Consider the following 288,358-nt stretch of genomic DNA (forward strand, 5'->3'; position numbering starts at 1 on the left):
CAGATGTGGACAAGTAAAAGACCATTTCCTCCTAGCCATGAGAAAGCTAAGAGGTTGAATTTCACCATCTGCAAGCTCTTGGCTACAGAAATGCTGCCTTTCCGCCTGGTGGACACAGAGGATTTTCGAGACCTTATGTCTGTCGCAGTGCCCCAGTACCAGATGCCCAGTCGGCACTACTTCTCAAAGAAAGGTGTGCCTGCGCTCCACCAGCATGTCGCACACAACATCACCGCTTCTTTGAGAAACTCTGTGTGTGACAGGGTGCATTTCACCACAGACACTTGGACGAGTAGGCATGGACAGGGGCGTTACATGTCGCTGACTGGGCACTGGGTAACTATGGTGACAGCAGGACAAGGGGCTGCTGTCCAAGTCTTGCCGTCCCCACGAGTTGTGCGTCAATCCTCTTTATGTCAAAGTTCCTCCACTGCTTCTGCCTCCTCAACCTCCTCTCGGTCTTCCACCTGCACCCAAAGCCTGTCTGGTCATGCCACAAGCTTTCTAACTGCGCAGAAGGGATCCTGCACACCTCCTTACTATGCTGGCAGTAGGGCTCAACGTCATCAGGCGGTTTTTACTTTGAAATGTCTGGGAAATGTGAGTCACACAGCTGAGGAGTTGTGGTCAGCTCTGGAGAACCAATTTCATGAATGGTTGTCTCCACTGGACCTGAAACCAGGGAAGGCCGTGTGCGACAATGCTGCAAACCTGGGTGCAGCCCTTCGCCGGGGCAATGTCACACACGTGCCTTGTATGGCTCAATTTTTAGCCCACTATCCCAGACTAGATGGCCTTCTGCAGAGGGCACGGTCGCTGTGTGCTCACTTCCGCCATTCGCATCCCGCAGCTCAGCGACTTACATCTCTACAGAAGTCATTGGGCCTGCCACTTCACCGGCTAAAATGCGATGTGCCTACCCGGTGGAATTCAACTCTGCACATGTTGCAGCGACTGTGGCAGCACCGACAAGCCCTGGTGCAATACGTTCTGACGTATAGCCTGGGCCAACGAGATCCAGAGGTGGGGCAAATCACGCTGGAGGAGTGGTCTCAGATCAGGGACCTATGCACCCTTCTGCACAGTTTTGAAATGGCGACGAAGATGTTTAGTGCTGACGATGCCATTATCAGCATGACTATTCCGGTGATTTACATGCTGGAGCACATGTTAAACAGAATTCGGAGTCAGGTGGTGGCACAAGAGGAGGTGGAGGAAGTAGAGGAGGAGGAGTTGTATGCGGAAGGGCTAACATCTGCAAGGTCCAGACGGTCGGCAGCATCAAGGCGGCAGGCATGTGAGGGTGGGGGAGATGGTTTTACCAGGGCGCATGTTAGCAGCCAAACTAGTGAGGAAGGTGCAGGAGCCCAGGAAGAAGTGGAGGACGAACTGATGGAAGACTCATCAGATGAGGGAGACCTTGATCACATTTCTGTTGTGCGAGGTTGGGGGGAGAGGACAGAGGAAGGAAGCATGATTGTTACCTCGCCACCAACACAACAGGGACTTGGTGCTCCTGGATGCGCAACACACATGAGTGCTTTCTTGCTGCACTACCTGCAACATGACCCTCGAATTGTGAGAATTAGAAATAATCCTGACTACTGGGTTGCCACACTGTTAGATCCCCGGTACAAAAGTAAATTTGCCGAAATTATTCCTGCCATAGAAAGGGATGCACGCATGCAGGAGTATCAGCAGAGACTGTTGCAGAATCTTACATGTGCTTTTCCACAAAACACCAGTGGTGCACGTAGTGAATCTCACAGTTCCAACTTGCCAACCGTGGGACCGTCAAGTGTTCAGCACTCAAACCGTAACAGAACCACAGTATCTGCTGGTAACATCAATTTTGCGGAATCATTTCACCACTTTTTTAGCCCATCCTTTGCAAGGCCACAGGAGACAAGAAGTCTGACACATAGTCAACGCATAGAGACGATGGTACAGGAGTATCTCCAAGTAAACATTGAAGCCATGACTGTGTCACTGCACCCTTGCTCTTTTTGGGCTTCCAATCTGGATAAATGGCCGGAGCTAGCCGCTTACGCCTTGGAGATCTTGTCATGCCCCGCAGCCGGCGTTCTGTCTGAACGTGTGTTCAGCGCTGCTGGTGGTGTGCTGACAGATAAGCGCACGCGGCTCTCCACTGATAATGTAGACAGACTCACGTTCATAAAGATGAACAAATCATGGATCCGAAACGACTTTTCTACCCCTGTGTCATCCTGGGGAGAGTAAAAGCTTGATGATTGGTTAAAATCACCCTACCAACCGTTTTAAGCTTTCAAATTACTAATCATGTTTATCTGTATCTTGGCTGGAAAATAATTTGGGCTTTGTAGCAGTGTGCAGCACTGATTCTATTAGGCCATCTATAATAAGCTCCACCAGATTTAAAATTACTAATCATGTTTATCTGTATCTTGGCTGGAAAATAATTTGGGCTTTGTAGCAGTGTGCAGCACTGATCCTATTAGGCCATCTATACTAAGCTCCACCAGATTTAAAATTAATAATAATTTTTAGCTGCATCTAGCCCGGAAAATAATTTTGGGGCTCCGAGATGCGCAAGACACATAAGTGCCTTCTTGCTGCACTACCTGCAACATGACCCTCATATTGTCAGAATTCGAAGTAATCATGACTACTGGGTTGCCACACTCTTAGATCCCCCAAACTTTTCGATCAACCTTTTCATTTTAATAAAGACCAAAAAAATTGTCATTTTTGAAATTATAAGCATTAGCAGGTTATTAGAAACTGAAATCAAACAGTTTTCAACTCAAAACTTTATTCTAGGTGATGTTACATTTTCACATAGGACCCCTTGTTCGAAAGGAGCTTCTGAACTCTCTCGTCCATTGAATTTGTCAGGTTTTGGATGGTTTCTGCTTCAATTGTTTTGCATGAGGACAGAATACCCTCCCAGAGCTGTTGCTTAGATGTGAACTGCCTCCCGCCATCATAGACACTCCTTTTGATGATGCTTCAGAGGTTCTGAATGGGGTAGAGGTCAGGGGAGCATGGGGGTCACACCATAAGTTTGTCCCCTTTTATGCCCATATCAGCCAGAGATGCAGATGTTTTATGTGCAGCATGAGATGGTGCATTATCATGCAAAAAAATGATCTTGCTGTGAAATACACGGTTCTTCTTCTTGAACCATGGCAGGAAGTGCTGTTTGAGAAAATCCACATACATTATGGAGTTCATCTTTAGCGCCTTCAGGGATCCTAAAGGGGCCGACAATCTCTCTCCCCATGATTCCAGCCCAAAACATTACTCCACCTCCTCCTTGTTGGCACTGTAGCCGTGTTTGCGTGGGGTGTCCATCAAACAGCCATCCTCCACTCCATCCATCTGGACCATCGAGCGCTGCACGGCACTCATCCGTGAACAAAACAGTTTTGAAATCAGTCTTCATGTAATGTTTAGCCCACTGGAGCCATTTCTGCTTGTGTGAAGTGGATAGAGGAGGTCGACAGGATGGCGTATGCACAGCTGCAAACCTCTGAAGGACCCTGCATCTTGTTGTTCGGGGGACGCTGGAGGCACCAGCAGCTTCAAAAACTTGTCTGCTGCTATGACAAGGCTTTTTTGCCGCTGCTCTTTTAACCTGACATAATTGCCTGTAGGAAAGAGTCCTCAATTTGCCCTTATCAGCACGCACACGTGTGTACTGTGAATCAGCTACATACTTCTTGATTGCCAAGACACTTCATCCTGATCATCGCACAATGTTGATTGTAGTCATGCCTTGACCTAAACACTCCACAATTTGTTGCTTCTCAGCAGCCGACACATCCTTTTTCTTTCCCATTTTGGCAGAAAATGTAGGCTGCTTAATAATGTGAGACAGCCTTCTTAAGTAGTCTTGCCTTTCATTGGACACACCTGCCAAACTAATTAGCACAGGTGTCTGCAATTGCTTACAGTGATATAAAGAGCCCTGACACACATCACCATCAATGAGTTTAACTGACAAACAAACAAATTCTTCCCTTATCACTCCTGAACACTTTTTGCATAATAATTTGGAACACAGTGTACATGTGCTTTTCCACAAAACACCAGTGGTTCACGTAGTGAATCTTACAGTTCTAACTTGCCAACCGTGGTCTGTATGGAGTTGTTCAATAAAGGGCCCAAAATTAAGATAACATAGATGGGACAGGTCTCTATGAATAGGAATTCCTAAGTATTTGATACCCTGTGAGGGCCAGGCAAAGGGAAAGTTGGACTGGATGGAATCCTATATGGATTTGGGGAGGGAGACATCGAGGGCCTCAGACTTCGCTGCATTGATTTTAAAATTTGACCATGTAACAAAGTGATCTATTTCAGCCATAACAGCATGGATGGATATATGTGATTGAGTGATATATACTAGGACATCATCAGCAAATAGAGAGCACTTGTACTCGGTGCCTCCCACCTCAATCCACCTAATATTGGGGTTATGGCGAATTGATGAGAGCAGGTGCTCCGTCACTAGGATGTATAAGAGAGGGGACAGAGGACATCCCTGCCTTGTCCCATTGGTGATTGTGAAAGGTGATGAAAATGTTCTGATGCACCCCCTGGGCCTTGGGACACCCGGAGCCGGACCCTTTTTGGTGGATGCTGGTGGTTGTAGTCTTCGTGGCGGCGACCCGGTTCCGTGGCTCAGGGTGGTCAAACCAGTGGCGGAACTATTTATGTGGTTTTGATGTTTAAATGTCCGACTACGCCACCCGTGGATTGCGGTCAGAGTGAACCACCGCTGCAGGGAAGACCGCTGAGGCTGGTGTTGTGGGTGCAGCAGAGCGCAGCATAACTCCCCACGGGAGGAGTATAGCCTCAGGGCAGTGTATGTGGAGGATGGGGGTGATGGTGCAGGGCAGCAGCAGTAACGACACGGAGTCAGTGATGCAGTCCAGGGCCTTTACTCACAGTTCTTATTATCCAGACCACGTCTGCAGGTAACGGCTGCCCACGTCGTACTGTGCTCACCAGGTGAGGGGCTCAGACAACTCCCAGATAACTTTGGAGCGCTTCACACGACCCCCTTTGTGTGTCCTTTGTCTGGCCTTTCTTACCAACCCTTCTGTCCGGCTGCCTCGGGCCTCCTCTTGGTAAACTTGGCGTCAGTTTCCCTGACCCTATGTGGTGCCTTCCTAGCGGGTGTAGCGAGGGGCTGCGCCACATAAAATGTCACAGCCTCCGGTTTCTAGCTGAGGGTCGTTTCCTGCCTCCACTAGTTTCGGGGACCGGTCTCCCCCTTTGGCCTGACCCCTCCACGCAGGTGGATTCGGGCGTGCGGTGGCGACTCGCCCGTCCGCACCCCTGGGATCCCTTCATTCCTCGTTCCTGGAGCCTTCTCCGCTCCTCTTCCTTCCTTCTCCCTCTTCCAGGCCTGGGCCTCTGTTACTAGGCCCGCCTCCGGAGCAGAGCTCATGCAGAGCCCCTGCTCCCTGCCACTTCTGCTCAGACTTCTCTGCACTGAACTAAGATGGTGCCCACCTTTTATACTCCCTTCTCAATGCACCCAGGAACTGCTTCCTCCCTGCTCCTGCACTACAGGGTTCCCCTTCCTCAGTGTTCCCTCCCCCCACTCCAGCCAGGGACAGGGACTGTCATGCCCATCTCAGAGGCATATTGGTCGCCCTGCCCCACGGCAATGTGGTGTAATGCATGCAGGTGTCGGGTCCTGATCCACACTCCATCCTTACCTGAGAGTGAGATATCACACCTCTGGGTGAGGTGCAATACCTCTGTAGCAACCGAGCCCTCAGGGTGCTACAGTTCCATTTATCTTCAGCCTAGGTGACGTATTGTGATAGAGGGCCGTGATTTTGGCTATTAAAGGGTCCCCTAGACCCGTACCCCAAGCTTTTTAAGAGAATCATATATGGCGTGCCAGGAGACTCTATGGAATGCTTTCTCAGCATCCAACGAGAGTATCTAATTACAAATTTTTAACTGCATCTAGCCCAGGAAATACTTTGTGCCTAGTAGCAGTGTCTGCTAGTCAGCGGATTATCCCGGCTGTTAAGCAAGCTACACCACCTGTAGTTTGGACACTTAATTTTTTCAAAGGAAATGCTTCGGGACCACGGGATACTCAGTGAAGAGCATCAGGAGGCACCCCAAGGCATAGGGGCTGGGACTGGCAGTAGGATGCCTTGCGGTGGACAGCCGAGCTCGATCCTTATAAAAGCTTTTTAACTGCAGCAGCTTTAGTGGACGCTACTGGAGCTGGAATTACGCGGCTGCTGGCATGAGACTTGTCCTCCAATAGATCCTTGTAAATGGATTTAAAGTGTATTCATTCAAATTAGAGAGACAATTTAAATTAAAAAGCTTAGAGCTGCCTCCACCACAGGGGGGCTCGCTCGACCCACCAGCGGACAGGCACCAGTATTGGGAGAGGGGGGCTGGCCGTCAGGGTTCACCGCGGCTCTGGCACAAACACGGCGACACGGAGGTGGCACGGGCAGGAGCAGACTGAACGTGTCGGCTTCTCACTTTTTGGATTTTAGAAGGGCATGACATGCCTATATCTTTGTCTCCCCCTCCTTTTACTCCTCCACCTCTTTTCTTTTCGCATGACTATATGTACTTGTCACTTTTCCATGTGTTAGTTGTGTCTTCTGAGCAGTTTGTCAGCTTTTGGACACCTTTGAAGGTGTTTTCTATGTGTTTCTATGTGTTTTTGTTTGCCTGCCATTGGTTTTAACGGTGTTCGAAGGTGTTCGACGAACAGTTCGACGAACAGTTCGGCGAACACACGGGTGTTCGACGAACCGAACCGAACTCGAACACTACGGGGGTGGCTCAACACTACTAATGACAACTTATTCAATATCATGACCTAATGTTATCAAATTCTGTGTCGTACCTCTGGGCTAAAAATGTTAACTATACTCCTTGATAAAATCCTTGAGGCATCTAGTTTCCAAAATAAGATCACTTGTGAGGGGTTATCACTGTTTAGGCACATCAGGGGCTCTCCAAACGCGACATGGCGTCCACTCTCGATCCCAGCCAATGTTGCATTCAAAAAGTCATACAGTGCTCCTTCCATTCTGAATCCTGCCGAGTGCCCAAACAGTGTATTTTCCCCAGATATGGGGTATCGGCGTACTCAGGAGAAATTGCACAACAGTTTTTGGGGTCCATTTTCTCCTCTTACCCTTGTGAAAATAAAAAATTTGGGGCTAAAAGATCATTTTTGTGGAAAAAGTTTGAGTCTTTTATTTTCACGGCTCCACGTTATAAACTTCTGTGAAGCACCTGGGGGTTCAGGGTGCTAACCACACATCTAGAGAAGTTACTTGAGGGGTCTAGTTTCCAAAATGGTGTCACTTGTGGGGGGTTTCCACTGTTCAGGCAGGGGCTCCCCAAACGCGACATGGCGTCTGATAATTATTCAAACAAATTTTACATTAAAAAATCAAATGGCGCTCCTTCCCTTCCGAACCCTGCCGTGCGCCCAAACAGTGGTTTTCTCCCACATATGGGGTATCGGCTCACTCAGGAGAAATTGCACAACAAATTGCATGGTGAAATTTCTCCTGTTACCCTTATGAAAATGCAAAATTGGGGGTTGAAAAACATTTTTGTGGGAAAAATGTGAAAACTTTATTTTTACAGCTCGATGTTATAAACTTCTGTGGAGCACCTGGGGGTTCAAGGTGTTCACCACACATCTGAAGAAGTTCCCTGAGGGGTCTAGTTTCCAAAATGGTGTCACTTGTGGGTGGTTTCCACTGTTTAGGCACATCAGGGGCTCCCCAACCACGACATGGCATCCGCAAATTATGTAAACAAATTTTACATTCAAAAAGTCAAATGGCGCTCCTTCCCTTCTGAGCCCTGCCATTTTCCAAAACAGTGGTTGTTCCCCACATATGGGGCATCTGCGTGCTCAGGAGAAATTTCACAACAAATTTTGGGATCCATTTTTTCCTGTTACTGTTGTGAAAATAAAAAAAAATTGGGTCTAAAGTAACATTTTTGTGAAAAAAAATAAATGTTCATTTTTTTCTTTCGCATTCCAAAAATTCCTGTGAAGCACATGAAGGCTTAATAAACTTCTTCAACATGGTTTTGAGCACCTTGAGGGGTGCAGTTTTTAGAATGGTGTCACTTTTGGGTATTTTCTGTCATAAAGGCCCCTCAAAGTCACTTCAAATGTGAAGTGGTCCCTAAAAAAATGGTTTTGTAAATTTTGTTGGAAAAATTAGAAATCACTGGTCAGCTTTTAACCCTTATGACTTCAAAAAAAATTATTGATTCCAAAATTGTGCCGATGTAAAGTAGACATGTGGGAAATGTTATTTATTAACTATTTTGTGTGACATATCTCTCTGATTTAAGGGCATGAAAATAAAAATGTTGAAAATTTCAAAATTTTCTACATTTTTGCCAAATTTCCGATTTTTTCACAAATAAACGCAAGTCATATCACAGAAATTTTACCACAATCATGAAGTACAATATGTCACGAAAAAACAATCTCAGAATCAGTTACATCCGTTGAAGCGTTCCAGACTAATTACCTCATAAAGTGACAGTGGTCAGAATTGTAAAAATTGGCCTTCTCATTAACGTGCAAACCACCTTCGGAGGCAAATAGTTTTTTTTTCAGGTTTTTTTTTGCAGAAAAAAATGCTGCATGTCAATGTGCAATACATATACACAGAGTGAAGTATATGAAAGGCAGGGAAGACATGGTTGCTACTTAGCAGTGCACTTCCCGCACCTCTGTGGACAATAAACTGGAGCCTCTAGCAAACCCATTTTGAAAGTATTTGTTAAAGGCTTTTGCGACAGAGTTTTTGGCCCCATTGCCCTATAGTAATTGCTCCCTGCCTTGGCCAATAAATAGAGCAATAACGCACCCTTCTAAAACCCAGAGCTTTCTGCTGAGTGTTGCCAGTTACAGCTTTATTTGCCTGGTTCACACCCTTGTTCACAGCTTCTGTTGTTCATGTGCTTATTCCTCTTGTGGACCTAAATCCATTTCCTCACTATTCTTTTCTCTCCTGATTTTGTACCCTGACAGCCCTCCTGGCTCTGGCCCTGTGACCTGATCACTCCTGCCAGCCTGCACCATCAGCCAGCTGCTGACTCTGTGGTACCAGCTCGGGGGCCCCTTGTTAGTCCAGATCCTTGTACATGGGTTAAAAGGTAAAGACCAGGGATCCCTTGTGATCTGATAAATAACTGCATGTCGTTTCAGCATTCAGGTAGTAAACGCATACAATTACCGCATGCTTAGCCATTCTACACATATCTGCTATACCAAGGTGCTGTCCGCACACTCGGTTTGGCTACATCAAGGTTAATGTTTGCCAATACAGTTCTGCTATTTCAAAGTGCTATCTGCTCATTAAGTCTGGCCTGCTGCATCAAGAGACCTGTCTGTCTACACAAACTCTGCTGTTGTAAAGTTCTGTCTACACATTTGGCTGCATCAAAGTAGCTGTTTGTCTACATGACTCTAGCTACAAAGGTGCTGTCCACACACTCAGCTCTGCTGCATCAAGGGACCTGTCTGTCTATACAACTCTGCTTTTGCAAGAATCTGTCCACACATTTGGCCCTGCTGTATAAAGGTACTTGTGTGTCCACATGGGTCTGCTGCTCCAAGGTACATTTTGCTGTGCTGTACCAAGGTGCCTGACTTCATGCACTGCCCTGCTGTTCCAAAGTGCTGTCCATACACTTGCTCTGCTATTCCAAGGTACCTATCCTCAAATCCTGCTATGCAGTTCCTTTCTATAGCATGTTACGCCTATTCCAGTCCACTGAGTCAACACCTCTGATTTGTGTGTAACGGGGGGGCAAGGTGGTAGTCAGTGGCGAGGGATACTAGGTTTTCTTCACCCCCGCCAGCTACAGAAATATGGGAACTTGCATGTCCCTGGGTGTTTGTGGTGTGCTGTACTCTGCGGATCTTTACTCACTGTCATTCTTGATTCCTACAGATCCAGTTCTCCTGATCCTTTTAATAATGAGAGGCGACACAGTACTTAAAAACAACAGAGTCCACTTTACTTGCATGACCTTGGAAACAGACGATTACAGACACAATAGATATTGTATACAACGGCACTTGATGGTGTTTTAGATACAGTTACAGTCCCCACACAGTGATCCTCCACAGTGTGTAGGGAAACTACCTCTGGAACTTGATGTAGGGGAGCTGCTGCTTCACCGTTACTGTTCCCGCTGCCTGATTCCTCCCGGAGCCTCCTTCTAGATAAGGTTGTCCGTCAATGTCCACAGATTGACTTGTTGAGTACAGACTGCTCTGTAGTATCTCCATTGCTGCTAATCCTCAATGTTCCCCACACACACGTGGACTTGATCTTTCCTGTGCTCCTAGCATGTCTGTCACTACTGGCTGTCACTTACTAACTGATTTAAAATGGCCAATCCCAACTCCCAGTAATCCCTCAGTCTCCAACTATCACTGAGGCCGGCCCACTCTGGCTAACACTATCCTGTCCTAACTGGACACTATTAGCACTAACAGGTTAACAGCCACCTAATGGCCATATCCAGAACAACACATTATAAGACATTATGTGAATACAATACATATCAGCAGCCCCTCACACGTGCTTCTCATCCTGATCTACAGGTAGGCAAATCCACCTCACAAGGTGAGCCTGTAACAGATACACATTCATATATTGAGTGCATGGCCTGACTTTCTATGTCATGCTCAATGCTTATGATCCTGCACTTCTATTAACACTAGACATAACACAATGTATCAGGTGTCAAAACTGCACTAAGTGAGACCTGGTGGCTCTGATGAGAGTTGTTGTCACTACCCGGCGCCTGTGAACAGCAATCACTTTACTGCTATTCACAGATGCCGGAGACATCGGGGAACATGGACTATGGTGGAGGAGCTTTGTGGGAACAGTTTTGATAATAAATTGTTAGACGAGGGATCGTGTGGGGGATTCTTTATTCAAATAAAGTATTTTTCCCTGTGTTTTTTTTTTTTATTAGGGGGTTAGTAATGGGGGTGTTTATTAGACGCCTCTCCATTACTAACCCCTGGGCTCGATGCCAGCTGACAATACACAGCTGACATCACCCTCAACTACCATTACCCCAATTGCCTCCTCACCAGGGCAACCGGGAAGATCCGAGGCTAAGGGCTTGAATTGGCGCATGTAATAGATGGGCCAATTTTGGGTGGCTGCGGACTGGTATTTTTAGGTTGGGAAGGGCCCAATATCCATGGACCTTCCCAGCCTGATAATATAAGTACACAGCTGTTTGCTTTACCTTGGCTGGTTATCAAAAATGGGAGGGACCCCATGACATTTTTTTAAATTATTTATTTATTTATTAGGTTAAACATAAGCTCTCTCTCGTATAACAACTCTCCCTGAACAGCTTTCTGAGGACAGTGTGCCGAGCATCACGTCACAGGTCTGATATAAAACCCCATGATGCAATGCATCCGGCCAATCACAGTAATGCCAGTAGCCAACATGGCCACAGCATTACTTAGCATGACGTGCATTCCTCGCATGTTTATTGGCTGTCTAACAGGTGGCAAACATGTGGGTCGGTGACTCAACCATCGCGCTCGAGCACCCGCAATACTGGATAGAGTAACGAGTAGTGCCGAGCACGCTCGCTCATCACTAACTATAACTTCTCCACCCATAACCCCTGCAAGTAGACTTTATGATAGGGAATCCACAGTTTTCTACCAAAGAAGTAGTCTTTAATGGTAATGTACCGCAGGCACCAATTCCTGATAAAAAGGCAGAATTCCAAGTCATACTGGCAGAGGACCGGACACATAGAGTATGTTCACAATGGCGAAGAGGCAGAAGGTTTTGAAATTTTAATGATGAGATGGGTCAGTAAGAAATATGATGGAGAAAAAAGAACACCTTACCAAAATGACCCCATTGCTTAGGTATTATTACTTAGGTAGTATAATTGGTCTTATGAAACCTGCAAATACTAGTCATTGGCTGGAGAGAAAGTACTTTAAGATGTGCTGGCCTTTTAAGTGTATAAGAGTCAGCATATGCGCAATTTTGAGGCACCATTAACCCTGCTGTTCTGTTCGGTCAAAATTTACCAAATTTGAAACTTGATATTTTTAAAAATATTCATTATGCTTTTCTCAAACTTGTGGTTAATTGGACTTTTCCTCATTTGAGGGCTTCTTCTTACTATGAGTAGTTTTTTTTTGTTTCATTTTTGCTCCACGTTTTTTTTTACACTTGTACTGTTCGGTCAAAAATGACCGATAACCTTTTATACTAATCTCCAGCCATTTTTTGAGTAAAATAAAGGAGTTATAATCTCATTTTGGACTATATATATTGCATGTACAGTCATGGCCAAAAGTTTTGAGAATGACACCAAAATGATATTTTCACATGATCTGCTGGCCTCTGGTTTTTATTAGTGTTTGTCTGATGTTTATATCACATACAGAAATATAATTGCAATCATATTATGAGTACCAATAGGTTATATTGACAGTTAGAATGAGTTAATGCAGCAAGTCAATATTTGCAGTGTTGCCCCTTCTTCTTCAAGACCTCTGTAATTCTCCCTGGCATGCTCTCAATCAACTTTTGGACCAAATCCTGACTGATAGCAGTCCATTCTTGCATAATCAATGCTTGCATTTTGCCAGAATTTGTTGGTTTTTGTTTGTCCACCCGTCTCTTGATGATTGACCACAAGTTCTCAATGGGATTAAGATCTGGGGAGTTTCCAGGCCATGGACCCAAAATCTCTATGTTTTGTTCCATGAGCCATTTAGTTATCACCTTTGCTTTATGGCAAGGTGCTCCATCATGCTGGAAAAGGCATTGTTGGGCGCCAAATTGCTCTTGGACGGTTGGGAGAAGTTGCTCTTGGAGGACATTCTGGTACCATTCTTTATTCATGGCTGTGTTTTTAGGCAAGACTGTGAGTGAGCCGATTCCCTTGGCTGAGAAGCAACCCCACACATGAATGGTTTCAGGATGCTTTACAGTTGGCATGAGACAAGACTGGTGGTAGCGCTCACCTCTTCTTCTCCGAATAAGCTGTTTTCCAGATGTCCCAAACAATCGAAAAGGGGATTCATCAGAGAAAATGACTTTGCCCCAGTCCTCAGCAGTCCACTCCCTGTACCTTTTGCAGAATATCAGTCGGTCCCTGATGTTTTTTCTGGAGAGAAGTGGCTTCTTTGCTGCCCTCCTTGAAACCAGCCCTTGCTCAAAGAGTCTCCGCCTCACAGTGCGTGCAGAAGCACTCACACCAGCCTGCTGCCATTCCTGAGCAAGCTCGGCACTGCTGGTAGTCCGATCCCGCAGCTGAAACAGTTTTAAGATATGGTCCTGGCGCTTGCTGGTCTTTCTTGGGCGCCCTGGAGCCTTTTTGACATCAATAGAAGCTCTCTCCTTGAAGTTCTTGATGATGCGATAGATTGTTGACTGAAGTGCAATCTTTGTAGCTGCGATACTCTTCCCTGTTAGGCCATTTTTGTGCAGTGCAATGATGGCTGCATGTGTTTCTTTAGAGATAACCATGGTTAACTGAAGAGAAACAATGATACCAAGAACCAGCCTCCTTTTAAAGTGTCCAGTGATGTCATTCTTACTTAATCATGACTGATTGATCGCCAGCCCTGTCCTCATCAACACCCACACCTGTGTTAATGGATCAATCACTAAAACGATGTTAGCTGCTCCTTTTAAGGCAGGACTGCAATGATGTTGAAATGTGTTTTGGGGGTTAAAGTTCATTTGGGCAAATATTGACTTTGCAAGTACAGTAATTGCTGTTAAGCTGATCACTCTTTGACATTCAGGAGTATATGCAAATTGCCATTACAAAAAATGAAGCAGTAAACTTTGGAAAAATTACTATTTGTCTCATTCTCAATACTTTTGGCCATGACTGTACTACTATTTATCAATTTATCTAGGTCCTTTTGGTCCGTGGAGATTTACACATACATTTTCAAATTACGATACAACAGATGGATTCGCTTCCAGTATAGTTATGTGCAAAATTTTTTCTCTGCATCTTATTTACCCTGCTGTTCATATAGAAATAGTTCAATTCAGTTGTCAACATTTCACATTGTAAATGAAAAGATTTTCTTATTTTCCTTGTGTTAGTTGGTTCTATTACTGTGTAATGCTGACCTGAAAAGACAATGCCACAAAAGGGGCAGTTGATACTCTAGATCAACTCGTAGGCACTTACACCTGTAAACGCAAAACAAATCGGTGGCCAATGGTTGTTTTTTTACAACATTCTTGATGTGTCGGCATACAATGCATTCGTGTTATGGCGTGAAATACACCCAAATTGGAACAAAAATTATCTATATAAAAGAAGAATTTTTATAGAGGAGTTGGGAAAATCACTGGTTAGCCCATATATCGAAGAAAGAAAAGTAACACCCAGAGATGATGGAGTGGCAGCCATTGTCCACAGGATCCAACAGCATGCTAAAGAAAGTGAACCAACGGCTTCCACCGGCACTGCTACGATACCCACGGCCTCCACCGGCACTGCTACGATACCCACAGCTTCCACCGGCACTGCTACGATACCCACGGCTTCCACCGGCACTGCTTCGATACCCACGGCCTCCACCGGTGCTGCTAAGATACCCACAGCTTCAACCAGCACTGATACGATACCCACGGCTTCCACAGGCACTGCTACAATACCCACGGCTTCCACCGGCACTGCTACGGTACCCACAGCCTCCACCGGCACTGCTACGATACCCACGGCCTCTACCGGCACTGCTACGATACCCACAACCTCCACCGGCACTGCTACGATACCGACGGCCTCCACCCGCACTGCTACGATACCCACGGCCTCCACCGCACTGCTACGATACCCACGGCTTCCACCGCCACTGCTATGATACCCACAGCCTCCACCGGCACTGCTACGATACTCACGGCTTCCAGTGGCACTGCTATGATACCCAGGGTCTCCACCGGCACGGCTACGATACCCACAGCCTCCACCGGCACTGCTACGATAACCACGGCCTCCACCGGCACTGCTATGATACCCACGGCTTCCACCAGCACTGCTACGATACCCACGCCCTTCACCGGCACTGCTACGATACCCACGGCTTCCACCAGCACTGCTACGATACCCACAGCCTCCACTGGCACTGCTACGATACTCACGGCCTCCACCGGCACTGCTACTATACCCACAACCTCCACCGGCACTGGTACGATACCCACAGCCTCCACCGGCACTGCTATGATACCCACGGCCTCCACCGGCACTGCTACGATACCCACGCCCTCCACCGGCACTGCTACGATACCCACGGCTTCCACCGGCACTGCTACGATACCCACAGCCTCCTCTGGCACTGCTACGATACTCACGGCCTCCACCGGCACTGCTACGATACCCACGGCCTCCACCGGCACTGCTACGATACCCACGGCCTCCACCAGCCTGAAACTGAAAGGATGCGCCTTCTGTCCAACATCAAGTAGTCACAAAACAAATGGGATATGTTGCAGTTGTGCAAAGTACTTATGCAAAAGACATGTAAATTATACTTGTGACGAATGCAAACAGTACATTTAGCACCGTGCACCTTATTTACCATTTTATATAGCAAAAACTGAACTTTTTATTTTATTTATTTTTTTTTTTTTTTTGAAAAAAAAAATATGCATACAGTTTTATGTTATTAGTTATAGTTTACAGTTATACAAAGAATATTTTTTTATGTGCATATGTGCGATATGCATGAATATTGCAATAAGGTCATGTAACATTTTTTGATATAAAAAAAAAATAAAAATTAAGTTTTTGATTTCATTTTTCATTTGTTTATGAACAACCATGTTCACATACAGTATAATAATGCAACAGGTATTCAAATAAAACACTTACATTAGTTAAAAATAAAGACTTTAATAGGTCCGGTCAAAATGACCGGAACATTATAATTGTATAGTAGACCTGAACAGAACAGCAGGGCTAACAGGAGAGCTTTAGCAGTGGGCATGGCCCAGTTTTGGGGGTCCAAGGTGGCTAGCTGTATAGGGAAATTAGGACACAGGCACAGAGACCACAAGGTGGTAATGTAAGCTTGATATGTGATGCCCACTATTGCCATTTTAATTGGTATATCTCCTAATTTGAGCCCACATAATACTGCAAAATAAATGACATATCCAGTCCATATAATACTGCCATATAGTGACTAATACAGTATACTGTATATAATGTGTAAGTAATATTCTGCATGCAAATAATATTGCCTCATGGACCACACTTAATATTGCCACTTATTGCAAGGATATTAACGCCATATAAAGCCCAGATCATACTACCATATAGTGCCCAATTAATATGAAGCTTCCAAATAATGTTGCCTCACAGACCTGATATAATATTGCCATATAGACCCGAGATAATAATGCCATATGCAGCTGCATAGTGCCCAATTAAGCATTTAAATTATACTCGCTTATAGAGCACAAATAATACTGTCATATGGTTTTCAAATAATATCGCAATTTAATTTTTAATGAGCAGAGCTGGTTTGGGTGCAAAATATGGGTAAATGTATAAAATCAGTTGAAGTCCCATATTGCCGGTGCCTATAAGAGGTTAATATTTCTGGTTTCTCTCTCGGATGTGAAATTCCGGATGTTATCTCAGGGATACAGATGACATTTTAGTAAATTATGAGAGAGTGAAAAAGTGACAACTCAGTACAGTAATTAGAGGCAGCACTGACATGTCCCGGCCAAGGAAGAGTCTCCCATGCTGCTGTCCTCACGCAGCTTCCGCTTCTTCCTGCACTGCCTGGGGATTCTGGAAATGACATGTAGATGAATACTTTAAGCCCGACACTCATCTTTCTTACAGAACACAAAAAAAACTTCTCAAAGGAAACGACACAAAGAAATCTTCTGTTTACACGGCATGATCCTCGAAATAAGGATAAATGACGCACCCGTATCCGAGGAGGAGAAGAACATTTCAAAATGTATAATAATGTTACATTTACAGTGAAATAAGGCTGAATATTTGGGGAAGGGAGGAGCCTGGTGCAAGCAGTCGATACGATTCATCATGTTCCGTCTGTTTCGCACAATGGTGCTTCACTCAGTGTTTGGACCCGTTGAAGAACCATTGTGTGCGAAACGGCCATCGCCCGTCTCTTGCAACTGCATTCTCCTGCATCCATTTTTTTATTGATTTTGCAATAAAATACATTTTTATGGGACAGAGAGTTCTGCCTTTCCTCTCTTTGAAGTCTTACGAAAATCTTGCATTTGGTGAATACCCAAAGTTTTTGCATACTCGTGAGGTGTGTGCCGTTATCCTTTTCAAGTCATGTGAGTTGTGAATTCTTTTTTTTGTTTTTCTCTTTTTTTTTTGCACAGAACAAGTATTTTGATGTTTAGGCTATGTTCACACATGTTGGGTTTTTCAGCTTTTTTTGCTGCAGATTTTTAGGCAAAATTTAAGCTGTGTTTTGCAGTATTACTAGAGTCTATGAGAAACCAGAATTCTCTGTTCTCACATCTAGTTTTATTTTTGCTACGTATTTTGTGCCTTGGTTGGGTTTTTGAAAAATAGAGCATGTCACTTCTTTCAGCATTTTTTCTGTGTTTTTTTTAGCGTTTTTCACCCATTGGAAGTAATGGGTGGTGAAAAAACGCTGAAAAATCCATGATGTGTGAACATAGCTATCAGGTTTTGCTGTGTTTTTAGTGAAAATAAGCAAGTACGGCAGTATGTGAAACTCATTTATTTTTGTGATTTTCCATCTTGTCTTGGTCACTGACATTGTTGTTTGTATTAAGAGAGTTTAATTAAATTAGTGATGTGTACAGTCTAAACATTGGCTACTTGGCTACCTGTGAGATTGAACAATACCTGTGGCCCAGTGAGGTGTGAAATTGAACAATGCTTGTACAACTGAATGGCAGACCCCATATTGTGAAAGTAAATAGTGTCATACAAACTCAATGCATTGCCAGTGTCTAAACTATTCCTGAACAATTCACCTCCCCCACTATGTCAAAACCTGATTGATATTTTTTTTTTCACAGAACCTTATGTACATTCATAAATAGAGACAGAAGAACAGTGAAAAAAATGCTGAAAAAGGGCACAAAAAACACAGCAAAATACACAGCAAAACCTGCATTTTTGATGCAGCAGATTTCCTGCCAGAGTTGGGTTTTGCTGCAGATTTGTGACGCTGAAGAAACCCAACATGTGTGAACATAGCCTTAATGATGTTCTTGTGTTTGTCTTGGCTTTGCTCCAATTCATTGACATTGGAAACCAGTAAAGTCCCATGTACCCTGGCAATACAACCAGTAGATGTTTTCTACATCTTTAAGTCCTCACTCTTTTAAAGTAGCCTATATCTTTAAGGAGCCTTGTGATGGATCTCTGACATTTTCAGCAGTGTTTTACAGATCCGGGGTTTCATTGGCCCTGAAGGAAACCATTCGTCAAACTGGAAATTTTTATTAAAATCAGTCACGGGTGCTGAAGGAGCAGGACACAAGGAGAGTGTGGCTGTTTTTCATTATAAGCCCAGTGATTGCTTTCTTTGTTTCTCACGTACAGTAAAACTCAAAGTTTAATTAATATAATCTAACAAATCTGTCATTTCCAAGCAAATATTAGACTTCTTTGCATGTTGCTTTTTAATGTATTATTCAGCATTTCAAACTGACTTCCTGTTATTAAAAATTACAGTCACAACCCCACGATATTACCGAAAAATAACTACAGCAGTAAAGTGAGATCCAAGAGGCAATGATACAAAGGACACCTCCGGGGCCAGTGTCAGCACACAGCGGGGTTGGGCCTGTGCCAGGTCGCACTGATGCTCTCACCTCCTAATTTACCTCCCGAATAGTTTCCATTACACACCAAAAAAATAACTACACAAAACTTTGCTGCATGGTGTTCATCCTCCTCAGGACTTTGGGAAGTGGCCTCCGGACTCACTGGATGCCTCTATTACTTAATTATTATCCTTTTTCCTTCTATTTCTACATCTCAAGTTCTGGACCTTCTATATGGGAGGCAGAAACACTAATAGTGAGCCTCAAACTGCACTGTTGCCTATGAGAGGGTTTTATCTCCCTAAAAAGAGTACATATATGATGGTTGGTATGCACAGATATCTTGTTTTATGCCAATACATTATATTCTAAAGGCAAAAGGAAAATTAACATTTTGTATTTCTTAAGGTACTGTAAGATACCAACACAAAAATTTTTACCACAGAGATATTTTTAATAAACAATAACTCTGAGAGTGAGCCACAGTCTGCATTGTTGTCTATGGGATTGTGCATAATTTTTGGGTGTATATGACGCGCCCCACTTGGTTGTGGGGTACTCGGTAGCCGGGCCGGTTGATGCTGGGGGATGTAACAGTGGCGGTGACCCGGTCCGTGACCCAGAGCGGTCAATAAAAGGGGTTTTAAAGAAACGGGAATAGAGTTTCTATATATAATGTTCGTGACACCACCTGTGGTATGCAGCTATATGGGGCCGCCGCTGTGATGCAGATCCTCTGGAGCTGATGATGACGCAGCAGAGTTGGTTCAGCTCTCCACAGGCAGAGCTTAGCTCCAGGGCAGGAAATGGTGATGTTATAGATGTTGCTGTGCAGTGTAGTGCAGGGGATGGCGCACTTAATAATCAGTCCACAACTTAATGGCGGTTTCCTCTTATGTTTACTTGCGGTAGTTAGCCAGACCGGGGCATGGGTACTAGCTGGTAGTAGAGGTCCGGGCGGCCTGGAAGCAAGTTGGGTATCCACCTCACCAGGTGAAGTTGTAGGCCTTCCCTTTGCGCTAATCTCTTTGGCCCTGCTGCTTATAGCTGTGCTGTGGTCCTCGTCCCCTTGTGCTCACCCATATGGCAGGCAGCTCGGGCCTTGCTGGTGCGTCGCTCCCACATGGCGGTGCCAGGCCCTATGTGCTGCTGTGCCTCCGGGCGTCTGATGGGGCCTGGAAACCTGCAGTCTCCTGCCCTCCAGTTTCTGCTACTGGGCCTTCAGTGCCCCACAACCTCGGACTCCGGTGTTCGGTTCTTCTACGCTCTTCTCTGGGGTGAACTGAAGCGCAGCTCCACTCCCCAGGTCTTTCCTCTTCGCTGTCCTGTATTCAACTCCTCTCAACTAACTGTTACTAACCCTGCCTCCAGATCCCAGTTGCCAAGGGGAGGAGCTCCCCTTGCTGGTCTGGAGCCAGGAAAGTGTTGCATGCTAGTATACCTGACTAGGGGACCCCTGCTTGCTTCCAGGCATGGCATCACACCCTGTGAGAGAAGCAATGCCACTGTGGCAACCGGACTCCTGGGGTGCCACATATACGCTTACTGGATAGTAAACTGCGTCTGAGTGTCTGCCTCTAGCAGGCGTATACACCCAAAAATTATGTCTGACAGAGCAAATGTTGAGTTTGTCTGCACCATTATAGTCTATGACTCGTCGGCCCATATGCAATAATCCTGTTTTGCAGGGGGTTCAGACATGACCCCCGACGGGACCACTGAGCGTGGGCAAGAGCGCAATGTGAAGGCACCCTTAGAGAAAGAAAACAACCAATAACAAAAGAGTTTTCTCTACTCTACAGTTTTAATTTTCCTAAAAATGCAATCACACATTCATAAGACAAGTCCATGCGCCGTCTCTTATTTTCTCGGACGTCACAAGGACCCATACACTTTCACTGATTCATACACATATACTGTTTTAAAAATGAATCCATGTGTCCGGTCAGTGAGACTCAGAGCAGGTCCTCTTCTCATCAATTTTGTGGATCAGATTCGATCATTAAAGTCTACGGGTATCCGTGTAAATTGGATGAAACATGGAACATAGACTTCGCACTTCAGAAATTTCATGTGAATTTCATCCATTTTTTACTGATCCATTGGTAAAATCCATGGAAAAACAAGTTCAGAGAGGATACCTGTCATGAAGAGTTTAGGAAAGACAAAGTGCAACACGAAGGGATGAGGGGAATGGAGCCCAGACACTAAGGAAAGAGGGGGTGGAGACCTCCTAGGCTGTTCTAATATCACCCTGTCTTCCCTACCGTCCCCATATTGGTTTCTCACCAATCGCCAATCAGGAACCTAAAGCCCTATTTCACCATAGGGCTAGGCCCTGGCTAGGGAAGGGAAGATGAGTGCTAGTCAGTCCCCACTGACAACTAAAAACAGCAAGGGGAGACAGACTTGGGGGAAGTAAGCTTGAGCCAACTTCAGAGAGATTACACAAATGGCCTCTTAGCACCAAAGAGGAAATAAGCAGACTGCACTAGCTCCAAGCCTTCACAAGGGGTCATGTGAATATCACCGGAACCTCTCTAAAGCAAACAGGAAGTATTTAAACACCCAGTCCTGGGTGTCAATCAGCCGGAGGGAGGTAGCCGCTGGGTCCTAGAGTGAGACAGATCTAAGAAGGTGTCTGTAATGCCAAACAAAGATATCTCCTGCAACCAACTGCAGGGCGACTGTCTGTCACATCTGACACACCTGTGACAATACCTCTTTCGACTTTAAATAAAGCATAAGAGAAAAAGAAAAATGGATGCAACACAGAGACAATGATAAAAAAAAGTGAAAATTGACACTAACATGTGAAAGTAGCCTTATAGAGGACATCCCACAATGGGTGTTTATTACCAGCAAGAGCTTGGATGGATTGGAAGTGGAGCACGTGCAGCGCCACTACAGCCATCAACCTCATAGACTTTGGACGAAGCAGAAAACACATGAAACACATGCTTTTGTACTTGTTATGGCCACATATAACAAGATCTATAGGGTCATTACATATTGGGAATATGATGGGTGATATTAGCCTTCCTTGTCCTACTCTATCAGATTTAATTATAATGATTATATAAATGAACTGTCCTCCAAGATGTACATAAGATGAGCTCCACCTGGTACGCGGTAAGAGATGGACACACTGCTCTGTTCTTCTTCTTCTCCTCCCCCTTACTTCTAACAACAGACACATTAAAGGGAACCTGTCAGCAGGATTTTGCTAAGTAAACCACAGGCATTGTCATGTTCGGGCTGCGGCACTGATTAAAATGACAAGAAAAGACCTGCCTACAGGCCGCCCCTATCTGCCTGTCTGTCTGGCTGTCTCTATGATAAGGACCACACCCGTGCTCCAGGCGGCCTGTGGGAAGGTCTTATCTTGCTGATCTGGTCTAGAGCACCAAGGAAAGACTCCACTCACAGTCCCGCCCCGGAGGACGGGCATATCATTAACTCAAAACTGCAAACACTGATTACACAAGAACCACAAGACGGATTTCTTCACTTCAGGTATCATATTAATCAGTGCCGCAGCCCCAAAATGACAATACCTATAGTTTACTTAGCAAAATCCCGCTGACAGGTTTCCTTTAAATGCAGCTCCATCGCCCTACTTTGTATTTTGCATGTACTGTATTGTACGGTTGAAGTTTTGCATATGGATGTGTACTACTGACAAATGCGAAAATATTACAGAAAAATGGAATTATTGGTGGATGACACAAGACACAGATATAAATAACATCATTTGATCATAATGTTATATCCAGAAATGAGCAATTCGATTCTGACAGAATCGATTTTACTACAAAGTTCCCCAAAAATTCTGATTCTGTTGAATCTTAAATGTTGGATATTCGTTTAGCTGTCCGCTGTTGCTGGATTCTTTTGGGCCCTGACAGGATTGAAATAAACCAAAAAAAGAAATCTAAAAGCTTTATGCTCACCTTTCTTGTCTCATTCTTACACCATCTCCACTGCCACCACAGCTCCTTGGTCCTCCTCACCGGATTCATGTTCTTCCTGTCTTCTGTAATTCTGGCCTTCTGTTGTCTCTCTATTCTGGAGCATGAAGTCAATCGGAGGCCTGTGATCGGCCTCACATGGTCATAAGGGGCGACGATGCATGCCATGACTTGAATCATCCCCCTCGATACCGTATAAGGTCAATATGAAGCTTCTGATGTAGCTCCACAGCCCTCCACATTGGTCTTTTGTTCTTCTGTTGTTCCTCCTCTCTAGCATGTGAGAGAGGTTTGTGAGGTTTGTGATTGGCCTCAGACTGACATCATATGATCATGTGGGGAGGTTCAAGCATGTTGTCATGTGCAGCGGCGCATGGCCCCCCAATGTGGGGGGCAATGCACGTCTTGACATCTTGACATGTTTGAACCTCCCCACGTGATCATATAATGTCAACCTTAGGCCAATCACAAACCTCAGGTTGACGTCACGCATTAGAATGGAGGAAAAACAGAGCTCTAGAAGAACCTAAGACTGAAATAATGGATCAGGAAGCTATGCTGGTGGCCGAGGCAGGGTAAGATCAGCTTGAAAAAGGTGAGTATAAAATGACTTTCTTTTAGAGTTGAGTGAATAAATTTGTGTGGAACTGAATTCTACTCAAATTTTACAAACATTTGCATTTTCCAAAATACAATTTTTTTGTAATTCACCTACTACAGATTAAGCAAAATGGCGCCTGCTAGCTATAAATGATCAAAGTTAAAAAAATAAAAATATACTTATACTCACCTCATCGCTCTCCAGTCCAGCCCTTCTGCTCTACACCATCACCTGTCCAGTCTTTGTCACATCTTGTGATCTGCTCACTCTAAAATCCTCGGGCCTTTTATTCTGCGTGAGGACTTCCGGCTGTGATGAGGTCAGGGACAGTTTTGTGCATATATGGGCACAAGGTCACAACGTTGTAACGTCATGATGCTGTTACCTTTCGCACACTGGCACAGAACCCTCCCAGGCATCATCAGAGCTGGAAGTCTTGGCTCAACATGAGAGGTTTTTGGGAGTTCAGCGTGAGTACATCAGAAGATGGTGATGGTGAGAAGTGGAGGTTCTGGAGAGGTGGGCGGCGAGGTAAGGATTTTTAAATTTTTTAGATATTACATTTATTATGCTTCTGTGACTCTCCAGACCCCAGGTCATAACAGGAGATACTACATTTATAGAGAATAACGTCTCCACAAATCAAATTTCCCAGGAAAAAACGCATAAACAGGCAAATTTGAATTTTGCCTCATCCGCTTATCTCTACTTTTTTTATTATTATTTAATCTCTCCCTCTGAACAATTGGGGAACGTTTGATTCAGATCAAAATTATTCAGATTGAATCGAATCTGCTGGCCAAATTCCTGAGAATCTGACCCAATCGAATTTTGCTCATCTCGAGGTACAGTTGAAACCAGAGGTTTACATACACTATATAAAAAGACACATATGCGTGTTTTTCTCAATATCTGTACAAACAATTATACGCAAGTACAAACATGATGGGAATGTCCAGCCATCATACCGCCCAGGAAGGAGACGGGTTCTGTGTCCTAGAGATGAACGTGCTTTGGTCCGACATGTGCATATCAACCGAAGGACAAAAGCAAAAGACCTTGTGAAGATAATGTCGGAAGCTGGTAAGTTTGTGTCAATAACCACAACGAAACGAGTACTGTGTCAACATGGGCTGAAGGGGCACTCTGCCAGGAAGAAGCCATTACTCCAAATGAAACATAAAAAAGCCAGATTAATGTTTGCAAATGCACACAGGAACAAATACCTTAATTTTTGGAGACATGTCCTGTGGTCTGATGAAAATCCAATTGAACTCTTTGGGCATAATGACCATCCTTACATTTGGAGGAAAAAGGGAGAAGCTTGGAAGCCTAAGAACACCATCCCAACTGTGAAACACGGGGGTGGCAGCATAATGTTGTGGGGTTGTTTTGCTGCAGGAGGGAGAGGTGCACTTCACAAAATAGATGACATCATGAGAAAAGAAGCTTATGTGGCAATACTGAAGCAACATCTCAAGACATCAGCAGGAAGATAAAGCTTGGGCGGAAATGGGTCTTCCACATGTACAATGATCTGAAGCATACTGCCAAAATAGTAACAAAGTGATATAAGGATTACAAAGTAAATGTTTTGGAGTGGCCATCACAAAGCCCTGATCTCAATCCTATTGAAAATTTATGGGCAAAGCTGAAAAGGCAGCGAGCAAGACGACCTACAAACCGGGATCAGATACACCAGTTTTGTCAGGAGGAATCGGCCCAAATTCCCACCAACTATTGTGAAAAGCTTGTGGAAGGAAATCCCAAATGTTTCACCCAAGTCATTCAGTTTAAGGGCAATGGTACCAAATACTAATGAAATGTATGTAAACTTTTGACTTTGCAGTAAGTAATAAAAATGCCTTAAAACATTCTCTCTCTCTCTCATTATTCTGGCATTTGGCAAATATTAAACATTATGGTATAATCCGAATTGACCTAAAACGGGAAAGGTTTATTCTGATTTCATGTCAGATATTGAGAAAAACCTGCAGATGTGTCTTTTTATATAGTGGATGGAAACTTCTGGTTTCAACTGTATATTATAAAGGATTTTGAACTTTCCTTTGCAAAAATCTTCAAAATTTTCAGTTTCTATTTAAAAAGGTGTAATACCATCCTCGGCTTCATTTGTCTGATCCCTTTATGCTTCCTACAGAATTTCACGAGATTTGAATCTTGACCAAAGTATTTGTCCTTTGTCTGAACAATTAAACATGTTAGAAATTATCTTTCTTTTTGCTTTCAGAAGCTCCTGTCTCCAACCCTTCCCGCTTTCTGCTGAGAATAGAAGTACCGGCAGCGCGTGCTGCTGATTCCGAAGGAAAAAGTCTGCTCTGATTTAATTCACACACAGTAAAGTATAATGAGCAGATGCCTGCAGGACAATCCCTTAATAAATATGTTTCAAAAAATAAGCGTTGCCTTCCCTATAAATAATGATTTACTTAAAAGCCAATGTTTTTGAAGGAACAAAACGCTCTCTATTATCGGGTCAAAAGAGGTTAGCAGTTTCTATAGAAACTTGGATTCATTCATTAGAGGCTCAGTGCAAATGGATTCACATCAACAATGAGGTAAATGAGATATATTTAGTGAAGAGAAATCATCTTCCCTCCAACATTTATTATGTAAATATTTACATTAAAAGAATTCTAAACAGTTTAAAAAAGAAAAGACAAACAAAGTAAAACTTCTCCAAAAGAAGGATACACAGAGAGAGATGGTTACAAACCAACCTACCTAATAAATGAGCAAGTTTCTTTACCCTTACTCATAACTTCCCTGTCTATTAAAATATTTAAAAATGTAATAAAAATTATTAAAACACAAACTCCAGGAAGGGGAAGAAGACTGAGTGAGGGTAGAAGACCCTGCTCATATGGCAGCAAAGTTACTGAAGGTTGGAGGCTTTTCTGTAGAGATTGGTTGTCGGGTGGTTTGCAGATTGCTTTTGATATTTTTGTAGATGAAAGTGTAAGAGGAATTTATGATAGAATCCATCGAGACGATTGCAAGAGAAGCAGCCCCCAAAAAAGAGGAGTTATATGAGGACTGGAGATTATGTGTGGGGAAGTAACAGGAGATTAGGGCAGAGATGTATGGAGGGGACAGGTTATATACTGGAGATTATGTGGGGAGGTATCAGGAGATTAGGGCAGAGATGTATGGAGAGGACAGGTTATATACTGGAGATTATGTGTGGGAGATATCAGGAGATTATGGCAGAGATGTATGGAGAGGACAGGTTATATACTGGAGATTGTGTGTGGGGAGGTATCAGGAGATTATGGCAGAGATGTATGGAGAGGACAGGTTATATACTGTAGATTATGTGTGGGGGTATCAGGAGATTAGGGCAGAGATGTATGGAGAGGACAGGTTATATACTGGAGATTATATGTGGGGAGGTATCAGGAGATTAGTACAGAGATGTATGGAGAGGACAGGTTATATACTGGAGATTGTGTGTAGGGAGGTATCAGGAGATTAGGGCAGAGATGTATGGAGAGGACAGGTTATGTACTGGAGATTATGTGTGGGAGGTATCAGGAGATTAGGGCAGAGATGTATGGAGAGGACAGGTTATGTACTGGAGATTATGTGTGGGAGGTATCAGGAGATTAGGACAGAGATATATGGAGAGGAAAGTTTATATACTGGTGATTATGTGTGGGGAGATATCAGGAGATTATGGCAGAGATGTATGGAGAGGACAGGTTATATACTAGAGATTATGTGTGGGGAGATATCAGGAGATTAGGGCAGAGATGTAAGGAGGGGACAGGTTATATACTGGAGATTATGTGTGGGAGGTATTAGGAGACTATGGCAGAGATGTATGGAGAGGACAGGTTATATACTGGAGATTATGTGTGGGGAGATATCAGGAGATTATGGCAGAGATGTATGGAGAGGAAAGGTTATATACTAGAGATTATGTGTGGGGAGGTATCAGGAGAATAGGGCAGAGATGTATGGAGAGGACAGGATACATACTGGAGATTATGTGTAGGGGGTATCAGGAGATTAGGGTAGAGATGTATGGAGAGGACAGGATACATACTGGAGATTATGTGTAGGGGGTATCAGGAGATTAGGGTAGAGATGTATGGAGAGGACAGGATACATACTCGAGATTATGTGTAGGGGGTAACAGGAGATTAGGGCAGAGATGTATGGAGAGGACAGGTTATATACTGGAGATTATGTGTGGGGAGGTAACAGGAGATTATGGTAGAGATGTATGGAGAGGACAGGATACATACTGGAGATTATGTGTGGGGAGGTATCAGGAGATTGGGGCAGAGATGTATGGAGACGACAGGTTATATACTGGAAATTATGTGTGGGGAGGTATCAGGAGATTATGGCAGAGATGTATGGAGAGGACAGGATACATACTGGAGATTATGCGTAGGGGTATCAGGAGATTAGGGTAGAGATGTATGGAGAGGACAGGTTATATACTGTAGATTATGTGTGGGAGGTATCAGGAGATTATGGCAGAGATGAATGGAGAGGAAAGGTTATATACTAGAGATTATGTGTGTAGAGGTATCAGGAGATTATGGCAGAGATGTATGGAGAGGACAGGATACATACTGGAGATTATGTGTGGGGAGGTATCAGGAGATTGGGGCAGAGATGTATGGAGACGACAGGTTATATACTGGAAATTATGTGTGGGGAGGTATCAGGAGATTATGGCAGAGATGTATGGAGAGGACAGGATACATACTGGAGATTATGCGTAGGGGTATCAGGAGATTAGGGTAGAGATGTATGGAGAGGACAGGTTATATACTGTAGATTATGTGTGGGAGGTATCAGGAGATTATGGCAGAGATGAATGGAGAGGAAAGGTTATATACTAGAGATTATGTGTGTAGAGGTATCAGGAGATTATGGCAGAGATGTATGGAGAGGACAGGTTACATACTGGAGATTATGTGTAGGGATTATCAGGAGATTAGGGCATAGATGTATGGAGAGGACAGGTTATATACTGGAGATTATATGTGGGGAGGTATCAGGAGATTAGATCAGAGATATATGGAGAGGACAGGTTATATACTGGAGATTATGTGTGGGGGGCTATCAGAAGATTAGGGCAGAGATGTATGGAGAGGACACGTTTTGTACTGGAGATTATGTGTGGGAGGTATCAGTAGATTAAGGCAGAGATGTATGGAGAGGACAGGTTATGTACTGGAGATTATGTGTGAGAGGTATCAATAGATTAGGGCAGAGATGTATGGAGAGGACAGGTTATATACTGGAGATTATGTGTGGGGAGGTATCAGGAGATTATAGCAGAGATGTATGGAGAGGACAGGTTATATACTGGAGATTATGAGTGGAGGTATCAGGAGATTAGACCATAGATGTATGGAGAGGACAGTTTATTTACTGGAGATTATGTGTGGGGAGGTATCAGGAGATTATGGCAGAGATGTATGGAGAGGACAGGTTATATACTGGAGATTATGTTGGAGGTATCAGGAGATTATGGCAGAGATGTATGGAGAGGACAGGTTATATACTGGAGATTATGTGTAGGGGTATCAGGAGATTAGGGTAGAGATGTATGGAGAGGACAGGTTATATACTCGAGATTATGTGTGGGGAGGTCTCAGGAGATTAGGGCAGAGTTGTATGGAGAGGACAGGTTATATACTGGAGATTATGTGTGGGGAGGTATCAGGAGATTAGGGTAGAGATGTATGGAGAGGACAGGTTATATACTGGAGATTATGTGTGGGAGGTATCAGGAGACTATGGCAGAGATGTATGGAGAGGACAGGTTATATACTGGAGATTATGTGTGGGGAGATATCAGGAGATTATAGCAGAGATGTATGGAGAGGACAGTTTATTTACTGGAGATTATGTGTGGGGAGGTATCAGGAGATTATGGCAGAGATGTATGGAGAGGACAGGTTATATACTGGAGATTATGTTGGAGGTATCAGGAGATTATGGCAGAGATGTATGGAGAGGACAGGTTATATACTGGAGATTATGTGTAGGGGTATCAGGAGATTAGGGTAGAGATGTATGGAGAGGACAGGTTATATACTCGAGATTATGTGTGGGGAGGTCTCAGGAGATTAGGGCAGAGTTGTATGGAGAGGACAGGTTATATACTGGAGATTATGTGTGGGGAGGTATCAGGAGATTAGGGTAGAGATGTATGGAGAGGACAGGTTATATACTGGAGATTATGTGTGGGAGGTATTAGGAGACTATGGCAGAGATGTATGGAGAGGAAAGGTTATATACTAGAGATTATGTGTGGGGAGGTATCAGGAGAATAGGGCAGAGATGTATGGAGAGGACAGGATACATACTGGAGATTATGTGTAGGGGGTATCAGGAGATTAGGGTAGAGATGTATGGAGAGGACAGGATACATACTGGAGATTATGTGTAGGGGGTATCAGGAGATTAGGGTAGAGATGTATGGAGAGGACAGGATACATACTCGAGATTATGTGTAGGGGGTAACAGGAGATTAGGGCAGAGATGTATGGAGAGGACAGGTTATATACTGGAGATTATGTGTGGGGAGGTAACAGGAGATTATGGTAGAGATGTATGGAGAGGACAGGATACATACTGGAGATTATGTGTGGGGAGGTATCAGGAGATTGGGGCAGAGATGTATGGAGACGACAGGTTGTATACTGGAAATTATGTGTGGGGAGGTATCAGGAGATTATGGCAGAGATGTATGGAGAGGACAGGATACATACTGGAGATTATGCGTAGGGGTATCAGGAGATTAGGGTAGAGATGTATGGAGAGGACAGGTTATATACTGTAGATTATGTGTGGGAGGTATCAGGAGATTATGGCAGAGATGAATGGAGAGGAAAGGTTATATACTAGAGATTATGTGTGTAGAGGTATCAGGAGATTATGGCAGAGATGTATGGAGAGGACAGGTTACATACTGGAGATTATGTGTAGGGATTATCAGGAGATTAGGGCATAGATGTATGGAGAGGACAGGTTATATACTGGAGATTATATGTCGGGAGGTTTCAGGAGATTAGATCAGAGATATATGGAGAGGACAGGTTATATACTGGAGATTATGTGTGGGGGGCTATCAGAAGATTAGGGCAGAGATGTATGGAGAGGACACGTTTTGTACTGGAGATTATGTGTGGGAGGTATCAGTAGATTAAGGCAGAGATGTATGGAGAGGGCAGATTATATACTGGAGATTATGTGTGGGAGGTATCAGGAGATTAGGGCAGAGATGTATGGAGAGGACAGGTTATATACTGGTGTTTATGTGTGGGGAGATATCAGGAGATTATAGCAGAGATGTATGGAGAGGACAGGTTATATACTGGAGATTATGAGTGGAGGTATCAGGAGATTAGACCATAGATGTATGGAGAGGACAGTTTATTTACTGGAGATTATGTGTGGGGAGGTGTCAGGAGATTATGGCAGAGATGTATGGAGAGGACAGGTTATATACTGGAGATTATGTTGGAGGTATCAGGAGATTATGGCAGAGATGTATGGAGAGGACAGGTTATATACTGGAGATTATGTGTAGGGGTATCAGGAGATTAGGGTAGAGATGTATGGAGAGGACAGGTTATATACTCGAGATTATGTGTGGGGAGGTCTCAGGAGATTAGGGCAGAGTTGTATGGAGAGGACAGGTTATATACTGGAGATTATGTGTGGGGAGGTATCAGGAGATTAGGGTAGAGATGTATGGAGAGGACAGGTTATATACTGGAGATTATGTGTGGGGAGATATCAGGAGATTATAGCAGAGATGTATGGAGAGGACAGTTTATTTACTGGAGATTATGTGTGGGGAGGTATCAGGAGATTATGGCAGAGATGTATGGAGAGGACAGGTTATATACTGGAGATTATGTTGGAGATATCAGGAGATTATGGCAGAGATGTATGGAGAGGACAGGTTATATACTGGAGATTATGTGTAGGGGTATCAGGAGATTAGGGTAGAGATGTATGGAGAGGACAGGTTATATACTCGAGATTATGTGTGGGGAGGTCTCAGGAGATTAGGGCAGAGTTGTATGGAGAGGACAGGTTATATACTGGAGATTATGTGTGGGGAGGTATCAGGAGATTAGGGTAGAGATGTATGGAGAGGACAGGTTATATACTGGAGATTATGTGTGGGAGGTATCAGGAGACTATGGCAGAGATGTATGGAGAGGACAGGTTATATACTAGAGATTATGTGTGGGGAGGTATCAGGAGAATAGGGCAGAGATGTATGGAGAAGACAGGATACATACTGGAGATTATGTGTAGGGGGTATCAGGAGATTAGGGTAGAGATGTATGGAGAGGACAGGATACGTACTGGAGATTATGTGTAGGGGGTATCAGGAGATTAGGGTAGAGATGTATGGAGAGGACAGGATACATACTCGAGATTATGTGTAGGGGGTAACAGGAGATTAGGGCAGAGATGTATGGAGAGGACAGGTCATATACTGGAGATTATGTGTGGGGAGGTAACAGGAGATTATGGTAGAGATGTATGGAGAGGACAGGATACATACTGGAGATTATGTGTGGGGAGGTATCAGGAGATTGGGGTAGAGATGTATGGAGAGGACAGGTTATATACTGGAAATTATGTGTGGGGAGGTATCAGGAGATTATGGCAGAGATGTATGGAGAGGACAGGATACATACTGGAGATTATGTGTAGGGGAGTCAGGAGATTAGGGTAGAGATGTATGGAGAGGACAGGTTATATACTGTAGATTATGTGTGGGAGGTATCAGGAGATTATGGCAGAGATGTATGGAGAGGACAGGTTATATACTGGAGATTATGTGTGGAGGTATCAGGAGATTAGGGCAGAGATGTATGGAGAGGACTGGTTATATACTGGAGATTATGTGTGGAGGTATCAGGAGATTAGGGCAGAGATGTATGGAGAAGACAGGTTATATACTGGAGATTATGTATGGGTAGGTATCAGGAGATTAGGGCAGAGTTCTATGGAGAAGACAGGTTATATATTGGAGATTATGTATGGAGAAGTATCAGGAGATTACATAGTTACATAGTTACATAGTTTATAAGGCCGAAAAAAGACAAGCGTCCATCCAGTTCAGCCTATTTCTTGTGCACTGCAGCTATTCCGCAGCGTTGATCCAGGGGAAGGCAAAAAAAAAAACATGCGGTATAGGCCAATTTACATCATTGAGGAAAAATTCACTTCCCGACTCCAATCTGGCAGTCAGATTAAATCCCTGGATTAATTAACTATCACTAAGCATAAGATGTAATTTTATTGTTCTCAAGAAAGGCGTCCAGGCCTCTCTTGAACTCATTAAGTGAGTTGGACATCACCACTTCCTCTCCCAGAGAGTTCCAGAGTCTCACGGCTCTGACCGTAAAGAATCCCCTTCTATGCTGGTGCAGGAACCTCCTTTCCTCCAGACGCATAGTGTGCCCCCTCGTCATTGTCACCATCCTTGGTATAAACAGGTCATGGGAGAGATCTCTGTACTGCCCCCTGATGTATTTATACATGTTTATGAGGTCTCCCCTAAGCCTTCTCTTTTCCAACGTAAATAGGCCTAATTTTGACAACCTCTCTGGGTATTCTAGTCCCTCCATTCCCTTTATTACCTTAGTCGCCCTCCTTTGTACCCTCTCTAGCTCCAATATGTCTTTCCTGAGCACCGGAGCCCAGAACTGTGCACAATATTCTAAGTGCGGCCTTACCAGCGCTTTATACAGAGGAAGAACAATGTTCTCATCATATGCCCCTATTCCTCTTCTGATGCATGCCATGACTCTATTTGCCTGACACTGGGCACTCCAATTTAATTTGCTGTTAATCAAGACGCCCAGGTCCTTCTCCATGTCAGATTTCCCCAACGGTTTCCCATTTAATATGTATGGGTGACTGCTGTTTTTCTTTCCCATGTGCATGACCTTACATTTATCGGCATTGAACCCCATTTGCCATTTTTTGGCCCAACTCCCCAATTTATCTAAATCCTCCTGTAGCTGTGCCCTATCCTCATCTGTATTAACTACTTTACAAAGTTTAGTATCATCTGCAAATATTGCTATTTTACTATGCAACCCTTCCACTAGATCATTAATAAATATATTAAATAATATAGGGCCCAAGACAGACCCTTGAGGCCCCCCGCTAGTAACCCTGACACCCCCTGAGCTTACTCCATTGATAACCACCCTCTGCTTTCTATCACTCAGCCAGCTATTTACCCACTTGCACACATTATCCCCCAGACCAAGCATTCTCATTTTATATACCAACCTTTTGTGCGGCACGGTATCAAACGCTTTGGAGAAGTCAAGGTCTACAACATCCACTGACTCTCCCCGGTCCAGCTGTGAGCTCACCTCCTCGTAGAAGGCGATCAGGAGCGATCCCTCATGAATCCATGTTGATATGGAGTTAGACAGTTATTATCATTAAGATATTCTACAATAGCATCTCTAAGAAATCCTTCAAACAATTTACCCACAACAGACGTTAAGCTGACTGCTCTATAGTTCCCAGGGTCACTTTTAGACCCCTTTTTGAATATTGGTACCACATTTGCTTGGCGCCAGTCTAGTGGGACAGTCCCTGTCCATAAAGAGTGCTTGAATATAAGATACAGCGGCCTGTCTATCACATTACTTAATTCTTTTAGTACCCGGGGGTGTATGCCATCTGGGCCTGGTGACTTGTCTATTTTGATATTATTTAGGCGTTTCTGAACTTCCTCCTGGGTTAGGTGGGTGATATTTAGCGGAGGGTTTACTTTATCACTCTGCATTTCCTCCGATAAATTGATTAGGGCAGAGATGTATGGATAGGACAGGTTATATACTGGAGATTATGTGTGGAGGTATCAGGAGATTATGGCAGAGATGTATGGAGAGGACAGGTTATATACTGGAGATTATGTGTGGGAGATATCAGGAGATTAGGGCAGATATGTATGGAGAGGACAGGTTATATACTGGGAGGTATCAGGAGATTATGGCAGAGATGGACAAGGGTGGTGCAATAGTCATGATGAACATCATACTACATGAAGGAAGCAAACAGACAACTGATGGACACAGGCTTCTACAAAAACTGGAGTCTGATCCTACACAGGACTATTACAAGGAACTAAACAAGTTGGTATCGTGTCTGCCTGACGAATCCATAAGAGCCGATGACCTGATACCAGAGAGTCCAAGAATAGGGGCATTCTATATGCTTTCCAAAATCCACAAATGTGGAAATCCAGGAAGACCAATTATTTCATGTGTGGGCTCCTTACTGAGCAAGTTTCTGGATGGGTAGAGGGTGTTCTTAAACCCCTGGTAAAGAGTACACAAAGCTACATTCAGGATACGACAGACCTACTGAATAAACTATCAGCAGTAGGTCCTCTACCAGAAGGAACCATCCTGGCCACCATGGATGTGGAATCTTTGTATTCTAATATCCCACACAAGGATGGATTAAATGCCTGCAAAATCATCATAGAGAATACAGGAATTGTTGCTGATTCTGTGGTCAAACTTACAGAATTCATCCTCACCCACAATTACTTTGAATTTGCTAACAACATATATCTACAGGAGACTGGTACAGCGATGGGAAGTAAAATGGCTCCACAGTACGCAAATCTTTTCATGGCCAAGCTTCAAAGTGACTTTTTGTCCTCATGTCCCATCAGGCCTCTGGCCTACTGTCGTTACATTGATGATATTTTAATCATCTGGACGGGGTTTGAGCAACAGCTGAAGACGTTCCATGAACACTTTAATCGATTTCATTCCACCATCAACCTAACACTCAACTACTCCTGTACTGAAATTAACTTTTTGGACACCATCATCAAGCTACAGAACAATGAAATAGAGACATCCTGGTACCGGAAACCAATGCATCAGAAGAGGAATAGGAGCATATGATGAGAACATTGTTCTTCCTCTGTATAAAGCGCTGGTAAGGCCGCACTTAGAATATTGTGCACAGTTCTGGGCTCCGGTGCTCAGGAAAGACATATTGGAGCTAGAGAGGGTTCAAAGGAGGGCGACTAAGGTAATAAAGGGAATGGAGGAACTAGAATACCCAGAGAGGTTGTCAAAATTAGGCCTATTTACGTTGGAAAAGAGAAGGCTTAGGGGAGACCTCATAAACATGTATAAATACATCAGGGGGCAGTACAGAGATCTCTCCCATGACCTGTTTATACCAAGGATGGTGACAAAGACGAGGGGGCACACTATGCGTCTGGAGGAAAGGAGGTTCCTGCACCAGCATAGAAGGGGATTCTTTACGGTCAGAGTCGTGAGACTCTGGAACTCTCTGGGAGAGGAAGTGGTGATGTCCAACTCACTTAATGAGTTCAAGAGAGGCCTGGACGCCTTTCTTGAGAACAATAAAATTACATCTTATGCTTAGTGATAGTTAATTAATCCAGGGATTTAATCTGACTGCCAGATTGGTGTCGGGAAGTGAATTTTTCCTCAATGATGTAAATTGGCCTATACCCCATGGTTTTTTTTTTGCCTTCCCCTGGATCCACGCTGCGGAATTGCTGCAGTGCACAAGAAATAGGCTGAACTGGATGGACGCTTGTCTTTTTTCGGCCTTATAAACTATGTAACTATGTAACTATGTGACTGTCCAACATAGCTTAAATGGGACTGTTTCCATCCGAAACACATAAAAAACTCTATTGTTTACAGCCAAGCCATCAGATACAATAGGATATGTTCCAACCAGATGGATAGAGACAAACACCTTGATGGCCTCAGAAAGACCTTTTTGAAACAGGGCTACCATCCAAGAACAATTGAGAACCAGATTACAAGAGCCACCAGAATATCAAGGAATCATCTCCTACATTACAAAACCGAACAAGAAAACAACCGGGTGCCTCTAGTAATCACCTACAATCCAAATCTGGAGGCGCTAAGGAGAGCTGCACGGAAACTACATCCCTTACTACAAAAAGATGCCCGATTACAATCCATATTTCCAGACCCCCCACTTCTGTGTTTCAGGCAGCCCCCAAATCTAAGAAGCATCATTGTCAGAAGCTCCCTGTCATCTCCACCAGCTACAGGAACCTTTCCTTGCAACCAGAAAAAATGTAAAACTTGTCCGTTTATAACGACCACAGACAAGATGAAGATCCCCAATTCACATCAGGACTACAAGATCCCAGGTACGTTCAGCTGCATCACATCTAATGTAGTGTACTTAATTATATGTACCAAATGTCCCGCTGGGGGTCTGTATATAGGGGAGACAGGGCAAAAACTTAGGACAAGGATGAATCATCATCGCCACACAATAAAAGAAAAAAGAATAGATCTGCCTGTAGCCAAGCATTTTTGTTCCTCTGATCACAGCATCAAAGACATGAAATTACTGGTATTAAAAGGTAACTTCAAATCTCAAAGAGAAAGAAGAATCTCAGAATATAAACTGATGGTGACCATTAACACTTTCAGAGCAGGAATGAATGTGTCACGTGGATTTATGTCATTCTACATCAACTAAGGAATGTACTCCTCAGACTTGTGAGGCCATCATAACACTGGACCTAGTCACAGGACAATAAAACCTTCACACTCCTTATCTATTAACTGCTAAAATATTTATAGCCAGAACTGTTTATCTCTTCCATAATAACTCTGCTTTTCATCACCTGTCTTACCTATTGCATTTTTTGTGTGTCTTATTGTGTATAAATATGTGACTCTTCAGATTTTGTGGTATACTATGCCTGATGAAGAGACCTGAGTAGTCTCGAAAGCTTGCAACCTGTTACCATCTTTTCAGTTAGCCATTAAAAGGTATCAACCACTGAGGACTCTCAAATCTAAATATTTTTCTGGCAGAGATGTATGGAGAGGACAGGTTATATACTTGAGATTATGTGTGGCGGTATCAGAAGATTAGGGCAGAGATGTATGGAGAGGACAGGTTATATACTGGAGATTATGTGTGGGGGGTATCAGGAGATTAGGGCAGAGATGTATGGAGGGGACAGGTTATATACTGGAGATTATGTGTGAGGGGTATCAGGAGATTATGGCAGAGATGTATGGAGAGGACAGGTTATATAATGGAGATTATGTGTGGGGAGGTATCAGGAGATTTGGGCAGAGATGTATGGAGGGGACAGGTTATATACTGGAGATTATGTGTGGGGAGGTATCAGGAGATTATGGCAGAGATGTATGGAGAGGACAGGTTATATACTGGAGATTATGTGTGGGGGTATCAGGAGATTATGGCAGAGATGTATGGAGAGGACAGGTTATATACTGGAGATTATGTGTGGGAGGTATCAGGAGATTAGGGCAGAGATGAATGGAGAGGACAGGTTATATACTGGAGATTATGTGTGGGAGGTATCAGGAGATTATGTCAGAGATGTATGGAGAGGACAGGTTATATACTGGAGATTATGTGTAGGGAGGTATCAGTAGATTATGGCAGAGATGTATGGAGAGGACAGGTTATATACTGGAGATTATGTGTGGGGAGGTATCAGGAGATTATGTCAGAGATGTATGGAGAGGACAGGTTATATACTGGAGATTATGTGTGGAGGTATCAGTAGATTATGGCAGAGATGTATGGAGAGGACAGGTTATATACTGGAGATTATGTGTGGGAGGTATCAGGAGATTATGGCAGAGATGTATGGAGAGGACAGGTTATATACTGGAGATTATGTGTGGCGGTATCAGAAGATTAAGGCAGAGATGTATGGAGAGGACAGGTTATATACTGGAGATTATGTGTGGAGGTATCAGTAGATTATGGCAGAGATGTATGGAGAGGGCAGGTTATATACTGGAGATTATGTGTGGGAGGTATCAGGAGATTATGGCAGAGATGTATGGAGAGGACAGGTTATATACTGGAGATTATGTGTGGCGGTATCAGAAGATTAAGGCAGAGATGTATGGAGAGGACAGGTTATATACTGGTGATTATGTGTGGGAGGTATCAGGAGATTATGGCAGACATGTATGGAGAGGACAGGTTATATACAGGAGATTATGTGTGGGGAGGTATCGGGAGATTATGGCAGAGATGTATGGAGAGGACAGGTTATATACTGGAGATTATGTGTGGGGAATAGTAATGAGCAAGCGTGCTTGCAATTGCTCGGTACTCGTCTGAGCATCTCACTGTTCAAGATGCTCAGCACTCGGCAAGTATTTCCAGGTTGCTCAGGCGGGAGCTCGAGTCCCTGCCCCTCATGTTTAGCACTGTTTAGACAGCAAATGAAGATGCAGGGATTGCCTGCCACGCACTGTAATGCTGCAGCCATGTTGGTTGTGGCATTACAGTGATTGGCTGGCCGCACAGTGTCATCAGGTCTATATAACTCCTGGCGCCGCCATGCTCGTCACAGTCTACCCTTCAGACAGGCAGAGTAGGGACATCAACTGCTAAGTGATGGAGAGAATTGGCGGTTGATTTATTGAGGTATTCCACAGCAATATACATCTAAACTAACAGTCCTTATAAGGACTAATCCAGGTGATCCAGATCAAACCTGGTGATAGTGTTAGGCTGTGTGCCCACGTAGCGTTTTTCAAGCGTATATGCTGCGGAATTTCCGCAGCGTAAACGCTTGAAAAACGCATGTATATCCGCACCCCATGGTCCCCAATGGCATTCCGCAATGTCAATGCCCATGCTGCGGATTTTTCCGCAGCGTATATGTTGCGGTCAAAAATCCGCAGCATGTTCATTAATTTTGCGGAAGCGCTGCGGAATCAATGTGCGGATGGTACCCAAGTCTGGAGGAGAGGAGACTCTCATCCAGACCTGGGTACCAAAGAACCTGTAAAAAAAAGAATAAAATAAAGTTTATACTTATCTTCTGATGTTTTCCCTCCGTCGCGCTGTTGTCTGAAGGACCTGCCACGTCATTGAGTCATGTGACCCACCACATGACTCAATGACGTCACCGCAGGTCCTGCACACAACAGCGTGAGCCGCTCAAGCCTCCGGACGGGGCAGAGAATGCATCAGAAGGTGAGTATAAAGTTTATTTTTTTATTTTTTACCATTCTGAACAAGTTGTCAAGCACTTTTCCAAGTGATGCTTGGAGAAGTGCTTGATAACCCGCATGCGGAAATGCATGCAAAGACGCCTCACAAACGCTTCTACCTGGCGGGAAAACCGCATGTAATATCCGCATGCGATTTTCCCGCCAGGGAGAAGCGTAAAAAATATGCTTCAGGTCCGCAACGTGGGCACATAGCCTAAGAGAAGTCAAAAAGCCTTATTGTCATCTGCTGGCTGACCGCAATCAAAACGGAACCAAGATGCCTTAGGAATGTTGGAGGGGGAACAGATTTGAACTTGAGACCCGGTCAGGTGACGTCCAGTGAGGTGTTTTTAAATATAATGGTCGAGCGCGCCAAACCTGAGGTGATTTCGGCGCCAAGCTGCAGAGAGAAGGAGACGCGCGCGGGATGCACTGAGGAAACCAGCCTGACAGGTCGGAGGCAGAGACCTACGAGGCAGCACAGGCAAACGCCGGGGAACAAATGCCGGATTCACTGCAGAGGTCCCCCGAGTACCGCGGCCGCTGAGGAGAGCCGGGATCTGCTTGTGGTACTGAGTGACTTCACAGTACCCGATACTGCCCGTCAACCGACAAGGTCCGGACACAGCTATCCAAGGCGCGAGAGACCACCTCCAATGGCCAAGAATAGAAGAGATAAGAGAGAACTACCAGCAGAAACAGAGGAGCTGCATCGCTGAAAAGGGCTGACACTTCAAATGATCATCCATGGTGCCGGGGGCAGTCAGGTTTAGGATGTTAGGTTGGGAGGGGGAAGGGTGAAGTGGAAAAAGCCAAACTAGATTTAATTGACTTTGTTAGAAAAAGACTTGTGGCCTAGTGGGAATAACCGGTGACCCCCGCTAGGGCCATTCACGGAGTTAAAGAACTGCTGTGGGGACTCACACGCCAGGGCGCATCACATTATTTTAGGAGATTGTTCATTGTTATTGTAAATTACCTGTTCATTCTTGTTACTAACCCTTTGTTTAAAGCCTGGTTATATATATATATATATATATACATATTGTAACGGGTCTGGGAGGTGGAACCTCTGAGCAACTATACAAAGGGGCAGTCCTTGTAAGGAAGCGTGTGGCTCCCAGGGAAGGCGGGCAGGTAGTCACGGCAAGTGACAGGGACAGTCTCTGGGTAGAAGGGCAGGAAGTCACGGCAAGTGACAGGGACAGTCTCTTGACAGGCGGGTGGTCACGGCAAGTGACAGCAGGGTAAGAGTCTCTAGACGGGCAGGTGGTCACAGCAAGACAGCAGGGTAAGAGTCTCTAGACGGGCAGGTGGTCACGGCAAGTGACAGCAGGGTAAGAGTCTCTTGACGGGGCTAGCAGGCAGGTAGCAGGTGAGCGCTTCCAGGTGAGCGGGCAAGAGTCTCTGGACAGGCAGGTGGTCACGGCAAGTGACGGCAGAGCCTCCAGGTAGGCTAGCAGGCAGGTAGCAGGTGAGCGCTCCCAGGTGAGCGGGCAAGAGTCTCTGGACAAGCAGGTGGTCACAGCAAGTGACGGCAGAGCCTCCAGGTATGCTAGCAGGCAGGGAGCAGGTGAGCGCTCTCAGGTGAGCGGGCAAGAGTCTCTGGACAAGCAGGTGGTCACAGCAAGTGACGGCAGAGCCTCCAGGTAGGCTAGCGGGCAGTTATCTGGCAGGTACTTCCTGGTCCGCAGGCGGACTGATCCATAGACAGACTGGCAGGAGCTGGTAGGCAGACTGTCGGACCACAGGATAGCAAGCAGGTAAGCAGATATCAGGCAGGTATCAGGCAGGTATCAAGCAGGAATCTGGCAGGTAACTGGTAACGGGACCTGAGGGCTGAAGCAGAGTTGAAAGGCTTTGCAACAACATTGCTCGGGCACCTCCATTTTTTGCCAGCAGAGCGGGAGGAAGACGCCGGGCACAGAGCGGAGAGGTGAGGGGAATGGCGTCCCTGCCTAGCAGGAGGCAGGGACGCCGAAGCTACACATATACAGTATATATAAATTGTTTTTACATATCTCTGACTACCCTCACTTCATGTCTCTGTGCGTTGCATTTCTGACACCTGCTTTACATTAGCAGGAGTTAGGCAGGCAGAGTTTGTGGAGAGTGTATACAACAGAATAGGGTCCATTACACGCTATGTCTGTTGCTGCTGTTACAGATATCCATACCCCTATATATCAGGGCTAATATTCTTTTTGCTCTTAATCCTGATTATTTTGGTGAAAAGCAATATAATACACCATTTTTACTGCTCTATTTGCTTGTTAGCAGCATACAGCCAGATTTGTTTGATTTTAATAGCACTGCTGTATTGTGGAAGCAGAGAAACTTGTCCATCATCTCAGGTGATCCTATAGTACTGCGGTAAAAATCCTGTCATGTTTTGGAGCGTGCCAAATATTATTCTCCATTTAAAGTCTGCCAGTTGTGTGTTGTTCAAACCTATTCACACTTGGTCGCTGACCAATACCATATTAGGCCACTGCCTAAAACCGTGGTCATCGAGCGTAATCCGATATTACTACAGTAATAATACAGACATTTTTGGGAACGTGACAAATATTATACTCCATCTAAAATGGGCAAGGCGACAGGGAAATGGACGTGATGGTGATGTGCACACAGAGGCCGAGGTCGTGCGCAAGTTGAAATTGTGCCTGCTAAGGGAGCACAACAAGCACCCACATCATTTCGTCCTAACTTCCTGTCCTACTTTGTAGGGGGCCGCGGAACACCACTATTGAAGCCAGAATAGTGTGAAAAGGTTGTTGGTTGGATAACAGATAATGCTTCTAGTCAGTTTGCCACCTCCACCACCCTGTCTTCCACACGGTCCTGTCTCAGTAGCCGTGAGTCTGGACCACATTTCCCCCACCCTGATCCTCCTTCCTCCCATCATGAGAGTGCCTGAAGACAAGTGATCCCACACTTTATAGATTCGGGCCTCTTGTCCGGCCCGCTTCAAGCGGGGCAAGAGGAGATTGAATGTAGCAATGCTAAAATATTTGAGCAGCCACGGTCACACAAAGGTGATGGCGGGAAAGTGCAATTACTGTCGCAAGAGGTGGATGATGATGATGAGACACAGTTGCCAGAAAGTCAGGAGGTGGCCAAAGGTGTGTATGAGGTGGTGGACGATGAAGTCACTGACCCAACCTGCCAAGGTGACATGCATAGCAAGGACAGCAGCACAGAGGGGGATGAAGGCATAGCACCACAACAGGCAGGAGCAAGCAGTGGGGTGGCCACAGACACAAGGCGGGCAACTGTCACCCAGAACACCAACATGAGAGAAGTTGCGAGTCCAACTGTTAGGTCTTCCCGAGTCTGGCTCTTTTTTAAAGACTGTCAAGTCAACCCCAAAAAGGCCATTTGCAACATCTGCCATGCCAGCATCAGCAGGGACACCAAAACTTCCAGCCTGACCACCACCAGCATGCTCAGGTACATGACAGCAAAGCACCTAACTAGTTGGGCCAAATGCCAGGGTCCAGAAACAGTGTCTGCAGGTGACACCACTGCCTGTTCCACTGTTGTGCATGCACACCAATCCCCTATCCATGGCACAGGCGAAGATGCCTCCCGCCCTGCACCTGTCGTTGAACACCTGCAACCACCACCATCAGCAACTGAGTCCACGTCCTTGTCCCAATGCAGCGTTCAGTTGTCCCTATTCCAGTCCTTTGAATGCAAGTGCAAATATGCAACCAACGCCACAATACTAAACTGCCACATTTCTCAAATTTCTCAAATGCTTGCACTTGAAATGTTGCCTTTTATGCTCGTGGAGACGGAATCTTTCCACAACCTGATGGTGGCGGCCGTCCCTCAGTACTCAGTCCCCAGTCGCCACTATTTCTCTTGGTGTGACATCCCCGCCATCCCAGAACATTACCCATGCCCTCACCAACGCAGTTACTGGGACGGTCCACCTAACCACAGACACATGGACAAGTGCTTGTGGACTGGGATGGTGCATCTCACTGACAACACACTGGGTTAATATAGTGGAAGCCGGGACCCAGTCAGATCCTGGGAAGAAAACACATCCTCACGATGCTGAGGATTGCGAGCCCTGGGTCAATCAGGGTTGCCCCCATGTTCTACAGCTCCTGAACCTTCTCCTCCTCTTCAGCCTCCATCTCCGAAATGACCACATCAGTCACAAGCTGGAAGCACTGCAGCACTGCTACGGCCAAGCAGCAACAGGCTGTACTGAGGCTAATGTGCTTAGGTGACAAACCGCACACCGCTGCAGAGTTGTTTAAAGCTGTAACAGAGCAGGCAGATCTGTGGCTATCAAAGCTGAACCTATAGCCAGGCATGGTTGTGTGTGACAATGGCCGAAACCTGGTGGCATCTCTAAGGCTTGGCAACCTTGCACACATACCATACCTGGCCTATGTGCTCAACCTAGTGGTTCAGCGGTCTCTCAAAACCTACCTGGATCTGCCTGAGCAGCTTGTAAAAGTACATAGCGTGTGTGCCCATTTCAGAAAGTCACCTACAGCTTCAGCCGCCCTCGCCGTGCTTCAGCAGCATTTGCAGCTTCCAGCTCACCAAATGGTGTGCAATGTCACCATAAGTTGGAACTCAACGTTGCATATCTTGGGAAGGATTTGTGAGCAGCAGAGGGCAGTTGTTGAGTACCAGCTTCAAAACGCCCATCCAAATTTTTGTCAGCCCTGCCAAACATTACATGCGCAATAACAGTATAGAAGACCCACTCCTTTATAATGGGAACATTTTGTTTCTCTGAGGCCCTCCTATATGTCTCTTCAAAGGGGTATTGGAGTGCATTCTAATTTTTGGCAGCCCTTGCAGTCACTTCATATGCAATAACAGAATAGGAGACCCACTCCTTAATAATGAGAACAACAAAACATTGCAGGCTGATGGCCCTCTAACAATAGTGAGGGACAACTGCTGGCCCTCTAGCAATAGTAAGGGCTGCCTGATGGCCTTGTAAAAATAGGCTTTGTGACTTTCAGAGTCCCTCCTTCATATATGAAACAGGATGTGTCTGATGATGTCTCACACACCACATGGCCAGATAAGGTTAAAATTACATTCACTGGTGAATGTATTTTTCATCTTTGAAAGCAATGGAAAAGTGCAAAAAGGCATCAGAAACGCTACGTTTGAGCATAGCCCAAGGTGTGGAGGAGTATTTTTGTTTTTGGTTATTTATTTTACCTTATACATAAGTCTTTACCCTGGAAAGGATGTTCCTTAACATTTTTTCCAGGAAAATCCATTTTGGTTTCATTTTTGTATGTTTTATTGTGAGTCCATAAAAGTGGCGTAATACTCTGACAACATTGTTCACAGCAGAGACCTGGGAGTCAGAGGTTCTTCATGGGTCTTCCCCATGCTGTTCCCATGTCATTTGAGCTCTGTTTCTATCGATTTGACCAGTTTTTAGACCCCCTGCAGACCTTCGGGGCCACCAGAAAAATGGTTGAGTTTCCTATTGACTTACATTGGGCTCGTTGCTCGGGTCGAGCACCCGAGCATTACGATTTGCTTGATCTGAGCAACAAACACCCGAGCATTTTAATGCTCGCATGTCAATAGTGGGAAGGTATCAGGAGATTAGGGCAGAGATGTATGGAGAGGACAAGTTATACTGGAGATTATGTGTGGAGGTATCAGAATTCTTTCACATTTGGGTAACCAGTGTAGAGACTGACAGAAGAGTAAGAAAAGTAATGAGAGGAGAAATGGATTAATCATGAACTGAGCTGAGGGTGAATTAGGTGGGGGTTTAAGAGTATTAGACAGGAGGCTACAGAGAAGGATATTATAAAAGTCTGGTCTGGAGATTATACGGGCATGCATTAGCATTATCACTGACTCATAGTTGAGAAAATATTGAATTCGTGAAATGTTTTGGAGTTAGAGAATCGAGCAGGGAGTAAGAACTTTTTAGTTTAAAGAATAGAGTCCAAAGTTCCTTTGAGGTAGTGGGCTTGAAAGCCTGGGCACAGAGAAGAATTATTAACTGTTTGTTGATATTGATGGTGTGTTAACAGGTACGCGGATGCAACAGCACAGACAATGAGGAGACAGTGGTACATATGTAGCGCCCCGAGGGTTCGGCCGCTACAGAGGTATTGCATCTCAACCAGATGTGCGATGTCTCACTTACAGGTAAGGATGGAGTGTGGATCTGGACCCTGACACCTGCATGCATTACACCACATTTCCGGGGGGCAGGGCGACCGATATGCTCCAAGTAGAGCACGACAGTCCCTGTCCATGGCTGGAGTGGGGGGAGGGAACACCGAGGAAGGGGGGACCCTGTAGTGCATAGGAGGGAGAGGGCAGTTCCTGGGTGCACCTAGAGGGAGGTATAAAAGGTGGGCACCATCTTAGATCAGAGTTCAGTTCAGTGTGGGAGTGGAGAGTGAGTCGGAGGAGGAGACTGGAAGCAGAGGCTCAGGCCGAGCTCTGCTCCGCAGGCGGGCCGGAGACAAGGGCCGGTGCCTGGAGGAAAGAGAAGGAAGGAAAGGGAGCGGAGGAGGCTCCAGGAACAAGAAACGAAGGGACCCCAGGGGTGTGGACTGGCGAGTCGCCACCGCACGCCCGAATCTACCTGCGTAGGGGGGTCAGGCCAAAGGGGGAGACCTGTCCCTGAAACTATTGGAGGCGGGGAACTACCCTCAGCTAGAAACCGGAGGTTGTGACATTTTATGTGGCGCAGCCCCTCGCTACACCCGCTAGGAAGGCACCGCATAGGGTCAGGGAAACGGCACTAACGTTTATCGGAGAAGGCCCGAGGCAGCCGGACACAAGCGAGGTCACTGGTGGGGAGTTATGCTATCCTCTGCTGCACCCACAACACTAGCCTCAGCGGTCAGCCCTGCAGCGGCGGTTCACTCTGACCGCAATCCACGGGTGGCGTAGTCGGACATTTAATTTCATAAAAAAACACATAAATAGACTGCCATTTCAGTTGACCACCCTGAGTCACGGGACCGGACCCCCACCACGCAAGGACTACAACCCCCAGCACCCACAAAAGATCCGGTTCCGGGTATCCCCACACACACACGGCCCAGGGGGCGCGTCACATAAACCAACAACTATTTATTCGATTAACACTATCAAACGGGCACCTTCAGCACAATATCAGCGATAGTGCACACAGCAGTGAAAATGAAGCAAATTATGTTACAAGAAGAATACAGTAATTCAGATCAACAGGCACTCTCTAGGCAACACAAAACGCCACGCAGGCCCTAATGGGAGATGATGATACTACCCGCTAGGCCGTAAGCCCCAGATTGGTTAGTTACTTGGCCCACTCGTCACACTGGCCGACTTCGTTCCCTGAAGCATAGCCCCTGTGTTACACGCACGCCGCTAGGTTCAGATAGGGCGAGACGGGTTTCATGAATTCTTTGGAATCCTGGGGGAACCGTTACTCAGGGCGACCATAGGCTGCAGCTTCTCTCAGGCACACGATAGAATCAATTGTTGACCAGACACATCTGACAAGAGTCTTTTTCAACAGTTTAACAGTGGAATTTAATCTGAAGCACGGCCAGTGCAATTCAGGGATATTACAGCAACAATCTTCATTACAGTACAGTCTGAGTATCTTGAGCAACCGGCTTCAGTAACAGTACAGTAATTTCTTCACAAGGCACAGTATTACAGTCTCTTCAGTAGCATAATTCAGCATAGATTAGATCTCTTAGCAGCACACTTCTATGCATGCACAACCACAGGCTTTTCCTTCACAAGGACACAATAGTACACAGCATTCTTTATCCTGCATGGAGATGGAGTGGGGGAGGGTTTGATGAGGAAGATGATCCCTGTGACACAAGTTCTTTCAGTCCTTATCTTCCTGCCTGATAATACTCTGCACTGTTAGCTCAGGGAGTTTATCTGACCTGTGTTTAGTTTCTCTCCTGATCTGAATCCTGTTCAGTTGCCTTCTGTCAGATCCAGATAACACACCACCTTTCTCTTTGGCTTCAGCCAGACTACAATAACAAGTTCCCCACAATCCCCCTGAGGCTCTGCTAAAACACTCCCTGTCTCCTGTGACTGTGTTAACCCCTCCAGTTGCTGGATGCTTCTGAAGCACAACACTTCCTGTCTCCTGTGCTTGTGTTATTTGTAACAGTTGCTGGATGCTTTTGAAGCAACAGCACTACTTCTGCATGTCACATCTGCCCCCACTTTGTGCGGTACATCTACACCGGAAGCGACAGTTCACATGAATGTCCATCCGCTGAGGCCTAGTAGTCTCTCTTTCTGCTCAGGGAGGGGAAACCAAGTGGTGGCCCTTGGTTTTTCCATCCAAGGGCCATTTAGATATCTATACCATCCTTGAGGGGCCGTACAAACTAACTCCGCCCACAAAGTACGTCCTGAGGCTGGCACTCTTGTCAGGATGCAATCTTTCAGTGCACAAGCCTCAGCGCTCAGTAATGAGCACTGCGTACATGTGCTCACAGAACAAGAAGCAATTAAAGAGTGGCCATCAAAATATAGCTGCCGGCCCAAGAACTGCGGTCCCCAGGAATCTGCCCTGGGGCTAAATAAAAAGGTCGGCTCAGCTCTCCCAGCTCTGGTCTCTCTTGGGTCTTTATTTGGGTCTGGCCTCTCGACTCCATTTCTCGGATCTGGTCTCTCGACTCCTTTACTCTGATCTTGTCTCTTTAAATGGTAGCTATAAGCCAGCTAGCTGTACCACACAATTGTCCTGCTACTGTCACGGGTGTGTCAGAAGTGACAGACAGTGGCCCTGCAGTTGGTTGCAGGAGATCTCTACGTTTGGCATTGCAAACACCTTCTTAGAGGCTGTCTTTTGGACCCAGCGGCTACGTTCCTCTGACTAAATAACACTCTGTCCTGGGTGTATAAATACATGCTGTGTCTCAGAGGGAGGTGCCGGTGATATTCATTACTCCTTGTGAAGGCTTGAGCAAAAGCAGTACTTCTTCCCCTCTGGAGCTAGAGGACATGTGCGCATTTGTCTGGCGTCGTCTAAAGCTAAACCATTTTCCCTTGTTTGTCCTTCCTTGTTGTCTTTAGTGTTCAGTGGGGATCGACTAGTACTCATCCCGTTCCTTCCCTAGCCAGGGCCAAACGCCAGGGAAAGACAGGTACACATGCGGCGATTGGTGAAGAACCAATATAGGGACGTCAGGGTAGGCAGGGTGATATTCTATCAGCCTAGAAGGTCTCCACTTCCCCCTTTCCCTGTCTGGGCTTCCTTTCCTTCTTCTCTTTGTGTTCCACTAAGTCTTTCCTTCACCTTGCGTGACATTATCGCCGGCCGAGCACATTTTGAAAGGGAAAAAAAAAAACTGACACTTTTTTTTTTCTCTGTGTGTTTTTGGGCGTGGACCTTTTTTTCCTTTCTCCCTTGGTATGGGTTCAGTTGCAGAGCTCGCAGAGCAATTCCGCTGTCTGTCTCTGGAGGTGAATGACCTCCGCTGTGAGGTTCAGCAGCAGCAACAGCGGCTGCAGGTCGCCAATGTGGGGGTCTCTGCAGGTAGGCCTGTCCAGCCTGAACCCAAGATTGCCCTCACAGTCAGGTTTTCAGGAGGTAGGGACAAGTGTTTTGTTTTCAAGGAGGCCCTCAAACTGTATTTTAAACTTCGTCCTTACTCCTCCGGAAATGAGAAGCAACAGGTTGGAATTGTGATCTCTCTACTACAGGGAGATCCTCAGTCGTGGGCATTTTCTTTGACACAGGAGTCGGTTTGTCTCCAGTCTGGAGGGTTTTTTTCGGGGCTCTGGTCCTCATCTATGATGATCCTGACAGTAGCCTTGGCTGAGTCTAGGCTATGTCACCTTCAGCAGGGGAATCGGTCAGTGGAGACCATATAGTTCAAATTCCGTAGATGGGCAACTGATTCCAAATGGAATGACTCAGCCCTTAGAAGTCAATTTTTTGAGGGGCTTACTGAAAGGTTAAAAGATGCCTTGGCAGTATATGAAACCCTTCAGTCCTTGGAGGCTGCCATGTCATTGGCCATACGTCTTGATAGACGCCTTCGGGATAGACGGGTGAGACCATCTTCTCCGGGGCCTTCTTTTCAAGGTTGTGTACCTCTGCCGGGGGAGCGGTTTGGGGTTGAACCAGTACTGGGGGAGGTGGAGGAACCCATGCAGTTAGGGGGTATCTCCGCATTATACATCCCCCCCCTAGATTCGCAAGAAAAAAGGCGTGTTTTTTTTTTTAGAAAAAGGGAAATTTTGTTGGAACCTGTCCTTCAATTCCTAAACAAAGCAGATTAAATTAACTCTTGGTAGTCTGGAGTTGGATAAACAAGGGGTACATTTGTTACCAGCCTGTAGATCCCATTTTGTCCTGACAGCAAAGGTGGTGCTAGAGAGCAAAACCGAGAAAATTTCTGTGTTTGTTGACAGTGGAGCCGGAGTCAGCATGGTTGATGCTGAGTTTGAGAAGACTCATGGTCTTGCTTGCTGTACTTTAGCTAAACCTATTTCCATCTTCGCCATCGACTTGGCACCACTAGCACATTTACTCAGATTGTACATAATGTAAAACTGAGGGTGGGGTCAGTTCATTGTGAAATAATCCCTTGCTATGTCTTGGACAATCTTCCCACACCAATCGCTTTGGGTATTCCTTGGCTTGTTAAACATAATCCGTTGGTGGATTGGCAAACCGGGGAGATTATTGAATGGGGAGATTAATGCCATGAGAACTGTTTAGATATTTCCCTTACTACTGTCTCTACAGAAATACTACCTGATTTTCTGTCTGGTTTTGAGGACACTTTTTCTGAGAGGGGGTGTCAGGATTTTCCTCCTCATCGTGCTTATGACTGTCCTATTAACCTGACCCCCGGAGCTAAACTACCGAAGTCCAGACAAATCTTTCTGGCCCTGAGAGACAAGCCATGAAGGATTTCATTGCAAAAAGTCTGGAGAAGGGGCATATCAGACCCTCATCTTAGCCCGTGGTGGCAGGGTTCTTCTTTGTGAAGAAAAAGATGGCGCTCTACGTCCCTGTTTAGATTTCCAGGAATTAAGTTAAATTATCATCCATGATTCATACCCTCTTCCTCTGATTCCTGATTTGTTCAGCCAAGTTGTAGGAGCTAAGGTATTCTCCAAGTTGGATTTGAGGGAAGCCTACAAACTGGTTAGAAACAGAGAAGGGGACGAATGGAAAACAGTGTTCAATACCCCGGAAGGACATTTCGAGAGTTTGGTTATGCCTTTTGGTCTGACCAATGCACCTGCGGTATTTCTGCATTTCATACATTATATTTTCCATTATTTGGTGGGGAGGTTTGTGGTGGTCTATCTGGACAATATTTTGGTTTGCTCATCTGATTTAGAGACACATCTGGGGCATGTTAAGCAGGTGCTCCAGAAATTAAGGGATAACAAACTTTATGCCAAACTAGAAAAATGTGTTTTCGCTGTTCAGGAGGTGCAGTTTTTGGGGTACTTGTTGTCACCTTCAGGTTTTCGGATGGATCAGGAGAAGATCCGTGCAGTCCTTGATTGGGAACGTCCGGAGAACCTGAAGGCTCTACAACGTTTTCTGGGCTTCACTAATTTTTACCGGAAATTCATCCAACATTACTCTGTAATTGTGAAACCCCTTACTGACATGACTAAGAATTGGTCTGATTTTTCCAACTGGTCAGAGGCTTCCCTCCAGGCTTTTTCTTCCTTAAAGAATCATTTTGCCACTGCACCTATACTCAGCCCGTTGTTTCCCTAACCTTTATTGTGGAGGTTGATGCGTCAGTTGTCTGGGTTGGGGCTGTGTTGTCTCAGTGTCCATTCCCTGGTAAATGGCGTCCATGCGCCTTCTTTTCTAAAAAATTGTCTTCGGTTGAGAGAAATTATGACGTGGGTAATAGGGAACTTTTGTCGATCAAATTGGCATTCGAAGAAAGGCGACATTGGTTGGAAGGGGCTGCCCATCCTATTATTGTTATTACTGACCATAAGAACCTGTCATATCTCCAGTCAGCTAAACATCTCAACCCTAGGCAAGCCAGATGGTCCCTGTTTTTTACTAGGTTCTGTTGTCACTTTTCATCCAGGGGTCAAAAATGTCAAGGCTGATGCTTTGTCCCAGAGCTTCCTTGTGGTGGTGACCATGAGAACCCTGCCCAGATATTACAGAAATGGGTAGTCATTTCGGCACTGTATGCTGAACTGGAGGGTGAGGTGTTGGAGGCTCAGGGGACACCCCTGCCTCCTGCCTTTCAGGAAGGTTATTTGTACCATCTAATCTGCGCCGCAAAGTAATTAATGAACATCATATCTCTGTGCTTGCTGGGCATCCAGGTGGTAAGGCAACTGTGGACCTCCGCTCTCGTCGTTTTTGGTTGCCGGGGTTGCATCGGGATGTGAACACGTAGCTGCTTGTAGTATTTGCACGCGTTCTAAGGTTTCGCATACCCGTCCGTCTGGTACTCTTCTTCCGCTACCTATCCCTAGTAGGCCATGGACACACTTGTCCATGGATTTTATTACTGACCTACCAGTTTCTGCAGGCAGAACGGTGGTTTTGGTGGTAGTAGATAGGTTCAGTAAAATGGTTTACTTCGTCGCATTACCTGCACTTTCTAATGCCAGGACACTTGCTCACGTCTTCATAAATGAGATTGTGAAGCTTCACGGGATTCCCTCCGATGTGATGTCAGATTGGGGGACCCAGTTTGTTTCCAAGTTCTGGAAGGCATTCTGTTCTCGACTGGGGGTGTAGCTGTCCTTTTCCTCTGCCTTCCATCCTCAGTTGAATGGACAGACCGAGCGTAACAATCAGAATTTGGAGACCTACCTCAGGTGTTTAGTCTCTGAAAATCAGGAGGATTGGGCATCCTACTTACCGCTGGCAGAATTTGTCATTAATGATCATCATCAAGAATCCACTGGCAGGTCACCATTTTTCGGTGGATATGGTTATCACCCACAGTTTGGTACCTTTAGTGGGGGAGGAGCTTCAGGAGTTTCTGAGGAGGAACGGTTTGCTTCGTCGCTCTCCTTGGTATGGCAGGGTGTTCTGAGTAATTTAAAAATCATGGGAGACAGGTATAAACATATGACTGACAGAAAACGCTTGCCAGGTCCGGACGTGAATGTGAATGACTTTGTGTGGTTGTCTACCAGAAATATAAGATTGAAAGTTCCTTCTTGGAAGCTGGGACCTAGGTTTATTGGTCCCTATAAAATAACCACCATCATTAACCCAGCAGCGTTTCGTCTTGAACTGCCTCTTATCCTGAGAAACCCGGTCCTGAGTGTCCGGAGGCCACTCGTAGGGAAGGGGGTACTGTTACGGGTATGTCAGAAGTGACAGACAGTCACCCTGGAGTTGGTTGCAGGAGACCTCCACGTTTAGCATTTAGCATTGCAGACACCTTCTTAGAGGCTCTCTCTAGGACCCAGCGGCTACCTTCCTCTGGGTAATTAACACCCTGGCCTGGGTGTATAAATACCTGCTGTGTATCAGAGGGAGGTTCTGGCGATATTCAGCCCACTGAACCTGAACTTGACCTTGACACTGCACTTCTCTCTCTTGCTATCAGGTCAATAATGCACTCATTGACTTACATGGTCAAGTGCGATCTGAATATTGGATCAAACCCAGATATGCTGTGATAGTTTCCTCAGACCGTATCTGTCTGAGGAAAATATCGGACATGTGCATGGTCCCATACGCTAACATTGGTCCAAGTGCATTCCCATGTTTTTTCAGATCGCAATCGGACCGAAAACACGTTTGCCTGTGTGTCACCCAGGCCTGGATGCCACAAGTGTAAATAAAGCTGTGTCTGAGAGCAAGGGGGAGGTTCTCTGGTCAGGGGAACATTAGCATGCAATGCCTCCTGTCTCAGGCCAGTAGGGGGAGCTGGCTGCCCCTATAAAAGCTGGTACTGAGGGCAGGGTTAGGGAGAACTGGATTGCCTGTCTCAGCTTTGAGACGTGTCCCAGAGTGGAGCAGGGACAGAAAGTTGTGTTGCACCTAAGAGGAAGTGTGGCAGGAGGAGAGCCACAAGCCAGAGACAAGAGGCAAGGAGAGCCTGTCTTGGCAGAGAAAAGACTTCATTTTACCAGACTTTGGTGTCTGAGGCTGGAAGGATTCCACATCCCCCAGCAGAGAACCAGTCCGCAAGGGACTGTACATTCCTTGGCCTAAGAAGCCTGGAGGCCCTGCCACAACCGAAGGGACCAGTGAAGCCGTACAAGGCTGGGAGCAGAAAGGAACCCACGTCGCAGGCCATACAGGCGAGAAAGCACGGAAAGCTCGGAAACGTGGGCTGTTACTCTATAAGGAGGGGATAGCCAGAAGGAGCGCAGAAAGCACGGTAGGCCTACACCCTCACCCTGACCAGGGCCAATTTCCCCGTTGCTCTCAGACATCCAGGTCCCCTCCTAGCTGGGACTGTTTATGGGTCAGTTTACCTGTTTCAGTAAAGACCCTGGACTACAACCTGTTGTCTGTGTGCTCCTTGCTCCTCCAGCACTATCATCACTGGGACTCTCACTACCATCACTCCCACCATCCACTATACTGCCCTGGGGCCGCACTCTTCCCGTGGGGAGTCACACTACCATAGCTGCACACTTCATCAGCCCCAGCGGTCTGCATGCAGCGGCGGTTCCTAATAACCGCAATCCACGGGTGGCGTAGTCGGACATAATCAATATAACGGACTACCACTGGCCTGATCACCCTGAGCCACGGAACCGGGTTGCCACTGCTACTCCCATCGCTCCCTATTGCCCGGATCCGAGTGCCCCACGGCCCAGGGGGCGAGTCAGCTTTGGCGTAGTCGGCAGGATTTCGTGCCCGCAACCACCGGGTACTGCGTGCCTGAAAAAGACTGTTGTAAACTTACCTGTGGAGAAGTTTCCCGCCATCAGACGCCATCTCGGACCGTTTCCCGCCGTCCGGAGTCGTTTCCCGCCATCCGGAGCCGATTCCCGCCATCAGAAGCCATCTTGGACCGTTTCCCGCCGTCTTCCCGCCATCGGACGCCATCTTCAGGACGCCGCGCGGGAAGAAGAGGGGCGTGGACGTCAAAACCGCGCGAGATCCGAAGCGCCGCCCCACGCACCGACGCTGCGCAAGGTCCTGGAAGGGAGAGAGAGCGACGCTGACGTCATCAGGACGCGACGCCAGGTCCTCGTCCAGAGCAGCAGCAGCGGAGCCGCGGCCTACAGAAGAGGATCGTCGGAAGGTAGGCCACGCTTAACTAGGGGGGAGGAAGATGTCGGACACAGAGGCGCCCACTACCACCAACGCAGCTGCAGCAGCGGTGATGCCCTTTTCCTTGCCCTACATCCCTGGAGCGGCCTGGCTGCCCAAATACTCAGGGGAGCCCCATGCCCTAACTGACTTCAAGGAAAGGCTATACAGTTTGTTCCACGTTTACCCCCTGACAGAGGAACAGAAGGTCAGCATATTAACAGGGCAGTTAACTGGCGCAGCCCAAAGGGAGGTAAAATCATGGCCCATTGAGGAGAAAAGGACTGTGAAGGGTATTCTGGCCCGGCTGCGGGGTACCTTTGACACACGTACCTCCGCTGAAATTAAAATGAGGATCTATGGGTGTAAGCAGCGGGCACAGGACAGCATCAGAGACTATGCCCTAAATCTGCAGGAAGCCTTGAGGGCTATCCAACAAACTGACCCTGGCAGTGTGCAGGAAACGGACAAACTGCTAACAGAACAATTCATAGAAGGTCTGCTGTCCAGCGCCCACAGGGCCCAGCTGCGCCTCATGTTCTTTCAGAACCCCGACCTGACCTTTGCCCAATTTAAGGACAGGGCCATAAGGGTGCTCTGTGAATCTGCAACCAGTAGCGCTATAAACCCCCGGCGCTCTGCTATCACCTACCACCAGGAGGCGGCGCCCTCCTCTATGGACTCCGTGGAGGCTGATGCACAGGCCCTGAACCAAGCCCCGTCGAAAGGCCTGCACCACCAAGTCCAGGAGCTGACCAGGAGCGTCGCGGCGTTGACCAGGACCGTCCAGGCGTTGCAAGTGGACCCGTCAAGACCCATCAAGCTGGCTTCAAGTCCGGAGGATGTCCCATGGCGTCGACAGAGGAGGATCCCGTCGTTCCGAGGGAGGCCCACAGACCGCTACGCAGAGGATGGACAGCCCATTTGCCGTCGATGCAACCAGCCCGGACACATTTCCAGGTACTGTAATTTAAACGGGTCCAACCTGGGGCAGAGGGCCGACCCCCAGGCATAAGATCACCAGGCCCTTATAATTGGTGTGATAAGCACGTTGGGGGGTGCCCGGTTTTACCCGTGGTGCTGGACGGTATCCCCATGAGCGCCTTGCTGGATACTGGGTCACAAGTAACCACTATCCCTTATGTACTTTTTAAGCAGTATTGGACTGATGCTGATATCACACGGTACCAGACAGTAACTTGAGCATCATCGCCAGTAATGGCTTACCCGTGCCGCAGATGGGGTTCAAGGAGATGACCATTAAAATTGGTAAAGTTGAACTGCCGGCACAGGGAGTAATTATTGTGGACATTGACCGTCGTGAAAGTCACCCTAAAATAACTGTGGGTACTAACGTAATTGAAAATTGTCTTTCAGAGGTAATTGTAATCTTACAACAGGTGGCGGTGAATGCTAATTCCAGCCAACAGAGAGTCCTCAACAAGGAGATAAAAGCCCTGATGAGACGGCAGCAGGTAGAACTGTCTGGTGGTGAGATCGGTAGCGTAAGACTCAGTGATCCATTCCCCATTTCCATGCCTCCCAAAAGTGAAATGATGATCTGGTGTCGGACTGCAATCGGGTTGAGAGGTAGAAACTACCAAGCCATGGTAGAACCCGTGTACTCAGACAGCAGGCCCACCATTTTGACAGCCCGGGGGGTGGTTGATGTCCGTCATGGGAGGGTGCCCGTCCGCATCCTCAACATTGGGGAGAGGGAAGTACACTTACCCAGGTACGCTACACTCGCCAAACTGTTTGTTGTCGAACACCAAGCTATCAGGGCCGTGGAACCCTTGCCTCCATCTCCTCAGGCGGAGGGTAATGGCTCCCAGAAACAAAAGGAGGACTGGTGCCAGAAACTCCACGTGGGTGCTGACTCCACTCCCCTGCACCAAAAACAAAGAGTCTACCGGGTGGTACAGGAGTACGAGAGAGTCTTTAGTAAGCACCCGCTAGACTTCGGCAGAGTAAAGGGGATAGAACACCACATCCCCACAGGGAGCCACCCACCAATAAAAGAGAGACACAGGCCTGTACCCCCAGCACATTATCAGAACGCAAAGGGCATGCTAAGAGAGATGAAAGAAGCTGGGGTCATTAGAGACAGCTGTAGCCCCTGGGCAGCCCCTTTGGTTCTGGTCAAAAAGAAAGACGGCACCATGAGAATGTGCGTGGACTATAGACAAATCAACCGTATCACCCACAAAGACGCATATCCGCTGCCTAGAATAGAGGAGTCGTTAGCCGCACTAAAATCTGCTAACTTCTTTTCTACTTTGGACCTTACTAGCGGGTACTGGCAGGTTCCTGTGGCAGAGGCTGACAAGGAGAAGACCGCCTTCACCACCCCGATGGGACTGAGCGAATTCAACTGCATGCCTTTCGGACTCTGCAACGCACCAGGGACCTTCCAGCAGCTGATGGAATGCTGTCTAGGGCACCGAAACTTCGAGACGGTTATCCTTTACCTGGACGACGTGATCTTCTATTCGAAGACCTACGAGGACCATCTAAAGCACCTGGCCGAGGTGTTCGAAGCCCTGGCAGGCTATGGCCTGAAGGTGAAACCATCAAAGTGCCACTTGCTGAAACCAAAGGTCCAGTACCTAGGGCACGTGGTAAGCGCGGAAGGAGTGGCCCCCGACCCTGACAAGGTCACGGCAATCAAGAGCTGGCCAAGCCCCTCGTACATCAAAGAGGTGAGACAGTTTCTCGGGTTGGTAGGCTACTACCGAAGGTTCATCCCCGGGTTCACTAAGATGGCAGCTCCTATGCAGGACCTCCTGATCGGACAGTCTACGTCCAGGAGTCAAAAGCCACCCTTCAAGTGGGATAAACCGGAAGAGGAGTCCTTCCGCCAGCTAAAGATGGCCCTCACGGGGGATGAGATCCTGGCCTACCCTGATTACGGCCAGCCTTTCATTCTCCACACAGATGCCAGTAATGTGGGACTGGGAGCCGTACTGTCCCAAAACCAACAGGGCAGAGAACGGGTGATCGCATACGCCAGTCGGAAGCTGAGGCCCACCGAGAGGAACCCGGAGAATTACAGCTCCTTCAAGCTAGAATTCTTGGCGGTGGTGTGGGCCGTGACGGAACGCTTCAAGCATTACCTGGCCTCCGCAAAGTTCACCGTGTACACGGACAACAACCCGTTGACACACCTGGACAATGCAAGACTGGGTGCCCTGGAACAGCGGTGGATGGCCCGTCTCTCCAACTATGACTTCGTGATCAAGTACCGGGCAGGCAAAACCAACGCCAACGCGGACGCCCTATCAAGAATGCCTCACTTACCTGAAGGTGACGAAGACCCAGAAGAGCTGGAAGAGGTAGAGCTCCCCGCGTTTCACCGGTATGGAGCCGCTCAACACTCTCACCGCGTGAAGGAGGAGGATCTAACAACTGTGATGATGAATCCCCTACCTCACCACAGCTGGGCCGAAACCCAAGATAGTGACCCTGCTGTCCGCCTGGTGAAAGATCTGCTGACCCGGGAAGACGCCCGCCTAGATCCAGATGCCCCAGAGGAAGCCAAGCAGCTATGGAAGGAGAAGAGCAAGCTGTTCCTCTACGAAGGCAAGTTGTGCAGAAGGATTGTCAACCACCGGACGCACGAGCTGACCTGGCAAGTCGTGGTCCCAAGGCGAGATGCAGCTATGGTCCTGGGAGCTTACCATGACAGAGCGGGACACTTCGGTTGGAAGAAACTGGAGTTTTTACTAAGAGGAAGGTTCTTTTGGGTCGGCATGAGAGGAGCAGTAGAAAAGTGGTGCAGAGACTGTGGCCCTTGTCACCTGAGGAGGAAGGACCGCACCAGCCAGAAGACACCCTTGAGGCCCATCGTCACCACGCAGCCTCTTGAGCTGGTAGCTCTGGACCATGTCAAATTGGCTCCCAGCCGGTCAGGATACATCTATGCCCTGACAATCGTGGACCACTATTCCCGTTTTCTCGTGGTGGTCCCGGTAAAGGACTTGACAGGCCAAACAGCGGCCAGAGCCTTCCTGCAATACTTCTGCCATCCACACGGGTATCCGGAACAGGTCCTGACAGACCAGGGTCCAGCGTTCGAGGCTGAAATCTTCCAGGAGTTCTGCAACCTCTATGGCTGTAAGAAGATTCGTACAACACCTTACCACCCCCAAACCAACGGGATGTGTGAGAAAATTAACAATATAGTCATTGATCTCCTGAAGACGTTGCCCCTGGAGGAACGCAGCTTGTGGCCAGAAAAACTGCCGGACCTGATAGACATGTACAACAATATCCCGGTGAATGCTACAAACTGCACCCCGGCTTACCTGATGCGAGCTAGACCAGGTAAGCTGCCCGTAGACCTGGAGATGGGAGTCCTAATACCTGAGGACGCCTCCCCGGATGCGGACTGGGATACGGAAAGGCAACTGCAGTACAAGAAGGTACAGGAGAGTGTGGAGAAGAGCCTGGCCCAGGTGAGAGAGAAGCAAGAAAGACTCTTCAATCAACACGCCCCTGCTAGTCCCCTAGAACCTGGTGAGCAAGTCCTAAAGCGGAAAAGAAGGCTACATAAGTTGGACGACCAGTGGGAAAGGGAACCCTACACCGTACTGCAGTCTGACCACGACAACCCAAAGGTGTGCGTAATCACCAAGGACGGAGGAGAAACCACTAGTGTCGTCTCCAGAGACCACCTCAAAAGGTGCCCCGAGCAACTCCGTAGTGCAGAAGAGGATCAGAGTGACCTTGAACCCGCAGAGGACAAGGAAGAAATGATCAGCACCGTTCTCGGAGAGTTCCCTCAGTCCTGGACTCGCATAAATGATGCCATAGTGGTACCCGTCCTGCATTTCCTGCAACCGGCCCAGCAACAACCAACACCAGAGCCGGAAGGTGAAGAGGAGCAAGCGGTTCCAGAGGCAGAAGAGCCTGTACCAGCAGCCCAGGAGAGTCAACCCTCTGCTGACAGTGAGCCTGCCATGCCTGCGGTAAGCCAAAGGACCCGCAGACAGCTGCCTGCCTTACCTGTACACCCAGCTGGTAGCTGTACCCCTAACGCTAGTGGGGAAAGCCAGGTTGGTCCACCACCAGACAGTGGGTTAAGGAGGTCAACCAGGAGCACAAAGGGACAGACACCCGCTCGCTGGAGAATATAGAGTGTACTAAACTTGTAAATAACCCTGTTGCCAAATGTTGAATTGTTTGCCAAAGTTACCTGCATGTTTATTGATAGTGTGTTTCAGTCTCTTGCAGCAACCGTAAGGACTCACAGGTTATGGACTTTGTATAACCGGGACCTTGTATGGACTGCGTTCGGAGCCTAACCAAGGAATGAACTAAGACTGTGAAGGACTTGGGGTAGGACAGACCCCCACCTGGTTAAGGCTCCCCGTTGTTTTGGTGATATGGACACCCGGTCACAGGCCACACTGTGACCTAAAGAACTCAATTTGTGCGTCGTCTGTCTATTAATGTTTTATTGTTATGCATATTGTCTTTGTTTATTGTTTAGTCCCGGAGTACTAAATTTCACTAGGGGGGAATGTGTCACCCAGGCCTGGATGCCACAAGTGTAAATAAATCTGTGTCTGAGAGCAAGGGGGAGGTTCTCTGGTCAGGGGAACATTAGCATGCAATGCCTCCTGTCTCAGGCCAGTAGGGGGAGCTGGCTGCCCCTATAAAAGCTGGTACTGAGGGCAGGGTTAGGGAGAACTGGATTGCCTGTCTCAGCTTTGAGACGTGTCCCAGAGTGGAGCAGGGACAGAAAGTTGTGTTGCACCTAAGAGGAAGTGTGGCAGTAGGAGAGAGCCACAAGCCAGAGACAAGAGGCGAGGAGAGCCTGTCTTGGCAGAGAAAAGACTTCATTTTACCAGACTTTGGTGTCTGAGGCTGGAAGGATTCCACATCCACCAGCAGAGAACCAGTCCGCAAGGGACTGTACATTCCTTGGCCTAAGAAGCCTGGAGGCCCTGCCACAACCGAAGGGACCAGTGAAGCCGTACAAGGCTGGGAACAGAAAGGAACCCACGTCGCAGGCCATACAGGCGAGAAAGCACGGAAAGCTCGGAAACGTGGGCTGTTACTCTATAAGGAGGGGATAGCCAGAAGGAGCGCAGAAAGCACGGTAGGCCTACACCCTCACCCTGACCAGGGCCAATTTCCCCGTTGCTCTCAGACATCCAGGTCCCCTCCTAGCTGGGACTGTTTATGGGTCAGTTTACCTGTTTCAGTAAAGACCCTGGACTACAACCTGTTGTCTGTGTAGCACCCTGAGGATTCGGCTGCTACAGGGGTATTGCACCTCAACCCAGAGGTGTGATATTCCACTCCCGGGTAAGGATGGAGTGTGGAACTGAGCTCAGAAAGCTGCATGCACTACACACATCCCATTTCCGAGGAGCAGACCAACGGTACTCCCACTTAGAAATGTGCAGGTACGACCGAGTCTGTTCCTGGCTGGAGTGGGAGGGGGGTGGTACATCCCAGTAGTGTAGGGGCAGATAGGGGGAGCAGCCTGGGTAAAGATAGGAGCTCATTGGGTGCTGGTCACCTGAGCTCACACATAGAGGGAGTATTTAAGGTGGGCACCATCTAAGATCAGGGTCACTCAGTCTGTGAGGAGCCAGAGAGACACCAGTCTTGGCAGAGAAGTCAGAGGAAGAGAGGAGAAGAGCAGCTCCAAGGCCCAGAGAGAGTGAGAGTGGAGCAAGAAAGAGAGACCCAGAGGGGAAAACAAGAAAGAACTCTGAGAACCCAAACTAAATCAAAGGGTGAAGAGTTGGCAATAGGGTACCGGATCCCAAACTGGTGGGGGCTAAAGCACACCTCAGCCAGAGACCGGAGGCCGTGGGCAGGATCTGCCACGGCCACCCACCACATCCACCCTGAAGGCAAACCACGTGTAGGGTCAGGGAACCCAAGGCCAAGGGTCTCCCTACAGAAGGCCCGAGGGAGCTGGACCTAGGTGGATCCCTGGTGGGGACGGCCAGAAGAAAGGACAAGAAGGAGGGCTCAGGGACACGCTCCGGACTTGCTTGGGGGTTGGCTGAATCCAGGACCTGGTGGACGCAGCACGGCTCGGGTAGTCACTTAAGGCCGGAGTGACCGGAATATCTGCAGTAAGTAAACACCCTGAACTGCACAACCCGACTCTGTCTTTTATTATCATCTACGCTGCACCACCACAACCCCCATCCTCTGCACCTGACCCCCTGAGGCCATACCCCTCCCGTTGGGGGTTATACTATCTAAAGCTGCACTAACACCATCAGCCTCAGCGGACCCTGCTGCAGCGGCGGCCGTAGTGACCGCAATCCAACGGGTGGCGTAGTCGACATAACGAACTTTGTAACATCTGTAGGACTGCCACATACTCTGAGCTTGACACCCTGGGCACGGACCGGGTCACAGCCACTCGGAGACTACAACCCCCATCTGATCCGGCTCCGGGTATTCCCCTAAAGAATATGGCCCAGGGGGCGCGTCATCTGTGTGCTCCTTGTTCCTCCAGCACTATCATCACTGGGACTCTCACTACCATCACTCCCACCATCCACTATACTGCCCTGGGGCCGCACTCTTCCCGTGGGGAGTCACACTACCATAGCTGCACACCTCATCAGCCCCAGCGGTCTGCATGCAGTGGCGGTTCCTAATAACCGCAATCCACGGGTGGCGTAGTCGGACATAATCAATATAACGGACTACCACTGGCCTGATCACCCTGAGCCACGGAACCGGGTTGCCACTGCTACTCCCATCGCTCCCTATTGCCCGGATCCGAGTGCCCCACGGCCCAGGGGGCGAGTCACCTGCACCTGTCCTAATAGATACTTTCAGATTCTGGACAGCAGATTGGTGACATCTGAGTCAGAGGTTAAATTTGGGTGTCATTGACATAAAAGTGTCATTAAAATCTATGAAAGTCTATGAGCTGTCCCAGACGAGAGATATAAATGGGGGCGATTAAGGGTCTCAGGACTTGAGGGACACCAACAGTGAGTGCGCAAGATGAGGACCAGGAGTGAAAATGTTCATCTGATCAGATTGTCCAAAATCACATTTTTTTATAGACTAAAAGCAGCCTCTTTTGGTTTCCAAACGTGAACCTTTTTTTTCTGCCATCAGAGAATATATTATTCTCACCCTGTCCACCTAGCACAACTTAGTCATTCTCTATCTGCTGTCTGACCTCTGTCTCGGGTCATGACCATGTGCTTCGGTCAGAAATTAAATTACCACATTTCATCAATTCCAATTCTGCCCTTGTAAACACTTTCCGGCCACTCCGAGCTGCAGACGCATACAAATGCTGAGCCGCTCCTCGGGTCCACTGAACATTGCGCGAAATGGTCTGGAAGGATCTAATTTACTGTAATAATGGAGACGTGGTCAATATTTACACTGGTTACACCGGATAAACTGCGGCAACCAAGAATTTCTCATGTTTTATAGTGTTTAAGCACTGCAGCGTTGATGGAGCAGGAGTCTGAACAAGGGAACATGAAATCTTCATGAAGGTGTGATATATCTAACTTTTTATATCAGCCCATGACCTCTGACCCCACATTTCAGCCGTACTTTGCAATTCACTATAAGTGTCATAGTAAACTGTGCTGTTAGGAAGCATTATCTGGAACTAGCTGGAAAAAAATCTAACTATCTCAGACCCTGCAGAACCCCAGAATAAAGCTTCAAAATCTCCCACAATAGGGCTAGATATCAATTGCTTAAATGGTCACTGCACTTTCTCACAGCTTTGTTTCATTTGTTAGAACATATGATAAATATCCAATCTGTAAATCACTTTATAAAAAACTAATGTCCTATCCCTAGAAAATCTCTCTAAAAGTGAAGTGCCGGCCACTGGATGTCTCTCTCCTGTGCACCGTGCTGTCCACTGCTTGCTGTCAAGTGTAATCCATCTCTAACAGCAGACACATTGAGACAGTTACAAGAAGTGGAGGTGGGTCTTTTTCCTTCTACAGGAAATGGTGGCCAAGTGTATATTTTTCGACTGGAAGTCTTTGCATCTTTACAGAAAATTATTGTGGACATTTGTCCCTCTACAGGAAGTGGAGGCAGGTCTTTATCAATAGGAAGTGGAGGTGGGTCTTTATCAATAGGAAGTGGAGGTGGGTCTTTATCAATAGGAAGTGGAGGTGAGTCTTTATCAATAGGAAGTGGAGGCAGGTCTTTATCAATAGGAAGTGGAGGTGGGTCTTTATCAATAGGAAGTGGAGGTGGGTCTTTATCAATAGGAAGTGGACGTGGGTCTTTATCAATAGGAAGTGGAGGTGAGTCTTTATCAACAGGAAGTGGAGGTGGGTCTTTATCAACAGGAAGTGGAGGTGGGTCTTTATCAATAGGAAGTGGAGGTGAGTCTTTATCAACAGGAAGTGGAGGTGGGTCTTTATCAACAGGAAGTGAAGGCAGGTCTTTATCAATAGGAAGTGGAGGTGGGTCTTTATCAATAGGAAGTGGAGGTGGGTCTTTATCAATAGGAAGTGGAGGTGAGTCTTTATCAACAGGAAGTGAAGGCAGGTCTTTATCAACAGGAAGTGAAGGCAGGTCTTTATCAATAGGAAGTGGAGGTGAGTCTTTATCAACAGGAAGTGGAAGTGGGTCTTTATCAACAGGAAGTGGAGGCAGGTGTTTATCAATAGGAAGTGAAGGCAGGTCTTTATCAACAGGAAGTGGAGGCAGGTCTTTATCAATAGGAAGTGAAGGCAGGTCTTTATCAACAGGAAGTGAAGGCAGGTCTTTATCAACAGGAAGTGGAGGCAGGTCTTTATCAGCAGGAAGTGAAGGCAGGTCTTTATCAATAGGAAGTGAAGGCAGGTCTTTATCAACAGAAAGTGAAGGCAGGTCTTTATCAATAGGAAGTGTAGGCGGGTCTTTATCAATAGGAAGTGGGGGCTGGTCTTTATCAACAGGAAGTGGGGGTGGGTCTTTATCAACAGGAAGTGAAGGCAGGTCTTTATCAATAGGAAGTGGAAGTGGGTCTTTATCAACAGGAAGTGAAGGCAGATCTTTATCAATAGGAAGTGAAGGCGGGTCTTTATCAATAGGAAGTGGAGGCTGGTCTTTATCAACAGGAAGTGGAAGTGGGTCTTTATCAGCAGGAAGTGGAGGCAGGTCTTTATCAATAGGAAGTGAAGGCAGGTCTTTATCAATAGGAAGTGAAGGCAGGTCTTTATCAACAGGAAGTGAAGGCAGGTCTTTATCAATAGGAAGTGGGGGCTGGTCTTTATCAACAGGAATTGAAGGCAAGTCTTTATCAATAGGAAGTGGATGCGCGTCTTTATCAGCAAGAAGTGAAGGCAGGTCTTTATCAACAGGAAGTGGAGGTGGGTCTTTATCAACAGGAAGTGGAGGTGAGTCTTTATCAAAAGGAAGTGGAGGCAGGTCTTTATCAATAGGAAGTGGAGGTGGGTCTTTATCAACAGGAAGTGGAGGTGGGTCTTTATCAACAGGAAGTGGAGGCATGTCTTTATCAACAGGAAGTTGAGGCTGGTCTTTATCAACAGGAAGTGAAGGCAGGTCTTTATCAACAGGAAGTGGAGGCTGGTCTTTATCAACAGGAAGTGAAGGCAAGTCTTTATCAATAGGAAGTGGATGCGCGTCTGACGAGCCTCCTGGGCCGCGCGTGTGTGGGGATACCCGGAATCGGCCCCGTTGCGAATGCTGGGGGTTGTAGTCCTCGTGTGGCGGGGACCCAGTCAACTCAAATGGCAGTCTATATACTGAATGTCCGACTACGCCACCCGTGGATTGCGGTCAGAGTGAACCACCGCTGCAGGGCAGACCGCTGAGGCTAGTGTTGTGGGTGCAGCAGAGGATAGTATAACTCCCCACGGGAGGAGTATAGCCTCTGGGCAGCAAGTGTGGATGTTGGGGGTGATGGTGCGCGGGAGCAGCAGTAACGACACAGAGTCCTGTAATGCAATCCAGGGTATTTACTCACAGTTCTTTGTCCACGTTAATACAGCTGGTCATAACGTCCCACGTCGCACTGTGCTCACCAGGTGAGGGGCTCGGCCTACTCCTAGATAACTTTGGAGCGTTTCACAGGACCCGCTTTGTGTGTCCTTTCTCTGGCCTGTCATACCCCGCCAGTGACCTCACTTCTGTCCGGCTGCCTCGGGCCTTCTCTGGTAAACCTTGGTGCCAGTTTCCCTGACCCTATGTGGTGCCTTCCTAGCGGGTGTAGCGAGGGGCTGCACCACGTGAAATGTCACAGCCTCCGGTTTCTAGCTGAGGGTAGTTCCCCGCCTCCACTAGTTTCGGGGACCGGTCTCCCCCTTTGGCCTGACCCTTCTACGCAGGTAGATTCGGGCGTGTGGTGGCGACTCGCCGGTCCACACCCCTGGGGTCCCTTCGTTCCTTGTTCCTGGAGCCTCCTCCGCTCCTCTTCCTTCCTTCCCCTTCCTTCTGCTTCCTCCAGGCTCCGGCCTCTCTCTCTTAGGCCTGCCTGCGGAGCAGGGCCCATGCAGAGCCTCTACTCCAGCCTCCTGCTCCCTCCTCTTCTCTGTCTGACTGAACTGAACTCTGATCTAAGATGGTGCCCACCTTTCATACCTCCCTTTAGGTGCACCCAGGAACTGCCCTCTCCCTCCTATGCACTACAGGGTTCCCCCTTCCTCGGTGTTCCCCCCCCCCACTCCAGCCAGGGACAGGGACTGTCGTGCTCTACTTGGAGCATATCGGTCGCCCTGCCCCCCGGAAATGTGGTGTAATGCATGCAGGTGTCGGGGTCCTGATCCACACTCCATCCTTACCTGAGAGTGAGATATCGCACACCTGGATGAGATGCAATACCTCTGTAGCGGCCGAACCCTCGTGGAGGCGGGTCTTTATCAATAGGAAGTGGAGGCTGGTCTTTATCAACAGGAAGTGAAGGCAAGTCTTTATCAATAGGAAGTGGAGGTGTGTCTTTATCAACAGGAAGTGAAGGTGGGTCTTTATCAACAGGAAGTGGAGGTGGGACTTTATCAACAGGAAGTAGAGGCAGGTCTTTATCTACAGGAAGGGGAGGCAGGTCTTTATCAAGACGTGGGAAGTGGGGGCAGATCTTTGTCTCTACACAGGAAGTAGGATGGGTCACCTACAGGAAGTTTTGCTGATCTCTTTCTCTCTGTAGGAAGTAGGAATTAGTCTTTGTCTTTTTACAGGTAGTGGAGGTGGGTCTTTATCAACAGGAAGTGGAGGTGAGTCTTTATCAACAGGAAGTGGAGGTGAGTCTTTATCAGCAAGTAGTGAAGGCAGGTCTTTATCAACAGGAAGTGGAGGCGAGTCTTTATCAATAGGAAGTGGAGGTGCGACTTTATCAACAGGAAGTGGAGGTGGGACTTTATCAACAGGAAGTGGAGGTGGGACTTTATCAACAGGAAGTAGAGGCAGGTCTTTATCTACTGGAAGGGGAGGCAGGTCTTTATCAAGACGTGGGAAGTGGGGGCAGATCTTTGTCTCTACACAGGAAGTAGGATGGGTCACCTACAGGAAGTTTTGCTGATCTCTCTCTCTCTGTAGGAAGTAGGAATTAGTCTTTGTCTTTTTACAGGTAGTGGAGGCAGGTGTTTGTCTTTTTATGTAAAGTTGTGGCAGGTCTTTGTATCTACAGGAAATTACTGTGGTTATTTGTCCCACTACAGGAAGTGAGGACAGGCCTTGTCTTTCTGCTGGAAGTGGAGGCAGACCTTTATCTCTTTACAGGAAGTGGATTCAGGTCTTTGCCTCTATACAGGAAGAGGAGGCCAGACTTCTGTCTTTCTACAGGAAGTCGGGCTGGATCTTTGTCTCTCTATATTTAAAGTGGGTTGGGTCTTAGTTTTTCTACAGGCATTAGAGGCAGAGCTTAATCTCTCAACAGGAAGTGGAAGTGGGTATTTGTTTCTACAGGAAGTTGGGTTAGGTCTTTGTCTCTCTACAGGAAGTTGAGTTAGGTCTTTGTCTCTACAGGAAGTTGGGTTGGGTCTTTGTTTCTCTACAAGAATTGGAAGCAAATCTTTGTCTCTAAAGAAGTTAAGATTAGTGTTTATCTTGCTATAGGAAATAAGGGCATGTCTTTGTTTTTCTACAGGAAGTGGGACAGATTTTTGTCTCTGGACAGGAAGTGGAGAGATTTTTCCTCTTTTCAGGAAATTGAGCAGGTTTTTGTCTCTCTATAATGTAAGGATTTGTCTTCCCTTGTTTGCAGGAAGGGGGAGGGTTTTTGTCTCTCTTCAGGAAATTACTGTGGGCATTTGTCTCTCTATGGGGTGGGACTTTGCTTCTCTACAGGATGTGGAGGTGGTTCTTTGTTTCTCTATAGGGACTGGGGGAGGGTATTTGTCTCTGTAGGAAGTAGAGGGGCCTCTTGGTCTATCTGCTTCTCCTCTTCTGTTTGACAAACTGCATACAGGAATAAGTGCTGCAAGCTTTCAGTTCATGGGACACTAGCTATTGTACAATGGCATACTTTGAAAGGGAAGATAGATTCTAGCACCTACAGTGCTGGCAGAATGTCATGGAACAGCTGTATAAAAAATATTGTTAAATTGGAGCCGTAGCTAATTATTTTTTACTAAATCTCTGCAGCCATATTGCTGACTTGCTTTCTGTATATTTTGCATAGATAATGTATAGATAATGCTGCAGAGTGTCTGTGCTTTATGACAATTGCAATGAATACATTTTTCAGTAAGTGATGGAGAACAACTCATATTCCAGTGAGTCAATATCATCTGATACATCAACATGATAAATACAGTATGTAAATATACAAAATGGCAACAAATGACTAAACAACTAGGACTCTCCAAAGCAGATACATCCTATAAGAGACATGGAGTCATAAGTCCGTAATAGTAAAAAATATTCACATTTTATTAAATATAAATCAAACATGTTACAGAGTAATAATCAAAAAGGAAAGTCAAAAAGAGAAAAGACACAGGTGTTTAGAACTACTGAGCCACTATTGTCTGACGGGTATGGGGGATGTGTATCTGTGGCACCCCAGGGGTCCGGTTGCCACAGTGTCTTTGCCTCCCTAAAAAGAGGTAATGCCATACCTGGAAGCAAGCAGGGATCCCCTAGTTAGGGATACTAAACATGCAACACTTTCCTGGCTCCAGACCAGCAAGGGGAGTCCCCTCCCCTTGGCAACTGGTATCTGGGGGCGGGGTTAGTTAGTCTTAGTGTCAGGAGTTGAGTTTAGGAGGTGGAGGAGACAAGAGCTAGGGACTGGAGCTGAGGTAGCTCGTCCTAGCTAGAGAAACACAGAGGACCGGACACCGGAGTCCGAGGTTGTGGGGCACTGAAGGCCCAGAAGCAGATACCGTAGCGCAGGAGATTGCCGGTCTCCTGGCCCCATCAGACGCCCGGAGGCTCAGCACCACAGAGGGACCAGCACCGCTACGAGGAAGCCACGCACGAGTAAGGCCCGAGCTGCAAGCCATACGGGTGAGCACAGAACGTTACACTCAGGGACGTGGGCTATAGCACAGCTACAAGCAGCAAAGCCAAAGAGTATAGTGAGAAGGGCAGGCCTACAACTTCACCTGGCAAGGAGGACTCTATGTTTGCTTCCAGGCTGACCGGACTCTTACTTCTAGCCAGTACCCCAATCCAGGCTTGCCTAATTGTCATCAGTATAGACCCTGGGACTGCACTATACTGACTCTGTGGTTATTACTGCACTACAACGCCCAGCACAACCTGCAACATCTTCTACACTGCCCTGGAGCTAGCTCTTCCTGTGGAAAGCCACACCATTCCTGCTGCAGTAACATCAGCTTCAGAAGACTGCTCCGCAGCGGCGGCCCCTTTAGCCGCATTCCACAGGTGGCGTAGTCGGACTCTTTAATAAAACCTATACATATAATTTTCCCTTGGATTGACCGCCCTGGGTCACGGACCGGGTCACCGCCACTGTGACCACAACCCCCAGCATCTACCAGCCCGGCACCGGGTACCCCACGGCCCAGGGGGCGCGTCATATCCAAGAAGTATAGTAAAGAGTATGCATTGGATTTTCAACAATCAACATGGGCAGAGACACAGGCCACTAATATCAATGATAGCATGGATAAAATCTTAAATCAAAGTACAAAACCAGCATGTACAGTGCATTGTGAAAGTATTTGGCCCCCTTGAACTTTTCTACCTTTTGCCACATTTCTGACTTCAAACATAAAGATATAAAATTCAAATTTTTTGGGGAAGAATCAACAACAAGTGGGACACAATCGTGAAGTGGAACGAAATTTATTGGATATTTTAAACTTTTTTAACAAATTAAAAACTAACTTTGTAGCGCCACCTTTTGCTGAGATTACAGCTGCAAGTCGCTTGGGGTATGTCTCTATCAGTTTTGCACATCGAGAGGCTGAAATTATTGCCCATTCTTCCTTGCAAAACAGCTCATGCTCATTGAGGTTGGATGGAGGGCGTTTGTGAACAGCAGTTTTCAGCTCTTTCCACAGATTCTCGATTGGATTCCGGTCTGGACTTTGACTTGGCCATTCTAACACCTGGATACGTTTATTTTTGAACCATTCCATTGTAGATTTTGCTTTATGTTTGGGATCATTGTCTTGTTGGAAAATAAATGTCCGTCCCAATCTCAGGTCTTTTGCAGACTCCAACAGGTTTTCTTCCAGAATGGTCCTGTATTTGGCTCCATCCATCTTCCCATCAATTTTAACCATCTTCCATGTTCCTGCTGAAGAAAAGCAGGCCCAAACCATGATGCTGCCACCACCATGTTTGACAGTGGGGATGGTGTTTTGAGGGTGATGAGCTGTGCTGCTTTTACGCCAAACATATCGTTATGCATTATGGCCAAAAAGTTTGATTTGGTTTCATCTTTTATGCATATCTTTGAGTAATGGCTTTCTTCTTGCCACTTTTCCATAAAGGCCAGATTTGTGCAGTGTACGACTGATTGTTGTCCTATGGACAGACTCTCCCACCTCAGCTGTAGATCTCTGCAGTTCATCCAGAGTGATCATGGGCCTTTTGGCTGCATCTCTGATCAGTCTTCTCCTTGTTCGAGGTGAATGTTTAGAGGGACGGCCGGGTCTTGGTAGATTTGCAGTGGTCTGATACTCCTTCCATTTCAATATGATCGCTTGCACAGTGCTCCTTGAGATGTTTAAAAGTTGGGAAATCTTTTTGTATCCAAATCCGGCTTTAAACTTCGCCACAACAGTATCTCGGACCTGCCTGGTGTGTTCCTTGGTCTTCATGATGCTCTCTGCACTTCAAACAGAACCCTGAGACTATCACAGAGCAGGTGCATTTATACGGAGACTTGATTACACACAGGTGGATCCTATTTATCATTACCAGTCATTTAGGACAACATTGGATCATTCAGAGATCCTCACTGAACTTCTGCACTGAAAGTAAAGGGGCCGAATAATATTGCACGCCCCACTTTTCAGTTTTTAATTTGTTAAAAAAGTTTAAAATATCCAATAAATTTCGTTCCACTTCACGATTGTGTCCCACTTGTTGATTCTTTATTAGAATTTTATATCTTTATGTTTGAAGCCAGAAAGGTGGCAAAAGGTCGAAAAGTTCAAGGGGGCAAATACTTTCACAGTGCACGGTATCTCATCATAACCAAGCCAATTGATAAACAAAGAGCGTGTGCCTAAATTCTGTATCTGGCAATAATTCAGATCAGACAGATCAAGTTAAATAAATATCACATGAATATCAATTGTAAACCACAGAAAAGGGGGGAGGTATGTATCAGCACACACATAGTTAATCATATGATATAATCACAAAAAACACTATATCAGAAGGGAAGACATCTTACCCATCCTGTACCCGTGTGGACCAGCAGGAGAAGCAGCCCCTTTTCTCTTTTTGACTTTCCTTTTTGATTATTATTCTGTAACTTGTTTGATTTGTATTTAATAAAATGTGAATATTTTTTTACTATTCCAGACTTATGACTCCATTTCTCTTATAGAATGTATCATATTCCATTGATTAGATAGCAACAGGGAAGTCATATTTAGGTCATTATCTGTATGCACACAATAAAGACTTATTACTCTATTGACTTGACAATTCAAGAGGGGATTTCTGGTCGTTCTAGATCTTACCCACCCTTTATATTAACCTCCCTTTAAAGAAACACACGACTGCATGCGACATGGGTTAAATGGCCACGGCAGCCTTTTACTAAACAATATACACAATCTGGGGCACCACAACAATGGCGCCACAGAACATCATAACAATATACACTGCTCAAAAAAATAAAGGGAACACTTAAACAACAGAATAGAACTCCAAGTAAATCAAACTTCTGTGAAATCAAACTGTCCACTTAGGAAGCAACACTGACTGAGAATCAATTTCACATGCTGTTGTGCAAATGGAATAGACAATAGATGGAAATTATTAGCAATTATCAAGACACCCTCAATAAAGGAGTGGTTCTGCAGGTGGGGACCACAGACCACATCTCAGTACCAATGCTTTCTGGCTGATGTTTTGGTCACTTTTGAATGCTGGTTGTGCTTTCACACTCATGGTAGCATGAGACGGACTCTACAACCCACAGAAGTTGCTCAGGTAGTGCAGCTCATCCAGGATGGCACATCAATGCGAGCTGTGGCAAGAAGGTTTGTGGTCTGTCAGGGTAGTGTCCAGAGGCTGGAGACGCTACCAGGAGACAGGCCAGTACACCAGGAGATGTGGAGGGGGCCGTAGGAGGGCAACAACCCAGCAGCAGGACCGCTACCTCCGCCTTTGTGCCAGGAGGAACAGGAGGAGCACTGCCAGAGCCCTGTAAAATGACCTCCAGCAGGCCACAAATGTGCATGTGTCTGCACAAACGGTTAGAAACCGACTCCATGAGGGTGGTATGAGGGCCCGACGTCCACAGATGGGGTTGTGCTCACAGCCCATCACCATGCAGGACCCTTGGCATTTGCCACAGAACACCAGGATTGGCAAAGTCGCCACTGGCGCCCTGTGCTCTTCACAGATGAAAGCAGGTTCACACTGAGCACATGTGACAGACGTGACAGCGTCTGGAGACGCCGTGGAGAGCGATCTGCTGCCTGCAACATCCTTCAGCATGACCGGTTTGGCAGTGGGTCAGTAATGGTGTGGGGTGGCATTTCTATGGAGGGCCGCACCGCCCTCCATGTGCTCGCCAGAGGTAGCCTGACTGCCATTAGGTACCGAGATGAGATCCTCAGACCCCTTGTGAGACCATATGCTGGTGCGGTTGGCCCTGGGTTCCTCCTAATGCAGGACACTGCCAGACCTCATGTGGCTGGAGTGTGTCAGCAGTTCCTGCAAGATGAAGGCATTGAAGCTATGGACTGGCCCGCCCGTTCCCCAGACCTGAATCCGACTGAGCACATCTGGGACATCATGTCTCGCTCCATCCACCAACGTCACGTTGCACCACAGACTGTCCAGGAGTTGGCGGATACTTTAGTCAAGGTCTGGGAGGAGATCCCATCCGCAACCTCATCAGGAGCATGCCCAGGCGTTGTAGGGAGGTCATACAGGCATGTGGAGGCCACACACAATACTGAGACTCATCAGGAGCATGCCCAGGCGTTGTAGGGAGGTCATACAGGCATGTGGAGGCCACACACAATACTGAGCCTCATTTTGACTTGTTTTAAGGACATTACATCAAAGTTGGATCAGCCTGTAGTGTGTTTTTTCACTTTAATTTTTGGGGTGACTCCAAATCCAGGCCTCCATTGGTTAATAAATGTGATTTCCATTGATGATTTTTGTGTGTTTTTGTTGTCAGCACATTCAATTTTGTACAGAACAAAGTATTCAATGAGAAGATTTCATTCATTCAGATCTAGGATGTGTTATTTGAGTGTTCCCTTTATTTTTTTGAGCAGTGTATATAACCATAAACATGTAAACATTACATATACGTACTAATGATGAAAGATAAGTCTGATCCCGAAGCATTCCCAACGAAAATCCCCGGCTGCATCACACCAGCCCAGGGATGAGGTATTAATATCCCGTAATTAATACCCCTACCACTTGCAGGACCAATGCCCGCAAGTTACCTAGACCTGTAACAGAAGCCGCTATACTCCAATATTGACTTCCCACCACAACGGACATTTTTAATACCAGCTTCTGGACCAGACCTATCCCCCGCCACAGCCCCGGACACGAGACACCTTACGTGGCCTGGGCCTGCCACACACCTAAAGCTTGCTTAATACCCTCTCTTAAGGCCAAAGACCATAAATAAATCCCAATATCATTTAGATGCACATCGTCCGATCTCAAGTGCTCCCTGGAAGGCACCTCCAAATCCTTAGGCCTTACCACCCCCCTACCATTCCTTGCCACGAAACGAGCCACCGTTTTATTAACCCTAATCCTGGTCTTGTTAATATGCTTCACCAATTTTGCATACCTCTAGTTTAGCCAAGCAACAATGTCCAAACAAACAATAACGATTCCTGGATACGCCGACCACAACCGTAACATATCAAACTTGAAATCTCTAACCAGTTCCCGTGATGATCTGATCCCAAGGTTATTTCCTCAAACATGTAACACCAGTACATTCGGCGGTTGATCCACCCTACAATAGTATGCCACCTCCGGCAAAACTCTACCCCAGGTCATACTGCGGATACCCAGCCACTTGATCAGCACCGTGGACCGATCCTGCCCGAGCTGCTGACCATCAGTGCAAACATCAACCCATAACGCACCCCAAAACACGTAAGAATGACCAAGGATACAAATCAAACATGCACATGTAACAAAACAAAACAATCACCACCTTAACAGACATAAATATCACCATAATAGCAAACAGCTACAGCCCCAACTCAACCTTATACAGCTACAAGGTGCGGGCAGACATATAAGCGACAACATGCTGATTCCCAACGACCTATATGCCAAACCACATCATCACCTAGGCCCCAATGAGAAGCCTCCGTCGCCGCACCAATGCACAACAAATGAGACCCATACTCTTCCTGCTTTTCACCAATCAACATTAAACATTGCTTAAAAACTGACACAAATTGGTACCGAGACAGCGCAAATCCTCCGCATGTCTTTAGAACACACCCAGCGTTCCACTACGAACAGCCATAAAACTCTTTAGTACAGCAATCGGGCAGGCTAAATGACCAGGAATATCATACAATACCACCAGCCTAACTCTCCCACATTGATCCGTCTTAGAATGTCTCAACACACATTCCACCCTATCATCTGTTACGGGTCAGGGTGGTGGAACCTCTGTGCTTCGGTGCAAGGAGGGACCAGAGGGGCGTGACTAAGTGCCTACTCTGACAAAACCAGGTCACACGGCGGCTTAGTCAACTCCGTGAACCAGGGAGGGACCGGGCAGGTGAACCAGGTGCCACTCTGGGACCGACCTTGTGTGAGAGAAGGTGACTCCCACGGGTCAGATGACAGGAGCTGACCGTACAGCAGATGAGCACGCAGGAAGGCCAGCGGATGATCCGGGTAGATAAGCAGGCAGGTATGGCTGATAGCCAGACTGGTGCTCAGGGAAGGCAAGCAGGCGGGTACGGCGGAAAGCCAGACAGGTGCTCCTGGTAGGCAAGCTGGCGGGCACGGCAGCTAACTGGCAGGTGCTCCAGGTAGGCAGGCTGGTGGGCACGGCAGGTAACTGGCAGGTACACCAGGTAGGCAGGCTGGCGGGTATGGCAGGTAACTGGCAGGTGCTCCAGGTAGGCAGGCTGGCGGGCACAGCAGGTAACTGGCAGGTGCTCCGGGTAGGCAGGCTGGAGGGCACAGCAGGTAACTGGCAGGTGCTCCGGATAGGAATGGTGGCTGGCATGGCTGATAGACAGACCAGCGGCAGGACTGTTAGACAGACTGGCGGGCAAGGTTGACAGACAGCGGGACCTGAGGGCTGAGGAAAGTGTTAGCACACAAAACAACAACCTTGCACAGGCACCTCCATTTTGGAGGAGGTGACTTATATAGGGGAAGTCCTCCGGCCATTGGCCGGGGACTCTTTAGGACCGATCTACCCGAAACTAAATCTAGTTGTAAAAAGGATAACACTAAACACAACCTATCCTTATCAGAAGCATCCACCTCCGTGCACGCGATCAAAGCTTCACACTCTAGCCATACTTTTTAATACCGATTCCACGTAGCCTCTATCACTGAATTCTTGATTAAATCGAAAACTATACCTTGACTAGACTCCACAGCACAATTGGACATTCCGCTCCCACTGCGTCTGCCCATAGCACCAGCTGGCGAAACCTGTCGAACTGAAAATGAGACAACGCGTCAGTCACTTCATTTAATATCGCCGGAACATGCCTCACCACTATGCACACATTCGTTTCCAAACATCGCAACACCAATTGACGTAGGTATACCACTACAGGAGGAGATTTTGCCGACATAGAATTTATTGCATGAACCACTGACAGGTTATCACAATAAAAACAAACCTTCTTTCCGCTAAACTCGGCCCCCCACAATTCCAGAGCCATTACAATTGGGAATAATTCCAACAAGGACAATATTTTTACCAAACCTGCTTCCTGCAACGATACCGACCAAGGACGTACGCACCAATCCCCCTGAAAAAATGCTCCAAAACCCAATGATCCAGCAGCATCTGTGTAAAGCTGCCAGTGCTCATTGCACGCCACTTTGTCCATCCACAGCATACGACCATTATATGACGCCAGAAAGGAGTCCCAAACCCCCAGATCCGCCTTGATCTCCTGAGTAATGCGAACAAAATGATGCGGCGACGATTTTCCTGCCTACGCCGCCGACAAACGCCTGGAAAACATCCCACCCATCGGCATTATCCAGCAAGCTTACCCAACAATGACTTTGCTACCTTCAACCTTACTTTTTTGGCCCGACGCACTGCTGCTACCACTAACCGCAAATCCACCAACTTTCCTTCAGGAAGCCTACAATCCATCGCCTCACTGTCAATTTCTATACCCAAAAAACACATCACTGTAGCTGGGCCCTCCGTCTTGTCTGCGGCTAATGGGATCCCAAACAATACTGCCACCTTCTTTAATGTTACCAACAAAACTGAACACACTAACGAGCCAGAAGGCCCAACACAAAAGAAATCGTCAAGGTAGTAAATTATTGAAGAGACCCCCGACACGTCTCGAACCACCCATTCAACAAATTAACTAAAAGCCTCAAAATGCGAACACGATATGGAGCAGCCTATGGGCAAACAATGATCAACAAAAAATTTTCCATCCCACATGCAACCTAACAGATGAAGACAGTCCGGATGCACTGGAAGCAGACGAAACGCCACCTCAATATCCCATTTTGCCGTCAACGCACCTTGCCCTGCTGCCCTTACCAACTCTAATGCCTTATCAAACGAAACATAAGACACTGGTCCTGCTGAACCTCCGCCCTGCAGGCCATGCTCCTCCCTGCTGACTGTGGTAGGGCCCTGCATGCTCCCTCCCCCATCGCGTTCGACCCTGGCATGACACCGGGGCAACCGCTGCAGACTGGAACTCCTCCCCCCGCTGTACACCGGACGTTGGTCCCTCCCTCATCCACCAACCGCGGGAGGACTCCGCAGTCCTGCTGTCTTGCCAGGTACAACCCCTGGCAGGCTCGTCACCGCTGTGCTGGTCCGAGGCCTAGTAGGCCGCGAACCAGAAGTAGGCCGCGCCACAGGCACGCCCATTTCTGGTAGGCCGCGGCTACGGTGAGGATTCCTCCTGGGGACCGGAGAAGGAGCCGCAGGCACATGCTGCTTCCCCGACCCCAGAGTGACCCCAAGGGGGCTCCTGGAGCTTCTCCTGCTCCGAATTTCAACTGTTTGTGAGTAGCGCTCCAGCGGCCGTGACCGCCGAGCATGCACAGCAGGCCTCCCTGAAGCTTCTCCTGCAGCTGATGAGGGGGCACAGGCCATCTGCAGTTGCTGCTGCACCAGGTCTGCCCCATAGATTGCTGAAACAACCCACGCTAGGTCCAGCAAGGCTGCAAGATCTGCAATGGCTCTACTGCAGTGTCCTGTCTGTGTACAGCTGTGATCCAGGAAGCAAGAGGAGGTAACTGCAATCTGCACTTCCTTATATTTCCTCTTGCTCCTGCCCCCATCTTCCACCTACCAATCAAAACTCCAAACACGTACTCCTAATCCTTTCTTCTCAACTTTTAACCCCTTTATTCTCACCCTCCTGTCTTGTTATGTGGCCAGTACGCCCTATAGGGCTCCCTGGCCTTTATTGATCTCTAATGATAATAAATGACTCTGCTAACCCATCCCTCTAATATTGATGGGATGTCTGCTAACCTCACCCCCTGATGATAATGATATGGCTCTACTGATTCCACCTTCTAATAAATGACTCTGCTCTGTTGTCCTTGCCTTCTAATCAAGAGTGAGATGACTCTGCTGACCCTACCCTCTTAGGATACTGAGATGATTCTGTGGATCTCCCTCTTTTATGATAAGATGACTCTACTGACCTTACCCTCTAATGATAAGAATATAACTTTGCTCTGCTGCCCTTGCCTTCCAATGATAGTAAGATGATTCTGCTAACCCATCCCTCTAATAATGTTGGGATGTCTGCTAATCTCACCCCTTGATCATAATGATGTGACTATACTGATTCCACCTTCTAATAAATGACTCTGCTCTGTTGTCCTTGCCTTCTAATCAAGAGTGAGATGACCCTGTTGACCCTACCCTCTTAGGATACTGAGATGATTCTGTGGCTCTCCGTCTTTTATGATAAGATGACTCTACTGACTCTACCCTCTAATGATAAGAATATAACTTTGCTCTGCTGCCTTTGGCTTCTAACGATAGTAAGATCACTCTGCTGACCCCACCCTCTATTGATAATGAGAAGACTCTGCTGTTACTTTCTACTTCTATACAGCAAACCTCACAAATAAGTTCCACAGAAAAATTTTTATCATACCATGCTTGTTCCAGCAACCTAGAAAATAAGATGAAAATATAAAATAAAAATGTAAAGTCATATAACAATAAAAAAAAACACAAAACAAAAATTATTGTGATTGACATAATCTATAATTTTCTAATGATACGTTCCTTTCATAACCAGTGTTATAATGTCAGCCACATAATTGACTGAATTACGGGTTTCACCAGTCCTCAGATTATAGACTCTGATCAACTAGAAGTGAAGACATGTGAAATGGTTTACAGGCCTCTCTCATCTTTTTAAGGGGGAGAACTTGCACAATTGGTGGCCGACTAAATACTTTTTTTCCCCACTGTAAATGAGATCTTGCTGCTCCAAGGGCTACATCAACATCGTCAAGAAGAAAAACTTCTCAAAGGAGCTGAAGAGATGACGCAAGGAGACTAATGACTCTAGAACTGAAATCTTACTTTTCTTATTCATAAGGAAAACTCCAGGAAAAAGCTGTTACAATGTATTATTCCTAGTGAAGGGGTGATGCACCTCACCTTGCACTACAAGTCTCTCAATGTATCAGTTTTTACCTGGAGTGTTACTTTAGTCCTGGACTACATAAAGTTCGATGGAGAATCCTCCTATTCTTCTTAAAGACCTAATGTAACATTAGGATTGTGAATGCTGCTTTGAAGGTAACTGGAGAATAAAACGTGATTTAACAGCAGGATTATGAGTGCAGCTTCAATAGTGACAAGAGTAAGCGCTAAAATATAATTGCAGGATTCTGAGTGTAGATTTAGGGGTGACTAGAATTTAATACATGATGTAACCGTAGGATTGCGGCTGCAGCTTTGGAAGTGACTGGAGTATACATGTTCCTAACACTGGCACCACCACACGCACCACAAACTCTCTAAGGCTCACCAATGGCCCATATTATAATCTCCCCTGGACATGATGTTTTAAAAGACTAACAATAGTTCATCAGTGTTTATCCCAAATGTTACATTTACCCACCCTCCAGTCTCAGATATTAGCTGATAACAGAAAACAGTAGATTACCTCCAGCTATACACCGGTATGTCTGACTTTTCTGTGCCTATTTTTTTTAATCTGTAACTTTTATGCTCGGCATAAATTTTATGCCAATCCTGGCACATATATCAGAGGAAATGCAAATCATTAGTAAGTGTATGACACTGACTGATCATCCCTGGCGTAAATGTACATTAGACAGCTGGGAGTGACAGCTGAACGAGAGCGTATTGTGCCTACGTATCACTGAATGCACAACACAAGACTGCAAAGTACAGAAGTAACAGATCTGAGATCATTACTTGGAGACTTCGGAGAGCAAAAGTAAAGAAATGAAGCAGTCATTTTTCAAATTAATAAATACTGTGCACATTTCTGCTTAGTTAACCGTAACTGTACATCTCCCCTTTGAACTGAATGTGTATTATTAAGTGGGAAGTACCCACAGGTTTTCCCTGTGAGTGGGTGCAGGAAGTAGGACTCACAGGCTTTGTGTTAGGTTCACCAGGTGAGGTGGATACTACAAGCCCAAGGCACACGAGCCACAAGCATCGGTGAAGCAGCAAGGTGGGACACGCAGACCACGGACAGCTGAGGGACTGGAAACCGCAGGTAGATATGTAGAATACTGGAAACCGTAGGCAAGCGGGAGACATCCAGGAGACCTCAGGCAAGCAGGAAACCCCTGGCAGGCAGGAAATATACAGGACACCGCAGGCAGACAGGCGGAATGCTGGAAACTAAAGGCAAGCGGCAGACTCCAGAAGACTGCAGACAGCAGGTGTAAGAAGCATGCCAGAGTCTAAGCAATAGTGGACCGGAGTGAGGGAAGGAGGACTCACAGGCTTTGTATATATATATATGGATGGAGGAAGCAGGACTCACATGCTTTCTTTACATGAGGATGGAGGAAGCAGGACCCAGAGACTTTCTATATACACAAATGGAGGAAGTGGGACTCACAGGCTTTCTATATAGGGTGAAGGGAGGAAGCAGGCATAACAGGCTTTCTTTATATGTGGATGGATGAAGCATGAATCAGAGGCTTTCTTTATATGTGGATGGAGGAAGCAGGACTCACAGGCTTTGAATAAATGTGGATGGAAGAAGCAGGACTCACAGGCATTCTATATATGTGGATGGAGGCAGCAGGACTCACAGGCTTTCTTAATATGTGGATGGAGAAGGCAGGACTCACAGGCTTTCTATATATGTTTATGAAGGAGGCAGGACTCACAGGCTTTCTATATATGTGGATGGAGGAAACAGGACTCACAGGCTTTGAATAAATGTGGATGGAAGAAGCAGGACTCACAGGCATTCTATATATGTGGATGGAGGCAGCAGGACTCACAGGCTTTCTTAATATGTGGATGGAGAAGGCAGGACTCATAGGCTTTCTATATATGTGGATGAAGAGGCAGGACTCACAGGCTTTCTATATATGTTTATGAAGGAGGCAGGAATCACAGGCTTTCTATATATGTGGATGGAGGAAACAGGACTCACAGGCTTTCTTTATATGTGGATGGAGGAGGCAGGACTCACAGGCTTTCTACATATGTGGATGGAGGAAGCAGGGCTCACAGGCATTCTATATATGTGGATGGAGGAGGTAGGACTCACAGGCATTCTATATATGTGGATGGAGGCGGCAGGACTCACAGGCTTTCTATATATGTGGATGGAGGCGGAAGGACTCACAGGCTTTCTATACATGTGGATGGAGGCGCATGAACTCACAGGCTTTCTTTATATGTGGATGTAGGAGGCAGGACTCACAGGCTTTCTATATATGTGGATAGAGGCAGCAGGACTCACAGGCTTTCTTTATATCTGAAGGGAGGAAGCAGGACTCAGGCATTCTATATATGTGGATGGACAAGGCAGGTCTCACAGGCTTTCTTTATATGTGGATGGAGAAGGCAGGACTCACAGGCTTTCTATATATGTGGATGGAGGAAGAAGGACTCCCAGGCTTTCTATATATGTGGATGGAGGAGGCAGGACTCACAGGCTTTCTATATATGTGGATGGAGGAAGCAGGACTCACAGGCTTTCTATATATGTGGATGAAAGTGGCAGGACTCACAGGTCGGGTACTCGTTACGAGTCCAATATAAGTCAATGGGAAAAGCGAGTAAGCTGAGTAATTGTCTGCTGGAGCCTATAAAGCGGTCTGGGGGCTGAGGAAAAGGCTGAAATGGGTGCATGATTGTTTAAAAGCCGGCGGTAAAAAGCCGCCGGCTTTTAAACAATCACTGAGCCCCATACTCGCTTCCCCGTAGCCTCCCATCCCGATCCTACGCTCCCCCGCCGCCTCCCATCCCGATCTTAAGTTAGGACCGAGCGGGGAGCGCAGCACCAGGGAGCGGGGAGCGAAGGACCCAGGCGGGGAAGCCGGCAGTGAAAAGACTTCACCGCCGGCTTTCCCGTTTGGTGCTGCGCTCCCCGCTTCCTGATGTATGCTCCCCACTCCCTGGTGCTTTGCTCCCCACCCGGTCCTAACTTAGGATCGGGATGGGAGGCGGCGGGGGAGCGGGGAGCGTACATCAGGAAGCGGGGAGCGCAGCACCGAACGGGAAAGCCGGCGGTGAAGTCTTTTCACTGCCGGCTTTCCCGCCGGTTATTTCAAATGAACAGCTGAGGTATCAGCTGATGCTGATCAGCTGTTCATTTGAAGTAGCCGCGGTGCCCTCTGAGGGTTCATGTGAGTTCACTGCATGAACTCACATAAACTTTCCCACGGCTGCACAGCTCAGCTACATCTCTGGTAGAGAATCTCTACCAGAGATGTAGCTGAGCTAAAGAAGAAGACTCCATTGGACTACGTCGGACGGGAGATAATTTTTTAATAAAAATGGAGGCTCTAAGTGTATTTTTGTTTTATTTTTAATAAAAAAAAATTTTCTATGTGTTGTGTTTTTTTAAATACTTTATTAGAAATTCATGGTTGTCATGTCTAATATTGGCGTGACCCCATGAATTTCGGGCTTAGGGCCAGCGGATAATACAAAGCTGGCCCTAACCCCTTTATTACCCAGTGAGCCACCACACCAGGGCCCTGGATGAGCTGGATACAGCGACAGAAGATGGCGCTTCTATGAACGCACCATTTTCTGGGGTAGCTGCGGACTGGGGTCCAGAAAGCTTGGGCCACCCTGCGCTGCGGATTCCAGCCCCCAGCTGCCTAGTTGTACCTGGCTGGACACAAAAATAGGGCGAAGCCCCACGTACTTTTGTTTTTTAATTATTTCATGAAATTCATGAAATAATAAAAAAAAAGGGCTTCCCTATATTGTTGTGTCCGGCCAGGTACAAATAGGCAACTGGGGGTTGGGGGCAGCCCGTTCCTGGCTGCTGTACCTGGCTGGCATACAAAAATATGGCGATGCCCACGTCAACATTTTCGGGAAAAATTAATTTAAAAAAATAAATAAATAAATAATTTAGGGACTGCATCTTTATTAACCCCTCAAGTGGAGGGGTTAATAGTGATGAGCGAGCACTAAAATGCTCGGGTACTCGTTGCGCGGGTCGAGCAAATTGGAATACTCGGGTGCTCGACCCGAGCAACGAGCCCAATGTAAGTCTATGGGAAACGCGAGCATTTTTCAGGTGGCTCCCCCCGGCGATCTGCAGAGGGCTTAAAAATTGCCCAAATCGATGGGAACAGTGCTCAAATGACATGAGAACAGGATGGGGAAGACCCCTGGAAGCATCTCTGACTCCCAGATCACTGCTGTCAGCAACGTGGTCAGAGTATTACGCCACTTTTACGGACTCACAATAAAACATACAAAAACTAAACCAAAGTGGATTTTCCTGGGAAATATGTTAAGGAACATCCTTTCCCGGGTAATGACTAGTATATAAGGCAAAATAAATAACCAAAACCAAAAATACTCCTCCACAACTTGGGCTATGTTCACACGTAGCGTTTTTGATGCATTTTTGCACTTTTGCATTGCTTTCAACCAAGACAAATGCATTCACCAGGAAATGTCATTTTAACATTTTACAACCTTATCTGGCCATGTGGTGTGTGACACATCATCAGACACATGCATACAGTGCTGAAAAGACATGGGAACAGCATGGGGAAGACCTCTGGAAGCATCTCTGACTCCCAGGTCACTGCCTAAAAGTGTGTCCATCATAAGTGATCCTTGGCGCATGCTAAGATGCATCCCGCCATGCACCTGTCATTGCAGACTTGCAACAATCACCGTCCACATCCTTGTCCCAGTGCAGCATTCAGTTGTCCCTACCCCATTCCTTGGAATGCAAGCGCAAGTATGCAGCTATCCACCCACCCACAGCCTGCAATACTATACTGCCAAATTGTTGACAGCTGCTTGCACTTGAAATGTGGCCTTTTAGGCTCGTGGAGGCGGAAGCTTTACACAACCTCATGCCGGCGGCGGCCAGGTGTCCATACTCGGTCCCCAGCCGCCACTATATTTCCCGGTATCGCCTCCGCCTTCCACAAGCACGGGTCCTACAACATTACCCGTGCCCTCCCGAGTGCACTTACTGGGAAGGACCACCTAACCACAAACATGTGGACAGGTGAATGTGGCCAGGGACGGTACGGAGCCAGTCCACAACTTTTTTTGCTGAGAGATGTATTTAGCTCGGTGAAAGGACTGGCATAGAGGGAAACCGTATCTACCCTGTGTGTCATTTCTCCCAGGAAGTCCTGGAATTGAGCTTGTATCAGAAGCAATGGCAGCCCATCCAACATCAACTCGCACTTGTCGGGGTGCTTTGACACACACACATCTTTCTTTGCGCATTTAATATCTTGAATACAGAGTTGGACAATGACCTGATCTGTAATGCGTTTTGAGAAATAACATGCATAAGCATGGCTGATCCACATTAAAAAAGCAGCCATAGAGTGTCTGGGAACCTTCCCCCACACTTTTCTTAGCCAGGGCTGCTTTTCGGCAGGGTTGGACGGGCCCACCAGAGAACCAGAGACTCCTCTGGCGGGCCCTGGCTTCTCCTTCAGGAGAGTTCATAGTGCCGAGGTGAGGCCATGATGATGATAGAGGCCATCATCTGCTTAGTTTTCTGTTACTTGGAATGCAAGTGCAAGTATGCAGCCAGCCACCCACCCAGAGGCCGCAACACTAAACTGACAGATTTCTGGGCAGCTCTTTGCACTTGAAATATGGCCTTTTAAACTTGTGGAGGCGGAAGCTTTTCACAACCTCATGCTGGCGGTAGCCGGGTGTCCATACTCGGTCCCCAGCCGCCACTATATTTCCCGGTATCGCCTCCGCCTTCCACAAGCACGGGCTCCACAACATTACCCATGCCCTTCCCAGTGCACTTGACGCGCCCCCTGGGCCATATTCTTTAGGGGGAATATCCGGAGCCGGATCAGATGGGAGTTGTAGTCTTCCGAGTGGCTGTGACCCGGTCCGTGCCCAGGGTGTCAAACTCAGTTGTATGTGGCAGTCCTACAGATGTTGCTAAGTTCTTAATGTCGACTACGCCACCCGTTGTGTTGCGGTCACTGTGGCCGCCGCTGCAGCAGGGTCCGCTGAGGCTGATGGTGTAGGTGCAGCTTTGATGATATAACCCCCAACGGGTGGGGTATAGCCTCAGGGGGATCAGGTGCAGAGGATGGGGGTTGTGGTGATGCAGTGTAGACGGCAATCAGAGACAGAGTCGGGTTATGCAGTTTAGGATGTTTACTCACTGCTGATGTTCTGGTCACTCCAGCTTCGAGTGACCTCCCGAGCCGTGCTGCGTCCACCAGGTTCTGGATCCAGCCAACCCCCAAATAAGTCCGGAGCGTGACCCTGAGCTCTCCTTCTGTCCGTTCTCTGGCCGTCCCCACTATTGATCCACCCAGGTCCAGCTCCCTCGGGCCTTCTGTTGGGAGACCCTTGGCCTTGGGTTCCCTGACCCTCCTCGTGGTATGCCTTCGTGGTGGATGTGGTGGGTGACCGTGGCAAACGCTGCCCACGGTCTCCGGTCTCTGGCTGGGGTGTGTTTTTGCCCCCACCAGCTTGGGTTCCGGTACCCTGTGCCGACTCTTCACCCGGGGATTTAAGTTTGGGGTCTTGGAGTCCTTTTCTGCTGTTTCCCCCTCTGGGTCTCTCTCTCTCTTCTCCTCTCTCACTCTGGGTCTTTCTTCTCTGCTCTCTGACTTCCTCTCTGCAACTGACCCTGTTCTTAGTTGGTGCCCACCTTATATACACCCTCTATGTGTGAGCTCAGGTGACCAGCACCCAATGAGCTCCTATCTTTACCCAGGCTGCTCCCCCTATCTGCCCCTACACTACTTGGGATGTACCACCCCCCTCCCACTCCAGCCAGGAACAGACTCGGTCGTACCTGCACATTTCTAAGTGGGAGTACCGTTGGTCTGTTCCCCGGAAATGGGATGTGTGTAGTGCATGCAGCCTACCGAGCTCAGTTCCACACTCCTTCCTTACCCGGGAGTGGAATATCACACCTCTGGGTTGAGGTGCAATACCCCTGTAGCAGCCGAATCCTCAGGGTGCTACATTCCCCCCTGGTAAATCACAGCACGTCCTCGGGCTGTAAGACATAACACCAAAAACATACAAATTTTTGCATAAACATATAAAACATATAAAAACATTATATATTTATATAACTTTCTCGTCGCCTCTGGCTCCTCCTCCGGTCACTGTGCAACGTGTGACCGGGTACAGTGCGACAGTCTTTCTAGAAAACATGGTTTTCCTATAAAACCGGTAGGGGGCGCTTTAGGAAGCGCAACTATGTACAAGGGTATGGCCGCTCTCAGTCCTCGGCCAGGTAAGGAGGGACAGGGAATGGCTGCTCACAGTCCTCAGCCTGTGGGATTAAGGGTAAACGGGTGAACAGTTCACATCAGCTGGTCCCAACGGGGACTATATTTGCAGTAACAGTTTCTTTATACCCCGATCGGGTAACTATTTACAGCACCTGCTCCGCTGTACCCAACAACGTCTTCCTCCTGCTCCTTCTTTGGGGATCTCAGCTTCAGACCCGTCCGGATCCTCTTGCTCTTCCTCCTCACATCGCAGCTCCTCCTCTGTCAGGCGATGCACATGGAGGGCGTAAGGTCCTTTGGCACACTTGTGCCGGGTAAAGGTGACCTCGTCCCCGATATAAAGGTCACGACCTCTGTGCCCCTCCGGCAGATGGGACTCCACGTCTCTGCGCGTGACAAAGACGTCGCCGGGGGTGTTGTTGTCTCTGATGAAGCCCCACCCATGCTGCAGGTTAAACTTTATTACAGTCCCGGTGGTACGGGGACTGTGCGCTGCACGAGGGTCCCTCCTGGTTCGGCTCTTCTGCTCGGCGCTCCTTATTTGGGCCTGTTGTTCCCGGACCCGCCTCTCTCTCCGCTCCCTCGCAAACTCCTCGAGCTGCTGTCGGCAACACTCAGCACGCTCCGCTGCAGCTGCCCTGGTTTCCTGAGTGAACCCCATTAGGTCTTCTCCGGTGGGGTCCCACTCAAATTGGGCCTCTTCAAGCGGGGGCGAGATCCTTATCACGGGCTTCGGAGCCGGAATCAGGGGTGCACACATGGCCCCAACTCTCCTCTGGTGCTCCAGCTCATAATACCTCTGGGGCCAGATGAAAGGCTGCCCGTCCGGCCACGTGTGCTGGGCAAACAAGTCCTCTCCCAGACGCGGCACCCTTGGTTTTACGGGTGCGGGCGCGGTGGTGGTGGCGCCCGGGTTGCCCAGGCCTTGCGGCCAGGCCTGGGGCACCTGGAAGGTGAAGGGCACCGTTAGGACGGCGGCGCCCTGGGCTACCTGGCCTTGCGGCCAGGCCGGAGGCTCCGCGGAGGTAGGGGGCGCTGTTGGTGATGCGACGCCCGGGAATTCTAGGCCCTGCGACCAGGCTGGTGTTACTTCCTGTTTTGCCACGCTCGGGGTCGGTGCGCATGACGTCACAGGGGTCGCGGCGGCGGCTTCCGGTTGGGGCCTAGTCTGCGTCGGTGACATGGCGTTTTCGGGCACAGCAGGGGGACTTTCGGGCTCTGCGACGGGGAGCTGGGGCAGGCAAGCGGTGTCCTGATTTGGGGTATAGACGTCCCCTTTACCTGCCTCCATGCGTTCGGCTCCCTTCTCGGCGCCGTCTCCGGCCTTGGGTCCTCCCGCGCCGTCCTCAGAGGCGGTCTGTCTCCTCATCTTGGCTGGCGTGCTCCGGGTCTTGGTTTGCTGGGCCATCTCTCGGCTCCACTCCGCCAATGTCTCTCGCTGTACCCGGGCCATCCTCCGTGCGAGGCCCTCCAGGGCAGTCTGTGCACACTCCCGGTCTCGGGGGAGCTGTGCAAGGACCTCCACTAGGCCTAGTGGGGTCGTGGTTTCTAGCAGGCTCCTGACCAACGGGTCAGTGCTGCTCTGCTCTTCTTCCAGCAGGCTCCTGGCCAGCGGGCCGGTGCTGCTCTGCTCTCTCGCCATCTCCGGGTGAGCTTCTCTGCTACTCCTTTCCAGGCTTCCTGCCTCCGGGTGCGCTCGCTCCAGACTGCTCCAGGCGGCACCCATCTTCGTTCTTTTCTTTCGTCTCCTCCCCCTTCGAGGGCGGTCCCGGGGCCACTGGGTGACTGTCAGCTCCAGGGGCGGTTCTTTCACGCTGACAGACACCTCTAGCATCACAGTCTCTGTTGGTGGGGGCGGTTTCCACTTTTGGCGCTATTTTCGGTCCTGGCCCACGATGGGAGGTGGCCTCTCGCCACCCTCTGGCACGCCCATAATGGCGTCCGCTCTTCCAAGGCGGGAAACCTTTGGAAATGGCGGGAATCGCTTCCCAGTGGCGGGAAACTCTGCGGATGGCGGGAAAAAGTTGTTAATGGCGGACACCCGGCGGGAATCGACTGGTGATGGGGTCCGATGGCGGGGACCCTCCGGAACCGGCAGGAGGCTTCTTTTTGAGGTAAACTTGCACTTTTCTTCAGGCACGCAGTACCCGGTGGTTGTGGGCACGTAATCCTGCCGACTATGCCAAAGTTGACGCGCCCCCTGGGCCATATTCTTTAGGGGGAATATCCGGAGCCGGATCAGATGGGAGTTGTAGTCTTCCGAGTGGCTGTGACCCGGTCCGTGCCCAGGGTGTCAAACTCAGTTGTATGTGGCAGTCCTACAGATGTTGCTAAGTTCTTAATGTCGACTACGCCACCCGTTGTGTTGCGGTCACTGTGGCCGCCGCTGCAGCAGGGTCCGCTGAGGCTGATGGTGTAGGTGCAGCTTTGATGATATAACCCCCAACGGGTGGGGTATAGCCTCAGGGGGATCAGGTGCAGAGGATGGGGGTTGTGGTGATGCAGTGTAGACGGCAATCAGAGACAGAGTCGGGTTATGCAGTTTAGGATGTTTACTCACTGCTGATGTTCTGGTCACTCCAGCTTCGAGTGACCTCCCGAGCCGTGCTGCGTCCACCAGGTTCTGGATCCAGCCAACCCCCAAATAAGTCCGGAGCGTGACCCTGAGCTCTCCTTCTGTCCGTTCTCTGGCCGTCCCCACTATTGATCCACCCAGGTCCAGCTCCCTCGGGCCTTCTGTTGGGAGACCCTTGGCCTTGGGTTCCCTGACCCTCCTCGTGGTATGCCTTCGTGGTGGATGTGGTGGGTGACCGTGGCAAACGCTGCCCACGGTCTCCGGTCTCTGGCTGGGGTGTGTTTTTGCCCCCACCAGCTTGGGTTCCGGTACCCTGTGCCGACTCTTCACCCGGGGATTTAAGTTTGGGGTCTTGGAGTCCTTTTCTGCTGTTTCCCCCTCTGGGTCTCTCTCTCTCTTCTCCTCTCTCACTCTGGGTCTTTCTTCTCTGCTCTCTGACTTCCTCTCTGCAACTGACCCTGTTCTTAGTTGGTGCCCACCTTATATACACCCTCTATGTGTGAGCTCAGGTGACCAGCACCCAATGAGCTCCTATCTTTACCCAGGCTGCTCCCCCTATCTGCCCCTACACTACTTGGGATGTACCACCCCCCTCCCACTCCAGCCAGGAACAGACTTGGTCGTACCTGCACATTTCTAAGTGGGAGTACCGTTGGTCTGTTCCCCGGAAATGGGATGTGTGTAGTGCATGCAGCCTACCGAGCTCAGTTCCACACTCCTTCCTTACCCGGGAGTGGAATATCACACCTCTGGGTTGAGGTGCAATACCCCTGTAGCAGCCGAATCCTCAGGGTGCTACACACTTACTGGGAAGGACCGCCTAACCACAAACACGTGGACAGGTGAATGCGGCCAGGGACGGTAAGGAGCCAGTCCACAACTTTTTTTGCTGACAGTTGTATTTAGCTCGGTGAAAGTACTGGCATAGAGGGAAACCGTATCTACCCTGCGTGTCATTTCTCCCAGGAAGCCCTCTAAAGCTGCTTGCACTTGAAATGTGGCCTGAACATTACTGCTGGTACTTTTCTGTGGGAATTTGCTTGCCTCCTACCAGCCTGGAATATTTCCAGCAAACTATGGTACAACACCATGGTATTAGCACTGCCCCCAGTACCAGTAGCGAAGCCATCCCCAATTTCCTTCTCAGGAATTTTATTTGGCAGACTGAGTGGCTGCCCAAGTACATTTTCTCACAAAGGAGCTGATGATAGGTTCAAGTTTCTCCAGCCTGTTAGATATTAGAGGGTGAACGGCAGCACATTGGATCAGTGGTTAGCACTGAAGACTTGCAGTGCTGGGATCCTGGGTTCAAATCCCAGCAAGAACAACATCTGCAAGGACTTTGTATGTTCTCCCCGTGTTTGCATGTGTTTCCTCCTCAGTAAAAAAGCAGCCATAGAGTGTCTGGGAATGGGCGTGATGATAAGTATGGTTTAATTTAGAACATTAAAGAATTGTGTGTTTATTTCAATTAAAGGACTTTATTCTGGGTGTTTGTGGTTTTTTTTTAACTTTGACTATGGGGTTAGTAATGGGGGTGTCTTATAGATGCCTCTCCATTACTAACCTGGGCTTGATGTCAGCTGGCATTATAAGCTGACATCAACCCCAGCCCTATTACCCCACTGCCACCGCTACAGGGCAGTGGGAAGAGCGAGGCTAAGTGCCAGAATTGGCGCATCCTATGGATGCGCCATTTCTGGGGCGGCTGACGGCTGGTGTTTCTAGCCTGGGAGGGGGCCAATATTCATGACAGCCTTCCTGGGCTATTAATATCAGCCCCCAGCTGTCTACCTAGCCTTTGCTAGCTATTAAAATAGGGGGGACCCCACATCATTTTTTGGGGGGGGGTCCTCCATTTTAATAGCTGGTAAAGGCTAGGCGTTTAGCTGGGGGCTGATATTAGTAGCCTGGGAAGCTCCGTGGGTATTGCCCCCTTCCCAGGCTTCAAACATCTGCCCCAGCCGTCTGCTTAACCTCCGCTAGAGACTAAAATTACGGGGAACCCTACGCCAATTTTTTTAAAATAAATCCTTTATTTTAACACTAAATGACAAGTACAGTAATCAACACTATCACTGTACTTCTTATATATGTGACTGACATGTTTCTATCTATCTAATCTATGTGTGAAGCTCTATTCTTTCTGTTCTAAATTGTCAGGTACCGGTGTATGCCGCTGCTGAATTGCCGGCTTTTCATGTTTCACTGTGAGCACTGTTCCCATCGATTTGGGCAATCACTGTAATGCCACAACCACCATGGCTGTGACATTACAGTGAGTGGCAGACAATCCCTGCATGATTGGTGCTCTAAAGAGCGCCAAACATGCAGGACGGGGACCCGAGCTCCCGCCCGAGCATCGCGCAAGTACTCGGCAAGCTCCGAGCATCTCGAGTACTGAGATGCTCGGGCGAGTACCGAGCAGTGGCGAGCATGCTCGCTCATCACTAGTGCTTATGTAATGCGGGGACGGCACACCAGGAGAAGTAGTGGTGGCTGGGGACCGAGTACCGAGGGACGGCCGCCGCCATCAGGTTGCGGAATGCTTCTGTCTCCACCAGCCTGAAATGCAACATTTCGAACGCAAGCAGTCGTGAAATGTGAGAATTTAGTAGTGTGGCATGTAGGGCGTTGGCTGCATATTTGCGCTTGCGTTCCAAGGACTGGGGTATGGACAACTGCACGCTGCGCTGGGACAAGGACATGGACGTGCTTCCTGATGCTGCTACTTGAGATTGTGCAACGACAGGTGCAGGGCAGGAGGCATCTTCGCATGCACCATGGACAGGGGATTGGCTTGCATGCACAACAGCGGAAGATGCAATGGTGCCACCCGCAGACACTGTACCTGGACCTTGGGGTTCGGCCCACAAAGTCGGGTGCTTTGCTGCCATGTGCCTGATCATGCTGGTGGTGGTCAGGCTGGTCGTTTTGCCACCCCTGCTGATGCTGGCCTGGCAGGTGGTGCAAATGGCCATTTTGGGGTTATCGGCAGAGTCTTTAAAAAAACAACCAGACTCGGGAAGACCTAACAGTTGTAGTGGCAACTTCCTTCGTGTTGGTGTTACGGGGAACGGTTGATTGCCTTGTGTCTGCGGCCACCACACTGCTTCTTCCTGCCCGTTGGGGTGCTCTGGCTCCCTCCCCCTGTGTGTTTCTATCCTCTCTCTACATGTCCTCCCGCCAGGTTGGGTCAGTTACTATATCATCCACCACCTCGTCTTCCACTTCCGCACCCTGGTCCTCCTCCTGACTTTCTGGCAATTGTGTCTCATCATCGTCCACCTCTTGTGACACTTTCCCACCATCGCCTTCGTGTGACTGTGGCTGCTCAAATATTTGGGCATCGCTACATGTGATCTCCTTTTGCCCACCTTCAAGTGGACCGAGCGAGAGGCCCGAATCTATAAATGGAAAAGTGAACAGCTCTTCAGAGTGTCCAAGTTTGGGATCAGTTGTCTCCGGGCACTCGGCATGGTGGGAGGAAGGAGGATCAGGGTGAGGAATATGCGGTCCAGACTCACGGCTACTGAGACTTGACCGTGTGGAAGACAGGGTGGTGGTGGTGGTGGCTAAGTGACTGGAAGCATTATCCGCTCTCCAACCAACAACCTTTTGACACTGCTCTGGGTTCAATAGTGGTGTGCTGCGGTCCCCTAGAAATTGGGACAGGAAGGTCAGGCGAGAAGATGTGGGTGTTTGTTGTGGCACAATTTCAGCTTGAACAAATAAAGTAGCACACTGTAACACTGAGTATATAGATATGAAATATGAATAGCATAACTGCTGTAGAAAATAGAAATAAATGAAAAAAATTTTTGAAATTTTTTTTAGCGCATGTAAATGTGAAGTATGGAAAATGAATAGCATTACTGCTGTAAATAAATGAGAAATCTTAGCGCATAAATTGGCCAATTCATGTGTACCTGACAGCCGCGGTAAGGCGTTTCTCGATGTCAGGACCTACCAATGTGAATACCTTTCTAAGAGACCTCTGTCTGCTTATGTGTGGGAAAGACAGATCCTGATGCATTTAAAACCACCTGCGGCATGGGGGTGGGGGTGGAGTGCTCAGTCAACGCTGAATCTAGTAACAAAGAAAATGACGGCACTTCCACTACAAAAACTAGGTGTGAACAGGTGCTTACAAAGAGCAGCTACCTATCTATATACTCAGTGTTACAGTGTGCTACTTTATTTGTTCATTATATATGGAGGTAGCTGCTCTTAGTAAGCACCTGTTCACACCTAGTTTTTGTAGTGGAAGTGCCGTCATTTTCTTTGTTACAATTTCAGCTTGCCCACGGCCTTGTCCTCGGCCTCTGCATGCACCATTACCATCACGTCCAGTTCCCCGTCCCTTGCCACGTGCCTTGCCCATTTTAAATGGAGGATAGTATCTTTCACGCTCACTACAAATGACTGAGTTTGGAGCGAATTTATATGTGATCGGTGTGACGGAGAAAACAGAGTTTTAAATACCTGGCCTGTAGGTAAGTAGTGTAAACAGCAATCTGGTGTTAATTGCTTCACTGACACGCTGAAAAAATGGAGGCCAGAAATGGCAACATCTAACAGCAGTGTGTCACCCTGGCCTGGATGCCACAAGTATAATTAAAGCTGTGTCTGAGAGCAAGGGGGAGGTTCTCTAGTCAGGGGAACATTAGCATGCAATGCCTCCTGTCTCAGGCCAGTAGGGGGAGCTGGCTGCCCCTATAAAAGCTGGTACTGGGGGCAGGGTTAGTGAGTACTGGATGGCCTGTCTCAGCACTGAGACGTGTCCCAGAGCAGAGCAGGGACAGACAGTTGTACTGCACCTAAGAGGAAGTGTGGCAGGAGGAGAGCCACAAGCCAGAGACAAGAGGCGAAGAGAGCCTGTCTTGGCAGAAAGAGGACTTAATTTACCAGACTTTGGTGTCTGAGGCTGGGAGGATTCCACATCCCCCAGCAGATAACCAGTTCGCAGGGGACTGTATATTCCTTGGCCTAAGAAGCCTGGAGGCTCTGCCTCAACAGAAGGGACCAGCAAAGCCGTACAAGGCTGGGAGCAGAAAGGAACCCACGTCGCAGGCCATACAGGCGAGAATACACGGAAAGCTCGGAAACGTGGGCTGTTACCCTATAACGAGGAGATAGCCAGAAGGAGCACAGAAAGCACGGTAGGCCTACACCCTCACCCTGACCAGGGCCAATTTCCCCGTTGCTCTCAGACATCCAGGTCCCCTCCTAGCTGGGACTGTTTGTGGGTCAATTTACCTGTTCTAGTAAAGACCCTGGACTGCAACCTGTTGTCTGCGCGCTCCTTGCTCCTCCAGCACTATCAGCACTGGGACACTCACTACCATCACTCCCAACATCCATTATACTGCCCTTTGGCCGCACTCTTCCCGTGGGGAGTCACACTATCCTAGCTGCACAGCTCATCAGCCCCAGCGGTCTGCATGCAGCGGCGGTTCCTAATAACCGCAATCCACGGGTGGCGTAGTCAGACATAATCATCAACACATAACGGACTACCACTGGCCTGACCACCCTGAGCCACGGAATCGGGTTGTCACTACTACTCCCATCGTTCCCCTATTGCCCGGATCCGAGTGCCCCACGGCCCAGGGGGCGAGTCAGCTTTGGCGTAGTCGGCAGGATTTCGTGCCCGCAACCACCGGGTACTGCGTGCCTGAAAAAGACTTTTGTAACTTACCTGTGGCGAAGTTTCCCGCCGTCCGGAACCGATTCCCGCCATCAGACGCCATCTTGGACCGTTTCCCGCCGTCTTCTGCCGTCTTCCCGCCATCCGCAGCTGCTTCCCGCCATCGGACTCCATCTTCAGGACGCCGAGCAGGAAGAAGAGGGGCGTGGACGCCGAAAGCGCGCGAGACCCGAAGCTCCGCCCCACGCACCAACGCTGCGCAAAGTCCTGGAAGGGAGAGAGAGCGACGCTGACGTCATTAGGACGCGACGCCAGGTCCTCGTCCATAGCAGCAGCAGCGGAGCCGCGGCCTACAGAAGAGGATCGTCGGAAGGTAGGCCACGCTTGACTAGGGGGGAGGAAGATGTCGGACACAGAGGCGCCCACTACCACCAACGCAGCTGCAGCAGCGGTGATGCCCTTCTCCCTGCCCTACATCCCTGGAGCGGCCTGGCTGCCCAAATACTCAGGGGAGCCCCATGCCCTAACTGACTTTAAGGAAAGGCTGTACAGTTTGTTCCACGTTTACCCCCTGACAGAGGAACAGAAGGTCAGCATACTAACAGGGCAGTTAACTGGCGCAGCCCAAAGGGAGGTAAAATCATGGCCCACTGAGGAGAAAAGAACTGTAAAGGGTATTCTGGCCCGGCTGCGGGGTACCTTTGACACACGTACCTCCGCTGAAATTAAAATGAGGTTCTATGGATGTAATCAGCGGGCACAGGACAGCATCAGAGACTATGCCCTAAATCTGCAGGAAGCCTTGAGGGCTATTCAACAAACTGACCCTGGCAGTGTGCAGGAAACGGATAAGCTACTAACAGAACAGTTTATAGAAGGTCTGCTGTCTAGCGCCCACAGGGCCCAACTGCGCCTCATGTTCTTTCAGAACCCTGACCTGACCTTTGCCCAATTTAAGGACAGGGCCATAAGGGTGCTCCGTGAATCTGCAATCAGTGGCGCTATAAACCCCCGGCGCCCTGCTCTCACCAACCACCAGGAGGCGGTGCCCTCCTCTATGGATGCCGTGGGGGCTGATGCACAGGCCCTGAACCAAGCCCCGTCGAAAGACCTGCACCACCAAGTCCAGGAGCTGACCAGGAGCGTCGCGGCGTTGACCAGGACCATCCAGGCGTTGCAAGTGGACCCGTCAAGACCCATCGAGCTGGCTTCAAGTCCGGAGGATGTCCCGTGGCGTCGACAGAGGAGGATCCCGTCATTCCGAGGGAGGCCCACAGACCGCTACGCAGAGGATGGACAGCCCATTTGCCGTCGATGCAACCAGCCCGGACACATTTCCAGGTACTGTAATTTAAACGGGTCCAACCTGGGGCAGAGGGCCAACCCCCAGGCATAAGATCACCAGGCCCTTACAATTGGCGTAATAAGTACATTGGGGGGTGCCCGGTTTTACCCGTGGTGCTGGACGGTATTCCCATGAGCACCTTGCTGGATACTGGGTCACAAGTAACCACTATCCCTTATGTACTTTTTAAGCAGTATTGGACTGATGTTGATATCACACGGTATCCAGACAGTAACTTGAGCATCATCGCCAGTAATGGCTTACCCGTGCCGCAGATGGGGTTCAAGGAGATGACCATTAAAATTGGTAAAGTTGAACTACCGGCACAGGGAGTGATTATTGTGGACATTGACCGTCGTGAAAGTAACCCTAAAATAACTGTGGGTACTAATGTAATTGAAAATTGTCTTTCAGAGGTAATTGTAATTCTACAACAGGTGGCGGTGAATGCTAGTTCCAGCCAACAGAGAGTCCTCAACAAGGAGATAAAAGCCCTGATGAGACGGCAGCAGGTAGAACTGTCTGGTGGTGAGATCGGTAGCGTAAGACTGAGTGACCCATTCCCCATTTCCATGCCTCCCAAAAGTGAAATGATGATCTGGTGTCGGACTGCAATCGGGTTGAGAGGTAGAGACTACCAAGCCATGGTAGAACCCGTGTACTCAGACAGCAGGCCCACCATTTTGACAGCCCGGGGGGTGGTTCATGTCCATCATAGGAGGGTGCCCGTCTGAATCTTCAACATTGGGGAGAGGGAAGTACACTTACCCAGGTACGCTACACTCGCCAAACTGTTTGTTGTCGAACACAAAGCCATCAGGGCCGTGGAACCCTTGCCTCCATCTCCACAGGCGGAGGGTAATGGCTCCCAGAAACAAAAGGAGGACTGGTGCCAGAAACTCCACGTGGGTGCTGACTCCACTCCCCTGCACCAAAAACAAGGAGTCTACCGGGTGGTACAGGAGTACGAGAGAGTCTTAGTAAGCACCCGCTAGACTTCGGCAGAGTTAAAGGGATAGAACACCATATCCCCACAGGGAGCCATCCACCAATAAAAGAGAGGCATAGACCTGTACCCCCTGCACATTATCAGAACGCAAAGGGCATGCTAAGAGAGATGAAAGAAGCTGGGGTTATTAGAGACAGCTGTAGCCCCTGGGAAGCCCCCTTGGTTCTGGTCAAAAAGAAAGACGGCACCATGAGAATGTGCGTGGACTATAGACAAATCAACCGTATCACCCACAAAGACGCATATCCGCTGCCTAGAATAGAGGAGTCTTTAGCCGCACTAAAATCAGCTAACTTCTTTTCTACTTTGGAACTTACTAGCGGGTACTGGCAGGTTCCTGTGGCAGAGGCTGACAAGGAGAAGACCGCCTTCACCACCCCGATGGGACTGAGCGAATTCACCTGCATGCCTTTCGGGCTCTGCAACGCACCAGGGACCTTCCAGCGGCTGATGGAATGCTGTCTAGGGCACCGAAACTTCGAGACGGTCCTCCTTTACCTGGACGACGTGATCGTCTATTCGAAGACCTATGAGGACCATCTCAAGCACCTGGCCGAGGTGTTCGAAGCCCTGGCAGGCTATGGCCTGAAGGTGAAACCATCGAAGTGTCACCTGCTGAAACCAAAGGTCCAGTACCTAGGGCACGTGGTAAGTGCGGAAGGAGTAGCCCCCGACCCTGACAAGGTCACGGCAATCAAGAGCTGGCCAAGCCCCTCGAACATCAAAGAGGTGAGACAGTTTCTCGGGTTGGTAGGCTACTACCGAAGGTTCATCCCCGGGTTCACTAAGATGGCAGCTCCTATGCAGGACCTCCTGATCGGACAGTCTAAGTCCAGAAGTCAAAAGCCACCCTTCAAGTGGGATAAACCGGAAGAGGAGTCCTTCCGCCAGTTGAAGATGGCCCTCACGGGGGATGAGATCCTGGCCTACCCTGATTATGGTCAGCCTTTTATTCTCCACACGGACGCCAGTAATGTGGGACTGGGAGCCGTACTGTCCCAAAACCAACAGGGCAGAGAAAGGGTGATCGCGTACGCCAGCCGGAAGCTGAGGCCCACCGAGAGGAACCTGGAGAATTACAGCTCCTTCAAGCTAGAATTCTTGGCGGTGGTGTGGGCCGTGACAGAACGCTTCAAGCATTACCTGGCCTCCGCAAAGTTCACCGTGTACACGGACAACAACCCGTTGACACACCTGGACAATGCAAGACTGGGTGCCCTGGAACAGCGGTGGATGGCCCGTCTCTCCAACTATGACTTCGTGATCAAGTACCGGGCGGGCAAAACCAATGCCAACGCTGACGCCCTATCAAGAATGCCTCACTTACCTGAAGGTGACGAAGACCCAGAAGAGCTGGAGGAGGTAGAACTCCCCGCGTTTCACCGGTATGGAGCCGCTCAATTCTCTCACCGCGTGAAGGAGGAGGATCTAACAACTGTGATGATCAATCCCCTACCTCACCACAGCTGGGCCGAGACCCAAGATAGTGACCCTGCAGTCCGCCTGGTGAAAGATCTGCTGACCCGGGAAGACGCCCGCTTAGATCCAGATGCCCCAGAGGAAGCCAAGCAGCTATGGAAGGAGAAGAGCAAGCTGTTCCTCTACGAAGGCAAGTTGTGCAGAAGGATTGTTAACCACCGGACGCACGAGCTGACCTGGCAAGTCGTGGTCCCAAGGCGGGATGCAGCTATGGTCCTGGGGGCTTACCATGACAGAGCGGGACACTTCAGTTGGAAGAAACTGGAGTTCCTGCTAAGAGGAAGGTTCTTTTGGGTCGGCATGAGAGGAGCTGTAGAAAAGTGGTGCAGAGACTGTGGCCCTTGTCACCTAAGGAGGAAGGACCGCACCAGCCAGAAGACACCCTTGAGGCCCATCGTCACCACGCAGCCTCTTGAGTTGGTAGCTCTAGACCACGTCAAGTTGGCTCCAAGCCGGTCAGGGTACATCTACGCCCTGACAATCGTGGACCACTATTCCCGTTTTCTCGTGGTGGTCCCGGTAAAAGACTTGACAGCCCAAACAGCGGCCAGAGCCTTCCAGCAATATTTCGGCCATCCACACGGGTATACGGAACAGGTCCTGACAGACCAGGGTCCAGCGTTCGAGGCTGAAATCTTCCAGGAGTTCTGCAACCTCTATGGCTGTAAGAAGATTCGGACAACGCCTTACCATCCACAAACCAACGGGATGTGTGAGAAGATGAACAATATAGTTATCAATATCCTGAAGACGTTGCCCCTGGAGGAACGCAGCCTGTGGCCAGAAAGACTGCCGGACCTGATAGACTTATACAATCATATCCCGGTGAACGCTACCAACTGCACCCCGGCTTACCTGATGCGAGCCAGACCGGGTAAGCTGCCCGTAGACCTGGAGATGGGAGCCCTGACGCCTGAGGACACCTCCCCGGATGCAGACTGGGATACGGAAAGGCAACTGCAGTGCAAGAAGGTACAGGAGAGTGTGGAGAAGAGCCTGGCCCAGGTGAGAGAGAGGCAAGAAAAACTCTTCAATCAACACGCCCCTGCTGGTCCCCTAGAACCTGGTGAGCAAGTTCTAAAGCGAAAAAGAAGGCTACATAAGATAGACGACCAGTGGGAAAGGGAACCCTACACCGTACTGCAGTCTGACCACGACAACCCAAAGGTGTGCGTAATCACCAAGGACGGAGGAGAAACTACTAGTGTCGTCTCCAGAGACCACCTCAAAAGATGCCCCGAGCAACTCCGTAGTGCAGAAGAGGATCAGAGTGACCTTGAACCCGCAGAGGACAAGGAAGAAATGATCAGCACCGTTCTCGGAGAGTTCCCTCAGTCCTGGACTCGCATAAAGGATGCCATAGTGGTACCTGTCCTGCATTTCCTGCAACCGGCACAGCAACAACCAACACCAGAGCCGGAAGGTGAAGAGGAGCAAGCAGTTCCAGAGGCAGAAGAGCCTGTACCAGCAGCCCAGAAGAGTCAACCCTCTGCTGACAGTGAGCCTGCCATGCCTGCGGTAAGCCAAAGGACCCGCAGACAGCTGCCTGCCCTACCTGTACACCCAGCTGGTAGCTGTACCCCTAACGCTAGTGGAGAAAGCCAGGTTGGTCCACCACCAGACAGTGGGCTACGTAGGTCAACCAGGAGCACAAAAGGGCAGATACCCGCTCGCTGAAGAATATAGAGTGCACTAAAATTGTAAATAACCCTGTTGCCAAATGTTGAAATGTTTGCCAAGTTACACGCATGTTTGGTAATTCTATGTTTCAGTTTCTTGCAGCTACCGTAAGGACTCAAAGGTTATGGACTTTTTATAACCGGGACCTTGTATGGACTGCGTTCGGAGCCTGACCAAGAAATGAACTAAGACTGTGAAGGACTTGGGGTAGGACAGACTCCCACCTGGTTAAGGCTCCCCGTTGTATTGGTGATATGGACACCCGGTCACAGGCCACACTGTGACCTTAAGAACTCAATTTGTGCGTCGTCTGTCTATTAATGTTTTATTGTTATGCATATTGTCTTTGTTTACTGTTTAGTCCCGGAGTACTAAATTTCACTAGGGGGGAATGTGTCACCCTGGCCTGGATGCCACAAGTGTAATTAAAGCTGTGTCTGAGAGCAAGGGGGAGGTTCTCTAGTCAGGGGAACATTAGCATGCAATGTCTCCTGTCTCAGGCCAGTAGGGGGAGCTGGCTGCCCCTATAAAAGCTGGTACTGGGGGCAGGGTTAGGGAGAACTTGATGGCCTGTCTCAGCACTGAGACGTGTCCCAGAGCAGAGCAGGGACAGACAGTTTTACTGCACCTAAGAGGAAGTGTGGCAGGAGGAGAGCCACAAGCCAGAGACAAGAGGCGAAGAGAGCCTGTCTTGGCAGAAAGAGGACTTAATTTACCAGACTTTGGTGTCTGAGGCTGGGAGGATTCCACATCCCCCAGCAGATAACCAGTTCGCAGGGGACTGTATATTCCTTGGCCTAAGAAGCCTGGAGGCTCTGCCACAACAGAAGGGACCAGCAAAGCCGTACAAGGCTGGGAGCAGAAAGGAACCCACATCGCAGGCCATACAGGCGAGAATACACGGAAAGCTCGGAAACTTGGGCTGTTACCCTATAACGAGGAGATAGCCAGAAGGAGCACAGAAAGCACGGTAGGCCTACACCCTCACCCTGACCAGGGCCAATTTCCCCGTTGCTCTCAGACATCCAGGTCCCCTCCTAGCTGGGACTGTTTGTGGGTCATTTTACCTGTTCTAGTAAAGACCCTGGACTGCAACCTGTTGTCTGCGTGCTCCTTGCTCCTCCAGCACTATCAGCACTGGGACACTCACTACCATCACTCCCAACATCCATTATACTGCCCTGGGGCCGCACTCTTCCCGTGGGGAGTCACACTATCCTAGCTGCACACCTCATCAGCCCCAGCGGTCTGCATGCAGCGGCGGTTCCTAATAACCGCAATCCACGGGTGGCGTAGTCGGACATAATCATCAACACATAACGGACTACCACTGGCCTGACCACCCTGAGCCACGGAACCGGGTTGCCACTACTACTCCCATTGTTCCCCTATTGCCCGGATCCGAGTGCCCCACGGCCCAGGGGGCGAGTCAGCAGCAGAAGACAGAACTGGAATGGAGCCTCTTGTGCTATATACACTGCAGTCTGCTATATACACTGACTGCCTATATACCCTTCCTGCCTGCCTATATACCCTGCCTGCCTGCCTATATACCCTGCCTGCCTGATATCTCTGCAGATGGATTAGTCCTCAGAAGGACTCTTAGTTGAGATGAATATGTGTCTCTAATATAGTCTGTTCTACCTACACTAACTAGAAACAAGCAAATCTCTCCCTGACGCAGCAGCAGCTCTCCCTACACTGTCTGATCCGGAGTGACTGTGACGAGCATGGCGGCGCCAGGTCTGATATAGACCTGATGACACTGTGTGGTCAGCCAATCACTGTAATGCCACAACCAACATGGCTACGGTATTACAGTGAGTGGCAGGCAATCCCTGCATGTTCATTGGCTCTCTAAAGAGCGCCAAACATGCAGGGTGGAGACCCGAGTTCCCGCCGAGCAACCTGGAAATACTCAGCGAGCGCCGAGCATCTCGAGCAGTGAGATGCTCAGACGAGCACCGAGCAGTAGCGAGCATGCTCGCGCATCACTAAAGACAACTCCTTCGGATGATGACAATTGTGGGGCAGTTATAAGGGGCTACTTCGCTAGTAGCCGATGGCGCCTCCATGTCAGACCTTGTGCATGTAATGTTAATAAGTATATAACTCAGTTATAGTAAATCTGACAGGACTAATGTCTGAGTGCAGGAATAAAGACATTTCTATTATTTGATTAAGGATTTTAATAGAGAAATAGAGAATAGACTCATAAAGAAAGCCTATGAGTCCTGCCTCTTCCATCCACATATATAGAAAGCCTATGAGTCCTGGCTCCTCCATCCACATATATAGAAAGCCTGTGAGTCTTGCTTCCTCCCTTCAAATATATAGAATGCATGTGAGTCCTGCTTCCTCCCTTCAAATATAATGAAAGCCTGAGTTCTGCTGCCTCCATCCTCATATATAGAAAGCCTATGAGTCCTGCTTTCTCCCTTCAAATACATAGAAAGCCGGTGAGCACTGCTGCCTCCATCCACATATATAGAAAGCCTGTGCGTCCTCCCTCCTCCATCCACATATAAAGAAAGCTATGAGTCCAGCCTCCTCCATCCACTTACATAGAAAGCCTGTTAGTCCTGCTTCCTCCCTTCACATATCAAGAAAGCCTGTGAGTCATGCCGCCTCCATCCACATATATAGAAAGTCTGTGAGTCCTGCCTCCTCCATCCACTTACATGGAAAGCCTGTTAGTCCGGCTTCCTCCCTTCACATATCAAGAAAGCTTGTGAGTACTGCTTCCTCCCTTCACATATATAGAAAGCCTATGAGTACTGCTTCCTCCATCCACATATATAGAAAGCCTGTGCGCCCTCCCTCCTCCATCCACATATAAAGAAAGCCTGTGAGTCCAGCCTCCTCCATCCACTTACATAGAAAGCCTGTTAGTCCTGCTTCCTCCCTTCACATATCAAGAAAGCCTGTGAGTCATGCCGCCTCCATCCACATATATAGAAAGTCTGTGAGTCCTGCCTCCTCCATCCACTTACATGGAAAGCCTGTTAGTCCGGCTTCCTCCCTTCACATATCAAGAAAGCTTGTGAGTCCTGCTTCCTCCCTTCACATATACAGTACAGACCAAAAGTTTGGACACACCTTCTCATTTAAAGATTTTTCTGTATTTTCATGACTATGAAAATTATACATTTACACTGAAGGCATCAAAACTATGAATTAATATATGTGGAATTATATAGTTAACAAAAAAGTGTGAAACAACTGAAAATATGTTTTATATTGTAGGTTCTTCAAAGTAGCCACCTTTTGCTTTGATGACTGCTTTGCACACTCTTGGCATTCTCTTGATGAGCTTCAAGAGGTAGTCACCGGAAATGGTCTTCCAACAATCTTGAAGAAGTTCCCAGAGACGCTTAGTACTTGTTGACCCTTTTGCCTTCACTCTGCGGTCCAGCTCACCCCAAACCATCTCGATTGGGTTCAGGTCTGTTGACTGCGGAGGCCAGGTCATCTGGCGTAGCACCCCATCACTCTCCTTCTTGGTCAAATAGCCCTTACACAGCCTGGAAGTGTGTTTGGGGTCATTGTCCCATTGAAAAATAAATGATGGTCCAACTAAACGCAAACCGGATGGGATAGCATGCTGCTGCAAGATGCTGTGGTAGCCATGCTGGTTCAGTATGCCTTCAATTTTTAATAAATCCCCAACAGTGTCACCAGCAAAGCACCCCCACACCATCACACCTCCTCCTCCATGCTTCATCGTGGGAACCAGGCATGTAGAGTCCATCCGTTCACCTTTTCTGTGTCGCACAAAGACACGATGGTTGGAACCAAAGATCTAAAATTTGGACTCATCAGACCAAAGCACAGATTTCCACTGGTCTAAGGTCCATTCCTTGTGTTCTTTAGCCCAAACAAGTCTCTTCAGCTTGTTGCCTGTCCTTAGCAGTGGTTTCCTAGCAGCTATTTTACCATGAAGGCCTGCTGCACAAAGTCTCCTCTTAACAGTTGTTGTAGAGATGTGTCTGCTGCTAGAACTCTGTGGGGCATTGACCTGGTCTCTAATCAGAGCTTCTGTTAACCTGCGATTTCTGAGGCTGGTGACTTAGGTAAACTTATCCTCAGAAGCAGAGGTGACTCTTGGTCTTCCTTTCCTGGGGCGGTCCTCATGTGAGCCCGTTTCTTTGTAGCTCTTGATGGTTTTTGCAACTGCACTTGGGGACACTTTCAAAGTTTGCCCAACTTTTCAGACTGACTGACCTTCATTTCTTAAAGTAATGATGGCCACTCGTTTTTCTTTAGTTAGCTGCTTTTTTCTTGCCATCATACAAATTCTAACAGTCTATTCAGTAGGACTATCAGCTGTGTATCCACCTGACTTCGGCACAACACAACTGATGGTCCCAACCCCATTTATAAGGTAAGAAATTCCACTTATTAAACCTGACAGGGCACACCTGTGAAGTGAAAACCATTTCCGGTGACTACCTCTTGAAGCTCATCAAGAGAATGCCAAGAGTGTGCAAAGCAGTCATCAAAGCAAAAGGTGGCTGCTTTGAAGAACCTAGAATATAAGACATATTTTCAGTTGTTTCACACTTTTTTGTTAAGTATATAATTCCACATGTGTTGATTCATAGTTTTGATGCCTTCAGTGTGAATGTACAATTTTCAAAGTCATGAAAATACAGAAAAATCCTTAAATGAGAAAGTGTGTCCAAACTTTTGGTCTGTACTGTATAGAAAGCCTATGAGTACTGCTTCCTCCATCCACATATATAGAAAGCCTGTGAGTCCTGCCTCCTCCATCCACATATAAAGAAAGCCTGTGAGTCTTGCCTCTTCCATCCACATATATAGAATGCCTGTGAGTTCTGCCTCCTCCATCCACATATATAGAAAGCCTGTGAGTCCTGCTTCCTCCCTTCACATATGAAGAAAGCCTGTGAGTCCTGCCTCCTCCATCCACATATATATAAAGCCTGTGAGTCCTGCTTCCTCCCTTCAAATATATAGAAAGCCTGAAATTCCTGCCCCCTCCATCCACATATACAGAAAGCCTGTGAGTCCTGCCGCCTCCATCCACATATATAGAAAGACTGTGAGTCCTGCCTCCTCCATCCACATATAGAGAAAGCCAGTGAGTCCTGCTTCCTACATCCATATATAGAGAATGCCTGTGAGTCCTGCCACCTCCATCCACATATAAAGAAAGCCTGTGAGTCCTGCTTCCTTCCTTCACACATATAGAGAGCCTGTGAGTCTTGCCTCCTCCATCAACATATATAAAATTCCTGTGAGTCTGGCCTCCTCCATCCACATATAAAGAAAGCCTGTGAGTCCTGCTTCCTCCATCCACATATAAAGAAAGCCTGTGAGTCCTGCCTTCTCCATCCACATATGAAGAAAGCCTGTGAGTCCTACCGCCTCCATCCACATATATAGAAAGCCTGTGAGTCCTGCCTCCTCCATCCACATATATAGAATGACTGTGAGTCCTGCCTTCTCCATCCCCATATAAAAAAGCCTGTGAGTCCTGCCTCCTCCATCCACATATATAGAATGCCTGTGAGTCCTGGTTCTTCCATCCACATTTATTCAAAGCCTGTGAGTCCTGCTTCCTCCATCCACATATAAAGAAAGCCTCTGATTCCTGCTTCCTCCATCCACATATAAAGAAAGCCTGTGAGTCCTGCCTTCTGCATCCCCATATAAAGGATGCCTGTGAGTCCTGCCTCCTCCATCCACATATATAGAATGACTGTGAGTCCTACCTCTTCCATCCACATATATAGAAAGCCTGTGAGTCCTGCCTCCTCCATCCACATATATAGAATGCCTCTGAGTCCTGCCTCCTCCATCCACATATAAAGAAAGGCTGTGAGTCCTGCCGCCTCCATCCACATATAAAGAAAGCTTGTGAGTCCTGCCGCCTCCATCCACATATATAGAAAGCCTGTGAGTCCAGCCACCTCCATCCACATATAAAGAAAGCCTGTGAGTCCTACCTTCTTCATCCACATATAAAGAAAGCCTGTGAGTCCTGCCTCCTCCATCGACATATATAGAATGTCTGTTAGTCCTGCATCTTCCATCCACATATATGGAAAGCCTGTGAGTCCTGCTTCCTACCTTCACATATATAGAAAGCCTGTGAGTCCTGCCTCCTCCATCCACATATATAGAACACCTGTGAGTTCTGCCTCCTTCATCCACATATAAAGAATGCCTGTAAGTCCTGCCTCCTCCATCCACATATAAAGAAAGCCTGTGAGTCCTGCTTCCTACCTTCGCATATATAGAAAGTCTGTGAGTCCTGCCTCCTCCATCCACATATATAGAAAGCCTGTGAGTCCTGCCTCCTCCATCCACATATATAGAATGCCTCTGAGTCCTGCCTCCTCCATCCACATATAAAGAAAGGCTGTGAGTCCTGCCGCCTCCATCCACATGTAAAGAAAGCCTGTGAGTCCTGCCGTCTCCATCCACATATATAGAAAGCCTGTGAGTCCAGCCACCTCCATCCACATATAAAGAAAGCCTGTGAGTCCTACCTTCTTCATCCACATATAAAGAAAGCCTGTGAGTCCTGCCTCCTCCATCCACATATATAGAATGTCTGTGAGTCCTGCATCTTCCATCCACATATATAGAAAGCCTGTGAGTCCTGCTTCCTACCTTCACATATATAGAAAGCCTGTGAGTCCTGCTGCCTCCTCCATTCACATATATGGAAAGCCTGTGAGTCCTGCTTCCTACCTTCACATATATAGAAAGCATGTGAGTCCTGCCTCCTCCATCCACATATATAGAACACCTGTGAGTTCTGCCTCCTTCATCCACATATAAAGAATGCCTGTAAGTCCTGCCTCCTCCATCCACATATAAAGAAAGACTGTGAGTCCTGCCACCTCCATCCACATATAAAGAAAGCCTGTGAGTCCTGCCACCTCCATCCACATATAAAGAAAGCCTGTGAGTCCTGCCTTCTTCATCCACATATAAAGAAAGCCTGTGAGTCCTGCCTTCTCCATCCCCATATAAAGAAAGCCTGTGAGTCCTGCCTCCTTCATTCACATATATAGAATGCCTGTGAGTCCTGCATCTTCCATCCACATATATAGAAAGCCTGAGAGTCCTGCTTCCTACCTTCACATATATAGAAAGCCTGTGCGTCCTGCCTCCTCCATTCACATATATAGAAAGCCTGTGAGTCCTGCTTCCTACCTTCACATATATAGAAAGCCTGTGAGTCCTGCCTCCTCCATCCACATATATAGAACACCTGTGAGTTCTGCCTCCTCCATCCACATATAAAGAATGCCTGTAAGTCCTGCCTCCTCCATCCACATACAAAGAAAGCCTGTGATTCCTGCCACCTCCATCCACATATAAAGAAAGCCTGTGAGTCCTGCCACCTCAATCCAAATATAAAGAAAGCCTGTGAGTCTTGCCTTCTCCAACCACATATAAAGAAAGCCTGTGAGTTCTGCAGCCTCCATCCCCATATATAGAAAGCCTGTGAGTCCTGCTTCCTCCCGTCACATATAAAGAAAGCCTGTGAGTCCTGCCGCCTCCATTCACATATATAGAAGGACTGTGAGTCCTGCCTCCTCCATTCACATAAAAAAAGCCTGTGAGTCCTCCCTCTTCCATCTACATATATAGAATGCCTGTGAGTCCTGCTGCCTCCATCCACATATAGAGAAAGCCAGTGAGTCCTGCTTCCTACAGCCATATATAGAGAATGGCTGTGAGTCCTGCCACCTCCATCCACATATAAAGAAAGCCTGAGAGTCCTGCTTCCTTCCTTCACACATATAGAGAGCCTGTGAGTCTTGCCTCCTCAATCAACATATATAAAATTCATTTGAGTCTGGCCTCCTCCATCCACATATAAAGAAAGCCTGTGAGTCCTGCTTCCTCCATCCACATATAAAGAAAACCTGTGAGTCTTGCTTCCTACATCCACATATATAGAAAACCTGTGAGTCCTGCTGCCTCCATCCACATATATAGAATGCCTGTGAGTCCTGCCGCCTCCATCCACATATACAGAAAGACTGTGAGTCCTGCCACCTCCATCCACATATAAAGAAAGCCTGTGAGTCCTGCTTCCGTCCTTCACATATATAGAGAGCCTGTGAGTCTTGCCTCCTCCATCAACATATATAAAATTCATGTGAGTCTGGCCTCCTCCATCCGCATATAAAGAAAGCCTGTGAGTCCTGCTTCCTCCATCCACATATAAAGAAAGCCTGTGAGTCCTGCTTCCTACATCCACATATATAGAAAACCTGTGAGTTCTGCTGCCTCCATCCACATATATAGAAAGCCTGTGAGTTCTGCCGCCTCCATCTTTATATAAAGAAAGCCTTTGAGTCCTGCCTCCTCCATCCACATATATAGAATGACTGTGAGTCCTGCCTTCTGCATCCCCATATAAAGAAAGCCTGTGAGTCCTGCCTTCTCCATCCACATATATAGAATGCCTGTGAGTCCTGCCTTCTGCATCCCCATATAAAGAAAGCCTGTGAGTCCAGCCTTCTCCATCCACATATAAATAAAGCCTGTGAGTCCTGCCGCCTCCATCCACATATATAGAAAGCCTGTGAGTCCTGCCTCCTCCATCCACATATATAGAATGACTGTGAGTCCTGCCTTCTGCATCCCCATATAAAGAAAGCCTGTGAGTCCTGCCTTCTCCATCCACATATATAGAATGCCTGTGAGTCCTGCTTCTTCCATTCACATTTATTCAAAGCCTGTGAGTCCTGCTTCCTACATCCACATATAAAGAAAGCCTCTGATTCCTGCTTCCTCCATCCACATATAAAGAAAGCCTTTGAGTCCTGCCATCTGCATCCCCATATAAAGAAAGCCTGTGAGTCCTGCCTCCTCCATCCACATATAAAGAATGTCTGTGAGTCCTGCCTCCTCCATCCACATGTATAGAAAGCCTGTGAGTCCTGCCTCCTCCATCCACATATATAGAAAGCCGGTGAGTTCTACCTCCTCCATCCACATATATAGAAAGCCTGTGAGTCCTGCCGCCTTCTCCACCCACATATATAGAAATTCTGTGAGTCCTGCCTACTCCATCCACATATATAGAAAGCCGGTGAGTTCTGCCTCCTCCATCCACATATATAGAAAGCCTGTGAGTCCTGCCTCCTCCATCCACTTACATAGAAAGCCTGTAAGTCATGCATCCTCCCTTCACATATCAAGAAAGCCTGGGAGTCCTGCCGCCTTCATCCATATATATATATAGAAAGCCTGTGAGTCCTTCCAGCTTTATCCACAAATATAGGATGCCTGTGAGTCCTGCCTCCTCCATCCACATTTATTCAAAGCCTGTGAGTCCTGCCGCCTTCATCCATATATATATATAGAAAGCCTGTGAATCCTGCCTCCTCCATCCACATATAAAGAAAGCATGTGAGTCCTGCTTCTTCCATCCACATATATAGAAAGCCTGTGAGTCCTGCCTCCTTCATCCACATATAAAGAAAGCCTGTGAGTCCTGCTTCTTCCATCCACACATATAGAAAGCCTGTGAGTCCTGTCTCCTTCATCCACATATATAGAATGCCTGTGAATCCTGCCTCCTCCATCCACATATATAGAAAGCATGTGAGTCCTGCTTCTTCCCTTCACATATTAAGAAAGTCTGTGAGTCCTGCCTCCTCCATCCACATATATAGAAAGCCTGTGAGTCTTGCTTGCTCCCTTCAAATATATAGAATGCATGTGAGTCCTGCTTCCTCCCTTCAAATATAATGAAAGCCTGAGTTCTGCTGTCTCCATCCTCATATATAGAAAGCCTATGAGTCCTGCTTCCTCCCTTCAAATACATAGAAAGCCTGTGAGCACTGCTGCCTCCATCCACATATATAGAAAGCCTGTGCGTCCTCCCTCCTCCATCCACATATAAAGAAAGCCTGTGAGTCCAGCCTCCTCCATCCACTTACATAGAAAGCCTGTTAGTCCTGCTTCCTCCCTTCACATATCAAGAAAGCCTGTGAGTCATCCCGCCTCCATCCACATATATAGAAAGTCTGTGAGTCTTGCCTCCTCCATCCACTTACATGGAAAGCCTGTTAGTCCGGCTTCCTCCCTTCACATATCAAGAAAGCTTGTGAGTCCTGCTTCCTCCCTTCACATATATAGAAAGCCTATGAGTACTGCTTCCTCCATCCACATATATAGAAAGCCTGTGAGTCCTGCCTCCTCCATCCACATATAAAGAAAGCCTGTGAGTCTTGCCTCTTCCATCCACATATATAGAATGCCTGTGAGTTCTGCCTCCTCCATCCACATATATAGAAAGCCTGTGAGTCCTGCTTCCTCCCTTCACATATGAAGAAAGCCTGTGAGTCCTGCCTCCTCCATCCACATATATATAAAGCCTGTGAGTCCTGCTTCCTCCCTTCAAATATATAGAAAGCCTGAAATTCCTGCCCCCTCCATCCACATATACAGAAAGCCTGTGAGTCCTGCCGCCTCCATCCACATATATAGAAAGACTGTGAGTCCTGCCTCCTCCATCCACATATAGAGAAAGCCAGTGAGTCCTGCTTCCTACATCCATATATAGAGAATGCCTGTGAGTCCTGCCACCTCCATCCACATATAAAGAAAGCCTGTGAGTCCTGCTTCCTTCCTTCACACATATAGAGAGCCTGTGAGTCTTGCCTCCTCCATCAACATATATAAAATTCCTGTGAGTCTGGCCTCCTCCATCCACATATAAAGAAAGCCTGTGAGTCCTGCTTCCTCCATCCACATATAAAGAAAGCCTGTGAGTCCTGCTTCCTACATCCACATATATAGAAAAGCTGTGAGTCCTGCCGCCTCCATCTTTATATAAAGAAAGCCTGTGAGTCCTGCCTTCTCCATCCACATATGAAGAAAGCCTGTGAGTCCTGCCGCCTCCATCCACATATATAGAAAGCCTGTGAGTCTTGCCTCCTCCATCCACATATATAGAATGACTGTGAGTCCTGCCTTCTCCATCCCCATATAAAAAAGCCTGTGAGTCCTGCCTCCTCCATCCACATATATAGAATGCCTGTGAGTCCTGGTTCTTCCATCCACATTTATTCAAAGCCTGTGAGTCCTGCTTCCTCCATCCACATATAAAGAAAGCCTCTGATTCCTGCTTCCTCCATCCACATATAAAGAAAGCCTGTGAGTCCTGCCTTCTGCATCCCCATATAAAGGATGCCTGTGAGTCCTGCCTCCTCCATCCACATATATAGAATGACTGTGAGTCCTACCTCTTCCATCCACATATATAGAAAGCCTGTGAGTCCTGCTTCCTACCTTCGCATATATAGAAAGTCTGTGAGTCCTGCCTCCTCCATCCACATATATAGAAAGCCTGTGAGTCCTGCCTCCTCCATCCACATATATAGAATGCCTCTGAGTCCTGCCTCCTCCATCCACATATAAAGAAAAGCTGTGAGTCCTGCCGCCTCCATCCACATATAAAGAAAGCCTGTGAGTCCTGCCGCCTCCATCCACATATATAGAAAGCCTGTGAGTCCAGCCACCTCCATCCACATATAAAGAAAGCCTGTGAGTCCTACCTTCTTCATCCATATATAAAGAAAGCCTGTGAGTCCTGCCTCCTCCATCCACATATATAGAATGTCTGTTAGTCCTGCATCTTCCATCCACATATATGGAAAGCCTGTGAGTCCTGCTTTCTACCTTCACATATATAGAAAGCCTGTGAGTCCTGCCTCCTCCATCCACATATATAGAACACCTGTGAGTTCTGCCTCCTTCATTCACATATAAAGAATGCCTGTAAGTCCTGCCTCCTCCATCCACATATAAAGAAAGCCTGTGAGTCCTGCTTCCTACCTTCGCATATATAGAAAGTCTGTGAGTCCTGCCTCCTCCATCCACATATATAGAAAGCCTGTGAGTCCTGCCTCCTCCATCCACATATATAGAATGCCTCTGAGTCCTGCCTCCTCCATCCACATATAAAGAAAGGCTGTGAGTCCTGCCGCCTCCATCCACATATAAAGAAAGCCTGTGAGTCCTGCCGTCTCCATCCACATATATAGAAAGCATGTGAGTCCAGCCACCTCCATCCACATATAAAGAAAGCCTGTGAGTCCTACCTTCTTCATCCATATATAAAGAAAGCCTGTGAGTCCTGCCTCCTCCATCCACATATATAGAATGTCTGTGAGTCCTGCATCTTCCATCCACATATATAGAAAGCCTGTGAATCCTGTTTCCTACCTTCACATATATAGAAAGCCTGTGAGTCCTGCTGCCTCCTCCATTCACATATATGGAAAGCCTGTGAGTCCTGCTTCCTACCTTCACATATATAGAAAGCATGTGAGTCCTGCCTCCTCCATCCACATATATAGAACACCTGTGAGTTCTGCCTCCTTCATCCACATATAAAGAATGCCTGTAAGTCCTGCCTCCTCCATCCACATATAAAGAAAGCCTGTGAGTCCTGCCACCTCCATCCACATATAAAGAAAGCCTGTGAGTCCTGCCACCTCCATCCACATATAAAGAAAGCCTGTGAGTCCTGCCTTCTTCATCCACATATAAAGAAAGCCTGTGAGTCCTGCCGTCTCCATCCACATATAAAGAAAGTGTGTGAGTCCTGCCTTCTCCATCCCCATATAAAGAAAGCCTGTGAGTCCTGCCTCCTCCATTCACATATATAGAATGCCTGTGAGTCCTGCATCTTCCATCCACATATATAGAAAGCCTGTGAGTCCTGCTTCCTACCTTCACATATATAGAAAGCCTGTGCGTCCTGCCTCCTCCATTCACATATATAGAAAGCCTGTGAGTCCTGCTTCCTACCTTCACATATGTAGAAAGCCTGTGAGTCCTGCCTCCTCCATCCACATATATAGAATACCTGTGAGTTCTGCCTCCTCCATCCACATATAAAGAATGCCTCTAAGTCCTGCCTCCTCCATCCACATATAAAGAAAGCCTGTGATTCCTGCCACCTCCATCCACATATAAAGAAAGCCTGTGAGTCCTGCCACCTCAATCCAAATATAAAGAAAGCCTGTGAGTCTTGCCTTCTCCATCCACATATAAAGAAAGCCTGTGAGTTCTGCAGCCTCCATCCCCATATATAGAAAGCCTGTGAGTCCTGCTTCCTCCCGTCACATATAAAGAAAGCCTGTGAGTCCTGCCGCCTCCATTCACATATATAGAAGGACTGTGAGTCCTGCCTCCTCCATTCACATAAAAAAAGCCTGTGAGTCCTGCCTCCTCCATCCACATATATAGAATGACTGTGAGTCCTGCCTTCTGCATCCCCATATAAAGAAAGCCTGTGAGTCCTGCCTTCTCCATCCACATATATAGAATGCCTGTGAGTCCTGCTTCTTCCATTCACATTTATTCAAAGCCTGTGAGTCCTGCTTCCTACATCCACATATAAAGAAAGCCTCTGATTCCTGCTTCCTCCATCCACATATAAAGAAAGCCTTTGAGTCCTGCCATCTGCATCCCCATATAAAGAAAGCCTGTGAGTCCTGCCTCCTCCATCCACATATAAAGAATGTCTGTGAGTCCTGCCTCCTCCATCCACATATATAGAAAGCCGGTGAGTTCTACCTCCTCCATCCACATGTATAGAAAGCCTGTGAGTCCTGCCTCCTCCATCCACATATATAGAAAGCCGGTGAGTTCTACCTCCTCCATCCACATATATAGAAAGCCTGTGAGTCCTGCCGCCTTCTCCACCCACATATATAGAAATTCTGTGAGTCCTGCCTACTCCATCCACATATATAGAAAGCCGGTGAGTTCTGCCTCCTCCATCCACATATATAGAAAGCCTGTGAGTCCTGCCTCCTCCATCCACTTACATAGAAAGCCTGTAAGTCATGCATCCTCCCTTCACATATCAAGAAAGCCTGGGAGTCCTGCCGCCTTCATCCATATATATATATAGAAAGCCTGTGAGTCCTTCCAGCTTTATCCACAAATATAGGATGCCTGTGAGTCCTGCCTCCTCCATCCACATTTATTCAAAGCCTGTGAGTCCTGCCGCCTTCATCCATATATATATATAGAAAGCCTGTGAATCCTGCCTCCTCCATCCACATATAAAGAAAGCATGTGAGTCCTGCTTCTTCCATCCACATATATAGAAAGCCTGTGAGTCCTGCCTCCTTCATCCACATATAAAGAAAGCCTGTGAGTCCTGCTTCTTCCATCCACACATATAGAAAGCCTGTGAGTCCTGTCTCCTTCATCCACATATATAGAATGCCTGTGAATCCTGCCTCCTCCATCCACATATATAGAAAGCATGTGAGTCCTGCTTCTTCCCTTCACATATTAAGAAAGTCTGTGAGTCCTGCCTCCTCCATCCACATATATAGAAAGCCTGTGAGTCTTGCTTGCTCCCTTCAAATATATAGAATGCATGTGAGTCCTGCTTCCTCCCTTCAAATATAATGAAAGCCTGAGTTCTGCTGTCTCCATCCTCATATATAGAAAGCCTATGAGTCCTGCTTCCTCCCTTCAAATACATAGAAAGCCTGTGAGCACTGCTGCCTCCATCCACATATATAGAAAGCCTGTGCGTCCTCCCTCCTCCATCCACATATAAAGAAAGCCTGTGAGTCCAGCCTCCTCCATCCACTTACATAGAAAGCCTGTTAGTCCTGCTTCCTCCCTTCACATATCAAGAAAGCCTGTGAGTCATCCCGCCTCCATCCACATATATAGAAAGTCTGTGAGTCTTGCCTCCTCCATCCACTTACATGGAAAGCCTGTTAGTCCGGCTTCCTCCCTTCACATATCAAGAAAGCTTGTGAGTCCTGCTTCCTCCCTTCACATATATAGAAAGCCTATGAGTACTGCTTCCTCCATCCACATATATAGAAAGCCTGTGAGTCCTGCCTCCTCCATCCACATATAAAGAAAGCCTGTGAGTCTTGCCTCTTCCATCCACATATATAGAATGCCTGTGAGTTCTGCCTCCTCCATCCACATATATAGAAAGCCTGTGAGTCCTGCTTCCTCCCTTCACATATGAAGAAAGCCTGTGAGTCCTGCCTCCTCCATCCACATATATATAAAGCCTGTGAGTCCTGCTTCCTCCCTTCAAATATATAGAAAGCCTGAAATTCCTGCCCCCTCCATCCACATATACAGAAAGCCTGTGAGTCCTGCCGCCTCCATCCACATATATAGAAAGACTGTGAGTCCTGCCTCCTCCATCCACATATAGAGAAAGCCAGTGAGTCCTGCTTCCTACATCCATATATAGAGAATGCCTGTGAGTCCTGCCACCTCCATCCACATATAAAGAAAGCCTGTGAGTCCTGCTTCCTTCCTTCACACATATAGAGAGCCTGTGAGTCTTGCCTCCTCCATCAACATATATAAAATTCCTGTGAGTCTGGCCTCCTCCATCCACATATAAAGAAAGCCTGTGAGTCCTGCTTCCTCCATCCACATATAAAGAAAGCCTGTGAGTCCTGCTTCCTACATCCACATATATAGAAAAGCTGTGAGTCCTGCCGCCTCCATCTTTATATAAAGAAAGCCTGTGAGTCCTGCCTTCTCCATCCACATATGAAGAAAGCCTGTGAGTCCTGCCGCCTCCATCCACATATATAGAAAGCCTGTGAGTCTTGCCTCCTCCATCCACATATATAGAATGACTGTGAGTCCTGCCTTCTCCATCCCCATATAAAAAAGCCTGTGAGTCCTGCCTCCTCCATCCACATATATAGAATGCCTGTGAGTCCTGGTTCTTCCATCCACATTTATTCAAAGCCTGTGAGTCCTGCTTCCTCCATCCACATATAAAGAAAGCCTCTGATTCCTGCTTCCTCCATCCACATATAAAGAAAGCCTGTGAGTCCTGCCTTCTGCATCCCCATATAAAGGATGCCTGTGAGTCCTGCCTCCTCCATCCACATATATAGAATGACTGTGAGTCCTACCTCTTCCATCCACATATATAGAAAGCCTGTGAGTCCTGCTTCCTACCTTCGCATATATAGAAAGTCTGTGAGTCCTGCCTCCTCCATCCACATATATAGAAAGCCTGTGAGTCCTGCCTCCTCCATCCACATATATAGAATGCCTCTGAGTCCTGCCTCCTCCATCCACATATAAAGAAAAGCTGTGAGTCCTGCCGCCTCCATCCACATATAAAGAAAGCCTGTGAGTCCTGCCGCCTCCATCCACATATATAGAAAGCCTGTGAGTCCAGCCACCTCCATCCACATATAAAGAAAGCCTGTGAGTCCTACCTTCTTCATCCATATATAAAGAAAGCCTGTGAGTCCTGCCTCCTCCATCCACATATATAGAATGTCTGTTAGTCCTGCATCTTCCATCCACATATATGGAAAGCCTGTGAGTCCTGCTTTCTACCTTCACATATATAGAAAGCCTGTGAGTCCTGCCTCCTCCATCCACATATATAGAACACCTGTGAGTTCTGCCTCCTTCATTCACATATAAAGAATGCCTGTAAGTCCTGCCTCCTCCATCCACATATAAAGAAAGCCTGTGAGTCCTGCTTCCTACCTTCGCATATATAGAAAGTCTGTGAGTCCTGCCTCCTCCATCCACATATATAGAAAGCCTGTGAGTCCTGCCTCCTCCATCCACATATATAGAATGCCTCTGAGTCCTGCCTCCTCCATCCACATATAAAGAAAGGCTGTGAGTCCTGCCGCCTCCATCCACATATAAAGAAAGCCTGTGAGTCCTGCCGTCTCCATCCACATATATAGAAAGCATGTGAGTCCAGCCACCTCCATCCACATATAAAGAAAGCCTGTGAGTCCTACCTTCTTCATCCATATATAAAGAAAGCCTGTGAGTCCTGCCTCCTCCATCCACATATATAGAATGTCTGTGAGTCCTGCATCTTCCATCCACATATATAGAAAGCCTGTGAATCCTGTTTCCTACCTTCACATATATAGAAAGCCTGTGAGTCCTGCTGCCTCCTCCATTCACATATATGGAAAGCCTGTGAGTCCTGCTTCCTACCTTCACATATATAGAAAGCATGTGAGTCCTGCCTCCTCCATCCACATATATAGAACACCTGTGAGTTCTGCCTCCTTCATCCACATATAAAGAATGCCTGTAAGTCCTGCCTCCTCCATCCACATATAAAGAAAGCCTGTGAGTCCTGCCACCTCCATCCACATATAAAGAAAGCCTGTGAGTCCTGCCACCTCCATCCACATATAAAGAAAGCCTGTGAGTCCTGCCTTCTTCATCCACATATAAAGAAAGCCTGTGAGTCCTGCCGTCTCCATCCACATATAAAGAAAGAGTGTGAGTCCTGCCTTCTCCATCCCCATATAAAGAAAGCCTGTGAGTCCTGCCTCCTCCATTCACATATATAGAATGCCTGTGAGTCCTGCATCTTCCATCCACATATATAGAAAGCCTGTGAGTCCTGCTTCCTACCTTCACATATATAGAAAGCCTGTGCGTCCTGCCTCCTCCATTCACATATATAGAAAGCCTGTGAGTCCTGCTTCCTACCTTCACATATGTAGAAAGCCTGTGAGTCCTGCCTCCTCCATCCACATATATAGAATACCTGTGAGTTCTGCCTCCTCCATCCACATATAAAGAATGCCTCTAAGTCCTGCCTCCTCCATCCACATATAAAGAAAGCCTGTGATTCCTGCCACCTCCATCCACATATAAAGAAAGCCTGTGAGTCCTGCCACCTCAATCCAAATATAAAGAAAGCCTGTGAGTCTTGCCTTCTCCATCCACATATAAAGAAAGCCTGTGAGTTCTGCAGCCTCCATCCCCATATATAGAAAGCCTGTGAGTCCTGCTTCCTCCCGTCACATATAAAGAAAGCCTGTGAGTCCTGCCGCCTCCATTCACATATATAGAAGGACTGTGAGTCCTGCCTCCTCCATTCACATAAAAAAAGCCTGTGAGTCCTGCCTCTTCCATCTACATATATAGAATGCCTGTGAGTCCTGCTGCCTCCATCCACATATAGAGAAAGCCAGTGAGTCCTGCTTCCTACAGCCATATATAGAGAATGCCTGTGAGTCCTGCCACCTCCATCCACATATAAAGAAAGCCTGTGAGTCCTGCTTCCTTCCTTCACACATATAGAGAGCCTGTGAGTCTTGCCTCCTCAATCAACATATATAAAATTCATGTGAGTCTGGCCTCCTCCATCCACATATAAAGAAAGCCTGTGAGTCCTGCTTCCTCCATCCACATATAAAGAAAACCTGTGAGTCTTGCTTCCTACATCCACATATATAGAAAACCTGTGAGTCCTGCTGCCTCCATCCACATATATAGAATGCCTGTGAGTCCTGCCGCCTCCATCCACATATACAGAAAGACTGTGAGTCCTGCCACCTCCATCCACATATAAAGAAAGCCTGTGAGTCCTGCTTCCGTCCTTCACATATATAGAGAGCCTGTGAGTCTTGCCTCCTCCATCAACATATATAAAATTCATGTGAGTCTGGCCTCCTCCATCCACATATAAAGAAAGCCTGTGAGTCCTGCTTCCTCCATCCACATATAAAGAAAGCCTGTGAGTCCTGCTTCCTACATCCACATATATAGAAAACCTGTGAGTTCTGCTGCCTCCATCCACATATATAGAAAGCCTGTGAGTTCTGCGCCTCCATCTTTATAGAAAGAAAGTCTTTGAGTCCTGCCTCCTCCATCCACATATATAGAATGACTGTGAGTCCTGCCTTCTGCATCCCCATATAAAGAAAGCCTGTGAGTCCTGCCTTCTCCATCCACATATATAGAATGCCTGTGAGTCCTGCCTTCTGCATCCCCATATAAAGAAAGCCTGTGAGTACAGCCTTCTCCATCCACATATAAATAAAGCCTGTGAGTCCTGCCGCCTCCATCCACATATATAGAAAGCCTGTGAGTCCTGCCTCCTCCATCCACATATATAGAATGACTGTGAGTCCTGCCTTCTGCATCCCCATATAAAGAAAGCCTGTGAGTCCTGCCTTCTCCATGCACATATACAGAATGCCTGTGAGTCCTGCTTCTTCCATTCACATTTATTCAAAGCCTGTGAGTCCTGCTTCCTACATCCACATATAAAGAAAGCCTCTGATTCCTTCTTCCTCCATCCACATATAAAGAAAGCCTTTGAGTCCTGCCATCTGCATCCCCATATAAAGAAAGCCTGTGAGTCCTGCCTCCTCCATCCACATATAAAGAATGTCTGTGAGTCCTGCCTCCTCTATCCACATGTATAGAAAGCCTGTGAGTCCTGCCTCCTCCATCCACATACATAGAAAGCCGGTGAGTTCTACCTCCTCCATCCACATATATAGAAAGCCTGTGAGTCCTGCCTTCTCCACCCACATATATAGAAAGTCTGTGAGTCCTGCCTACTCCATCCACATATATAGAAAGCCGGTGAGTTCTGCCTCCTCCATCCTCATATATAGAAAGCCTGTGAGTCCTGCCTCCTCCATCCACTTACATAGAAAGCCTGTTAGTCATGCATCCTCCCTTCACATATCAAGAAAGCCTGGGAGTCCTGCCGCCTTCATCCATATATATATATAGAAAGCCTGTGAGTCCTTCCAGCTTTATCCACAAATATAGGATGCCTGTGAGTCCTGCCTCCTCCATCCACATTTATTCAAAGCCTGTGAGTCCTGCCGCCTTCATCCATATATATATATAGAAAGCCTGTGAATCCTGCCTCCTCGATCCACATATAAAGAAAGCATGTGAGTCCTGCTTCTTCCATCCACATATATAGAAAGCCTGTGAGTCCTGCCTCCTTCATCCACATATAAAGAAAGCCTGTGAGTCCTGCTTCTTCCATCCACACATATAGAAAGCCTGTGAGTCTTGTCTCCTTCATCCACATATATAGAATGCCTGTGAGTCCTGCCTCCTCCATCCACATATATAGAAAGCATGTGAGTCCTGCTTCTTCCCTTCACATATTAAGAAAGTCTGTGAGTCCTGAATCCTCCATCCACATATATAGAAAGCCTGTGAGTCTTGCTTCCTCCCTTCAAATATATAGAATGCATGTGAGTCCTGCTTCCTCCCTTCAAATATAATGAAAGCCTGAGTTCTGCTGCCTCCATCCTCATATATAGAAAGCCTATGAGTCCTGCTTCCTCCCTTCAAATACATAGAAAGCCTGTGAGCACTGCTGCCTCCATCCACATATATAGAAAGCCTGTGCGTCCTCCCTCCTCCATCCACATATAAAGAAAGCCTGTGAGTCCAGCCTCCTCCATCCACTTACATAGAAAGCCTGTTAGTCCTGCTTCCTCCCTTCACATATCAAGAAAGCCTGTGAGTCATGCCGCCTCCATCCACATATATAGAAAGTCTGTGAGTCCTGCCTCCTCCATCCACTTACATGGAAAGCCTGTTAGTCCGGCTTCCTCCCTTCACTTATTAGGAAGGCTTGTGAGTCCTGCTTCCTCCCTTCACATATATAGAAAGCCTATGAGTACTGCTTCCTCCCTTCACATATATAGCAAGCCTGTGAGTCCTGCCTCCTCCATCCACATATAAAGAAAGCCTGTAAGTCTTGCCTCCTCCATCCACATATATAGAATGCCTGTGAGTTCTGCCTCCTCCATCCACATATATAGAAAGCCTGTGCGCCCTGCTTCCTCCCTTCACATATGAAGAAAGCCTGTGAGTCCTGCCTCCTCCATCCACATATATATAAAGCCTGTGAGTCCTGCTTCCTCCCTTCAAATATATAGAAAGTCTGAGATTCCTGCCCCCTCCATCCACATATACAGAAAGCCTGTGAGTCCTGCCGCCTCCATCCACATATAGAGAAAGCCAGTGAGTCCTGCTTCCTACATCCATATATAGAGAATGCCTGTGAGTCCTGCCACCTCCATCCACATATAAAGAAAGCTTGTGAGTCCTGCTTCCTTCCTTCACACATATAGAGAGCCTGTGAGTCTTGCCTCCTCCATCAACATATATAAAATTCCTGTGAGTCTGGCCTCCTCCATCCACATATAAAGAAAGCCTGTGAGTCCTGCTTCCTCCATCCACATATAAAGAAAGCCTGTGAGTTCTGCTTCCTACATCCACATATATAGAAAACCTGTGAGTCCTGCCGCCTCCATCTTTATATAAAGAAAGCCTGTGAGTCCTGCCTTCTCCATCCACATATGAAGAAAGCCTATGAGTCCTGCCGCCTCCATCCACATATATAGAAAGCCTGTGAGTCCTGCCTCCTCCATCCACATATATAGAATGACTGTGAGTCCTGCCTTCTGCATCCCCATATAAAAAGCCTGTGAGTCCTGCCTCCTCCATCCACATATATAGAATGTCTGTGAGTCCTGCTTCTTCCATCCACATTTATTCAAAGCCTGTGAGGCCTGCTTCCTCCATCCACATATAAAGAAAGCCTCTGATTCCTGCTTCCTCCATCCACAAATAAAGAAAGCCTGTGAGTCCTGCCTTCTGCATCCCCATATAAAGGATGCCTGTGAGTCCTGCCTCCTCCATCCACATATATAGAATGACTGTGAGTCCTGCCTCTTTCATCCACATATATAGAAAGCCTGTGAGTCCTGCTTCCTACCTTCGCATATATAGAAAGTCTGTGAGTCCTGCCTCCTCCATCCACATATATAGAAAGCCTGTGAGTCCTGCCTCCTCCATCCACATATATAGAATGCCTCTGAGTCCTGCCTCCTCCATCCACATATAAAGAAAGGCTGTGAGTCCTGCCACCTCCATCCACATATAAAGAAAGCCTGTGAGTCCTGAAGCCTCCATCCACATATATAGAAAGCCTGTGAGTCCAGCCACCTCTATCCACATATAAAGAAAGCCTGTGAGTCCTACCTTCTTCATCCACATATAAAGAAAGCCTGTGAGTCCTGCCTCCTCCATCCACATATATAGAATGTCTGTGAGTCCTGCATCTTCCATCCACATATATAGAAAGCCTGTGAGTCCTGCTTCCTACCTTCACATATATAGAAAGCCTGTGAGTCCTGCCTCCTCCATTCACATATATAGAAAGCCTGTGAGTCCTGCTTCCTACCTTCACATATATAGAAAGCCTGTGAGTCCTGCCTCCTCCATCCACATATATAGAACACCTGTGAGTTCTGCCTCCTTCATCCACATATAAAGAATGCCTGTAAGTCCTGCCTCCTCCATCCACATATAAAGAAAGCCTGTGAGTCCTGCCACCTCCATCCTCATCTAAAGAAAGCCTGTGTGTCCTGCCTTCTTCATCCACATATAAAGAAAGCCTGTGAGTCCTGCCGTCTCCATCCACATATAAAGAAAGAGTGTGAGTCCTGCCTTCTCCATCCCCATATAAAGAAAGCCTGTGAGTCCTGCCTCCTCCATTCACATATATAGAATGCCTGTGAGGCCTGCATCTTCCATCCACATATATAGAAAGCCTGTGAGTCCTGCTTCCTACCTTCACATATATAGAAAGCCTGTGAGTCCTGCCTCCTTCATCCACATATAAAGAAAGCCTGTGAGTCCTGCTTCTTCCATCCACACATATAGAAAGCCTGTGAGTCCTGTCTCCTTCATCCACATATATAGAATGCCTGTGAGTCCTGCCTCCTCCATCCACATATATAGAAAGCATGTGAGTCCTGCTTCTTCCCTTCACATATTAAGAAAGTCTGTGAGTCCTGAATCCTCCATCCACATATATAGAAAGCCTGTGAGTCTTGCTTCCTCCCTTCAAATATATAGAATGCATGTGAGTCCTGCTTCCTCCCTTCAAATATAATGAAAGCCTGAGTTCTGCTGCCTCCATCCTCATATATAGAAAGCCTATGAGTCCTGCTTCCTCCCTTCAAATACATAGAAAGCCTGTGAGCACTGCTGCCTCCATCCACATATATAGAAAGCCTGTGCGTCCTCCCTCCTCCATCCACATATAAAGAAAGCCTGTGAGTCCAGCCTCCTCCATCCACTTACATAGAAAGCCTGTTAGTCCTGCTTCCTCCCTTCACATATCAAGAAAGCCTGTGAGTCATGCCGCCTCCATCCACATATATAGAAAGTCTGTGAGTCCTGCCTCCTCCATCCACTTACATGGAAAGCCTGTTAGTCCGGCTTCCTCCCTTCACTTATTAGGAAGGCTTGTGAGTCCTGCTTCCTCCCTTCACATATATAGAAAGCCTATGAGTACTGCTTCCTCCCTTCACATATATAGCAAGCCTGTGAGTCCTGCCTCCTCCATCCACATATAAAGAAAGCCTGTAAGTCTTGCCTCCTCCATCCACATATATAGAATGCCTGTGAGTTCTGCCTCCTCCATCCACATATATAGAAAGCCTGTGCGCCCTGCTTCCTCCCTTCACATATGAAGAAAGCCTGTGAGTCCTGCCTCCTCCATCCACATATATATAAAGCCTGTGAGTCCTGCTTCCTCCCTTCAAATATATAGAAAGCCTGAGATTCCTGCCCCCTCCATCCACATATACAGAAAGCCTGTGAGTCCTGCCGCCTCCATCCACATATAGAGAAAGCCAGTGAGTCCTGCTTCCTACATCCATATATAGAGATTGCCTGTGAGTCCTGCCACCTCCATCCACATATAAAGAAAGCTTGTGAGTCCTGCTTCCTTCCTTCACACATATAGAGAGCCTGTGAGTCTTGCCTCCTCCATCAACATATATAAAATTCCTGTGAGTCTGGCCTCCTCCATCCACATATAAAGAAAGCCTGTGAGTCCTGCTTCCTCCATCCACATATAAAGAAAGCCTGTGAGTTCTGCTTCCTACATCCACATATATAGAAAACCTGTGAGTCCTGCCGCCTCCATCTTTATATAAAGAAAGCCTGTGAGTCCTGCCTTCTCCATCCACATATGAAGAAAGCCTATGAGTCCTGCCGCCTCCATCCACATATATAGAAAGCCTGTGAGTCCTGCCTCCTCCATCCACATATATAGAATGACTGTGAGTCCTGCCTTCTGCATCCCCATATAAAAAGCCTGTGAGTCCTGCCTCCTCCATCCACATATATAGAATGTCTGTGAGTCCTGCTTCTTCCATCCACATTTATTCAAAGCCTGTGAGTCCTGCTTCCTCCATCCACATATAAAGAAAGCCTCTGATTCCTGCTTCCTCCATCCACAAATAAAGAAAGCCTGTGAGTCCTGCCTTCTGCATCCCCATATAAAGGATGCCTGTGAGTCCTGCCTCCTCCATCCACATATATAGAATGACTGTGAGTCCTGCCTCTTTCATCCACATATATAGAAAGCCTGTGAGTCCTGCTTCCTACCTTCGCATATATAGAAAGTCTGTGAGTCCTGCCTCCTCCATCCACATATATAGAAAGCCTGTGAGTCCTGCCTCCTCCATCCACATATATAGAATGCCTCTGAGTCCTGCCTCCTCCATCCACATATAAAGAAAGGCTGTGAGTCCTGCCACCTCCATCCACATATAAAGAAAGCCTGTGAGTCCTGCCGCCTCCATCCACATATATAGAAAGCCTGTGAGTCCAGCCACCTCTATCCACATATAAAGAAAGCCTGTGAGTCCTACCTTCTTCATCCACATATAAAGAAAGCCTGTGAGTCCTGCCTCCTCCATCCACATATATAGAATGTCTGTGAGTCCTGCATCTTCCATCCACATATATAGAAAGCCTGTGAGTCCTGCTTCCTACCTTCACATATATAGAAAGCCTGTGAGTCCTGCCTCCTCCATTCACATATATAGAAAGCCTGTGAGTCCTGCTTCCTACCTTCACATATATAGAAAGCCTGTGAGTCCTGCCTCCTCCATCCACATATATAGAACACCTGTGAGTTCTGCCTCCTTCATCCACATATAAAGAATGCCTGTAAGTCCTGCCTCCTCCATCCACATATAAAGAAAGCCTGTGAGTCCTGCCACCTCCATCCTCATCTAAAGAAAGCCTGTGTGTCCTGCCTTCTTCATCCACATATAAAGAAAGCCTGTGAGTCCTGCCGTCTCCATCCACATATAAAGAAAGAGTGTGAGTCCTGCCTTCTCCATCCCCATATAAAGAAAGCCTGTGAGTCCTGCCTCCTCCATTCACATATATAGAATGCCTGTGAGGCCTGCATCTTCCATCCACATATATAGAAAGCCTGTGAGTCCTGCTTCCTACCTTCACATATATAGAAAGCCTGTGAGTCCTGCCTCCTCCATTCACATATATAGAAAGCCTGTGAGTCCTGCTTCCTACCTTCACATATATAGAAAGCCTGTGAGTCCTGCCTCCTCCATCCACATATATAGAATACCTGTGAGTTCTGCCTCCTCCATCCACATATAAAGAATGCCTGTAAGTCCTGCCTCCTCCATCCACATATAAAGAAAGCCTGTGATTCCTGCCACCTCCATCCACATATAAAGAAAGTCTGTGAGTCCTGCCACCTCAATCCAAATATAAAGAAAGCCTGTGAGTCTTGCCTTCTCCATCCACATATATAGAAAGCCTGTGAGTTCTGCAGCCTCCATCCTCATATATAGAAAGCCTGTGAGTCCTGCTTCCTCCCGTCACATATAAAGAAAGCCTGTGAGTCCTGCCGCCTCCATTCACATATATAGAAGGACTGTGAGTCCTGCCTCCTCTATTCACATAAAAAAAGCCTGTGAGTCCTGCCTCTTCCATCTACATATATAGAATGCCTGTGAGTCCTGCTGCCTCCATCCACATATAGAGAAAGCCAGTGAGTCCTGCTTCCTACAGCCATATATAGAGAATGCCTGTGAGTCCTGCCACCTCCATCCACATATAAAGAAAGCCTGTGAGTCCTACTTCCTTCCTTCACACATATAGAGAGCCTTTGAGTCTTGCCTCCTCAATCAACATATATAAAATTCATGTGAGTCTGGCCTCCTCCATCCACATATAAAGAAAGCCTGTGAGTCCTGCTTCCTCCATCCACATATAAAGAAAGCCTGTGAGTCTTGCTTCCTACATCCACATATAAAGAAAGCCTGTGAGTCCTGCTTCCGTCCTTCACATATATAGAGAGCCTGTGAGTCTTGCCTCCTTCATCAACATATATAAAATTCATGTGAGTCTGGCCTCCTCCATCCACATATAAAGAAAGCCTGTGAGTCCTGCTTCCTACATCCACATATATAGAAAACCTGTGAGTCCTGCTGCCTCCATCCACATATATAGAAAGCCTGTGAGTTCTGCCGCCTCCATCTTTATATAAAGAAAGCCTTTGAGTCCTGCCTCCTCCATCCACATATATAGAATGACTGTGAGTCCTGCCTTCTGCATCCCCATATAAAGAAAGCCTGTGAGTCCTGCCTTCTCCATCCACATATATAGAATGCCTGTGAGTCCTGCCTTCTGCATCCCCATATAAAGAAAGCCTGTGAGTCCAGCCTTCTCCATCCACATATAAATAAAGCCTGTGAGTCCTGCCGCCTCCATCCACATATATAGAAAGCCTGTGAGTCCTGCCTCCTCCATCCACATATATAGAATGACTGTGAGTCCTGCCTTCTGCATCCCCATATAAAGAAAGCCTGTGAGTCCTGCCTTCTCCATCCACATATATATAATGCCTGTGAGTCCTGCTTCTTCCATCCACATTTATTCAAAGCCTGTGAGTCCTGCTTCCTACATCCACATATAAAGAAAGCCTCTGATTCCTGCTTCCTCCATCCGCATATAAAGAAAGCCTTTGAGTCCTGCCATCTGCATCCCCATATAAAGAAAGCCTGTGAGTCCTGCCGCCTTCATCCATATATATAGAAAGCCTGTGAGTCCTGCCTCCTCCATCCACATATATAGAAAGCCTGTGAGTCCTGCTTCCTCCATCCACATATATAGATTGCCTGTGAGTCCTGCTTCCTCCATCCACATATATAGAAAGCATGTGAGTCCTGCCTTCTCCATCCACATATTAAGAAAGCCTGTGAATCCTGCCACCTTCCATTCACATATATAGAAAGCCTGTGAGTCCTGCCTCCTTCATCCACATATAAAGAATGCCTGTGAGTCCTAGTTAATCCTGTCACATATAAAGATAGCTTGTGAGTCCTGCCGCCTCCATCCACATATATAGAAGGCCTAAATCCTGCTTCCTCCCTTCACATATAAAGAAAGCCTGTGAGTCCAGCCGCCTCCATCCACATATACAGTGGTGGCCAAAAGTATTGGCACCCCTGCAATTCTGTCAGATAATACTCAGTTTCATCCTGAAAATGATTGCAATCACAAATTCTTTGCTATTATTATCTTCATAATAATACGTTGTTGACAGTGTGGCGCCCCTGAGGGTTCAGTCGCCACAGGGGTACTGCACCTCCGATCGAGGTGTGGTATCTCCTCTCCCAGGTAAGGATGGAGTACTACTCAGGACCCCAACCACACACTCAACACTACACCACTCCAGTTCTGAAGGGGGTCTATAGCACCATAGTGCTGCCCCGGACCCGAATGGATAAGTTGGGGGGAACCAAAGTTGGCGGGAACCATGTAGTGAGTGAGGGTGGAGGAAGCATTTACTTAAGCACTTAATTAGAATTCTATAAAACTGGAGGACATTTTAATAACAAGGTCTTTGTTCGTGGGTCCTTGGGACGGCAAGTCAGCACAAGGCTGCAGCCGGCTGCGGGTCCACGGTTCCCGGTCTCAGGCCTCGAGATGGAGGATCGGGGCAGAGTTATAACCGGCTCTGTCCCCGGTCATGGTCCAAGCAAGAAGGCCCAGGAGGGGTGCAGAGGAGATAGGCTCCACAGGAGAAAGGATCTCAGGGGGTGCGGAAGGAGCGGAGTCGCCACCTGCATACCTTATTCTGGCCCAATTTATGAAAAAATAAGACTCAGTGATAGTGATTCACAGGCATAGAATAAAGCAATAAACATCGCAGCAAAACTAGTAATAATGTATAGGACATTGGTTACCCAGGATCTGCCCAGTGGAAACAAGGGGAGTCAACCAGTGGCTGCAAGAAACAGAGTGAGATAACAAAGTTCATTATACATAGAATCATAGAATCATAGAATGGTAGAGTTGGAAGGGACCTCCTGGGTCATCTGGTCCAACCCCCTGCTCAAAGCAGGATTCACTAGATCATCTCAGACAGATGTCTGTCCAGCCTCTGTTTGAAGACGTACATGTATAAACAATCATATTATAGTACTTCTATGCAGCCTCTGGAGCCAGGCATTACTCACCAGGGTTATATGGAGGAGAAAGAAATATCGATGCTCAGCAGTTATTGCTTAAAGCGCTTGGGGAAAAGCACTATCGTGCTGTGTGTGATGCGCTACATGACCCAGATGTAGGGTATGTATATATACTCTCCCCCACTTCCGGGATGCGGCGTTGATCCGGCGTCGCGGGGTCACGTGATATATTACAATGCGCGTCACCGGAAGTGACGCGTCAAGAGGAAACTGTCGCCGTGCGGCGCCATATTGGTGGGCTGTTAATCAGATCACATGATCTGTAATGCGATACCTCCTCGGAAATACAGGGAAGGATAGTATATTGAGCAGAATGACAGGGAATATACAGTATTGTATTAGTTTAGGGGATAATAACGGAATATGTTCACATTAACTACATAAAGGATATTGTGTAGAGAGCTGATTAAATCGGGGATATATGAAAAAATGAGTGTATAGAGAAATGCTATGAAATGACGGATGGAGAAAAATATAACAATAGAAATAAAGAAAAAAATAAGATATAAACATACAAGAGAAAATAAAAATATAGGAAAAAAAATAAAAATGAAATGGGAGAAAACATGAGTGAAAAAAAGGGGGGGGGAAATAAGGAAGAATAAAAATAAAAATAAAGAGTAATAAAAATAGAAATAAAAATAAAAAATTCCCTTATGATCTATGACGTCATCATACCAACCAGTTTGATGATGGAGCTCAGTTTAAACGACTCTGTTGCAAAAGTGAAGCAAAAGAAAAAGGTTAGATGAAGCTCAAAATTTCATAACCCCTATTCAATCCCCTTGGTTCTAAGGTATCTAATTTGTGTATCCAGAAAGATTCACGGCGTTTCAGTGTTTTAATTCTATTCCCACCTCTCCTTGGAGCCGGTACGTGTTCAAGGACCTGAAATTTTAGTTGTGCTACGTTATGTTTGTGGCGTCCAAAGTGGAAAGGGATAGGCAGATAAGTCTTTCCACATCGAATGCTCGATTTGTGCTGTGATATGTGGTCTCGTATATGCTGGGTGGTCTCTCCAACGTACACGAGACCGCATGGACACTTTATGGCGTAAATAACAAAGGAGGAATCACATGTATAAAAATCTGTGAAGTTTATGGCTTCTCCCGTATGGGGATGAAAGAATTTATCTCCCTTCTTTACATTATTGCACTGTGGACAGTGCAGGCAAGGGAACGTTCCCCTTTTAGGAGTATGTAGAAACCGTTGTCTGGAAAGTATCTTTCTAGAGCCAATGTCCGCCCGTACCAATCTGTCTCGAAGATTGGTGGATCGCCGAAAGCAAGGCATAAAGGGTGATTTAAATTCTTCAATTTGTGGGTAACTGTCCTGTAAAATGTGCCAAAATTTCCGTATGCTCTTATGTATTTTATACATAAATGGGTGAAAAGTGTGTACAAAGGGTATTCTCTTTCCCAATCGTTCTCTACGAGGGTTCGGTTTAGACCTGATTTTAGTTAGCAGGGCTTGTGGGTATCCCCTACTTAAAAATTTTGTCTCCATCTCATTCAAACGTAGAGTTTTGGTCTGGGGGTCTGAAACTATCTTGGTTATTCGACTAAATTGGGATATGGGGATAGAATCTTTCGTGGCCTTGGGATGGCAACTCGAAAATTGCAATAAATTGTTGCGATCAGTTTCCTTCACAAAGAGGTCCACCTCCAGTTCACCATTGGTCTTTTTGATGACTCTCGTATCCAGAAAACTAACGGACTGGGTATCATGGTGTAAAACAAATTGTAAATCAGGCCATATTTGATTCAACTGTGCATGAAAAATGAGCAGGGAGTCCAATGAGCCCCGCCATATGCAAAAAATGTCATCAATATATCGTCACCATATTATGGCATTTTGTTGAAAAATGTGATTAGTATAGACAAATCTTTCTTCAAAGTTGGCCATAAAACAATTAGCATATGGCGGGGCCACATTGGACCCCATCGCGGTACCTTGCACCTGGAGAAAGAAGTCATCACCAAACATAAAGAAGTTCTCTTTTAGGACGAGATTCAAAAGTTCCATGCAGAAATCCACCTTATTCTTGTTATCGAACGAGGCAGAGAGCAGATCTACCACGGCCTCTAAACCCTTGTGGTGTTTTATAGAGGTGTATAGACTACTAACATCCCAAGTTACTAGGATGGAGTCAATAGGTACATGTTTCATCGTCTGAATAGTCTTAATGAAATCACCCGTGTCCAAGATGAATGATTTTGTATTCCTAATTAGGGGGGACAAGGTCTTTTCTAGTAAAATGCTGAGTGGCGATAAGATGGAGTCTGTTGACGCCACAATGGGGCGTCCCGGAGGTTTCTGGAGTCTTTTGTGCACATAGAAGACTGGGATAATGGGGTGATGATTAATTAAAAATTCACCCACTTTTTTAGCATTGTGCCATTTTCTAAAAATTTGTCCACAGTTGCCCTTATCTTTGAAGCTATTTTGGATGTTGGATTGGAAACTAATGGTTGATAGACAATGGTATCAGACAATTGACTGGAGACCTCCTCCATATAATCTTTAAGATCCATTATAACAACCGCTCCGCCCTTGTCCTTAGTTTTGCTGCGATGTTTATTGCTTTATTCTATGCCTGTGTAATGCAGCCCTTACACTCTATACTAAGAACTATTTTGATTAACTATTTTCCTTTTTGCCGTATAATGTTTTTGTAATCATTTTCTTAAACTTGATTCATATATGTATTATCTGTCTGCTACATATGCTTAAACATGGAATTTATACTCATATGTATTTCTTGTCAATTAGCCATATGCTAATTGTTTTATGGCCAACTTTGAAGAAAGATTTGTCTATACTAATCACATTTTTCAACAAAATGCCATAATATGGCGACGATATATTAATGACATTTTTTGCATATGGCGGGGCTCATTGGACTCCCTGCTCATTTTTCATGCACAGTTGAATCAAATATGGCCTGAGTTACAATTTGTTTTACACCATGATACCAAGTCCGCTAGTTTTCTGGATACGAGAGTCATCAAAAAGACCAATGGTGAACTGGAGGTGGACCTCTTTGTGAAGGAAACTGATCGCAACAATTTATTGCAATTTTCGAGTTGCCATCCCAAGGCCACGAAAGATTCTATCCCCATATCCCAATTTAGTCGAATAACCAAGATAGTTTCAGACCCCCAGACTAAAACTCTACGTTTGAATGAGATGGAGACAAAATTTTTAAGCAGGGGATACCCACAAGCCCTGCTAACTAAAATCAGGTCTAAACCGAACCCTCGTAGAGAACGATTGGGAAAGAGAATACCCTTTGTACACACTTTTCACCCATTTATGTATAAAATACATAAGAGCATACGGAAATTTTGGCACATTTTACAGGACAGTTACCCACAAATTGAAGAATTTAAATCACCCTTTATGCCTTGCTTCCGGCGACCCACCAATCTTCGAGACAGATTGGTACGGGCGGACATTGGCTCTAGAAAGATACTTTCCAGACAACGGTTTCTACATACTCCTAAAAGGGGAACGTTCCCTTGCCTGCACTGTCCACAGTGCAATAATGTACAGAAGGGAGATAAATTCTTTCATCCCCATACGGGAGAAGCCATAAACTTCACAGATTTTTATACATGTGATTCCTCCTTTGTTATTTACGCCATAAAGTGTCCATGCGGTCTCGTGTACGTTGGAGAGACCACCCAGCATATACGAGACCACATATCACAGCACAAATCGAGCATTCGATGTGGAAAGACTTATCTGCCTATCCCTTTCCACTTTGGACGCCACAAACATAACGTAGCACAACTAAAATTTCAGGTCCTTGAACACGTACCGGCTCCAAGGAGAGGTGGGAATAGAATTAAAACACTGAAACGCAGTGAATCTTTCTGGATACACAAATTAGATACCTTAGAACCAAGGGGATTGAATAGGGGTTATGAAATTTTGAGCTTCATCTAACCTTTTTCTTTTGTTTCACTTTTGCAACAGAGTCGTTTAAACTGAGCTCCATCATCAAACTGGTTGGTATGATGACGTCATAGATCATAAGGGAATTTTTTATTTTTATTTTATTGTTTTATTTTATTCTTTATTATTTATTATCCATTTTTTATTTTTTATTTTTATTATTAGTTTTTATTACTATTTATTTTTATTTTTATTCTTCCTTATTCCCCCCCCCTTTTTTCACTCATGTTTTCTCCCATTTCATTTCTAATTTTTTTCCTATATTTTTATTTTCTCTTGTATGTTTATATCTTATTTTTTTTCTTTATTTCTATTGTTATATTTTTCTCCATCCGTCATTTCATAGCATTTCTCTATACACTCATTTTTTCATATATCCCCGATTTAGTCAGCTCTCTACACAATATCCTTTATGTAGTTAATGCGAACATATTCCGTTATTATCCCCTAAACTAATACAATACTGTATATTCCCTGTCATTCTGCTCAATATACTATCCTTCCCTGTATTTCCGAGGAGGTATCGCATTACAGATCATGTGATCTGATTAACAGCCCACCAATATGGCGCCGCACGGCGACAGTTTCCTCTTGACGCGTCACTTCCGGTGACGCGCATTGTAATATATCACGTGACCCCGCGACGCCGGATCAACGCCGCATCCCGGAAGTGGGGGAGAGTATATATACATACCCTACATCTGGGTCATGTAGCGCATCACACACAGCACAGTAGTGCTTTTCCCCAAGCGCTTTAAGCAATAACTGCTGAGCATCGATATTTCTTTCTCCTCCATATAACCCTGGTGAGTAATGCCTGGCTCCAGAGGCTGCATAGAAGTACTATAATATGATTGTTTATACATGTATAATGAACTTTGTTATCTCACTCTGTTTCTTGCAGCCACTGGTTGACTCCCCTTGTTTCCACTGGGCAGATCCTGGGTAACCAATGTCCTATACATTATTATTAGTTTTGCTGCGATGTTTATTGCTTTATTCTATGCCTGTGAATCACTATCACTGAATGCAGCCCTTACACTCTATACTAAGAACTAATTTGAGTAACTATTTTCCTTTTTGCCGTATAATGTTTTTGTAATCATTTTCTTAAACTTGATTCATATATGTATTATCTGTCTGTTACATATGCTGAAACATGGAATTTATACTCATATGTATTTCTTGTCAATTATATTCACAGTTCTGATGAAGGCCGAATGAGGCCGAAACGTAAATTTAATGAATCATGATAATAAAAAATTGTTTTTGAAATCTTTTCACTGAAATTTGGAGTGCCAGAGTCTTACTTTTCATAAATTGGAGTGGAATCCTATCTGAGCACCCATAAGCTTAGGAGTGCCACGTATCTCCCCTTTGCCTTATTCTGGCCCAGCCAGAGAGACCCTGCCGCAAGAGGGGGTACCGGTCCCCGATTATCTGACTTTGCACTTTGCGTCTCTGTCGGAAAAGTCCGGAGGCTTATGTGGATCCCAGGGGGATACGGACAGAGTGGAGTCGCCACCTGTATTCCCTAATCTGAATTTATCCAGAGGGACCCAGCCTTAGGCCACGTTCTCACCACAAGTCACCAAAAGGGCACCCAGTCGGTCCGGGAACTACACGTTACCCACAAGGGACATCGCAGTACCCGTACGGGAACACACTAGAGCAGGGGTCCTGACAAGTGCTCCTGAACTTCCTGGAGTGTGCTGAACCCCACCCTGGCGGACGCAGCTCGCCGTGTGACAGCAGAGAGAAGCTCTGAGCTGACTACACACCAAAGTGAGTAAAGACTTGGATGACTTCAACTACCGCCTCTGTCTGTTCTTTCTTCCGCGGCTCTGCACCCGCCAGCGCTCTATTCTACCCCCTCTCTACACTGCCCTGAGGCCTGCTTCACCTGTGAGGAGCCGAACCATCTATAGCTGCCCTGACACCTGCCTCAGAGGACTGTTGCAGTGATGGTGACCTTCACCAGACACCACAGGTGGCGTCACGAACATTCCCCTATCCCATATAACTTTCCCCTTTTTAAGAGTGACCCCAGGGTACGGGCCCGGGAGCCGGCCACTGCGACATCCCCCAAGATCAGGCAACAACAGGGCCCGGGCGCCGAGTCGTCCCCCATCCCCCTGGGCACGTCAACAGCAGTGACCTGGGAGTCAGAAATGCTTCCAGGGGTCTTCCCAATGCTGTCCCCATGTCATTTGAGCACAGTTCCCATCGATTTGGGCAATTTTTAGGCCCTCTGCAGACCGCCGGGGGGAGCCGCCTGAAAAATGCTCAAGTTTCCCATAGACTTACATTCGGCTCGTTACTCGGACCGAGCACTCGAGTATTCCAATGTGCTCGACCCAAGCAATGAGCACCCGAGCATTTTAGTGCTCGCCCATCACTGGTTGTCTTATGTTGATCTCAGCAGCGTTATTACCATACCATAACTTGGGTCTTTCGGGGGATCCCTTGGTGGGCCGCCCTGATCATGAGAGGGGCCGGCATCTGATTATGTAATTAACTATTTACCCCCTGGTTAATAAATTCCAGACTCACTCCTTCTAAGCAAACAGCAGAAAAGTCTCTGAGAGAGTGCAACAGCAGAAAATGTGATCTCCAGCCACTGACTGATTACAGAGAGAAAAGTGTTATTTATCAGAGGAGAAAACTGATCTATGTGCAGCCCCCTCCGTCCCTGATAACAGTGGAGAGCCGGAGAGTTTTCTGCAGGATGCCGGGAACTGTTCTGCGCATTATTAATGGAATACAAATCCCTGGTGGGATCAGTAAACAGGAATCAGCTCTAATCTAAGTGTCACTTGTTTGAATAATACTTTATAAAGTCGTCTCCCAGCAGCATCCGGGCCGTGTTCACAGATTCATGTATGCACCAGTCTGTCATCTCCTATACACATCACAGGCTGCAATCCTCGTCTCGGGACCCGGCGGAGCGCTGATGACTTTATTCCTATTTAGAATATATATATATACAGGGTGGTCCAAAAGTAGGTGGACAGAAAATAATAACATTTATTTTGATTTATATGTAAAATGATATTTACTAACACAAGCATAACATTGACAATTACATTTTATTCTGAACAATAATACAAAAGCCCTTAAATTTTATCAACGCAGGGGCTCAAACTGTTTTCCATTACAATTCTTCCTCTTACGCTTCGACAAACTTTTTTGCACGAGTCTCTTTGGGTATTAATTTCTTGAAATGCATCTCTTATGTCATTTTTCAAATCACTGACACTTTTTGGTTTTCGAGTATAAACTTTGTCCTTGAGTACTCCCCAAAAGAAAAAATCCATTGGGGTCAAGTCTGGTGAACGTGCCGGCCAATCAAGTGGGCCTCTTCGGCCAATCCATTTATTAGGAAATGTTTCATCAAGATACTCGCGGACCACCCTTGAATAATGTGGAGGGGCCCCATATTGTTGGAAATAAAGGTCATTTGAATTAGGCTGTTGGGGTAACTGGGGAACAACTTGATTCATTAGAATTTCGAGATACTTATCTCCTGTGACTGTTCCATCAAAAAATATTGGTCCTAAAACACCAAAACATGAAATACCCCCCAAACATTGACACTAGGCTCATTTAGTTGTTGCTCTAATGTTAAATGCATGTTCTCATTATACCAGTAAATACAATTATGTCTGTTAATATGGCCGGATACGTCATCACTCCGCATAACGTTATCTAAAATTACTGGATTTTCTTCAATTTCGTTAAGCATAATCTCAGTAAATTGCAGCCGCCTGTCTGGATCATCCTCCAATAAACCATGAATTAGACGTGGATGATATGCTTCCACCCAATAGATTTCAGGATTCGCATGATAGAAGCTCGTGAAATTCCCAATTCCAGAGAGGCTCTTCTGGGGACTTTTTTGGACTCTGAACAAATGTTTCGGCAACAAGTTGTTCATTATCTTCTGTACAGACTGCTTTGGGTCGAGCAGTTTTTGGAGTATTAAGGATTGAGCCAGTGGCGGTGAATTTGTCACGAATGTGGTAAATGGTTTGTCTCTTTGGGGCTCGAGTACCAAATGTTTACACCCAATTTGCTCTAACGGTTTCAGCATTTTGAGATTTCCAATACTCTGTTAAAATCCATTTTCTTTCATCTGTATTTAAATCATTTGCCATTATGTGTTATCTGAATTATCTGAAAAGAAAACAGATTTGGGGGAGATCTATCTGTGAAAACTAGATCTGTGAAACTGGCTCAGTTGCCCTTAGCAACCAATCAGATTCCACCTTTCATTTTCCAAAGAGTCTGTGAGGAATGAAAAGTGGAATCTGATTGGTTGCTAAGGACAACTGAGCCAGTTTCACTTTACACCATGTTTGATAAATCTTCCCCTTCATAACCTTATTACACTTTCTGTACACCTACTTTTGGACCACCCTGTATATATATATATATATATATATATATATATAAGGAGGATAGTATAGGAAACAGATCCTGTACTGATCCTGAGTTACATCCTGTACTATACTCCAGAGCGTCACTCACTATTCTGTTGGTGAAGGCGCTATTCACGAATATTACTTAACGTGTTTTTCTGTATTATAGTGGCTTGTGTATTTTTGGCACTTGACCATAAAGTTGCTGAATATTATAAATAATAAGGAGAAAAAATAATGCACTATAATTGGGTTATACAGGCTTAGGTTTGGTCATACAGGTTAATTGGTTATATAAAAACGAATAATGACAATCACAAACATTTTTGGATTTACTCTTTGCAACCAACTGAAGAAAACCTAATTAAAATAACTAAAAATGTAAACTTTGTGTAATCCCATTTTCTGTTTGGCTGGTTCTCCAGTTGAAGCCTTTTTCTGGTGATCATCTTTTGTTGTTGCTTGTCTTTCATTTCACGGGGTGCCTGATCTGCGGGAACACTTAAGGTGCAAGAACCATTTCAGCAAATGTTCTTTTTACTGCTGATTAATAGGCAGTGATATCTAACTGCTCCAATTACTTAATTCCCCCGTGCCCGTGCAGGTCTCCAGATGAAATGAATTCTTGGCATTAAAAAGGTCACTCGGTAATACATGCAATATTGTACAAAGCCCGTCTTTGCTTCACTCCGATTGTGATGCTGTATAAAGGAATGAGCCGTCATGCATGGATAACTAAATTAAAGGCCAGCGGTAACAAAGAGAGAACATTTTTACAGACTATTACAATGATTTGGTGAACTTTACAATATACAATGCATAAAAGTACTTTTTAGAATAATTTGTCCTAATTAGCAGCCATTGTCCAGGGATGTCAACCCAATAAACAGCACATTACTTTCTTGTTTTAACTAGTAACTTGGTTATTTCAGTAGCCAGGACTGTGAAGACGACCTATTTAGCACATAATTAACTCGGGCGTTTTCTAATCACGATGTAAATATCACTAATATTTCTCTACTGTGAACCTTGGTGAAGAGACTCAATGTATATTTATGGTATGTAATATATACTCTGCTCAAAAAAATAAAGGGAACACAAACAACAGAATATAACTCCAAGTAAATCAAACTTCTGTGAAATCAAACTGTCCACTTAGGAAGCAACACTGATTGACAATCAATTTCACATGCTGTTGTGCAAATGGAATAGACAATAGATGGAAATTATTGGCAATTATCAAGACACCCTCAATAAAGGAGTGGTTCTGCAGGTGGGGACCACAGACCACATCTCAGTACCAATGCTTTCTGGCTGATGATTTGGTCACTTTTGAATGTTGGTTGTGCTTTCACACTCGTGGTAGCATGAGACGGACTCTACAACCCACAGAAGTTGCTCAGGTAGTGCAGCTCATCCAGGATGGCACATCAATGCGAGCTGTGGCAAGAAGGTTTGCTGTGTCTGTCAGCGTAGTGTCCAGAGGCTGGAGGTGCTACCAGGGGACAGGCCAGTACATCAGGAGATGTGGAGGGGGCCGTGGAGGGCAACAACCCAGCAGCAGGACCGCTACCTCCGCCTTTGTACTAGGAGGAACAGGAGGAGCACTGCCAGAGCCCTGAAATATGACCTCCAGCAGGCCACAAATGTGCATGTGTCTGCACAAACGGTTAGAAACAGACTCCATGAGGGTGGTATGAGGGCCCAACGTCCACAGATGGGGGTTGTGCTCACAGCCCAACACCGTGCAGGATGCTTGGCATTTGCAACAGAACCCAAGGATTGGCAAAGTCGCCACTGGCGCCCTGTGCTCTTCACAGATGAAAGCAGGTTCACACTGAGCACATGTGACAGACGTGACAGAGTCTGGAGATGCCATGGAGAGCAATCTGCTGCCTGCAACATCCTTCAGCATGACCGGTTTGGCAGTGGGTCAGTAATGGTGTGGGGTGGAATTTCTTTGGAGGGCCGCACAGCCCTCCATGTGCTCACCAGAGGTAGCCTGACTGCCATTAGGTACCGAGATGAGATCCTCAGACCCCTTGTGAGACCATATGCTGGTGCGGTTGGCCCTGGGTTCCTCCTAATGCAGGACAATGCCAGACCTCATGTGGCTGGAGTGTGTCAGCAGTTCCTGCAAGATGAAGGCATTGAAGCTATGGACTGGCCCGCCCGTTCCCCAGACCTGAATCCGATTGAGAACATCTGGGACATCATGTCTCGCTCCATCGGGGAACAGTTGCCTGCCTTCTGTCTGCGGCCACCACACTGCTTCTTCCTGCCTGTTGGTGTGCTCTGCCTCCCTCCCCCTGTGTGCTGCTGTCCTCGCTCTGCATGTCCTCCTGCCAGGTTGGGTCAGTTACTATATCATCCACCACCTCGTCTTCCACTTCCGCACCCTGGTCCTCCTCCTGACTTTCTGGCAATTGTGTCTCATCATCGTCCACCTCTTGTGACACTTTCCCACCATCGCCTTCGTGTGACCATGGCTTCTGAAATATTTGGGCAGCGCTAGATGCGATCTCCTCTTGCCCCGCTTCAAGTGGACCGGGCGAGACGCCCGAATCTATAAATGGAAAAGTGAACAGCTCTTCAGAGTGTCCAAGTGTGGGATCATTTGTCTCCGGGCACTCGGCATAGTGGGAGGAAGGAGGATCAGGGTGAGGAATATGCAGTCCAGACTCATGGCTACTGAGACTTGACCGTGTGGAAGACAGGGTGGTGGTGGTGGTGGCTAAGTGACTGGAAGCATTATCCGCTCTCCAACCAACAACCTTTTGACACTGCTCTGGGTTCAATAGTGGTGTGCTGCGGTCCCCATGAAATTGGGACAGGAAGGTCAGGCGAGAAGATGTGGGTGTTTGTTGTGGCACAATTTCATCTTGCCCACTGCCTTGTCCTCGGCCTCTGCATGCACCATTACCATCACGTCCAGTTCCCCATCCTTTGCCATGTGCTTTGCCCATTTTAAATGGAGGATAGTATCTTCCACGCTCACTACAAATGAATGAGTTTGGAGCGAACTTATATGTGATCCGTGCAATAGAGAAAACAGAGTTTTAAATACCTGGCCTGTAGGTAAGTAGTTTGACCAGCAAACTGCTGTGAATTGCTTCACTGACACACTGAAAAAATGGAGGGCAGAAATGGCAGTATTTTCTGACAACGTATATGTGATCCGTGTGACGGAGAAAACACAGTTTTAAATAGCTGGATTTCTGGCGCTGTAATATGGAAAGGACCTGGCTGTATTCTGCAGTGCCAACAAGCAAATGGCGCAGAAAAACGGTGTTCTCTGGATTGCTTTTTAAGCAAATAATGAGGATCAAGATCCAAAAAAAAGTATTCCTCGCCCCTGAGACCTGGGCCTTTGTATAGAAATATCTAACAGCAGCAGAAGGCAGAATTGGAATGGAGCCTCTTGTGCTATATGCACTGCAGTCTGCTATATACACTGCCTGCCTGCCTATATACACTGCCTGCCTGATATCTCTGCAGATGGATTAGTCCTCAGAAGGACTGTTTGTTGAGATGGATATGTGTAATGTGCGGTTTTTCTCACTACACTACCTAATGCACGATCAAATCTCTCCCTAACGCAGCAGCAGCTCTCCCTACACTGTCTGATCCGGAGTGACTGTGATGAGCATGGCGGCGCCAGGTCAGATATAGACCTGATGACGCTGTGCGGCCAGCCAATCACTGTAATGCCACAACCAACATGGCTACGACATTACAGTGCATGGCAGGCAATCCCTGCATGTTCATTGTCTCTCTAAAGAGCGCCAAACATGCCGGGAGGGGACCCGAGTTCCCGCCGAGCAACCCCGGAAATACTCGGCGAGCATGTCGAGCAGTGAGATGCTCGGGCGAGCACCGAGCAGTTGCGAGCATTCTCGCTCATCACTAGTCATAAACACTGAAGAAACCGTTCAGATTAGTGTGTGAGGGAAAAGAGAATAGTCTTACACACTTCTTCAGGCCAACTTTAGGCTTTGGAGTAATTTTAACTCTTTAAGAATTGCTTTTCAGCCTATTGAGTTTTCTGGGAATCTGGTGAATTTGAATTCTAAACTATTCGCTCCTCTCTAGTAAACATACAAGTGTATTTAGTGAGCGAGGACGTAGTGAATATGTATATAGCGGGTGTGTGAGACTTCAATCCGAGGTCGGGACGGTTTAGTGCTTTATAATATTTGCATAGGAGAGATAAGAGATAGGACATGTGAACCTAATGGAGTAAGAATAAAGCATGACTTGGGTAGTATGTAGCAGGAGAGGAATGAAACGTAACAATTTACTACTTTCTCTTTATTACCTTCATTTACACCATCTGAACGTGCATTGTACAACCTGCATGTAAATGTTCTTTTGTATCGCAGCCTACACATCGCCTTCTGCAGGTTAATTGATTCCATTATTATTCTGGAACTTGTACATTTCATTCTGTAAAGTGATATATTGTATAAGCTATTTAAACAACATCATATGATTTACGCTGATTTACAAGGCTATATTTTACTACGTTATGGCTTTAAAGCTTTCTCACAACTATGAAAAGTAATGACATTAGGCAGCTGTAGATGTGGATTACATGTAACGCAGAAATGCGTGCGACCTGCAAATTTAGGGTAATTCCTTCACCTTCTGTTGTTTTCAATAACTGGTTCAAGTCCCGGCCATTTTCTCCTGTTCATAACCGGGCAGTTTTTCTTTCATACATGCTCTAAAAAAAAATTTCAGGTTCACTTATTCAAATAATTTTTTCTTCTTTTTTTGTGATCAGTCAGACATAATTTAGATGTCCTTTTTAGGTAATATTTTTATTTTTTGGCAATATATCAGGTGAAAATTTAAGAAAAAAAATGCAAATATGCAACTATTTTTCCAAAATATATATATATATATATATATATATATATATATATATATATTTACAATTTCACCCGAAATATGCCAAATATGGTAGAAACAGGAAGCCTATTAAAAAATTAAAAAGTAATTTATGGCGCTATCATACTAATGTTTTGTGAAAATGTGAAAACTAAACCCATGTTTCCATTTTTTTTTTTAAATTTTCACCTGATATTGCAAAAAAATATAAAAATATATTTTAAAAGGACATCTATGACATCTATATATACAGTATATTTATATATACAGTATGTATATATATATATATATATATATGTTAACAAAGCTGAAGCAGGGAATGCAGCAGATATTTTAGGGTGAATCTGGATAGGGAAAGGAAGTCACAGCTCAGTAAGAGAAAGGTAGAGAAAACCATAATACACTAAATAAACATTACAGATAGTAGCTATCAACCAGTTACTTGTAGCCATTTATGTGGAGATCACTTTGACATTACCAAGGCTGTGTTTGTTTTTAAAAGCATGGAAGGGGTTCAGTTAAGTCCTAGGAGACCTCAGAATATTACACATGTCTATTTAAAGCAATTGGAGACTTTGCAATCAAATTTTGGGGAAAAAAATGGTGAAGTAGGTGAATTAAAATTTCAAAAGATTCGCTCATCTCTAGCTATAATAAACCATCTCTGCCTTTGCTATTGGAAGCCTGGTGTCCTTTGACAGCTAGCCCTTCGTTCCGGCAGCTGCACAACCTTTATGCTGCTGGTGACTCTCCAAGAATGACCAAAAACAGTTAAAAAAAATAGTTGATCTATACACGTCGCTCTGTGACTGTAGGAAAGCCAGGGAAGAGGGACCCTATACTGTCCCTAATCTAGGGAAGCCCTAGTCTATCTCTAACTCTGGGTTATTCCTGAGCGTGGAGATGCCCGGGTCTCGCGCCTCTCTGTGCTGCTACAAAATCCTACGTTGCTCCCACCCTCCCCCAGGGAGGAAAGAGGCAAAGGTAAAATGAGTAACATCGGCTGGACAGACAGGGGAAAACCAAGACACAATTAAACAACAGGCACATATGATAAAACACAAAAGGGAAGATGGGAGCACAGTAACGAGTCAGAAAAGCTACAGGAAGGAATGCCAAAAAGGGGAAAGTAGAGGTATTCACAACAAACCGCATACAACAATCTCAAAATGACAAGAGTGACTCTTCAGAACACTTTCTCCAATGCAGCTAGGACCACAATGAAGATTTTATTATTGATATGGAGGGAAGCTAGACCCAGGCTTATATAATGGAAAGGTGTGGTTCTAATAGGCGGCACAGCCAATAGACAATGAGGAATTCTAAACCCTTTCCATTCCACAAAAAAACTTTCAACTCATAACTCAAGAATGGCCATGTAGATTTAAAGAGGACCTGTACTCAGCTAGACATTGCAGTGAAGACACAGAGCCTTCCGTGGGCGTAATACTACTCAGACAACACAGGGTGAGGGTAAAACAGTGTGGCAATACTTTATTGAAACACAAAACAGGCAATAAACAGAACAGTCCCAGCAAAAACCCAAGATGGTACAACATTACACAGTCTCACCCTTCCGCTGGCCTGCCTGGGATAGAACAATTGTGACTTTGGGACTTCCAGGGTCAACTACCTCAACCAGTTGCCCCCCCCCTGCTTCTGGCGGGCCCCCACAGAGAGAAAGTAGTGGCAAGCTTAGGAAGATAGCAGTCCATCGAGGTACAAGGCCAGGAGATCCAAGGGCCCCACCCTGGCCTCTCTGAGAGTTTCCATGGGGCCAAATGAACGGCTGGTCCCAATCTGGCTTTTCCGAATGTCTCCATGAGTTCCAGGCGACTGGAGGGTCCCACATAGCAACCCAAAACAACATATCCATGGGGCCAGGTGACTTCATAGTCCCAACCTGGTCTCCCCAAATGTATCCATGGGCTCACTGATGGTCAATGGAGCAGATCCGTATCTTTCCAGTCAGGGCCATATACCCTTAGGCTGGAATCACGCAGAGTTCAAATCTGTGTCTCTTTGGTTAAAACCATGCTTCCAAGCTGATGGTCTGAGAGAGTCTCTCATCTTTGATTCTCTTTATAAAGTCTCTTTCAATTCTCTTTTTGAAGTCTGACTGCTGCAGAAGCGTATGTCCTTTTAAGTACACATCCACAGGTCGAGGGTTAGGCATGATATTAATCCACAGGGCTCAGGTCTCATTGTTTGTGCATTTTATCAATTTACATAGTTGGTATTGCAGGGGGATATTGTAAATAAACTAGCTAGCTTAGTATAATATGCAATTAGCATAGTAACAAACATCATTGTTCACAGATCAATAGAAGACAACAATCAGGGTTATACAAATACTGGTCTGTCTCTCTTGACCAGCCACAGAAATACACATACATTTACAAGTCAACAGAAACACAATAGTGTATTTCTCTTGGCTTAACAAATCGAATCGTCTGGCTGATTAAGATTATAAGCTGTTCTGTCACAGCCGTGATCTTCTAATCTCGGATATAGCACAGGTCCCAGCAGAAAGAGTTTTCATTGGAAAAAAAACACTTATGGTCAGATGATAAAGGGGAATTTTTGTGACAAGAGAAAGGGGAAGATGGAGAGAACTGCTTGGGAATCAGAACAGCATTATTGAGGAAACAAGACTAGTGTTGCTTTTTTTATTACATCCCTAGCTGTTGTGCTTTTTTTTTTTTTTTTTAATATACATAATTGTTGTCTGTACCCCAAGATGATATCAATAAACCGGCCGCTGTTCACACAAAGAACAAGCCCTCAACCAGCACCAAAAAGAGAAACTCTCAGTCATGAAGGGGTTAATAAGAGTAACCATCGTACATCATTAAACGGCTAAATAAATAAATCTCCATTTCAGGTTTCTTCTCACATATACTTGTGTCTTGCAGGTGAGTGATTAGTGACACTTCTCTTGGGACTCTTACAAGTATCATTGTCTCAGAAGGAGGTCCGCACTTTAATTGTTCAGGGCGACTTGTGGTTCGCCACGGTCAAATGATTGGCTTTATCTTGGCTTGTGTTGCATGTGATGCAGTTAATGGTGTGAACATAAGTAATGGATAAATATACATCTTGAAGCCATTAAACTCTTCAGATCTGAAAAGACATGTAAAATAAAACAAATTAATGTCTATATTTTAGGATAAATGTGGCATGCTGGGAGATCATATCACAGATACAATTCTTCCCTATTTAGCACTTTCTATTAACTACAAAATGCTGCATTTCAAGTAAATTGGAGAAAGAGAGAATGTTAAAGCTTTAAATGTTTTTTTCGGTCATATCATTAGCTCTTTCTTTTCTGTACAGATCACATCTCAGCAGTTATTTTTAGGCTGTGTGCCCACGATGCGTTTTTTAAGCGTTTCCGCAGCGGCAAAAACGCTGCAGAAACGCTTAAAAACCGCATGGTAGAAGGTCTGCCGTGTTCCCCAATGATAATCCGCATGTGTTGTGCACATGCTGCGGAAATTTCCGCTGCAGATTATCATTGCGGAAAAAAACGCAGCACTACCAATTATTTTGCGGAAGCGCTGCGTTTTCACCGCCATTGACTTGCATTAGAACGCATGGATTACGCTTCACTGCATCTGTACATGCGGAATCCATGCAATTCAATGTGCGGATGGTACCCGGGTGTAGAGGACAGGAGACTCTCCTCCGGACCCGGGTACCATAGTACCTGTAAAAAAAAGAATAAAATAAAAAATAAAGATTAAATTGACCTTCTGATGGCCCGCGATGCGCTCGTCCTTTCATGCCGGCAGATCGCGATGGACTGAAGGACCTGCGCTGACGTCATAGTCATGTGACGAGTCACGCGACGCTGACGTCGGCAGGTCCTTCAGTGTACCACTGCCGTCAGCCAGGACGGAGTGCGAAGCAAGACACCGGGGGCCATCAGAAGGTAAGTATAGATTTATTTTTTATTTTTTACCATTCTTTCGGTCACAGTATATAAATCCATGCTGGTTGCCGGTTGCATGGATTTATATAGTGTGACCAAGTTGTCAAGCACTTTTCCAAGTGATGCTAAAATTGCTTGGAAAGCGCTTGTCAACCCGCATGCATGTGAAGAACGCTTCACTTCCGCTTGTCCCTGGCAGGAAAAACACATGTACAATCCGCATGTACAATCCGCATGTACAATCCACATGTACAATCCGCAGGTACAATCCGCAGGTACAATCCGCATGTAAAATCCGCATGCGTTTTTTTCTGCCAGGGAGATGCAGAAACGCTCAGGAAAAATCCTGAGCATTTCTGCATCGTGGGCACATAGCCTTAATATCATCACGGGAAGAAAAACAATGACAAATAATAAAACCTCTACATATCATTCACCTCACCTCCTCTCCCCTCCTGTACAATGACTGATAACTCCTCTATATACAGCAGATAACACAGGATCCACCATTCACAATAGGTGATGTCACAGCTCACCTCCTCCTCCTCCTCCTGTACAATGACTGATAACACCTCTATATACAGTAGATAACACAGGATCCACCATTCACAATAGGTGATGTCACAGCTCACCTCCTCCTGTACAATGACTGATGACACCTCTATATACAGTATACAGTAGATAACACAGGATCCACCATTCACAATAAGTAATGTCACAGCTCACCTCCTCCTCCTGTACAATGACTGATAACTCCTCTATATACAGTAGATAACACAGGATCCACCATTCACAATAGGCGATGTCACAGCTCACCTCCTCTCCCCTCCTGTACAATGACTGATAACTCCTCTATATACAGCAGATAACACAGGATCCACCATTCACAATAGGTGATGTCACAGCTCACCTCCTCCTCCTCCTCCTGTACAATGACTGATAACACCTCTATATACAGTAGATAACACAGGATCCACCATTCACAATAGGTGATGTCACAGCTCACCTCCTCCTGTACAATGACTGATGACACCTCTATATACAGTATACAGTAGATAACACAGGATCCACCATTCACAATAAGTAATGTCACAGCTCACCTCCTCCTCCTGTACAATGACTGATAACTCCTCTATATACAGTAGATAACACAAGATCCACAATTCACAATAGGTGATGTCACAGCTCACCTCCTCCTGTACAATGACTGATAACACCTCTATATACAGTATACAGTAGATAACACAGGATCCACCATTCACAATAGGTAATGTCACAGCTCACCTCATCCCCCCTCCTGTACAATGACTGATAACCCCTCTATATACAGTAGATAACACAGAATCCACCATTCACAATAGGTGATGTCACAGCTCACCTCCTCCTCCTCCTGTACAATAACTGATAACACCTCCATTCACAATAAATGATATCACAGCTCACCTCCTCCTGTATAATGACTGATAACACCTCTATATACAGTAGATAACACAGGATCCACCATTCACATGGTAAAGGCACAGTGGAGGACACTGTAGTTCAGGAAGTTAGGTAAGTTCAGTACAGAAATAGTTAATGCATTACACGCCCAGCACCAGGGAATTTCCCAGTTGGGAGGAGTTAGTGCAGTTTTATAGAAAACAATTTCCAGGTTGCAGGCAGTGAGCAGAGGAAGAGTCAGACTGAGTTAGGCAGAGACTCTGCCAGGGTGTAGTCTCTGACGAGAACACCTGAGTTCTGGGTCCATGACCCCAACAGCACAGGACCACTGAAGGGCCTGTTCCAGAAAAAGAGAGAGAGTGGAGTATTGGAGGAAGACTGAACGGACAGGGAGACAGATTCCAATAGCAGATACAGCAGTGGAGAAAGTGTTTTAATAGTGCAAGTTGTCAGAACAGAATGATGACACCTTTAGGCTGTGTGCCCACGTAGCGTTTTTCAAGCGTATATGCTGCGGAATTTCCGCAGCGTAAACGCTTGAAAAACGCATGTATATCCGCACCCCATGGTCCCCAATGGCATTCCGCAATGTCAATGCCCATGCTGCGGATTTTTCCGCAGCGTATATGCTTCGGTCAAAAATCCGCAGCATGTTCATTAATTTTGCGGAAGCGCAGCGGAATCAATGTGCGGATGGTACCCAAGTCTGGAGGAGAGGAGACTCTCATCCAAACCTGGGTACCAAAGAACCTGTAAAAAAAAGAATAAAATAAAGTTTATACTTATCTTCTGATGTTTTCCCTCCGTCGCGCTGTTGTCTGAAGGACCTGCCACGTCATTGAGTCATGTGACCCACCACATGACTCAATGACGTCACCGCAGGTCCTGCACACAACAGCGTGAGCCGCTCAAGCCTCCGGACGGGGCAGAGAATGCATCAGAAGGTGAGTATAAAGTTTATTTTTTTATTTTTTACCATTCTGAACAAGTTGTCAAGCACTTTTCCAAGTGATGCTTGGAGAAGTGCTTGATAACCCGCATGCGGAAATGCATGCAAAGACGCCTCACAAACGCTTCTACCTGGCGGGAAAACCGCATGTAATATCCGCATGCGATTTTCCCGCCAGGGAGAAGCGTAAAAAATATGCTTCAGGTCCGCAACGTGGGCACATAGCCTAAATGCTCAATCTGGACGCCGACACAGTCCTGGGCTTACAGCTCACCAGAGGTGCTCAGAAGAAGGCCTCTATATCCCTCATGGGGAGATTCTCAGCTGGGTCGCAGAAGAAGTGGGAGATGTTGGTTCTCAGGACAGGATGAGGACGAACACTGGAAAAGCACATAACCAAGGGTACTTCACTAACTATAGACTATGTCTTAATCTGTATGCTGCAGCCATGTGTAGAAGAATTGCACAGTAAAAGTGAGTCTGTTAATCCGGATCTACAATCTCCTTCCTGTCTTGTTTGAAGTCAATTCCGGTCCCATGGACGATGTAACAGTGAGTAAAGAAAATCCTCCATCACACTACACACTCCACTCTCAGTCCTTTATAGAAGAGGGGACATAGGGCAAAGAGAACTCAGTTCCGGCCCACAGTGTGTCAGTACTTGCCCTGTGCCTCCCCCCCTTCAAGTGGCGCCTCGAGCAGGGTCAGGCCCTGGAAAGTGAAGAAAAGGAAGAAAATGAAGAAAATAAAGAAAGCAGGGAAACCATGGAAAAAGGAAGAATCCAATACCTCAAAGGCAAAGAGAATGGAGAAAAGTGACAAAAAAAGAAGAACCAAACACCTAAAGGCAAAGAAAATGGTGAATAGTGATGAAAAGGAAGAATTCAGTACCTTAAAGGCAAACAGTGCCAATATGGTGGATGGCGACATGTTTCCCAAGATGGCGGATAGCAACGTGGGTCCCAAGATGGTGATTACCGCAGGTCCGAGGAGAGAACTGGCCCATCGTGGGCGTGGTAAGAGACCAAAGGCGCAAAGACTGTGTGCACGGCCCACCAGACGACCAACCTCCAAGAGGTGTTCCAGATCCAAGATCCACCCCAGGAAAGGTGGAGCCACACAGAAGAAGACACGTACCAGGACAAGAGAGGCCTCACCTGGTAAGGGATGACGAGATCAGTGGGTACGACAAGAGGCAGAGTCGAAAGGAGTGACAGCGGTGGAGTCGTCTGCGGCATTGGTGCGACCGCTGGAAAGGCGGAGCTTATCAGGTGGGAAGCGCACCGGAAGTGACTCTCCGTTGCCATTTTGCTAACAACATTTGTGCAGAGCAGATGTGTGTCGGGTCCTGCTAAAGATCAACCTTACCGTTTACTTCACCTGTGAAACCGAGAACATTGAAGGCTCTTTGGATGAGGAGGTGATCCATATTACCACCCCAGGGGCCACTGCCGAAAAAATCCTCCATGAGGAAGAAGAAGTTCCGATGGTGGCCGCCACTCACTGGGAGGCTACGCCGCGTCCGAAGCTGGGCCTTGTCCAGCATGACATCCATATTGTTTACTGAAGGAAGATGGAGGCGAAGGGCACCACCGTGTACGTGTGCCAGGGCCCGAGGTCAGTCACCTACGTGGACAAGAGAAAAGTCAGTAAAATGTAGGTGTAATTCGGCCAAGCTAGAAGGTTAAAAATGGCATCCGGAAGTTGAATGACTGGCCGTGTGCAAGAGTGCAAGTTGCATTCCAGTTGCTAATGCTGGGACTGTTAATAATAATAATAATAAATAATAATAATAATCTTTATTTATATAGCACCAACATATTCCGCAGTGCTTTACAATTCAGAGGTTCATATTCAAAGGTCATAGCTAAAGATAATACAATAATTAAAGCAAAAACAAATGACGACCCTACATCTACAATGAGGTGGGGGTGACACAAAATACAGTGGCTTATTTACAATGATGGTCCGGCCATCTTAAGGGGATGTGGGATAGATAAAGGTTGCATGAGCTCATTACCAGCCAGTATCTGTAGTGGTTTTGGGTTCGGTGGAGAGTTATGTTGGGAGAAATAATGAATGGGCTATAAGAATATAAAAGGACTTTGATTAGGGAACGTGATAGGCCGCCTTAAACAGGTGTGTTTTTAGGGAGCGCCTAAAACTGTGTAATTTGTGGTTCATTCTAATTTCTTGGGGTAGCGCATTCCAAAGAATAGGTGCAGCTCGGGAGAAGTCTTGAAGCCGGGAGTGGGAGGTACAGATTAGTGCGGATGTTAGTCGAAAGTCGCTTGCGGAGCGTAGAGAATGGGTAGGCTGATAAACAGAAATGAGGGAAGAGATGTAGGGGGATGCCGCGCTGTGGAGAGCTTTGTGGGTGAAAACAAGCAATTTAAATTGGATCCTATAATTCATGGGCAGCCAGTGCAATGACTAGCACAGAGCGGAGGAGTCTGAGTAACGGTTAGCCAAATAGATGACCCTGGCTGCAGCATTAAGGATGGACTGGAGAGGGAGAAGTCGAGTGAGGGGGAGGCCAATTAATAGAGAGTTACAGTAGTCAAGGCGGAAGTGGATCAGGGCAACAGTGAGGGTTTTTGTTGTTTCCAAGGTGAGAAATGGGCGGATTCTAGAGATGTTCTTCAGGTGCAAGTGACAAGAGCGGGCAAGAGATTGTATATCGAAGGTGAAGGAAAGATTGGTCTCAAACACAACACCCAGACAAGGCGCCTGCTGCCTCGGCATTATTGTAGTGCCACACATGGAGAGAGATATCAGACTTAGGGAGAGGAGTAGACGGCAGGAGCAGAAGAAGATCAGTTTTGGAAAGGTTGCGTTTCAGATAGAGAGCGGACATGATGCTAGAGACTGCGGCCAGACAGTCACTGGTATTCTGTAGTACAGTGGGTGTAAGGTCAGGGGATGAGGTGTATAGTTGTGTGTCATCAGCATAAAGATGGTACTGAAAGCCGAATTTGCTGATGGTCTGTCCAATTTGGGCTGTGTAGAGAGAGAAGAGAAGAGGGCCAAGGACTGAACCCTGAGGGACCCCAATAGTGTGAGGAAGAGGGGAAGAAGTGGAGCCAGCGAACAATACACTGAAAGAGCGGTCAGATAGGTAGGAGGAGAACCTTATGCCAATTGAGTGAAGCATAAAGAGTAGGAGGTGGTGGTCAACGGTATCAAAAGCTGCAGGGAGGTCAAGAAGAATGAGCAGGGAGTGGTCACCATTACGTTTTGCTGTCAGAAGGTCATTGGTTACTTTGATGAGTGCAGTTTCTGTATAATGTAGGGGGCAGAAGCCGGACTGTGATGGGTCTAGAAGAGAGTGAGTGGAGAGGTAACTGGTAAGGAGGGAGTAAACCAGGCGCTCCAAGAGTTTAGAGATGAAGGGAAGATTGGATACTGGTCTGTAGTTGTTTGTGCAGGAAGGGTCAAGGAAGGTTTTTTTTAATAATGGAATAATGATGGAGTGTTTGAAGGAGGAGGGGAAGATACCAGAAGAGAGGGAGAGGTTGAAGATTTTAGTTAGGTGAGTAGTGACGACTGAAGAAAGAGACTGGAGTAGATGTGAGGGGATGGGGTCAGTGGTGCATGTAGTGGGATGAGAAGAAGAGAGGAGCCTGGAGACTTCTTCTTCTGTGACTGGGTTAAATGTGGAGAGTGATCCAGAGGGGATGTGGGGAGGGATGGGAGTCACGGCTCTTGGTGGCTGGGAGCTGATTTCCTGATGGATGGTGTCTATTTTCTCTGTGGAGTAGGAGACCAAGTCCTCAGAACAAATGTCCGTGATGGGGGCCTGGGCTTTAGGACTGAAGAGGGAGTGAAAGATGTCAAAAAGTTTTTTGGGGTTGTTGGATAGTGAGGAGATCAAGGTGGTGAAGTAGGTCTGTTTGGCGAGGTGAAGGGCAGAGGTATATGTTTTTAACATAAATTTATAGTGGATAAAGTTTTCTAGTGTGCGAGTTTTCCTCCATAGGCGTTCGGCACTTCTAGACTGTTCCATGTCCCTGAGGGCAAAAGACCCTAAGAGTGCCGGGAGCTACCGGTGCTGGCCAGTGCGGCCGAAGGTTTAATTTGTTTTGTGTGAAGTGTTACGTTTTTTCCCCTCCAAGTTTGTTTTGCGCACGTTTACACAATCCCCTGCTGGACTGCGGGGCTGTCAACTCAACAATGACTGTACAATGACTGATAGCACCTCTATATACGGTAGATAACAGAGGATCCACCATTCACAATAGATGATATCACAGCTCACCTGCTCTCCCTCCTGTACAATGACTGTTAACACCTCTATATACAGTAGATAACAGGATCCACCATTCACAATAGGTGATGTCACAGCTCACCTGCTCTCCCTCCTGTACAATGACTGTTAACACCTCTATATACAGTAGATAACAGGATCCACCATTCACAATAGGTGATGTCACAGCTCACCTGCTCTCCCTCCTGTACAATGACTGATAACACCTCTATATACAGTAGATAACACAGGATCCACCATTCACAATAGGTGATGTCACAGCTCACCTCCTCCTCCTCCTGTACAATGACTGATAACACCTCTATATACAGTAGATAACACAGGATTCACCATTCACAATAGGTGATGTCACAGCTCACCTCCTCCTGTACAATGACTGATAACACCTCTATATACGGTAGATAACAGAGGATCCACCATTCACAATAGGTGATGTCACAGCTCACCTGCTCTCCCTCCTGTGCAATGACTGTTAACACCTCTATATACAGTAGATAACAGGATCCACCATTCACAATAGGTGATGTCACAGCTCACCTGCTCTCCCTCCTGTACAATGACTGTTAACACCTCTATATACAGTAGATAACAGGATCCACCATTCACAATAGGTGATGTCACAGCTCACCTGCTCTCCCTCCTGTACAATGACTGATAACACCTCTATATACAGTAGATAACACAGGATCCACCATTCACAATAAGTGATGTCACAGCTCACCTCCTCCTCCTCCTGTACAATGACTGATAACACCTCTATATACAGTGAATAACACAGGATCCACCATTTACAATAGGTGATGTCACAGCTCACCTCCTCCTCCTGTACAATGACTGATAACACCTCTATATACAGTAGATAACACAGGATCCACTATTCACAATAGGTGATGTCACAGCTCACCTCCTCCTCCTCCTGTACAATGACTGATAACACCTCTATATACAGTAGATAACACAGGATTCACCATTCACAATAGATGATTCACAGCTCACCTCCTCCTCCTGTACAATGACTGATAACACCTCTATATACAGTAGATAACACAGGATCCACCATTCACAATAGGTGATGTCACAGCTCACCTGCTCTCCCTCCTGTACAATGACTGATAGCACCTCTATATGCAGTAGATAATGCAGGAGCCATCAATCACACTAGGTGATGTCACAGCTCACCTACTCCTTCTCTCTGTGTAATGGTTTCTGCATAGGTCACAGATTGAGCCCACAGCATTCACCTATAGACGTCTATAGGTTACAGTCACATCTCACCTCCTCTCCCCTCTGTACAGTGACCTTTGCACGGGTCACAGAGCATGCCCACATCACTCTTCTACATACATTGCAGGGGAGAGGACGCAGTAAGCAGAGCACCAAGAAGCCCAACTGCGGCTGAACATATTGAGTCCATCAATCATTTTACTCTCAAATAAATTGTTCCTTCCAAACTTTCCGATTCCTAAGGGATGAATTTTCTTCTGCCGTTTTTCATCCTCCTTAATTAAAACACCCTTAGCCTTAAGTTGTAGAGTAAATCCCTTAACTTCATCTTCCTCGGGAATCTCACTTTTTTTAATCCACTCCCGTTCCAGCTGCGTTAATCTCTTTGTTAAATTACTTCTGACTTCTGGTCTTGGCAATTTTCCGTTCCCTTGTTTAAGTGTTCAGATTATCAGAGTGGGGAGTCTTCACTACTAATGTCACCATAAACACGTGAAATCACGCAGTCTTATACATAGTTTGTAGGCCGCATTGCTTTATGCTGCACATTCGTCGTCAATCACACATAACTTGATCGTTTTTTAATGAGAAAGATAAATGTGACAAACATAAAGGATAGAGACAGTCCAGACAGTTATTGGGGGGCTTGAGAAAAAGGGGTCTCTATTTGGTCATATGATATCCAGAATCCCAATGAGTCATGACAATTTAAATATGTTTACACATGTTGTGACAAAGTCATTGGCAAAGAACTGGAGGGGAGATATGCTCCACTGAGGCTATTAGCTTCAGTGAGTTGAAACCTAGAAGTTTGCTCCAGCACACTATGTGTCTAGGGGTTAATCAGCCATTTTTAATGGGCTAGGATATTATGTGAACATCTGTAGAGCGGGTGGGAGGCTGTTCACCATAGCTCCACCCCTGGGTGTGGCCTGGGTTAAAAGTAGCCAGCCTTTTGGAGCATTCAGTGTTCGGTAGGGCCGGAGAGAGGAACTCCAGCGTTTTGTGTCCTGACAAGGAAAAGCTGAACCATGTGTTTGCTAAACTCTGAGCAGGCGGATCCCCGCTATTACTAGGATTGTGCTTTGTGCTACCACTTTGCTTTGTTTTCCTGTTTTTGCCCAAAGGGCCATGTTTATTTTAACTTTACCATGGTTTATGCTGCCTGTATAATAAACCTGGGAAGAATTTAAAGAGACAGTGTTCCCGTATCTACCTCTGTGTGCTGTCGAGTGAGCCGATCTACCACAATGTATAAAAAAAATTCTCTTCTTCCCTCTAAAAACATCGCCACGCCTTATTACAGGTTGTGTATGGTATTGCAGCTCAGATCAGTTTTTTTTTAATGGACACAACATCAGACTCAACTCATGGACAGAGTTGGTGCTTTTTCTGGAAAAAGCAACAAACTTTTATTGAAAGCCCCCTGTGGACATTGCAGATGTTCTCCATTTGGTCACTACTTGGACTTAAATTTCAGCTTGTTAGCACAGTATGTACAGAGAATACGAGAGCAGCACAGTTTGTAGCATATCCCGAGCTGCAATCTGCATGTCGCCGGCAAACTAGAGTATCCAACAAAACAGAAACGCCATATGGTGACTGGTCCGAGCCAACGATTATGTGTAAATCATCACAAAGCTGGAATCTAACCTGAAGCTGCTGACTGTGAATATAATTCATGTGCAAATTTCTGGAAAAATAATGAAAAGCTCAAACGCTGCCTATTGGTTTCAGTTGCACCAACATTATTTGGAAATTACTCAGCCATGACAGTAACTAGTGACTAGAGATGAGAAAATCTGTTTGAGGCCAATCGCCTTGAATTTTACAAGAATTAGAATTCTCCACAATTGAGTTTGTTTTTGTGCAAGATCAACAAAATGGTAAATAAATAAAATAATAAGAAAAATAAATAAATACTCATGACACCTCATGTGTCCAGGGCTCCACTGCTCTTTCCTACGATTTGTGTCATCATCATGTAATACTGTAACGCCTCTTCTCGGAAGCCCTTTGTCTTTACCCTGGGAGATGGGGGACTCGGAGTCGGGTCCTATGATGGAGAGATGGGATGCAGCCGTGGCCCGGACCCGACCTGTGCTCAGGGCCGTCACATTAAAAAGGATGGTGTGGGCTTATCCGGGTTGAGTGGCTGATTATGACTACGCCACCTGTGGCACCTGGTGAAGGCCACCAGCACTGCTGCAGTCCGCTGAGGCATGGTGTTATAGCGGCCAAAGTTATTCCTACTCCCCACAGGCGGAGCAGGGCCTCAGGGCAGAGAGACAGGATGGAGGGGGTAGTAGTAGAGGAGAACGGATGCCGCGCCGCGCGGTGTGGCGCAGAATAAAGAGTCCGGAGGCCATAGGGGTGAACTTACAAGGCTTTACTCACATTAGAGATGGCAGAAGGAAGGCGACTCCCTGCTCCCCGCGGAGTCCTGTGGTCACCAGGGATGGGGGTCCGACAACCTCCGACTAAGTTCAGCGTTCAATCGGGACCCTACACCAGAGTGTTCCTGAACTACAGACCGAATACTTTCCTGTCTGTGTGTGTGCGAATAGGCTGGGTCTCCCTCTGAGCTCCTCTTAGAACAAGGGCACGGGTGGCAGCTCCGCTCCGTCCGATGCCCGGTGGGATCCTCAGGGCCTAACCGGGCTTTCCCGACCAGGACATGGAGTAGCAAGGTCGGGTGTCAGGGGCCAGTACTCCTCTTGCAGCCGGACTCCCTCTGAATATATCAGGTGGCGAGGACAGGTGGCGTACACCGCTCCGTCTGCATCCTCCCTTGGATCCATTTGCTATGGAGCCACACTCTTAAGCTCCGGGCCATCTTGGTCCTGGTCCTTGACCGGGTCGAGACATTCCTTGTCTACAACCTACCCCTCGTCCCAAGGCCGGGGCACGAGGGCTGTGTCTCCATCCGAGGCAGGCCCACACAGGATCTGCGCTCCGGGAGGGAGATCACAGGACCAAGACTTGACTAGACTGTCAGTCAAAGAACGATCAAAGACCTTAAGACCATAATGGCTTTTTATTAAATATGAAATTTAAAGTGTAACTAAATTGTAAGTCCTCCACCCACACCCACTAACTGGTTCCCCTAACTCTTGGTTCCCCAGTCTCCCTGTAACCAGGAGGGCAGCACCTAGTGCATACTAGCCCCCTCTGGTGGAGAAATGTGGTGTTGGATGCAAGGTTGGGTCACGACCATCACGCTGTTCTTACCTCAGAGGAGGAACACTACACTCCATTAAAGAAGTGCAGCATCCTTGTGGCGGTCGAACCCTCAGGGGTGCCACTTTACCATCATGACGTCTGAGTGCCGGAAGTTTCCGCGACTGGTGAAGATCATGGAAGAATGTTAGTCCTCTCGTGGACAGTGAGCTGCGATGTCATAACAGACGAGCAGTGAGGTGAGCATTTCCTTTTTTCACGCCTTGTTTATTATGCCACGGTGTCTAGAGAGATAAGGAATATTCTATTGGCCTCAAGTGATTTCAACGTGAATCTAATTTTCTGGCCAAACTGGAGCAATCTGCTGATTTTGTATCATCTCTACAAGAGACAATGATCTTTGTGCCTTGTTAATGGTTACATTAATTCCACAGCTCGTTTCCTTGTATACTAGTTATTCTCCACCACCTTGTGTCTGAATCTTCTAGCTCTTCACATAACATTTGTAAATTCCACCTACTGGTCCTTTGTCACTGATGTTCCATTAGTCCAGGGATCAGCAACCTATGACTTTCATGCCAAAGCTGGTACATGGCTCTTGTTTCCTGGCACTCTTGTTGGATGTAAATTGTGCAAAGATCCTGTGCTTTGGAGCCCTCAATACACAGCACTGCTGAAATTGACAATGACTTAGGAAGAAGCCAACAGGCGAGACCTAAGGTAGAAGCTAGTCCATTGCCTGTTTGATATATAAAAGAGTTGTTGCAAATTGATTTGTGCATTGACCACATCAGCAGTCTGTAGCCACTGGCCGCGAGCCCTGAGAACCTTCACTTACTTGACGGCATCCATGGCTCTTCTTTTGATTAGCCAACCTCGTGCAACGTGATGCATGTGTGATGTCGCCACAGGCTCGATAATCAGAAGAAGAGCTGCAGATGCCGACTGGTAAGAGCAGGTTTTCAGGAGTAGTGTCGTGTGGCCACAAGTTACTCAAATGATTGATGTATCGGGTCCTGTAAATCGATTCTCTTATCTGTTCCTATTATGTGTTTTTAATTACTACTACTGAAGGGGAAGGTGCCAGTGCAGCAATAAGCCAACCGGAACTGCTCACAGGGATTAGAGCAAACAAGACAGGAGGGACACTCGTCCTCTTAAAAGGGCTGTCCGTGTTCAGGAAAGTGCTCCCAAACTTATAAAATACCTAAATTACCAAACTCATGTGCCTGGGTCCAGAGCCACCGCCCCACCGCGGCTCTGGTCTCAGTGCTTTGGCTGTATATGCAGGTTACAGCAGCTGTACATATATAATTATATACAGGAGATGCCCAGGTTATAGCAGCTATACATATATAATTATATATAAGAGAAGACCAGGTTATACCAGCTATACATATATAATTATATACAGGAGATGCCCAGGTTATACCAGCTGCACATATATAATTATATATAGAAGATGCCCAGGTTATACCGGCTGTACATAAATAATTATATACAGGAGATACCCAGGTTATACCAGCTGTACATAAATAATTATATACAGGAGATACCCAGATTATATCAGCTGTACATATATAATTATATACCAGAGATACCCAGGTTATATCAGCTGTAACTATATAATTATATACAGAAGATACCCAGGTTATACCAGCTGTACATATATAATTATATATAGGAGATGCTCAAGTTATACCCAAGTTACACCAGCTGTACATATATAATTATATATAAGAGATGACCAGGTTATACCAGCTGTACATGTATAATTATATACAGGAGAAGCCCAGGTTATAGCAGCTATACATATATAATTATATATAAGAGATGACCAGGTTATACCAGCTATACATATATAATTATATACAGAAGATGCCCAGGTTATACCAGCTATACATATATAATTATATACAGAAGATGCCCAGGTTATACCGGCTGTACATAAATAATTATTTACAGGAGATACCCAGGTTATACCAGCTGTACATAAATAATTATATACAGGAGATACGCAGGTTATACCAACTGTACATATATAATTATATACAGAAGATACCCAGGTTATACCAGCTGTACATCTATAATTATATAGAGGAAAAGCCCAGGTTATACCAGCTGTACATATATAATTATATATAGGAGATGCCCAGGTTATACCAGCTGTACATATGTAATTATATATAAGAGATGACCAGGTTATACTAGCTGTACATATATACAGTGCCTACAAGTAGTATTCAACCCCCTGCAGATTTAGCTGGTTGACACATGCGGAATTAACTTGGCATTGTGACATTTGTACTGTAGATCAGCCTGGAAGTAGGAAATGCACTGCAGCAAATTTTGCTTTTGTTTTTTTTTGTTTTGTTTTTTAAAAACGTTAAAAGTTAATTCAGAGTGTCATTTATTATTCAACCCCTCAAACCACAAGAATTCTGTTTGGTCCCCCTAAAGTATTAAGAAGTAGTTCAGGCACCAAGAATAATGAGCTTCACATGTGTGGATTAAAGATCTCTTTTGCCAGCCTTTTCTGACTATTTAAGACCCTCCCCAAACTTGTGAACAGCACTCAGACATGGTCAACATGGGAAAGACAAAGGAGCATTCCAAGGCCATCAGAGACAAGATCGTGGAGGGTCACAAGGCTGGCAAGGGGTACAAAACCCTTTCCAAGGAGTTGGGCCTACCTGTCTCCACTGTTGGGAGCATCATCCGTAAGTGGAAGGCTTATGGAACTACTGTTAGCCTTCCACGGCCAGGACTGCCTTTGAAAGTGTCCTCCTGTGCCGAGGCCAGGCTTGTCCGAAGAGTCAAGGCTAACCCAAGGACAACAAGGAAGGAGCTCCGGGAAGATCTCATGGCAGTGGGGACATTGGTTTCAGTCAATACCATAAGTAACGTACTCCACCGCAATGGTCTTCGTTCCAGACGAGCCCGTAAGGTACCTTTACTTTCAAAGCGTCATGTCAAGGCTCGTCTACAGTTTGCTCATGATCACTTGGAGGACTCTGAGACAGACTGGTTCAAGGTTCTATGGTCTGATGAGACCAAGATCGAGATCTTTGGTGCCAACCACACATGTGACGTTTGGAGACTGGATGGCACTGCATACGACCCCAAGAATACCATCCCTACAGTCAAGCATGGTGGTGGCAGCATCATGCTGTGGGGCTGTTTCTCAGCCAAGGGGCCTGGCCATCTGGTCCGCATCCATGGGAAGATGGATAGCACGGCCTACCTGGAGATTTTGGCCAAGAACCTCCGCTCCTCCATCAAGGATCTTAAGATGGGTCGTAATTTCATCTTCCAACAAGACAACGACCCAAAGCACACAGCCAAGAAAACCAAGGCCTGGTTCAAGAGGGAAAAAGTCAAGGTGTTGGAGTGGCCTAGTCAGTCTCCTGACCTTAACCCAATTGAAAACTTGTGGAAGGAGCTCAAGAATAAAGTCCACATGAGACACCCAAAGAACCTAGATAACTTGGAGAAGATCTGCATGGAGGAGTGGGCCAAGATAACTCCACAGACCTGTGCCGGCCTGATCAGGTCTTATAAAAGACGATTATTAGCTGTAATTGCAAACAAGGGTTATTCCACAAAATATTAAACATAGGGGTTGTATAATAATTGAACCACACTTTTATGTTTAAAATTTAATAAAATTCAACTGAGCAACATAACTTTTTGGTTTCATAGAATCATAGAATCATAGAATGGTAGAGTTGGAAGGGACCTCCTGGGTCATCTGGTCCAACCCCCTGCTCAAAGCAGGATTCACTAGATCATCTCAGACAGATGTCTGTCCAGCCTCTGTTTGAAGACGTCCATTGAAGGGGAACTCACCACCTCTCGTGGCAGCCTGTTCCACTCATTAATCACCCTAACTGTCAAAAAGTTTTTTCTAATATCTAATCTGTGTCTCCTCCCATTTAGTTTCATCCCATTGCTTCTAGTCTTTCCTTGTGCAAATGAGAATAATGATGATCCTTCTACAATGTGACAGCCCTTGACATATTTGTAGACAGCTATTAAGTCTCCTCTCAGTCTTCTTTTTTGCAAGCTAAACATTCCCAAATCCTGCAACCGTTCCTCATAGGACATGGTTTGCAGACCAGTCACCATTCTGGTCGCTCTTCTCTGAACTTGCACCAGTTTGTCTATGTCTTTTTTAAAATGTGGTGCCCAAAACTGTACACAGTATTCCAGATGAGGTCTGACCAAAGAGGAGTAAAGACCGATAATGACTTCACGTGATCTAGACTGTATGCTTCTGTTAATACATCCCAGAATTGTATTTGCCTTTTTTGCTGCTGCATCACACTGTTGACTCATGTTCAGTCTATGATCTATTAGTATACCTAAGTCTTTTTCACATGTACTGTTGCTTAGCTCTATTCCTCCCATTCTGTATATGCTTTTTTCATTTTTATTGCCTAGATGTAGTACTTTGCATTTTTCCCTGTTAAAAACCATTCTGTTGGTTGCTGCCCACTGCTCCAGTTTATTTAGGTCTTTTTGAATCCTCTCTCTCTCTTCTCTAGTATTAGCTATCCCTCCTAGCTTTGTGTCATCAGCAAATTTAATCAGTTTACCCTCAATTCCTTCATCTAAATCATTGATAAAGATGTTGAACAATACAGGTCCCAGGACAGAGCCCTGTGGTACCCCACTTGAGACATTCATCCAGCTGGATGTGAAGCCATTTACAACCACCCTTTGAGTCCGATCACTAAGCCAGTTATGAATCCACCTAACAGTTGCCTGGTCCATTGCATACTTGGTCATTTTTTCAATAAGGATGGTGTGAGATACTTTGTCAAATGCTTTGCTGAAGTCAAGATATACTATATCTACAGCATTTCCCTGATCCACCCAGTCAGTGATTCTGTCATAGAAGGAAATTAAGTTAGTCTGACATGACTTGTTAGTTACAAACCCATGCTGACTCTGGTTAATCACTTCATTCTTATCCATGTACTTACATACATGTTGTTTAATAATTTGTTCAAAGATCTTTCCTGGTATAGAAGTCAGACTCACCGGCCTATAGTTCACTGGGTCCACCTTCTTCCCCTTTTTGAAGATAGGAACAACATTTGCTCTTCTCCAGTCTTCTGGGACTTCTCCTGTTCTCCAAGAATTTTCAAAGATTATGGAGAGTGGTTCTAAAATTTCTTCTACGATCTCCTTCAGTACTCTGGGGTGTAATTCATCTGGACCTGGAGACTTGAACTCATTTATGTTAGCTAAATATTCCCTCACAATCTTTCTGTTTACAGATAACTTGGATTCCTTTATTCCTTTAAAAGGACAGTGAAGATCAGTTGATGTTACATTTTCTTTCTGAGAGAAAACAGATGCAAAATAGGAATTAAAAAGTTCGGCCTTCTCAACATCCTCTCTTACCATTTCTCCATTTTCATCCTGTAAAAATCCTATAGCATCTTTGACTTTTCTTTTACTTTTGAAATACCCCCAAAATCCTTTTTTATTGCTTTTGACATCTCTTGCAAGCCTTAATTCATTGTCAGCTTTAGCTAACCTGATACGTGCCCTGCAGCATCTGCAGACTGCATTATAATCTTCTTTAGATATGCCTCCCTCTTTCCATTTAATAAACATTTCTTTCTTTCTTTTTAGCATGTGTTTAAGTTCTGTGTTCATCCATCCTGGTTTCCTTAAATGCTTCCCATTCTTCCTACTTTTCGGGATTGTTAACGATTGTGCTTTGAGAATCTCATTTTTAAAAATTTCCCATCCTTCCTGGACTTTTTTGTCCTTAAGGACATCCAGCCATTGGATCCCTCCTATTCTCTTTCTGAGTCTCTTAAAATCTGCCTTTCTAAAATCTAACCTTGAAGTTTGAGTCTTCACATGTCTTCCTCCTCTAGTTATCCAAAATTCTATAATAGCATGATCGCTGCCTCCTAGGGTCCCAGCCACCTTTATCTCCTCAACCATTTCCTCCCTGTTTATAAGGATTAGATCCAAAGTAGCAGATCCCCTTGTTTTCTCCCCTACCTTTTGGAAGATAAAGTTGTCAGCAAGAGAGGATAAGAATTTGCTTGACCTGTTAGTTTTACTTGAGAGAGATTCCCAACAAATGTCTGGATAGTTGAAATCTCCCATGACCACTACGTTATATTTTTTGGAGAACTTGGTCATTTGATACATAAAGAGTTCATCCATATCTTCAGCTTGCCCAGGTGGCCTGTAGTAAATGCCTACAATGGTGTCCTTTCCGTTGTTCTCTCCTTGTATTCTTACCCAAACAGTTTCCACAGAACTCCCAGTCTCTGAAGCTTCAATCTCTGTGCAGATATACGCTTTTCTAACATACAATGCAACACCTCCTCCTCGTTTATCAAGTCTGTTTCTTGCAAATAAGTTGTATCCTTTTAGCCTTTTATTCCAATCATGTGTATCGTCCCACCAAGTTTCAGTGATTCCAATGACATCATATTCCTTTTCCTGCATTAGTAGTTCCAATTCTCCTTGTTTGTTGCCCATGCTTTGTGCATTTGTATAAAAACATTTTAGTTTGTGATTGGTTTCTCTTCCTCCCATATTTTTATTATTTAGATTTTTTTGTCTTTGTTCTTCCTTTCCACTTCCAGTAGCAGAGATCTCAATAGTATTTGTCAGCTGTATGGCTTTTTCTGGCCTTTTGCTTCCCTTCCCACATTGTTCTAGTTTAAAGCTCTTCTGATGAGTGTAGCAAGGCGACTTCCAAATACATGTTTTCCAGTCTTCGTAAGGTGCACCCCATCTCTAGCAAGTAGTCCATCGTATAGGTAATTCATTCCGTGATCCAGAAATCCAAATCCTTGTTGACGGCACCATCGACGTAGCCAGTTGTTCACCTGTAGAATCTTATTCCACCTCATTGTTCCATGGCCATCCACTGGGAGGATGGATGAGAAGACCACCTGCGCTCCCAATTCTTTCACTTTCTTGCCTAAGTCTTCAAAGTCACTGCAGATGGTTTCCAGGTCCTTTCTTGCGGTGTCATTTGTCCCCACATGTATTAGCAGGAATGGGTAGTGATCTGTAGGTCTGAAGAGTCTTGATATCCTGTCAGACACATCTTTAATTTTTGCTCCTGGAAGACAGCACATTTCTCTTGAGGTTATGTCTGGTCTGCAGATAGCGGCCTCTGTTCCTCTTAACAGGGAATCCCCCATGACCACCACTCTCCGTTTTTTCTTCACAACATTCTTCTTTCTCCATCCAGGAGGATTCTGAGGGCTTACAAGGTTATTCATTGCTGGCAAAGTCTTATTTTGCTGTATTTCTTCATGGTTCTCCTGCGTGAGAGCCTGGTACTGGTTCCTGAGCAGTATGGGTGCTGACTGCCTCTCGATCCTCCTGCTTCTCTGTGTCACATGCTTCCATTCCTCTGTTTCCTCAGGTGCAGTTCGAATTTCTTCTCTTTCTGAATCATGAAGAGATAATTCTGCTCTGTCTAAGAACTCTTCACCTTCCTTAATGATTTTCAAGGTAGTTAACCTCTCTTCTAGATTTCGCAACTTTTCCTCCAACAGGGACACAAGCTTGCATTTCTGGCATGTGAAGTTTGGCTTTTCCACTGGCAAGTCTGTGAACATGTAGCAGGATATGCAGCTCACCAAATGGCTCCTGGACTCTTCCATGTTCTTATTGTTAATGTTCTGAAAACAGTGAAAAAAGCTTAAAAAAAAAAAAAGCTTGAAAATGCGCGCGCCGTTAGGCGTGCGGTTTACCGATGTCCTCTTTTCAGCTCCAACAGCCAAAATCCAGTGTTCTTTGAGCTCGCGGAGACTCTTCACTTACCCCAAAATGCAGTAGGAATATGCAAATTATCTCCTCAGGACTCCTCCCCTGGTTTACCGATGTCCTCTTTTCAGCTCCAACAGCCAAAATCCAGTGTTCTTTGAGCTCGCGGAGACTCTTCACTTACCCCAAAATGCAGTGGGAATATGCAAATTATCTCCTCAGGACTCCTCCCCTGGTTTACCGATGTCCTCTTTTCAGCTCCAACAGCCAAAATCCAGTGTTCTTTGAGCTCGCGGAGACTCTTCACTTACCCCAAAATGCAGTGGGAATATGCAAATTATCTCCTCAGGACTCCTCCCCTGGTTTACCGATGTCCTCTTTTCAGCTCCAACAGCCAAAATCCAGTGTTCTTTGAGCTCGCGGAGACTCTTCACTTACCCCAAAATGCAGTGGGAATATGCAAATTATCTCCTCAGGACTCCTCCCCTGGTTTACCGATGTCCTCTTTTCAGCTCCAACAGCCAAAATCCAGTGTTCTTTGAGCTCGCGGAGACTCTTCACTTACCCCAAAATGCAGTGGGAATATGCAAATTATCTCCTCAGGACTCCTCCCCTGGTTTACCGATGTCCTCTTTTCAGCTCCAACAGCCAAAATCCAGTGTTCTTTGAGCTCGCGGAGACTCTTCACTTACCCCAAAATGCAGTGGGAATATGCAAATTATCTCCTCAGGACTCCTCCCCTGGTTTACCGATGTCTTCTTTTCAGCTCCAACAGCCAAAATCTACTCTCGTTTGCAGTTTGAAGGCTCTAACTTATTTGCATCTTAACAAACCAGCTAAATCTGCAGGGGTTTGAATACTACTTGTAGGCACTGTAATTATACTAGATGGTGGCCCGATTCTGACGCATCGGGTATTCTAGAATATGTATGCGGCCGACCGGGCGCAATCAGCAGAGCGACGTTTAAATTTGCCGCCGATATCGCTGATTGGTCGCGGAGGCCGGCCGCGACCAATCAGCAGAGCGGCGTTTAAATTTGCCGCCCATCTCGCTGATTGGTCGTGGTGGTCGGCCGCGATTAATCAGCAGAGCGGCGTTTAAATTTGCCGGACATCTCGCTGATTGGTCGCGGTGGTCGGCCGCGACCAATCAGCAGAACGGCGTTTAAATTTGCCGCCCATCTCGCTGATTGATCGTGGCCGGCCACCGCGACCAATCAGCAGAGCGGCGTTTAAATTTGCCGCCCATCTCGCTGATTGGTCGCGGCCGGCCACCGAGACCAATCAGCAGAGCGGCGTTTAAATTTGACCCCCATCTCGCTGATTGGTCGCTGTAGCCGGCCGCGACCAATCAGCAGAGCGGCGTTTAAATTTGCCGCCCATCTCGCTCATTGGTCGCGGTCGGCCACCGCGACCAATCAGCAGAGCGGCTATTTAATTTGCCGCCCATGTCGCTCATTGGTCGCGGTGGCCGGCCGTGATTAATCAGCAGAGCGGCGTGTAAATTTGCCGGCCATCTCGCTGATTGGTCACAGCCGGCCACCGCGACCAATCAGCAGAGCGGAGTTTAAATTTGCCGCCCATCTCGCTGATTGGCTGCGGACGGCCACCGCGACCAATCAGCACAGCGGCGTTTAAATTTGCCGCCCATCTCGCTGATTGGTCACGGCCGGCCGGCCACCGCGACCAATCAGCAGAGCGGCGTTTAAATTTGCCGCCCATCTCGCTGATTGGTCGCGGTCGACCATCGCGACCAATCAGCACAGCGGCGTTTAAATTTGCCGCCCATCTCGCTGATTGGTCTCGCCTGGCCGGCCACCGCGACCAATCAGCAGAGCGGCGTTTAAATTTGCCGCCCATCTCCCTCATTGGTCGCGGTGGCCGGCCGCGATCAATCAGCAGAGCGGAGTTTAAATTTGCCGCCCATCTCGCTGATTGGTCACCACCGGCCACAGCGACCAATCAGCACAGCGGCGTTTAAATTTGCCGCCCATCTCGCTGATGGGTCGCGGTCAGCCACCGCGACCTATCAGCACAGCGGCGTTTAAATTTGCCGCCCATCTCGCTGATTGGTCGCGGCCGGCCACCACAACCAATCAGCAGAGCGGCGTTTAAATTTGCTGCCCATCTCGCTGATTGGTCGCGGCCGGCCACCGAGACCAATCAGCAGAGCGGCGTTTAAATTTGCCGCCCATCTCACTGATTGGTCACGGCCGGCCACCGAGACCAATCAGTAGAGCGGCGTTTAAATTTGTCGCCCATCTCGCTGATTGGTCGCGGTCGGCCGGCCACCGTGACCAATCAGCAGAGCGGCGTTTAAATTTGCCGCCCATCTCGCTCTTTGGTCGCGGTGGCCGGCTGCGATTAATCAGCAGAGCGGCGTTTAAATTTGCCGCCCATCTCGCTGATTGGTCGCGGCCGGCCGACCACCACGACCAATCAGCAGAGCGGCGTTTAAATTTGTCGCCCATCTCGCTGATTGGTCGCGGCCGGCCGACCACCACGACCAATCAGCAGAGCGGCGTTTAAATTTGCCGCCCATCTCGCTGATTGGTCGCGGCCGGCTACCACGACCAATCAGCAGAGCGGCGTTTAAATTTGCCGCCCATCTCGCTGATTGGTCGCGGCCGGCCACCGCGACCAATCAGCAGAGCGGCGTTTAAATTTGCCGCCCATCTCCCTCATTGGTCGCGGTGGCCGGCCGCGATCAATCAGCAGAGCGGAGTTTAAATTTGCCGCCCATCTCGCTGATTGGTCACTACCGGCCACAGCGACCAATCAGCACAGCGGCGTTTAAATTTGCCGCCCATCTCGCTGATGGGTCGCGGTCAGCCACCGCGACCTATCAGCACAGCGGCGTTTAAATTTGCCGCCCATCTCGCTGATTGGTCGCGGCCGGCCACCACAACCAATCAGCAGAGCGGCGTTTAAATTTGCTGCCCATCTCGCTGATTGGTCGCGGCCGGCCACCGAGACCAATCAGCAGAGCGGCGTTTAAATTTGCCGCCCATCTCACTGATTGGTCACGGCCGGCCACCGAGACCAATCAGTAGAGCGGCGTTTAAATTTGTCGCCCATCTCGCTGATTGGTCGCGGTCGGCCGGCCACCGTGACCAATCAGCAGAGCGGCGTTTAAATTTGCCGCCCATCTCGCTCTTTGGTCGCGGTGGCCGGCTGCGATTAATCAGCAGAGCGGCGTTTAAATTTGCCGCCCATCTCGCTGATTGGTCGCGGCCGGCCGACCACCACGACCAATCAGCAGAGCGGCGTTTAAATTTGTCGCCCATCTCGCTGATTGGTCGCGGCCGGCCGACCACCACGACCAATCAGCAGAGCGGCGTTTAAATTTGCCGCCCATCTCGCTGATTGGTCGCGGCCGGCTACCACGACCAATCAGCAGAGCGGCGTTTAAATTTGCCGCCCATCTCGCTGATTGGTCGCGGCCGGCCACCGCGACCAATCAGCAGAGCGGCGTTTAAATTTGCCGCCCATCTCGCTGATTGGTCGCGGTGGCCGGCCGCGACCAATCAGCACAGCGGCGTTTAAATTTGCCGGCCATCTAGCTGATTGGTTGCGGTGGCCGGCCGCGACCAATCAGCAGAGCGGCGTTTAAATTTGCCGCCCAGCTCGCTGATTGGTCGCGGTAGCCGGCCGCGACCAATCAGCAGAGCGGCGTTTAAATTTGCCGCCCATCTCGCTAATTGGTCGCGGCCGGCCACCGCGACCAATCAGCACAGCGGCGTTTAAATTTGCCGCCCATCTCGCTAATTGGTCGCGGCCGGCCACCGCGACCAATCAGCAGAGCGGTGTTTAAATTTGCCGCCCATCTCGCTGATTGGTCGCGGCCGGCCACCGAGACCAATCAGCAGAGCGGCGTTTAAATTTGCCGCCCATCTCGCTGATTGGTCGCGGTCGGCCGGCCACCGCGACCAATCAGCACAGTGGCGTTTAAATTTGCCGCCCATCTCGCTGGTTGGTCGCGGTCGGCCACCGCGACCAATCAGCACAGCGGCGTTTAAATTTGCCGCCCATCTCGCTGATTGGTCGCGGCCGTCCACCGCGACCAATTAGCAGAGTGGCGTTTAAATTTGCCGCCCATCTCGCTGATTGGTCACGGCCGGCCACGGCGACCAATCAGCAGAGCGGCGTTTAAATTTGCCGCCCATCTCGCTGATTGGTCGCGGTGGCCGGCCGCGATTAATCAGCAGAGCGGCGTTTAAATTTGCCGGCCATCTAGCTGATTGGTCGCGGTAGCCGGCCGCGACCAATCAGCAGAGCGGCGTTTAAATTTGCCGCCCATCTCGCTGATTGGTCGCGGTAGCCGGCCACCGCGACCAATCAGCAGAGCGGCGTTTAAATTTGCCACCCATCTCGCTGATTGGTCGCGGCCGGCCACCGCGACCAATCAGCACAGCGGCATTTAAATTTTCCTGCCCATCTCGCTGATTGGTCGCGGTCGGCCACCGCGAGCAATCAGCACAGCGGCGTTTAAATTTGCCGCCCATCTCGCTGGTTGGTCGAGGCCGGCCACCGCGACCAATCAGCAGAGCGGCGTTTAAATTTGCCGCCCATCTCGCTGATTGGTCGCGGTCGGCCGGCCACCGCGACCAATCAGCACAGCGGCGTTTAAATTTGCCGCCCATCTCGCTGGTTGGTCGCGGCCGGCCACCGAGACCAATCAGCAGAGCGGCGTTTAAATTTGCCGCCCATCTCGCTGATTTGTCGCGGCCGGCCACCGAGACCAATCAGCAGACCGGCGTTTAAATTTACCACCCATCTCGCTGATTGGTCGCGGTCGGCCGGCCACCGTGACCAATCAGCAGAGCGGCGTTTAAATTTGCCGGCCATCTAGCTGATTGGTCGCGGTGGCCGGCCGCGACCAATCAGCGTCGTATTAGTGTGGGCCCGGGAGCGGCGCTGCTTGTGCGGCTCCGTATTAGCGAGGACCGAGGAGCGGCGCTGCCTGTGTGGCTCCTTCTGCTGCGAGAAGCCGGGAGATGAGCGGCTGCTCGCAGCTGAAGCATCCCGACCGGCGGCACCGCTCCCCGGTCCTCCGTTCACACTTGCTGTCGGTAGATCAGCGGGCCAAGCCGCTGATCTTCCGATGTTAACCGCATGGAGGTCAGGGGCGCCGGTCGGGGTAGTTGTGCTGCTAGCGCCGCTCATCTCCCCGCTGCATCGCCTCTGACCTCCGTCCGCCAGATGAGCCGCTAACGGCCGTCATCTTTTTTCAGAAATCCCGCGGCGCTGATTGGCCGCTGCCGGACCAATGAGCGACGCGGGATTTCCAGGACAGACAGACAGATAGACAGACAGACAGACGGGATAAGACAATTATATAGTAGATACAGAAGATGCCCAGGTTATACCAGCTGTACATATATAATTATATACAGGAGATGCCCAGGTTATACCAGCTGTACATATATAATTATATACAGGAGATACCCAGGTTATACCGGCTGTACATAAATAATTATATACAGGAGATACCCAGGTTATACCAGCTGTACATATATAATTATATACAGGAGATGCCCAGGTTATATCAGCTGTACATATATAATTATATACAGAAGATACCCAGGTTATACCAGCTGTACATCTACTGTAGAATTATATAGAGGAAATGCCCAGGTTATATCAGCTGTACATATAGAATTATATACAGGAGATACCCAGGTTATACCAGCTGTACATCTACTGTATAATTATATAGAGGAAATGCCCAGGTTATACCAGCTGTACATATAGAATTATATACAGGAGATGCCCAGGTTATACCAGCTGTACATATATAATTATATACATGAGATGCCCAGGTTATACCAGCTGTACTTATATAACTACTGTGCTGGCCAAAAGTATTGGCACCCCTGCAATTCTGTCAGATAATACTCAGTTTCTTCCTGAAAATGATTGCTATCACAAATTCTTTGGTATTATTATCTTCATTTAATTTGTCTTCAATGAAAAAATCACAAAAAGAATTGTCCTAAAGCCAAATTGGATATAATTCCACACCAAACCTAAAAAAGGGGGTTGACATAAGTATTGGCACCCTTTGAAAAATCATGTGATGCTTCTCTAATTCGTGTAATTAACAGCACCTGTAACTTACCTGTGGCACCTAACAGGTGTTGGCAATAACTAAATCACACTTGCAGGGAGTTAACATGGATTAAAGTTGACTCAACCTCTGTCCTGTGTCCTTGTGTGTACCACATTGAGCATGGAGAAAAGAAAGAAGACCAAAGAACTGTCTGAGGACTTGAGAAACCAAATTGTGAGGAAGCATGAGCAATCTCAAGGCTACAAGTCCATCTCCAAAGACTTGAATGTTCCTGTGTCTTCCGTGCGCAGTGTCATCAAGAAGTGTAAAGCCCATGGCACTGTGGCTAACCTCCCTAGATGTGGACGGAAAAGAAAAATTGACGAGAGATTTCAACACAAGATTGTGCAGATGGTGGATAAAGAACCTCGACTAACATCCAAACAAGTTCAAGCTGCCCTGCAGTCCGAGGGTACAACAGTGTGAACCCGTACTATCCGTCGGTGTCTGAATGAAAAGGGACTGTATGGTAGGACACCCAGGAAGACCCCACTTCTTACCCTGAGACATAAAAAAGCCAGGCTGGAGTTTGCCAAAACTTACCTGAGAAAGCCTAAAACGTTTTGGAAGAATGTTCTCTGGTCAGATGAGACAAAAGTAGAGCTTTTTGGGAAAAAGCATCAACATAGAGTGTACAGGAAAAAAAAAGAGGCATTCAAAGAAAAGAACACGGTCCCTACAGTCAAACATGGCGGAGGTTCCCTGATGTTTTGGGGTTGCTTTGCTGCCTCTGGCACTGGACTGCTTGACCGTGTGCATGGCATTGTGAAGTCTGAAGACTACCAACAAATTTTGCAGCATAATGTAGGGCCCAGTGTGAGAAAGCTGGGTCTCCCTCAGAGGTCATGGGTCTTCCAGCAGGACAATGACCCAAAACGCACTTCCAAAAGCACTATAAAATGGTTTGAGAGAAAGCACTGGAGACTTCTAAGGTGGCCAGCAATGAGTCCAGACCTGAATCCCATAGAACACCTGTGGAGAGATCTCAAAATGGCAGTTTGGAGAAGGCACCCTTCAAATATCAGGGACCTGGAGCAGTTTGCCAAAGAAGAATGGTCTACAATTCCAGCAGAGCATTGTAAGAAACTCATTGATGGTTACCGGAAGCGGTTGTTCGCAGTTATTTTGGCTAAAGGTTGTGCAACCAAGTATTAGGCTGAGGGTGCCAATACTTTTGTCCGGCCCATTTTTGGAGTTTTGTGTGAAATGATCAATGATTTGATTTTTGCTTCATCCTCTTTTGTGTTTTTTTCTTGCAAGCAAATTAAATGAAGAGAATAAGACCAAAGAATTTGTGATTGCAATCATTTTCAGGAGGAAACTGAGTATTATCTGACAGAATTGCAGGGGTGCCAATACTTTTGGCCAGCACTGTATATACAGGAGATACACAGATTATAGCAGCTGTACATATATAATTATATACAGGAAATGCCCAGGTTATTGCAGCTGTACATATATAATTATACACAGGAGATGCCCGGGTTATACCAGCTGTACATATATAATTATATACAGGAGATGCCCAAGTTATACCGGCTGTACATATATAATTATATACAGGAGATGCCCAAGTTATACCGGCTGTACATATATAATTATATACAGGAGATGCCCAGGTTACACCAGCTGTACATATATAATTATATACAGTAGATGCCCAGGTTATACCAGCTGTACATATATAATTATATACAGGAGATGCCCAGGTTATACCAGCTGTACATATATAATTATATACAGGAGATGCCCAAGTTATACCGGCTGTACATATATAATTATATACAGGAGATGCCCAAGTTATACCGGCTGTACATATATAATTATATACAGGAGATGCCCAGGTTATTGCAGCTGTACATATATAATTATATACAGGAGATGCCCAGGTTATTGCAGCTGTACATATATAATTATACACAGGAGATGCCCGGGTTATACCAGCTGTACATATATAATTATATACAGGAGATGCCCAGGTTATACCGGCTGTACATATATAGTTATATACAGGAGATGCCCAGGTTATTGCAGCTGTACATATATAATTATATACAGGAGATGCCCAGGTTATACCAGCTGTACATATATAATTATATACAGGAGATGCCCAGGTTATACCAGCTGTACATATATAATTATATAGAGGAAATGCCCAGGTTATACCAGCTGTACATATATAATTATATAGAGGTGATACCCAGGCTATACCAGCTGTACATATATAATTATATACAGGAGATACCCAGGTTATACCAGCTGTACATATATAATTATATAGAGGAGATGCCCAGGTTATAACAGCTGTACATATATAATTTTATACAGGAGATGCCCAGGTTACACCAGTTGTACATATATAATTATATACAGGAGATACGCAGATTATAGCAGCTGTACATATATAATTATATACAGGAGATGCCCAGGTTATACCAGCTGTACATATATAATTATATACAGGAGATGCCCAGGTTATACCAGCTGTACATATATAATTATATACAGGAGATACACAGGTTATACCAGCTGTACATATATAATTATATACAGAAGATGCCCAGGTTATACCAGCTGTACATATATAATTATATACAGGAGATGCCCAGGTTATACCAGCTGTACATATATAATTATATACAGGAGATGCCCAGGTTATTGCAGCTGTACATATATAATTATATGCAGGAGATACCCAGGTTATACCAGCTATACATATATAATTATATACAGGAGATGCTCAGGTTATACCAGCTGTACATATATAATTATATACAGGAGATACCCAGGTTATACCAGCTGTACATATATAATTATATACAGGAGATGCCCAGGTTATACCAGCTGTACATATATAATTATATACAGGAGATGCCCAGGTTATACCAGCTGTACATATATAATTATATACAGGAGATGCTCAGGTTATACCAGCTGTACATATATAATTATATACAGGAGATGCCCAGGTTATACCAGCTGTACATATATAATTATATACAGGAGATGCCCAGGTTATACCAGCTGTACATATATAATTATATACAGGAGATACGCAGGTTATACCAGCTGTACATATATAATTATATACAGGAGATGCCCAGGTTATTGCAGCTGTACATGCCGTATATAGTTATATACAGAATATGCTGCATTTTCGGAACGTGTGATGCACTTTATATTTCTATACTTCTTCGTGTGCGCCATCATTCCATTTTTACACTTAAATCGCATTACATCAATTATTTCTCTTCTGCAGATAGACCGTAATTAACAATATCGCCTTAATTAAACTCCAGACCCGTCTTCTTTTCCGTTTTCTGTTTTTTTTTCCCTGCGCAGCTCTTTTATTCCTGGTTGTTTAAAGTGCTCGATCTTTTAATCTGTCAGAATTACTCATTTGCTACAGCTACAAAAGTCCAACACCAACAGTCAATGCCTAGTGGTGCGGGAACTGCTGTCAGACTCATCACCGACATTGTAAGATGATCCCCGGGGAGATAGGGAGAAGTCATGTGTGTGAGAGAGAGCACTGCGCATACAGAAAGCCCGGAGAGCGGGGCGCGGGGCGTAGAACGCACGGGACCGTGCTCCTCTGCATAAAAACCTAAAATTATCACTCTACCAAATGTACAATGCAGAAACAAAACTAGAGATACAAAAATAATAAATAGGGAAATATTAGCACTTAGTTACATACTAATAATAATTAGCAATACTACACTATGTCACTGTACTAGAGGGATTATGAAACGACTAAAAATAATAATCGTTTTGTAAAAATCATGCTAAATATTGAAGACATATTCCAGCTTTAAACATTTATCACAAGTACACTGGATAGGTGAGACATAATATAGGTGAGTATAAAGTACTGCTGAGGAGTAAAAGAGAGAAGCAGAGACACAAAAAAAAGGTTTACTGCTATTTTTTACTATTTTTATTACTCTAATTCCGGTGCCGGATTCACAGCTACACTGCTCTGTACTTCTGTATACCATCCTCAACTTTTCTTCTTCTAGTAAGTGTTTTATCTCACCCCCCAAAGCTCAATTAATAGTTAGACTGTTCAGTAATATCTTCTTTACTGCTTTTTTTCTTTTTAGAGGCTTTGTCTCATTCCAGTGCTGGATTCATATGCTGCTTTTAGTAAATGCTTCATCTCATCCTAGTGTGGGAGTCAGAGCTATACCGTTTTGTACTGCTGTATAACACCCTGCTTCCTACCTAGAGACAAGAAAGCAGAAAACAATTATGTTTCACAGTGTACTATGTATGGTAGTCAGCATAGCTACTAGTGGCCACCCACCAGCTCAGAGACAACTGAAAGATTGAGTCTGCAGAGGGGAAAGCTGGTAAAGAATGCATTACAATGACATATCCTTCATCTACTGTATGTATATACGGTATATATATTGTTGGAGTCCAGTCTCTCGGGTGGTTACTTGGAACACAAAGCCACAAGATTTTTTTTTATATCACACACGGAATAGTGTTTATTTCCACTAGATACCACAGCACCAAAACAAAACCATAAACACAAAATCCCTAGCCTTGTCCAGGCACTAACTAAACAATACAGACCCTGGCTATTCAGACACGGTTGAGTTAGTCTCAGTTCGGTCATACAAAACAGCTATAGTCCTTAGTTATCAGTGATACTTGCATGGCCTGTGCAGTCTCTTTTCAGAGAGATTATGGCTTGTCTCTCTCCAGCTCCAACACAACTCACTCTGCTCTAATGATGTGTCAGTCGCGAACGAGCCAAGAGAAAGCCGGCTCCGTGCTGTGAAGGATGGGAGCCGGGACCCCAGTGAGAGCCACTAAATTCTCTGAACGGCTCTCAGTGGGTGTACAATTTCGGTGTTCGGTGGACGTAAGTCCGCCCTCCAAAACCAAACTCCACCCATTCATCAATTTAGTTGGCTAATTGTAGGTAGGCGGAGTTTTGTCATGGGTAGGCTCGGTTTCGGCTGAATCAACGTCATCTTAAATATGTGTTCGCCTATGGTGAACACATATTTAATATGGATCCATTTAGGATCCAAAAGAGATGGCTCTTTTTGATGAGCGGAGCCAGAAGAGCCAGATCACCAAAAAGAGCCGGACTGCCCATCACTACCTGCTCAGCTTCCTCAGCTGACTGACCAGTGAACACATGTCCTGGTTCCAGTCATAGCTATCCAGGTGCACGTATCTATTAAATATGTTTTGACAGACGTAAAGTCTGAGACCCAAACACATAAAACAAATGTAAAAATTGAAAAAAAAAACACAGAACATGTTGTATAATGGTCGTGCGTATATGTTGATAGTCGTCATGTACATACAAGTGGCAGATTTTCCTAAAAACTCAGGTATGCTTTAAATCAAAGGACTCCTCATATAATGCTCAGATGATAAAGGCACCAGAGAGAGAGAGACCCTTTATCATTAATAGTCTAATTCATAGTAGTCTCAAATGAGGGAAATGCATGAATATAGTATTTGTAAATGAGGTTTTGTAACCAGATAACCCTTTTAAAGAGACTCGAATTCTGAACTTTCCTTTAAACATGATAAAAATCCCCTCCTAGCACTGAATAAATGTGACTCACTTTCTGAGCAGTTTACTGATATGTTCCTTATACCCCTTGTGAACATGTAACATTTTGATGCAATACAGATCCCCGGAACATCTTGATTCCTTCTTTTTAAGTGCAACACTGCTTGTTTAATAGCCTTCCATGGTCTGCCAGCTAACATGTGCCACGGGGATTCCTTAAAGGTTTTTTTTTGTGGTATTGAAAGTGCAGGGCACACAGCTCACTGCCCTCGGCTCGACACCAGGGAGTGGACTCGGGTCTGGAACACTTTTGGTCATTTCATAGAGTCACTCAAAGTGACAGCTAATTAATGACACTTGTTCGCAAAAGTTTCAGGACACTTTGATACAATAGGAACTCAATGTCTTTCGGAAGAGTTCAATGTCAGACTGTGATTGCCGCGCCTGGGAAGCATACAACTCGCTTTTATTTTATTTATACTGAATTATGACCTTAGAGTTAACATTTGTCTACGTGGACGTGTTCCCTTGAAGTTCTTCCGTTGTTCTGTAGATATATTCTTTATCCAAACCTATATTAATTAAGAAAATATCTGTCTGTACACTTTACATAATTCAATATTTAGAGTTAGTTCCAAATTGGCTAATATATTAAAATGATATGTTCTTTATGCATAATAAAATCCAAAATGTTAAATGTAAGGGAAGGAAAAGCAAATATTAACCTTAATATCAAATAAAATATTTACAGTAAATTTAAAATGCACTAAAATATTAAAATTACATCTCCTTAATCTACTGTGTATACACCAAAATATTAAAATAAACCTTTTTTTCTTTTAAGCAATTGTTTTATCAAATTTGTGTTCAGACAGGCAAAGACAATAACAAGAAATCTGAAATCTCAAATTATTTTTGGAACTTTATACAAAGCAGGTGGAACTTTCCAATAATTGGCTTTGTAGGCCCCAATACAATCCTCACTTTCGGTAAGGACTTGATTCATGTGAATAGGACATGCTTGTCTTCTTTATGAGAAACTGACTATTTGCAGCAAAAAGTGGTTCATGCACATTCTCAACTTCATCCCTTAACTTATACAGACTTCAATGGAGCTAAAAATCATCTACGTCAAAAAGTTTTTAAAAATAATATAAAAATTAATTAAAAAAAGGAAGAAATGTAGATAGTTCTGTTGACCAGATTTACAAAATAGCAAAAATAAACACCAAAGAAAGGACCCGGAACACATGTTGGTATAAGTGCAATGTGTAGGTCCATGTTCACACTGTGGCCATTTAACAGACAAAATCTAAGATCAAAATAAAATGAGTAAATACCCCGTAGTAAGTAAATAAATAGTAATAGTACATATAAATATCATAGGGTACTTAGTTAACACCATTCAGATAAAAAAACAAACATAAAAACCGTCCTACCACGACATGGTGTACCCAATTGGAACAGTCCTATCTTTAGTACTAAATCTTCTATGTGTCAACAGACTCAAAATAGATGGGGGCAGAGCAGAACCCAGACCCGACTGTTCAGATACACGCCCATGGGAATCTATATGGAAAAAAAAAAAGGGGTAGCCATGCCCTGTTTGTACAAAGTTCAAAAAACTAAAGTAACTCCAAAAAATGAGCTGGAACATGTGTTGGTATGTTCCCACCGCGACAAGGTTTACCCAATCTTTAAATTAAGAGAGGTTTAATATTAGAGATTTAACCGTTCCAATTGGGTACACCTTGTCGAGGTGGGATGGCTTGTACCAACACATGTTCCAGTTCATTTATTTGATGGTGCTTAATTATTACGGAGAACAAAATAACAAAAAGAAAAACCCATATTATACAAACATAATCAGAAACGTAATGGCGTCCTGGCTCTGAAAGGTGCAATTTTATTTGATGTTTTTTTTTCTTATTTTTGGACGAAAACAAATTATGTGGTTTATAATTTTTTTTCTAGTGCTAACTATTATAAATTATGAAGAATCTATTTAAAAATGTCCTTAAATATTTCAGTGCTCCAATTGGAGCACAGCCAATCGGCTAATGTTTGCTGTTTTCCCTATATTACATTTGATCTTTGCTGAGTAGACTGGGACAAAACCTGCAGAGTCATCTCATTATTAAAAGATAAACTGATGGGGTAAGATAAACGGAGTGATTTTTGTTATATAAATATTATATTACAGTAAAAAATATATATTCCTTTTAAGAATTAAAATCCTCTCCTAGAAATGAACAAGAACTTCCGTTAGTTTAAACATCGTAAAAAGAAAATAATTCCCATCGATTTCTCATTGATGGTTGATGAATTGTAATATTTTATTACAGTCTAACTCATTCTAAGCAAACGCAAACTGGTGACAGAGTTTGTGCTTTAATGAATTGCCGTTTTTATGGGCCGCTCGACTATGGAGAAGTTACACTAAATTACAATGTATTTTACACCCTTATTGATAGGAATATATCGGAAGTCATTTTCGCCACTGGTGTTGATTTACTGCGTATTTATTCTCACTTTGAGTTAAATCGAACACTTAGAGCATTATAGACTTACATTCGGCTACAGGAAAAAAAAAAGTGCGTTTTGTAAGGACGGTAAGTAATTGGATACCGTGTGTGTTAGAATACTGATTATAACTTTTCTACCAACAATTATTTGCTTGGCTGCACAAATCAATCCCGTATGCGCAAGAAATACATCTGGCAGCTATAGAGAGCGGCTAGATTTAGGGAAGACAGGCATTCAGTAATTGTTGTACAAGCACGAGGACTTGTAAGCAGACATTAGTCAGTGGAAACTAGTCTAAATTTTGATTATGAAGAATTTTTTACATACTTTCAAAATACACTTAGGTGTCATTGTCAGTGGCACTTAGAAATGTATTATTGTCGTCCACCAAGGGGAGAAATGTATGAGCAGAACATTATATATCTTCAGACCTGTATTATAAAATGTAATATTTCCTTTACGTGACTATAGTAACATCTGTGCCGGTTCTTGTCCCTTTTGTTCCTGCTTCGGCCACTAGGTAGCGCCACACCTTTGTTGAGGGTCTTGCTGAGAGCCTCAGTCCTGTTAAATTTCAGGGACTTTTAGTGCCGCTATATCAGGGAGCTATGGGGTTACTTGTCTGGTTTACTTTATTACTTCTTTCTGAAAGCCTTGGGCGGGGCTGCCTGCTATTTAATCTCCTGGGTCTCTGACTTCCACTGCCAGTCATTTAGTTTTGCTACCTAGTCCTTGCTTCTGCTGGTTTCCTGATTCCTTCTGTTTTCTGACCTGTGCATGAATTTTGACTATCCTCTTGCCTTACGATTTTGTTTCTGACCTCTTGACTCTTACCCTGCTTGGTGACCATTCCTTCAGATGACAATCCCCTGCCATGGAACAATACACTGGACCCCATTGTAAGACAAGATCCCTGTAGATGGGTTAAAAGTTGAAGGTCAAGGTACTTTGGAAATTGCCAGATGGATTGACTTGTGCAAATGTAGCACCCTGAGGATTCGGCTGCTACAGGGGTATTGCACCTCAACCCAGAGGTGTGATATTCCACTCCCGGGTAAGGATGGAGTGTGGAACTGAGCTCGGTAGGCTGCATGCACTACACACATCCCATTTCCGAGGAGCAGACCGACGGTACTCCCACTTAGAAATGTGCAGGTACGACCGAATCTGTTCCTGGCTGGAGTGGGAGGGGGGTGGAACATCCCAAGTAGAGTAGGGGCAGATAGGGGGAGCAGCCTGGGTAAAGATAGGAGCTCATTGGGTGCTGGTCACCTGAGCTCACACATAGAGGGTGTATATAAGGTGGGCACCAACTAAGAACAGGGTCAGTCAGTCTGTCAGCCTTTGCAGAGAAGTGAGTAAGAAGCAGAGGAGCAGAGCAGCCCAAGAGAGAGAGAGGAGAAAGCAAGAAAGACCCAGAGGGGGAAACAGAAAAGGAACTCTGAGAACCCAAAGTCCATCAGCGGGTGAAGAGTTGGCATCAGGGTACCGGAACCCAAGCTGGTGGGGGCAAAAACACACCCCAGCCAGAGACCGGAGGCCGTGGGCAGCGTCTGCCACGGCCACCCACCACATCCACCACGAAGGCATACCACGTGGAGGGTCAGGGAACCCAAGGCCAAGGGTCTCCCAACAGAAGGCCCGAGGGAGCTGGACCTGGGTGGATCACTAGTGGGGACGGCCAGAGAAAGGACAGAAGGAGAGCTCAGGGTCACGCTCCGGACTTGCTTGGGGGTTGGCTGGATCCAGGACCTGGTGGATGCAGCACGGCTCGGGAGGTCACTTGAAGCTAGAGTGACCGGAACATCAGCAGTGAGTAAATACCCTAAACTGCACAACCCGACTCGGTCTTCATTTTACATCTACGCTGCACCACCACAACCCCCATCCTCTGCACCTGACCCCCTGAGGCTATACCCCACCCGTTGGGGGTTATACCATCAAAAGCTGCACCTACACCATCAGCCTCAGCGGACCCTGCTGCAGCGGCGGCCATAGTGACCGCAATACAACGGGTGGCGTAGTCGACATTAAGAACTTAATAACATCTGTAGGACTGCCACATACAACTGAGTTTGACACCCTGGGCACGGACCGGGTCACAGCCACTCGGAAGACTAGAACTCCCATCTGATCCGGCTCCGGATATTCCCCCTAAAGAATATGGCCCAGGGGGCGCGTCAACTTTGGCGTAGTCGGCAGGATTACGTGCCCGCAACACCCGGGTACTGCGTGCCTGAAGAAAAGTGCAAGTTTACCTCAAAAAGAAGTCTCCTGCCGGTTCCGGAGGGTCCCCGCCATCGGACCCCATCACCAGTCGATTCCAGCCGGTTGTCCGCCATTAACAGCGTTTTCCCGCCATCTGCAGAGTTTCCCGCCACTGGGAAGCGGTTCCCGCCATTTCCAAAGGTTTCCCGCCTTGGAAGAGCGGACGCCATTATGGGCGTGCCAGAGGGTGGTGAGAGGCCACCTCCCATCGTGGGCCAGGACCGAAAATGGCGCCAAAAGTGGAAACCGCCCCCACCAACAGAGACTGTGATGCTAGAGGTGTCTGTCAGCGTGAAAGAACTCCCCCTGGAGCTGACAGTCACCGAGTGGCCCCGGGACCGCCCTCGAGGTGGGAGGAGACGAAAGGAGAGAACAAAGATGGGTGCCGCCTGGAGCAGTCTAGAGCGAGCGCACCCGGAGGCAAGAAGCCTGGAGAAGAGTATCGGAGGAGCTTACCCGGAGATGGCGAGAAAGCAGAGCAGCACCGGCCCGTTGGCCAGGAGCCTGCTAGAAACAGAGGAGGGAGAGCAGAGCAGCACCGACCCGTTGGTCAGGAGCCTGCTGGAAACAACGACCCCACTAGGACTAGTGGAGGTCCTAGCACAGCTCCCCCGAGACCGGGAGTGTGCCCAGACCGCTCTGGAGGGCCTTGCAAGGAGGATGGCCCGGGTGCAGCGAGAGACGTTGGCGGAGTGGAGCCGTGAGATGGCCCAGCAGACTGAGACCTGTCAGCGGAGCACGCCACCCGAGATGAGGAGACAGACCGCCTCTGAGGATGGCGCGGGAGGACTGAAGGCCGGAGACGGCGCCGAGAAGGGAGCCGAACGAGTGGAGGCAGGTAAAGGGGACGTCTATACCCCAAACCGGGAAACCGCGCACCTGCCCCAGCTCCCCGTCGCAGAGCCCGAAGTCTATCCTGCCGTGCCCGTCGCTGCAACGTCACCGCCGCAGACTAGGCCTCAAACGGGAGCCGCGACCCCTGTGACGTCACACGCCTCGACCCCGAGCGTGACCAAGCAGGAAGTACCACCAGCCTGGTCGCAAGGCCTAGTACCCCCGGGCCCCGCAATACCGATAGCGCCCCCTACCTCCGCGGAGCCCCCGGCCTGGTCGCAGGGCCAAGTAGCCCAGGGCGCCGCCGTCCTTACGGTGCCCTTTACCTTCCAGATACCTCAGGCCTGGCCGCAAGGCCCGGACAACCCGGGCGCTAACACCACCGCGCCCATAAGACCAAGAGTGCCGCATCTGGGAGAGGACCTGTACGCCCAGCATACGTGCCCGGATGGGCAGCCATTTATATGGCCACCGGAGTTCCACCATCCCCGACTCCGGAGAGAGAGACCCCTGGATGAACCCCTGATCCCGGCTCCAAAACCCGTCAAGAGGATCTCGCCCCCGCTAGCGGAAGCACAGTTTGAGTGGGACCCCACCGGAGAAGATCTTATGGGGTTCACTCAAGAGACTCGGGCAGCTGCAGCGGAGCGTGCTGAGTGCTGCCGCCAACAGCTCGAGGACTTCGAGAGGGAGCGGAGAGAGAGGCGGATCCGGGAACAGCAAGCTCAAGTAAAGAGCGCGGAGCAGAAGAGCCGGGCCAGGAGAGACCCCCGTGCAGCGCATAGTCCCCGCACCACCGGGACTGTGATAAAGTTTAACCTGCAGCATGGGTGGGGCTTCATCCGAGACCACCACACCCTAGGCGACGTCTTCGTAACCAGGAGAGACGTTGAGTCCCACCTACCGGAGGGACACAGAGGTCGTGACCTTTACATCGGGGACGAGGTCACCTTCACCCGGCACAAGAGTGCCAAAGGTCCGTACGCCCTCCATGTGCATCGCCTGACGGAGGAAGAGCTGCGGTGTGAGGAGGAAGAACAAGAGGACCCGGACGGGTCTGAAACTAGAGCCAAAGGTAACCAAAAAGCAAGAGCAGGAGGACGCCGTCGCTAAGGACAGCGAAGCAGAAGCTGTATATAGTTGCCCGTTGGGGCACAGTAAACTGAAACCGTGAACTGAAACTGAAACTGTTGCTGTTGCTAATATAGTCCCCGTTGGGACCAGCATGTGTGAACTGTTTACCCGTATTTCCCTTAATCCCACTGACCGAGGACTGAGAGCGGTCATTCCTCCCTAATACCTGGCCGAGGACTGAGAGCGGCCATATTCCTTGTATATAGTTGCGCGTCCTAAAGCGCCCCCTACCGGTTTTATAGGAAAACCAGTTTTCCAGAGAGACTGTCGCACTTTACCCGGTCACACGTTGCACAGTGACCGGAGGAGGAGCCAGAGGCGACGAGAATGTTTTATATATATATAATGTTTTGTATGTTTTATATGTTTATGCAAAAATTTGTATGTTTTGGTGTTATGTCTTACAGCCCGAGGACGTGCTGTGATTTACCAGGGGGGAATGTAGCACCCTGAGGATTCGGCTGCTACAGGGGTATTGCACCTCAACCCAGAGGTGTGATATTCCACTCCCGGGTAAGGATGGAGTGTGGAACTGAGCTCGGTAGGCTGCATGCACTACACACATCCCATTTCCGAGGAGCAGACCGACGGTACTCCCACTTAGAAATGTGCAGGTACGACCGAGTCTGTTCCTGGCTGGAGTGGGAGGGGGGTGGAACATCCCAAGTAGAGTAGGGGCAGATAGGGGGAGCAGCCTGGGTAAAGATAGGAGCTCATTGGGTGCTGGTCACCTGAGCTCACACATAGAGGGTGTATATAAGGTGGGCACCAACTAAGAACAGGGTCAGTCAGTCTGTCAGCCTTTGCAGAGAAGTGAGTAAGAAGCAGAGGAGCAGAGCAGCCCAAGAGAGAGAGAGGAGAAAGCAAGAAAGACCCAGAGGGGGAAACAGAAAAGGAACTCTGAGAACCCAAAGTCCATCAGCGGGTGAAGAGTTGGCATCAGGGTACCGGAACCCAAGCTGGTGGGGGCAAAAACACACCCCAGCCAGAGACCGGAGGCCGTGGGCAGCGTCTGCCACGGCCACCCACCACATCCACCACGAAGGCATACCACGTGGAGGGTCAGGGAACCCAAGGCCAAGGGTCTCCCAACAGAAGGCCCGAGGGAGCTGGACCTGGGTGGATCACTAGTGGGGACGGCCAGAGAAAGGACAGAAGGAGAGCTCAGGGTCACGCTCCGGACTTGCTTGGGGGTTGGCTGGATCCAGGACCTGGTGGATGCAGCACGGCTCGGGAGGTCATTTGAAGCTAGAGTGACCGGAACATCAGCAGTGAGTAAATGCCCTAAACTGCACAACCCGACTCGGTCTTCATTTTACATCTACGCTGCACCACCACAACCCCCATCCTCTGCACCTGACCCCCTGAGGCTATACCCCACCCGTTGGGGGTTATACCATCAAAAGCTGCACCTACACCATCAGCCTCAGCGGACCCTGCTGCAGCGGCGGCCATAGTGACCGCAATACAACGGGTGGCGTAGTCGACATTAAGAACTTAATAACATCTGTAGGACTGCCACATACAACTGAGTTTGACACCCTGGGCACGGACCGGGTCACAGCCACTCGGAAGACTACAACTCCCATCTGATCCGGCTCCGGATATTCCCCCTAAAGAATATGGCCCAGGGGGCGCGTCACAAAGGCTGTCCAAGGCAGACTTTTTGAGCCTGTAAACCTCTTCCAATTGTGACGACTATCTATTAAAAAAAAAGTCCTTAAACGAGAACTGTACTTTAAAACTTTGCAGAAATCAATAGCACAGGTGATTATATGAAACATTCAAATATATATATTGTAAAACTATTTGTCTTTATCCACTTATGAACCATTCTTCCCCTCCTTCCTTCCTCCTGAATACATAATTTGTTTCCAAAAAAAAAGAGTCTAACTATCTCACTCAAGACAAGTCGGACTTCCAGTACAATGTGGTGTCAGGAAACACCTCCTATTATACTATATAAAGAGGGAAGGAGCCAAGAGAGGTAAAAAGCAGACTGAGACACAGAATAAACCGTGCTGAACATTTTTCCTTACCCCAGAGCTGGATTCATATCTACACTGCTTTGTACTGCTGTATAATATTTTTTCATGCTGTTGCTATTCTTTGTATTAAAGAATAAAGCGCAGAAATACTTCACATATCCTTCCACTAGCTCAGAGTCAATAGAAAGGAGTTAGAGCCAGAAGAGGGGAAAACTAATAGATATGTAAAGTACAATGGCCAGAAATAGTATTATTACTAATTTACACACAAGGGAATGCTAATTCTGTTAATTTACTTGAAACTATAGTTACCCTTTATATATTTTAGTTACACTATTGAGCATTGGAACACAACCAATAGGCTAACATTTAATGTTATTCCTTATCAGTTTATAGCTTTGCTGTGTAGATTGAGTCAAAACGTGAGTCATCTCATCATAATTAGAGATGAGCGAACAAAATTTCACATTCGGCACGAACATTGCTCATTCAGATTTGTGTTTGAATTCCCAAGCCTTTTGCGCAAAAATCGGAAAAAGTCGGCCCGAACCCGAACATCCCTGGTTTCCCACGCTTTCATCTGCGTGACAGCGCGGGAGATGGTTGCTCTGATCGGCGGTAACATCGTTATTGCAGGTCATAGCACTGTGGGATCACGATGTCAGCGTGATCCTGCAGCTGTGACAGTAACCCGCGGCAAAAAGCTTATGCGGGTCATAGGCACCGGCTAAGGAGACTACACCTGCAGTCACTATTAACAGGGAGCGCAAGCGCCGATGATGAGAGGAGTAACCTCTCATCAGCCGGAACTTGTACAGTGAAAGTAAACAAAAAAAGTTAAAATTAATAAACAATGATTTAAATGAAAATAATAAACACATTATTCTCACCTACACCTAATCGCTGATGATCTCATCCCCTGTAAAAAATAAAAAAAACAACATATACTCACCTTACTACCTAATCCCCAATGCCCTCGTCTCCTGGAATAAATAAAAAATAATAAACCACCATAATCCTCATTTATTTGCCGTAGTCCAGGTAATATCAAGTGTTCCACTGCGATCTCACTAATAGCACAGCCATATTTCTAAACCTTACTATGGGGTTAGTAATGGGGGCATCTTATAGACGCCTCTGTATTACTAATCAGGGCTTCATGTCAGCCACCAATTCATAGGCTGACATGAACCCCAGCCCTATTACCCCACTTACCACTGCATCCGGGCAAGTGGGAAGAGTGAGGCTAAGCACCAGAATTGGTGCATCTTATGATACGTGTAACGGGTCTGGGAGGTGGAACCTCTGAGCAACTATACAAGGGGGCAGTCCTTGTAAGGAAGCGGGTGGCTCCCAGGGAAGGCGGGCAGGTAGTCACGGCTAGTGACGGGGACAGTCTCTGGGTATAAGGGCAGGAGGACATGGCAGGTGACGGGGACAGTCTCTGGACAGGCAGGTGGTCACAGCACGTGACGGCGGAGCCTCCAGGTAGGCTAACAGGCAGGTAACAGGTGAGCGCTCCCAGGTGAGCGAGCAAGAGTCTCTGGACAGGCAGGTGGTCACAGCACGTGACGGCGGAGCCTCCAGGTAGGCTAGCAGACAGGTAGTAGGTGAGCGCTCCCAGGTGAGCGGGCAGACTGATCCATAGACAGACTGGCAGGGCTGGTAGGCAGACTGTCGGACAGCAGATAGATAAGTAACAGGCAGGAATCTGGCTGGTGACTGGCAGGTAATTGGTAACGGGACCTGAGGGCTGAAGCAGAGTTGAAAGGCTTTGCAACAACATTGCTCGGGCACCTCCATTTTGGAGGAGGTGCCTTATATATGGGAGGTCCGCCCGGCAATTGGCCGGGGACTCCTTAGGACGGCGCGCGCGGTCCCTTTAAGAGAGGGGGGAGCGCGTGCCGGAAGCAGCGGGGAGAGAAGCGCTGGAGGACGCCGCGCCAGGAGCGGGGAGGTGAGAGGGACGGCGTCTCTGCCTAGTACGGGGCAGAGACGCCGAAGCTACAATACGCCATTTCTGGGGCCGCTGAAGGCTGATATTATTAGCCTCGGAGAGGGCCAGGATCTATGGCCGCTTCACTGGCTATTAATATCAGCTCACAGCTGTCTGTTTAGCCTTTGCTGGTTAGATTTTATAGGGGGACCCTACATCAATTTTTTTCTGGAGTACCCCTGTAATCTAGCCAGTAAAGGCTAAGTAAACAGCTATGAGCTGTTATTAATAGCCAGGGAACATCTTCGGCTAATGGCCCCTTCCCTAGCTAGTAATATCAGACCCCAGAGGTCGGCTTTCCCTCTGCAGGTTATGAAAATGGAAAGGGAGCCCACACTGTTTTTTTTTATTTAATTCTTCATTTTATTTCATTTATAAGAAATCCCATGCCCACTGTGCTTGTTTTTGACGCTGCATAAATTCACCCGCAGCACGTCAATTTCTGCAGAGCTGCAGATTTTGACTGATTGAAATGTCATTACATGAGGTGGATCCGCATGTACTGACAAAAAAAGTCGGCGTTAGAACGCAGCATTTTGGAGGCAGCAAAAATACTCACCCGGGTCCAACGGCAATTCAAGGGTTAAAGCAATGTCCCATGTTTCCTTTTTCAAATGCAAGTGCTTCTCACTAAATTAGAATATCATCAAAAAGTCAATTTATTTCAGTTCTTGAATACAGAAAATGAAACTCATATTGTATAGAGTCATTACACGCAGAGGGATCTATTATATGGAGTCATTACACGCAGAGGGATCTATTATATAGAGTCATTACACACAGAGTGATCTATTTCACGTGTTTATTTCTGTTAATGTTGATGATTATGGCTTACAGCCAATGAAAACACAAAAGTCATTATCTCAGTAAATTAGAATACTTTGTAACAACAGCTTGAAAAATGTTTTTAAAATCCGAAATGTTGTCCTACTGAAATGTATGTTCAGTAAATGCCCTCAATACTTGGTAGGGCTCCTTTTGCATCAATTACTGCATCAATGCGGCAATGTGGCATGGAGGCGATCAGCCTGTGGCCCTGCTGAGGTGTTATAGAAGCCCAGGTGGCTTTGATAGCAGCCTTCAGCTCGTCTGCATTGTTGGGTCTGGTGCCACTCTTACAATACAGAGCTTCAGAGTGTGACCACTCTTACAGTACGGAGTAAGCACTGAAGCAGGATGTTTACGCTGATTATGGCGACATTGCCGCTCACCATCTTGATTGATTCCTCATAGATGTCATATATCCATGGCCACTCATCTCTTGTTATGTGTGAAGGCTGAGCTGAATACCAACGGGCATGTTGGAGCTGGTATTCAACTACGGTCCTCTGCTACTCACAAATCATTGCAAAGTACTTGTTTAATGTTGAGTTCAAGAGCGTGGGGAGGTTGCAAACTAGTTGGTGAGCTGGCACTTGCAAGCACTGCTGCAGCACTGCCAGACAAGTGGCAGCTGTAGCTTATTTGCGGAAATGGGCACAACAGTTTGCCACCTTTTTCCTCTGGATATCCCATTACTTCTGATGGCCCTCTAAAAGTTGAGTGAGGGCCACATGATGACTCTGTGGATATGGTGAAGGAGGCTAAAAAAACCTTCAACCTTATTTCCTTTTTGATTTGAGAAGGGATGAGGAACACCTAGCTCTTGTTGTGAGACTCCATCTCATATGGGTGCTCATGGGAACAGTTGGCCGCCTTCTCCCTGTGGACATCCCACTGCATCAGATGGCCCTGTAAAAATTGAGTGAGGACCACATGATGACTCTGTGGATATGGTGGAGGAGGAGGACAAAAAAAAACATTTCTTATGTGGGAAGGGGTGCATGGGAGTAGGAATACACCAGCAAAAAAAGGAACATTTAAACCTTGATGAGGGAAATTTCCACATGCGGTTGCTCTGGGGAATAGTTGCCCACCCTCCCCCTCTAACAACCCCACTGGCTCTGATGGCCCTATAATAATTATTAACCGTAGGAAGGATGACACCATAGATACAGAGGTAACCGTCTGATAGCTTAGCTTGACAACCCATTTCTACTGAAGACCCTTTCAGCTTTTTGAGTGTTGGGACATTATGTCTGATAATAGGGTCTCACAGCTGCACCCTAACAGTTTGAGCAGCACTCTTAGAAGAGTCAATACCACAGGGGGCGTGTAGCCCCTCACTTTGTCTCTGAGGATGATTTCATTCTCCATGGATTATTCCGGAGTGGTTATTGTGGTGGGATGCAAGTCTGGAAAGCTGTCGTCAACCTATTAGATAGATAAGAATTCATGTACAGTAGTGTGAAAAAGTGTTTGCCCCCTTCCTGATTTCTTATTCTTTTGCACGTTTGTCACACTTTAAATGTTTCAGATCACAAAACAAATGTAAATATTAGACAAAGGTAATACGAGTAACACAAAATGCAGTTTTTAAATGAAGGTCTATATTATTAAGGGAAAAAGAAATCCAAACCTACAGGGCCCTGTGTGAAAAAGTGATTGCCGAACCCCCCTTAAAACATAAATTAACTGTGGTTTATCACATCTTTGGGAAGCTGAATTCAATTTCCCTAGCCACACACAGGCCTGATTACTGCCGCACAAAGATAACTTGTGTTATCTTTGACTAATATTTAAATTAGTGTGAGAAACTTGCAAAAAAATTAGAAATCAAGAAGGGTGCAACACTTTTTCACACCACTGTATGTGTGTATGCTTTATTAAAGGGAATCTGTCACCAGAAATAATGCTATTAACCTGCAGCTATGTAGTTAATCTGTAGGTTAACAGCGTTATTATGCTGCCCGGCGCCTGCACAAAGCCAAATGCAGCGGGGAGAAAATTAACTTTATTCTCCCCGACAGAATTCAGTTTCAGTCATGGGGGTGGTGCCGGCGTGGGTTCAGTCATAGAGCGGCTGCAGTATCTGCGCCCCCGACCCTGACTGACACTTGCCAGGGGCGCAGGTTAACAGTATTATTTCTGGTGACAGGTTCTCTCTCAAGGTGGAGTGAATGCTTACCCTAAGGAGTGGAGGAGGTGAGTTTTTTTTTTTTCTCTTTTTTTATTTTGCCTTACAAGTCATTACCCTTGAAAGAATGTTTCCTAACTTTTTTTCCTGTAAAATCCATTTTATCTTTGGTTTTGTGTGTTTTATTGTCAGTCCGTAAAAATGGCGTAATACTCAACATTGTTGACAGCAGTGACCTGAGAGTCAGAGATGTTTCCAGGGGTCTTCCCCATGCTGCTTCCATGCCATTTTAGCTCTGTTTCCATCCATTTCAGTGATTGTCCTGCCCCCCCAGCCCTCCTGGGAGGGTCCACAGGAAAATTGCTCGAGTTTCCCATTAACTTCCATTATGCTCGTTACTGGAGATGAGCACTGGAGCAGCACGGAAAGTTCATTACGAGTAACGAGCATCTGAGCATTTTATTACTCGCTCATCACTATTTATAAGGTATAAAAGTGGCGAGAAGTTCACATTAAGCAGCAGAATTCTCTGCCACATGAAATCTGTGATGAAATCTGTTGTGGTGCAGATTTTGTTGCAGATTGTATTAGAGTACAAGCTACTGTATCAAACTAATGTCTAACCTGTAGCATGTGACAACAGCCGCATGCTGTTGTCACATGCTGGGAGTTGGAGTTTTGCAACCGCCGGTTGGGGATCATTGGTCTAGAAAATACTGATACAGATGATTGAAAACCTGCCGGAAAAATTACCAGGAAAACCACCCCCAACAACCTCAGCTCTGCTGCATCCCCATAATATGCAATATTCATAGGCGCATCCATTAATAGACTGCCGCCTCCTACAAAATAACCTTAAAGTAGCCTTTACCAGGAAAATACTTTTTCTGCCTGCTGAAAACTTTGTGCGTGCCGAGTTTTAGCACTCCTTTAAACCATGTTATCTCTCTGAAAGTCTTCATTTCCAGCATACAGTACGATGATCCTTCTCTGACAGACCATGAACATCAAATAGGTGACGCTTTGAGCAAGGGCTGAGAATTTGTATCGGGGAACGGAATCCATAGAATCCAATTTAGCTTTTTTTTTATTCCAGATGTGAATTTGTCTGTTCTTCTTATGTCAAAGTGATATTTCTTCTCGCTTTAATATGCATCAGCTGGCGGCAGAAATCTCCCACAAATCAATCGCCTCTTATGGTTTTACTGTATGAAGAGCAAAGTTTTCAGTAGACAAAACTTTTGCCGAGCGCTTTGATTGCCGGTGAGGTTCCTAATCGGATGTTTCATCTTCCAAGACGCCGGGTTAAATCAAGTATCAGCCACTTAAAGGGGTTGACTACATCAGACAGTCCCACTTAAAGGCTCTAGCGGACATTTTGAACTAATGAGGGGGTAAGGATGAGACACCTATTCACTAGAGACGAGTGAATTGATGTAATGAGAATCAAATATGTGTCGAATTTTTAGGAATTCAATGAAACTGGAAAATTCAAACAATTTGAGATTGAATTGCCAAAAATGTCTGCTTCCATTTTTAAACATTGCAGAAGATTGCCTTAGGGAGAAATTACTACGACCAGAAAGGCTTCCCTATAATGCTTTGCAGCTATCAAATCACATGATATTGTTCAGCTAATCAGAAGACATTATCATAGCCAGTATAAAAGCCAAGGCAGGAAGTGCAGCAGGTATTTTTGGGTCAATCTGGATAGTGAAAGGACGTCACATCTTAGCAATAGAGAAGTCATAAAATACTGAATAAATATGGCATATTGTGTGTAAGAGCACAGAAGTGAATAACAGCTACCATCCAGTTTCTCATAGCCATGCATGTTGAAATTACTTTGACATTGATAAAGCTGCATTTGCCCTAAAAATCTTAAAATGGATTGGATCCAGTCCTAGGAGACCTCAGAATGTTATACACATCTTATCAGTGCATATGGACTTTTGGGCAGCTTCGTTTTCATTGGTCAGCAGATTTGATTTGCTCTAAATTGAAGGTGTCCCGAATTGTCATGAAAAGATGATTAATATGTTCAGAGTTCTCTCCAGACCCTAAAGTATAATCAGTAGACCACTGTCGATCCCGGTCCTGTATGCCACAGAAGTGGAGTCAGATAAGAACCTAGGACAGATGAGTATAAAGTATTTGTTCACATTTCCTATTTATTATAAAATCTGACCTCATTTATAATCATTTTTAAAGGTCAATATATTTTTATTGCTTTAGTAATGAAACCACTTTGCAAATAGTTTTTATTACAAATCTACAGTCTTACTCATTGTTATTGCCACTCCGTTGATTTTTTCATAGACTGTACAATATTTTCAGATCTAAATGGAAATGTACCAAAGTTATATCCTCAGGATTTTTAGTTTTCCAAAGTAATACAACAATAAAACATTGTATTTCAACTTCCATGTTGCAATTTCAAAGAAGAAACAGAATACCCAGCATGTGCAGCAGTAAGGCCCCTAATTAATACTCGGTTGCCCACCCTTTGGCATTGCTGACGGCCTCCACACATTTCTTGTAGCCATCTATAAGCTTCTTACACTTCTCAGCTGGAGTTTTCTCCCACTCTTCCTTTGCAGTTTGTTCAAGCTCTTGAATGTTTGCAGGGTACTTTTTCCCAATGGCAGATTTCAGCTCACCCCAAAGATGTTCAATGGGATTGAGGTCTGGACTAATTGCTGGCCATACAAAAACAGTTCATTTTTTATTTTTCAACCATTCCTGTGTACTTTTGGATGTGTGCTTTGGGTCATTGTTTTGCTGGAGGACCCATGATCTTTGACTCAAACCAAGCTTTCTTACACTGAGTAGGACATTTCGCTCTAAAATCTTTTGATAATTCTCTGATTTCATGATTCCTGTGATACAGTCAAGGCCTTCAGTACCAAACACAGCAAAGCAACCCCACAGCATTATGGATCCTCCACCATGCTTAACTGTTGGTAAGGTGTTCTTTTCAGTATAAGCTTTATTGCGCTGTCTGTAAACAAACTGATGCTTTGCATTGCCAAAAAGCTCTATTTTTGTTTTATCTGTCCACAGAACATTTTCCCAAAAGGATTGTGGTTTGTCAAGGTACTCTTTGGCATAGATCAGTTGTTCCTTTTTATGTCTTTTCTTCAGCAATGGTTTCTTCCTTGGCCTTCGCCCATAAAGCTCTGCTTGGTTTCGTGTGTGGCTTATGGTACTTGTTAAAACCATGACCCAGACTGTTCCAGGTTGACCTTCAGGTCTTTGAATGTTTGATGTGGTGTTTTTTCCACCATTTGCACCAACCTTCGAAGACATCTTTTGTCAATTTCCCTCTTTCTCCCACGTCCAGGGAGGTTCTTGACGGTTCCATGCTTGGCAAATGTCTTAATAACATTGCGCACTGTTGTAACTGGGATACCTAGGTCTTTGGAGATGGCCTTATACCCTTTGGAAGTCTTGTCTTTGCTAATAATAGCAGTTTTGATGTCCTCAAAAAGCTCCTTTGTCTTCACCATTGTGGCAAAGGATCAGGGCCTACCATGTGGCTTTTTAATACACTGAAGTCATCATTCATTGGCTAATTCATGTCACATGGGCACCAACAATTAATCACAGGAGAATCTCTTTTGTGATTTACCACAGGCGAGTCAAAATGTGTTTCCATACTAAATTAATGTAAAGGTGCCAATACCAGTGACAGCAGCTTTAGGTTTTTCTGTTTTTCCCTCCCATTATTTTTTCTTTTAAATTATTGTTTATCATTTGCTCTTTTGTATTTAACACGAGTCTCTATACAAAAAAACTGTTTCACTTGATTCATTTTTTTCAGGAGATATTCCACATTATGTACTTAAACTTCATGGGGCCAATAACGATGAGCAGGACTGTACTTTTGAAAAGCCACAAAAACCCCAAAGCATTGTTTGCTGTCTTGTGATCTTCCATCCCTTCTGTCTACCAATCTTCACACCGTAGACTAAAAAGAGTAACACGTGACTGAAAAATCAGACTACACTAGTTTGTAGTCTGTAGCCATGGAAACATAGAGAACAGGAGCTGCATAGAAGACAGGTGAGTGTCGAGGTGAATATTTTTTTTTTCACCCCATGTATTCTAAGTTCTGGGGTCTGGAGGAGATTTGAGTGTTGGCTAGACTGATTCTGGACCTACTCCAAGAAGAGTGCTAACATTTCAGTTTTCTAGTTGGGGGGTCTTCACGTAGATCTTTTCTTTTACTTCTGTTCTTTTCAGGCCATCCTAGTGTTGAGCGAGTATGTTCTATGAACCCTTTCGCCGAGTATGCTCGGGCCGAGCTCCGAGTATTTACAGCTGCTCGGTGATATGGTTGAATCGCTCCCGTGTGCATGATTTGCTACTGTTTGACAGCTTTATTACATGGGAGGAATGCCTATTTCTTACACATTCCTCACATGTAATAAAGCTGTCAAACAGTTGCAAATCATGCACACGGGAGCGATTCAACCATATCACCGAGCAGCTGTAAATACTCGGAGCTCGGCCCGAGCATACTCAGAACAGAACATACTCGCTCAACCCTAGGCCCATCACGTTTCACCCTTAAATGTGCAAGCTTTACCCCCGTCTTCTCTCTCAACAACATCACTTCTTATTTTGTATTATTACATATCCTGATTTGCACTTTTCCTTTGCTGTGAGCATAAAAAGCTCAGGCCGACTGTATAAGCAAAACCTAAATATGTTCCAACGTTAAGATTTTTTATTTTTTTTTTTACTGGAAAGAACACAATCCAGGATAATATTCGGCTAATAAAGAAAAAATATTGTTTGTTTCTGGTGCGGGGTGTAAATGCGCTCTCCTGTAATACCTGTGATTTTAGGAGATGACTAAATAACACTTTAAGTAATGGAACTTTGTATTATTCCATAAGAAGTCACATTCTTCATTCTTACAAGGTCTTTGCTGCAGTCCTAATATGATTGTAATTCATATTCAGAACTTGCAATGAATGTGCCAGCTAAAATGGATCATTAGCCTTGAACTGCTCTCTTATATATTTTCTTATGCAGCTATTAAAGCATTGTACATGGCGATTTCATATCGTTGTACTGTAGATATTATTCATCTACCATTTTACCGCCAGACGTGACCGTGCAGCACCTGTTACGGTTGTTACATTTAAAGGTGTATTCTGATCCAACATGTATATCATTGACTTGTTGGTTATGTGATAAATTGACTATGGCTCACGGAGGTTTTAATGGAGCAGCATTGCCATTGCCTCGGATAAAGAATGGGATGCTTCTTGTCTTGGTACTTTTTTCTGTAGCCTGGGACAAGGACAAGATAACTTGTCACTGTGATCTTTCTTGCTGTGGCCTAAGGCAAGGACCAGAATCCTTCTTTCCATGGTCCTTCGTGCCTTGGCCTCAGGCAGGGACTGGACTCTTTATTGCTGTGCTCCTTCTTGCAGTGGTCCCGAGCAGGGAGCACAAAATATCTAGCTATGGTGCTCCTTGAAATGACCTGGGGCCTTCATGCTGTGGTCCTTCTTGGCATGTCCTACACCTAGGAGCACAGTCTGAACTTCTTCTTGCTGTGATTCTTCTTGCATTGGCCTGAGACAGCGATCAGACTCCTTCTTGCCATGGCCTGAGGCAAGGTTGGACTTGCTGTAATCCTTCATGACCTACCTTAATGATTGGATTACTCTTATCTGTAGTTCCTCTTGCTGTGGCCTAGGACAGAGACCAGAATCCTTTGTGCCATTTCATAGTCCTTCCTGCTGTGTCTTGGGGCAAGGACTGGAGTCTTCTCTGTGGCACGGTCTGGTGACCAGATTCCTTCTTACTATTGTGCTCCTTGCCATGATCTGGGGCCCTCTTGCTGTGGTCCTTCTTGGCATGATCTGAGGGAAGGTATGACTCTTCCTTGCTGTAATCCTTCATGACCTACCTTAATAACTGGATTACTCTTATCTTTAGTTCTTGTTGCTGTTGCTTAGGGCAGAGACCAAATTCCTTGGTAACATGCCATAGTCCTTCCTGGTGTGTCCTGGGGTAAGGACTGGACTCCTCTCTTTGGCACAGGCTGGTGACCATATTCCTTCTTACTAAAGTGCTCCTTGCCATGGCCTGGGACTTTCCTCCTGTGGTCCTTCTTGGCACGACCTAGGAAAACAGTCTGAACTTCCTCTAACTGTGATCCTTCTTGCAATGACCCGAGGCAGCCACCAAACTCCTTCTTGCTCTGCCTTCAGGCAGGGACTAGACTCTGTCTCACCATGGCCTGGGCAAGGTTGGACTTCTCCTTGCAGTAATCCTTCATGCCATGGCCAATGTCAATGACGGTATTACTCTTCTCTGTAGCTCTTCTTGCCATTACCTAGGGCAGGGACCTATCTCCTTCTTGCCATGTCATAATCCCTTGTGCTGTCTCCTGGGGCAGGAACTGGACTCCTTTCTGTTGCACATGGCGGTGACCAGATGCCATTTGACTATGGTGCTCCTTGTCATGTCCTAGGGTAAAAACCAGACTTATTCAGGCTGTGGTTCCTCCTGTTATTGCCTAAGAGGGGAGACCTGATTCTACTTGCTGTAATCCTTCTTTCAGTGACCTGGTCCAAGGACTAGACTCCTTCTTGCTCTGGCTTGGAGTATGAACTGGGTTGCGTCTTGTTATTACCTCTCTGGTTGTGACTTTTGGAATTTATCAGACTCCTTTTTGCTGTTGCCCTTCTTGCCATAACCTTTTACAGGAACTGGACTCCTTATGGTCTATCTTGACAAGGCTTTGAGCTGGGACCAGATTTCTTCTTACCGTGGTCATTTGGGAGACATGGATTAGCGTCCCCTGTGTTTACTGATCAATTGTAATGACAGCATTTGTAATCCCAATAATCACTTCTCCAATAGATCGGTGAAAAAAAATGTAAGCAAGAAAACCCTTTTAAAACATTTTTGGCTTTTTGCAATAGAAGTTACCTCAATCATTTGCTTTGAGACCTCGGAAAAGATATTCACTATGGTTATCAAAAGTCCTTCCCTGACCCGTAAAATGAAACCATGTTGAGGTCATGAGATCTTCTATCTCATTTTAACCATTGAAAGACACCGGCAGGTCATTTCCCTACCAACCCTGAGGCAAAATTGAAGCCACATTTTTTTGGAACAGTCTAGATTCTTGATTACCACGTAACAAAAATGTGATACACTTTTCTAGACCAAGACTTGAAACTAGACTAGAACAAGACTTGAAAACAGAATTCATGGTCCTAGTTGCAACCTTCCCATAACAAAAAAGGTCTAGAAGCCATAGAAGCATCGACAAATAGACGAGGGGGGTGACAAAATCCCACATGAGTTGGTCAAATTTCCCTCCTTGACAGGCGGCATCAGTGAGTTCCTCTCCCCCTTTACTGGAAAGCATGCAAGACTTGTCCAAGGATAGCATGGTTTTATTTTCTGAAAGGGGACGAGATGATGCTGAACCTCATCTTCTGGAATTTAGAATGGCGGCAAGAAGATCAAAGGGTCCGTCATGATTTTTAATTTAGGACAACACTCTATCCATTGAAAGGGTTATAAATGTGTCATCACTGAGGGTCCGGCTGATGGGTCCTCCAACAATCACAAGAACTCGGATTCCATGGGCTACAATGTAAATGGAGCGGTTGTGCGGACCACTCGTTCATTCACTGTCTATATGACTGGAAGTCAAACATGATCACTATTACGCCATTCATATCGGGCCCCCCCCCACCCTGTTCTCAGTTTCAGTGTGGGTCTCAGCAGCTGGACCCTCAGTGATGATACATTTAACATCCATCTTGTAAACAGATGAGAAATGTTGTTTATGGGTCAACACATTTAAAGGGTTTGAACAACATGGCTTCTTACTTTGAGAAAAAGCGCCACTCCGGACCATGGGCTGTGTGTGGTATTGCAACTCAGTTCTATTCACTTAGATGGAGCCGAGTTGCAATACAAGGCACAACCTGTGGTCAGAGGTGGCACTGTCACTGAAAAAGAAAAGCAGGCATATTTTTCTAATCCTGGAAAACACCTTTAGACACTGGAAATATAAAAAAAAAAAAGTTCAAAACCACCTAGAATAGTAATGTTAGGGGTTAAAAAAGGCGCTTTTCCCATTCTTATTGAGCCTCCTTTGCAAATGGAAGGCGGTAATAATACAATAACAACAATGGATGGTGTGCTGCTTTGTTATCTAGTAGGAGCCACTGTTGGCATATGCAACAGATTAGAATTTATTATAAGTGAAAGGAGGACTTTATACTAACCAGACAGCAGATGGCGATAGTGTGTAAAGTTATATGCTTGCTGTAAAATGGTGGGAGGAAAGATCTCTATTGTTGGTTGTTTTTACTTCCTGTGTTTTCTTTTCTTTTCCTCAATGTGTTATGTAAGCAGCACACGGACTGTGTGACACTGAATTGTATCTCATGTTTAACCAGTATGAAGTAAATACTGTTTACTCAAGATATCTTGCTGATTGAAGCTCTCGTAAGTACAGTGGTGACTGTAAGAAGGTGCACTCTGCGACACCACGACAATCGTATCAGAACATTATTGATACTTTTATAAGATTGTAATCAGATCACAAGATCATTAAATCTTATTTGCCTGAGCTCATGTTCATCCTGGACGCCACCGGAGGAGCCAAAATCTACGACACATCAACCTGGTTCTCAGCAGGTCTCAGAAAAGCAATTTAATTTTTTATATTTGCTAATTTTAAATGTGTTTGAAAAGTAATAATATTTAGGTTCAACGAACCATGAAAATCCCATTAAGAATTCCGCACTCCACCTGTGGAAACGATTTGTTTCATCACAATCCAGGTTATTATCGGATGATATTTTTATTCTAACGCTGGACAAAATACGTTTTTTTAAACTGAATTTATGACACTATTATATTATTATGGCTGCTCGTATTATTAATAGTGCAATGGCGTCCAATTATTTCATGGTGGTCGCATGAGAGCAGCAACTGCGTCCAAACAGTAATCAGCAGGAGGCAACAGAGATAACAATGTGACAAACGGCAACTGTGCGAGAAGTCAGGGAAAGTTTCCAGTTATTGCAGCTTGTGAAAATATTAAATGTGGAGCTGTCAATCAAACTGGATGAGAAGAGATTGAGTTTACATTTTCAAAAAGAACTATACAGCCATTCTGTTATAAAAGTAAGTTCACCCGCCTCATCAGGTTTAAGAAATCCATGTAGCGATAAATGCAGATTGTATTATAAAATAGAGTAACAAATTAACTTAAAAGGGTTTTCCAGTGTTAAATATAATAATAATCATAATAATAATAGTGCACTCAACAATATCTGGTTGCATTTTGGTGCTAACTCAATCCCCAGAGGTTTGTGCCCTCTGTTCCCATAATTAGTACACCTGATATAACCTAAAATACCTGCTTAGCCATTACTGGATCAGGCTGGTGACTGGGAGCAGGAAAGTGTCAGAAGAGAACCTGCATGTAACCAACGGAGAATCTGACAACTCCTCAATTGTAAGCTGGTAATATCCTCTTACCATTCATAATGTGACATTGATCCAGTGTTTACAGCTCCACAAAGTCAAAGAGAAGCCTGTTCTCGCTCAGACGACACAATTTCCCATGTTGACAAGAGTTTTGTGTTTGTCAGAAGTCAAGAAATTCAGCAATGGAGCAGCCGATATATAAATGATGTATTGTCTGCTCTGTCAATCAGTAAATCAAGATAAACCGACAGCAGCTCCAACCCAAAGTCTCTAAGATCTACATCGCGGGCTCTTGGTCTCTTAGGATCCGTTAAAGATATCAATTGTTTGGATTCATCATGAGATTTCTGCTACACAATCGTTTTTTTCTGTATCTACATGTGAAATATTTTTGTCTGGAATTTTTTAAGAAAATGTATTCTCACAAAATTACTTATCCTGTATTGAAGACCAGGATGGCACAGCCTCTCATATGCAGGATTATAACTACTATAATACTGCTCTCTATGTACAAGAATATAACTACTATAATACTGCCCCTATGTACAAGAATATAACTACTATAATACTGCCCCATATGTACAAGAATATAACTACTATAATACTGCCCCTATGTACAAGAATATAACTACTATAATACTGCCCCTATGTACAAGAATATAACTACTATAATACTGCCTCCCATGTATGAGAATATAACTACTATAATACTGCCCCTATGTACAAGAATATAACTACTATAATACTGCCCCCTATGTACAAGAATATTACTACTATAATACTGCTCCCTATGTACAAGAATATAACTACTATAATAATGCCCCTATGTACAAGAATATAACTACTATAATACTGCTCCTATGTACTAGAAAATAACTACTATAATACTGCCCTATATGTACAAGAATATAACTACTATAATACTGCCCCCTATGTACAAGAATATAACTACTATAATACTGCCCCTATGTACAAGAATATAACTACTATAATACTGCTCCCTATGTACAAGAATATAACTACTATAATACTGCCCCTATGTACAAGAATATAACTACTATAATACTGCCCCCTATGTACAAGAATATAACTACTATAATACTGCTGCTATGTACTAGAATATAACTACTATAATACTGCTCCCTATGTACAAGAATATAACTACTACAATACTGCTCCCTATGTACAAGAATATAACTACTATAATACTGCCCCTATGTACAAGAATATAACTACTATAATACTGCTCCCTATGTACAAGAATATAACTACTATAATACTGCCCCTATGTACAAGAATATAACTACTATAATACTGCTCCTATGTACTAGAATATAACTACTATAATACTGCCCTATATGTACAAGAATATAACTACTATAATACTGCCCCCTATGTACAAGAATATAACTACTATAATACTGCCCCTATGTACAAGAATATAACTACTATAATACTGCTCCCTATGTACAAGAATATAACTACTATAATACTGCCCCTATGTACAAGAATATAACTACTATAATACTGCTCCTATGTACAAGAATATAACTACTATAATACTGCTCCCTATGTACAAGAATATAACTACTATAATACTGCCCCTATATACAAGAATATAACTACTATGATACTGCTCCCTATGTACAAGAATATAACTACTATAATACTGCCCCCTATGTACAAGAATATAACTACTATAATACTGCCCCCTATGTACAAGAATATAACTACTGTAATACTGCCCACTATGTACAAGAATATAACTACTATAATACTGCTCCCTACGTACAAGAATATAACTACTATAATACTGCCCCTATGTACAACAATATAACTACTATAATACTGTCCCCTATGTATAACAATATAATTACTATAATACTGACCCCTATGTACAGCAATATAACTACTATAATACTGTCCCCTATGTACAAGAATATAACTACTATAATACTGCTCCCTACGTACAAGAATAAAACTACTATAATACTGCCCCCTATGTACAAGAATATAACTACTATAATACTGCCCCCTATGTACAAGAATATATCTACTATAATACTGCCCCCTATGTACAAGAATATAGCTACTATAATACTGCTCCCTACGTACAAGAATATAACTACTATAATACTGCCCCCTATGTACAAGAATATAACTACTATAATACTGCCCCCTATGTACAAGAATATATCTACTATAATACTGCCCCCTATGTACAAGAATATAACTACTATAATACTGCTCCCTACGTACAAGAATATAACTACTGTAATACTGCCCCCTATGTACAAGAATATAACTACTATGATACTGCTCCCTATGTACAAGAATATAACTACTATAACACTGCCCCCTATGTACAAAAATATAACTACTATAATACTGCCCCTATGTACAAGAATATAACTACTATAATACTGCCCCCTATGTACAAGAATATAACTACTATAATACTGCTCCTATGTACAAGAATATAACTACTATAATACCATCCCTTATGTACAAGAATATAACTAATATAATACTGCCCTTATGTACAAGAACATAACTACTATAATACTGCCCCTGTGTACAAGAATATAACTACTATAATACTGCTCCTATGTACAAGAATATAACTACTATAATGCTGCTCCTATGTACAAGAATATAACTACTATAATGCTGCTCCTATGTACAAGAATATAACTACTATAATACTGCTCCTATGTACAAGAATATAACTACTATAATACTGCTCCTATGTACAAGAATATAACTACTATAATACCATCCCTTATGTACAAGAATATAACTAATATAATACTGCCCTTATGTACAAGAACATAACTACTATAATACTGCCCCTGTGTACAAGAATATAACTACTATAATACTGCTCCTATGTACAGGAATATAACTACTATAATGCTGCTCCTATGTACAAGAATATGACTAGTGTTGAGCCACCCCCGTAGTGTTCGAGTTCGGTTCGGTTCGTCGAACACCCGTGTGTTCGCCGAACTGTTCGTCGAACTGTTCGTCGAACACTAGAGATGAGCGTTTTTCTACTCGAACTGTTCGCCAATCTCAAATTCGAGCTGTTTTGGGCGGTGTTCGAGCCGGTCGGCGAACACGAACAATTTGAGAAAAATTCGGCTGTTCGAGGTTATGTCGATAACTGTTCGTGCACCAAAATCATAACTGGATTTTTTCTCAGTAATGATGAAAATTAATGTTAATACGCAGTTTGAGTGTACAGCGGGGCGGGGGGAGGGGCAGGGGATGGATCTCTGCAGGAACAATGAAGATCTCCATTTTTTTTTCTGTTTCCCGCATTTACAGTGGGGAGGTGCAATCTGTCAGCCTATCAGCAGCGCACACACGGAGCGAAGTGCTTTTTTTCACACAAGCAAGGGCATGTGTGATTGGCAGTGTATGTCACATGTCCTTGCCCTATAAGACCAAGCCATTTTCCCCGTCGCCACCATTTTCTCACTGCTGCAGCTGCGTGTTAGACGGCACCGCTGTTGCTGTGTGCGCTATACCTTGTTAATTTCAAGCCAATTTTCGCACAAATCTACAGATAGCTTGGGAGTAGGGAATAGTTGTGATTGCAGTCCTTTTAAGGACTAGGTTACAGCATTTCCTACGACTTTTATCAGGCAGGTCTGTGCTCTTAAATAGATAGATTGTGGGAGTAAAGACTAATTGTAATTGGAGTCCTTTTCAGGATTAGGTTACATCAGTTCCTATCAGTTTTTGCCAGGCAGGTCTGTGCCAGTGCTGTGCAAGTTTTTTTCACAGCATTTGGCTGAATCTAGCAAAGCTAATCCTTTTTGGCCTATTGCAGAGTGTGTTAGTCAGTGGAGTAGCCTATCTGTGTTGCAAGATATACCACCTGTGTATAGAATACCAATTTTTTTACTGCACCTAGTGAAGTAAAATCTTTTGGGCATAGCATCATTCTATTAGTCCATCTATACTGACCTCCATCAGGTTGCAAATTAAAAATAATTTTTTTCTGCATCTAGCTCTGAAAAAATATTTGGGCTTCTAGCAGTGTGTGGGACTTGGTCTATTAGTCCATCTATACTGACCTCCATCAGGTTGCAAATTAAAAATAATTTTTTTCTGCATCTAGCTCTGAAAAAATATTTGGGCTTCTAGCAGTGTGTGGGACTTGGTCTATTAGTCCATCTATACTGACCTCCATCAGGTTGCAAATTAAAAATAATTTTTTTCTTCATTTATCTCTGAAAAAATATTTGGGCTTCTAGCAGCGTGTGGGACTTGTTCTATTAGTCCATCTATACTGACCTCCATCAGGTTGCAAATTAAAAATAATTTTTTTCTGCATCTAGCTCTGAAAAAATATTTGGGCTTCTAGCAGTGTGTGGGACTTGGTCTATTAGTCCATCTATACTGACCTCCATCAGGTTGCAAATTGAATAAAAAAAATTTCTGCATCTAGCTCTGAAAAAATATTTGGGCTTCTAGCGGTGTGTGGGACTTGGTCTATTAGTCCATCTATACTGACCTCCATCAGGTTGCAAATTAAAAATAATTTTTTTCTGCATCTAACCCAGCCAATAGTTTTGGCCTAATACCACAATTTGGCCACTCAGCTCTGCTCGGTTACCATCCATTGTTTTTTTGTGCAAACAACTCCAGAGTTGTGAATTAGTTAACCACCAAAATGAGTGGAAAAAGGCCTGCTGCTGGTGGAAAGGGGAATAGGCGTGTTGGGAAGGGGAAAAAAGGTTGTGTCCGTGGGGTAGGTGCAGAAGAAAGACCATCTTCCAGCCAAACTAAAATGTCTACTTCTTTTAGCGGACAATGTGATAAGATCCCTTTCTTACGGCCACGCCAATCGCTACAAATTCCAGATGAGGCACAAAAACAGCAGGTGCTTCAACGGATATCAAGTGCTCCTTTAAGTGGGCTCTCCTCCACATCAACTTCAACATCACAAATACTCCAGTCCTCAAAGGTGTCACCCAAATCGCACTTGCTTCCTCACAGCTCCCAAATCTCCAGCTGCCCGTCTGAGTATGAGGTAGAACAGATGGTTGAGTCTGCAGAGCTGTTTACTCATACTATAGCCTGGGAATCAGAGGTCGACTCCAGCGCTTCTGTGAATCCAGACGAGGAAATGATCTGCACTGATGCCCAGAATCTTTATGAGTCGGATCCAGGACCAGACGCAGAAGGTTCTGACCATAATGTAGACCCTCATTCCCAAACTGTAACTCCTGTTGGTGGAGACAATGAGGAAGACGATGATAAAACTCAAATACCTGATTGGAGCGACAACTTTAGTTTTTTGTCAGGGCAGGAACAGGTTGGCTCTGAGGACGACGGGTGTGATAACGCACAGGGTGATGATGATGAGGTCGGAGATCCCACTTACTGTCAACCCACAGTCAGCCAAGAGATGAGGTCAGCAGAGGAGGTGGAGGAAGATGCTAGTGACGACGAGGTCAGGTTGCGCCTTCCTGGACAGAGACGTAGTACTGGAAGCACGTCAACAACTGCATCCTCAAACACAACTCTGCCTCTCACCACAAGTCGTGGTGGCTCTTCAGGTCGCATGGGTGCTAAGCCTTGCATAGCCTGGGCATTTTTTCAGATCGATAAAGATGACCCAACTCGTGTTATCTGTAACATTTGTCAGCAAAAGCTAAGTAGAGGCCAAAAAATACATAGTTTGAGTACTTCATGCATGAACCGGCACATGGACATGAAGCATAAGTTGCAGTGGGAAGCTCAGTGTGCTACAATGCGGTCTAGCCGGCCGGGCCAACCACCGTCTGCCATATCTTGTGCATCCGCGGCCTCTTCATCCTCTGTGACTGGAGGGACAGCAGTCACACCTGTTTTGGGGCGCAGACCTGCCACCTCTTTACCCGCAACAGCCAGCGTGATTGGCAGGTCATCATTTTCTTTGGAGGTGGTAACACCAGCTGGTCTTGAGCGCTGTCCGACATCGATAGCACCACCTTTGGATCAAGGCAACCTAACATGTCCGCCTGCATCTTCCTCACAGACCGGCAGTTTGCCGGGGACACCCTTATCAACCCCGTCTAAGCACAATAGCCAGCCCTCGGTCCCTCAGATGTGGACAAGTAAAAGACCATTTCCTCCTAGCCATGAGAAAGCTAAGAGGTTGAATTTCACCATCTGCAAGCTCTTGGCTACAGAAATGCTGCCTTTCCGCCTGGTGGACACAGAGGATTTTCGAGACCTTATGTCCGTCGCAGTGCCCCAGTACCAGATGCCCAGTCGGCACTACTTCTCAAAGAAAGGTGTGCCTGCGCTCCACCAGCATGTCGCACACAACATCACCGCTTCTTTGAGAAACTCTGTGTGTGACAGGGTGCATTTCACCACAGACACTTGGACGAGTAGGCATGGACAGGGGCGTTACATGTCGCTGACTGGGCACTGGGTAACTATGGTGACAGCAGGACAAGGGGCTGCTGTCCAAGTCTTGCCGTCCCCACGAGTTGTGCGTCAATCCTCTTTATGTCATTTTTCCTCCACTGCTTCTGCCTCCTCAACCTCCTCTCGGTCTTCCACCTGCACCCAAAGCCTGTCTGGTCATGCCACAAGCTTTCTAACTGCGCAGAAGGGATCCTGCACACCTCCTTACTATGCTGGCAGTAGGGCTCAACGTCATCAGGCGGTTTTTACATTGAAATGTCTGGGAAATGTGAGTCACACAGCTGAGGAGTTGTGGTCAGCTCTGGAGAACCAATTTCATGAATGGTTGTCTCCACTGGACCTGAAACCAGGGAAGGCCGTGTGCGACAATGCTGCAAACCTGGGTGCGGCCCTTCGCCGGGGCAATGTCACACACGTGCCTTGTATGGCTCACGTGTTGAACCTGGTTGTCCAGCAATTTTTAGCCCACTATCCCAGACTAGATGGCCTTCTGCAGAGGGCACGGTCGCTGTGTGCTCACTTCCGCCGTTCGCATCCCGCAGCTCAGCGACTTACATCTCTACAGAAGTCGTTGGGCCTGCCACTTCACCGGCTAAAATGCGATGTGCCTACCCGGTGGAATTCAACTCTGCACATGTTGCAGCGACTGTGGCAGCACCGACAAGCCCTGGTGCAATACGTTCTGACGTATAGCCTGGGCCAACGAGATTCAGAGGTGGGGCAAATCACGCTGGAGGAGTGGTCTCAGATCAGGGACCTATGCACCCTTCTGCACAGTTTTGAAATGGCGACGAAGATGTTTAGTGCTGACGATGCCATTATCAGCATGACTATTCCGGTGATTTACATGCTGGAGCACATGTTAAACAGAATTCGGAGTCAGGTGGTGGCACAAGAGGAGGTGGAGGAAGTAGAGGAGGAGGAGTTGTATGCGGAAGGGCTAACATCTGCAAGGTCCAGACGGTCGGCAGCACCAAGGCGGCAGGCATGTGAGGGTGGGGGAGATGATTTTACCAGGGCGCATGGTAGCAGCCAAACTAGTGAGGAAGGTGCAGGAGCCCAGGAAGAAGTGGAGGACGAACTGATGGAAGACTCATCAGATGAGGGAGACCTTGATCACATTTCTGTTGTGCGAGGTTGGGGGGAGAGGACAGAGGAAGGAAGCATGATTGCTACCTCGCCACCAACACAACAGGGTCTTGGTGCTCCTGGATGCGCAACACACATGAGTGCCTTCTTGCTGCACTACCTGCAACATGACCCTCGAATTGTGAGAATTAGAAATAATCCTGACTACTGGGTTGCCACACTGTTAGATCCCCGGTACAAAAGTAAATTTGCAGAAATTATTCCTGCCATAGAAAGGGATGCACGCATGCAGGAGTATCAGCAGAGACTGTTGCAGAATCTTACATGTGCTTTTCCACAAAATACCAGTGGTGCACGTAGTGAATCTCACAGTTCCAACTTGCCAACCGTGGGACCGTCAAGTGTTCAGCACTCAAACCGTAACAGAACCACAGTATCTGCTGGTAACATCAATTTTGCGGAATCATTTCACCACTTTTTTAGCCCATCCTTTGCAAGGCCACAGGAGACAAGAAGTCTGACACATAGTCAACGCCTAGAGACGATGGTACAGGAGTATCTCCAAGTAAACATTGAAGCCACGACTGTGTCACTGGACCCTTGCTCTTTTTGGGCTTCCAATCTGGATAAATGGCCGGAGCTAGCCACTTACGCCTTGGAGATCTTGTCATGCCCCGCAGCCAGCGTTCTGTCTGAACGTGTGTTCAGCGCTGCTGGTGGTGTGCTGACAGATAAGCGCACGCGGCTCTCCACTGATAATGTAGACAGACTCACGTTCATAAAGATGAACAAATCATGGATCCGAAACGACTTTTCTACCCCTGTGTCATCCTGGGGAGAGTAAAAGCTTGATGATTGGTTAAAATCACCCTACCAACCGTTTTAAGCTTTCAAATTACTAATCATGTTTATCTGTATCTTGACTGGAAAATAATTTGGGCTTTGTAGCAGTGTGCAGCACTCATCCTATTAGGCCATCTATAATAAGCTTCACCAGATTTAAAATTAAAAATAATTTTTAGCTGCATCTAGCCCGGAAAATAATTTTGGGGCTCCGAGATGCGCAAGACACATAAGTGCCTTCTTGCTGCACTACCTGCAGCATGACCCTCATATTGTCAGAATTCGAAGTAATCATGACTACTGGGTTGCCACACTCTTAGATCCCCCAAGCTTTTCGATCAACCTTTTCATTTTAATAAAGACCAAAAAAATGGTAATTTTTGAAATTATAAGCATTAGCAGGTTGTTAGAAACTGAAATCAAACAGTTTTCAACTCAAAACTTTATTCTAGGTGATGTTACATTTTCACATAGGACCCCTTGTTCGAAAGGAGCTTCTGAACTCTCTCGTCCATTGAATTTGTCAGGTTTTGGATGGTTTCTGCTTCAATTGTTTTGCATGAGGACAGAATACCCTCCCAGAGCTGTTGCTTAGATGTGAACTGCCTCCCGCCATCATAGACACTCCTTTTAATGATGCTCCAAAGGTTCTGAATGGGGTAGAGGTCAGGGGAGCATGGGGGTCACACCATAAGTTTGTCCCCTTTTATGCCCATATCAGCCAGAGATGCAGATGTTTTATGTGCAGCATGAGATGGTGCATTATCATGCAGAAAAATGATCTTGCTGTGAAATACACGGTTCTTCTTCTTGAACCATGGCAGGAAGTGCTGTTTGAGAAAATCCACATACATTATGGAGTTCATCTTTAGCGCCTTCAGGGATCCTAAAGGGGCCGACAATCTCTCTCCCCATGATTCCAGCCCAAAACATTACTCCACCTCCTCCTTGTTGGCGCTGTAGCCGTGTTTGCGTGGGGTGTCCATCAACCAGCCATCCTCCACTCCATTCATCTGGACCATCGAGCGCTGCACGGCACTCATCCGTGAACAAAACAGTTTTGAAATCAGTCTTCATGTAATGTTTGGCCCACTGGAGCCGTTTCTGCTTGTGTGAAGTGGATAGAGGAGGTCGACAGGATGGCATATGCACAGCTGCAAACCTCTGAAGGACCCTGCATCTTGTTGTTCGGGGGACGTTGGAGGCACAAGCAGCTTCAAAAACTTGTCTGCTGCTATGACAAGGCTTTTTTGCCGCTGCTGTTTCAACCTGACGTAATTGCCTGTAGGAAAGAGTCCTCAATTTGCCCTTATCAGCACGCACACGTGTGTACTGTGAATCAGCTACATACTTCTTGATTGCCAAGACACTTCATCCTGATCATCGCACAATGTTGATTGTAGTCATGCCTTGACCTAAACACTCCACAATTTGTTGCTTCTCAGCAGCCGACACATCCTTTTTCTTTCCCATTTTGGCAGAAAATGTAGGCTGCTTAATAATGTGAGAGAGCCTTCTTAAGTAGTCTTGCCTTTCATTGGACACACCTGCCAAACTAATTAGCACAGGTGTCTGCAATTGCTTACAGTGATATAAAGAGCCCTGACACACATCACCATCAATGAGTTTAACTGACAAACAAACAAATTCTTCCCTTATCACTCCTAAACACTTTTTGCATAATAATTTGGAACGCGGTGTACATGTGCTTTTCCACAAAACACCAGTGGTTCACGTAGTGAATCTTACAGTTCTAACTTGCCAACCGTGGTCTGTATGGAATTGTTCAATAAAGGGCCCAAAATTAAGATAACATAGATGGGAGAGGTCTCTATGAATAGGAATTCCTAAGTATTTGATACCCTGTGAGGGCCAGGCAAAGGGAAAGTTGGACTGGATGGAATCCTATATGGATTTGGGGAGGGAGACATCGAGGGCCTCAGACTTCGCTGCATTGATTTTAAAATTTTACCATGTAACAAAGTGATCTATTTCAGCCATAACAGCAGGGATGGATATATGTGATTGAGTGATATATACTAGGACATCATCAGCAAATAGAGAGCACTTGTACTCGATGCCTCCCACCTCAATCCACCTAATATTGGGGTTATGGCGAATTGATGAGAGCAGGTGCTCCGTCACTAGGATGTATAAGAGAGGGGACAGAGGACATCCCTGCCTTGTCCCATTGGTGATTGTGAAAGGTGATGAAAATGTTCTGACGCACCCCCTGGGCCTTGGGACACCCGGAGCCGGACCCTTTTTGGTGGATGCTGGTGGTTGTAGTCTTCGTGGCGGCGATCCGGTTCCGTGGCTCAGGGCGGTCAAACCAGTGGCGGAACTATTTATGTGGTTTTGATGTTTAAATGTCCGACTACGCCACCCGTGGATTGCGGTCAGAGTGAACCGCCGCTACAGGGCAGACCGCTAAGGCTGGTGTTGTGGGTGCAGCAGAGCGTAGCATAACTCCCCACGGGAGGAGTATAGCCTCAGGGCAGTGTATGCGGAGGATGGGGGTGATGGTGCAAGGCAGCAGCAGTAACGACACGGAGTCAGTGATGCAGTTCAGGGCCTTTACTCACAGTTCTTATTATCCAGACCACGTCTGCAGGTAACGGCTGCCCACGTCGTACTGTGCTCACCAGGTGAGGGGCTCAGACAACTCCCAGATAACTTTGGAGCGCTTCACAGGACCCCCTTTGTGTGTCCTTTGTCTGGCCTTTCTTACCAACACTTCTGTCCGGCTGCCTCGGGCCTCCTCTTGGTAAACTTGGCGCCAGTTTCCCTGACCCTATGTGGTGCCTTCCTAGCGGGTGGAGCAAGGGGCTGCGCCACATAAAATGTCAGAGCCTCCGGTTTCTAGCTGAGGGTCGTTTCCTGCCTCCACTAGTTCGGGGACCGGTCTCCCCCTTTGGCCTGACCCCTCCACGCAGGTGGATTCGGGCGTGCGGTGGCGACTCGCCCGTCCGCACCCCTGGGATCCCTTCATTCCTCGTTCCTGGAGCCTTCTCCGCTCCTCTTCCTTCCTTCTCCCTCTTGCAGGCCTGGGCCTCTGTTACTAGGCCCGCCTCCGGAGCAGAGCTCATGCAGAGCCCCTGCTCCCTGCCACTTCTGCTCAGACTTCTCTGCACTGAACTAAGATGGTGCCCACCTTTTATACTCCCTTCTCAATGCACCCAGGAACTGCTTCCTCCCTGCTCCTGCACTGCAGGGTTCCCCTTCCTCAGTGTTCCCTCCCCTCACTCCAGCCAGGGACAGGGACTGTCGTGCCCATCTCAGGGGCATATTGGTCGCCCTGCCCCACGGCAATGTGGTGTAATGCATGCAGGTGTCGGGTCCTGATCCACACTCCATCCTTATCTGAGAGTGAGATATCACACCTCTGGGTGAGGTGCAATACGTCTGTAGCAACCGAGCCCTCGGTGCTACAGTTCCATTTATCTTCAGCCTAGGTGACGTATTGTGATACAGGGCCGTGATTTTGGCTATAAAAGGGTCCCCTAGACCCCTACCCCAAGCTTTTTAAGAGAATCATATATGGCGTGCCAGGAGACTCTATGGAATGCTTTCTCAGCATCCAACGAGAGTATCTACTTACAAATTTTTAACTGCATCTAGCCCAGGAAATACTTTGTGCCTAGTAGCAGTGTCTGCTAGTCAGCGGATTATCCCGGCTGTTAAGCAAGCTACACCACCTGTAGTTTGGACACTTAATTTTTTCAAAGGAAATGCTTCGGGACCACGGGATACTTAGTGAAGAGCATCAGGAGGCACCCCAAGGCATAGGGGCTGGGACTGGCACTAGGATGCCTTGCGGTGGACAGCCGAGCTCGATCCTTATAAAAGCTTTTTAACTGCAGCAGCTTTAGTGGACGCTACTGGAGCTGGAATTACGCGGCTGCTGGCATGAGACTTGCCCTCCAATAGATCCTTGTAACTTGTAAATGGATTTAAAGTGTATTCATTCAAATTAGAGGGACAATTTAAATTAAAAAGCTTAGAGCTGCCTCCACCACAGGGGGGCTCTCTCGACCCACCAGCGGACAGGCACCAGTATTGGGAGAGGGGGGCTGGCCGTCAGGGTTCACCGCGGCTCTGGCACAAACCCGGCGACACGGAGGTGGCACGGGCAGGAGCGGACTGGCCGTCTCGGCTTCTCACTTTTTGGATTTTAGAAGGGCATGACATGCCTATATCTGTGTCTCCCCCTCCTTTTACTCCTCCACCTCTTTTCTTTTCGCATGACTATATGTACTTGTCACTTTTCCATGTGTTAGTTGTGTCTTCTGAGCAGTTTGTCAGCTTTTGGACACCTTTGAAGGTGTTTTCTATGTGTTTCTATGTGTTTTTGTTTGCCTGCCATTGGTTTTAACGGTGTTCGAAGGTGTTCGACGAACAGTTCGACGAACAGTTCGGCGAACACACGGGTGTTCGACGAACCGAACCGAACTCGAACACTACGGGGGTGGGTCAACACTATCGAACACCTTCGAACACCGTTAAAACCAATGGCAGGCAAACAAAAACACATAGAAACACATAGAAAACACCTTCAAAGGTGTCCAAAAGCTGACAAACTGCTCAGAAGACATAACTAACACATGGAAAAGTGACAAGTACATATAGTCATGCGAAAAGAAAAGAGGTGGAGGAGTAAACGGAGGGGGAGACACAGATATAGGCATGTCATGCCCTTCTAAAATCCAAAAAGTGAGAAGCCGACACGGCCAGTCCGCTCCTGCCCGTGCCACCTCCGTGTCGCCGGGTTTGTGCCAGAGCCGCGGTGAACCCAGATGGCCAGCCCCCCTCTCCCAATACTGGTGCCTGTCCGCTGGTGGGTCGAGCGAGCCCCCCTGTGGAGGCAGCTCTAAGCTTTTTAATTTAAATTGTCTCTCTAATTTGAATGAATACACTTTAAATCCATTTACAAGGATCTATTGGGGGGCAAGTCTCATGCCAGCAGCCGCGTAATTCCAGCTCCAGTAGCGTCCACTAAAGCTGCTGCCGTTAGAAAGCTTTTATAAGGATCGAGCTCGGCTGTCCACCGCAAGGCATCCTACTGCTAGTCCCAGCCCCTATGCCTTGGGGTGGCTCCTGATGCTCCTCACTGAGTATCCCATGGTCCCGAAGCATTTCCTTTGAAAAAATTAAGTGTCTAAACTACAGGTGGTGTAGCTTGCTTAACAGCCGGGATAATCCGCTGACTAGCAGACACTGCTACTAGGCACAAAGTATTTCCTGGGCTAGATGCAGTTAAAAATTTGTAATTAGATACTCTCGTTGGATGCTGAGAAAGCATTCCATAGAGTCTCCTGGCATGCCATATATGATTCTCTTAAAAAGCTTGGGGTAGGGGTCTAGGGGACCCTTTTATAGCCAAAATCACGGCCCTGTATCACAATACGTCACCTAGGCTGAAGATAAATGGAACTGTAGCACCCTGAGGGCTCGGTTGCTACAGACGTATTGCACCTCACCCAGAGGTGTGATATCTCACTCTCAGGTAAGGATGGAGTGTGGATCAGGACCCGACACCTGCATGCATTACACCACATTGCCGTGGGGCAGGGCGACCAATATGCCTCTGAGATGGGCACGACAGTCCCTGTCCCTGGCTGGAGTGGGGGGAGGGAACACTGAGGAAGGGGAACCCTGTAGTGCAGGAGCAGGGAGGAAGCAGTTCCTGGGTGCATTGAGAAGGGAGTATAAAAGGTGGGCACCATCTTAGTTCAGTGCAGAGAAGTCTGAGCAGAAGTGGCAAGGAGCAGGGGCTCTGCATGAGCTCTGCTCCAGAGGCGGGCCTAGTAACAGAGGCCCAGGCCTGGAAGAGGGAGAAGGAAGGAAGAGGAGCGGAGAAGGCTCCAGGAACGAGGAATGAAGGGATCCCAGGGGTGCGGACGGGCGAGTCGCCACCGCACGCCCGAATCCACCTGCGTGGAGGGGTCAGGCCAAAGGGGTAGACCAGTCCCCGAAACTAGTGGAGGCAGGAAACGACCTTCAGCTAGAAACCGGAGGCTGTGACATTTTATGTGGCGCAGCCCCTCGCTACACCCGCTAGGAAGGCACCACATGGGGTCAGGGAAACTGGCGCCAAGTTTACCAAGAGGAGGCCCGAGGCAGCCGGACAGAAGGGTTGGTAAGAAAGGCCAGACAAAGGACACACAAAGGGGGTCCTGTGAAGCGCTCCAAAGTTATCTGGGAGTTGTCTGAGCCCCTCACCTGGTGAGCACAGTACGACGTGGGCAGCCGTTACCTGCAGACGTGGTCTGGATAATAAGAACTGTGAGTAAAGGCCCTGGACTGCATCACTGACTCCGTGTCGTTACTGCTGCTGCCTTGCACCATCACCCCCATCCTCCGCATACACTGCCCTGAGGCTATACTCCTCCCGTGGGGAGTTATGCTACGCTCTGCTGCACCCACAACACCAGCCTTAGCGGTCTGCCCTGTAGCGGCGGTTCACTCTGACCGCAATCCACGGGTGGCGTAGTCGGACATTTAAACATCAAAACCACATAAATAGTTCCGCCACTGGTTTGACCACCCTGAGCCACGGAACCGGGTCGCCGCCACGAAGATTACAACCACCAGCATCCACCAAAAAGGGTCTGGCTCCGGGTGTCCCAAGGCCCAGGGGGTGCGTCAGAACATTTTCATCACCTTTCACAATCACCAATGGGACAAGGCAGGGATGTCCTCTGTCCCCTCTCTTATACATCCTAGTGACGGAGCACCTGCTCTCATCAATTCGCCATAACCCCAATATTAGGTGGATTGAGGTGGGAGGCACCGAGTACAAGTGCTCTCTATTTGCTGATGATGTCCTAGTATATATCACTCAATCACATATATCCATCCATGCTGTTATGGCTGAAATAGATCACTTTGTTACATGGTCAAATTTTAAAATCAATGCAGCGAAGTCTGAGGCCCTTGATGTCTCCCTCCCCAAATCCATATAGGATTCCATCCAGTCCAACTTTCCCTTTGCCTGGCCCTCACAGGGTATCAAATACTTAGGAATTCCTATTCATAGAGACCTCTCCCATCTATGTTATCTTAATTTTGGGCCCTTTATTGAACAACTCCATACAGACCACGGTTGGCAAGTTAGAACTGTAAGATTCACTACGTGAACCACTGGTGTTTTGTGGAAAAGCACATGTACACTACGTTCCAAATTATTATGCAAAAAGTGTTTAGGAGTGATAAGGGAAGAATTTGTTTGTTTGTCAGTTAAACTCATTGATGGTGATGTGTGTCAGGGCTCTTTATATCACTGTAAGCAATTGCAGACACCTGTGCTAATTAGTTTGGCAGGTGTGTCCAATGAAAGGCAAGACTACTTAAGAAGGTTGTCTCACATTATTAAGCAGCCTACATTTTCTGCCAAAATGGGAAAGAAAAAGGATGTGTCGGCTGCTGAGAAGCAACAAATTGTGGAGTGTTTAGGTCAAGGCATGACTACAATCAACATTGTGCGATGATCAGGATGAAGTGTCTTGGCAATCAAGAAGTATGTAGCTGATTCACAGTACACACGTGTGCGTGCTGATAAGGGCAAATTGAGGACTCTTTCCTACAGGCAATTACCTCAGGTTGAAAGAGCAGCGGCAAAAAAGCCTTGTCATAGCAGCAGACAAGTTTTTGAAGCTGCTTGTGCCTCCAACGTCCCCCGAACAACAAGATGCAGGGTCCTTCAGAGGTTTGCAGCTGTGCATACGCCATCCTGTCGACCTCCTCTATCCACTTCACACAAGCAGAAACGGCTCCAGTGGGCCAAACATTACATGAAGACTGATTTCAAAACTGTTTTGTTCACGGATGAGTGCCGTGCAGCGCTCGATGGTCCAGATGGATGGAGTGGAGGATGGCTGGTTGATGGACACCCCACGCAAACACGGCTACAGCGCCAACAAGGAGGAGGTGGAGTAATGTTTTGGGCTGGAATCATGGGGAGAGAGATTGTCGGCCCCTTTAGGATACCTGAAGGCGCTAAAGATGAACTCCATAATGTATGTGGATTTTCTCAAACAGCACTTCCTGCCATGGTTCAAGAAGAAGAACCGTGTATTTCACAGCAAGATCATTTTTCTGCATGATAATGCACCATCTCATGCTGCACATAAAACATCTGCATCTCTGGCTGATATGGGCATAAAAGGGAACAAACTTATGGTGTGACCCCCATGCTCCCCTGACCTGTACCCCATTCAGAACCTTTGGAGCATCATTAAAAGGAGTGTCTATGATGGCGGGAGGCAGTTCACATCTAAGCAACAGCTCTGGGAGGGTATTCTGTCCTCATGCAAAACAATTGAAGCAGAAACCATCCAAAACCTGACAAATTCAATGGACGAGAGAGTTCAGAAGCTCCTTTCGAACAAGGGGTCCTATGTGAAAATGTAACATCACCTAGAATAAAGTTTTGAGTTGAAAACTGTTTGATTTCAGTTTCTAACAACCTGCTAATGCTTATAATTTCAAAAATGACCATTTTTTTGGTCTTTATTAAAATGAAAAGGTTGATCGAAAAGTTTGGGGGATCTAAGAGTGTGGCAACCCAGTAGTCATGATTACTTCGAATTCTGACAATATGAGGGTCATGCTGCAGGTAGTGCAGCAAGAAGGCACTTATGTGTCTTGCGCATCTCGGAGCCCCAAAATTATTTTCCGGGCTAGATGCAGCTAAAAATTATTATTAATTTTAAATCTGGTGAAGCTTTAGTATAGATGGCCTAATAGGATCAGTGCTGCACACTGCTACAAAGCCCAAATTATTTTCCAGTCAAGATACAGATAAACATGATTAGTAATTTTAAATCTGGTGGAGCTTATTATAGATGGCCTAATAGAATCAGTGCTGCACACTGCTACAAAGCCCAAATTATTTTCCAGCCAAGATACAGATAAACATGATTAGTAATTTGAAAGCTTAAAACGGTTGGTAGGGTGATTTTAACCAATCATCAAGCTTTTACTCTCCCCAGGATGACACAGGGGTAGAAAAGTCGTTTCGGATCCATGATTTGTTCATCTTTATGAACGTGAGTCTGTCTACATTATCAGTGGAGAGCCGCGTGCGCTTATCTGTCAGCACACCACCAGCAGCGCTGAACACACGTTCAGACAGAACGCTGGCTGCGGGGCATGACAAGATCTCCAAGGCGTAAGTGGCTAGCTCCGGCCATTTATCCAGATTGGAAGCCCAAAAAGAGCAAGGGTCCAGTGACACAGTCGTGGCTTCAGTGTTTACTTGGAGATACTCCTGTACCATCGTCTCTAGGCGTTGACTATGTGTCAGACTTCTTGTCTCCTGTGGCCTTGCAAAGGATGGGCTAAAAAAGTGGTGAAATGATTCCGCAAAATTGATGTTACCAGCAGATACTGTGGTTCTGTTACGGTTTGAGTGCTGAACACTTGACTGTCCCACGGTTGGCAAGTTGGAACTGTGAGATTCACTACGTGCACCACTGGTATTTTGTGGAAAAGCACATGTAAGATTCTGCAACAGTCTTTGCTGATTAGTGTTGAGCCACCCCCGTAGTGTTCGGGTTCGGTTCGGTTCGTCGAACACCGGGATGTTCGAGGAACTGTTCGTCGAACTGTTCGTCGAACACCTTAGAACACCGTCGAACACCGTTAAAACCAATGGCAGGCAAACAAAAACACATAGGAACACATAGAAAACACCTTCAAAGGTGTCCAAAAGCTGACAAACTGCTCAGAAGACGCTTTCTTTAAAAAAACCGGCCGGCAATTCAGCAGCGGCATACACCGGTACCCGACAATTTAGACAAGAAGGAATAGAGCATCACACATAGATTAAATAGATAGAAACATGTCAGTCACATATATATGAAGTACTGTGACAGTGTTGCTTACTGTACTTGTCATTTACTGAAAAGGATTTATTAAAAAAAAAAATAGTGTTTTCATGCACCGTCTCTTTAAAAAAGCCGGCTGGCAATTCAGCATCTGTACCCGACAATTTAGAATAGAAGGAATAGAGAATCACACATAGATTAGATAGATAGAAACATGTCAGCCACATATATACGAAGTACAGTGACAGTGTTGCTTACTGTACTTGTCATTTAGTGTAAAGGATTTATTAAAAAATATAATAGTGTTTTCGTGCACCGTCTCTTTAAAAAAGCCGGCCGGCAATTCAGCAGCGGTACCCGACAATTTATAACAGACAGAATAGAGCTTCACACATAGATTAGATAGATAGAAACATGTCAGTCACATATATATGAAGTACAGTGACAGTGTTGGTTACTGTACTTGTCATTTAGTATTAAAATAAAGGATTTATTATTAAAAAAAATTGGCGTGGGGTTCCCCGTAATTTTAGTCTCTAGCGGAGGTTAAGCAGACAGCTGGGGCAGATGTTTGAAGCCTGGGAAGGGGGTAATACCAACGGAGCTTCCCAGGCTACTAATATCAGCCCCCAGCTGAATACCTAGCCTTTACTAGCTATTAAAATGGAGGACCCCCCCCAAAAAAATGACGTGGGGTCCCCCCTAATTTAATAGCTAGCAAAGGCTAGGCAGACAGCTGGGGGCTGATATTAATAGCCCAGGAAGGGAGCCATGAATATTGGCCCCCTCCCAGGCTAGAAACACCAGCCGTCAGCCGCCCCAGAAATGGCGCATCCATAGGATGCGCCAATTCTGGCACTTAGCCTCGCTCTTCCACGCTGCCCTGGTGCGGTGGCAGGGGGTAATAGGGTTGGGGTTGATGTCAGCTTATAATGCCAGCTGACATCAAGCCCAGGTTAGTAATGGAGAGGCGTCTATAAGACACCCCCATTACTAACCCCATAGTCAAAGTTAAAAAAAAAACACAAACACCCAGAATAAAGTCCTTTAATTGAAATAAAGACACAATTCTTTATTGTTCTAAATTAAACCATACTTACCATCACGCCCATTCCAGCTGAAGCCAACGATCTCCTGCAATAAAAGAAAAATAATAAAGCAACCTCATCCTTACTTTTCCATGGTTCCCAGGACAGCTTCAGCTCTGCTACATCGAGATGACAGGCTGGACTGCAGCAGAACGCTGCCATCCAGCCTGTCATCCTGCAGACACAGAGAAGCGCAGGCATGCTTGCGCTCCTCAGTGTCTGACTGTGACGGCATCCAGATGAGTCGACAATGAACTCGGCTCACCTCATGTACGTCACTGACAGCGTGGGAAAATTCTCCTGCACTCAGCGCTTCAGCGTGAGAATTTTCCCACGCTGTCAGTGACGTGCATGAGGTGAGCCGAGTTCATTGGACATGACCTCGGCTCATCTGGATGCCGTCACAGCCAGACACTGAGTAGCGCAAGCAAGCCTGCGCTTCTCAGTGTCTGCGGGATGACAGGCTGGATGGCAGCGTTCTGCTGCGGTCCAGCCTGTCATCTCGATGTAGCAGAGCTGAAGCTGTCGTGGGAGCCATGGAAAGGTAAGGATGTTGTTGCTTTATTATTTTACTTTTATTGCAGGAGATCATTGGCTTCAGCTGGAATGGGCGTGGCGGTAAGTATGGTTTAATTTAGAACAATAAAGAATTGTGTGTTTATTTCAATTAAAGGACTTTTTTCTGGGTGTTTGTGTTTTTTTTAAATACTTTACTAGAAATTCATGGTGGTCATGTCTAATATTGGCGTGACCCCATGAATTTCGGGCTTAGGGCCAGCTGATAATGCCAAGCTGGCCTTAACCCCTTTATTACCCAGTGAGCCACCGCACCAGGGCCCTGGATGAGTTGGGTACAGCGCCAGAAGATGGCGCTTCTATGAACGCGCCATTTTCCGGGGCGGCTGCGGACTGCAATTTGCAGCGGGTGGGGCCCAGAAAGCTTGGGCCTCCCTGCGCTGCAGATTCCAGCCCCCAGCTGCCTAGTTGTACCTGGCTGGACACAAAAATAGGGCGAAGTGCCACGTATTTTTTTTTTAAAAATTCTCACGCTGAAGCGCTGAGTGCAGGAGAATTTTCCCACGTTGTCAGTGACGTTGTCAGTGACGTGCATGAGGTGAGCTCATTCCTTTATTGTTCTAAATTAAACCATACTTACCGTCACGCCCATTCCAGCTGAAGCCAACGATCTCCTGCAATAAAAGAAAAATAATAAAGCAACCTCATCCTTACCTTTCCATGGTTCCCACGACAGCTTCAGCTCTGCTACATCGAGATAACAGGCTGGACCGCAGCAGAACGCTGCCATCCAGCCTGTCATCCCGCAGACACTGAGAAGCGCAGGCATGCTTGCGCTCTCCAGTGTCTGGCTGTGACGGCATAAAGATGAGACGAGTTCATGTCCAATGAACTCAGCTGACCTCATGCACGTCACTGACAGCGTGGGAGAATTCTCACGCTGAAGTGCTGAGTGCAGGAGAATTCTCCCACGCTGTCAGTGACGTGCATGAGGTGCGCCGAGTTCATTGGACATGAACTCGTCTCATCTTTATGCCGTCACAGCCAGACACTGGAGAGCGCAAGCATGCCTGCGCTTCTCAGTGTCTGCGGGATGACAGGCTGGATGGCAGCGTTCTGCTGCGGTCCAGCCTGTTATCTCGATGTAGCAGAGCTGAAGCTGTCGTGGGAACCATGGAAAGGTAAGGATGAGGTTGCTTTATTATTTTTCTTTTATTGCAGGAGATCGTTGGCTTCAGCTGGAATGGGCGTGACGGTAAGTATGGTTTAATTTAGAACAATAAAGGAATGTGTCTTTATTTCAATTAAAGGACTTTATTCTGGGTGTTTGTGTTTTCTTTTAACTTTGACTATGGGGTTAGTAATGGGGGTGTCTTATAGACGCCTCTCCATTACTAACCTGGGCTTGATGTCAGCTGGCATTATAAGCTGACATCAACCCCAACCCTATTACCCCCTGCCACCGCACCAGGGCAGCGTGGAAGAGCGAGGCTAAGTGCCAGAATTGGCGCATCCTATGGATGCGCCATTTCTGGGGCGGCTGACGGCTGGTGTTTCTAGCCTGGGAGGGGGAAAATATTCATGGCTCCCTTCCTGGGCTATTAATATCAGCCCCCAGCTGTCTGCCTAGCCTTTGCTAGCTATTAAATTAGGGGGGACCCCACGTCATTTTTTTGGGGGGGTCCTCCATTTTAATAGCTAGTAAAGGCTAGGTATTCAGCTGGGGGCTGATATTAGTAGCCTGGGAAGCTCCGTGGGTATTACCCCCTTCCCAGGCTTCAAACATCTGCCCCAGCTGTCTGCTTAACCTCCGCTAGAGACTAAAATTACGGGGAACCCCACGCCAATTTTTTTTAATAATAAATCCTTTATTTTAATACTAAATGACAAGTACAGTAACCAACACTGTCACTGTACTTATTATATATGTGACTGACATGTTTCTATCTATCTAATCTATGTGTGATTCTCTATTCTTTCTGTTATAAATTGTCGGGTACAGATGCTGAATTGCCGGCCGGCTTTTTTAAAGAGAAGGTGCATGAAAACACTATTATTTTTTTTAATAAATCCTTTGCAGTAAATGACAAGTACAGTAAGCAACACTGTCACAGTACTTCATATATATGTGACTGACATGTTTCTATCTATCTAATCTATGTGTGAAGCTCTATTCTTTCTGTTATAAATTGTCGGGTACCGCTGCTGAATTGCCGGCCGGCTTTTTTAAAGAGACGGTGCACGAAAACACTATTATATTTTTTAATAAATCCTTTACACTAAATGACAAGTACAGTAAGCAACACTGTCACTGTGCTTCGTATATATGTGGCTGACATGTTTCTATCTATCTAATCTATGTGTGATTCTCTATTCCTTCTATTCTAAATTGTCGGGTACCGAGGCTGAATTGCCGGCCGGCTTTTTTAAAGAGACGGTGCATGAAAACACTATCATTTTTTTTGATAAATCCTTTACACTAAATGACAAGTACAGTAAGCAACACTGTCACTGTGCTTCTTATATGTGTGACTGACATGTTTCTATCTATCTAATCTATGTGTGAAGCTCTATTCTTTCGGTTCTAAATTGTCGGGTACCGGTGTATGCCGCTGCTGAATTGCCGGCTTTTCATGTTTCACTGTTGGCACTGTTCCCATCGATTTGGGCAATCACTGTAATGCCACAACCACCATGGCTGTGTCATTACAGTGAGTGGCAGACAATCCCTGCATGATTGGTGCTCTAAATAGCGCCAGACATGCAGGACAAGCTTTTGGTGCACGAACAGTTATCGAACATAACCTCGAACAGCCGAATTTTTTGCAAATCGTTCGGGTTCCTCGAACAACTCGAACACCACCCAAAACAGCTCGAATTTGAGATTGGCGAACAGTTCTAGTCGAACACCGCTCATCTCTACTGCTGATACTCCTGCATGCGTGCATCCCTTTCTATGGCAGGAATAATTTCTGCAAATTTACTTTTGTACCGGGGATCTAACAGTGTGGCAACCCAGTAGTCAGGATTATTTCTAATTCTCACAATTCGAGGGTCATGTTGCAGGTAGTGCAGCAAGAAGGCACTCATGTGTGTTGCGCATACAGGAGCACCAAGTCCCTGTTGTGTTGGTGGCCAGGTAACAATCATGCTTCCTTCCTCTGTCCTCTCCCCCCAACCTCGCACAACAGAAATGTGATCAAGGTCTCCCTCATCTGATGAGTCTTCCATCAGTTCGTCCTCCACTTCATCCTGGGCTCCTGCACCTTCCTCACTAGTTTGGCTGCTACCATGCGCCCTGGTAAAACCATCTCCCCCACCCTCACATGCCTGCCGCCTTGGTGCTGCCGACCGTCTGGACCTTGCAGATGTTAGCCCTTCCGCATACAACTCCTCCTCCTCTACTTCCTCCACCTCCTCTTGTGCCACCACCTGACTCCGAATTCTGTTTAACATGTGCTCCAGCATGTAAATCACCGGAATAGTCATGCTGATAATGGCATCGTCAGCACTAAACATCTTCGTCGCCATTTCAAAACTGTGCAGAAGGGTGCATAGGTCCCTGATCTGAGACCACTCCTCCAGCGTGATTTGCCCCACCTCTGAATCTCGCTGGCCCAGGCTATACGTCAGAACGTATTGCACCAGGGCTTGTCAGTGCTGCCACAGTCGCTGCAACATGTGCAGAGTTGAATTCCACCGGGTAGGCACATCGCATTTTAGCCGGTAAAGTGGCAGGCCCAACGACTTCTGTAGAGATGTAAGTCGCTGAGCTGCGGGATGCGAACGGCGGAAGTGAGCACACAGCGACCGTGCCCTCTGCAGAAGGCCATCTAGTCTGGGATAGTGGGCTAAAAATTGCTGGACAACAAGGTTCAACACGTGAGCCATACAAGGCACGTGTGTGACATTGCCCTGGCGAAGGGCCGCACTCAGGTTTGCAGCATTGTCGCACACGGCCTTCCCTGGTTTCAGGTCCAGTGGAGACAACCATTCATGAAATTGGTTCTCCAGAGCTGACCACAACTCCTCAGCTGTGTGACTCACATTTCCCAGACATTTCAATGTAAAAACCGCCTGATGACGTTGAGCCCTACTGCCAGCATAGTAAGGAGGTGTGCAGGATCCCTTCTGCGCAGTTAGAAAGCTTGTGGCATGACCAGACAGGCTTTGGGTGCAGGTGGAAGACCGAGAGGAGGTTGAGGAGGCAGAAGCAGGTGAGGAACTTTGACATAAAGAGGATTGACGCACAACTCGTGGGGACGGCAAGACTTGGACAACAGCCCCTTGTCCTGCTGTCACCATAGTTACCCAGTGCCCAGTCAGCGACATGTAACGCCCCTGTCCATGCCTACTCGTCCAAGTGTCTGTGGTGAAATGCACCCTGTCACACAAAGAGTTTCTCAAAGAAGCGGTGATGTTGTGTGCGACATGCTGGTGGAGCGCAGGCACACCTTTCTTTGAGAAGTAGTGCCGACTGGGCATCTGGTACTGGGGCACTGCGACAGACATAAGGTCTCGAAAATCCTCTGTGTCCACCAGGCGGAAAAGCAGCATTTCTGTAGCCAAGAGCTTGCAGATGGTGAAATTCAACCTCTTAGCTTTCTCATGGCTAGGAGGAAATGGTCTTTTACTTGTCCACATCTGAGGGACCGAGGGCTGGCTATTGTGCTTAGACGGGGTTGATAAGGGTGTCCCCGGCAAACTGCCGGTCTGTGAGGAAGATGCAGGCGGACATGTTAGGTTGCCTTGATCCAAAGGTGGTGCTATCGATGTCGGACAGCGCTCAACACCAGCTGGTGTTACCACCTCCAAAGAAAATGATGACCTGCCAATCACGCTGGCTGTTGCGGGTAAAGAGATGGCAGGTCTGCGCCCCAAAACAGGTGTGACTGCTGTCCCCCCAGTCACAGAGGATGAAGAGGCCGCGGATGCACAAGATATGGCAGACGGTGGTTGGCCCGGCCGGCTAGGCCGCATTGTAGCACACTGAGCTTCCCACTGCAACTTATGCTTCATGTCCATGTGCCGGTTCATGCATGAAGTACTCAAACTATGTATTTTTTGGCCTCTACTTAGCTTTTGCTGACAAATGTTACAGATAACACGAGTTGGGTCATCTTTATCGATCTGAAAAAATGCCCAGGCTATGCAAGGCTTAGCACCCATGCGACCTGAAGAGCCACCACGACTTGTGGTGAGAGGCAGAGTTGTGTTTGAGGATGCAGTTGTTGACGTGCTTCCAGTACTACGTCTCTGTCCAGGAAGGCGCAACCTGACCTCGTCGTCACAAGCATCTTCCTCCACCTCCTCTGCTGACCTCATCTCTTGGCTGACTGTGGGTTGACAGTAAGTGGGATCTCCAACCTCATCATCATCACCCTGTGCGTTATCACACCCGTCGTCCTCAGAGCCAACCTGTTCCTGCCCTGACAAAAAACTAAAGTTGTCGCTCCAATCAGGTATTTGAGTCTTATCATCGTCTTCCTCATTGTCTCCACCAACAGGAGTTACAGTTTGGGAATGAGGGTCTACATTATGGTCAGAACCTTCTGCGTCTGGTCCTGGATCCGACTCATAAAGATTCTGGGCATCAGTGCAGATCATTTCCTCGTCTGGATTCACAGAAGCGCTGGAGTCGACCTCTGATTCCCAGGCTATAGTATGAGTAAACAGCTCTGCAGACTCAACCATCTGTTCTACCTCATACTCAGACGGGCAGCTGGAGATTTGGGAGCTGTGAGGAAGCAAGTGCGATTGGGGTGACACCTTTGAGGACTGGAGTATTTGTGATGTTGAAGTTGATGTGGAGGAGAGCCCACTTAAAGGAGCACTTGATATCCGTTGAAGCACCTGCTGTTTTTGTGCCTCATCTGGAATTTGTAGCGATTGGCGTGGCCGTAAGAAAGGGATCTTATCACATTGTCCGCTAAAAGAAGTAGACATTTTAGTTTGGCTGGAAGATGGTCTTTCTTCTGCAGATGTTACTGTTGCTTTAACACCTACCCCACGGACACAACCTTTTTTCCCCTTCCCAACACGCCTATTCCCCTTTCCACCAGCAGCAGGCCTTTTTCCACTTATTTTTGTGGTTAACTAATTCACAACTCTGGAGTTGTTTGCACAAAAAAACAATGGATGGGAACCGAGCAGAGCTGAGTGGCCAAACTGTGGTATTAGGCCAAAACTATTGGCTGGGTTAGATGCAGAAAAAAATTATATTCAATTTGCAACCTGATGGAGGTCTGTATAGATGGATTAATAGAACAAGTCCCACACACAGCTAGAAGCCCAATATTTTTTCAGAGGTAGATGCAGAAAAAAATATATTCAGTTTGCAACCTGATGGAGGTCAGTATAGATGGACTAATACAACAAGTCCCACACACAGCTAGAAGCCCAATATTTTTTCAGAGGTAGATGCAGAAAAAAATATATTCAGTTTGCAACCTGATGGAGGTCAGTATAGATGGACTAATACAACAAGTCCCACACACAGCTAGAAGCCCAATATTTTTTCAGAGGTAGATGCAGAAAAATATATATTCAGTTTGCAACCTGATGGAGGTCTGTATAGATGGATTAATAGAACAAGTCCCACGCACAGCTAGAAGCCCAATATTTTTTCAGAGGTAGATGCAGAAAAAAATATATTCAGTTTGCAACCTGATGGAGGTCTGTATAGATGGATTAATAGAACAAGTCCCACACACAGCTAGAAGCCCAATATTTTTTCAGAGGTAGATGCAGAAAAAAATATATTCAATTTGCAACCTGATGGAGGTCAGTATAGATGGACTAATAGAATGATGCTATGCCCAAAAGATTTTACTTCACTAGGTGCAGTAAAAAAATTGGTATTCTATACACAGGTGGTATATCTTGCAACACAGATAGGCTACTCCACTGACTAACACACTCTGCAATAGGCCAAAAAGGATTAGCTTTGCTAGATTCAGCCAAATGCTGTGAAAAAAACTTGCACAGCACTGGCACAGACCTGCCTGGCAAAAACTGATAGGAACTGATGTAACCTAGTCCTGAAAAGGACTCCAATTACAATTAGTCTTTACTCCCACAATCTATCTATTTAAGAGCACAGACCTGCCTGATAAAAGTCGTAGGAAATGCTGTAACCTAGTCCTTAAAAGGACTGCAATCACAACTATTCCCTACTCCCAAGCTATCTGTAGATTTGTGCGAAAATTGGCTTGAAATTAACAAGGTATAGCGCACACAGCAACAGCGGTGCCGTCTAACACGCAGCTGCAGCAGTGAGAAAATGGTGGCGACGGGGAAAATGGCTTGGTCTTATAGGGCAAGGACATGTGACATACACTGCCAATGACACATGCCCTTGCTTGTGTGAAAAAAAGCACTTCGCTCCGTGTGTGCGCTGCTGATAGGCTGACAGATTGCACCTCCCCACTGTAAATGCGGGAAAGAGAAAAAAAAATGGAGATCTTCATTGTTCCTGCAGAGATCCATCCCCTGCCCCTCCCCCCACCCCGCTGTACACTCAAACTGCGTATTAACATTAATTTTCATCATTACTGAGAAAAAAACAGTTATGATTTTGGTGCACGAACAGTTATCGAACATAACCTCGAACAGCCGAATTTTTCTCAAATTGTTCGTGTTCGCCGAACGGCTCGAACACCGCCCAAAACAGCTCGAATTTGAGATTGGCGAACAGTTCGAGTAGAACAACGCTCATCTCTAAATATAACTACAATAATACTGCCCCTATGTACAAGAATATAACTACTATAATACTGCCCCCTATGTACAAGAATATAACTACTATAATACTGCCCCTATGTACAAGAATATAAATACTATAATACTGTCCCCTCTGTACAAGAATATAACTAATATAATACTGTCCCTTATGTACAAGAATATAACTACTATTATTCTGCTACCTATGTACAAGAATATAACTACAATAATACTGCTCCTATGTACAAGAATATACCTAATATAATACTGCCCCTATGTACAAGAATATAACTACTATAACACTGCCCCTATATACAAGAATATAACTACTATAATACTGCTCCTATGTACAAGAATATAACTACTATAATACTGCCCCCTATGTACAAGAATATAGCTACTATAATACTGCTCCTATGTACAAGAATATAAATACTATAATACTGCCCCTATGTACAAGAATATAACTACTATAATACTGTCCCCTATGTGCAAGAATATAGCTACTATAATACTGCCCTTATGTACAAAAATATAACTACTATAATACTGCCCCTATGTACAAGAATATAACTACTATAATACTGCTCCCAATGTACAAGAATATAACTACTATAATACTGCCCCTATGTGCAAGAATATAACTACTATAATACTGCTCCCTATGTACAAGAATATAACTACTATAATACTGCTACCTATGTACAAGAATATAACTACTATAATACTGCCCCTATGTACAAGGATATAACTACTATAATACTGCCCCTATGTACAAGAATATAACTACTATAATACTGCCCCTATGTACAAGAATATAACTACTATAATACTGCCCCCTATATACAAGAATATAACTACTATAATACTGCCCCTATATACAAGAATATAACTACTATAATACTGCTCCCTATATATAAGAATATAACCATTATAATACTGCTCCTATATACAAGAATATAACTACTATAATACTGCTACCTATGTACAAGAATATAACTACTATAATACTGCCCCTATGTACAAGAATATAGCTACTATAATACTGCCCCTATGTACAAGAATATAACTACTATAATACTGCCCCTATGTACAAGAATATAACTACTATAATACTGCCCCCTATATACAAGAATATAACTACTATAATACTGCCGCTATGTACAAGAATATAACTACTATAATACTGCTCCTATGTACAAGAATATAACTACTATAATACTGCTCCTATGTACAAGAATATAACTACTATAATACTGCCCCTATGTATAAGAATATAACTACTATAATACTGCTCCTATGTACAAGAATATACCTACTATAATACTGCCCCTATGTACAAGAATATAACTACTATAATACTGCCCCTATATACAAGAATATAACTACTATAATACTGCTCCTATGTACAAGAATATAACTACTATAATACTGCCCCCTATGTACAAGAATATAGCTTCTATAATACTGCTCCTATGTACAAGAATATAACTACTATAATACTGCCCCTATGTACAAGAATATAACTACTATAATACTGTCCCCTATGTGCAAGAATATAGCTACTATAATACTGCCCTTATGTACAAAAATATAACTACTATAATACTGCCCCTATGTACAAGAATATAACTACTATAATACTGCCCCTATGTACAAGAATATAGCTACTATAATACTGCCCCTATGTACAAGAATATAACTACTATAATACTGCTCCCTATGTACAAGAATATAACTACTATAATACTGCCCCTATGTACAAGAATATAACTACTATAGTACTGCTACCTATGTACAAGAATATAACTACTATAATACTGCCCCTATGTACAAGAATATAACTACTATAATACTGCCCCTATGTACAAGAATATAACTACTATAATACTGCCCCTATGTACAAGAACATAACTACTATAATACTGCCCCCTATATACAAGAATATAACTACTATAATACTGCTCCTATATACAAGAATATAACTGCTATAATACTGCTCCCTATATATAAGAATATAACCATTATAAAACTGCTCCTATATACAAGAATATAACTACTATAATACTGCTACCTATGTACAAGAATATAACTACTATAATACTGCCCCTATGTACAAGAATATAACTACTATAATACTGCCCCTATGTACAAGAATATAACTACTATAATACTGCCCCTATGTACAAGAATATAACTACTATAATACTGTCCCCTATATACAAGAATATAACTACTATAATACTGCCCCTATGTACAAGAATATAACTACTATAATACTGCTCCCTATGTACAAGAATATAACTACTATAATACTGCCGCTATGTACAAGAATATAACTACTATAATACTGCTCCTATGTACAAGAATATAACTACTATAATACTGCTCCTATGTACAAGAATATAACTACTATAATACTGCCCCCTATGTATAAGAATATAACTACTATAATACTGCTCCTATGTACAAGAATATACCTACTATAATACTGCCCCTATGTACAAGAATATAACTACTATAATACTGCCCCCTATGTACCAGAATATAGCTACTATAATACTGCTCCTATGTACAAGAATATAACTACTATAATACTGCCCCTATGTACAAGAATATAACTACTATAATACTGTCCCCTATGTGCAAGAATATAGCTACTATAATACTGCCCTTATGTACAAAAATATAACTACTATATTACTGCCCCTATGTACAAGAATATAACTACTATAATACTGCCCCTATGTACAAGAATATAACTACTATAATACTGCCCCTATGTACAAGAATATAACTACTATAATACTGCTCCCTATGTACAAGAATATAACTACTATAATACTGCCCCTATGTACAAGAATATAACTACTATAATACTGCTCCCTATGTACAAGAATATAACTACTATAATACTGCTACCTATGTACAAGAATATAACTACTATAATACTGCCCCTATGTACAAGAATATAACTACTATAATACTGCCCCTATGTACAAGAATATAACTACTATAATACTGCCCCTATGTACAAGAATATAACTACTATAATACTGCCCCCTATATACAAGAATATAACTACTATAATACTGCTCCTATATATAAGAATATAACTACTATAATACTGCTCCCTATATATAAGAATATAACCATTATAAAACTGCTCCTATATACAAGAATATAACTACTATAATACTGCTTCCTATGTACAAGAATATAACTACTATAATACTGCCCCTATGTACAAGAATATAACTACTATAATACTGCTCCTATGTACAAGAATATAACTACTATAATACTGCCCCTATGTACAAGAATATAACTACTATAATACTGCCCCTATGTACAAGAATATAACTACTATAATACTGCTCCCTATGTACAAGAATATAACTACTATAATACTGCCCCTATGTACAAGAATATAACTGCTATAATACTGCTCCCTATGTACAAGAATATAACTACTATAATACTGCCCCCTATGTATAAGAATATAACTACTATAATACTACCCCTATGTACAAGAATATGACTAGTATAATACTGCTCCTATGTACAAGAATATACCTACTATAATACTGCCCCTATGTACAAGAATATAACTACCATAATATTGCTCCTATGTACAAGAATATAACTACTATAATACTGCCCCTATGTCCAAGAATATAACTACTATAATACTGCTCCCTATGTACAAGAATATAACTACTATAATACTGCCGCTATGTACAAGAATATAACTACTATAATACTGCTCCTATGTACAAGAATATAACTACTATAATACTGCTCCTATGTACAAGAATATAACTACTATAATACTGCCCCCTATGTACAAGAATATAACTACTATAATACTGCCCCCTATGTACCAGAATATAGCTACTATAATACTGCTCCTATGTACAAGAATATAACTACTATAATACTGCCCCTATGTACAAGAATATAACTACTATAATACTGTCCCCTATGTGCAAGAATATAGCTACTATAATACTGCCCTTATGTACAAAAATATAACTACTATATTACTGCCCCTATGTACAAGAATATAACTACTATAATACTGCCCCTATGTACAAGAATATAACTACTATAATACTGCCCCTATGTACAAGAATATAACTACTATAATACTGCTCCCTATGTACAAGAATATAACTACTATAATACTGCCCCTATGTACAAGAATATAACTACTATAATACTGCTCCCTATGTACAAGAATATAACTACTATAATACTGCTACCTATGTATAAGAATATAACTACTATAATACTGCCCCTATGTACAAGAATATAACTACTATAATACTGCCCCTATGTACAAGAATATAACTACTATAATACTGCCCCTATGTACAAGAATATAACTACTATAATACTGCCCCCTATATACAAGAATATAACTACTATAATACTGCTCCTATATATAAGAATATAACTACTATAATACTGCTCCCTATATATAAGAATATAACCATTATAAAACTGCTCCTATATACAAGAATATAACTACTATAATACTGCTTCCTATGTACAAGAATATAACTACTATAATACTGCCCCTATGTACAAGAATATAACTACTATAATACTGCTCCTATGTACAAGAATATAACTACTATAATACTGCCCCTATGTACAAGAATATAACTACTATAATACTGCCCCTATGTACAAGAATATAACTACTATAATACTGCTCCCTATGTACAAGAATATAACTACTATAATACTGCCCCTATGTACAAGAATATAACTGCTATAATACTGCTCCCTATGTACAAGAATATAACTACTATAATACTGCCCCCTATGTATAAGAATATAACTACTATAATACTACCCCTATGTACAAGAATATGACTAGTATAATACTGCTCCTATGTACAAGAATATACCTACTATAATACTGCCCCTATGTACAAGAATATAACTACTATAATATTGCTCCTATGTACAAGAATATAACTACTATAATACTGCCCCTATGTCCAAGAATATAACTACTATAATACTGCTCCCTATGTACAAGAATATAACTACTATAATACTGCCGCTATGTACAAGAATATAACTACTATAATACTGCTCCTATGTACAAGAATATAACTACTATAATACTGCTCCTATGTACAAGAATATAACTACTATAATACTGCCCCCTATGTATAAGAATATAACTACTATAATACTGCTCCTATGTACAAGAATATACCTACTATAATACTGCCCCTATGTACAAGAATATAACTACTATAATACTGCCCCCTATGTACCAGAATATAGCTACTATAATACTGCTCCTATGTACAAGAATATAACTACTATAATACTGCCCCTATGTACAAGAATATAACTACTATAATACTGTCCCCTATGTGCAAGAATATAGCTACTATAATACTGCCCTTATGTACAAAAATATAACTACTATATTACTGCCCCTATGTACAAGAATATAACTACTATAATACTGCCCCTATGTACAAGAATATAACTACTATAATACTGCCCCTATGTACAAGAATATAACTACTATAATACTGCTCCCTATGTACAAGAATATAACTACTATAATACTGCCCCTATGTACAAGAATATAACTACTATAATACTGCTCCCTATGTACAAGAATATAACTACTATAATACTGCTACCTATGTACAAGAATATAACTACTATAATACTGCCCCTATGTACAAGAATATAACTACTATAATACTGCCCCTATGTACAAGAATATAACTACTATAATACTGCCCCTATGTACAAGAATATAACTACTATAATACTGCCCCCTATATACAAGAATATAACTACTATAATACTGCTCCTATATATAAGAATATAACTACTATAATACTGCTCCCTATATATAAGAATATAACCATTATAAAACTGCTCCTATATACAAGAATATAACTACTATAATACTGCTTCCTATGTACAAGAATATAACTACTATAATACTGCCCCTATGTACAAGAATATAACTACTATAATACTGCTCCTATGTACAAGAATATAACTACTATAATACTGCCCCTATGTACAAGAATATAACTACTATAATACTGCCCCTATGTACAAGAATATAACTACTATAATACTGCTCCCTATGTACAAGAATATAACTACTATAATACTGCCCCTATGTACAAGAATATAACTGCTATAATACTGCTCCCTATGTACAAGAATATAACTACTATAATACTGCCCCCTATGTATAAGAATATAACTACTATAATACTACCCCTATGTACAAGAATATGACTAGTATAATACTGCTCCTATGTACAAGAATATACCTACTATAATACTGCCCCTATGTACAAGAATATAACTACTATAATATTGCTCCTATGTACAAGAATATAACTACTATAATACTGCCCCTATGTCCAAGAATATAACTACTATAATACTGCTCCCTATACAGTTATATGAAAAAGTTTGGGCACCCCTGTTAATCTTAAGCTTAATGTTTTATAAAAATTTGTGTTTTTACAACAGCTATTTCAGTTTGATCTATGTAATAACTGTTGGACACAGTAATGTTTCTGCCTTGAAATGAGGTTTATTGTACTAACAGAAAATGTGCAATCTGCATTCAAACAAAATTTGACAGGTGCATAAGTATGGGCACCCTTATCATTTTCTTGTTTTAAATACTCCTACCTACTTTTTAATGACTTACTAAAGCACTTTTTTGGGTTTTGTAACCTCATTGAGCTTTGAACTTCATAGCCAGGTGTATGCAATCATGAGAAAAGCTACTTAAAGTGGCCACTTGCAAGTTGTTCTCCTGTTTGAATCTCCTCTGAAGAGTGGCATCATGGGCTCCTCAAAACAACTGTCAAATGATCTGAAAACAAAGATTATTCAACATAGTTGTTCAGGGGAAGGATACAAAAAGCTGTCTCAGAGATTTAACCTGTCAGTTTCCACTGTGAGGAACATAGTAAGGAAATGGAAGAACACAGGGACAGTTCTTGTTAAGGCCAGAAGTGGCAGGCCAAGAAAAACATCAGAAAGGCAGAGAAGAAGAATGGTGAGATCAGTCAAGGACAATTCTCAGACCACCTCCAGAGAGCTGCAGCATCAACTTGCTGCAGATGGTGTCACTGTGCATCGGTCAACTATACAACGCACTTTGCACAAGGAGAAGCTGTATGGGAGAGTGATGCGAAAGAAGTCGTTTCAGCAAGCACGCCACAAACAGAGTCGGCTGAGGTATGCAAAAGCACATTTGGAGAAGCCAATTTCCTTTTGGAAGAAGGTCCTGTGGACTGATGAAACCAAGATTGAGTTGTTTGGTCATACAAAAAGGCGTTATGCATGGCGGCAAAAAAACACAGCATTCCAAGAAAAACACTTGCTACCCACAGTAAAATTTGGTGGAGGTTCTATTATGCTTTGGGGCTGTGTGGCCAATGCCGGCACCGGGAATCTTGTTAAAGTTGAGGGACGCATGGAATCCACTCAGTATCAGCAGATTCTTGACAATAATGTTCAAGAATCAGTGATAAAGTTGAAGTTACGCAGGGGATGGATCTTTCAGCAAGACAATGATCCAAAACACTGCTCCAAATCTACTCAGGCATTCATGCAGAGGAACAATTACAATGTTCTGGAATGGCCATCCCAGTCCCCAGACCTGAATATCGTTGAACATCTGTGGGATCATTTGAAGAGGGCTGTCCATGCTCGGCGACCATCAAACTTAACTGAACTGGAATTGTTTTGTAAAGAGGAATGGTCAAAAATACCTTCATCCAGGATCCAGGAAATCATTAAAAGCTACAGGAAGCGACTAGAGGCTGTTATTTTTGCAAAAGGAGGATCTACTAAATATTAATGTCACTTTTCTGATGAGGTGCCCATACTTATGCACCTGTCAAATTTTGTTTGAATGCAGATTGCACATTTTCTGTTAGTACAATGAACCTCATTTCAAGGCAGAAACATTACTGTGTCCAACAGTTATTACATATATCAAACTGAAATAGCTGTTGCAAAAACACAAATTTTTATAAAACATTAAGCTTAAGATTAATAGGGGTGCCCAAACTTTTTCATATAACTGTATATAAGAATATAACCATTATAATATGTCTTTCAGATACAAGGATATTAATACTGTTATTCTGCCTCCTAAATTAGAATAATTACATTGAGTGACAGATGAGTAATTTAGTTATTGAAATTTAAAGTGACAGGAAAAATTATGTCATAAATCAGACAATTAAACCCTTCTCTGGAGCCCGGCTGGTGTTGTTGTGACTCTACCTGGCATGTAAACCTGTAACCTTTCCATGCTATGTGTGTATTCGTTACAGACGGCTCCCGGCAAGATGCCACCTCCTTCTTTGATACCTGACCTTTCGCCAGAGCCGCTGTTTGTTTCTTCTGCCTTCTCTGAAAAGCCTCTTATTGATGTGTAAGGAACACAAACAAGCAATAAATAAAGGTTAACAATGGGGAATCGATACAATAGAGAAGTGAGAAGTCTTAACACATTAATGCTCCCTGCCGGATAATACAGACTGTTACCATCAATGCTAATATGGATTTCTATGAAATGACTGTTGAAATTTACATAATATTTTGTGCTCTCGGCCCATAGCAGGTGCTTATGTACAGATGAGGAATACATGCACTTGTCTTTTTAGCTTAAGCCATTTTTGAAAATAAATTTCTCATTCCTCTCTAGGCAACGCTTCTTCAGAGAACATTGGACAGATGTGTTCCCTTTTACATTTTCGTAAAATTCTCATGATACAAATTTAATATAATATTCTGATATGGTAGAAAAACCCAAAATAAGCTGCAATTGATCTCACAACTAGAGATGAGTGAATTAATAAAAATTATTATTATTAATAATAATAATCAAATCCTGTTAAGCAAATTGTTAAGAATGACATAAAGCAAATTAATTCAATCAATAAACTATACACTTAGTGCGAATTTACCTAAAAAGATGCTACCATTTCACACATAGCAGAAGATTGTGACGCGCCCCCTGGGCAGTGGGGGTACCCGGAGCCGGGCCTTTGTTGTATGCTGGGGGTTGTAGTCACCGTGGCGGTGACCCGGTCCGTGATCCAGGGTGGTCAAACCAGGGTAGTCTATGTGTATCTGTTTTAAATAGTCCGACTACGCTACCTGTGGATTGCGGTTATTGGGAACCGCCGCTGCGGAGCAGTCCACTGAAGCTGATGGTGTGTGCAGCAAGGTGATGTGACTCCCCACAGGAAGAGTGGAGCTTCAGGGCAGCGTGTGTGGATGATGGTGGTGATAGTGCCGGGATCAGTAATGACAACACGGAGTCGTTGCAGTGCAGTCCCAGGGTCTTTACTAGTGGCAATTATATAGGCCCCAACGGGAGTACTTGCTAGGGATGAGGGCCTGGTCAGTCTGGGAACAATTCTAGCATCCCCCTGGCCAGGTGGAGTTGTAGGCCTGCCGTTCTGACTGAACTCTTTTGCTATCCCACTTATAGTCGTGTTGTAGCCCACGTCCCTGAGTGTGACGTGCTGTGCTCACCAGTATGGCTGGTGACTCAGATCCCGTGTATTCCTCGCTCCTCTGTGGCAGTACGGGTCCTTTTGTGTGGCTGAACCTCCGGGCTTCTATTGGCCAGGAGACCTACAATCTCCTGCCGTGCGGTTTCTGCTGCTGGGCTTGAAGGTTCCCACAGCCTCGGACTCCGGTGTCCGGTTCTCGGTGTGTACTCTGGCTAGGACGAGCTCTGCCAGCTCCAGTCCTCAGCTCCTTGCTCCTTAGTGTCCTATCTCACTCCTGACACTGACTAGACTCACTAACCCCGCCTCCAGATCCAGTTATATAGGGCAGGATCCTCCCCTTTCTGGTCTGGAGCAGGAGGTGTTGCATTTAGTGTGTTCCTGGCCAAGACATGGTATTACTACCACTGTGGCAACCAGACCCTCTGGGGTGCCACATTCCCCCCTAGTAAATTTCAGTACTCCGGGACTGAACATATTTTGCAAAAATATAACAGGTAACAATAAACAAGGTACATTAGAATATTACAAACATTACAGTCTCTGATGGGTTACAGCATCATATGTAACCAGGTGTCCATTCCACTGAAGATGTAGTTTGAGGGACCCGTCCCAAACCCTCCACGGAGGCCCTGGGGTGGCTACAGGGCATTGATGATCCGAATGTAGGACCACGTCTTCAGCCACCTCCACAGATTTTTGTTCTGTGGTCTGGCACAAAAGGGGCACTTTACAGGTGCAACTATTTACAGCAAAGTTTTTGGTTATTCACCGTCCATAACCTGATAGTCCTTTATCCCTGTCGGATAACTAGAAAAACATATTTTAGTGCGCACATAATAAACAATATTTTATTATATAGGTATATTTCACAGTTAAATCCTCCAGCGAGCTAGGATTTGACCTTTAGTGGTTCTGGTGGACCTGCGTAACACACTGTCTGTCTGTGTTCCACTCTGGTCCCCTTTTTCTACCCCTGGTGTGGTGGGCTCACTGTCAGCTGCACTACAGGTGTTTTGAGGTGTCACTGGTAGGTTGGGCAATTTCCTACGGATTCTTTGGCTTACCGTGGGTACGACAGGTTCGCTACTAGCAGAGGGTAGATTCTCCTGGTCTGCTGATGAGGAATCTTCTGCCTCCGGGGTAAATGGTTCTTCCAACTCTACTGAGACTTCTGTAGGCGCTTGAGGGGCTGGTTGGAGAAATGTAAGGACAGGCACAACAATGGCGCTATTCACTTGTGTCCATGACCGGGGAAATTCTCCAAGTACCGTGCTGACCATTTCTTCCACTTCCCCTGCGGGTTGAGGGATATCTCGGTCTTCTTCAGCACGTTGCAGCTGCTCGCGACATTTCTTCAGGTGGTCTCTGGAAACTGTTGCTGTTGTTTCACCTCCGTCCCAACTTATGAGGCACACCTTGGCATTATCATGACTTGATGGTAGAATGGTGTACGACTCTTTTTCCCACTGGTCATCCAACTTATGGAGTCGCCTTTTCCTCTTTAGGACTTGCTCTCCAGGTGCCAGGGGAACAGCAGGTGCATGTTGATTGTAAGTCTTCTCTTGCCTTTCTCTTGCTTGGGACAGACTTCTTTCAACACTTTCCTGTACCTTGCGGTATTGCTGTTGCCGCTCAGTATCCCAGTCCGCATCTGGTGAAGCGTCCTCTGGTGTTAGGACTCCCATATCCAGGTCAATGGGCAGCTTACCAGGTCTGGCTCTCATCAGGTAAGCAGGCGTGCAGTTGGTGGAATTCACTGGGATGCGATTGTACAGGTCCACTAGATCTGGCAACTTTTCTGGCCACAGACTGCGTTCTTCCAGGGGCAACGTCTTCAGTAGGTTTATCACCACCTGGTTCATCTTTTCACACATCCCATTGGTCTGGGGGTGATAAGGCGTTGTCCGGATCTTCTTTCAGCCATACAGGTTGCAGAATTCCTGGAACACCTCCGCTTCGAAGGCGGGACCTTAATCAGTCAGCACACGTTCTGGGTAACTGTGTGGACGGCAGAAATGCTGTTGGAAAGCTCTGGCCGCTGTTTGAGCCGTTTGGTCCTTGGCTGGCACTACTACCAGGAACCGGGAGTAGTGGTCTACGATGGTAAGAGCGTAGACATAGCCTGATCTGCTTGGGGATAGCTTCACATGGTCCAGGGCTACCAGTTCGAGTGGCTGCTTGGTGATGATGGGCTGCAGGGGAGCCCTCTGGCTGGCACGGTCTTTCCTTCTCAGGTTGCACGGTCTGCAGTCTCGCACCACCTCTCGATTGCTCCTCTCATGCCAACCCAATAGAACCGTTCACACAGCAGGACTTCCAGCTTTTTCCATCCGAAGTGTCCTGCTCCATCGTGGTACGCTTCCAAGACCATAGACGCGTCCCGCCTCAGGACTACCACCTAACAGACCAGCTCATGCGTCCGGGAGTTGACAGTTCTTCGACACAGCTTCCCTTCATAGATGAACAGCTTACTCTTCTCTTTCCACAGCTGTTTGGTCTCCTCTGGAGCATCTGGGTCAGGGTATGAGTCGGCTCGTGTCAGCAACTCTTTGACTAGGTGGACGGCCTGGTCACTGTCCTGCGTTTCTGCCCAGCCGTGGTGGGGCAATGGATTGAACGTGGCCTCTTTGGAGGCAGAGTACCTGTCTTTCACACAGTGGGAGCACTGAGTTATCCCATGACGGTGGAAAGCGGGGATTTCTATCTCTTCCAGTTCTTCTGGGTCTTCTCCCCCATCTGGCAAGTTAGGCATCCTGGACAGTGCATCTGCATTGGCATTCTTGTGCCCAGCCCGGTACTTGATGGTGAACTCATAATTGGAGAGTCGGGCCATCCATCTCTGCTCCAGGGCACCAAGTTTCGCAGAGTCCAGGTGTGTCAGCGGGTTGTTGTCTGTGAATACGGTGAACTTGGAAGAGGCGAGGTAATGTTTAAAGCGCTCTGTCACTGCCCATACCACTGCGAGGAACTCTAGCTTGAAGGAGCTGTAATTTTCAGGGTTCCTTTCTGTGGGCCGTAGCTTCCTGCTGGCATAAGCGATTACCCGTTCTCTGCCCTGCTGGATCTGGGACAGCACCGCTCCCAGTCCCACGTTGCTCGCGTCCGTGTGGAGGATGAAGGGCTGGCCATAATCAGGGTAAGCCAGGATCTCGTCCCCCGATGGGCCATTTTCAGCTGGTGGAAGGACTCATCTTCCAGCTTGTCCATTTGAATGGCGGCTTCTGGTTTTTGGCCTTCCTGGACTGGCCTATCAGGAGGTCCTGCATGGGTGCCGCCATCTTGGTGAAGCCTGGAATAAATCTTCGGTAGTAGCCTACCAACCCGAGGAACTGCTGCATTTCCTTTACGGTGGAGGGTCTTGGCCAGTCCTTGATTACTGTGATTTTATGGGGTCTGGAGCTACACCGTCAGCGCTCACCACGTGCCCCAGGTACTGTAACTTGGGCTTCAGCAGATGACATTTTGAGGGCTTCACCGTTAGACCAAAGCCAGCCAGGGCATCAAACACTTCCGCCAGGTGCTTCAGATGGTCCTCATACGTCTGGGAATATACAATGACGTCATCCAGGTACAGCAGGACTGTCTCGAAATTCTTATGTCCCAGACAGCACTCCATCAACTGCTGGAAGGTTCCTGGGGCGTTGCAGAGCCCGAATGGCATGCAGTTGAACTCGCTGAGGCCCATCGGGGTGGTGAAGGCGGTCTTCTCCTTATCCGCCTCTGCTACAGGAACCTGCCAATAGCCACTAGTAAGATCCAAAGTAGAGAAATAATTAGCAGATTTTAATGCAGCTAGTGACTCCTCTATCCTGGGTAGCGGGTATGCATCTTTGTGTGCTATGCGGTTGATTTTCCTGTAGTCTACACACATTCTCATAGTGCCATCCTTTTTCTTTACAAGAACTAATGGAGCTGCCCAGGGGCTACAACTGTCTCTTATTACCCCGGCCTCCTTCATCTCTCACAACATCCCTTTGGCATTTTGGTAGTGTGCAGGGGGTACAGGCTGGTACCTTTCTTTAATGGGTGGATGGTCTCCCGTGGGGATATGGTGTTGAACCCCTTTTACCTGCCCGAAGTCAAGTGGATGTTTACTGAAGACCCTTTCGTATTCCTGTACCACCCTGTATACTCCTTGTTTTTGGTGTGGAGGGGTGGAGTCAGTGCCCACATGCAGCTTCTGACACTAGTCCTCCATTTGTCCCTTGGAGCCATTATCCTCCGCCTGTTGGGATGGAGGCAAGGGTTCCACTGTCTTTATAGAATTCTGGTTGACAGTGAGCAGCTTGGCTAGGGTGGCATACCGGGGCAAATGGACCTCTCTCCCCAATGTTTAGGATGCGGACGGGCACCCTCCCATGGCAGACATCGACCACCCCCCTGGGCTGTCAAAATGGTGGGCCTACTGTCAGAGTAGACGGGCTCTACCAAGGCCTGGGAGTCTCTACCCCTTAGACCAATAGCTGCCCGGCACCATATCATTTTGCTTTTTGGGGGCATGGTGATAGGGAATGGGTCACTCATCCTAACACTACCAATTTCACGACCAGACAGTTCTACCTGTTGTCTTTTCATCAGGGCTCTGATTTCTCTTTGTAGAACCCGCTGCTGGCTGGAACTGGCAGTTTTCGCAACCTGCTGCAATAAGACAATTATTTCTGCAAGACAATTTTCAATGACATTAGTGCCTAAAGTTATCATAGGATGACTTTCTCGACGATCAATGTTGACAATAATCAGTCCTTGTGCTGGCAGTTCCATTTTGCCAACCTTTATGGTCACTTCTTTGAACCCCACCTGAGGTACGGGTTGACCATTGCTGGCATAAATGCTCAAATGTTCGTCTGGACGGCGGGTAATATCAGAGTCAGTCCAGTACCGTTTGAAAAGAATGTAGGGGATGGTGGTCACCTGTGATCCAGTGTCCAGCAACGCGCTCATTGGAAAGTCGTCCAGCACGACAGGTAGGACCGGTCGTCCTCCCACATATTTGTCTCGCCAGCTTGATGGGCCTGGTGGTCTTATGCCTGGGGGTTGGCCCTCTGCCCCAGGTTTTGCTCGTTTAAATGACAGTACCTTGCATAATGTCCTGGCTGGTTGCAGCGGCGGCAGATGGGTTGTCCGTCCTGGTCGTAGCGGTCGCTGTTCCTCCCTCGGGATGGTGGAATCCTCTTCTGTCGGCGCCACGGGACATCCTCTGGACTGGACGCCAGCTGGATCTTTCCTTTGGGATACACCTGCAAGGACTGCACAGTTTTGGTTAGTGCAGCTACACTTTAGTTAGCTCTTGGACCTGATGGTGCAGGTCTGTTGATGGGGCACTGTCCAGAGTTTGTGCATCAGCTCCTACAGGCTCCGGGGAAAAGGGTGCCACCTCCTGGTGGTAGGTGATAGCTGGGCGCCGGTGGGATGTGGCGCCACCTGGTGCTGGTTCTCGTAGCACCCGGATGGCTCTGCCCTTAAATTGAGCAAAGTCCAAGTCAGGGTTTTGCAGAGCCATTATGCGCAGCTGGGTTAGGTGGGCGCTGGACAGTAAACCCTCAATAAATTGTTCGGTTAACAGTCTGTTTTCATCACGCACACTGTCAGGGTCTATGACGCGCCCCTGGGCCTGCTGTGTCGTGCGGCATCGCGCGCACGGGGGCTTACCCGGAGCCGGATCAGATGGGGGTAGTAGTCTTGTGGCGGTGACCCGGTCCGTGCCCAGGGAGTCAAGCTGAGCGTGAGTATTTAGCAGTAGATGTTAGAATGTTCGACTACGCCACCCGTTGATTTGCGGTCACAAGGCCGCCGCTGCAGAACAGTCCGCTGAGGCCGGTAGTATGTGTGCAGCAATGGTGGTATAACCCCCAACGGGAGGGGTATGGCCTCAGGGCAGCTGGTGCGGATGATGGGGGTAGTGGTAGTGCAGAAAGGAGAGTCAGAGACGTGAGATGCAGTTTCAAGGTTTTTACTCACTGATGTTGCTTTAGTCACTTCGGCCGGGAGTGACTACCCGAGCCGTACTGCATTCACCAGGTGCGGGACTCGGCTAACCCCCAGGCAGTTCCGGAGCGTGGTCCTGAGCTTCCCTCTCACTCTCTTTCTCCTGGCCATCCCCACCAGGGATCCACCTTTGTCCGGTTCCCTTGGGCCTTCTCCGGTAAAACCTTCTCTGGCTTTCCTGACCCTACTCTTGGTGTACCTTCCTGGTGGATGTGGTGAGGGTCGTGGCAAAACTTGACCACGACCTCCGGTTCCTGGTTAAGGGTTACTTTTGCCTCCGTCAGTTTGGGATCCGGTGCCCTCTTCTGCCAACCCTTCACCCTCTTGGCTTAATTCTGGGATCTTAGGGTTCCCTCTCTTCTGCGTCTCTGGGCCTTCCTTGTGTTCCTCTTTTCCCTTCCCTCTCTTTGCTTCAGGCCTGGCTCTGGAGCTGGGCCCAGACGGAGCCACAGCTCCCCCTCAGCCCTCTCTGGCTGAGCTCCTCTCTCCACTCCTCCAGGCTGAACAGACCAAAAAGAACCTGTCCTAAGATGGTGCCCACCTTATATACTCCCTCTGACACCCGAGCCCAGGTGACTAGCACCCAATGGGCTCCTACCTATGCCCAGAGTCCCTCCCCTGTCTGCTCCTACACTACTGGGATGTCCCCCCCCCCCACTCCAGCCAGGGACAAACGCTGTCGTACCTGCACATCTATCTGGTGGGAGTACCGTTGTTCTGTCCCCCGGAAATGGGGTGAGTGTAGTGCATGCAGCTATCTGAGCTCTGTCCCACACTCCATCCTTACCCGGGAGTGGAATACCACACCTCTGGTTTGAGGTGCAATACTCCTGTAGCAGCCGAGTCCTCGGGGTGCTGCATTCCCCCCTGGTAAACCACAGCACGTCCTCGGGCTGGAAAAGAGCATAACATTATAAAACATACAAAAATTTTTAAAGTACACACTAACATATAAAACATTATAAAAAAAACATTATCAGAAAATATAACGTTACAGGTAACTTCTTATATTATCATTTTAGCAGTATAAACTTTCAATATAAAACTCTTTTATATAAAACGTTCTTGTTCTTCCGGCCACGGAGCAACTTGTGACCGGGTAAAGTACAACAGTCACTAGTAGAAAAAACAGTTCCTTATAAAACCAGTAGGGGGCGCCTGAAAAAGCGCAACTATTTACAGGGTATGGCCGCTCTCAGTCCTCGGCCAGTGGGGATAGGGGAATGGCTGCTCACAGTCCTCAGCCTGGTAAGGGATTAAGGGCACACTGGTAACAGTTCACACAAACACCAATTTTACGACAGTTCTTGTACCCCGACGGGTAACTATATACAGCTCTTTGTTCATGCTACTTCCCTTCAGTAGCTATGTCCTCTCCGTGCTCCCTCCTGAGGGTAGTCTTCAGACCCGTCCGGGTCCTCTTGATCTTCCTCATCCCGTATCTCCTTCTCCGTCAACCGGTGCATGTGAAGGGCGTATGGTCCTTTGGCACACTGGTGCCGGGTGAAGGTGACCTCATCACCTGAGTAAAGGTCACGTCCTCGGTGTCCCTCCGGCAGGTGAGACTCGACATCCCTGCGGGTGACAAAGACGTCGTCGGGGGTTCGGTGATCCCGGATAAAGCCCCAGTCATTCTCCAGTTGAAACTTTATTACAGTCCCAGTGGCGCGGGGACCGTGGGCCGTACGGGGGTTTCGTCGGGCCCGGCGTTTCTGCTCCGCGCTTTGGACCTGCAGCCGTTCCTCGCGGATCTGCCTCTCTCGCCGTTCTCTCCCGAAGACCTCTAACTGCTGACGGCAGCACTCCTCACGCTGGGCTGCGGCCGCCCGGGTCTCTTTGGTGAACCCCATGAGGTCTTCACCGGTGGGGTCCCATGCAAATTGGGCCTCCTCCAGCGGGAGCGGAACAATTTTGGCGGGTGCCGGAGCCGGGATCAGAGGCTCACACAGAGGCCATTCCTTCCGGAGTCGGGGGTTGACGTACTCCGGTGGCCAAACGAAAGGCAGCCCGTCCGGGCTAGTATGCTGTGCGAACAGATCTTCACCCAGGGGTGGCACGGTGGAGGTAGAGGGCGCTGTAGGGGCAGCGGCGCCCGGGGGCGCTCGGCCTTGCGTCCAGGCCGTAGGCATCCTGTCTGGGTTCAAGTATGGCACTTTTGGGAAAGAGGGCGCTGGAGGGGCAGCGGCGCCCCGATCCACTAGGCCTTGCGACCAGGCCGGTGGCGCAGTGGAGGTAAAGGGCGCTGTGGAGACTGCGGCGCCCGGGGGTACTCGGCCCAGCGACCAGGCCGGGGGCACTTCCTCTTTTGCCGCGCTCAGGGTCAAGGGGCGTGGTGTAACAGAGGGCGCGACCGCGGCTCCTGCCGCTCGAGGCCTAGTCGGGAGCAGCGGCGGTGCAGCAACAGGCGCGGTGAGTGGAAGTTCAGGCTCTGCGACGGGGAGCTGGGGCAGGCTTGCGGCTACTGGGCACGGGGTGATGACGTCCCCATTACCTACTTCCATCTCTGCGGCTCCCTCTGCGGCGTCGTCTCCTGCCTCCGTTCCTCCTGCACCATCCTCAGGGGCAGACATGCTCCACGATGCGGGTGGCGTCCTCTGCTGGCGGGTTCCAGCCTGCTGGACCATCTCTCTCCTCCACTCGGCCAGCGCTTCCTGCTGTACCCGGGCCATCTTCCGGGCCAAGGTCTCCAGCGCGGTTTGTGCACGCTCCCGATCTCTGGGGAGCTGTGCCAGGATCTCCACCAGGCCTTCTGGGGTGGCAGCCTGCAACAGGTTCCGGACCACAGGGTCAGTGCTGCTCGACTCTTCCTCCATCTCCGGGTGCGATCTGTCCAGACTCCTCCAGGCCGCACCCATCTTCTCTGTTTTGTTCTCTATCCGCCCCCCTTGAGGGTGGTCCCGGGGCAACTTGGTGACAGTCAGTTCCAGGGGCAGCCCCCTCATGCTGATGGACATCTCTATCATTGCAGTCTCTGCTGGTGGGGGCGGTTTCCGCTTTTGGCGCCATTCTTGGACCTGGCCCACGATGGGAGGTGGCCTCTTGCCACCCTCTGGCACGCCCATAATGGAGTCCGCTCTGCCAGGGCGGGAAATCGTCTCAGATGGCGGGAATCGTCTCCTTATGGCGGGAAACTCCGTGGATGGCGGGAAAAGGCTGCAGATGGCGGGCAAACGGCGGGAAACGACCCGAGATGGCGTCCGATGGCGGGAACCCTCTGGAATTGGCGGGAGGCTCCTTTTTACGGTAAATGTGAACTTTTCTTCAGGCACGCAGTACCCGTCGGTTGCGGGCACGTAATCCTGCCGACTACGCCAAAGTTGACGCGCCCCTGGGCCTGCTGTGTCGTGCGGCATCGCGCGCACGGGGGCTTACCCGGAGCCGGATCAGATGGGGGTAGTAGTCTTGTGGCGGTGACCCGGTCCGTGCCCAGGGAGTCAAGCTGAGCGGCAGTATTTAGCAGTAGATGTTAGAATGTTCGACTACGCCACCCGTTGATTTGCGGTCACAAGGCCGCCGCTGCAGAACAGTCCGCTGAGGCCGGTAGTATGTGTGCAGCAATGGTGGTATAACCCCCAACGGGAGGGGTATGGCCTCAGGGCAGCTGGTACGGATGATGGGGGTAGTGGTAGTGCAGAAAGGAGAGTCAGAGACGTGAGATGCAGTTTCAGGGTTTTTACTCACTGATGTTGCTTTAGTCACTTCGGCCGGGAGTGACTACCCGAGCCGTACTGCATTCACCAGGTGCGGGACTCGGCTAACCCCCAGGCAGTTCCGGAGCGTGGTCCTGAGCTTCCCTCTCACTCTCTTTCTCCTGGCCATCCCCACCAGGGATCCACCTTTGTCCGGTTCCCTTGGGCCTTCTCCGGTAAAACCTTCTCTGGCTTTCCTGACCCTACTCTTGGTGTACCTTCCTGGTGGATGTGGTGAGGGTCGTGGCAAAACTTGACCACGACCTCCGGTTCCTGGTTAAGGGTTACTTTTGCCTCCGTCAGTTTGGGATCCGGTGCCCTCTTCTGCCAACCCTTCACCCTCTTGGCTTAATTCTGGGATCTTAGGGTTCCCTCTCTTCTGCGTCTCTGGGCCTTCCTTGTGTTCCTCTTCTCCCTTCCCTCTTTTTGCTTCAGGCCTGGCTCTGGAGCTGGGCCCAGACGGAGCCACAGCTCCCCCTCAGCCCTCTCTGGCTGAGCTCCTCTTTCCACTCCTCCAGGCTGAACAGACCAAAAAGACCCTGTCCTAAGATGGTGCCCACCTTATATACTCCCTCTGACACCCGAGCCCAGGTGACTAGCACCCAATGGGCTCCTACCTATGCCCAGAGTCCCTCCCCTGTCTGCTCCTACACTACTGGGATGTTCCTCCCCCCCCCCCACTCCAGCCAGGGACAGACGCTGTCGTACCTGCACATCTATCTGGTGGGAGTACCGTTGTTCTGTCCCCCGGAAATGGGGTGAGTGTAGTGCATGCAGCTATCTGAGCTCTGTCCCACACTCCATCCTTACCCGGGAGTGGAATACCACACCTCTGGTTTGAGGTGCAATACTCCTGTAGCAGCCGAGTCCTCGGGGTGCTACATCTACCTGTTTGATGGCCCTCAGCGCCTCCTGCAGGTTTAAAGCATAGTCCCGTACACTGTCCTGTGCCCATTGTTTGCACCCATAAAACTTCATCTTTATCTCTGCCGTAGTACGAGTGTCAAAAGTGTCCTTTAGGCAGGCCAGTATCTCTTTTACAGTTCCTTTTGTAGTGCCGGCGTCCCTGCCCTCTGCTAGGCAGGGACGCTGTTCCCCTCACCGCTCTGCTCCGTGCCTGGCGTCCCTCTCCCGCTCTGCTGGCAGCGCGCGCTCCTTTCCGGCCACTGTGCTTAGGGCGCGCGCGCTCTCCCTCCCTCTTAAAGGGGCCGCGCGCGCCGTCCTAAGGAGTCCCCGGCCAATGGCCGGAGGACTTTACCATATATAAGGCACCTCCTCCAAAATGGAGGTGCCCGAGCAATGTTGTTTGCACCTGTGTCTCACCTGTGCTTCAGCCCTCAGGTCCTGTTGCCAGTTACCTGCCAGTTACCTGCCAGATTCCTGCCTGATTACTTGCTACCTGCCTGCTAGTCTGAGGTCCGACGGTCTGCCTTACTAATCCTGTCAGTCTGTCTAAGGACCAGCCTGCCCGCTCACCTGGGAGCGCACATCAGCTACCTGCCTGCTTGCCTGTGGTCCGACGGTCTGCCTTCCAACTCCTGTCAGTCTGTCTATGGACCAGCTTGCCCGCTCACCTGGGAGCGCACATCTGCTACCAGTCTGCTTGCCTACCCGGAGGCTCTGCCGTCACGTGCTGTGACCACCCGCCTGTCCAGAGACTTCTGCCCGCTCACCTGGGAGCGCTCATCTGTCGCCTGTCCGCTGGTCTTCCTGGGGGCTCCGCCGTCACATGCTGTGACCACCCGTTCATCCAGAGACTCTCGCCTGCTCACCTGGGAGCTCACGTCTATCTTCAGCCGCCACAGGTCGTACCAACCCTATACCTAGAGACTGCCCCGGTCACTTGCCGTGACCTCCAGCCCGTTCACTCAGAGACTGTCCCGTTCACTCAGAGACTGTCCCGTTCACCTGCTGAGACTTCCAGCCCGTCTTCCCTGGTCGCCACCCGCTCCCTTACAAGGACCGCCCCCTTGTATAGTAGCTCAGAGTTTCCGCCTCCCAGACTCGTTACAGTTTGCTCGGGCCATGGAACCCGGTGGCACCCAAGCTCCCTCGCTCTCGGACCTGTGTCATGAACTGTCCCGTCAAAGGTCCCAACAGGAGTCCATTCTGGGTCACCTGCGGAATGTCAATACTCGCCTGGACACTCTGACTGCACCACCAGCAACCTCCGCCAGTGCCATGTCTCGCAATCCGGCAGCTCCACTGCCCACTAATACCATGGTATCTTACCCCGGACCCCGGCTTTCTGCACCTCCTCGCTTCGGAGGCGACTCCGCCCAGGCTCGGGGCTTCATAAATCAGTGCACCCTGCACTTTGAACTATTATCTCACCAGTTTAACTCCGACCGGGCCAAAATTGCATTCATCATGTCCCATCTCACCGGGGAGGCCCTGGCCTGGCTAAATCCTCTATGGGAGAGAGGAGACCCCCTGGTATCCAACTTGCCTGCTTTTCTCACGGCTTTCCGGAAAGTCTTCGACGAACCCGGACGGAAGACCTCATCCGCATCATCTCTGCTACGCCTCCGTCAGGAAAGTCTCACCGTGGGCCAATATGCCATACGGTTCCGTACCCTTGCCTCGGAGCTGGCCTGGGATAACGACGCTCTGGTTTCCGTCTTCTGGGAGGGTCTGTCCGGCCGTATTAAAGATGAGCTTGCCGGTCGGGACATTCCTACCACTCTCGATGATTTAATAACTCTTGCCACCCGGATTGACCTACGGTTCCAGGAGCGTGCCAGAGAGGTCACCCGTGAGAGGAGATTACCACGTCTAGCTCCTACTTTTCAGAAACCCGTCACTCCTTCTGTCTCTTACCAGGTACACTCTCCTGAGCCTATGCAGGTCGACCAGACCAAGATGGTCAAGACCCGTCAGGACTTACGCCGTGCCGAGGGGACCTGCTTCTACTGTGGCAGTAAGGAGCACCGGATCCGTGCCTGCCCGGAGAGGTCGGGAAACGCCTGTGTCTAGGTTCGCTCAGAGAGGTCCACCTAGACAAGAATAAATCCTCTCCATCCCTGCTGTTGTCAGTTTCAATCGTCTACGGGGAGAACCGTTATTTCGAACTAGCCCAACTTGACTCTGGAGCAGCCGGGAATCTTATCTCACAGTCCCTGGTAGAGAAATACCGCATCCCCACCAAACCTCTGGCTGTACCCTTGTCTGTTGCTGCCGTGGATGGGGGGCTCTTACCACGCCCCATCCAACTCATCACCGAATCCATTACTCTGCAGGTGGGAATGCTGCATTCTGAAAGTATCTCCTTCCATGTTCTGCCTGGACTCTCTCACGCCCTCCTGCTAGGTCTACCTTGGCTCCAGAGACATGCACCCGTTCTTGACTGGCAGACCGGAGAAGTCCTTCGCTGGGGACAGGGCTGCCATAAGACCTGTCTGGTTCCCGTCCATCCCGTCCGTCCTTCTCCTACCCCAGCTAATCTACCTGGACTTCCGATCCCTTATTGGTCTTATGCTGATGTCTTTAATAAAAAGGAAGCAGAGACACTACCCCCTCATAGACCATACGACTGCCCTATCGACTTGTTACCTGGTACTTCTCCTCCCCGTGGGCGTATTTATCCATTATCCGCTGCTGAGACCCGCTCGATGTCCGAATATATTGAGGAGAATCTGGCCAGGGGATTCATTCGGAAATCTACCTCCCCGGCGGGAGCAGGCTTCTTTTTCGTCAAAAAGAAGGACGGCTCTCTCCGTCCCTGTATAGACTATAGAGGTCTTAACCAGATCACGGTGAAGAATAAGTACCCCCTTCCGCTCATTCCGGAGTTATTTGATCGTCTGAGGGGGGCTAGAATCTTCACCAAACTAGACCTCCGTGGGGCGTACAACCTGGTTCGTATCCGTCAGGGGGATGAATGGAAGACGGCATTCAATACCCGGGACGGCCACTATGAATATCTGGTAATGCCCTTTGGTCTCTGTAACGCTCCTGCCGTCTTTCAAGAGTTGGTCAATGACATCTTCCGGGACCTTCTCTACTCCTGCGTAGTGGTGTACCTGGACGACATCTTGGTCTTCTCTCCGGATCTCCAGACTCACCGGAGGGACGTTCGTCAGGTCCTGCTCAGGCTCAGGCAGAACCATCTCTACGCTAAATATGAGAAGTGTCTCTTTGAGCAGACCTCGCTTCCGTTTCTGGGCTACATTATCTCTCAGACCGGCCTACAAATGGATCCTGAGAAACTGTCTGCCATCGAGAAATGGCCCCGACCGGAGGGGTTGAAGGCCATTCAGCGATTCCTGGGCTTCGCCAACTACTACCGCCTCTTCATATCACACTTCTCTTCCCGGACTGCCCCAATTTCCGCGCTCACCCGTAAGGGTACTAATCCCAAAGAGTGGCCGCCCGAAGCAGAGGAGGCCTTTCTTTCCCTAAAACAGGCCTTCTCTTCCGCCCCGGTGCTGCATCGCCCGGACGGCAACAAGCAGTTCTTCCTGGAAGTTGACGCCTCCTCCTCTGGAGCCGGAGCGGTACTTACTCAAAAATCATCTTCCGGGAGAATGGTAACTTGTGGCTTCTTCTCCAAACTCTTCTCCTCTTCTGAGCGCAACTATTCCATAGGAGACCGAGAGTTATTGGCCATCAAGCTGGCGTTGGAGGAGTGGCGTTACCTACTCGAGGGGGCTCTTCATCCGGTAATAATTTACACTGACCACAAGAACTTGGCTTACCTCCAGCATGCCCAGAGACTTAACCCGCGCCAAGCCCGGTGGTCCTTGTTTTTTGCTCGCTTTGATTTTGTTCTTCATTTTCGCCCGGCTGACAAAAACGTCAAAGCAGACGCCTTGTCCCGATCCTTTCTGGTGTCCGATCTCGAGGAAGAACCTAAACATATCATCGATCCCGCCAGAGTAATGCAGGTGGCTCCCGTGAGTCTAAATCGTCTCCCTCCCGGTAAGACGTTTGTTTCAGTACCTGATCGGGAGAAGATCCTACACTGGGGCCATTCGTCTAAGCTAGCTGGCCACTCCGGTCAGAAAAAGACCCTCCAGCTTATTGCCCGGCACTATTGGTGGCCTACCCTGCACAAGGACGTAATAGACTTTGTTTCTGCCTGTGTGTCCTGCGCCCGCAACAAAGTCCCGAGACATCTGCCAGCCGGACGCCTCCTTCCGCTTCCTGTGCCTGCTGCCCCCTGGCAGCATATTGCTATGGACTTCATAACTGATCTCCCCGTCTCTGTCGGTTGTACGGTCATTTGGGTGGTCGCTGACCGCTTTTCCAAGATGGCTCACTTTATTCCCCTGCCAGGCCTCCCGTCTGCACCCGAGCTGGCTAAAGACTTTATCCGCCATATCTTCCGTCTTCATGGCCTGCCTCTCCACATCGTGTCGGATCGTGGGGTACAGTTCACCTCACGTTTCTGGAGAGCCACTTGTAAACTACTAGACGTCACCCTGGACTTCTCCTCCGCTTACCACCCACAGTCCAATGGTCAAGTGGAGCGGATCAATCAGAACCTGACCAGTTACCTCCGGCACTTCGTTAATGCCCACCATTCTGACTGGGTGGATCTCCTACCATGGGCCGAGTTCTCTTATAATAATCACGAGAGCGAATCCTCCTCCAAATCCCCGTTTTTTGTAGTTTTCAGTCAGCATCCTCGGATTCCTTTTCCTGTCTCCACCTCTGTGGACAACCCGGCTGCGGAATCTCTCGTTAGCAAATTTTCCTCCATATGGGAGAGTACCCGGTCCGCACTCCTTCTGTCATCCGAGCGTATGAAAAGACACGCTGACAAAAAACGCCTGGATCCTCCACAATTTCGTCCAGGAGATAAGGTCTGGCTCTCATCTAAATATGTTCGACTCAAGATACCTTCTTACAAGTTAGGGCCTCGGTTCATCGGTCCTCTGGAGGTCATCAGTCAGATCAACCCGGTTGGCCTATAAATTGAAACTCCCGGCCAACTTACGGATCCCTAACTCCTTCCATGTATCTCTCCTCAAACCCGTGGTGCTTAACTCTTTTTCCAAGTCTACAGGTACGCCTCCTGCTCCGGTTTCCGCTGAGGACGAGTTTGAGGTAGAGAACATTCTTGCTACCAAAAGGGTAAGAGGGAAGACCTTTTTTCTGGTAGATTGGAAGGGGTTTGGTCCTGAGGAGAGAACGTGGGAGCCCCGGGAGAACATCCATGCCCCTCTCATCCTAGCTAAATTTCTCTCTGGCCTAAAAAAGGGGGGGCCTAAAGGGGGGGGTACTGTAGTGCCGGCGTCCCTGCCCTCTGCTAGGCAGGGACGCTGTTCCCCTCACCGCTCTGCTCCGTGCCTGGCGTCCCTCTCCCGCTCTGCTGGCAGCGCGCGCTCCTTTCCGGCCACTGTGCTTAGGGCGCGCTCCCTCCCTCTTAAAGGGGCCGCGCGCGTCGTCCTAAGGAGTCCCTGGCCAATGGCCAGAGGACTTTACCATATATAAGGCACCTCCTCCAAAATGGAGGTGCCCGAGCAATGTTGTTTGCACCTGTGTCTCACCTGTGCTTCAGCCCTCAGGTCCCGTTGCCAGTTACCTGCCAGTTACCTGCCAGATTCCTGCCTGATTACTTGCTACCTGCCTGCTAGTCTGAGGTCCGACGGTCTGCCTTACTAATCCTGTCAGTCTGTCTAAGGACCAGCCTGCCCGCTCACCTGGGAGCGCACATCAGCTACCTGCCTGCTTGCCTGTGGTCCGACGGTCTGCCTTCCAACTCCTGTCAGTCTGTCTATGGACCAGCTTGCCCGCTCACCTGGGAGCGCACATCTGCTACCAGTCTGCTTGCCTACCCGGAGGCTCTGCCGTCACGTGCTGTGACCACCCGCCTGTCCAGAGACTTCTGCCCGCTCACCTGGGAGCGCTCATCTGTCGCCTGTCCGCTGGTCTTCCTGGGGGCTCCGCCGTCACATGCTGTGACCACCCGTTCATCCAGAGACTCTCGCCTGCTCACCTGGGAGCTCACGTCTATCTTCAGCCGCCACAGGTCGTACCAACCCTATACCTAGAGACTGCCCCGGTCACTTGCCGTGACCTCCAGCCCGTTCACTCAGAGACTGTCCCGTTCACTCAGAGACTGTCCCGTTCACCTGCTGAGACTTCCAGCCCGTCTTCCCTGGTCGCCACCCGCTCCCTTACAAGGACCGCCCCCTTGTATAGTAGCTCAGAGGTTCCGCCTCCCAGACCCGTTACACCTTTTTCCCTGGTTGACCAGGACTTTACTTCTCTCAGGGCTGCACCAATCAACTGGCCTATAAGGATGCTCACTTTCTGCTCCTCGGACAGGGGGTATACTTTAAGTAAACTGCTGAGTCTCTCCTTGAAGTTACTCAGGGTGTGCGACTCTCCTGAGTACTGGGGCAGCCACGCCGCCTCCAGTATATAAGTCATGGTGAACGACATTACCGCGGCAGCGGCCGTGCCGGTGCCTGAAGTTCCCTCCATATCGGGCGTCTTCCTCCCCGCCTAGTGAACCGTGGCCTACCTTCCTTCTCTTTCCTTCCGTAGGCCGCAGTTCCGCAGGCGATGGCCTCCATCCAGGACCTGGCGTCGCACGCGTCTGACGTCAGCATTCGCTGTGGCTCCTTCCAGGACCTGGCGTTGCGTCAGTGCGTGGGGCGGGGCTTTGGACTTTGCGCGTTTTCAGCGATCACGCCCCTCTTCTTCCTGCGCGGCGACCCGAAAATGGCGGACAATGGCGGGAAAAACAGCAGCAGATGGTGGGAAATCTTCACCACTCTATGCGACACAGTCTGTAAAGGCACGCAGTACCCGGTGGTAGCGGGCACGTAATCCTGCCGACTACTCCAAAGTTGATGCGCCCCCTGGGCAGTGGGGGAACCCGGAGCCGGGCCTTTGTTGTATACTGGGGGTTGTAGTCACTGTGGCAGTGACCCGGTCCGTGACCCAGGGAGGTCAAACCAAGGTAGTTTATGTGAATCTGTTTTAAATAGTCCGACTACACCACCTGTGGAATGCGGTTATTGGGAACCGCCGCTGCGGAGCAGTCCACTGAAGCTGATGGTGTGTGCAGCAAGGTGATGTTGACGCACCCCCTGGGCCATGTTCAAGGGATACCCGGAGCCGGATCTGTATAGGGGTAGTAGTCCTTGTGGCGGTGACCCGGTCCGTGCCCAGGGTGTCAAACTAAGTGTGTGGCAGTCTTGGTAGATGTTGTTTCTGTGTCGACTACGCCACCCGTTGATTTGCGGTCACAAGGCCGCCGCTGCAGAACAGTCCGCTGAGGCCGGTGTATGGGTGCAGTGATGGTGGTATAACCCCCAACGGGAGGGGTATGGCCTCAGGGCAGTAGGTGCGGATGATGGGGGTAGTGATTGTGTAGAAAGGAGAGTCAAAGACGTGAGATGCAGTTTCAGGGTTTTTACTCACTGATGTTGCTTTAGTCACTCTGGCCTTGAGTGACCACCCGAGCCGTGCTGCGTCCACCAGGTGTGGGACTCGGCTAACCCCCAGGCAGTTCCGGAGCGTGGTCCTGAGCTTCCCTCTCACTCTCTTTCTCCTGGCCGTCCCCACCAGGGATCCACCTTTGTCCGGTTCCCTTGGGCCTTCTGATGGCAAAACCTTCTCTGGCTTTCCTGGCCCTACTCTCGGTGTACCTTCCTGGTGGATGTGGTGAGGGTCGTGGCAAAACTTGCCCACGACCTCCGGTTCCTGGTTAAGGGTTACTTTTGCCTCCACCAGCTTGGGATCCGGTGCCCTCTTCTGCCAACCCTTCACCCTTTTTGGTCTGATTCTGGGATCTTAGGGTTCCCTCTGGCTCTGCCTCTCTGGGTCCTTCTTCCTCCTCTCTCTCCATGCTTGGCCCTGGAGCTGGGCCCAGCCGGAGCCACAGCTCCCTGTCAGCCCTCCTGGCTGAGCTCCTCTGCTCTGCTTCTCCTCAGGCTGAACTTGACTAAAAAGACCCTGTCTCTAGATGGTGCCCACCTTATATACTCCCTCTATGTGTGAGCCCAGGTGACCAGCACCCAATGGGCTCCTAGCTTTACCCAGAGTACTCCCCCTATCTGCCCCTACACTACTGGGATGTTCCACCCCCCTTCCCACTCCAGCCAGGGACAGACGCTGTCGTACCTGCACATTTACTTGGTGGGAGTACCGTAGTTCTGTCCCCCGGAAATGGGATGTATGTAGTGCATGCAGCCTACTGAGCTCAGTCCCACACTCCATCCTTACCCGGGAGTGGAATACCACACCTCTGGGTTGAGGTGTAATACCCCTGTAGCAACCGAGTCCTCAGGGTGCTACATTCCCCCCTGGTAAACCACAGCACGTCCTCGGGCTGTAAAAGAATAAACATACCAAAAACATACAATTTTTTTCAAAACATACAAGAACATATTAAACATTATAAACATTATCAGACTCTAGCAATAAAAACTTCTTCATATAAAACTCTTTCAGATAAATATTCTTGAGCTTCTGGCCACTGTGCAAATTGTGACCAGGTAAAAGTGCAACAGTCACTTGAAGAAAAACAGTTCTTCTATAAAACCAGTAGGGGGCGCCTTAGGAAGCGCAACTATTTACAAGGGGTATGGCCGCTCTCAGTCCTCGGCCACTGGGGATTAGGGATGGCTGCTCACAGTCCTCAGCCTGGTAAGGGATAGGGACACACGGGTAACAGTTTGCTGGTCCCAACGGGGACTATACTTTACTTAGCAGCAGTACTTGTAACAGTTCTTGTACCCTTACGGGTAACTATGTACAGTTCCACTTTACCGTACTTCAGTAACGGCATCCTCCTGCTCCATCTCGCGGGTGACCTTCAAACCCGTCCGGGTTCTCTTGTTCCTCCTCACACCGTAGCTCTTTCTCGGTCAGTCGGTGTACATGGAGAGCATATGGCCCCTTGGCACATTGATGCCGGGTGAAGGTGACCTCATCACCCAGGTACAGATCTCGTCCTCTGTGTCCCTCCGGCAGGTGGGACTCGACATCTCTGCGGGTCACGAAGACGTCGCCGGGGGTGTGGTGATCCCGGATGAAGCCCCATCCGTGCTGCAGTTGGAATTTGATTACAGTCCCGGTGGCACGGGGACCGTGGGCTGCACAGGGGTTCCGTCGGGTCCGGCTCTTCTGTTCTGCACTCTGCACTTGCAGCCGCTCCTCGCGGACCCGCCTCTCTCGCCGCTCCCGGTCGAAGACCTCCAGCTGTTGCCGGCAGCACTCTGCTCGCTGGGCTGCGGCCGCCCGGGTCTCTTGGGTGAAGCCGATGAGGTTTTCCCCGGTGGGGTCCCATTCAAATTGGGCCTCCTCCAGCGGGAGCGGGACGATCTTGACAGGCGCCGGAGCCGGAATCAGGGGCTCATCCAGGGGCCTTTCCTTCCGGAGTCGGGGATGGTAGTACTCCGGTGGCCACTCAAAGGGCTGCCCATCCGGGCAAGTATGTTGGGCGAACAAGTCTTCACCCAGGGGTAGGACTTTGTGGGTTGAGGGCGCGGTGGTGGCAGCGGCGCCCAGGTTCACCAGGCCTTGCGACCAGGCTGGGGGCACCCTGAAGGTAAAGGGCACAGCGGGGACGGCGGCGCCCGGGGTTACTCGACCTTGCGACCAGGCCGGTGACTTGGTGGAGGTAGAGGGTGCTGTTGGGACTGCCGCGCCCGGGGGTACTCGGCCCTGCGACCAGGCCGGTGGCGTCTCCTGCTTGGTCGCGCTCGGAGTTGAGGCGCGTGACGTCACAGGGGGCGTGGTCGCGGCTCCTGCTTGAGGCCTAGTCTGGAGCGGTGGCAGTGCAGCGACGGGCACGGTAGGGGGAATTTCGGGCTCTGCGACGGGGAGCTGGGGCAGGCTCGCGGTTTCTAGGCTTGGGGTAGTGACGTCCCCTTTACCTGCCTCCGTCTCTTCAGCTCCTTCCACGGCGTCGTCTCCGGCCTTCATTCCTCCCGCACCATCCTCAGAGGCGGTCAGACTCCTCGTCTCGGGTGGCGTGCTCCGCTGGCGGGCTCCAGCCTGCTGGGCCATCTCCCTGCTCCACTCAGTCAGCGTTTCTTGCTGCACCTGGGCCATCCTCCATGCGAGGCCCTCCAGCGCGGTCTGTGCACGCTCCCGGTCTCGGGGGAGCTGTGCCAGGATCCCCACCAGGTCTTGTGGGGTGGTAGCTTGCAACAGGCTCCTGACCACAGGGTCGGTGCTGCCTGACTCTCCCTCCATCTCCGGGTACGGCTTCTCCAGACTCCTCCAGGCTGCACCCATCCTCTCTCTTTTGTTCTTGATCCGCCCACACTCAGGGCGGTCCTGGGGCAACTTGGTGATTGTCAGTTCCAGGGGCAGACCCCCCACGCTGATGGACATCTCTAGCATTGCAGTCTCTGCTGGTGGGGGCGGTCTTCGCTTTTGGCGCCATTCTTGGTCCTGGCCCACGATGGGAGGTGGCCTCTTGCCACCCTCCGGCACGCCCATAATGGCGTCCGCTCTGCCAGGGCGGGAAACTGTCCAAGATGGCGGGAATCGTCTCCTTATGGCGGGAAACTCCGTGGATGGCGGGAAAAGGCTGCAGATGGCGGGCAAACGGCGGGAAACGATCCGAGATGGCGTCCGATGGCGGGGACCCTCTGAAATTGGCGGGAGACTCCTTTTTACGGTAAATATGAACTTTTCTTCAGGCACGCAGTACCCGGTGGTTGCGGGCACGTAATCCTGCCGACTACGCCAAAGTTGACGCACCCCCTGGGCCATGTTCAAGGGATACCCGGAGCCGGATCTGTATAGGGGTAGTAGTCCTTGTGGCGGTGACCCGGTCCGTGCCCAGGGTGTCAAACAAAGTGTGTGGCAGTCTTGGTAGATGTTGTTTCTGTGTCGACTACGCCACCCGTTGATTTGCGGTCACAAGGCCGCCGCTGCAGAACAGTCCGCTGAGGCCGGTGTATGGGTGCAGCGATGGTGGTATAACCCCCAACGGGAGGGGTATGGCCTCAGGGCAGTAGGTGCGGATGATGGGGGTAGTGATTGTGTAGAAAGGAGAGTCAAAGACGTGAGATGCAGTTTCAGGGATTTTACTCACTGATGTTGCTTTAGTCACTCTGGCCTTGAGTGACCACCCGAGCCGTGCTGCGTCCACCAGGTGTGGGACTCGGCTAACCCCCAGGCAGTTCCGGAGCGTGGTCCTGAGCTTCCCTCTCACTCTCTTTCTCCTGGCCGTCCCCACCAGGGATCCACCTTTGTCCGGTTCCCTTGGGCCTTCTGATGGCAAAACCTTCTCTGGCTTTCCTGGCCCTACTCTCGGTGTACCTTCCTGGTGGATGTGGTGAGGGTCGTGGCAAAACTTGCCCACGACCTCCGGTTCCTGGTTAAGGGTTACTTTTGCCTCCGCCAGCTTGGGATCCGGTGCCCTCTTCTGCCAACCCTTCACCCTTTTTGGTCTGATTCTGGGATCTTAGGGTTCCCTCTGGCTCTGCCTCTCTGGGTCCTTCTTCCTCCTCTCTCTCCATGCTTGGCCCTGGAGCTGGGCCCAGCCGGAGCCACAGCTCCCTGTCAGCCCTCCTGGCTGAGCTCCTCTGCTCTGCTTCTCCTCAGGCTGAACTTGACTAAAAAGACCCTGTCTCTAGATGGTGCCCACCTTATATACTCCCTCTATGTGTGAGCCCAGGTGACCAGCACCCAATGGGCTCCTAGCTTTACCCAGAGTACTCCCCCTATCTGCCCCTACACTACTGGGATGTTCCACCCCCCTTCCCACTCCAGCCAGGGACAGACGCTGTCGTACCTGCACATTTACTTGGTGGGAGTACTGTAGTTCTGTCCCCCGGAAATGGGATGTATGTAGTGCATGCAGCCTACTGAGCTCAGTCCCACACTCCATCCTTACCCGGGAGTGGAATACCACACCTCTGGGTTGAGGTGTAATACCCCTGTAGCAACCGAGTCCTCAGGGTGCTATAATGTGACTCCCCACAGGAAGAGTGTAGCTTCAGGGCAGCGTGTGTGGATGATGGTGGTGATAGTGCCGGGATCAGTAATGACAACACGGAGTTGTTGCAGTGCAGTCCCAGGGTCTTTACTGGTGGCAATTATATAGGCCCCAACGTCGTGTTCTAGCCCACGTCCCTGAGTGTGACGTGCTGTGCTCACCCGTATGGCTGGCGACTCGGATCCCATGTATTCCTCGCTCCTCTGTGGCAGTACTGGTCCTTTCGTGTGGCTGAGCCTCCGGGCTTCTGCTGGCCAGGAGACCTACAATCTCCTGCCGTGTGGTTTCTGCTGCTGGATATACAATCCCCACAGCCTCGGACTCCGGTTTCCGGTTCTCGGTGTGTACTCTGGCTAGGACGAGCTCTGCCAGCTCCAGTCCTCAGCTCCTTGCTCCTTTGTGTCCTATCTCACTCCTGACACTGACTGAACTTAGACTTAGACTGACTAACCCCACCTCCAGACCCGGTTATAAAGGGCAGGATCCTCCCCTTTCTGGTCTGGAGCAGGAGGTGTTGCAGGTAATGTGTTCCTGGCCAGGAAACCCCTGTTTTGCATCCAGACATGGTATTACTACCACTGTGGCAACCAGACCCTCTGGGGTGCCACAATTGCATCAGTCATAAAAGAAACAATAAACTTGCAGCTATCACATCATCAGGTACAACAGAGGCAATCCGAATGAACTACTATTGCCAGTATGAAAGCAGAGGCAGGGAATGCAGCAGCTATTTTGTGGAAAATCTGGACAGTGACAGGACGTTACAGTTCACAGTTTGGCCGTAGAGATAGGGTGAGAAAGCCATAAAACACTGAAGAAACTGTACAGATAGTGTGTGACAACTCTGCAGTGACGAAGATTCAAGTATGAGGAAAGAAAATAATCTAGATCTAATTGATAAAAAAAGAGTGAGATAGGAGAGTCACTGTGTGTGGTGCACTGTGAAGGAGGACCAGGAACACAAAGCTGGCAGATGCTATGTTTACATTAAAGATCTTGGAAGAGGTTCTTGGAGACCTCAGAAAGTCTCACAGGTCCTTTTGCGGCAGCTGAAGGCTTTGCTATTTTCACATTGTGACAAATTGACTGGCTTTCAATCAAAATGTACAGGGCAAATTTGTTAAAGCAGGCAAACTCAAATTTCAGAAGATTTGCTCATCACTTATTACAACTACTGGGTGGGCACATGAAGACACATATAGCACAAACATCACCCAACAAAGTATCAAACAATTAAAAAAAAAATCGGAATATACTGAGTGAAGGAGAAATGTAATAGAGGATACAACTTCAACTGCTTTAGCTTCACAGACGTGTTTTTTTTCCACCACTTGTGGAAAACTGGTGTAAACCTAACTAAACCTAATTTGCAGCATTTTTAAAACTAATATGATACCGTCTCCTGTGTTCAAGAAAAGTATTACTATAATACTGCCCCCTATGTAGAAGAATATAATTACTATAATACTGCTTCCTATCTATATATATAATCATCTTATCCCTTCTGTCTGTCTGTCTGTCTGTCTGTCTGTCTGTCTATCTGTCTGTCTGTCTTTCTGTCTGTCTGTCCTGGAAATCCCGCGTCGCTCATTGGTCCGGCAGCGGCCAATCAGCGCCGCGGGATTTCTGAAAAAAGATGGCGGCCGTTAGCGGCTCATCTGCCGGACGGAGGTCAGCGGCGATGCAGCGGGGAGATGAGCGGCGCTAGTGACGCGCCCCTGGGCCTGTGTCGCGCTGCGGTGCGCACGCGGGAGCTTACCCGGAGCCGGATCCGTGGAGGGTTGTAATCTCGTGGCGGTGACCCGGTCCGTGCCCAGGGAGTCAAACTAGACGGCAGTCTATTAGTAGTAAATAGTTGATGACTACGCCACCCGTTGAGTGCAGCCAGGAAGCTGCTGCTGCAGGGCAGACCGCTGAGGCCGGTGGTAGGATTGTGCAGCGTGATAGTATAACCCCCAACGGGAGGGGTATGGCCTCAGGGCAGCCGACGTGGATGATGGGGGTAGCAGGAACCACTCAGAGACGGTACGGTGTAGTTCAGGGTCTTTACTGGTAACAACGACAGACCCTCCCGGAGTACTTGCTAGCAAACGGGGCCTGGTCAGTCTTTGAGCAGATGGGATCTCCCCTGGCCAGGCGTAGTTGTAGGCCTCCCAAACTGACTGTACTCTTCTGGCTACCTTGCTAGAAGCTGATGTAAGTAGCCCACGTCCCTGAGTGTACCGTGTGGTGCTCACCCGTATGGCCGGTGACTCGGGGCCTTCTAATGGCTTCCGCTCCACGATGGCGGTGCTGGTCCCACGCGTGTGACCGTGCCTTCGGGCTTCTGGGCCAGAGGACCTGAAATCCCCTGCCCGACGGATTCTGCTGCTGGGTAGGAGTTAGTCCCCACAGCCTCGGACTCCGGGTCCGGTAAAGAATCTTCTTAGTCAGGGCGAGCTCTGTAGCTGCCAGCCCCTGACTCCTTGTAACTCTGCTGTTTCCTATGCTGCTTCTCTTCTCCACTCTCCTTGTCTGACTCACCCTGCCTCAGCCCCGGGTTTATACAGGGGAAGTTCTTCCCCTCCCAAGACTGGGCAGGAGGTGTGGCATGCACAGGATCCCTGACCAAAGGACCTCCCACCTGCTCTCAGACATAATATCTCTATCACTGTGGCAACCAGACCCCTGGGGTGTCACATTCCCCCCTAGTGAAATTTAGTACTCCGGGACTAAACACATTTAGAAAAACATAACAAAGTATAACAATAACAATACTATAAGAAAAACACATAAGATGGTTACGGCGTGTCCGCAACCGGATGCAGTCTTTGAAGAAAAGCAAAGGTGTCCATTTCACCAACACAGGGAGACGTAACCAGGTAGGGGTCTGTCCTACCCCGAGTCCTTAACAGTCTCTAGTCCATCCTGGGTTACGCTCCAACTATATACAAGGATTCCCGGTAAATCCACCAAGGTTTCCTAAAAATAACTAGAAACACAAAATTATACACAAGCAACAAGACACAGAAAAACATAAATAAAACAATTTATACACTTTAAATTCTCCAGCGTGCGGGTAACTGGCCTCTAGTGGCCCGAGTGGACCTACGGAGCTGACTGTCTGGCCCTGAACTACAGGGTGTAGGAGCTGTCAAGGGTAAACTGGGCAGCTGTCTACCGGCTCTTTGTCTCACTAGGGGTACGGCAGGCTCACTATAAGCAGAGGGTTGATTCTCCTGTTCTGCTTGTGTGGAGTCTTCTGCCTCCTGGACCGGCTGTTCTTCCAGCTCTACCCGTTGCTCCGTAGGTTCTTGGGATGATGGTTGGAGGAAGGTGAGTACGGGTACCACAACTGCACCATTGACTTGAGTCCAAGACTGAGGAAAGTCCCCGAGCACGGTACTAACCATATCTTCCCTTTCTTCCACGGGTCGATGGTCTTCTTGTTCCTCTTCAGGGTTCCTCAGTTGTTCGGGACACTTCTTCAGGTGGTCCCGGGATACAATGGCTGTGGTTTCCCCTCCGTCTTTACTGATGGTACAGACCTTCGGGTTCTCGTGGCTTGAGGGCAGTACGGTGTACGGGTCCTTCTCCCACTGGTCGTCCAACTTGTGGAGCCGTCTCTTCCTCTTCAAGACCTGCTCTCCGGGTACCAGGGGAACAGCGGGAGCATACTGGTTGTAAGTTTTCTCTTGTCTTTCCCTAGCCTGACAGAGACTTCGCTCCACGCTCTCCTGTACTCTCCGGTACTGCTGCTGCCTCTCTGTGTCCCAGTCTGTTTCTGGTGAAGTGTCCTCGGGGGTCAGGACTCCCATTTCCAGGTCAACAGGTAACTTACCAGGTCTTGCCCTCATTAGGTAAGCCGGGGTACAGTTGGTGGAACCTACCGGGATGTGGTTGTATAGGTCCACCAGATCGGGCAACTTTTCAGGCCACAGACTGCGTTCTTCCAGGGGCAACGTTTTTAGAAGATCCATTACCACCTGGTTCATTTTTTCACAAAGTCCATTAGTCTGCGGATGGTAGGGTGTCGTCCTTATCTTCCGGCAGCCATACAGATTGCAGAATTCCTGAAAGACCTCCGCTTCAAAGGCAGGTCCCTGGTCCGTCAGCACTTGGTCCGGGTACCCGTGTGGACGGCAGAAGTGCTGCTGGAAGGCTCTAGCTGCTGTTTGAGCCGTTAAGTCCTTGACGGGGACGACAACCAAGAACCGGGAGTAATGATCCACGATGGTTAACGCGTAGACGTAGCCACTTCTGCTTGGGGTCAGTTTTACATGATCCAAGGCTACCAGTTCCAACGGTTGCCGGGTGACGATGGACTGCAGGGGAGTCTTCTGGCTGGCTCGGTCCTTCCTTCTCAGGTTGCACGGGCCACAATCTCTGCACCACTTCTCGATGGTTCCCCTCATGCCTACCCAGTGGAACCGCTCGCGCAGCAGGAACTCCAGCTTTTTCCACCCAAAGTGTCCAGCTCCGTCGTGGTATGCCTCCATCAGCATGGCTGCGTCTCTTCGTGGCACCACTACTTGCCAGAGTAATTCATGCGTCCGGGAGTTAACCATTCTGCGGCACAACTTCCCTTTGTAAAGGAACAGTCGACTCTTCTCTGCCCATAGTTGTTTGGCTTCCTCCGGAGCGTCTGGTTCAAGGCGAGCCTCCGGCCGAGTCAGCATCTCCTTCACCAGTCGGACGGCAGGGTCGCTGTCTTGCGTTTCCGCCCAGTTTTAGTGGGGTAAGGGGTTCAACGTAGCAGCCTGCTTACTCCTTACCCGGTGGGAATACTGAATAGTCCCATGACGGTGGAACGCAGGGAGTTCAACTTCTTCCAGTCCCTCCGGATCTTCTCCTCCGTCCGGCAGGTTGGGCATCCTGGACAGGGCGTCCGCGTTGGTATTGGAGCGTCCTGCCCGGTATTTAATTGTGAACTCGTAGTTGGACAGACGGGCCATCCACCTCTGCTCCAGGGCACCGAGTCTTGCCGTGTCCAGGTGTGTCAGCGGGTTGTTATCCGTGTACACGGTGAACCGGGAAGAAGCGAGGTAATGCTTAAAGCGCTCAGTGATTGCCCATACTACGGCCAGGAACTCTAACTTAAATGAGCTGTAATTCTCGGGGTTCCTTTCGGTGGGTCGCAGTTTTCGGCTGGCGTAGGCGATTACTCGTTCCTTCCCCTGCTGGATCTGGGACAGTACGGCTCCTAGCCCGATGTTACTGGCGTCGGTGTAGAGGATAAAGGGCTGGCTATAATCCGGGTACGCCAGGATTTCGTCCCCCGTGAGGGCCATCTTCAGCTGGCGGAAGGACTCTTCTTCCAGCTCTTCCCATTTGAAGGGCGGCTTCTGGTTCTTGGCCTTCCGGGACTGGCCTATCAGGAGGTCCTGCATAGGTGCTGCCTTTTTGGTGAAACCGGGAATAAACCTTCGGTAGTAGCCTACCAACCCGAGGAACTGCCGCACTTCTTTTACGCTGGAGAGGCTTGGCCATCCCTTAATTGCGGTGATCTTATCGGGGTCGGGAGCCACTCCGTCAGCGCTCACCACGTGTCCCAGGTACTGCACCTTTGGTTTCAGGAGGTGACACTTGGAGGGTTTCAACTTTAGGCCGTAACTCGCCAGAGCCTCGAACACTTCCGCCAGGTGTTTCAGGTGGTCCTCATACGTCTTGGAATATACGATGACATCGTCCAGGTACAACAGGACCGTCTCGAAGTTTCTGTGGCCCAGACAACACTCCATTAGGCGTTGGAAGGTTCCTGGTGCGTTGCAGAGTCCGAACGGCATGCAGGTGAACTCGCTAAGTCCCATCGGGGTGGTGAATGCGGTCTTCTCCTGGTCCGCCTCTGCTACAGGAACCTGCCAGTACCCGCTAGTGAGATCCAAGGTAGAGAAGAAGTTAGCAGATCTTAAAGCAGCCAATGACTCCTCTATCCTTGGTAAGGGGTACGCATCCTTGTGTGTGATACGGTTGATTTTCCGGTAATCTACACACATCCTCATGGTGTTGTCTTTCTTTTTGATTAAAACTAATGGGGCTGCCCAGGGGCTACAACTATCCCGGATTACCCCAGCCTCCTTCATATCTCTAAGCATCCCCTTGGCGTGTTGGTAATGTGCAGGGGGTACGGGTCGATACCTCTCTTTTATGGGAGGATGATCTCCCGTGGGGATGCGATGTTCTACCCCCTTGACTCGCCCGAAGTCTAACGGGTGTTTACTAAACACTCTCTCATACTCTTGAACCACCCGATAGACTCCTTGTTTCTGATGTGAGGGAGTGGAGTCAGTACCCAAATGTAGTTGCTGACACCAGTCCTCCATGTCTTTCTTAGAGCCGTTACCTTCCTCCGGGTGAGATGGAGGCAAGGGTTCCACAGATTGTATAGAACTTTGATTAGTGGTATATAATTTGGCTAGCGTGGCATACCGGGGCAGGTACACTTCCCTCTCCCCGATATTTATTATGCGAATGGGCACCCTTCCATGGCGTACATTGACCACCCCCCGTGCTGTCAAAATGGTGGGCCTACTGTCTGAGTAAACTGGTTCTACCATTGCCTGGTAATCTCTACCTCTCAGACCAATAGCTGCCCGGCACCAAATCATCATTTCACTTTTTGGAGGCATGGCAATAGGAAAAGGGTCACACATTCTTACGCTACCAATCTCACCGCCGGAGAGTTCCACTTGTTGCCGTTGCATCAGTGCCCGGATCTCTTTCTGGAGCACCCGCTGCTCGCCGGAGCTGGCATTCTTGGCAACCTGCTGTAAAAGGAAAATCACCTCTGCAAGACAATTTTCAATTACATTAGTTCCTAGAGTTATTTTTGGGTGACTCTCATGTTTATCGATATCTACAATGATCAGTCCCTGTGCGGCCAGTTCGACTCTACCAATTTTGATGGTCACCTCTTTAAATCCGATCTGTGGCACGGGCTGACCATTGCTGGCGATGATACTCAAGTCGTCGTCGGGGTAGCGGGTAATATCCGAGTCATTCCAGTACTGCTTGAAGAGCACGTACGGGATGGTGGTGACCTGTGACCCGGTGTCCAGTAGGGCACTCATGGGAATGCCATCCAGTACCACAGGCAAGACTGGACGTCCTCCCACATATCTGTCGCGCCAGTTCGATGGGCCTGGTGATCTTTTTCCTGGGGGTTGGCCCTCTACCCCAGGTTGTGCCCGTTTAAAGAACAGTACCTTGCCATATGTCCGGGTTGATTGCAGCGGCGGCAGATGGGTCGTCCATCCTCACTGTATCGGTCACTGGGTCTTCCTCTGGCCGGTGGGGTCCTCCTTGGTCGACGCCACGGGATGTCCTCCGGTCCGGATGCCAGCTGGATCTTCCCTGGGGTGGAAACCTGTAAAGACTGCACAGTTCGGGTTAGTGCAGCAACGCTCTTAGCTAGCTCTTGGACCTGATGGTGTAGGTCTGGAGCCGGGTCATTGTCCAAAGCCTGCGCATCAGCTCCCACAGGCCCTGCTGACAAGGGCGCCGCCTCCTGGTAGTAAGTGGTAGTGGGGCGTCTGTGGGTCACAACGCCACCTGGTGCCGGTTCTCGGAGCACCCGGATGGCTCTGTCCTTGAACTGTGCAAAGTCCAGATGGGGATCCTGTAAGGCCATTGCCCGCAACTGGGTTCGGTGGGCATTGCAATATAAACCCTCTATAAATTGTTCAGTCAACAGCCTGTCCTCGTTTCCCACCCCATCAGGGTCGGTCTGCTTTATGGCCCTCAGGGCCTCTTGTAGGTTTAGTGCATAGTCCCTTATACTCTCATGCGCTCGCTGCTTGCACCCGTAGAATCTAAGCTTAATCTCGGCTGAGGTGCGGGTATCAAAGGTGTCCTTCAGCCGGGTTAGTATCCCTGCGACAGTCTTCCTCCCAGGTGGCCAGGATTTTACTTCCCTTTTGGCTGCCCCGGTTAGTTGGGCCACCAGGATGCTCACTTTTTGCTCTTCTGTGAGGGGGTACACCTGGAAGAGGCTATCCAGCTTTTCTCTAAAGTCATGCAGGGTATGTGACTCCCCTGAGTACTGGGGTAGCCAAGCTGCTCCCGGGATATAGGGCATGGTGAAGGGCATAACTGCAGCAGCGGTAGCGCTGGCGGGGGTTGAGGCAGTGAAGCTCTCCTCCGTATCCGACATCTTCCTCCCCCCTAGTGGACCGTGGCCTACCTTGCGATGATCCTCTTCCGTAGGCCGCGGCTCCGCAGTGGATCGTCAGGGTTGAGGACCTTCCGTCGCGCTCCTGTGACGTCGGCGTCTGCTGGGCTCCTTCCAGGACCTTACGCAACGTCCGGACGTGAGGCGGGGCTTCAGTTCTCGCGCGCTTTCGGAGTCCACGCCCCTCTTCTTCCCGCGCGGCGTCCTCAAGATGGCGTCCAATGGCGGGAAAACTCCACGGATGGCGGGAAGAAGGTCGAAGATGGCGCCGGATGGCGGGAAAACTTCGCGGATGGCGGGAAGAAGGTAGAAGATGGCGCCGGATGGCGGGAAACCTTCACCACTGGTAAGTTTGAACAGTCTTTGCTTTTCAGGCACGCAGTACCCGGTGGTTGCGGGCACGAAATCCTGCCGACTACGCCAAAGTTGACGCGCCCCTGGGCCTGTGTCGCGCTGCGGTGCGCACGCGGGAGCTTACCCGGAGCCGGATCCGTGGAGGGTTGTAATCTCGTGGCGGTGACCCGGTCCGTGCCCAGGGAGTCAAACTAGACGGCAGTCTATTAGTAGTAAATAGTTGATGACTACGCCACCCGTTGAGTGCAGCCAGGAAGCTGCTGCTGCAGGGCAGACCGCTGAGGCCGGTGGTAGGATTGTGCAGCGTGATAGTATAACCCCCAACGGGAGGGGTATGGCCTCAGGGCAGCCGACGTGGATGATGGGGGTAGCAGGAACCACTCAGAGACGGTACGGTGTAGTTCAGGGTCTTTACTGGTAACAACGACAGACCCTCCCGGAGTACTTGCTAGCAAACGGGGCCTGGTCAGTCTTTGAGCAGATGGGATCTCCCCTGGCCAGGCGTAGTTGTAGGCCTCCCAAACTGACTGTACTCTTCTGGCTACCTTGCTAGAAGCTGATGTAAGTAGCCCACGTCCCTGAGTGTACCGTGTGGTGCTCACCCGTATGGCCGGTGACTCGGGGCCTTCTAATGGCTTCCGCTCCACGATGGCGGTGCTGGTCCCACGCGTGTGACCGTGCCTTCGGGCTTCTGGGCCAGAGGACCTGAAATCCCCTGCCCGACGGATTCTGCTGCTGGGTAGGAGTTAGTCCCCACAGCCTCGGACTCCGGGTCCGGTAAAGAATCTTCTTAGTCAGGGCGAGCTCTGTAGCTGCCAGCCCCTGACTCCTTGTAACTCTGCTGTTTCCTATGCTGCTTCTCTTCTCCACTCTCCTTGTCTGACTCACCCTGCCTCAGCCCCGGGTTTATACAGGGGAAGTTCTTCCCCTCCCAAGACTGGGCAGGAGGTGTGGCATGCACAGGATCCCTGACCAAAGGACCTCCCACCTGCTCTCAGACATAATATCTCTATCACTGTGGCAACCAGACCCCTGGGGTGTCACACTAGCAGCACAACTACCCTGACCGGCACCGCTGACCTCCATGCGGCTAACGTCGGAAGATCAGCGGCTTGGCCCGCTGATCTCCCGACAGCAAGTGTGAACGGAGGACCGGGGAGCGGCGCCGCCGGTCGGGATGCTTCTGCTGCGAGCAACCGCTCATCTCCCGGCTTCTCGCAGCAGAAGGAGCCGCACAGGCAGCGCCGCTCCGCGGTCCTCGCTAATACGGAGCGGCACAAGCAGCGCCGCTCCCGGGCCCACACTAATACGACGCTGATTGGTCGCGGTGGCCGGCCGCGACCAATCAGTGAGATGGGCGGCAAATTTAAACGCAGCTCTACTGATTGGTAGCGGCCGGCCACCGCGACCAATCAGCGAAATGGCCGGCAAATTTAAACACCGCTCTGCTGATTGGTAGCGGCCGGCCGACCGCGACCAATGAGCGAGATGGGCGGCAAATTTAAACGCCGCTCTGCTGATTGGTCGCGGTGGCCAGCTGTGACCAATCAGCGAGATGGCCGGCAAATTTAAACACCGCTCTGCTGATTGGTCGAGGTGGCCGGCCGACCGCGACCAATCAGCGAGATGGGCGGCAAATTTAAACGCCGCTCTGCTGATTGGTCGCGGTGGCCGGCCGCAACCAATCAGCGAGATGGGCGGCAAATTTAAACGCCGCTCTGCTGATTGGTCGCAGTTACAGGCCGCGACCAATCAGCGAGATGTCCGGCAAATTTAAACGCCGCTCTGCTGATTGGTCGCGGTGGCCGACCGCGACCAATCAGCGAGATTGGCGCAAAATTTAAATGCCGCTGTGCTGATTGGTCGCGGTGGCCAGCTGCGACCAATCAGCGAGATGGGCGGCAAATCTAAACGCCGCTCTGCTGATTGGTCGCGGTGGCCGGCCGCGACCAATCAGCGAGATGGGCGGCACATTTAAACGCCGCTGTGCTGATTGGTCGCGGTGGCCAGCTGCGACCAATCAGCGAGATGGGTGGCAAATCTAAACACCGCTCTGCTGATTGGTCGATTTTATCGCCAAATTTAAACAAGCTCTCCGGTCCTCATTAACACAGTTCGCTGATTGGTCGCGGCCGCCACCCGTGACCAATCACCGATATTGCCGCCAAATTTAAACACCGTTTTGCTGATTAGTCGCAGCTGCCGGCCGCGACCAATCAGTGATTTTGGCGCCAAATTTATACAACGTTCTGCTGATTGCGCCCGGTCGGCCGCATACATATTCTAGAACACCCGATGCGTTAGAATCGGGCCACCATCTAGTATACAAGAATATAACTACTATAATACTGCCCCCTATATACAAGAATATAACTACTATAATACCAGCCCCTATGTACAAGAATATAACTACTATAATACTGCTCCTATGTACAAGAATATAACTACTATAATACTACTTCCTATATACAAGAATATAACTACTATAATACTGCTTCCTATATACAAGAATATAACTATTATAATACTGCCCCCTATGTACAAGAATATAACTACTATAATACTGCTCCTATGTACAAGAATATAACTACTATAATACTGCTCCTATGTACAAGAATATAACTACTATAACACTGCCCCCATGTACAAGAATATAACTACTATAATACTGCCCCCTATATACAAGAATATAACTACCATAATACTTCCCCCTATGTACAAGAATATAACTACTATAATACTGCCCCTATGTACAAGAATATAACTACTGTAGCGCTGGCGTCCCTGCCCCCTGCTAGGCAGGGACGCTGCTCCCCTCACCGCTCTGCTCCGTGCCCGGCGTCCTCTCCCCGCTCTGCTGTCAGCGCGCGCTCCTTCCCGGCGTCCTCCTCCCGCTCTGCTCTCAGCGCGCGCTCCTTCCCGGCCCCTGTGCTTAGGGCGCGCGCGCGCGCGCTCCCCTCCTCTTAAAGGGGCCGCGCGCGCCGTCCTAAGGAGTCCCCGGCCAATGGCCGGAGGACTTCATCATATGTAAGGCACCTCCTCCAAAATGGAGGTGCCCGAGCAATGTTGTTTGCACCTGTGTCTCACCTGTGCTTCAGCCCTCAGGTCCCGTTGCCAGTTACCTGCCAGTTACCTGCCAGTTTCCTGCCAGTTTCCTGCTAGTTACCTGCCTGATTCCTGCCTGAATACTTGTTACCTGTCTGCCAGTCTGAGGTCCGACGGTCTGCCTTACTACTCCTGTCAGTCTGTCTAAAGGACCAGCCTGCCCGCTCACCTGGGAGCGCATATCAGCTACCTGCCTGCTTGCCTGAGGTCCGACGGTCTGCCTTACTACTCCGGTCAGTCTGTCTATGGACCAGCTTGCCCGCTCACCTGGGAGCGCTTCTCCGTTATCTGCCTGCTTGCCAGCCCGGAGGCTCCGTTGTCACGTGCTGTGACCACCAGCTATCTCAGAGACTCTTGCCCGCTCACCTGGGAGCGCATCTCCGTTACCTGCCTGCTTGCCAGCCCGGAGGTCCCGTTGTCACGTGCGGTGACCACCAGCTATTCCAGAGACTCTTGCCCGCTCACCTGGGAGCGCTTCTCCGTTACCTACCTGCCTGCCAGCCCGGAGGTTCCGCCGTCACGTGCCGTGACCACCTGCTATTCCAGAGACTCTCGCTTGCTCACCTGGGAGCACACTTCTACCATCTGCCTGCTAGCCTACCCGGAGGCTCTGCCATCACAGGTCGTACCTACCCCTTACCTAGAGACTGCCACCCGCTCCCTTACAAGGGCCGCCCCCTTGTATAGTAGCTCAGAGGTTCCGCCTCCCGGACCCGTTACAGTTTGCTCGGGCCATGGAACCCGGTGGCACCCAAGCTCCCTCGCTCTCGGACCTCTGTCTTGAACTGTCCCGTCAGAGGTCCCAACAGGAGGCCATCCTGGGTCACCTGCGGAATGTTAATACTCGCCTGAACACTCTGTCTGATCCACCAACAACCTCCGCCAGTGTCATATCTTGCAATCCGGCAGCTCCGCTGCCCACTAATACTATGGTATCCTACCCCGGACCCCGGCTTTCTGCACCTCCTCGCTTCGGAGGCGACCCCGTCCAGGCTCGGGGCTTCATAAATCAGTGCACCCTGCACTTTGAACTTTTGTCCCATCAGTTTAATTCCGACCGGGCCAAAATTGCCTTTATCATGTCCCATCTCACCGGGGAGGCCCTGGCCTGGCTAAATCCTCTATGGGAGAGAGGAGACCCCCTGGTGTCCAACTTGCCTGCTTTTCTCTCGGCTTTCCGGAAAGTCTTCGACGAACCCGGACGGAAGACCTCATCCGCATCCTCTCTGCTACGCCTCCGTCAGGAGGGTCTCACCGTGGGCCAATATGCCATACGGTTCCGCACCCTTGCCTCGGAGCTGGCCTGGGATAACGACGCTCTGGTATCCGTCTTCTGGGAGGGTCTGTCCGGTCGTATTAAAGATGAACTTGCTGGTCGGGACATTCCTACCTCTCTCGATGATCTAATAACCCTTGCCACCCGGATTGACCTACGGTTCCAGGAGCGTGCCAAAGAGGTCACCCGTGAGAGAAGGATTCCACGTTTAGCTCCTACTTTCCAGAAACCCGTCATTCCCTCCATCTCTCCCCAGGTACACTCTCCTGAGCCTATGCAGGTCGACCAGACCAAGATGGTCAAAACCCGTCAGGACTCACGCCGTGCCGAGGGGAGCTGCTTCTACTGTGGCAGTAAGGAGCACCGGATCCGTGCCTGCCCGGAGAGGTCGGGAAACGCCTGTGTCTAGGTTCGCTCAGAGAGGTCCACCTAGACAAGAATAAATCCTCTCCATCCCTGCTGTTGTCAGTTTCGATCATCTACGGGGAGAACCGTTATTTCGAACTAGCCCAACTTGACTCTGGAGCAGCCGGGAACCTTATTTCACAGTCCCTGGTTGAGAAATACCGCATCCCCACCAAACCTCTGGCTGTACCCTTGTCTGTCGCTGCCGTGGATGGGGGCCTCTTACCTCGCCCCATTCAACTCATCACCGAATCCATTACCCTGCAGGTGGGAATGCTGCATTCTGAAAGTATCTCCTTTCATGTTCTGCCTGGACTCTCTCACGCCCTCTTGCTAGGTCTGCCCTGGCTCCAGAGACATGCACCCGTGCTAGACTGGCAAACCGGAGAGGTCCTTCGCTGGGGACAAGACTGTCATAAAACCTGCCTGGTTCCCGTCCATCCCGTCCGTCCCTCTCCTACCCCAGCTAATCTACCTGGACTTCCGATTCCTTATTGGTCTTATGCAGATGTCTTTAATAAAAAGGAGGCAGAGACATTACCACCACATAGACCATACGACTGTCCCATCGATCTGCTACCCGGTACTACTCCTCCCCGTGGGCGTATCTATCCTTTATCCGCTGCTGAGACCCGGTCAATGTCCGAATATATTGAGGAGAATCTGGCCAGAGGATTCATCCGGAAATCTACCTCCCCGGCGGGAGCAGGCTTCTTTTTCGTCAAAAAGAAGGACGGCTCTCTCCGTCCCTGTATAGACTATAGAGGCCTAAACCTGATCACGGTGAAGAATAAGTACCCCCTTCCGCTCATTCCAGAATTATTTGATCGCCTGAGGGGGGCTAGGATCTTCACCAAACTGGACCTTCGTGGGGCGTACAACCTGGTTCGTATTCGTCAGGGGGATGAATGGAAGACGGCATTCAACACCCGGGACGGCCACTATGAATACCTGGTAATGCCCTTTGGTCTCTGTAACGCTCCTGCCGTCTTTCAAGAGTTGGTCAATGACATCTTCCGGGACCTTCTCTACTCCTGCGTAGTGGTATACCTGGACGACATCTTGGTCTTCTCTCCGGATCTCCAGACTCACCGGAGGGACGTTCGTCAGGTCCTGCTCAGGCTAAGGCAGAACCATCTCTACGCTAAATTTGAGAAGTGCCTCTTTGAGCAGACCTCGCTTCCGTTTCTGGGCTACATTATCTCTCAGACCGGCCTACAAATGGATCCTGAGAAACTGTCTGCCATCGAGAAATGGCCCCGACCGGAGGGGTTGAAGGCCATTCAGCGATTCCTGGGCTTCGCCAACTACTACCGCCTCTTCATACCACACTTCTCTTCCCGGACGGCCCCAATTTCTGCGCTCACCCGTAAAGGTACTAATCCCAAAGAGTGGCCACCCGAAGCAGAGGAGGCCTTTCTTTCCCTTAAACAGGCCTTCTCTTCCGCCCCGGTGCTGCATCGCCCAGATGGCAACAAACAGTTCTTCCTGGAAGTTGACGCCTCCTCCTCTGGAGCCGGAGCGGTACTTACTCAAAAATCTTCTTCCGGGAGGATGGTAACTTGTGGCTTCTTCTCTAAACTCTTCTCCTCCTCTGAGCGCAACTATTCCATAGGAGACCGAGAGTTATTGGCCATCAAACTGGCATTGGAGGAGTGGCGTTACCTGCTCGAGGGGGCTCTTCACCCGGTAATAATTTACACTGACCACAAGAACTTGGCTTACCTCCAGCATGCCCAGAGACTTAACCCGCGCCAAGCCCGGTGGTCCTTGTTTTTTGCTCGTTTTGATTTTGTCCTTCATTTTCGCCCGGCTGACAAAAACGTCAAGGCGGACGCCTTGTCTCGGTCCTTTCTGGTGTCCGATCTCGAGGAGGATCCGAAACATATCATCGATCCCGCCAGAGTAATGCAGGTGGCTCCCGTGAGTCTAAATCGTCTTCCTCCTGGTAAGACGTTCGTACCAGTACCTGATCGGGAGAAGATCCTACACTGGGGTCATTCGTCTAAACTAGCTGGCCACGCCGGTCAGAAAAAGACCCTCCAACTTATTACCCGGCACTACTGGTGGCCTAACCTGCACAAGGATGTAATAGACTTTGTTTCTGCCTGTGTGTCCTGCGCCCGCAACAAAGTTCCGAGACACCTGCCGGCCGGCCGCCTCCTACCTCTGCCAGTACCTGCTGCCCCCTGGCAGCATATAGCGATGGACTTCATTACTGATCTACCCGTCTCTGCCGGTTGTACGGTCATTTGGGTGGTCGCTGACCGCTTCTCCAAGATGGCTCACTTCATTCCACTGCCAGGTCTTCCGTCTGCACCCGAGCTGGCTAAAGACTTTATCCGCCACATCTTCCGTCTTCATGGCCTGCCCCGTCACATCGTGTCGGATCGTGGGGTACAGTTCACTTCCCGTTTCTGGAGAGCCACTTGTAAATTGCTGGACGTCACCCTGGACTTCTCCTCCGCTTACCACCCACAGTCTAATGGTCAAGTGGAGCCGATCAATCAGAACCTGACCAGTTACCTTCGGCACTTCGTTAATGCCCACCATTCTGACTGGGTGGATCTCCTGCCATGGGCCGAATTCTCGTACAACAATCACGAGAGCGAGTCTTCCTCCAAATCCCCGTTTTTTGTAGTCTACGGTCAGCATCCTCGGATCCCGTTTCCCGTCTCCACCTCGGCGGACAACCCGGCTGCGGAATCTCTTGTTAACAAATTTTCCTCCATATGGGAGAGTACCCGGTCCGCACTCCTTCTGTCATCCGAGCGTATGAAAAGACACGCTGACAAAAAACGTCTGGACCCTCCTCAATTCCGCCCTGGGGATAAAGTCTGGCTCTCGTCCAAATATGTCCGGCTCAAGATCCCTTCCTATAAGTTAGGGCCTCGGTTCATCGGCCCACTGGAGGTCATCAGTCAGATCAACCCGGTGGCCTATAAATTGAAACTCCCGGCCAACTTACGGATCCCTAACTCCTTCCATGTGTCTCTCCTCAAACCTGTGGTGCTTAACTCTTTTTCCAAGTCTACAGGTACGCCTCCTGCTCCGGTTTCTGCTGAGGACGAGTTTGAGGTAGAGAACATTCTTGCCACCAAAAGGGTAAGAGGAAAGACCTTTTTTCTGGTAGATTGGAGGGGGTTTGGTCCTGAGGAGAGAACGTGGGAGCCCCGGGAGAACATCCATGCCCCTCTCATCCTAGCTAAATTTCTGTCTGGCCTAAAAAAGGGGGGGCCTAAAGGGGGGGGTACTGTAGCGCTGGCGTCCCTGCCCTCTGCTAGGCAGGGACGCTGCTCCCCTCACCGCTCTGCTCCGTGCCCGGCGTCCTCTCCCCGCTCTGCTGTCAGCGCGCGCTCCTTCCCGGCGTCCTCCTCCCGCTCTGCTCTCAGCGCGCGCTCCTTCCCGGCCCCTGTGCTTAGGGCGCGCGCGCTCCCCTCCTCTTAAAGGGGCCGCGCGCGCCGTCCTAAGGAGTCCCCGGCCAATGGCCGGAGGACTTCATCATATATAAGGCACCTCCTCCAAAATGGAGGTGCCCGAGCAATGTTGTTTGCACCTGTGTCTCACCTGTGCTTCAGCCCTCAGGTCCCGTTGCCAGTTACCTGCCAGTTACCTGCCAGTTTCCTGCCAGTTTCCTGCTAGTTACCTGCCTGATTCCTGCCTGAATACTTGTTACCTGTCTGCCAGTCTGAGGTCCGACGGTCTGCCTTACTACTCCTGTCAGTCTGTCTAAAGGACCAGCCTGCCCGCTCACCTGGGAGCGCATATCAGCTACCTGCCTGCTTGCCTGAGGTCCGACGGTCTGCCTTACTACTCCGGTCAGTCTGTCTATGGACCAGCTTGCCCGCTCACCTGGGAGCGCTTCTCCGTTATCTGCCTGCTTGCCAGCCCGGAGGCTCCGTTGTCACGTGCTGTGACCACCAGCTATCTCAGAGACTCTTGCCCGCTCACCTGGGAGCGCATCTCCGTTACCTGCCTGCTTGCCAGCCCGGAGGTCCCGTTGTCACGTGCGGTGACCACCAGCTATTCCAGAGACTCTTGCCCGCTCACCTGGGAGCGCTTCTCCGTTACCTACCTGCCTGCCAGCCCGGAGGTTCCGCCGTCACGTGCCGTGACCACCTGCTATTCCAGAGACTCTCGCTTGCTCACCTGGGAGCACACTTCTACCATCTGCCTGCTAGCCTACCCGGAGGCTCTGCCATCACAGGTCGTACCTACCCCTTACCTAGAGACTGCCACCCGCTCCCTTACAAGGGCCGCCCCCTTGTATAGTAGCTCAGAGGTTCCGCCTCCCGGACCCGTTACAACTACTATAATACTGCCCCCTATGTACAAGAATATAACTACTATAATACTGCTCCTATATACAAGAATATAACTACTATAATACTGCTCCTATGTACAAGAATAATATTACTATAATACTGCTCCTATGTACAAGAATATAACTACTATAATACTGTTCCTATGTACAAGAATATAACTACTATAATACTGCTCCTATGTACAAGAATATAACTACTATATTACTGTCTCCTACATACAAGAATATAACTACTATAATACTGCTCCTATGTACAAAAATATAACTACTATAATACTGCTCCCTATGTACAAGAATATAACTACTATAATACTGCCCCTGTGTACAAGAATATAACTACTATATTACTGTCTCCTACATACAAGAATATAACTACTATAATACTGCTCCTATGTACAAGAATATAACTACTATAATACTGCTCCTATGTACAAGAATATAACTACTATAATACTGCTCTTACGTACAAGAATATAACTACTATAATACTGCTCCTATGTACAAGAATATAACTACTATAATACTGCCCCCTATGTACAAGAATATAACTACTATAATACTGCTCCTATGTACAAGAATATAACTACTATAATACTGCCCCTATGTACAAGAATATAACTACTATAATACTGCTCCTATGTACAAGAATATAACTACTATAATACTGCCCCCTATGTACAAGAATATAACAACTATAATACTGCTTCTATATCCAAGAATATAACTAATATACAGCTGTGCTCAAAAATTTACATACCCCGGCAGAATTTTTCATTTCTTTGCCTTGTATCAGAGAATATGAATGATAACATTCATGGTTATTGGTTGGGTGAAGCCATTTATTGTCAAACTACTGTGTTTTCTCTTTTTAAATCTTAATGACAACCAAAAACATCCAAATGACCCTGATCAAAAGTTCACATACCCCATTTCTTAATACCGTGTATTGCCCCCTCTAACATCAATGACAGCTTGAAGTCTTTTGTGGTAGTTGTGGATGAGATTCTTTATTTTCTCATATGGTAAAGCTGCCCATTCTTCTTGGCAAAAAGCCTCCAGTTCCTGTAAATTCCTGCGCTGTCTAGCATGAACTGTGTTCTTTAGATCTCCCCAGAGTGGCTCAATGATATTGAGGTGGGCCTCCAGGTGGAAGGTGGATGCAGTCGTGGCCTAGGCCTAGCCCGTGCCCAGGGTCGTCACAGTAAAAATAAGGGCCAGGAGGGACAGTGGTAATCGAGTGGATTAAATGACTACGCCACCTGTGGTGCCTGGTGATTCGCCACCAGCGCTGCGGCAGTCCTCTGAGGCGGGATGTCGTGGCAGCAGAAGATGGTACTACTCCCTACAGGCGGAGCAGGGCCTCAGGGCAGAGAAGACGGATCACGGGAGTAGTAGTAGGTGGTGCGGTGTGGTGTCGCGCTGAAATAAGGGACCGGAGGCAATGGATGCAGTCTTCCTAGCTTTACTCACGTTGTTAGGTGTCAGCTGCAAGGCTTCTCCTTGCTCCTCACGGCGCGCTGCGGCCACCAGGAAGGGGTTCAGCACACTCCGGGTAGTTCGGGTGCATCAATCAGGACGCCCTGCACCAGAGTGTTCCTAGATTTTCCCACTAGGTCCTCTCCTGTCCGTATGTGGTGCGTGTTACAAGGCTGGGTCTCCCTCTGGCTATACACAGAACAAGGGTACGGGTGGCGACTCCGCTCCGTCCGTTACCCGGTGGGATCCTCCAAGCCTCCGGGCTTTTCTGGCTAGGACATGGAGTAGCAAAGCCAGATATCGGGGGCCGGTACCCCTTTTGCAGCAGGAATCCCTCTGACTAGGCCAGAATAGTGAAGACAGGTGGCGTATGCCGCTCCGTCTGCATCCCCCTGGGATCCTTTTGCCTGCGGAGCTTGTCTCCTCTGCTCCCCTCCAGGCCTTCTTAGGTAGGGACCTTGACCGGGTAGAGACAGCCGTTTACTCAGACCCGCTCCTTGTCTCAAGGCCAGAGCACGAGGACCGTGTCTCCATCAGCTGCAGGTTCACACAAAAAGCCACGTTCAGTGATGAAGATCACAATCAAAGACCATAAGCCCAAGATGGCTGTTTATTAAATATGAATTTTGTGGTGTAACCTAAAGTGCGTCCTCCACCCTCACCCACTACATGGTTCCCCCTATCTTTTGGTTCCCCCCATCTCCTCTTATCCCGGCTGGGGCAGCACCTTGGTGCATATAAGCCCCCCTCAGGTGGGAGAGGTGTAGTGTTGGATGGATGGCTGAGCCCTGAGAGGTGCTCCTTCCTTACCTCGGAGAGGGGATACCACACCTCGGTCTGAGGTGCAGTACCCCTGTGGCAACTGAACCCTCAGGGGCGCCACATGGCCACTTCAGAACTTTCACTTTGTTAGGTTAGGTCGATTTGGCCCTGTGTTTTGGATTGTTGTCATGTTGGAATGTCCAAGTGCGTCCCATGTGCAGCTTCCGGGCTGATGAGTGCAAATTTGCCTCCAGTATTTGCTGATAACGTGCTGCATTCATCTTTCCTTCAACTTTTACCAAGTTTCCTGTGCCTTTTTAGCTCACACAACCCCAAAATATCAGTGATCTACCTCCGTGCTTTACTGTAGGAATGGTGTTCCTTTCATCATAGGCCTTGTTGACCTCTCTCCAAATGTAACGTTTATGGTTGTGGCCAAAAAGTAAAATTTTCGTCTCATCACTTCAAATTACCTTGTTTCAGAAGTATTGAGGCTTGTCTCTTTGCTGTTTGGTGTATTGTAGGAGAGATAATTTGTGGCATTTGTGCAGTAATGGCGAGTCTACCATGCAGCCCATTTTTCTTCAAGCGCCTCCTTATTGTGCATCTTGAAACAGCCACACCGCTAGTTTTCATAGAGTCCTGAACTTCAGCTGTTATTTGTGGGTTTTTCTTTGCATCCCAAACAATTTTCTTGGCAGTTGTGGCTGAACCACTTGTTGGTCTACCTGACCGTGGTTTGGTTTTTACAGAGCCCCTGATTTTCCATTTGTTAATCACAGTTTGAACGCTGCTGACTGGCATTATCAATTCCTTGGATATTTTTTTGTATCCCTTTCCTGTGTTATACACTTCAACTACCTTTTCACGTAGATCCATTGACAATTCTTTTGCTTTCCCCATGACTCACAATCCAGAAACATCAGTGGCTGGATGAAAGATGCAAGAGTCTGTCTGGATCCCAGAAACTCACTCAGCTTTTATATGCACACACTGATTACAAGCAAACAGGTCACAGGTGAGGATGTTACCTTTAGAAGCCATTCAAACCCATTTGTGTCAAATTCTGTGCATGTTAACAGGCCAAAATCACCAGGGTATGTGAACTTTTGAATCAGGGTCAATTGGATATTTTTGGTTGTCATTAAGATTTAAAAAGAGAAAATACAGTAGTTTGACAATAAATGGCTTCACCCAACCAATAACCAGGAGTGGAGAAAAAGTTTTTTTGTTATCATTCATATTCTCTGAAACAAGGCCAAGAAAGGAAAAAATTCTGCTGGGGTATGTAAACTTTTGAGCACAACTGTAACATAGGTGGTGGGGGATGCTGGACTCACAGGATTTTGCTATAGATGAGGGAGGAATGCTGGACTCGCATTCTTTTTCCTTTAAATTACTGACCCATATCATAACAAACTATATATCCCTGAGCTCAGCACCTTCTCTTCTTTCCTCCGCTGCCCTCAGATATGAGACATTACAGACGCACTTTTTTCCTATTTTTGATGCCCTTTGAATAGATGTAAATTCTATGTGAGTGTAACATGAAGGGCGTTATATAACTCCAGTTTTCACGGTTTAATATACACTCGACAGGACTCATTGGCATTTGGTTGCATCGGATAAAGTAAAATAACCTGATGGTGAATAATCTATGAGACAATCTGAACATTTTATGCGGATTTAATAGTGTTTCAGACTTCTGCAGCTTCATCAGATCAATATATATTTTCATTCATAAATTTCTCCTCAAGTAGATTTGTAGAGCGTCCAAAGTGTTTAAACGTTTTAATGCATGTGATTAATTATCGTTAACCAATAACATAATTAAAATGCTGACTGCAGATATTCTTTCATGGCAAGCGATAAATGCTCTTTAATAAAAATGGTGGAAAAAAGTTAAAAATATGAAGAAATTAGAGTCTGAGATAAAACGTGTCGGAATCTGTCGAACGTGATGATTTTATCAAATTCACCACGAACATTGCACATTTGGATTCGTGATCGGACACTCGAGCGTTTTTACTGAAAATCGGCCCAATTCTGCAAAAGTACTGTATTTTTTAGGACCTTGGCTAGGATAGTGGTGCTGTATGATGGATGAGGGGACATGTTTGATGAGGGGAAGGGGTGGGGAGAGATCAGAGTAGTGGCGGACTGTTAATCCAATTTTTTTTTCTTAACTTAATGTGTGGATATTCTAGCAAGCCAATCAGGGTACAGGAACCATCCACAACGTCCCGACACAAGGGCTTCTGTTATTGGCTGCAGAAATCACATGTCCCTCTCCATATAAAAAGCAGACATGTTGTTTTAGCGACATTTTGTCAGTGTAACAGCGCACAGTGGCGGATCCTGATGTTGCTCCTGGATCCTGAGAGATTTGAGATAGCTAGCTAGGCGGTTGCTTGTAAATCAGATAGTTTAGATAGATAGGATCCTGTGTGGCTGTGACCTTCCAGCAGATCAATAGTTGTTGCCATTAGTGTGGTCCAGACAGAGACACCAAGCCACATTTCAGCATAAAACTCTGCTGTGCTGATATTGTGCTCCATGCTAGAAGTACACCTTTGAAAATCTATTTTTTTCAGCTCCTACCATGCTACATAAAGCACGCCACATCGCAGCTTGTAATTTTTTTTCCGCTGACATTCTGCGGTATACAGGGCTCGTCCACAGTAAAAAAATCTAATTTCTTCTGTTACTACTGTGATACATATAGCAGGCCACATCTCAGCTTGTATTTTTTTTGCGCTGAGATTCTGTTCTATAAATGGCTCAGCCACAGTAAAAAATTTCTTCATTTACTACCGTGATACATACACAGTGATACATACATCTCAGCTTGTAATTTTTTTGCGCTGAGATTCAGCTGTATCCAGGGCTCCACAGTAAAAAATCTAATTTTTTATGTTACTATCGTGCTACATAAGGCAGGCCACATTTGATCTTTTAATTCTTTGGTGCTGATATTGTTCTCCATATAGGGGTTCAAATTATAAAATCAAAATTTGTTGCCTTACTACTGTGCTACATAAAGTAGGTCACATTTAATCTTTTCATTCCTGGGTGCTGATATTGTTCTCCATACAGGAGTTCACATGATACAATCTAAATGTGTTGTCTAACTACCGTGCTACAGAAACTAGGCCACATTTCAGCTTTTAATTATTTTGTGCTGGTATTGTGCTCCAGCCATGAGTCCACATTTCACAATATAAATTATTTGTGCTAATAGCGTAGTCCTGAAACCAGGCCACATTTCAGCAGATAAATATTTTGTACTAATATTGTGCTCCATCCAGGAGTCCAAATTTCAGAAACTAAATTGGTTATGCTTTAAACATTGGACAGAGCTTGGAGCAGCATATCTAGCTTAAACTTTGATCAGTAACTGGTGGATGAGTGACAGGTGTAGGCCTGGTCCTCAGAGACCTCTGCCAAATTCAGGCAACACACATGAAGGAGACCCAACTTGGAGACCAAATATTTCCAATAATTATGGGCAGATGCCACTAAAGTGGCATCAATTTCTATTTATTTATTTATTTTACTCACTTATATAGCCCCTATAATTCCACAGCGTTTTACAGACATTATCAATTTCCCCATAGTAGAAATAGTATAATGGGGCTCTGACACCCCTTCCACTACAAGCAACCCACCAGATGGAGACCCAACTTGGAGTCTCCACATTTCGAAAAATTGTTAGCAACATCAGCAGCAGTAGCAACAACAGGCCCAGAAGCCGCGACAAAGGTGTCACAGACTGCAAAAAACGCAAGATCAATGCAGCACACTAAAACTACAGCATCGCCTAGTCTTCCCGGTCTGCGGCCGGGGTGCAAAAGTCTTTGAAGATCCATGACTTGTTCATCTTGATGAAAGATAGGCAGTCTACACTTTCAGGGGACAGCCATTTACGCTTATCCATGATGACACCAGCAGAGCTGGAGACACGTTCTGAGAGAATGCTGGCTGTCATCCATGACAAAACCTTCAAAGTGTGACAGGCGAGCTCAGGCCACTCTTCAATTTTTCTAGGCCAAAATTCAAAAGAGTCCAAACCTCACTTGATGGCATTGATATTGAGCTCGAGATACTTCTGCATCATCTCGTTCAGTCATTCACTACGTGTCAGACTTGTACTCTGTTCTGCAGGTGCACGGTCTGGTCTAAAAAAGTAGTGAAACGACTCAAAGAATTTTTTATTTTTTTATTTATTTTACTCATATAGCGCCATTAATTCCACAGCACTTTACAGAAATTTACAAACATTAGGGCACTGTCCCCATTGGGGCTCACAATCTAAATTTCATTCTGTATGTATTTGGAGTGTGGGAAGAAAAATGAGTACCTGGAGGAAACCATCGCAAACACAGGGAGAACATATAAACTCCTTGCATATGTTGTCTTTGATGGGGTTGGAACCCAAGACCCCAGCGTTGCAAGGCTGCTAATGTTTTTGCATTGATGACTCAACGTTCCCGGGGTTTAAAGTTTATAACTGCGATGCACACTGTGTGCCTCACTGCTATCTTGGGGAAAACCAATCTCAAGATTGTCTTCAAGCATATTTTGATACTCCAGCATGGCCGTGTCCCTTTCCTAGGGGGGAAGCATCTGGCAAAATTTACTCTTGAACTGTGGATCGAACAGAGTGGCAACCCAGTAGTCAGCACTATTTCTAATCATAATAATACGGGCAACAATCATGTTGCAGATAGTGCAGCAAGGAGGCACTCATGGATGTTTCTCTTTTATGAGGTCCAAGTCCATAGTCTGTTGGTGGCGGGATAACACTCAAGCTTGCTTCCTCCATCCCCTGCTGGCAACCACGGACAACAGAGAGGGGGTCATTAGCCTCTTCATCTCCTAACTGTTGCGCGTCCATCACCTCTTCCTCCTGGTTCTCCTCCATTTGGTCCTCGGCTCCTACACCTTCACTAACAGTTTGTCTGGTACCATGAGCCCCCTTGATCACTGTAATCCACCCTCCCATGTCATGGCAACCTCCTGTGCGACAAGAGTCCGGAACTTAGAGAAATTGTTAGCCCTTCCGCATCTTCCTCTGCTTCCTCCTCTTCTTCCTTTTCCTCTGGGATCACCACCTTCTCCCGAAGACTATTCAAAGTGTGTTCCTGCATGTAGATGACAGTGATGCTGATGATGGCATCGTCAGCGCTAACCATCTTAGCAGCCATTTCGAAAAATGTGCAGAAGTGTGCAGAGGTCCTTCATCTGTGTCCACTTCTCAAGTGTAATTTGCAGTACGTCCATACTACTTTGGCCCAGGCTTTGCAAAATGACATACAGAATCCCACAATGCATGTCCGCCATCTCATCCTTCTTCTCTACTAGATTTCTAAAACTTAACATGGATAAAACAGAATTCATTATCTTTCCACCATCTCACTCAACCCCCCATCTGACCTATCTATCAAAGTCAATTGCTGTCCACTCTCTCCAGTCCTGCAAGCTCGCTGCCTTGAGGTAACCCTGGACTCTGAACTCTCCTTCAAACCACATATCCAAGCCCTTTCCACTTCCACCAGACTCCAACTCAAAAATGTCCCCCGGATCCGCACATTCCTCAACCATGAATCTACAAAAACACCAGTGCATGCTCTCATCATCTCCCGCCTCGACTACTGCAACCTCCTGGTCTGTGGCCTCCCTTGTAATACTCTCGCACCCCTCCAATCTATGCTAAACTCTGCTGTCCGACTTATCCACCTGTCCCCCCACTATTCCCCAACCTCTCCTCTCTGTCAATCCCTTCACTTGCTCCCATTTGCCCAGAGACTCCAGTTCAAAACCCTAACTTTGGCATAGAAGCCATCCAAAATCTGTCTCCTCCATATATCTGTGATCTAGTCTCCCAGTACTTACCTGCACGCAACCTCTGATCCTCACATGATCTTCTTCTCTACTCCCCTCTTATCTCCTCTTCCCACAATCGCATACAAGATTTCTCCCGTGCTTCCCCCCTGCTCTGGAACTCTCTACCTCAACATATCAGACTCTCGCCTACCGTGGAAACCTTCAAAAGGAACCTGAAGACCCACCTCTTCCGACAAGCCTACAACCTGCAGTAACCACCGCTCCACCATACCGCTGCACGACCAGCTCTGCCCTCACCTACTGTATCCTCACCTATTCCTTGTAGATTGTTTGTGAGCTGTCGGGGCAGGGTCCTCTCTCCTCCTTTACCAGTCGCTAACTCTTTTGTGTTCAGGATTATAGTACAGTCATGGCCAAAAGTATTGAGAATGAGACAAATAGTAATTTTTCCAACGTTTACTGCTTCATTTTTTGTAATGGCAATTTGCATATACTCCTGAATGTCAAAGAGTGATCAGCTTAACAGCAATTACTGTACTTGCAAAGTCAATATTTGCCCAGAAAATGAACTTTAACCTCCAAAACACATTTCAACATCATTGCAGTCCTGCCTTAAAAGGAGCAGCTAACATCGTTTTAGTGATTGATCCATTAACACAGGTGTGGGTGTTGATGAGGACAAGGCTGGCGATCAATCAGTCATGATTAAGTAAGAATGACATCACTGGACACTTTAAAAGGAGGCTGGTTCTTGGTATCATTGTTTCTCTTCAGTTAACCATGGTTATCTCTAAAGAAACACGTGCAGCCATCATTGCACTGCACAAAAATGGCCTAACAGGGAAGAGTATCGCAGCTACAAAGATTGCACCTCAGTCAACAATCTATCGCATCATCAAGAACTTCAAGGAGAGAGCTTCCATTCTTGTCAAAAAGGCTCCAGGGCGCCCAAGAAAGACCAGCAAGCGCCAGGACCGTATCTTAAAACTGTTTCAGCTGCGGGATCGGACTACCAGCAGTGCCGAGCTTGCTCGGGAATGGCAGCAGGCTGGTGTGAGTGCTTCTGCATGCACTGTGAGGCGGAGACTCTTTGAGCAAGGGCTGGTTTCAAGGAGGGCAGCAAAGAAGCCACTTCTCTCCAGAAAAGACATCAGGGACCGACTGATATTCTGCAAAAGGTACAGGGAGTGGACTGCTGAGGACTGGGGCAAAGTCATTTTCTCTGATGAATCCCCTTTTCGATTGTTTGGGACATCTGGAAAACAGCTTATTCAGAGAAGAAGAGGTGAGCGCTACCACCAGTCTTGTCTCATGCCAACTGTAAAGCATCCTGAAACCATTCATGTGTCGGGTTGCTTCTCAGCCAAGGGAATCGGCTCACTCACAGTCTTGCCTAAAAACACAGCCATGAATAAAGAATGGTACCAGAATGTCCTCCAAGAGCAACTTCTCCCAACCGTCCAAGAGCAGTTTGGCGCCCAACAATGCCTTTTCCAGCATGATGGAGCACCTTGTCATAAAGCAAATGTGATAACAAAATGGCTCATGGAACAAAACATAGAGATTTTGGGTCCATGGCCTGGAAACTCCCCAGATCTTAATCCCATTGAGAACTTGTGGTCAATCATCAAGAGACGGGTGGACAAACAAAAACCAACAAATTCTGGCAAAATGCAAGCATTGATTATGCAAGAATGGACTGCTATCAGTCAGGATTTGGTCCAAAAGTTGATTGAGAGCATGCCAGGGAGAATTACAGAGGTCTTGAAGAAGAAGGGGCAACACTGCAAATATTGACTTTCTGCATTAACTCATTCTAACTGTCAATATAACCTATTGGTACTCATAATATGATTGCAATTATATTTCTGTATGTGATATAAACATCAGACAAACACTAATAAAAACCAGAGGCCAGCAGATCATGTGAAAATATAATTTTGGTGTCATTCTCAAAACTTTTGGCCATGACTGTACTTGTTTGCTTACTATACCCCTATCGCCATGGAATAAATGGCGCTATAATAATAAATAAAAATAATAATTATACTATTTGTACTGTGGGTCAATTGATGCCACTTTTCCTGGTATCTATCCATAATTTGAGTTGTTTTGGCAGCTTTTGGGCACTTTTAAAGGTGTTGTGTACGGGTTTGGTTTTGCCTCCCATTGAATGCAGTGGGATTCGGATATGTTCGTCGAAATGTTCGGCAAACATCGGGAAGTTCGCCGATCTGAAACAAATTTAACCTTTAAAGGTTGGCTCATCTCTAGTGATAAGTTCTTGATCACTTGGAATCCCACCGGTCCAGACATTGTCTTGCCCTGTTAGAATGAAAAGGTGGCCACTAGGCATGAGTGAATCACTTCAAGACAAATCCAATTTTCCTCAAGTTTCATTAAAAAATTTGGATTGCGAAAGAATCAGGATTTTAAACTATTAATCCAGAAAAACAGCAGCCAAATCCCACTTTGTTAGGTGAATTTTAATAATGTTGGAATAAAGTCCGCAATATCTTATTCTGAGTCATGCCTGGAAGGTTTTCATACTACAGATTGTTGTTTCACCATAACGGGCAGTTGTGGTGTCTTCTTTGCCGAGGATTGTGGAGCCTTAATAAGGGTGAGCTGGCTCACATATGTTATTTTCACTCTTTCTGGGGCTCTGTATCTGGTACTATATCTGGTGGCTCTGTATCTGGTACTATATCTGGTGGCTCTGTATCTGGTACTATATCTGGTGGCTCAGTATCTGGTACTATATCTGGTGGCTCTGTATTTGATACTATAGCTGGTGGCTCTGTATCTGGTACTATATCTGGTGGCTCCATATCTGTCACTATATCTGGTGGCTCCGTATCTGGCACTATATCTGGTGACTCCATACCTGGCACTATATCTGGTGGCTTCGTATCTTGCACTATATCTGGTGGCTCCATATCTGGTACTATATCTGGTGGCTCCATATCTGGTACTATATCTGGTGGCTTCATATCTGTCACTATATCTGGTGGCTCCATATCTGGTACTGTGGCGCCCCTGAGGGTTCAGTCGCCACAGAGGTACTGCACCTCACCCAGAGATGTGGTGTTTCCTTCTCTCAAGGTAAGGAGGGAATGCTGCCCGGAGCCCCAACACCCACATCCAACACTACACTACTCCAGGCCGGCTGGAAGGGCAAGATGCACTGTGCTTCTGCTGAGCCCTGTCCCTGGCTGGAGTGGGGGGAACCAAAGAGAGGGGGAACCAGTAGTGGGTGAGGGTGGAGGATGTAGAGTAGGGGAGCACTATAATAGGAGGTATATAAGGGAAGTCATCTTAGGGTGGCAAGAGAAAGTGTGTGCAGAGGACAGAGAGTGAGCAGCAAGGAGAGGAGGGGAGCAGAGTCTCTTCAGGAGCTCTGCTCCATAAGGGGCCTAGTAATAGAGGCCCAGGAGGGGAGCAGAGGTGGAAGGCTCCGGTAACATAAGGGATTCCAGGGGGTACGGTGAGTGCAGGACAGCACCCGTACGCCCGAATTTGCCAAGAGTCATAGGGATCAGGCCTCAAGAAGGGAACCGGTCCCTGGACCAGCCGTGTTACTCCAGGTCTCGGCTGGAAAACCGGAGGCTTCTGCACTTTCATGGTGCAGTTGCCACAGTCTCACCCAAGTCACCGTGAAGGGCATCAAGTAGGTCCGGGAACTCCAGGTTGCCCAGAGGGACTGCAGAGCACCCGATCGGGACTGTGTGTGGGGAAGCGCAGGGCATGAGGGAGAAG

Source organism: Phyllobates terribilis, unplaced genomic scaffold (assembly GCF_046119375.1).
Source record: "Phyllobates terribilis strain yellow unplaced genomic scaffold, ASM4611937v1 Scaffold_5__5_contigs__length_657084704, whole genome shotgun sequence".
NCBI lineage: Eukaryota > Metazoa > Chordata > Amphibia > Anura > Dendrobatidae > Phyllobates > Phyllobates terribilis.